This window comes from Tubulanus polymorphus, chromosome 3, assembly GCF_964204645.1.
Source record: "Tubulanus polymorphus chromosome 3, tnTubPoly1.2, whole genome shotgun sequence".
NCBI lineage: Eukaryota > Metazoa > Nemertea > Palaeonemertea > Tubulaniformes > Tubulanidae > Tubulanus > Tubulanus polymorphus.
In genome coordinates this window covers 24444567-24690239 of record NC_134027.1, presented here as the reverse complement: position 1 = coordinate 24690239, position 245673 = coordinate 24444567, and the positions used below count along the sequence as shown (strand labels likewise).

Genomic DNA, 245673 nt, shown 5'->3' with positions numbered 1-245673 from the left:
GAAAGACTGACTGACTGCTACCACCAGGATTCAAACACATGAACCCGTGATTGATGAGAGACCAGTGAAAGACTGACTGACTGACTGCTACCACCAGGATTCGAACACATGAATCCTGGATTGATGAGATACCAGTGAAAGACTGACTGACTGCTACCACCAGGATTCAAACACATGAACCCTGGATTGATGAGAGACCAGTGAAAGACTGACTGACTGACTGCTACCACCAGGATTCAAACACATGAATCCTGGATTGATGAGAGACCAGTGAAAGACTGACTGACTGCTACCGCCAGGATTCAAACACATGAACCGTTGATTGATGAGATACCAGTGAAAGACTGACTGACTGCTACCACCAGGATTCAAACACATGAATCCTGGATTGATGAGAGACCAGTGAAAGACTGACTGACTGATACCACCAGGATTCAAACATGAACCCTTGATTGATGAGATACCAGTGAAAGACTGACTGACTGCTACCACCAGGATTCAAACATGAACCCTTGATTGATGAGATACCAGTGAAAGACTAACTGACTGACTGCTACCACTAGGATTCAAACACATTAACCATGGATTGATGGAGAGACAATAAAAGACTGACCGACCGACTTGCTACCACCAGGGGCTGGTTGCATAGTCATGGCTTCGACTTAAGACCAGTCTAAGACCAACTTAGTTCTATAGACAATCTAACAACTTAAGATCAGTCTTAAGATTTAAGACCACTTTTGGACTTAAGTCACGACTGTGCAACTGGCCCCAGGATTCCAACACATCAACTATGAGATTGATGAGAGATCGTTGACATAGTAGATCCTTTCGTCGAAATAATCGAAATGAATGTACATTAGAGGAAACATTGATATACAATTTATTGAGAATCTCTTGGGCAAATCATCTAACAAAAATATATCTATCTCTATATGAATAAATATACATTGAATTTTGTTGATAGTCATTACACCGATGAGTAAGAATCTGCAACGGCGCGAAGTTGACAACGATAACGGTTAATAATAACGGTTACTGAGAATTTGAAATTTGTATTTCTAACACATAAAAATCAACGATATACATTAAAACACAGTACGCAATATATATTTAGAAGAAAATTCCAACTGAAAATTTTGAATACAAATAAGTTTCGTCGCTGATATTGTTTTTCTCGTTTGTTTCTGCGAATTTTCGATTATTTTAAACCCGACACGACCCAAAATTTGACCAATTAAATATTGACCATAGTCTTCATGGGACGTGCCTCATTTTGGCATTATGGGTAGAGATATTGTAGGGGGGTGCAAGCTTCATCGAACATTGGGCATCGAAAGGTTGATTTACTAAGAGACTGAAATTATTGGCACCCACCTCCCTACACCAGGCGCAACCTCTGCGATCTATATTGACTGTACCCAAATGGGTCAAACCAGCAGGAACTGCCGGGCGTAAGGTTGGATATCATTTTGGATTTGAACATGATATATAAAGGTCTTGCAGCCACGTGACTTTACGCCCCGTATTGTTGGTCAAACTATGACTCTGTGTCAAACACTATCTATATATATACCGGTAAGTGATTAGCATCATTAGCATCATTAGTTCCCTCGACCCCCTCGGGGTTCTAAATCCCATGATTATCTTTTGTTGTTTCAGTTCAGTTTCCGGACGAAACTGGTTGACAGACAAACTATGACGTCACGATTCCCCGCGAGAAATCAACAAAAGGAAGCGCTTGCATGACGCAAGCGTCAGTTCTACACATTCAGCGATCACCCGGCCCTACCCCATTTTTTTCTTTTCATGAAGCCACCAATCTATCTATATAATGCATCGTTATGCTTAACATAAAATGTATTTATAAAATGAAATTCTTGTGCTGTTAAAAATGCTTTTAAAGTAATTTACAACGTTTTAAAGTGAACAAATATATATATATATATATATGTATTAATCGCGCACAATTTGTAGATGGCGGGCAAAGGATATGTACATTGATGAGGAAAGCAACGTGAATAATACAGAGAATATTGATACAGAATATCAATTGAGCATCGCCTTATACTTGAAAATACTGCCGTTTGTTTGCATGTCATGGAATACATCTGTTAAGGTTTTGAAATTTTAAACTCTGGTAGCTGACAAGAAACTGCTTTTGTTCTATACTTATCATTATATTAATGTAAAATGTTTATGGTTTGTAAATACTATTCTGTCACTCCGAACATCTCGACCCGAACGGTGTATCTTGTACAATAAAGGGATTATTGATTTGAATTGAATTTTTCTCAGAATATCGCTCCCTTCTGGCGCGATTTCGGCTACGATGCGAGCCGCTTAATGAGGAACATTTTAAGCGCTTTCCAATAGAAATAAGGCTCATTCTCAGTAACGCGCGCGTATTTATAATTGCTAAAACAATCCCTTGAAGAAACTTTTAATAGCGAGTCTGTAAATGAAAAGCTGGTCGCAGTGAACAACTTCGTACAAATATAGCAACGTGTGGTTTTTCTATATAATTCACCGATCAGCGAAACCCTCACGAGATCCTTTGATTTAGACAAGGCAAAAAAGCCATTTTATCCGAAAACCAATCTTAAGTTTGAGCGCTAAAAACTACGACCGCACATTTTAGGATTTGTCGTCAGAACGTGTAGCCAGGGCCGTACATAGCTGGGGCGTAGGTGGCAGTTTTGGAAAAGTGTCCTTTTTGCATTTCTACATCCAAAAGAACTGCCCTTTTTCAGGTTTCTCGAATAATCGAATGCTATAGGTACGGCCCTCTACAACATAGTTCGATTTTGGACTCGAATTCAGAACTCACAATATTGTAGAACCGAACTGGGCGCCGACTGAGTTGATTCGTAATTTCAAAGGAAAAAACCCTATTACATTTCACCGATATTTCTAAACGTCTGATTGTATTTCGTGTTGCACTGTGAATATCGGAAGACTTTTATTGAACGACGAAGAACTATCCGACTCGCTGGTCTGCATTTCGAGTTCGTCGATTTCGTCGTCGTCGTCGTAAACCGGCGAGATCTTCGTGCGTTTCCTCGATCTCAAATTCGTTAAACTGGTCGTCCGTTTCACCCAGTTTCCGAGCAGCGTCTCCGGTTTCGGGCGCTGGTCTAACTGTTTGTGTATAACGGTGCGCAACAGGTGAGGCATTTCCGTCGGGTTGCGCGGCGATTCTAAACACCTACGGAACTCTTCGATGATCGGCCCGCATTCGCACGGTTTTACCTTGTAACACAGCTCCTCTAGGCCCAACCTCTCCAGTTGCGGAACCTGGTAAGATTTCGCCGGGCACCGAGTCATCAGCCACGAGTAGTCGACCCCGGTTTGTCTGCGCCGAGTTTCTTGCTCCCGTTCTGCGGATAATTTTTCCAAATCCCTTCAAAGATTAAAATAGAAATCAATGTTTAAACTCTTGACCGCTTTCACAGTTTTACTTTTGATGGGCGTTTGATGTACATTATATATATCTTTCTACAACTTTTGTCATTGGAACCTAGCTTTGCAGGGACAGAGCTACTCATTCAAGGAGGGGCACCCCTAAAATGGGCCATTTCATCAGACTCAATGGGCACCCTTCCCCTCATGTAAGAAAGCTACAGAAACCTTCAACTCATGTTGTTTATAGGGCTCTTATAGGGACGGATCTATGAGGGGAAATAATGAGGGTTGTATGCAGACCAGAATGCACAACATGCAACATTCATGGCAAGAATCTCCAAGTTATCATCATAATATGTCTTTCATTGTTATATCTCCCACTCAAAATTGGTTATTTGTAACCCCTTTCTATTAGTTATTTTTAGCTATACTGGTTTTCACGTAGCTGGAAAAAGCCGCAAGAAAAAGCTGGCTGGAAGCAGCTTCGTGAAAATGCGTGCCGCTGAAATCGTTTTCACGTATAGCCGGAAACCGCTCGTGAAAACCAGCCTTAAGTCAAACGATGACGTCATGCGTAATTGATATACACGCCGTCTGCACAGAAATGATCACTGCTGCTGCGAAGGAATAGTAATTATACAAGCTGTTCGCAGAAAATGCCATCAGTCGCGTTTCCTTCAATTCGTACCTGATTTGAAAGTCTAATTCAGTTAGCAGTGATTCGGCGACCATTAACGGTTCCGGTTTGTTTCCCGTTCTGTAACCGGTTTCTGATGATGACGTATTCCACACACTTTTTACCCACTTTGACACGGCCATGTTCTTAAATCCATCGTTTCTAAAAACAACACCTCAGTTACAATGTCTAAACTTCTATTTCCTATATGATATCATTTCATTCATTCCCTGTAAATATAGTTCAGATACGAAATTAGAATTGAAGATGATTTATCGAAAAGGCGTTGTATCTGCGGCGTTCCAAAAAGTCGACCGCTTCTCAACGAGTATTTCCTCGGCTGTAGATAAACTGAATCCGTTCGAAGTATAAGAGTATCATTAAAAAGCATGCAAAATTTCCAAAAATAGATCGGGCGCATATCATGCGAGTATTAATTCAAATCAACAGGATACTCATATCGAAAATGCTCTATCATAATATCACGATGAAGGCTTTGATACTGGATCTTTAAACGCATGGCGTTCTCCTCAAGCTCAACACGCACGACACAGGGAAAGACGGAAGCAAACAATTTGATCTCGGAAAAGTTGTTTCCGAAACCATGCTTCTCGTTTCTGGTAAACGCACGCGACACAGCGAAACACTCGGAAACAATGTTTCTGTCGGCGTTTCCTGTTTTCGCATATCCCGACGTCGTGCGCGTTGGGCTTACCTTCGATGATCAGACCCCGCCTGCGGCCGATGGCGGGACCGCTTCATCTATGCTTGAAGTAATCAGACCTCCAAGTTACTCCAAGATCTATGCAAGAAATCTCCTTCCATTTAAACCCAGCCCCAATTTCTTTATATCCGCCCTTGCAATTTGCTTTATACCTGCAACAGTTGTTTGATATGTATTATCGTCTGCAAACACCGAACAGCCGCACTGCATCAGAATCCAGTCCTGTGGAAGTCCACCTTGCTAGGCCCGGGTCCTAGTAAAGATCGCTTCACCACGATGTACATCACCAGAAGGCAGCAGGCGACGACGTAAACTACCGTTAAGTAGAAATCTAGAGGAGGCAAACGATAAGAATGAAGATGACGATGGAGATTCATGTTCACTGTTCGGGCGGGTATGAAAATCTAACAGTAGAAATCAAACAATACTGATGAAACATATGTTATCAGATTAATAATTTCTTGAAGGATTTATAATTACTAATGTCGCTATTCTATCTAAAGGGAAGAGTACGCGATTATATGGGGTGATTGATGAAACGGACTGATACCATACAGTGTCTTACACTTGCTATACAGAATTCCGGTACTCATTCGCTGGAGGTCGTTTTTATACTCTCGTAGTCTATCGAGATTGATTTAGAATTCTGTAGCGATATCTTTTGCTGCGATTACTTCTTCCGGAAACATATTTCCATGGATATAGATTGCTTTTCAATTATACGACCGTTCATTATTCGCGAAACGAAGATCAGCCTTACTGCAGCGATCGCACGGGTCTATACATACGCATATGTAATTGATTATATCGTAGTCGTTGATCGAAGCGTATTTCAAACTACTAGAGAAGACTTTCCCTCAAACTATCTTTTAATTGCGACGAAATTCCATATTAGGTAAAATAAAATATGGGATTCGAACACAAACGTGATTATTACCGGTTATTTCATGACGGTTATACTTTTAAAAATTGTGAAATATCGCGGTTCGTTATTTTTCTTATCTCAAGGTCACAATCGTTGTAAACATTATTTAAAACTAAATGAAATAGACGCAGAAATTGTATATCTGATGAAAAAGCTTCTCGGGGAAACGCGATGTAACTATAACGAGTCCCATCAAACTGTCCACTTCGGTTTTAAAATCAAACCCGGCCCCGTCTCGTTCCCGGTAGACGTGTGTTTGGTTTGTAAGGGACATCAAATCAAACAAAATCAAATCGATCAAATAAATAACTGGGAAAATTCCTTATTTCTAGATAAACAAAAGAAAAGTCAATAATCTGACAGACACTTCCGGTACGTGGGATTGCCCCATAACGGATTTACGTAAACATTGAAATCGTGCACATTTAGTCAGAAAGTTGCATGAAATGAATATTGATAAATCGTGGATCTTTTGATCATAAATGTAATTGATTATCTATTGGATTTATTGAAGTGCACTACAAGTAGTTTCTACTATAAAAATCATTCGATTATTAAGATACGTTCTACGTATGTTAATCATTTCCGTCTTTTGTTTCGAAACGAAACATGGATAGAAAAATAAATGAATGAATGTAAAAAGAAAAGATACAGAGTGAAGAAAGATGCACAGTCCAGTAAATACGGGGCTTTTCATTTAAGAAATCGGCTACTCTCCCACATGTTGAAAATCGGAAAATCTTGCGAATAATTTACATAAGCGTCTTGTTGATTAGCGGCACTCGCGTATTTTTGCACAGAGATGTTTATTTAAGAAGTGGTTTTAATTAAGAACGTACGATTTTCCAACCCGAACACAATACGTTAGCACCCTCGCGTTGGCCCCCAGCCTCTGAACTAACGTGCGCGACAACAACGAATTTAGAAATCCCACCTGTAACAAACGGTACGAAGACGAATCCATTTCGATATCAGAGACGTATAAACACTTACACTTATAGAGACGTGAGTTAGTACCTTTCAGTTGAGGAGAGGCGGATGGAGCAGTGGTGTAAGTCGCTGTAAATCGGTTGCTACTGGTTACTGTCACACGCAGAGAGTGCGCGACAGTGGATACGGGTGTGAAATCACAGGGCGCGCCGCCGCCGCCCGCACCCGCGCGGCTATACGACACATGCATATGAAACAAGCGTTAATTGTCATTCAGGATCGATTTCAAAACTGATTAATGATTATCCGTCACGCCGAGGTCTCCCCGTTATTAAAACTCACTGTCGCTATTATATTAGATTCTTACGCGAGAAGCCTGTTAGGCGTTAGGTTGAAAATGAACCTTAATTTTCTCCTAATCGGCCAGGTCAATTTAGAAACCGCAAGGAAATTTGTAATCGGTTAATTTCTTTAGCTGCCGGGTATGTTATAATTAACTTGATCATGATTTTAGAAAGTAATGTACACAGTTCAGCAGGAAGGATGAAAGGTATCAATTTTTTAGCGTTGTGTTAATCCGAGTCAGAGAATCTAATAGTCGTTTCGTGGACGTGCATTTATTTAGCACCTTTCTTGTACCTTTAGTGTGAAAAATTCCCGTCCCTATCTCCCTCGTGATATATTGATTCCCTGGGGCCCAGAATTCGTCTCAAAACAGTTCTGTTGGAAGTCATCACCTGTTTCTGGCGAACGCATTTGATATTGCGATACAAATGGATAATTCTTTTCTGTATATACAAAAGTACAAATCTAATATTGTGTTGTATTATTATAAACAAGAAAATTAATTCTAATAAATTATTTGACGCCTGCGAAAAAAAATGTAGAATTTTTGGGATAAGCTAATGTGGAATTGCAAATTTGAAATTGAAGTTTTAAGAAATTTGAGGAATTATGAGATTTGGCGATTGGGTAGGTGATACGAGCCTAGGTCTTCGACTTGAGTAGTGGGTTAATCTATTTTACTGAAAATTGTCAATATTTGATAACTTGCGACCGACTTCATTCACTTTTGCCTCTAAGCTGGTCTACAACTCCATTGCCGCTCCATGGTTGAGGAAAGCAGTTCGCCTGATGTCTGCCCATCATGACTGGAGCATTTCGTGTGGCCTAGCCCGGTCGGTTTTGCTGCCACTCGATGTCCACTTAATGTCATTTAAAATAACTTGTTTATGTTATTCTGTATGAATTACGCATGTGTTTTGTATGTTGTATTTTCTTATTGTAAAATTTGTAACTTAATTGAATTTGGGAATTTTATGGATCAATAAAGAATTGAGTTGTCACCTAATACACTTGCCATCCGAGGACGCGGAGCCGTATATGACAGCTATGCTATTATAAATTGCTAATCTCATGAAACCCGCATACCCCTAATATCGGACATATTTTCTAAAACATTTGAATATTGAAATTATAATATGTTTATTCTTTATATTGACCGCTTGTAGCCGCCGATGAAATTCACGCCGGCCCTACACAGATCGTAGATAGCTTCGTCATTCCACCAGACTTCCAAATCGTGTGTACATACATCCGCCATTATGACCGAATAATCCGATTTACTTGCAATTTGGGTAATGCACAACTTGCGATTTACTCATTTCGATTTATGCCTGCCGCTTCTGATATAATCATACATCCATTAATATAACAATACGTCTTCTAGTGATACTCAATACAATATAACATTTCGACGTTCAAATAGAGCTCATTATATAATTATAATCACAGGAAGACATTCTACATCTTTGCCAATAATATTTTGCCAAATAGCTTGTATGTGTACACATATAAGCCCAACGCACACGGCAAAACATTTGTTTCGCCGAAACAGAAAACACGTTTTCACAAAACGTTTTTCGTAAAACGTTTTGCCCGCAAACGATAAAACGTTCAACGCACACGGGACGAAAAACGTTTTCGACTACACAAAACGTTTTTCGCAAATCAAGCAGTGCTTGTTTCGCGAAAAACGTTTTTCGCTCGTGAAAAACGTTTTTCGCGAGCAGAAAACGTTTTTCAGTTCGGCGTTTAGTGTTTTGCCTCCAACGCACACGGCATAGCAAAAAACATCGAAAACGTTTTTTTTTCCACGAAAACGTTTTTTCGGTGCCGTGTGCGTTGGGCTATAGACCTGTGACTTTGTACATCGATTTACGGTTGTCGTTTGTAAAATGACGCGTTCACGCACAGGAATAATCGATTCAAATTGGATCATAAAACTTTGAACCTGTTCTTTTCTTCTAACTTACACGATAATGTATATATTATTGCGACCACGGATTGCGACTGTTCGGATCTTTAGAAATCGTGTGTAATAACCTATGTTATTATGAAAACACCAAGCTGTGCGTGACACAATATATACATATACATTTAGTCATTTAGACATTTAGACTGTTTCGCTTTAGGTTCATCGTTATGTCAACTAACTGTATCGATACCGCGGATGGAAAGCAGTCCTCGACTCTGTGGCAGATTCCTGACCAATTCGAGATCGTCGAACACGGATTTATCGGTGGGCATTTCGCGCCTCCTGAAATTCTCGACAAAGTTCGCAATTGCAAAGTTTTCGATGACGATTGTTTTGTGGCCAGCTATCCGAAAACTGGTGAGTTTTAACTTCACTTTTCATCCAGTATTTCAACGTGAGAAGCTGTGTTGAAAATCGAGAATGAAGGTGAAACCATAAGCAAACTCTTAGGATAGGCAGAAGTTACAAAATTTCGTGTTTCAAACCTGAAATAGATTGTAAGGTTTTCTTTATTGTTACATACATGTATCATGATAAAGTCAAGTGAAGAACTTCCGAATCTGGCTAGCAAATCCGGTTATGTTTTACAGGGACCAATTTAACGAAAGAAACAGTGTCTTTGATTTATGGAAACGATGAAGTCGCCAGACAAAAACCACTCTTCGAAAGATGCCCTTTCATCGACTGCCCCGATTGGTTTCAATTAGCCGAGGAAATACCTAGACCCCGCATTATGCACAGCCATATGCCGTTTGACATGTTCCCGAAAGAGGCGATCGAGAGAAAGGCTAAGATTATCTACGTCATGAGAAATCCGAAAGATACTTTAGTTTCGTATTATCACTTTTACAAGTCGTGTAAAGGCTTTGGTAATTTTCCAGGTAGGGGGCCTAGACGCAGCCATTTTGCTGATAAACAGCTGGGGTCAGTGCTTAAAAGTTGGTTAAAGATAACTGGCGGATAAATGCTGCCATGTCATCCACTGGTTAGAGTTACGTAACCAGTTTTGAGCAGCTGGTCCCAGAATTATGGCCTAAACGCTGTATAAAACTAAATTCTATTCATTTTCAGGTTCGTGGGATGATTTCTTCCAACTTTTCTTGCATAAGAAAATATTCTGCGGAGATTTCTACGACCACGTTCTGGGTTGGTGGAACCAGCGACATCGCGATAACATTCTATTCCTGAAATACGAGGATATGGTCACCGACCAGAAATCAAACATCCTGAAAATCTGCGCCTTCCTCGGTAAAACTCTGTCTGTCGATAAAATCGATAATATCATTGAACAGACGAGTTTCGAAAGTATGAGAGACAATCCGATGACTAATCACAGCCACTCACCGTATCAGGACAATAGTATCTTCCCTTTTATTCGAAAAGGCAAAATCGGAGACTGGAAAAACTATTTTACAGACGAGCAATGTGGAATCATCGACAAAATTCACGAGGATCGTTTGGCTGGAACTGGTCTCAGTTTTCAGTTCGAATGATTTAAGTGGAATCTTACAGCGCGCGTGTATAGATAAATTATATATGTGTTGTATGATTATTGACATGTAAGTTTTATATGTTTCATTTCTTACGAAAATAAAATTCTATAGTGATGGACCTCGCAAACCGAATGTCCGTACGGATAACACTTGGCGGACGTGGTTCCTACAATAACAATAAGATTAGAATACCATTTTAGGGTTCACATGCTTTTATAACAAATGAAATACAGTACGGTGTCTAGATAATTGCACCATCTAGTTAGTGTCCATCAAAGAAAAAAGAAATGATAAAGGAATCGCCTTCCACGCCCAGGGCCGGTGCTGAAATGATTCCTCAGCTACAGTTTACAGAGCACACCTTAGAAAATTGTATTACTTTCCAATTATGCAATCACAAATACCGGTAATAATTTTTTCATGTAAAGAATAACAAATATATGAAACAGAAGACTTAGTGATAATTTTCCCTCGCACCTGATGATTCGGAATCAAATTCGCAACGAGGTAGTATTTTACTTTTTTTTTAAATCAAAGACTATAATAAACAATCACAATATTTTTTTATGTTGGTAAAACCCAACTAGAATATACGGAGCCCCGGAGGGGCCGGTGAGAAAATTTTCGCTCGAACGAAATCTTTTTCCGCGTTCGAACAAAATCATTTCGTTCGAACGAAAAGATTATTTCGCTCGAACGAAAAAAGAATATATCTATTTCCCACCGTATTGAGTTTGAGTGCCCGACCGACCGCCTTCGGAGGAATTCCCGGTTCCGTATGAATAGCCTTCGGAGTCATCCGCACGATGAGCCAGCACTAAACAAAATGGCGGCGCCTATGAGTACTGGAGGGAGTAGTCATATTCAACGACAAATACGTCAAGATTGGGACAACAGAGAACAAATAGAGATGATCACTTGTAACATCAAACGGATTGCTGACTTTTTGAACTCGTTTGGTAAGTTTTGAATATTCGAACTAAACGGATAATCGTTATTTTCGAGGTGACATTTCCTTCGTTGACGTTGTTGTGACAAGTGTAGTAGTCTGGGTTTAAATCGCTTACACCTCACACCAATATCACTGGGGCTGGGATACTGGATGATCTATTCTAAGCTCCAGTTCACCCCTAAACTTCAAATACGAGCCGAGTGTGACTAGAGTAGATTCTTGCATTCTAACCTATTTGTTAAAAGCTATTCTGCTGATCTCAATCACTTACTTACTACCACAGGGACTTGTCACAATTGATAGTGAATGAATAAAACCAATATCAATAACCAGGACCACTATCCCTGTATAATATAAAAAACAAGGGTGGCAACAAATTTTCAATCTGACAATGACTTCTCCACTTCAATCGACTGTAATTCCAAAAATTCTCAACCGATTCACATGAAATAAGCTTTAATACAACCTAGAAGACTTTCTGCTTCCAACGAGCCTTTCACCACCATTCTAGGACAATTATCTCACAACGAAATCACCGTTTTTTGACGAGAGATAGCTCAAATTGGAGGTGTACCGATTCTATGGTGGACAGCAAAATGGTCGTATTTTTCACTTCAAACGATGATTTCTATGTGAAATCTTAGAGATAACCCCAACAAACCATACATTTTTTTAAACTACGCGGTCATACCTGTACGCTTATCTCATTTATTTGTATAATCCACGCGATGGGTGAGCTCACAAGCTCAAAATCGAACAAATATATGAAAAAGTCACCTCGCACTATCGCGCTGGCGGCCATTAATCACGTGACGTGCAGGTTCGGGCTATGTTAATAGAACCGCGACAAGTCTACGTCTGTAGACTTGAAAAAAGGAAATATTTGCTAATAATACCACCCCTCAGACGAATGTTGCACTATATTTTCATAATACGGATATTTTATTAATTAACAGAACTTTTAATAAATTTTGTAATGTTTTTCGAAATCTCTAAGCCAATCAATGCGCGTGAAATATTTAGCTTGTTACTACGATATCACGTGATTAATGGCCGCCCAGTTGATGACAAGTTGAACGCCGTGTTCGTCCTCATTTTCGATTTTGAGCTTGTGAGCTCACCCATCGCGTGGATTATACAAATAAATGAGATTAGCGTACAGGTATGACCGCGTAGTTTAAAAAAATGTATGGTTTGTTGGGGTTATCTCTAAGATCTCACATAGAAATCATCGTTTGAATTGAAAAAAACGACCATTTTGCTGTCCACCATAGAATCGGTACACCTCCATTTTGAGCTATCTCTCGTCAAAAAAAGGTGATTTCGTTGTGAGATAATTGTCGGAGAGTGGTGGTTGTAGGCTCGTTCGAAACAGAAAGTCTTCTAGGTTGTATTAAAGCTTATTTCATGTGAATCGGTTGAGAATTTTTGGAATTACAGTCGATTGAAGTGGAGAAGTCATTGTCAGATTGAAAATTTGTTGCCACCCTTGTTATTTTATTATACAGTTGCAGGGATACTGGTACCCCCATCATTGGTCTCATCCATTATCAGTCGTGACAAGTCCCTGTGCTTACTACTAACCACCTACCATAGTTAGTTACCTAATCGTTGGTGGTAAGCTTTTAGTAATCGGATGGGCTTATACCACTTGTGGTTTGTGAAAATATCCGATCGTGAAACTAAACCACAGTCAGGTAACTGACTATACCTACCCTATAGGCCTACTAGTTTCTGTTTGTCACAGCAGATCGGGCAGATTTCCTTAAACAAATATAGGCCTACATGTGAAATGTGGACTATCAAAAATATCAAGAATTGTCATTTAGCACGTAACATGTAAGGGTTTAAAGGTGCAGGGCCCAGGGTGTGCTGTGCCCAGGCTGCAGATTGGCACTGACAACTGTATCGTTGTTACCCGCAGGTTATCTGTTGATGGATAGCTGTAACATTAAGTTGTTATTTTGTAGATATGTCGTGCAGATCGAGATTAGCGATGTTAAACGAAAAACTGACGTCGTTAGAAAGAAGAATTGAGTACATTGAAGCTCGGGTATGTTTAGTTTCAACTGAATAGTGTAATTCGGAGTTGAACTCGAAACTAAGGGGAGGGGGTTTCCCTACTTGCAAAATACTTAAAAAGATAAGATTGAAAAGTGGAAATTTGGCTGATTTGAAGGGAATTTTCTACGCCCAAATGTAAAATGGAGTTGAAAAAAAAAACATATTTTGTACGTCTTCTAATAGTACAGTGAAATTTCGTCCCAAGTGAAAAAGATTTGATAACTTTCAGTACTTAGATTACCAACAGTGAATCGGTTATAACGAACAGATTTTGTGGTCCATTGAAGTTCGCTGTAACTAGGTTCCACTGAACTTACAGTCGATGCTTTCCTCTTGTAATCAATTTGCTGTTTATCTATTCTAGGTGACAAAAGGCGAGACGCTTTCCTAGTCATCGTAGTAGCATTTATGTCGATAACAGTTTCAAAATCTCATCAAACTTCGGATGATATTTAAAATGGTGCTATGATCTATTAAGAGAGGAAATATGAAACTTTGACCGCGAGAATCCGAGAAAATGTTGCGCCGTGCGTGTTAAAAATGGTTTTAAAAAGTTTAAGTTGCTGTCAAGATTTGAAACTGATGGCTGTTAACTTTCTGAATACTACAATTGAAGAAACATCGACAATAATGCGTAAAAATTTTCAAAATGAGCGGCATTTCTATTCGATTCTATCAGCCATCTTCAAAACTGACAAGAAATCGGCTCATAGAATTGAGTCGAAACTCTAGTTTTTCTGCATGATGTAGGCTTATTCTTCGAGAATTCGACAATTACTCCTCTATGGAAACCTATCTCTGAATTTAAGTTCATTATGAACAATAGAAATTCAAATTAAAACTCAACGTAACGTTTATATATGTATATATGCTGTGAATTAATGTATAACTAAAGAATTTTGTAAATAAAATTGAATCGTCGACTTCGGTAGTCAAAGATTAAATATAGTAGATATGATTTTCTTTCAAGAGGATTTCACCCTGACAGTTTTTGGTGGGTTGGCGTGAGGAGCGCAATAGAGGAATCTGGTGTATAAATCCAAGGGGAGATTAAATAGCCGAGTTTATTTCAAATATATTCTTTATTTCGTAACGTTACAATAAAATATAGACTGAATATAGAGAAACATTATCGACATGAAATATCTTTACTTTATAATCTTGATTAGTAAAATCATCAACGCCCGATTGTACAGATGTGGATTAGCACATTCTCTAAAAACCGGATTCACCAGTAGGGTTTAGAAATGAGATGACTTGAATTGGCGCGTCAATTTACTTCGCTCGTATTCCACAATTGCGGGTTCGATTAATGGATCACTTAATTTCGGAACTCTTGAGCTAAGCCCTGTGTGTTGAATAATGGGCATAGTGCGTCTACACCGCGGTGCGGTGTATTATTCGTAACTAATATTGAACAATATTTGACAGGTGCAGCTATCTTTCAATAGAGATACAAACTAATTACTAAATAACATCAATAAACCATGATTATGCGGTTCACTAATAAAGCCTATCGCCGATTTATACATCGCACTGCGGTGTAGACAATGAAGGGGTTAACTTTACTCGAGACCTGAAATGCGGTCAAGTTGGGGTGATGAATATGCCGATTAATCCAACGGCTTAAGGCCCGAACACGCTATGCGATTTTATTCGCACAGCGTCTGCGATTACAGATTTCGCAGCGAAATTCGCGTAGTGTGTTCGGTCGGCTGCAGGCGATTTTCGCGTGCGATCCGTCGCATGCGAAAATCGCACCGATCAAACATGTTTGATATTTTCGCACAGTGTGTCCGTGAGATACGAATTTCGCCGCGAACCACTCGAAATCGAACCAATCAATGACCAGCAACAACATCCACAATTTTAAGTTTGCTGGACGCAGCCATCTGTTTGATCACAAATAGCGATCTATTTGTGCGATAAATCGCATAGTGTGTTCGGGGCTTTAAGTGACGTGACATCTTAAACAGGTTTGTATTACAGTGAAAGTGAACGCATTTAGAATAAAGAGAAGTTGTGTGGAACCTGGGTCCAGAAAAGAGAGTTTAAATTAATTTCGACTCACACAGGGTTAAAATTCATATACAACTGTCAAATCGGAGCCTAGGGCCCGCTTTCATCGGACCCAGAAACGGGACCCAGTCGATCTGTATCGACGAGAAGATGATGAAAAAACGTGTACAAATTAATCGTAATTAGGAACAGTTTAACACTCATACACTGGATAAACTTTGATACTCACAAGAGCAAGCTTTCACCTACATTCTGTAGGCATCGTCAGGCTTAATGTGACGTCATCAGATTTGCTCTACCCCCTGGATGGAATAACATCCTTAAGGCAGCAGATGGCGCGCGGGAGCCTTCACAGACCAGCTGACGAGATCCGGCTGTGACGTCACATCAACATCTGATGACGTCACATTAAGCCTGACGATGCCTACAGAATGTAGGTGAAAGCTTGCTCTTGTGAGTATCAAAGTTTATCCAGTGTATGAGTGTTAAACTGTTCCTAATTTGGATATTCCTGGATAGTAAAGAATGTTTAATGGTAAATTAATCGTAAATATATTTCTGACCGGAAATTTTCGTCAGTCGTAACAAACATAGAATATGAAGTACTGATTAAAGTACTAATACGTAATTCGATTAAATACATTGTAATATGGAATGAAAGAATACAGTGTTTCGAACACCACAGGCCTCGCTCGACCCAGTCCTACACAGTCATAGTTATGTTTGACTTCTAAGAGTTAAAATTAGTTCATTTTTCAATATTTTAACCATCCCCAAACTTAAGCTACACTGAAACTAGGTCCTACGCTCAGTTTCACGAAAAAAGTTTTAGGTTTTACCTATTTCATATTTGAGGAAAACAATTCTTCAAACTTGACCGTTTTAAGATTAAAACTTTTTCATGAAACTGCACCCATTTCTATGGGGTATTTCAGGAAGAAACACTGGAAAAGCTCTGTTAATTCCACATAAAAGTTACCAGTTTCGCAGGTATCAATTTCAACGCTTCAGGGATAAAACATTGGACAGTAATGGACACAACATAGTTTGTAGAAAGTATACTTAATATCCGAATAAAGCGTGTCTGACTAATATAAACTGCCAGCTAGAAAAAAACCACAACTCTTAGATTTAAAATGATACCCACACTACACAAATGGGCCCAGGGTCAGTTTCACAGGATACCTCCCATTGAACCAGTCTCACGAATTGAATATTCGGTTCCCAGATCGGTTAGAGGCCTGGTGTTCTTCTCCCATACGGCTAAGCTGCTTATATACCATATGGGGTGAGGTAGTCAAATACAATAAACCAACTAATTCAAAATTGGACTCAAATGTGAAAACACCACGCCCAGATCTAATCATGAACCACTTGCAATATACTCTACTGGTTGCCTTGAACCTCACGAGGCTCGTCGAAGCGATTATGGGTCATCTGAGCAATAATCTCGAGCAACCAAAGTCTACTGGCACTACATATAATTTGCACATAGCACAGGGGTTTGTTTTCTAGACCAGTTTTAACTCAGAATTGAGTTTAGCTTTCGAATCTTATGTTCTAGCGCTGGAGATAATTAAAGTTCCACCCCCAGAGTGTTGAATAACAGGCATACTGCTAAAATGTATCTACTCTGCGGCGCGGTGATATATATTTCATTATGCTTGACAGATGCTGCCATATTTCACTTAAAAGTTTAACTAATCAATAATCAAATCGATACACCGTGGTGCGGTGTATTAGTTTAGTCCATCACTGATTTATACACGGCACTGCACTGAAAGGGGTAACAGAGCTCAAATCAAAACTTGCCCTGGCCCGTTTAGTATATGGTACGTACTATCTCAATACCAGCCAGGATCATCTAATAATACTTAAACAATGATATCATATAACGCAATACATCGTAACAAGCAGGTTGTTTTTTCAAAACCTGTAATCTAGGCCTCGTAAACAATTAAGTATGGCTGTGCAAACAAAATGGAAAATCCGTCTTACAAAACCAGACCAATTAAAAAATTAGCTTAGAGCCATATACATTCTTTATAGCACAATAAGGTTAAAGATAGTTGTATGTATTCTTAATGAAAACAGCAAGAGACATTTTGGTCGTTATAAGAAATCAAAATTACTCGATGTATTATGTTATGATCATCAATTAATATCAGTCAATACAATGATATATACCGTTAAACTCGGTTAAGACGTCATGTTGCTTAAATGTCTCAAATTTTGAATCCCAATTTCGTATTTTCGCAATGAGTTATCTAAGCACAAGTCATCATTTGGATAAGTCATCAACATCGTACCAACTATGACGACTTAACCGACTTTAAGTGTGTACCATATTTTATAAAATATATACTCGAAGTCCAAATACCATTGAATGCAATGTCTTAGAACCGCTTCAATTAATCAATCAATTACCATTGTCTGACTTGAACAATGGCTGAAATAAAACACAAATCACTGCTTCCTAATTGATTTCGGAAGATGACAAGCAGTTTTACACTGTTTTGAAACATTCTGTGTTGGTCGTAAATACAATTTGGTAAATATCATTTGTTCGACATATACTTAACCATTATAGCATTAACCCTACTATACGGTGCGTTGGATCCTTCGGTAAGTAAGGCCCTTTTTGGGAAAGAATTATCTACAGCTACAACTCACTTCATTCCGATGACTATAGACTGCCTGTGTTTCTTTGAATTGAGCAAAATCCAAATTATGAGTTAACATGATTGAATGGACAAAATATTTCATCAGAAATTAAAGGAAAATCAGAATCGGTAAATCAGAATTAATCGAGTTCTATTGTACTTTCTCAATCGATTTTTGCGTTCGAAATTGAATACGAGCAACGATCGCGCGATGTATTATTTCACTCGTTTTGACGGCACGTTTAGAATCTAGAAATATTTTTCGAATGTCGTTTGGAAATATAGGTCTAAATTCGAACGTTAGTTGGAATCATATTCTCGGAGCGCTCTTATCGACGGTCACCGCTTTTTTCAAACCGGATTTGCTGAAGCCGCTGATCGACGACAGAAGTTGATGCCTACCACCCCCGCTGACGGGTGGTGGACTGGTCGGTGTAGTTGGCGCGGGTGGAGGCGGTACCGGTGCCGCAGGTGTAGCGGGTGGTGGAGGAGGTGGAGTCGGTATTCCGCCGCTGGAGGTCGGCGATGGCGCAGAATCTGAAAATAGATAAAATTTGCTTTGAACATTGACTCCCCAGGAACACTGAGGGCGCAATTATACAATCAAACATTGAGGAAAATGGTTTTTCTCCCGGGCCTGGTATTATAAATCAGTTCAATCTAAATTCATAAATCAGTTCTCATTTGAACAGTCACCAGGGAACCAAATACATGCAGCTAAACCACCAGATGTTGAACCAGCAGTCAATTCCAGGAAAAAAGAAACATCGATTTTAAGAGGCTGGCCATTTATAATCGTTCATTTCTAAACAGAGAGAACCATTTTGCCAATTTTCTAATCGTCTTATCCGAGAAATTTGAGAGTTGAGAAAAACAAGAAACAGAAAAGAACGGACGATGCACGTACTACATTCATTCACACAGAAACTCAAACTGAAATACAACACAAAATCATACAGATATTAGGCGTATTGAAATAATGAATCTGAATCGCTGTACATATCCACCCAACCTTCATAGAAATTAAGCTCAGACAAAGATTTATTAACGCTCTCACAGGTAGAGTATGCTGCCTATGGCATGTGAGGGTAGTTACGTGGGTTATTAATGATATAACGAACTACTTTACGGCCATTTAAGCGAAATTTTGTCCGAGCCTAAATCTGTATCTATCTCTGTCTACATGCAGGCATCAATCAGCAGCCTGATACCTGTTCCCACTCAGCGAGGATCCTGCAGCCCCTCAGCAAGGAACCTACAGCCCCTCAGCCAGGGACCTGCACACCCTCAGCCAGGAACCTGTACTCCCTCAGCCAGAAACCTGTACCCCCTCAGCGAGGAACTGCACCCCCTCAGCCAGGAACCTGTACCCCCTCAGCGAGGAACCTGCATGCCCTCAGCCAGGAACCTGTACCTGAGACATTCAATACTTTATCACCATTGTTCCAAATCTATGATCAGACTTGTATCCATGTTGTATAAATGGGAACCTGCAATGCCAGCTATCCCACCAGATGCCGAGCAGTAGGCCATCCGTTATCAAAATTAGTTCATTTTCGATGAATTTTGAACTGGATCTTTTAGGAATCCTTGATTGCTACAGTAGCCCTGCGGGTACCCCAGTGAAAATGAATTAGGGACAAGACCCAACTGGTTGTAGTGGCCGTTTGTTGAGGGTTGGTTTCAGGACGGATGGCTGCAGTTTGATACCCGTGTTACACCGAGACAGGTAAGCAGAGAAGCCGAGCGCCGAATTCTGAATGAAAAATAAAATTTCTTTCCATATTTCAAACCGCTACTACAAATAGACTAGACTCCACCCCACTCAGTAAAGTTTGACAATTCAGATCAAATATGCGTGGGGGCTGATAAGGGCCACAAGCATTATTTTTCATACGACCTCGAATGTGGAAAAACGCAAAACAAAACTTATAGAGCACATCCTATACCCTGAGTTGGTATGAAATAATATAAAGTACAGGTTTGCGTAATTCAGAAGACTCTGACAGTAGAACCTGTCTCCTACTGAATTTGTTCTGGTAAAATTCTATCCAGAGTTGGTGTCAAATATTGAGTAAGAGTTTGAGAAATACAGTCGACCCTATCTCTTACTGCGGTTAAAATTGAGATTTCTACTCTGGGCAGACTCTAGGCAAAATTCTACTCTGAGTTGGTGTCAGAGTTTGTGAAATACAGCAAACTCTGCCTCTTTCTCAGATAGAATTTTACCCCGGAGTCGGGCGAGTAAACCCGGAGTAAACCGTACTGAGGCGAGCGGTTCGCTTATAGCGGAAATCTGTTTCAATAGCGATCGAAAAATCCATACGTACAGTTATATATTCAAATACGGTACTGAGCAGATTTTTATCCTGAGAGAAATAAACAAACAAAATTAAATCCAGATAATAAATCAGCAGCTGAAATCTTCGTTTAAAAAATACGGCGCGATCCTTAGAACCATGTAGTCTAATCCTTAATCCAGTCAGGCTCGTCCTGTGACCGAGCCAAATTTGACCCGACAGGGGCGGGTACAGAGGCCAATTTCGAAGGACTTATCATATCCCAAAAGGAGACTTTCATGTCTGAAAACGCAATATCAGGCGTACACCAGCACTGAAATTAACCAATTATCTTTGTTGACAAAACGAAAAAAGTTTTACAGACTTGTACAAGTCTCGTACGTGCCCCTTGATCCGCCCCTGCCTGGGTCTGGTCTGCTCTGGTCCAGTTTGACCAAACCGGCTTAAAAGCTTTGACCCGATTACTGATAATAGTGCGTAATACATATATACATCGTGTACATAGATATATCATAATATTAAAATGTTACGACAAATACACGAAATACGAACACGAAGATCTTACATAAAGTGGCAGGAGAGGTCGACAGGAGGTCAAGATTTATTGGCTGCAAGAAAAGTGAAGCAGATGGATGAAAAAACGTGCTCCAGGGGCGCCGGTGCCAATGACTGAACCCGAGCCGTAACCTAATTCAGGTCATAAGCATCTACGACCACAAAAGACCATCTTCTAGCTTAAATGAAACTAGATCCTAGACTAGTCTAAGCTCATCTAGGTTCTATAATCAATCCAACAACTTAAGACCAGTCTAAGCTTATTTTTAGTGCTTTAGCCTACAACTTGAAACCAGTCTCAAGATGTATTCGTAAGCCGATTCTTAATCTTACTGCAATGGAACCAGGCAGACCCTGGTTCTTACCAACCCGGAAGCCTCAGAAAGTCACAATATCTACGCTACGCTAAAAGTGATCAGTTATATAGTGAAATAGATCGGCGAAAATTTTGAGTAAAGATTCGAGTAAATATTTCGATACTTACTTTGTGTCGGTGAAACGGGTGTCGAAGGGGGACTAGTAGACGACGTCGTACCGTTATTATTCTCGGGGATATTGTTCATCGACGACTGAAAATTGACAGAAACAAGAAAAACTATGAATTTCATTCATCGATACTCATTCTATCCTACAATATCTACTTGGTTCACACTGTATTCTATTTCGTCATTCACAAATTTGAGGAATTTTCGAGAAAATATCAAAATTCAAATAGATTTACAGCAGTAAATATCGGAGCCGCGTTTCATAGATGCGGGGACAAAATAATCCCTAGGAACCTTCTCAAATTTTCATTATAACCATGGTTTTTCTATTATGGTGGTTGTGGCTCAAGTCAAGGATTTACCCCTGCTGGTAACTTCGATACGTGGTCTAGCAATCCGGGCCCAGCTTTTTACAAGACAGTTAAATGAAGTGAATGATTTTGTGAACACTATCTGCTGCCAGTTTTACAGAAATGACATTTTTACTATTTGGTGGTTGGTCGTCACTCAGGTTGAGGATTTACCATTAGGGGTAACTTTGGTATCAAGGGTCCAGTTCCACAGTAAAGATTTGACTTCGAGTTAACTCATTGAATATGAACTAACTTTAACTCAAGAGTTAACTCTTAACTCACAACTGTGGAACTGGGTCCTGCGTATGAAACTTAGTCCATGTATTCTACGAACTCAATGTCTATGATAATTTGGTGATTAGGCAACGGATTATTGTTGCAGATAGGAATAAATTAGACTTGAAGTTTCAACATGAAACCGATAACGAAATTCTTCTCACCCGTTTACTCTTTCTTTTCTTCTTCTTTTCTTCCTGTTTGTGAAAGGCTTCGGCTTTCGAGCGTCTCCTCACTTGACTCACCTGGATTCGAAAAAATACGAACATACATTCTACAATTAATCGTCGGGCGAAAGGCAATGTTCGATGCTACTGCGGCAAGCGAGGATCAAGCCACGTTGTTCTCTATTTCAAGTCTTCCTCTATCTAAAAATTCTTACCAACTTCTGGTCATCTTTCAGACGTTTTTCCAGCGAGTCCTTCGCCGTTTTGATCACTTCTTTCAATTTGGTCGGTATTTTCATCACCGGTTTATCGGTGGCGGGTAAAACAACGTCGCCGAAAAACCTACAAACAAATCCATCATGTTAAAGTCTGGACAAACAATAATCGGAAGAGTACCGAAAAAGTACCAGAAATGTTTGGGTGCAGAGTCCACACTACGGATAGATACCGGCATTAACCCTTTCAGTGCTGGCTAATCAATACCCTATAGTGCTGAAGATAATTTGAAAATTCTGAAAAATTCCACCCTAGTGTGTTGAATAACGGGAATAGCACTATACTGCGTCTACACCGTGGTGCGGTGTATCGTTAGTTACTAATATTTCACCATGTTTGACATCTATGCTGCCATCTTTCAGGAGAGATAATTAGTAATTCCTAATTTCATCAATAAACCGCAGTGTGGTGTACTAGCAAAATCCATCACCGATTCATACACCGCACTGCGGTGTAGATGCACTGAAAGGGTTAAACCTTAGTTATGAACAATATCAACGTACGGTAATTCTAACAGTTCAGCTACGGTAGGTAAACCATTTTTACAAGCCTCCGTTGAAAGGATGGATTCCAGAACTGTTCCTGTAATGACAGAATATCGGTAGAAATAGTTCTCATGGAATGAGTTATAATTTAGCGAAATGAAACCAAATCGAGAGAAATTTTTTAAAGAACCCAAACGTCTGCGTAATTGAGAGGGAATTCATTCAGCGGTTGAAATTTTATGCATCGAATATTTGAACTTCGGATTTCGACTCACGTAAGCCAGGCGGACACATCGGCGGGAACGTCTCGCACGACGCCGTATAGAACGGTTCTCCGCACGCCATTTCATACAAAACACGACCGAAATTATACACATCCATACTCTCCATACTCTATAACACAATGCACAATAATTAGAGGTTTAGAGGCAGATAAAAATGCAAGAAGGAATTAGTAGTTGAAACGCTGTCTACTGTTAACACTTTCAGTGATGACCTATCCCTAGGGTGAACTCTTTTATCAGATCGGGAGAATTCGTTTGCCTCCAATTGCACTCTTTTATTGGTCACATGACTTTTTAGAGAGTCCGAAACCTCCTTTCTGTCGAGGTGGTGTGATTCGGATTTTGTGTGGAGCCAACCGGAGATTTCGGATGGAGACTTCGGAGGTCATAAAAGAGTACGCCCCTAATCTGCTGGAGATGATTTGAAATTGAGTATAATCAATTCTAGTGCGTTGTATAACGGGCATACTGCTATACTCTGCATCTACCCCACAGTGCGATGTATTGTTAGTAATTGACGTAAAAGATTTTCAAAATGTTTGATCATTATAACTACGCAATTGATAACTAAATCAATACACCACCGTGCGGTGTATTAGTTTAAGTCCATTGCTGATTTTTCTATACACCGCACTGCTCATTGAAAAGAGACCATCATGAAAATTTTCAAATTAACTAATTTTCACTCTTCTTAAGAATGAAAATTAACACACATGCTGCTGAAAGGCTTTTTAATGCCAAGCCAAAAGCAATGTTTAAATAATGTGACCAGGGAATAACAAGTGTCAAGGATATTTCAGTAGTATTAAGGTAAAAACTTACTTGTATTTTTTTGAATTGTGTAATAAACTGTCTGTAATAAGGAGGCACACCTAAACACCAGTTCTCAATATCCAGTAATTTACATTGATTCTGCTCTACGATTATATTAGCACTGTGCAGATGACCTTAAACGAAAGAAAAAAAGATCTTCCGTAAATATCCGACTTTCAAAGTTTTTATTACTTCAGGGTCCAGTTCCACGGTTCTGAGTTAAGATATAACACTCCGAGTTAATTCATTGAAAATGAACTAACTTAACTCACAGTTAACTGTATTCACAACTGTGGAACTGGGTCCAGTATCACACTTGTGAATTGAAAACAAACTCATTTCAAATAAATTCGTTTTCAAACTGTTGTTTTTTTTTTCTAGAGTAGACCTGGGTTCTGGTGACCGATACCAGCAGTTAATTTCCAGGACAATAATTGCCCCCCATTTTTTACAATGGCTCGTCAAAAAAGTTCATTTACCTAATCAAAGGAAACCGAAGAATAAGTTTACGTGCAATAGTAAGTGATCTGTTACTTCAGCAGATCTGAGTTCAAGTTAAGCTTAAAACGGTGAAGTTTGAATTAAGCTAGAAAACGGGGGGGGGGGGGGGCAGTTGTCCTGACATCATCGCAGAGCCGTCAAATATTTCACTTACCATAAGGTAAACCTTTTTGATGTAGGAATTTCAAGGCTTCTAAAATCTGCTTACCGAAACACCGGATATTGTTCAAAGACAGAAAACCGTAATGTTTCAACTGGCCGTATTTTTTCAAGCACGGCAACTTCGGTTTAGCCTGGAAAATAAGAGCGCGATATTAGCATTATCGTTACGTACGCAGTTCCATAGTTTTTAAATGAATAAGATTCGACTCTTGTTATTACTATTATTATTATTTTTATTATTATTATTATTATTATTATTATTATTATTATTATCATTATTATTACCGGGTATTATTATTTTGTCCTTAATAATTGTAATATTCTTTTTTTTTCTACATAGCGGTTTTTCAATGTTAAATATTTATAACTTTGCTATTAATGTCAATTTTGACTTTAGCAAAATAACTTATTGTAAAATTTTCCCTGAAATAAAGCTATATATTAAAAAAAAAAGAAATTCAACTCTTGAAAATACGTACTTTACAAATCAAATCTCGTAAAGTTCCGTTCTCGTGGAATTTCCTAATAGTAAATGCACCGGATTCCGTAGAGGCAGCTAACACCACAGGATGAATGTATGGATGCTAAAATTAGAACCGAAAAAAAAACTTTCAACTTTTTCCATCTCCACTTCGAGATCCGAGCAAGCAATGGCGCTTAGTTTACTCTTTCATTTCAAACGGAAGCAACTTCTTCGAAATTCATGCACATATAGATACCTGAATGGTTGGCAGTATTTTCATTATTTGAGACATTTCTTTTTCGGGAATAAACGCGTCTGGACCGTAATCGCACTACAAAGATATTGTTTCAAAAAACTACTGGCATCAGCGCCAAACTAAAATTCGATCAGTTGTTGTTTTGGAAAATATTTGACTTACCCACGATAAAACGTGTTGGGCTTTCGGGCAGTCGATTTGTTTGACGAGAAAGTACGTTTTTCGTAATCTCCAACCTGGAATTACAGAGTTGTAAATATCAACAGCTTTAAATAAACAGTTCAGTTGAAGCAAAAATTACTTAGCTGGATCTAGTTTGACAGTTGTGTTTGGGTTAAGTCATTACTTAAAATCAGTCTGTTTCCAATGTTACTTTTTGTTATCTTAAATTAGGGATTGTCCAATTTTGATTGGGTAGATTTGATTTGATTTGTTGTACATCACAAACCCACCAAACTGCCGGGAGTGAAACAGGGGATCTAGTGTCTTTAAATTTCAATCAACTTATACAGGGTGGCCAATTTTATTTGACTTGTTTCTTCTCTCCTTGACTTGATCCGCTACAAATCCAATCAATTAACACTCACAGTCAAATATGTAAACATAGAAAATGTTTGATCATATGCGCAATCTAGCAATCTCGACATAATCCCCTGACTTATCCCTGATTCTAAGCTCTTTTACAAAATTCCCAGACTTCGTAAAAGAAAAGAAAATTCCTTGACTTTTTCCCTGATTTCCAGGTATGTGGCCACCCTGTTATAACTGCAGGTTTCTGATTTTCGGCTAAAATTGTATCCTTTTGTGCGCTGGGGAATGAGAGTTAAACAATACCTATATCAGTCAACGGTTCGACGACTTCCCACGTCGGTTCTGAACGGAATATCATCGCTACGTGCTGTAAGGCCGTTTCTACAAAACAAGAAATTCAACAGTGAACTAGGAGATTTGATGAAACGAAGCTAAAAATACTATCGCTTATGACCCAGTTCCTCAGTTCTTGGATAACATTTGATGCTAGAGTCAAAACATTGAAAATGAACTTAACCCTACAGCACTCAGAAATTTCATCATTATTTAGCGTTATTTTGTTGTAAAAACACTTTGATGAGGTCGGCCATCAAAATTTTGGATGTCCAGTTTATCTAGCAGATGAAAAATGAGTCAGGGCGAAGTTTGGATGATTATGACTTGAGGAATAATGGGCAGGGGGGATTTTGGCGGCTTGTGGGCTAAGAGGTTAACAGAGAACCGTGGAACTGAATCCCGAGTACGATAAGTGACATTTCAATCGACTAATTACTATTCATACCCTGGAAATTAGTCGTATAGTTTTGTGGATCGAAGAAACGTTTCACGGCGTGACACGACGCCAGCAGCGGGTACGATAAAACAACATTCAGATACGCCTGAAAATATAACATAGAAACAAGTGAAATTCTGACAGATCTGCGAACGCAGCATCACAACTCAGGTTCAACAGTATTAATTAGGCCTACATGGTCAAAATAAGTTCATTTTCAATGAAATTTCAACTAGAATCAACTAGACTATAGACAACCGACTAGATAAACAGATCAGAGATCACTATTCCCTCATATTTCCCAAAACCCTTGACCAAAAATTTCCCGATTGGGCCCTAAGACAACCTCAGTAGGGGCTGATTCTTCACAAGAAGTTCCTTGTGCCACTCATCATCGAGACAAACAAGACACCACAAATTCAAATTCACAATTTTTTCAAGAGTCAGAATTCCCCGATGAATAAGTCTCGAACCACCGGATCTCCCTGATCTTTAAGAACCCTGTTAATCTATAACTGGTCATCGCAACATATATCGGTACCCTTTTGAATTTGATGGGTATAGTTAAATCTTCGATTTTAAGTTCGAAGAAAAAACCCACTGCAGCCTAAAGAAAAAACTAAATGCTCATTTAGTTCTTTCTTTCTTTACATTGTGGGTTATTACTACAAATAACATCAGCCAGTCATTTGCCGATGGAAATAAGTAAATGTTTGAAATCTGGAATTGCAAATGACCGCCACATTTGACCGAATTTTCCAGTCCTCCGCCGACCACCACGTACCTGCAGACCGATTTGTCGTTCGGCGATGAATTCGCGGTCCATGTTACCGAACATCTTTTTCGGGGGTAGATCGAGGTCGTACCCGGCGATACGTAGCACCGAGTCTAACGCGGTGAAATCGCTGTATCGTTTCGTAACCGTCCATGAGTTCTCCGTCACCGGGCCGCGATGTACTTTTATCATATATTCCTAGGAAGAATTCATTGAAAATCAAAATCCAAATTCAAAAATACCCACAGCATAATCTACCAGCTGTCAGTGAGACTAAGAGACTGCGAATGTTTATGGGTCTCCAAATTCAAGCCTATATCGGATGGCCTAAGTATTATTATTTATTAGTAGAAATCTGAGCACCAAATATAGAGAAATACTAGCAACTAATGATACACCGGTAATTAACGATAGCACTAAAGCTATATGCCAATTATTTAACATACTGGGGTGGAATCTTTTCAAATTATTCCATTTTTGGGTATTAGGCCTAATTAGTCAAGTCTGAAACTGAACACATGCTGAAAGAAAAATAATTTGAAGCCAGTGGCGAGCGCCTGCCAGCATTACTTTTTTCAACATTTCCCTTGTTCTGACAATTGTTAACTCAGATGTTGGTAAAACCAACCACCCCATTATAAAAGCAGGTTACTCACAACCCCTCTCACTCTTGGTCTGATTCCCATGCAATAAATATTGATTGAAATTTGTGTATTGAATTTGCGACGACGCGAAAACGAAAGTAGCTGAACGGAATGAATTGACGCTTTATCCAGAAATGAATCCACATCGATTCAAATCCGATCGGATACAACAGTAATTATCCACATTACCGTGTGGTCTTTAACATACTGCGCCGTTTCGATAGTACATGACAGCGCAATCGTGTCGTCTATTAACGTCTTCGACGATCTTTTCGATTCGAAGACGGCCATTTTGTTTTGTTCTCGCACCAGCACGCGCAGTTTCGGAACAATTTATAGCGCAATGTTTTCTCCAAACTCACAAATTTCGACGAACAAATTTACTCGCATCTTCTTGTATTCGAATGAGTAATAGCTCCTTATTGTGTCTTCGCTACCCGTGAGAATCTATTTTGGATATTTTAAAAGAATCGGAATTTGCCCGCAATAGTTTGTACCGCGGATTACTGTAAACAAAACGCCCCCATGTGACCACGTGCTTTTATTTACTTCCTGGTTTGTCGAACAAATTCAATATAATAATATTTGCCCCAAATACAGTTCATTGATTCCCGCATTAAGTTATTTTTCCACAATCACAGTACTTTTTGCTTTGCTTCGATGGTTTTTAGTCGATTTTGGGGATCCATTTTGCCTAAGTAAGCATTTACTTTATTTTGAATAACATCTACAAGTAAGTCCGAGCCCCCGAGGATTCAAAGTCCACAACCGAGTAATAGCGCTACCGGCGGTGTTTGGGGCGTGTGTATTTCCGGGTTTCAAAATGAAGTTTGACGTTTCTCATGTGGTTTTATTCGTGCTGATCAATCAGTGTGGTGAGTATTTTGACTTGAAGTTGAGCATTGCTGAAAATTGCTTGTCATCCATTTTCTTTGCCGGTCTAACTTCCACGACTTCACCTGCTGACACAGGTTTTTTTTTCTGTGTTTTTAACCCCTGCCAGACAAGTTGCCCCTTTTGCCTTGGCTTATAATATGAAAGCTTATCGAAAGTTCCGTTGAATTCTGAAAGAATTTTAAAAATTGGTTGTACCATTTTCTTGTGGTATAAGTTTAAAGATACAAACTGTGACTGCGGCGTGGTGGCACCGGCCGGGCACAATTGTAGTAATCACTTATATTTGTGACGGAAAATTCCGCCAAAAATGGTGACTGAACTGAAGGAGCATGACCAGAAAGAACATCCCAAGAATCCAGGTTTCATTTGTCACTTTTAAATTTTGAGTTGAACTTATTTCAGGATACAGCGATGCTGCCTGGAAACGATGGATTCACAATACGAACGCTGATAATCCGTTGAACTGGGACGCCGGAAGATTACCTTGCGCCAACGACAAACTCAATTTCATTGATGCGCCACCTGTTGTGTATATACAGAACTATTCGACAGTTGTTGAATTAGTAAGTATGAATTGATGAATTAATAAGCTGGCTGCGACAATTTCTACTAAACCTCATCATCAGAAAACGAAAATTATCGTATCAACTTAGAAATAACTGAGATTCAATTAGTTGATCGGTCCTGCCTATTCAGTGTTATTTATTTGTTTTTTAGGTGCTGCCCATGGACGGAGCACTCGTTTTACAAAATGACTCGTCGCTGAGTTTCGCAGAACCGGGGACGGTTGTCAGCAAAACGGAGTGTCCCGGAAAAGGTTTGCACGCAATGAAAAATTAGAATATACAGACCAGTCCAAGACCAACTTAGTTCTACAGTCAATCTAACAACTTAAGACCAGTCTAAGATTAATATAGTTCTGTAGTCAATCTAACAACTTAAGACCAGTCCAAGACCAACTTAGTTCTATAGTTAATCTAACAAGTTAAGACCATTTTTTGGACTTAAGTCACAACCGTGCAACTGGGCCCAGGGGCCAGTTGCACGGTTATGACTTAAGTCAAAAAGTGGTCTTAAATCTTAAGACTGGTCTTAAATTGTTAGATGGCTATAGAACTAAGTTGGTCTTAGACTGGTCTTAAGTCTAAGCAATGACTGTTCAACCGGGCACAGGTTATAAGGCACAGAAGTTTGCTGTTGTAGATATACTAATTTAGGCTACTACACATGATTGAACTGACCAGGATTAAGCAGGTTTTTGACTAAGTTGAGAATTCCTGGTGATTCTGATATATCTCATCGAACGAATCTATTTTTCTATCTTCAGAAATACGCTTCAATCGGACGGAACCGAAAAATCTGTTCAATCCGGATAATTGGTGTCTGACGCAATCGCTAGGTGGCGCCTGCGTCGAGAAGAGCGTTCTACCGTACGAAGCCGTGCCTTGCGTGTACGATAATATCGTATTCCCGAAAAACAGTTCGTTCTTCATCGACATTCATTCGAAGACATCGGGCAGTCGGTATTTAGGAACGGTTTATATCCGCGGTAAGGTAAGCTGGTTTACGATATTCGATACTTAGTATCTTCAGATGTACAGGTTTTGATATATACAGTGCATTCTTTGTTGGGTAGATAGATCAGTGTCTTAGAGCTTGGAGTAATCAGGCTACTGAAAAAATGGTATTCACACCGATTAATGATAATAATCTCTTTAACCCTTTCAGTGCGTCTACACCGCAGTGCGGTGTATAAATCAGTGATAGATTTTGCTAGTACACCGCACTGCGATGTATTGATATATTTAGTAATTAGTAATTATCTCTCTTGAAAAAAGGCAGCACCTGTCAAACATAGTGAAATATTAGTAACTAACGATATACCCCGCCGGGGTGTAGACGCACTATAGTGGTATTCCCGTTATTCAACACACTAGGGTGGAATTTAAAAAAATTTTCAAATTATCTCCAGCACTATAGGGTATTAATAAGTTAGCACTGAAAGGGTTAATGATAATTTATTTCCTTTAATAGCGCTTTACTATAAAATAAACACAGAGCTTTACGATGCTCACAATGAAATTAAGACAATACAGAAATATTGAACAGTTAAAAAATTAATTAGTGTAATTATAATTTTATTAAAAGTTCAGCCAGCATTCTATACCCTTTTTTTCCAAACAATCCATGATACGCATACATGTATACGTGTTTATATTGTTCTAGTAATCGTTTGTATAATTTCAGAAATATAATTCGCGGATGTTCCATGATTTCGTCGGCGACGGCAAAGGAGAATTCCGTTTGACGCGCGGTCGCGTTTACGTGAGGTCGTCGTACAGGAGTTGCGACGACATGTTTAACATGGCGTGCTTCTGTAAGAATCAAACGGCGGTAGGTTTCATTCGTTCGCGACTGTCCGAGTTTGAAGTGGTTCTAACGGGTTTTTTCGAAAATGGGAATTCTTTTCCCAGGCCCTGGAAATGCTATGGAATTTTTTTTTTTTTCTCGTGACTATGGCTATAGAAATGGTATGGGAAATCAGAAGATTGTTTGAAAATGATATCTTCCTTCTATTTTGAATTTTAGGCTGTATGGCTAAATCTCTTACTAACCTATTCCAAAAGAAACTTTATGAATGTACTTTGTCAATGGCATCCTCCCTCTGCAGGGACTCGAACCTGATGGCATCGCTACACTCAGCCACGGCACGAACCCCTGCATCAGTAGACCGGGTGTGCAGGTACATGCGCAGCTTTCCGAACGAAAACTGGCGGCACCAATCAGATTGCTCGTTGTATAATCGTTGAGGCAAATTTCAAGGAAGAACTATAAATGGGAAAACCCGGGCTAAAATAAAACAGGATTTCTGATTGGCTAAAAATCACATCATCTGAACTGCGCATGTATCTGCGCACTCGGTCGATTATGGCAGGGTTTCGTGCCGTGGCAATCTCGATGCCATCAGGTTCGAATCCCTGCCGGGGGAGGATGTGTCAATGGTTCTGGTATCGATAATTAGTACTTATTTACAGTCGAGCCTCGTCAGTACGGTTCGGCTTACAACCAGAAAACCTCGGTAATGCATATTTTCGTAGAACATGGTAATTTCGGATACCTATGGAATTGAAGTACACCAAAACTCTGACAAACTGGGACCGGCAAAATTGGTCCGAGGTAAGCGAAGTCCGAATTTAGGAATAGGAAATCACGTTAGCATGTCGGAAAAAACGATTCAATTTTTGTCCGTGTTCGTCAAAATTCCGAGTTGGCCGTGTCCAAGTAAGACGTTTACTGTAGTTATGGATTTGTTTTTATCAAATGGTTAATCATACGAAATTCAGTAAGATGATTTTTCATTTTCCCACAGACATTGTACTAACGAGGTTCGACTCTACTTACAATGGGCCTACATTGCCTGTACTAGGTTGGCGATGTGTAAATTAGGGGTGCAGAAAATTTATTACCTGGGTATTGAAAATGTATGGAAAAGTTATGGAAAATGAAACTGGGAAACCTGTAAGAACCCTGTATTCAGGATTAGTAGAATGGCCTGAAATTACTAACTTTTTGTTGCAGGATATTTTTTTACATTTTATTGCAGCTTTTTGTGTCTTGGTGCGCGAAATCACGAAAAAGGTCGGAATCCCTGCCTGGGTGGATGCAGTCTGACTGCTTCAGACTCTGTATAGAGGGTTTTCATTCTATAATTCACGGGGAATCTTTTGTTTTCACAAATTTCAGCAAGTGCAGACGGATATTTGTGACGAAATACACAACGCCGAACGGTGCCCGGCGTTGAAATGCAGCAGCCCGATAGAATCGGTGGGAGCTTGTTGCAGACAATGCGGTATGTAGAACTCGGTAACAACGGTCTGCAGATTGATGTGCGAAATTGTGGAATAATTCGCGCAAAATGGATTCTGCTGAAAAAATTGTGAAAGATTTGTGAAGTTTTTGAAATCATGACAATGTGCGGAGATAAATGAAGAAAAATAACTGTAAAAATGTTTGGATCCAATTTTTTGCCATATACTGAAGCTTGGAACTCATGCAGAGAAATGATATGAAAAGTTTTTATTTTAATTTGATTTTAATCCGTCCAGATAGTGATCAATAACCGTAAATTTTGTTATTGCAAATTATACGGAAAGATTTGGAAAAGTTGTTCGGAAAATGTGAAAAATTCCGAGTTCATCTGGCCTATGATGTAATTGGATTGCAAACGTGGTTGTCAGGGGATTTCAAGTTTATTTGTTCTGTCTTTGTAGGAGTTCAAATGAAGCTGAAATTCGGTCTCGGATTCAATTTGCGTAAATTTCACGCGATGCTTCACGAAAATTATTTGAATAAGGTTCGTACATTCCCATTTACTTATGCGGGTATTGATTGATCAGCAGAAGTGTGGACGATCAGTTTTTGGAAATGTGCTGATGATATTTCTAATGTCTGGTGTTTGTAGTTCATTTTCGATCAAAAATGTCTTGGGTGAAACACTGAACACATGTGAAGTGTGGGCGATCAGTTTTTGAAAGTGTGCTGATAAAATGTCTGTTGTTAGCAGCTCATTACATATGCAAAAAATGTCAAAGTTAAAAACCAAGCACATGTGAAGTGTAGACAATCAAAAATTGGAATGGTGAAAAAATGTATTGAGTGCCTCAAGGCTGCAGGCTGTAGATTGTTTCGATACCATGCCCGCATAAAAGCTAACTTCAAAGCTTACCGGGGTAATCCTTGAAGAAAATTGATATGAAGCTGGCAATAAGATTTCTTTGTCTCTCTTAGGGCGAAAATGCGAAATCGATAATGTCCGGTATGACGAAACTGAAGGACGGCAGATTAGTGGTTGTGCTAGTCGATTATCAGGGAGGAGAAATATCGAAAACCGTCGCAAAGCAATTATACGATTATCTGATCAATGGTAAGATAAAAAAGTTTAACCCTTCCAGTGCTGAGAGATAATTCCGCCCCTGTGTGTTTAACAACAGGCACTGCTTTAGTGCATCTACACCAAGGTGCGGTGTATCGTTAGTTACTTATATTTAACTTTATTTGACTGTATATTTCACTAGGTGCTAACATCATTTTAAGAGATAAAAACTAATAACATATTATATCATAGCACTGTGGTGTGTTATACTAGCTCAGTCGTTGCTGTGTTATACACCGCACTGCAGTGACAAGGCACTGAAAAGGTTAATACCGCATCTGTGTGTATGATAACTATGCGTGTATTAAGTGAGTCAAGTGCAGTTAATTACCGATATACCACCCCTGATAAACGGCCATCACATCAGGGTTTCTTCTGAAAATGGATAATACATGTATTTTGTCTTGAAACTAGTCCAAATGAGCCCCTGATATAAAAACAACATTAGTTCATATACAGTTTTCCACTGCGTATCAGACGTAATATATGTCGTAGACATAGTAGAAATCTACTGAAATTTGAAATTTTCTCCTTTAAAGCTCCTTGAAAACTCATTATATCTAGTCATGAACATTAACGTTCGTTTCAGATCTTGACGGACAACACAAGTTCAATATCAAATCTATAGTGATGGATACGTCTGGGAAACCGTTACATAAACCGGATTCAACCCCATCGGCTTCAAAAACAGTCAATTCAACGCCGACTCTGAGTAAAGGAGCAATTGCCGGAATCATACTGGCGATTATATTCATCCTGCTTATCGTTTGTCTTATCATCTTTATTTTGATGAAGAGAAGGTAGATTTACAAAAATTGTGTAACTTGGATACAGTACCACAGTCGTGTGGGTTTAATTTGACTCTGATGATTTATTGATCTATTTTCAGGCGAGGCGAGCCTTTGATTGATTTTGATTTGATCACGTTCAGTAAATTCACCGGTAAGGATGACGACGACGTGGCGCCCTCTGTCAGCTACGTCGACGTAACCTTGGATACGCCGCCCGCCGATATCAGTCGAGGTTTTGATAATCCTATGTATGACAACCCGATGAAGGTAAGACTGATGTTGAAGCAACGCTTTCCATACCCTAAAATGCCAAAGATCGTCTGAAAATGTTGGAAATACCACCCCAGTGTGTTAATATCGCAGGAAAACTGATATTGTATCTACACTGAGGTGCTGTGTATCTACACTGAGGTGCAGTGTATCATTAGTTGATAATATTTAGAATGTTTGACAGATGCAGCCACCTTTTCAATGTCAATTTAAACTAATCAATAATAGCATGGATACACTGCACCACTGGGAAGGCATAATATAGGGTGGGTGGATTATACACTGCATTGTAGGGTACTTGCACTGAAAGGAGTTTGAGAGTTATTTCTAAACCGGTTGCTTTCAATATTGTAGGATTTTTTCCACGATCCGTCATTCGTCGATCCGGATATTAGGGTTAACCCGGTGTACGGTGGTGCGGATTTGTCGGTTACTGAAATCGGAACGGGACTCGAAGACTACGACGATAGCTACATATAACCGCTTGAAGATGATGGTTATGCAAAGAATCTTGAATTGCAAAAATTTGAATCTCAATGATATGTTTTTACTTGACTCAATATCTCGTTAGTAAGTATCAGCCTTGACTTCACCTAATAAGATAAAAGCTGGAATCACACAGCGTTTTTGACCTGGGCCAAATTCGACCTGCCCTAGAGTCACTGATCCCTGTTTCTGCTTTAAGAATTGAATGTATGGCTTTGATAATGTTAATCAATTAAAAAACTATGTTTTATTTGATTAGTAAAAATATCTGTTAATTTTCTACATTTATCGATGAAAATTAAGATAAAACCTGTATAAGAATCTCTTTATTACGTAATCTCATAATAAGACAATCATCATATAATTGTTGCCTCCATTTATTCCTCCTATGACGTCACCAGAGAAGCAGCTCCACAGTGATGGAGAAGATAGACTTGGAAATATTTGAAATTAACGAATTCAAACTCTAGATTTGATCGAAACATTTATAACCCACACCTGGAGAACGTGTTTTCTGCGCTAATCTTACGCAAGTTTCTGTCACTGCACATCATTTGATGACGTCATATGGGGTTTCGATGACACTGTCGTCTGTTAAATATATATACACGTATAGTTATATGTAGCATTTATAATGACGTTTATTTTATACATATCAAAATCGTAATGGTGCATAATAAAATATATTCTCATGCAAAGATTTGACATTTCACTCTTATTTCTAGAAAGTTTTTACGTCGAATCACAGCGGAAATTTTCCCGGTTCCCGATTTAAACCATACTCGTTTTACTTTAGAATTAAGTGATGGACCGCCTTAACGATCTTTAACACTGTTTAACGATACACAGTTGTTAAATTGAAGTTAGTGCACAATTGCTCAGGTATGATTAGCACCGTTTATATATAAATAATACGAGGTAAGCGGCGTGAACTGTAGTATCCTTGAATCTTTAATGGATTTTCATGGGTCCCAAGCGAAACTCTCGAATTCCCCTGAAACCGTCTCCTCCAATGTCGAATTCATTGTTTGAAATATCTAATGCGACAACGCGATACATCAGACTTCATAGTCATCTTTAAAACCAGATTATTGCTTGCCTCATAGACAACCTTGAATTCCTCCTCAAATTTCTCAATTGGCGCGCCGAATTCGCCTGAATATACCAACCTCGATCTCGCGAATTCATTCGCACGCAAATCATACACGGATATTTTCCAAACCGCCACATTTCGGGATGAGCCCATACGACCAAGGAAGCTTACCTCCAACGATTAGGTATTAACTAACAAAACTGAGCGCTGAACGTATAGAAAGCCCATCGAAAAGCCCCAGGTCTAGAAAAAACCTAAAACTCGCGCTTTGTTTGAATTTGATATTCGTCCCAAAGAATTCTAAAGGCAAGAAAAACTGCGCATTTCTGAGTTTTCTGGGAGTAAATTTATTGAAAACGAACTTATTTTAGCTCAGAGTTACCTCAAACTCATAACTGTGAAACTAGATCTCATTCGGACCGCGTGTTCGAACATTCCGGCGTGGTTAAAGGGCTAATGTCGAAGATTTATAAACTGTCGTACGTGACTACGAAATCTTTTGCTGATGAGACAGTAAGCCGGAAAATTCAGAACCGAATCTAGAATTACAAGTAATAGACTGACCTTACGGGCGTAATTGACGAAATTCGACGAATCACCGTATATAAGAAATAGACTGGCAACGCGGTCAACACAAGCCGGGCTTTCACATAATATAAACACAGCCACGGCAGCGATCACCATCAAAGTTGCGTGATTCTGCGCCCGGGACTCGCCGGTGGAGGAATCGCCGTCTGCGGCAAGCGACTTGGATGATTTGGTGGCACGACGGACTGCTGAGATCAGCAAAATGTTTACGCAGCATAAAACTAACAGTGGAACACCGATCAGAAACACAAAATAGGAAATGCTATTATACCATCTCAAAAAATCTTGACTGACAAATCTATAAATTTTTCGAAAATACTTGGACCGTCCTTGTAGACATGGGTGTGGTTTTAGAACGGTGCCGTGTGTAAGGTACCCCGTGAATAAATGCACAAAAGCCGATGTTACGATGTTGGCTACGAAGACAGTTTTGTAAAATTGTACCGTGGCATATTTTCGAGCCCAAAACGGGAAGCGAATGTGCAGAAATCGATCGACGGACATTGTGACGACGACCCAACTGCGGATCTGTTGGGCGAAGAAATATGGAAAAATCGTAGCGAAGAAGAAAATATAACCGATTGATGTATCGTCCAATTTGTAGACCATTATTTCATTTGCGTAGCGAAGTCGATCATACAAATGTCGCACGACAAAAAATACGAATGAAATCATCAAAAAACAACCGTCGCTAATCGCTAATAGTTGCAATAGGAAGGAATTCGTCTGGTTACCGGTGTCACGCACCTGTCGGCGTCTGATTGTCAGGAAAATGATACAATTGAAAATCAGTCCAATTACGCATAGCGGACCAATACCGAGTAGGTATATGTGGTGTACGTGGACATAGACGGTTCTGATTGGACAAATTGCGCTCAGATCATCAGTGATATTTGTATTAGAAGGCATATTGTTGTTCAAGATGACGCAAACAAAACGACTAAACCTTAGAATGATAAGTTTATGTGAATATGTTCACCATCGTCCAATCATAGTCACGCAATACGCTCACGTTATGTGTACTCGTAGTAGAATAATGGTTTAGAGTCACGTGTTAAGCCGTTATAAAAAGCCGAAAAATAGATTTTTGAGGTTTCGCAAGTTCGGGTCAATTTTTTTTTGTTTTCTTCTGTTAAATATCCATTCCTTTAAGAATTATAGGACAACATTAGTATCCCATCCTGGCTAGGCAACGTGTTCGTAAAACAGAATATGCCATTTTCCACTTCATTAGGAGTTTAGTAACATTCGAATATGCTGTTTATGACCTAAGATTTTCAAGACTGAATTAGTTATGCATAAAACCGTCTTAAGACTGATCTTAAGATGTTACATTGGTTCTGGAACCAAGTGAGCTTTGTTTTGTCGATTGTTTTATTGAACCAAAATGAGCTTAGACTGGTCTTGAATCTTAGCTCATTTTGGTTCTATAACTAATCTAACAAGACAAAAACAAGCTCATTTTGGTTCTATTACTAACGTAACACATTGGTCTTAAGTTGTTACATTAGTTATAGAACCAAAATGAGCTTCGAAAATAGAAAATAGTCGAAAATAGTCTTAAGTTGCATAAAATTGGTTATAGAACCAAAATGAGCTTACGTAGATTGGTCTTAAGTGTATTGAATATTTATGATGACAGCTAGAAAATCAGTAAATATCACATCTATATATTTGTTCATATTTCAGCTTCGTACGTAAATTGCTCTTATAAATCTGTGATTTATCACCAAAACAACAGCCCAGTGAAGTTATTTACTTGTTCTTCGTTCCTTATTCGGTTAGTTATTCAAATGGCACGTTTCATTAAGGAATAACTAAGCATTACTAGTTTCAGGCAGAATATTGCTTGCCTCGGAAGACACTGAGTTCCTCTTCGGATTCCTAAAGAAATAAGTGGAAAATGAAAATTCGAATTCGCGTAAAGGTGTCAACCTTGGTCTCCCGAATTCAATCGCAGGCGAATCATATACGAAGAATGATCTACATGCTCAAACCGTAGATGTTTCAGGTAAAGATGTTAAACACGTGACGGATTTATACATTATACTACATCACATTCAGCTAAGTGCACATGAGAAACATTAGAAATAATTTCGTGCGCTTTGCGCTTTGGAGCGGAAATTTGGTGCAGTGTAATTTAAGTTAAAACTGAGCGCTGAATACAGACGTTGTTTATTAATACATGAACATCCGCAAAGCCTCGGTTCTAGAAAAATCCCGAAACTAAGGTATTTACGCTTTGGTTGAATATGATATTTACCCCAAAGAATTCTAAAGGTAAATAAAAAACCTTCTTCTTATGGTAACTAGGACCCGAACAGTTCTCAGTTTAAGATTTTACAGAGAGTTAATTCATTGAAATTCATTGAAAACGAACTTATTTTAGCTCAGAGTTAACTCTTAACTCATAACCGAGGAACTGGGTCTACATTCGGCCAGCGTGATCGGCCATTCCGGCGTGGCTGAAATGCTTATGTCGAACGGTTAACTGTTGGACGTCATTACGAAATCTTTTACTGAAAAAACAGTAAGCCGGGAAATTCAGAACCGAATCTAGAATTACAAGTAATAGGCTGACCTTACGGGCGTAATTGACGAAATTCGACGAATCACCGTATATCAGAAATACACTGGCAACACGGTCAACACAAGCCGGGCTTTCACATAATATGAACACAGCCACGGCAGCGATCACCATCAAAGTTGCTTGATTCTGCGCCCGTGTATCGCCGGAAGAGGAATCGCCGTCTGCGGCAAGCGACTTGGATAATTTGGTGGCACGCCGGACTGCTGAGATCAGCAAAATGTTTACGCAACATAAAACAAACAGTGGAACACCGATCAGAAACACAAAATAGGAAATGCTATTATACCATCTCAAAAAATCTCGACTGACAAATCTATAGATTTTTTCAAGGTACCTGGCCCGCCCTGGTAGACATGGGTGTGGTTTTAGAACGGTGCCGTGTGTAAGGTACCCCGTGAATAAATGCACAAAAGCCGATGTTACGATGTTGGCTACGAAGACAGTTTTGTAAAATTGTACCGTGGCATATTTTCGAGCCCAAAACGGGAAGCGAATGTGCAGAAATCGATCGACGGACATTGTGACGACGACCCAACTGCGGATCTGTTGCGCGAAGAAATATGGAAAAATCGTCACGAAGAAGAAAATATAACCGATTGCTGTATCGTCCAATTTGTAGACAGTTAATTGATCCGAGTAGCGCAGTCGCTCGTACAAATGTCGCACGACAAAAAATACGAATGAAATCATCAAAAAACAACCGTCGCTAATCGCCAATAGTTGCAATAGGAAGGAATTCGTCTGGTTACCGGTGTCACGCACCTGTCGGCGTCGGATCGTCAGGAAAATGATACAATTGAAAATCAGTCCAATTACGCATAGCGGACCAATACCGAGTAGGTATATGTAGTGTACGTGGACATAGACGGTTCTGATTGGACAAATTGTGCTCAGATCATCAGTGATATTCGTAGAAGGCATCCTGTTGCCAACAATCGAGGAAACAAAACGACTACACCTTACAACGATAAGTTAGCATGGACTCGTTGTAAAGCCCATGGTTTTAAGTGAATACGTATGTTCACCATCATCCAATCATACTACTCATTGACTGTAATCTTAACCATGTATGGAAATCTTGGGCACAATCCAGAAGGGTTTTCTTATAGGTATTCTGGAAGTCAGAGATAAGTGATCCAATTCGCAGCCGCTATAACTGTTAATTCTAAATTCAAGCGAGCCATATTGATTGTTTTTAGAAGACCACTCATTGAAATCGGCAACAGCCAAATTCCGAATATCGTGAGGAAGGAGACTTGGCATTGATGATCAACCCGTATCTGCCTTCACTGTAAAGTTATTGGCAACACGAAACTCAATTTCTTTTCAGCAAAATTCAAAACCGATATTCTTACATATCGCGACATTTATATTATGGACAGCCAATTAGGAATCTATTGATATCTTAGATCTTTAAAATATTGAGTCTTTTGAAATTGAATTTGTAAGCAGATCAAAGAGAGTATATCAGCTGTTAAATCTATTTCACTGGTCATTGGATATTTATAGATAGGATTAGAAATGGAAGATAAGTTTCAATCCTGTTTCGTTCTCAGTCACCTACGACAGTTATTATTGCTTTACTATCTAGGAGCATGTTCAAGTAATTACATGACCACATTTCAACATCATCTATCTGTACATTTGTGATACGTATACCATAACGCTTTGACGTCACATTGTCCAGTGTATCTTCGATTTGTGATTGGGAAGTTCTCGTGTACAGAACAGCTCGCAAGGGTTCCACAAGGACAGCTTGTCTTATCAAACGGAAACAGTACTCGAGGGCCATGCATCATCATTCTGAGACCGCAGAAGCTCTTACCGGGTGGTGATACGAGACATTGTACGTCAGTTGTGCCATAGTTTTACAACTGCTGGTGTTACAACCGTCGTGATGGTCGTATCCGCTAGGTCTATACAGTTTTGCTGCCGTCCTTAACAAGAAAGATAAACAAAGCTCGAAATATATATTTAGAAATTCAACATTTTCTTGGAGGACCCCCTCTGCCCATTGACTTGCTCCAGTTATTCCCGATTTCGACCTCCCTGCGGAATATTCGGGTTCCGTAGTTGTTGATTGAGTTAAACCTTTTGCAGAGAAAAAATAGTTCATTTTCCCAGATCTACTTGGTCAACATTATAGATATCCCCCGTTATTCGTGTGTGTTTTATTTTGATAAAAGAGGATATAATCATTTTCGATTCTTCGTCGTTTCATGATGGTCTTCATTCAATTCGTTATTTTTTTTAATCTCTTATTTAAAAATTCAAATTACCGTTTATTTCGTTGTTCATCATTAGACACGTGAACAGGGTCAAGACCAAATACTCCTGCAGTTGAATAATTCAGAAAAGTGACATTGTCTAAACTGTTCTACGCAAGCGTCTTGTGACATATGCGTATTAAACAATTATTTTCGAGATTAATTACGAGTTTGCAACTCGGAATAAACTAGTTTTCTCAGTTAAATTCGATTTTCGAGGTTCATTCCGAGTTTGTTGGAGCTCAGGAATTTATTGCGCTGTGAAAATTCACGATAATGACTGAATTTGAATCCTGAGTCCGTCGAAGCCCCGCGCGTCAGGAAATCTGAGTCCTTGTTTTAGCATTCAAAAGGACCCCAACCGGTAATTAGGCAATACCGGAACCACTAGGTGGAGCTTCGGTCGATTAAAGCCGTAGAAATCAAATGCAATGTGTTCTATTTTAGAAGGTGATAATTTGACTCCTGTGGTCAAATCAAAGAAGTAAGTAGCAGCGATTGTGATCAGCAAGTAGATTTGAACAAGGTCCCTATCATAATTGGGATTCGAACAAGCAAGAACAAGAGCGCTAGCACAGTGCTCTCCCTGACTGTTTTTTTTAAGGCTTTAATTTGTAGTAAGTGATTGAAATCAGCAGAATAGCTTTCAACAAATAGGTTAGAATGCAAGAATCTACTCATCATCTCGGTAATAAGGATGACCGTTTAATTTTACACAGATAATTAATTCTGTCAGAATAGAATTAATACCCTGTTTTAAAACTGTCAAGACCTGCCACTGATTCCAGCCAGCTTAGGCTCACTACACCCAACCCACCTCCGCGTTCCTGTAGTTAGTAACCTGTCTCGTCTGTGGTTTAGTTTCACAATCGGATATTTTCACAAACCACAATTTGGTGTAAGCCCATCTGATTATAAAAAGCTTACAACCAACGATTAGGTAACTAACTAGCGTTCCTGTAGATCTATTGTTGCCTTGTATTTTTTCAGAATTGTCAGAATTTGTATGAAATGTGACAACAAACCGATTGTGATCATACGAATCGACGATGCTTTCTGTCGGTGAGTATAGATGGAGCCACTGGAAGATTGTATATATTTTTTTACGTCGTTTTGAAATTTGGTCGTCATATTTTACAGGGACTGTTTCTGGAATTATTGTATTCACAAGTTCCGTTCGACGTTTGGTAGAACGCACATTGTTAAACACAAAGAGAAGGTTTTACTCGCGTATTCCGGTGGACACGGATCAACAGCTCTCCTGCATATGGTTATTGATGTAAGTATTCGATTTACGTTTATCCAGTTCCACAGTTGTGTGAATTTGATTTGACTCCAAATGCAAAGTATTGAGAGTATGATTCAACTCTGGATTCAGTTCCACAGTTGTGTAGGTTTAATTTGACTCTGGATCCAGTTCCATAGCTGTGTGCGTTTAATTTGACTCTGGATCCAGTTCCACAGTTGTGTAGGTTTAATTTGACTCTGGATCCAGTTCCACAGTTGTGTAGGTTTAATTTGACTCTGGATCCAGTTCCACAGCTGTGTGCATTTAATTTGACTCTGGATCCAGTTCCATAGTTGTGTAGGTTTAATTTGACTCTGGATCCAGTTCAACAGTTGTGTAGTTTTAATTTGACTGGATCCAGTTCCACTGCTGTGTGCGTTTGATATGAGTCGGAACCCAGTTTCACAGTTGTGTGGGTTTAATTTGACAAGTGGATCCAGTTCCACAGTTGTGTGGGTTTAATTTGACTCGGAACCCAGTTTCACGGTTGTGTGAGTATAATTTGTGATCCAGTTCCACAGTTGCGTGGGTGCTGAATCCAGTTCCGCAGAGTTGTGTTGACCCCGAATCCAGTTCCAAACGTGTAGGTGATATTTTTCTGGCTTTCATTTCAGGGTTTGAGTGAAAGATGTCACAAGAAAATAGGTTTCATTCCTGGTATTGTCTACATAAACGGTGAGTAACTGCTATTTGTATTAAAAAAAAAAAATCAGGTTTTTCGCTCCTTCTAAATATTGTCTTGTTGGTCGCTGTGTGTCGTTTACAGAAGGCGCTACTTTGAACCTGACTGCGGAGGAAAATAAAGCGAAGTGTGATGAAATCGTGTCTGTGATGGAAAAATCTGGATTACCGTATTTTGTTTCGTCTTTAGAAAATGTAAGTGAATATAATAATAAGCAAAGTTTATAATGAAAAGAAAAAAACTTAATCAATGTGGACTCCGTAGTCGACTGTGGCAATCAAGGATCGCACTTGCAACAATCAACGCCTCCCAGGTGTTGCTAGTGTGCATTCGGACGATTAAGGTCTATCTACGTTATCTCAAATTCTAGAAACAATGAATAAATAGACTTCGATGCTGTATTTTATTTTAAAAAAAGGGACAGAGAAATATTTCAACGCGGCTGATGAGTTGAACTATTTTTTTCTCTAATTTAGTCAAAAGTCTCCTGACCTAGTATTTGGACAGGTTTTGAAAAGTTTTAGTAAAGATGGAAAAAATTTTTCCCCTTGAAATGCTATGGAAATTTTGTAGTTTTTTCTTTGGCTCTGAAAAAGGCTTGGAAAATCGGACCCATAAGAACCCTGATTTGATCGGGTTGAATTATCTGTTTTTAGGCATTGAATTTGATGCCTGATGGTGAAGTTGATGATGATGGTTTGAGTCGGGATTATTCTCGGATGGATTTGAATGCTGAACAGTCCCTTCGACAACGTCTCGCCGCTTTCAAAACTCTCACCGCGAAAATGGAATTCATCAAAATACTCCGGTAATATATCTTGATAATTGGAATAAAACATGGTCTTAATCTAAACCCGCATTGGTTTCTTTCAATCTAGAGAGACTATGGGATAACCACTCTGGTCTGTGTGCTGCTACGAGAGTGACTGTAACACAGGCCAATTAAAATCCTGACTTAAATCCGGACCCCAGCCTATGGTTTTATCGACCAAGCCCCAGTGCCATGTTCTGAGGGAGTTAAGATCCGGAGTTAATTCATTGAAAATGAAATTATTTTAACTTTCTAAGCTTTACCTTCTGCACTAATGTGGAACTGAATCCTGTTTGTTAACATCCAGCTGTGCATCTCGTGGTGTGGTCCTAGTGGTTTGTAAAATAAGCATTGTTTGAAGCTTGTCTACTAAGTGCTCGGTACTTAGTGATACCTTCTGGAAAAATTTGTCCGGATTAGCGCTACTTTTTCCGCACCAAAAGTGCTAAAATGTTTACCTTTGCTCAATCAAGCCTTAAGGCTACAAACCAAAGTTCTATTCAGAATTCAAATTTGTTTTCAGACACAAGCTGATATTAGACATAGCTCGACGGAACGGTTATAATAAAGTGATGACTGGCGAAACGGCGATGAATCTGTCGATACAAATATTGTCGAATATCGCGCAAGGAAAAGGAGCTCATATATCGATAGACACCGGGTTTACGGATGAACGTGATAGCAAAATAATGATTCTACGTCCGATGAGGTGAGAGTAATGACGGCTAACTAGAAATATAGAAAAACTGGAAGACACAATGTCTGCAAGTGGTTAAAGCCATTGGTCACTGATCTGTCGTCAATCCAGGTCTCGAATCCTGAGTTTCTTTCTTTGTTGGTCAGAGGTTCTTCTGGGCTCTTTCTTTTAGTTAAAGAAACAGTCCAGAAGAACCTCTAACCAAGATAACAACAAGGGAAAACAAATCTTCAACCAGGGAAAAAAAGAAAACTTGAACTTGCTAGCAGGTTATGGGATCAAAAACTGCATGTTTCGATTCTTTGATTACTGCTTTAGTTTTCTAATTGGTTTCGAATCGTTTCAGGGAGTTCAGCAGTAAGGAGGTCGCGATGTACAATCACTTTTACGGCATGGAACCGGTCACCGTTCCAAACCTATCAACAAAGGTAATATATCTCGGTACATTTAGCACATGTGAATTGAATTAGAAACACAAATTGGGACTCAAAATCAGATATTGAGATGACTTGAAGTGATGTGATGACTTAATATAACCTGATGGTGACTTGACACCTAGCAAACCAGAAGTTACTCTTGTCGTATAATTCGCAAATGTTTTTTGTTTCCCTGTCTAGGCGACTAGAAATTCCAGTATTCACCAATTAACCGAATCGTTTGTGACCGGACTGCAAGCGGAATTTCCATCGACAGTTTCAACGATATTCCGGTAAGAAAGAAGTTTTTAAGAAGCGCAGCTTTGAGTCATATTTTCAGTTTTTGTTGGAACTTGAACATTCTTCTATGAGCGGATCCTTATGTCTTTTAGAACTGGAAGTAAAATGCAACTTACGACGAATCAAAGGAAAACGAACGCGGATACCTGTTCACTTTGTAAGGTAGATATCGTCAATAATCTGTATAACCAACTAGCAGGAATACAGGAAATAATCCGATCGAATTGATGCAAATTTCGTATTGTTTTGAAGTAAATATTTAGCATTCCGTTTTGCTTAATGTAAATGTAGTGTATGGTAAAAGTTCTTTGTAATGCCAAGGTTGGGGTGGGTGAAAAATATAATTTTAAAAATATTATAAAGAATGCACTTTCATTGAATTTTGAAGTAAATTAAGCAATCTTTTTCTCCGAAGAATGAGAGCATTTAAAATGAGGGAGTGGCATTTATTTTGAAATTTGCCTGTACATGTTTATTTTGATTTCAGGGACCACTGGATACCAGTGTAGGCGATGCTTCCGCCCTCAACGCTACTCAACTATCGATGAAGTTATCTCGACGGCAGCTGGGAGTAGACGCGCGATCGGCGACTAACCCTGACGCGGGTGTCTGTTGCGGCGAGGTGGCGGGTTGTAATTCAAACCTGAACACCAAAACGGAGCAGGCGTGCTGTGGAGAGGGGGATGGAAGTTGCAGATCAAATACGAACACTGAAGAGTAAGATGTTTAAATTTATACCGATGTACGACCCGAAGCCTGCATCCATTCAGGCTGGAAATTACACCTCAGCTTCCGCCCTACAACATCGCCTCAGCCTGGGCCCATGCATTCCTCAGCCTGGACACTTATAAGGCATAATAATAGGCATCGAAATATGGCATACTGTAATGTGAAGCCTATTTACTGTTTCAGATTAACTCTTGATATGTTGAATGATGCTTTGTGTTATGGCTGTCGTCTACTAGTCAGAGATATGGTACGTAATAATAATTAGCCTAATAATTACATTCTATATATTTTTAAGAAACCGCCAGAGTACCTTACTCAATAATTTCGAAGGGCCCAATTTGTTATTATCAAGGATTGATTTAATCGATTATACTCTATTTCATAGATTTGAATTGTAGAGAATTTCGTTTAATTACAGAACGACTTCAAGCAATTGCCTAGAACCATAACTGATGAAATATACCAGAAAAAGCGTCGGTACGTACAAATATCCAGAGTAAACTTTCCAGGTTAATCATCTAAAATTCTAAATGTGATGTAGCTCGATTATTTTTCTTGCAGGCAGCAAATGCGCGCAGAAATAGATGAATTTTTACTATCAGACAACGACGCGGAAGATAGTTGATGAATATCTGATTAAATAGTTCAAAATAAATATAGTTTTATGGTCAATGAAATTAGTCATTTGTTTTGATTGCTCATTTCTAAATTTAATAGTTATTTTGTGGGCCAAGCAAAGGCCAATGAAACAACAAGACAATGTAAGAGGAGAAAAAAGATAAAAGGGACAAGCGAAAAGAGACAACAAATGTTAGGAAGATTTGTTGCAATTTTCTTCATGTGTTTGATTCCTTATAATGGGGTTTGAAGAGAGTTCAATGATATTTATCGGTTCAATAAAGATTAATTAGACTGGTTGCCTGTCCCGAAGATAGAGTCCGGTAACCAGTCTAAATATTAATTTGATTTATAAATTCGGTGGAGGCGACTCAAACGCTCTAATTCTCAAGGTCGTAGACGATGGGTTTGACAAGTTGTGTTTACGTGTAACGTAACCGGCTAAAACTGTCAGAATCTGGTACAAAATGATCGACGAAAATGTCTGGGCGCATTTAGCCGATTCAGAAGGCTACGGGAGGCCTTCAAAAAAGGTCGATCACGTTGAAATAGCGTTCAGCGAAGCTCAGAAATTGACCGGTTATAAACACGGTGGACATGCGATGATCTGGGCCCCGGATCCCGATCATAAAGTATTTGATTTGTACAGTAGCCGAGCTCAAATACTGGTAAGATGCATTTTACGAATCTAGGATCGATGTTGAATAAAATATATTCTTTCTACTACCAGACTACCAGGTTGCAGCCGAACTATTTTTATTCACCACCAAACTTCAAATACGAGCCCCTTGTGACTACAACAAAACCGTGTTACTGACGAGTTCGTAACGATTAGTGGGCTTCTTTTCTTTTTCTATCTTGAAGAGGTTATTGTCCCTCATATCAATTTCAATGATCGCTTTTGATTTGGTTTTGTGCCCAGTTTATAAACCTACCATGGGAATGACATTATGGCTTTTTAAAAAAGAATGGTTTCATTTGTTTGTTTTTTACTCTCGCTGTTTTAAAATGTTCATTTCAAATTTCCGTTATTATGTCCAGAAACCAGTTCCACAGTTCGAGTTCCACAGTGTGTGCACACACACACACAATGCCTATGTACTTTTTCAGAGTGCATGCCTGGCAGCGATCCTCAGGAGATTCAGAATCGTTAACCAGCTATTGCTATGCTTGAAAAAATGCGTGCACGGGGTTGGGGTGTGAAAACTACAAAATCTCTGTATATGTACTGTTCTAATGACGTCCGTTTTCGGGCGTTTCTAGATTTCGAAACTAGCTTTTCACACTGCACGAAACCAACTAATCGGTAGTTTACATAGTCGGTAATTAGCGGTTCGTTACATCGTTTATCAGGTACTTATTTCGGTAACTGTCGATGGTCGCGTGAAGAAGATTCATAGCAAGTCTCAGAAGTGCTTAAATTTGTTGAAGTTTGTAGTCTGTAAAAAGGGCTTAATTTTAACTTTTAGTATACCAATTAATTTTTGGACAGTTACGTGTCTGATAAACTGTGTAAAGATTTAGATTTTGTTTATTTTTGTTGAATTTTCCGTAAATCGAATAAAGACTTTGATTTCGTTTTTTTTTCAATTCCCAGATGCAAATGCGGTTCGACGGTTTACTCGGGTTCCCGGGCGGTCTTATCGACCCCGGGGAGGACGTGATCACGGGCGTTAACCGCGAATTGCGAGAAGAAATTCGACTAGACCCGAAATTCGACCTGACCCACGCCGACCACGTCGCCTCGCACCGAGACGACGGCAAAAATCTCGTCCTGCATTTCTTCACGAAGAAAGTGACGCTCGAAGAATTTCGCGAAATCGAAAAGGACGTTTTATCCGCCGAGGAATACGGCGCAGAGGTACCCGCGCTGCCGTAATTTTCAATTTGGGCAACTTACTTAATTGCTCCATCCAACGAGAATAAAAAATCAACTATGATTTTGTTGAGATTACGAGCCTTTCGAACAATGACATGCTAAGAAAAGTTTAGAAAAAATCGAATTTTAACATGGTCGTTTGGCACCATTTGGCGGAAAACTTGGGTCGTTATCTTATGTAAATTCGATACTCTATTACATGTAGTTTAGAGTTTCTAGTTTTTTTAGAAACCGTTACAAAATTTTGTATGTACATTGATACCTAGTATTATATGCGTTATATATAAAGGGTTCTATGTGAGCGCTACGTCATCAATATTGGTGTTTCAAAATGACAGAATTGCGAAATTTGGCGTTTATTTCATGATTGAATACATCTCGTGACTTATTATTTTATTTTAGATAGATTTTAATAATTGTTTGTGAGAAGATGTGAACTACGTCATCAATATATCGGGGCTTGACTGGTTGCCGGTCAATTCAATTCAATTATCCATATTGTATATTGAAATAAAAATAAGATTAAACATACATGTACATGTATTATGTATTGTCGACAATATTAATCAGTATATGTGTTATTTACCAAGGCGTCAATACATTTTCACTTTTCTTGTTCTGTTTTTTTCTTGTTTCAGGTGTTAGGACCGGTTCGAGTGCCGCTGTACACGATGGGCGATAATCTACGAGGTTTGCCGATGTTCCTGCTGAATCAATTCGCCGGAAACGCCAGAGGTCAACTGTTAACGTCGGTCGAATCGCTCGGTATACTGACTAAACACGAGATAGCCGAAGCCGTCAGAGCAGCTGAAAACTTCGACAAGAAATGAATTAGATGAACAAATGAATGTTTTCTTCCATTTTTAACGACATTTTTAACGACATATCAAATAACTTAGATTTCGTAAAATTGTCCGGTACTGTTAACTACTGACTCAGAGGGCACTTTCCTCACTTAGGTGCCAAATTCTTGGGGCCCAGTTTCACGAAAAAGTTTAAACCTAAAACGGTGAGATTTGAATTGTTGTTGTCCCCATTGAAAACATGAAGTAACCAATGGCGATTACACCAAAAATTTTGTGAAACTGTGCCATGGGTGACTGTTTAAGTCGTTTCCAGAAACTCTGTAACCGCGATCACACGAGGATGATTTGGCCCGGGACAAAATGTCCACAAGCAGACCCGAGTCAAATTTGGTATAGTGCCAAAAAACTAGCGCTCTCACACGCAAACCACACGCTAACTCGTTACTACACGATGCCGTGACAAAGTGAGCTACTTCCGGAACCAGTTGGCATTCGTGCGCCTTAATTTGACCCCTGCTTAAGTTTGGCTCGAGTATGGTCTGACGGTTTTTGGTCGTGGCCAATTTGTACCTGGTCAAACAGGCCCGGGCCCACTTGGCTCCCGCGTGAACGGTTAGCCAAACACGCTCGTGCGATCGCGGCTAAGTCTAGTAGTAATGAGTCGTTGAATCTGTGAGGAAAATAAGTGTAGCCAAAGGTATGAACAAGAGCGATAACATAAAAGCATAATTATACAGCTACTTAAACTCTCCATTCGCTGTTAGTTTCTTGTAACAACGCGGGTTAATCAGTAGCTTCTGCATTTTTTGGTGCTAGAGGAATAGATACATTTTTCCTTGAAAAGGTTGCGTAGCGAATGGTTATGGCAAGTCATTTAGTCTCCGTCCTGGTAACGGGAATAACTGAAATCACTATCTGCGATATTAATAAAGAAAATCCAACTATTCTGAATTAGGTAAAATATTTTGTGACACTTGTTGTGTCCGCTGGAATCCATAACTACACGAATCAAAATGATGTGAGCTCGCAGTGAAATGTGTCATAGAGCTCGCAGTAGCCCGGGTTGGATTAGATAAAAATATTATTTGGGGCAGATAGTGGGCATTTCCTGCCGCAGTCAGACTTGGCTTTGATGTATATACAGAATGTCTCATATAAAGGGTTAGGGTTACTTTAAAGGGGTGACTTTCGTCAACCGTCAATTCTAAGCACAACTGACTTTCTCTGTAAAATATGGTTTTGGACCACACCTTTTATCATCCATTCCATTTTAAAATTTGAAATAAAACTACTAGAAAAGTATTTCCTCGTGTTGTATTTGTTTGTTATTTTTCTGGATTTACGGGCGGGGTGTTTGAAAATATTTTGCACAGTCAAGGATCGAAAGCGACTGAGAATTTGGACTACGATATTGCGCGCAAGACTTGGATTCGAACATGATGGCATTTCGCGATACTGCACTCGCAGTATTCTCAAACATCGCTTCTTTAAAAATCGTTACATAATTCGAATCGGCATGCTTTCCTTCTCATTAAGCTTCTCTCTGGTCACCTCGGGCACAGAAGTCCGTTCAATTACAATCCGCAGTCACGAACTGCACTAAAAAACTACAAAACCGTGAATGCTGGTGAGGTTTCAGGGCAACTCGGACATTTTTAAGGGGCGCATCCCTGCACATCCCCTTGAATCCGCCCTGCCAGATCACGTGCCCCCGTTAAGTCGATTCGTAATTTCGTGGTTTGAGGTTTGGTGAAAGGAACACCGCCGCCCCTTACAGCCAGAACACAGAACAGTCTCAGTTTACAGTCATAGAGTTAGGAAATTAACCGTATTGTAATTGATATTACGGTCAAACCCCGTCGGTTAATCGAACCGGTCGATATCCATCGAAAGACCTCAACGGGCAGTAAACAAATAAATTAACCATATATTACAACTGCTAAATTGACTCTGTGAAATTTCACTCCACTTGAACTTTACAGAATCGTTACCCGATGCGTAAGTGTTCGCAATATAAATACCTCGGCAACTGTGGTGAATTCATAATTTCACTTTCCGGACTGATGTAGAAGTCGCGGTTATTATCGCCGCTTTGTTGGTTGTTGGTATATATACCTCCGAACATAAACTATTGCATCATTCAAGGGATACACATCTCTTTCGCGGCGTAAATCGAGTCCGTTGGTTTACAAATTCCCGAATTAACGAACTTACGAACCTAATTAATTCAGGGAATAATACTATCACGGCTTTGCGGTTTTTAGTATATCTTTGACTATCAACTAAGGTGAGACTGAATCTAAAAGCAAACCAAGATGAATAGCAACCATAGCACCAACGCTTCTGGAGGTTTCGGCCCTATCCCGCCGGCCGACTTTCAACATTTGGAATTTTGGACTTATATGATAGAAATGCGGGCTAAGGACCACATCCCGATGTGGCTACAATGGGTGTTAGTGATTTTGTTCGGAATCATATTCGTATTCGGCGCCGTCGGTAATACGCTGTCATTCCTAACGATGACTTGTACGTCGATGAAGAAGCATTCCTACAGCGTGTATTTACTGTTCCTGGCCGTGTCCGACATGGGCTGTCTGAGCGGCAGCGTCATGATCTGGGTCAACCGGGTCGCCCTAGTGGCCGGCAAACCGTTACCGATCATTTTCACCGAAAGATGGGGCTGCAAAGTGAGCGAGTACTTCCTGCATAGTTGTCTGACCTACAGCGCGTGGTTGGTATGCGCTTTATCGCTCGAACGAGCCATCGTGGTCTCGTTGCCGTTCGCCGCCCGCTTCATCGCGAGTCGTAAAACCGCCACGATCATTTCTCTAGCCACGTTCGTTATCGTCTGGGGTTCTACGATCTACTTGATGTTGTACATCGAATTTTGGTCCGGGGACGGCTGCTATCTGGCGACGGCCGTACCGTTGCCGGATCACTACAACACGGCTACGGTCATGGCCTGTTACATTCCGATAAGCGGCGTCATCTTGTTCAACTTGATCATCGTAGTCGTGTTAAAACGCTCGAAAATGTCGGCTAAGAACGCGTCGAGTACTAAAGTGACGAATATGCTTTTGACGGTCACGACGACCTTTATATTGGTGAATATACCGATTGCGATCGTAACTATCATGCTAGGACTGGCGTCGATCGACGAGATTCCTCAATTGAGCAAGTTTCACCACGCTGCAGTGTGCATCATGATGATCAACTATGCCGTCAATTTCTACTTGTATCTGATCGGCGCCGAGTTCCGAAAATGCGTCCGCGAATTGTGTACACGTAAATAGATATCTGATATACGTCATCGATTATTGTGTATATTTTCAATAGGGTTAAATCGCTAATGTTTTAGTGTATTTCTAGAAGGAGATATTGTTCGATATTCTAAAACACCTTACGAATCAATAGGTATGAAAATTAGCATAACCAAAAAATCATGCACGGTTTTTTTTCAAATCAGTTAAACGGACAGATAGTTAGTACTTTGAAAGTTAACTAGATTTGGATCTTTCACAACTAGAGTGCACATCAACTACATCGGGTAAATGAGTAACTTCCTGTAAAAGGACATTTTTTTCTTCAAAATAATCAAACACAGAAGTCTTTTTATCCCAAATGATTGCACCATATTTTTCTCAATAGAATTTGGTTTGCATAATTCAAATCGACCATACGCGGTCTCTGAAGACCTCAAATCTTACATCGCCAATAACTACAGGCAGCGTTATTTGTGATAACTCAATGTTGGAATGAGTGGAAAACATGGCGTTATAACTGAAAATGGCAGCGTCACAATGAATGGCATATTTTCATTGAAATTGAGTTAGATTTGGCAAATTTGTGCTCGTCAAGCGAGCAACGGTATTAAAAACGGCGTTAACGAACTTATGACTTTACTTAAATAATACTCATACATTGTCTTGTCTCTAACTACATTTTCAACATTTTCTACTGTGATGTTAAAAATAGTTCGTATTGTTCTATTAGATTTAGTCCTGATACGATGATGTGATATGATATGTATATATATTTATTTTTCCTCGATTCAATATGTTTCAAAAGTAATTCTGGTACGAAAGGTATCCTGGACGGTGTTCGGGATATTGCCAGTTCTAACACAATGTGAAATGTATGTGAAGTATAATAATCTTTCTCAAACGATAATGCTGTTGAATGTGGAGTACCGCAAGGCTCGATTTTGGGGCCTCTCACAAACTCAGGTGACAAACAGTATTATTGAGATACTTAAGCAAAGTATGATATATCCAATGTGTTCTGGACATTTAAATCAATGTGCGCTGTATCTGCGGTTTACGATTATTACAGGGTTCTGATTTATTTTTTCCATCAATTTCTTAATTGTTGTCAAATAAAGTACGTAATGTGATATACAGTCAAGTAATCTATAATCGTTTATTATCGAATCACTCCCGGACGGTGCTATCTTTATCTTCGCTTCGGTTTTGGATCTATAGTTAACGGTTAAACTGGTTTATAAAAGCAGTCTCGAAGTTGTGAACAGAAAATATGTAAATCGGAACTAACGTGCACTTGGACGGTAGTCACAACGGACGAAGAAGAAACGACTGTATGACATTTCGGCGAATTCAAAACAACCACATAAATTCCAAATCAGAATTAATCCAAATTCCTTTTCATGCATAAATCGTTGTAGAAAGAGGTAGTTAATTAGAAGTGGCCGGATAAAGTACGTGTTCCATTGATGTACACGAATTTCTCAAAAAGGCAGGACTCGATTGATATTCCTCTTCGTCGTTTAACCATTAATGCTTTTACTTAAGTCGTTGGCCGCAGATGCGATACCGACTCCCACTACAAAGACTAGTATGACGACGATGAACCAGATGAGATGCAACAGAATGCCCGTCACCAGCGACACGATCATCCAGGTTTTGGCCTTTGACGAGTTGTGTAAAGCGCCGTTCAGATCGCCCGCTCTGGCCGCATCTCGGCTGCTACAGGCGTGTATTACAGCCGGGATAGCGAAACACCAACAGCAAAAGATCAACGCGAGTATCGAACAGATAAGGTAGTCGTTTGGAGGGTCGTTAATTATGGCCGGTTGGACAACGACGGTAGTAGCTGGCTGTGCCGCGAACGCCCCGTAACCTCCCGTAGGTGGTGGTTGCTGTCCGTACGGTTGTCCGGGCGGTGGTGGCTGTCCGTACGGTTGTCCGGGTGGTGGCGGTTGTCCGTACGGTTGTCCGGGCGGTGCTGGCTCTCCGTGCGGAGTAGGACTACCCGCGTATCCGGGAGGTTTTTCATCTGAAATCAGTTAAAATCATCGCATAAAGTAAAAGCTAGTAACGCCATGTATACCTCTTTTAGTTCGTTCGCCAAAACTCGGAAATTGTCTTCAGTAAACTGCAAACAAGATTCGATTTAATATCGAAAGCGCAAAAAATAAAAATCGACACATCGATCGCTTTTAGAATTACGACAATACATAGATAGACAAGAAACATGAGGACTATACAATACTACTTAAAAGTGTTTTTTTCCGGGAGTCACGGGGGTCACCGGCAGTTGCGGACAGTGGATGCACACGCCCCCTTTTTGAAATTGAAGTTTTTGTCTGACTTATGTCTACATTCTCTTGGCTTGATTATTATTGATTGGCTTATTATTTCCAAAATTTCGTTTGGGTGATCCCACTACTGGATCGAATCGAAGCTTCGGCGCTCGGACTCCCACTCCTCACAAATTCGTGACCCCTTAGACAAGTTCTGGTGATATGCCAATGGAAATTAAAACGACTAGATTGTAAACTTACCCATTTTCTCGAAGCTGTATGTTTAAAAGATAATTGAAAAAAAAAACAAATAAATAATATGAAATCAGAGGCGTCAGATATTCGAATGATATTTAAAGATTGAAAACAGATGTTATTTGCCAAAAAGCAAAATAAAAATGATGCGACGCTTCAAAATCTCTCCTTATAGAGATCGTCATCAGCTGTGAAGGTATGACAAAAAACGGGGTTTTTATTCGTGAGAGAAGTAGTAAATTGAGCAGATTTCTGTATCAGTATTAATGGACGTAGTTAGCGGTTTTCGAGGCATGAAGTAAGTAAGACACAGAACGAGAATTACGCGTAGCAAAAAGAATGCTTTCAAATACCTATGTGTGATTTTTTTAATTATCTCCGGGTTTCGTACATCCAAAATACAGTATTGTGTATTATGCATTATGTATTATGTATTAGCTATTCTGTATTACGCGTTATGAATTATGTGATTATGGTTATGATTTCTTCCGTTTGCTTTTGTGGCATTGTAGGTAACTTCATGAATCTTTTTACATCACAGGACCCAAACATCTTAAGGAAGCTACAGTATTTATGAAAAAGGCACATGGCCTCATCTAGCCATATCTGTGCACACACGTGTTAATTGCGTGTATAATGATATTGATACCAGCTCAGAAAGACACCAAACTCAAACGATATTGTAATAATTGAGGGCTTGATTCGATCATTATCGAAACGAGAGCCAAAGAGAAAGAGAGTGAGGGATAGAGGGGCGTGAATTTATATCGACAATGGCCAGACGTCAGTAGAAGAAAGCCCAAATGACCAGTGCTGAGTGAAGTGAACGGTTAGGATTAAAGAGATAAAGACAATATTGATTTTAACATAATTACAGTACGGTTTTATAGTACATAATATGTTTGTAATGAAAACCTAATGAGGACGTGGATATTTAATTGATACTATCGGCCTCTGTATTAATTGTGCGAACTCTATATTGTTACTGTATATTGTAAATTTTACTGGAGTAACTGTATTTGTATAACTGTAAATCGTATGATTTCTGGAGCAATAAATTAATAAATCTTAAATCTGTACCGTTGAAGATATTTCAGTAGATGACTTTATTGATCTACAATGTTTTTTTGAGGTCTTTCGTTTCAATCAGGCAACGTGAACGAACGTTCCAATACATAATATAATATGACAATTTCATAAAATAGCGCGATTAGGTTATTCACATTTTAGATATGAACGGCCTATGTATTCATTCAATCTTGTTTGGGGTTTGGCCTTGTGTATTTCAATCGTTACCATGTTTGTTACCGTTGCCAACATAGCAACGTATATAAATAGAACGTACTGAAGTGACACAGTGCAAAAACATGCTAACGCAGTTTTCTTTGTCCAGCACTGTTGCGTCGTCAGATTCAAGAGAGAGACATAGATATCATATTAATACAGAACACGGCGGCTGTTGTCGAGTTCAATTTCTAGACCTACTATATTCAAACGATTTTGATGGGTGGAACTGCCTTCGAATTCCCGAAAATTGACAGATCAAACCCCAGCCATTCGAGAAAATGATATGATGTAAATTTAAATTCCTATATCTTAAATTGTAAGACCGAATCTTATATTGAATTACGTTGAACTATGCGATTAGTGTGGTTAAGCTTGGAGAGTGTGTTTTGCTGGGATCTACAGAAAAACAGCGGTCAGTCACGAGCTGCGGGCATTTCTTAATGAAACTGGGACCCTGGTCGACGAGTTAACGAGTCCCGCTTCATCCCGCTTATCAGTTTTACATAGAAAGATGAATTAGACTTACCTTGTCGAACGGCTACAGCATACAGGCGTATAGTGTTTTTTATTCTCGCGTATGCTCAATGATTATCGCTTGTTGTTTATTCATCTATTGACTAAGATACCAATGGTTACCGGTATCCCTTGGTATCCCTGGTACCAAACGACGCAAAACCGGCTGCGGGCTCCTTATAAATCGGCTTATTTCCTATCACCCTGCATTTATGTACACGTCTGTTTGGATAAGGCATGGATCTGACGTCTGGGAGAGACTTAAGATTCGTAACGTCGAGTCCTATAGTGCTCATTTTAAGGCCTCAAGTCGGAAAAGAAACAATCATGATGGATTTGTAACTAAATTCCAATCAACAACTATAGTCGAACTAAGAAATCGCGTTTGAAGCCGGTCTGAAATTCGTCGATCTAGAAGGCCGTAAAAGCACAACGCAAGGAAACATAGAAACACAAAATGCTACAATGTACGATCTTGGAAACATTCCCGAATCCATGATTCATGTTTCTCGTAAACGCTCGAAAGCATGTTTCTGTCACATGTTCCCGTGTTTCCCTGCGTCGTATGCTTTTGGTTTAAAAAAGAAATCCACACCGTGACCGGTTAAAAATACAAGTTTTATAGACTTGATTAAACTGATGGAATATTTATTTCATTTAATAAAACGTCTTAAAAAACTATCAAAAATAAACTTCTACTGTAGATTGCAGCAGCGAGTAAGCAATGATGGGAGTTTATTCAACAAAGGTTATATACAAAATAGGCATTGCAGAACACTCAACAACCTCGGAAATATCGATGTGTCGGTTATTACAAACTTCAAATAACATCCAAAACAAAAAAGTAACTTAATATTTTTTTTTCCATTTATACGTTTATCAGGTGCGGATCCAGAAATCTGAACAGAGGGGGGCCGAGCGCATTTTATCGTAGATATGATTTTCTTTTCATATTCGATGAAAAATGCATTCGAATCCGCCCCTGTTAATTACTATAACTTGATAATTGATTATAATGATCAACCAAGGTCGATTCCAATAATCCCCTATAGCGCGTGGATATATCGAACTACGAGCTATTTGTTATAACGAATAGCTATTCTGCAACGGTGAAGTTCGTTTCCAAGAAATCGCTGAAGGCGGTAAAGTAGATTTTGTTGATAGTCGACAATATTGTGGGGGTTGGAGCGGTTAACATCATTTTCTTACTTAAAGTTTAGATTAATTTCGTTGTTACTTCGTCCCTATCTTAAAGTTTTATAATTGTATGCGGATACTGCAACGATGTTCGCATATATATTGCATTGATTTCAAATCTCCTAATCAAAAAGAGCGCAAGTTTACCCTGATGCTGCTGCTGCTGCTGCATTTGCTGCATTTCCGACGGCTACTCCGAAAGCAGTAAGTCCAGACATTATCACGGCTACAGCGATAATCCAGCCAAGGTGAAATATAATTCCTAACACCAAAGCCACGATGCACCATTTTTTAGCCTTTTTCGAGCATTTTTCGGCTTTTTCCATGTTTCCATCTCTGATCTCCTCTCTTGTCTTGACAGCGAATACAACCGCCGGTATTCCGAACGGCCAACAACATAGTATCAGCATAAATATCGCCCAGATCAGATGGTCTTTCGGTCCGTCAGACATGATTCAACTGAAACGTTAGAGCTTTTTCGATGAATATCTTCGATTTAAATGCAAAAATGCCACATGATAAAGAAGTTTCCAGTTTCTAGGCGCTAATTTCCGGCGGTCCCTCGAGGTCCCCATTGCTGGGATAATTTTCACTTGTGTTTAATTGAATTCCAATTAGCTCCGCAGTCCCTTGCTCGAAAAACTTTTATTTCATACGTCCAACCAAATTCACCGTACAGTTAAAAACCCCCTGTTTCGATCCCGGCAGGTGTGGTGGGTCTGTAAGGGACACTCAATCGAAAAATCAAACAAAATTTGCCAGCCAAATGAATAAATAATGGGGACAATCCCTATTTTAAGATCAACATCGGACTTGATTTGGACCGGCAAAATTGGTCCGAGCTAATCGAAGTCCGCGTTGAGGATATGAAAATACGTTAGGAAGTCAAAACAATGATTTCATTTATTAGACCCGATTTAGTCGAAAGAGTTAGCCGCGTCTGCGTTAGGCGAGATTTAGTGCACGATTTAAAATTTCAATTATCAAATCAATGCTTAACTGACGAAACCTTGAGAGGAGATTTTCGACGCCACGTTTTTGATATGAACAAAATAAAACTATTAATTCGAGATGTAAATACTTGATTAATGTACATTATCAAACAATTTTAATTCGGTTAGATATAGTTCTGCATGATATAAATCTATCTTAATTTTTCATTATTTCATCCTTTTTCATTTTTTCCTTAATTTTTTCATGTTTGTATCAAGGTGTCTGAACATTCTTTTGAATATACAGCTTCTATGGCTCAGCTCAGGCTTCTGTCACCTCGCTGTTTGTATTCTATTCCAATCACCATCATTAATTTTGTACATATTGATGTTGACAAATAAACTACTGGATTTCATTCTTTGCAGGAAATTTCCATACGATGAGAAGCGAAAAAATTCGCTTAAAAAAACACGAAAAAAAAACGACAATACATACCTTTTTTCTGCGAGATAGATGTAATAAGATAATGAGTTGGATGCGACGAAGCGTCCCGTTTTACGGCTGACTTGTTTGCGAATGGACTGGTTTGTAAATCATGTTTGACACGTTGTCAGGGGCCCTTCGTTAGTCACGTGACTTACAACCTCTTGCCAGTTTTAGGAAATAAAACAGGTTTTGTTGTTGTTGTTGCTGTTGTAAATACAGTACTATTCCGTGGAACTGTGTAATCGGTTCAAGGTTTTGTTTAAAAATGTTTTTATTATGTATCAATGGAAACAGCTCAGTCAGTTCTGACTTTAGATAAATTATTTCAAACTACTTTTACGAGTAAAATCTGACTATTAGCATATAGTCTGCGTTCACAATAGGTTGACCACCACCAGGGACCAGTTATAAAATGCTGGCTAACAAAATCTATTCCAAAATAATCTTCTCAGGGTTTGGTTGGTTTTTATCGTGTCATTAGAAATAAGAGGTACTTGCCACTGGTGGTAACTGACTATATTAACTTAAGCTTCGTAAAACATGACCCATTCGGGGCGGGGGAGGCATTTTGAAATCGTTTGTCGTTACCTGACCGGTTCGACAACAGCTATTGGTTCGACAACAGCTGTAAATAGTTAGCAGCTTAGATCAGCTCATTTTCAATTGGTTGGATTCAAAATCTTAACTCCAAAATTATGTACAGAAATCGATGTCAGGGAAGCCTTCCTGAAATAGTACCAAATTACGTCATGTACATTTCAAAATGTACATAGTGGCTTGTTTTTAGAGTAAAGTATTTGAAAATGAACTAACATTAACTCTCTATATTCAAACTTAATTCAGATCTATGGAATGGATCAGTCGATAAACCCAGTGACAATCAAAACTTCTAACTTTTTTTTTAGCAACTATTGCCCTTGGATATTTATTATCGCAGAATCTGCGACCAATTATCTCAAGATGTGGCGTTCTTCCAAATTGAAAAAATTGGTCTTTGCTGTTTTCCATCACTGTCTCTAATGCAATTGAAGAAAAAACCGCAAACTCATTTATCAAACTGATTAAATGGCTTGTAGCGAGTCGATGCATCTATATATATATATAAATATATATATATATATATATATATATATATATATATATATATATATATATATATATATATATATATATATATATATATATATATATATATATATATATATATCGAATTACAAACATGTCAAGGCGTCCGGCGTTTTTCCCTTGTAAATCCGGCCTAATGGGACCGAGTTATTTGTGATAATCGTATAAATGCGTATTCATCTCTTCTAGTAACGAAACAATGGTTTTTCGATTAAAAATACAAGTCATGCTTTTAACAGAAATACATAAGAACCAGCAAACGGGTTTATTTCAAAGCGATTTTTTATGTACAATGAATGTATACAATTCTGGTTTTTATTTCTGTACGTTTTATATTCTTTGTTATGTGCCCCAGAAAAAAAGAAGCGTTTTTTTACAATATATTCAATCGGCAATAGAATAGCCAAATTCATCGAAGATTTTCACAGCATAACCTTAGGGTATCGTCAAAAAGCCCGCAAAAATATCTACGAGATCGGTTGCAAATTATTTACCGTGTTCTCATAATTCAAAATAGCGTGTCAAAAATGCAAAAGAAGCTGTACAATTTGAGCTTCATGATTCAAAATGATATATTACATTTTTTTTATCAATTTGAGAAGAATGCTCCAATTTGCTTGCGATCTCTTTCCGCGGACCTGTCGGAAGATGATATTCTAATTTCATTCGTTGCAAATATGAATGAATTTAATCATTCTATTGCTGGGAAATGCTTGTTAAAAAGCTTGTACAGTTGAACTTCGTTAATATGATTCTGTTTAATACGAAATCCGTTTATTACACTAGTTTCTAGCATGTTCCAGCTAGAATATTTATATCAATCAAGATTTTTGTCATACGACAAACCGTTTAATACGACAATTTGATTTTTGCCCACAAGATTCGTATTCACTAGGTTTCACTGTATGTTATCTTCACTTTCCGGGCCACCCGATATATGTCATTAAGATACAAAGATTTGGTGAAATTTAATACTAATATCATGTTCATTTAAAGTTTTCTTTTCAACTCCGACCGTCAGTAGTCTAGACTAGCGGTAAAACAAATACATGCTTACAAAAAATCAGCGTAATGAATATCTGCAACGAATTAAAGCGATATAGGGTTATCGGGTTATCTCGGGTTTTAAAAGGACCCTGGATGAACTAGCCTTGTGTTATTTGGAAAATCGATTAGTCGTTCTAATATAACGATAATTTCTGTAAATCGATGTATTAGTAAAAACAAGAATAAATGAACAATATTGATAAATGATAGAAACATCCACGTATGGCTCGGCAAAATGAGTAGTAAAACTGATTGTCAGTTATCGGGATATTATGCTAACTAAAAACTAGATAATGACATGTTTGCGGATCTCAACTTCACATTACAGGGCCGTAGAGAGCGGGGTAGGGGAGGGGCAGTTGCCTCAAGAAATCTTGGAAAGTGTTCTTTTTGCAAATGTTATTGTTATATCATATAGAACTTCCCCTTTTTGGGTTTCTCTACCCCCTCCCAAATCCAAATGCTAGGTAAACCATTTAGCGCCCCTGGCGGATCCTCGATTGCCACGGCACCTCGTTAGTACTGGAAGATCCGACTTCACGACATTAGCGCCCCTGGCGGATCCTCGATTGCCACGGGACCTTGTTAGCCCTGTGGGTTCGGACTTCACGACATAAGCGCCCCTGGCGGATCCTCGATTGCCCGGCACCTTGTTAGTCCTGGAAGATCCGACTTCACGACATTAGCGCCCCTGGTGGATCCTCTGCCACGGTAACGTCACCAGTATCTTCGCAACACTTGAAAGGAATACTGACGACATCACCCCAGTGCCACCTAGAACACCCCCGATTACATTGTGGTAATCCAAACACTACACATGGAAAACAAGGGCTGCCTAGCGAATCCTCGCTTACCACAGTGGCATTGCGCTAAGCCTTATGTTACAGTGCAAGCGAGGAACTTCGGCAATTGGTAATTGCTCTCTGGGCACCCCGTCCTATGTATCTAATGTATTCTTTAATATCGATGACACCAGGGTTCAAACCGAAGATGGTGTACGACATGAAATGAAAAAACTAGAAATTACGTTTCATCAAATGTTAAGATTTTAAAACAAATGATCTCCACAACAGAATAAAGGCTTGGACAATTAAACAGTTTAGGCGAGGCCTAGGGGATCGGGTGCTTTAAGCTTAACTGGCGAGACAAAACACGACTGTTAGACACACTGCGCGGGGAGGGTTTCAAAAAGCGTCAATTGGGAATGGGGCGCATGCGTAATCATGCAGATGTGCGTCCGTCACGTGATTTGGCACGTGGTGCGCGATCAAAATCACGTGGTATACCCGTCACCGATTACGACAGCCGAGAAATACGTTCAACTGAAAAGAAACGCGAGTCGTTAATTACTCATTCAAATTCATTCATTTTTATTTCATATAAAACAGAAACACGTGTTTAATGAGTAGCCTTCAACGCTACTGCGGCAATCGAGGATTCCACTAATGGCAAGCGAGGATCCACCAGGTTCGCTAGTAGTTACTCCGTTTTCCGCGTCCAGTTCCGTCTATTTCATTCAAATTGGAATGAACGTTGAATTAATCAATAATTAATGATAACTGGTAATACCAAACATTGAGTAGAAAATGAAGTTAATGTAAGCATATTTTGTTGGTCATTTGATAATGTATGGACTCGTGCGAACCTAACAATTCAGTTCAAAATTGATTGCTGGTGAATAAACTGAATGCTCATCACGCCATCTGGTGGAGTAACTCGTGTTGCGATTCCCCATTCAACAGAATGCGATTCCGACAAGAAAGCGACAATTACGCAGCCAATTTCAATCCACGGACCTTTCCAGGAAAACCTCCAAATAAGCAGAGCCGGTTTGATAACTACTAGCAATCCTCGCGGATCATCACTTGCCACAAGTGCAATCCCCGATTGCCACAGTAAGCGTTGTTGGGGCCCCATTCTAAATGAAATGTATTATTGATTATGCTATATTCATGAATCGCTAGACGGCGCTGCTATGTTCATTAAATATACTGGGGTCTAAACGAGATTTAGACCGAGATCGTTCGGATGGGGAGGAATACAACACCGGCGGCAAAGTTTGACCCTTATGATTGGACACCACGATAGATGGCGCCAACTGCACAATATCGGGTCTGGGGCTGGGCGTTCGATTGACGCGTTCTCTCATGCTGTTACTGCGCCTAACTTTCAGTTCGTTTTGCTCCCGATTGGTGGCGCCGCTCACTTGCGGCGTCATCGGGCGCTCAATGGTCGCCTGCGTCGGGAATTTTTTCGTCGACGACGGCGTGTTCGTAAGTCGTTTGGCGAATTCGCCGCACAGCGGAGTCGAATAGAACCGATCGAGCTCTCCCGGAATCGATTCCGCCGTTCGATCTAACGGCGGGAAAAAGTCCTCCGCCGGCTGCGTCCGTCCGTTCGTTTGTATTCCTACGCTGACCGTGGCGCTATATCGATCTAAAGACGGCGTGTACGGGCGTCCGGCAGCGGTGAGCCGGTCGGCGTAGATGCGGTCGCTACATTGACTCAAACCAGACGGATCCGTGTAAATGTCGCTAAATTGCATGCACTGGTTTACGTTATTCCCGATCATATGTCGGGAATCGATCGTATCAAAAGGTGGCGTCCGAGACCGAGACAGTAACGTTTTTAATTCCGTTTGCATCGTGGATTGTTTAGGAGGACGGTTTGTGCAGTTAGGCGGCACGCCGGCGCCGACGCCTAGTCTATTGCGGTCCGGTTTTGACCTACTGACCTCGTTATTCCTCTGTACGCACGTGATGCAAATGCAGATAACGATGAAAACGAAGAGGAGTCCTCCGATTACGCCCAGGATGATCGTGTGGTAATCGGTCATTTCAACGTGTGACGACGAGTCGATCGTTTTCAGTTTGTCGTCTGCAAAAAATAAACGATAAGGAGAAACGTTAATTCAGACGTGAGATACCTGGCGAGAGCTTTAGCAATAGAGGGCGCTGTCATGGAAATTTTGTAAATCAGAAACTTTGACATATCAAAAACTCCAAAATTCCAACAAGCAAAATTTATTATTAAAGATGATTTTAGATAGAAAATAGCCTTGTGAAAGTTTTGAAATGGCTTTATTTTTCCCATGAAAATATTTGCAAACAAAATTATTTTCTAACCTCCACATACCATGGAAATGGTAGGAGAGTAATAAAATCATCTATCTTATCTGTAAAATGTATATACGTTAAGTTCTTTAGATTTTAAGTTCTCTAAATTTCTTCTAGATTTTTTAAATTCTATTTTTAGATAAAATCTACGATCAAGTGTGGTAATCGAGAAGCGAAATATTGTCTTGGCGATTGGAGATTCTATACAATCTGGATTAGGACCTAGTTCTTTTAATGCTGGAGTCCCTATTTATCCCTGATTCTTCCTGGCACCGGTCCAGGCCCGATAGAAACCGACCCCGAACGCACATGACTCGAAGAAAGGCCCCCTATTTCCGTGTTCCCCGCGTACTATGCGTTGGGCTTTAGAAGAGCCAATGCTAACGATCGGTTAGAAAAAATCTAGAACGCATTGAGCATCTCATCTATGGGAATAGAAAATATTACCACCAAGAATAGTTTGCTAGACTTTGACAAGCAGTTGCGTCTCCGTTAAGATTTACGTATATACCGAAGAATTGTTCATATGTATGTTAATACTAGTGAGATGTCGTCGACTCGAGGAAGATGAAGAGTTAGCCGTTCGGTTCAGCGGGAATTATTCAATCAAGCGTGTTGTTTGACGAGCGAGGGGTCCGCCGTATCAATAAACCATCGTCCGTCCTCTTCGCTGTAACGTACTTGTCAATTTCTGCCATAAGTCGAGACAAATAAATCTACTTCGTCGCGAGCGTGAAGTTCCGATCGAGGCCCGAAATTGAGGTCGTTTAGCTGATTCATTCGGCCTAGTTCTCTGTACGTTGTGACGTTCGGTCGAGATTCGAGATTTATGATCAAAAGTCAAAAGTGAAACTGCGTCCTGGTGTACTCTATGCGTACCCCAGAATCCTAAGGACCGATTACTTATGTCTGAGGTACAATTTCGGCGCAATTTTTCCCATAAATGTTTTCCCTCTTTACATAGTAGACCATAAATCATGATTAATATAAAACTTAACGTAAGCTGAAGTAAGTGAGTTCAACCGAAAATAGGAGCCCAGTTTTGAACTGGTCCCACTGGTCCACCAGTTCTATAACCGCCGTACCGTGGTTTATAGAGTCGAGGAAACGCGATTTAAATACAGATGATTAGATTCAGATGAAAATTTAACCAACAGCCACGCCCAGCCACGCTGCAGGGTCTTCGCTTACCAGGGACCGCTTCCATGTTGGCTTTCACGAGGAAAGGCAAAAAAAGTTGAAAAACATTCTATGAGAATAAATTTCCTGACTATAAAAAAAAATCAGATGAGTTTTTTGGTGGATGTCGAGGGTGTGACCATGCTGTAGCCCGATTCCTCAAAAAATATCATTGGCTTAAAATATATTGTGAATTGGGGTCCACGTAATCCATATAATGTGCTATATCTTCTTTGGTGAGCTAGTCAAAATTATACCCCGGAGCCACCCATGTTCATATTCTATATCTTCATTTAAAGTTCTTTGAATGTGGTGTCCATCCACATCTCGGAGGCTTCGTAACAACACGAATTTCTGCGATGATTCGGCCCGTGAAATCCTGAAGAATTTTATACCCGTGGGTATACGCGAGATGAATAGGTTCCGCTATGCGTAATCGTATTAGACGGTGAACGTGAAATATTCGAAGTTTAATTAGCGAGATGAGTGTAATTAGTGTCAGAAGCGATATCAATCAATACGCCGTGAATGCCTCGAGCGATGATATGTTCGATAACTACAAATTGTGCATTAAAAGCTCGCTAATTGCGTTCTATTGACTGCGTTTACGAAGTACACTTCTTTCGTATATAGACACAGTGTACTTCTCGAGTATGCAACCAGAGCTACTTATCTTCGATTTGACGACTCGATTTTACGTATAATTACGACTTTTCGAATGCGAGTTAACGCTTAGATGGCTACAAGGAAGTGAACAGGGACCGGATTTTTGACAAGGACGCATGGGCGTAATCAGAAGGGGTTAGGAGTTGGGACGACCGTCCTTTTAAATCCAAGTTCCGCAATTATTTAAGTTCCAAATTTGGTTTTTTCACATTCCGAAAATTTCATAAAATATTTTGCCTTTAAATATTTAGAAAACGCCCCTTTCAAGCTTCGAATTTCAAAAAGACTATTTAATGGCTGTGGCAGACCGGTAAATATTGGACCCTAGACTCTTACAGCGCGTTCCAATCTTGTATTATAAAAGATTTCCGGCAAAATGAACCTCATATGTCACTTGGCAGCAGATCTGGCTGGATGGAAGATTGTTTACCCAAACCAGGGCAAAACCAAAATGCAATTTCAACCCTCTTTTCGTACTCCGATTTGAAAATCTAAACCGCCCCCGATGTTTACTTTTTCAGATCACGAATGACCGCGCAGGACAGCTATCTATTCCGGAAGCGAGGACTCCACTTATAGAGCCAAACTTGACACTTACACTTAATGTCGCGCTGAAATCACAGGAAATTGCCTGTCATCGGCTTCGAGGCTGTCTGTAACGAGGTCTTATCGATTCAGCTGCGCCGAGACGAACTGGGTCCATTCTCTCGAAACCAAAACAAAAACTCAGGAACTCAACGTACAGAGAATTGCGGTAATCAAGCCCGACGCGCACGAAGCAGGGAAACCGGAAACACGGAAACATGAGACAAAACGTTTCGCCCGAGCATATCTCTGTGTCGTTTGCGTTTACGAGAAACATAGATTTGTGAAACAATGCTTCCAACATGTTTGATCCCATAGTGTTTCCCTGTTTCCCTGCGTCGTGTACGTTTACGAGAAATGAGAGAAACATGATTTCGGCAAACACGTTCGATTCCGTGTTTCCGCGCGTCGTCCGCGTTGAGCTAACACCAGACGTCGATAACCCCAGAACTATGGATGCAACCTGAATAGCGCGTTATTGAAGTGTCGCTGAGTGAAATAGTTCAATTTTTTATGGTATTGAATTTTCTGTTTTATACGAACAAGTGGTTTTGATGTAATAAGCAGGACACCTGCCGCCGCCGCCGCCGCGCAATCGAAAAATGCTTTTAACGTTCGGAAAATTGAATCAACGATTTAGATTTAATTGTCGCGTCGCTGATATTGATGTGAGTGAAGCGATCAGGGAGGGTCCGACGCTATCGACCCACTGAATTCCGACGCCGTTTTTCACACCGCGCATTTTACCCAGGGTTAAGGAGAGCACGCGCAATCGGGTAGAATCCAAATTCAATTCAATATCTATTCATCACAATATCTTACACGATTGTGGATGATAAAAAGAAAAACATCTTACCGAGGAAAAGACGGTGTATTAAGATTTGTACATAGGATTACAATAAAAGGGAAAAACTAACACTAATGAAAGATACCAAATTTAAGAATATTTACATGTGCGGAGAACAGTAGCCCAATGAGATGAGGCGTGATGCTGTTGCATCCACTATCAGTGCTGAGTGACAAGTGGGTTCGAGTCCTGCTGGCTGCTTACAGTCAGTGTGCGGGCACAGAACACTTCAAAGGCCGCGGTCCTGTCGTGAGGTTAAATGAATAATCCAATAAGGTTAGTCTCAGGAAAACAAGATCCAAGCGACGTAAAGCCAAACAAAAACAAAAACTTAAGTGTGTATTAGGTGTACAAGGCTATAAATCCTCGGTCGCTAGATATGGTTGTCATTGATTCAAAAGATCGCTAACCATGAAGGTCCTGTGGTCCCATATGGTCTTCGACGCAATCGAGACTGATACATTGAGCCACGTATTTTCCGTGTTACGTGGTCCGCTCAATAAAGACAGCGTCTTTATTATTCCAGGCAACGCGCCCACGCATCGAATTTTATCACATAAACTGCGCTCGTTATATTTGCAGAGAATGTATCGGGTATCTAAAACGCAGTCTGCCGACAATCGCCGCCTGTGTGCATTATTTAGAAGACAACGGAGTATACATCGAACATCTAACACTTGACGCGAAAGACTTTCTTTATTCGTCTGGTATCGAAATACATTTAAGCACTATTTTCGCGCTATAGTTTACGGCGCCTGATTTAGTGCATAGGCTGTTCCGATTCAAAGCGCCAGTTTATTTCCATGATATTGAGACCCAATGGTCTTTTTTCAAGCATATCGTTTTCTGTCGGAACGAAAAACAGTAAATTCCACGTAATTAGGATTTTCCGATATGAAATATTCATTGAGTCGATTGATTATCGTTTCAGCGAGTTTTAATATTATTACGATAAAACAGTGGCTTGAAAAATCGTATATTGTTTCTTCTAACTCATTAAGCCCAACGACAGAGGCAAACGGGGAAACATTGAAACACAGAAACACGGAATCAAACATGTTTGATCTCGGAAACATTGTTTTCATGTTTCTCGTTTCATAATATAACGCACTGCCACAGAGGGGAAACAGACGGAAACATGTTTCCCTGCGTCGCGTGCGTTTGGCTTCATTACCGCGGTTTCACAATGGCGATTTCTACGAAAACATCAACAAGGACTTTGACTAAATAACCGACGCTCGAATTCACTAATCCATAGAGACAATCTCGTGCGAAAGATATTGATTGAAGCGCTTCGTTTTGAAAATTCAAATTTCCAACGGACAACCAAGCAACGGAAAAGCTTAACGCTCGACTAGCCGCGAATACGCACTAAATGAAACCAAACCGCGTTGAAAACACGGAGACGAACGCAATAAAATGCTCTTTGAAATTCGAATTTCATTTTTGCGAAATTAAGCATCTCTTCACTGAAAAGATAACATCACGACACAATTCATTGGCCATACAAAAACTTCAGACACCCTAAAAGGATCGCTGCCGCTGCGTACTCTGCGTACAGTTCTCTTCGATCCTAATAAACCTAGTCACAAGAAAACCGAAGTATTAAATAAAAGGGTCAATCCCTATTTCAAGATCAAGAAAGACGGGTTCGAAGATGTAAGAATTAATCGCGAGGACCGCTGAAATACAGTCGTCTTCGAAAATATCTTTTTTTTTTCAAAAAAGCATAAAACGACCCATTGATACAGTCAGGAGTTAAGTATCCGAACAAAATGGCGGCCGTAGCAACTTAAAATGGTTTATCGCGAGACTGGGACGTCGTAAGTCAACTTATACATCATCAACGGTGTAAACAAAACGAATATGTCATCTTAGCGCGCGTGTGTAGATGCTAAAGCTTCATAGATATATCATTATTTGCGGTGGCTATAAACCAGACGACAGCTCCAGAGTGTTTCACTGCAAGCCGTAAAACAATCGACTTTTTCTCCGTTCGGTAAACGCTTTATACGCGGACTGTAAGCAGCAGTAGCGGCGACGACGATCAATCAAGCGCCACGCTTTCACTCCCGCATTCTCGGGTGTAATTTGACTTTTAGATATTATGTCGTAACGTCGCGAGCAACGCCGTGTGTGGAATGTTATTGTCCCACGACGTGTTCTCGTGGAATACAACCGTAGTCTTATCACAAAGAGAAAGCCCGATTTGTTTAATCACTAGCAATGAAAAATAGCTATAAAATGAGTAACGATGTTAATGAACTTAAGGAATCTTTCGATTATTACGTAGAAAATACGTAAAAAGAGTTCAACAGCTCCATTAGATCGATGTAAATGAATAGGATGCCTTTTTATTGAAATACTCAAACGCAGAATCTTCCCGCTCAGGGACACCGAACCGAAACTATCAGAAAGTGAACATTCTTTGTATAACTTGTATTTATTTCCGTTCTCTTATTGCGCGCAGTCTTCAGTCTATATATAGACAGCAATCAGGTGAGAATCTTTCTAAGATTAAGTTTCCCATCAGATCCAGTTTGTAGAGAAAATAGATATATGCTATACACAAACAAACTATATACTATAATACTAGCAATTTTTTTGTAGCGGTTGATGTTTTTCTGTCCTAAAACAACACGTTTATTTCCTGTTCTTTTCTTAAAGTGCGTGGTGTTCACGAGCACGGGGGATCGCGAAGATAATCAATTCTCTTGTCTCCACCGACCAGGGTTATCCTAATCCTAAGTTAGCCTATTAAGACGAAGTCAAAGCGTTCAAGTAAACTATTAGCCCAAGGAATCCGTTCAGACTCATTTTGTCTTCATGTTTTGGGATTCTACCCTGGAGATATGAACCTGTGATGATATACTGAATTTGTTACATCTGATTCATATCAAATTTTTAGATGATTTTTTGTGTAGCTGTTGCTAAATAAGGTGTTGATCAAATATGGAAGCATTGTTTTAGAGTGAAGTTAATTCAGTTCCCTGATTCAAGAGCCAGTTTTGCAGTAAATGCCAGTTCCCAAAGAAAGCAAGAACATACAAGAAATTTAGTCGGAGCATTTTGAAATGTACAAAGTAATGTATCATGTTTACATCCAATTTCCAGAGATCCAAAATGGTGTCCACGGCACGCGGAAGATCACATAATACATTACTTTGTACATTTCAAAATGTTTCTACTAAATTTACGGGCAATATATCGTACAATTTTAAGTTCTTCCCCGAAAACACCCGTGGTTTCAGCGGGTGTTACGGTAAATTTTGGGGGCTGCGAAATTATGGTGAATCGAACCGCTAGAAAGACAATATGTAATGGTGCTGTGGTAGATGAAAAATATCGAAAGACAATAGAAGAGAGATGATTTAGTGACCTCGTTGATGCATCACAGCGAAAAAGACATTATTATATGATTAATTCCGATGTAGTCTGGCTGACAGTCAATATAACAAGGCCTTCGGTAACATTTTATCCTTCGACATTTTTCATAACCGCCTATAGCATAACAGGTAAAAATCGCTGAAATGCGGTGACGCCGCTGAAGTACAAAATGCTATTTCTGGGGGTTTTTATTGGAAAGTTAGATTATATTAACACCTTAGGATATCTGAGCATATTCCCGGCCATGTCTGCCAAATTTGATGACCGTAGGTCCACCGTCAGGGCACCACCGTCAATTGTAGTATGATAATAAAACCTCAAACAAAAAACAACAATAAAAACCATACAAAGCAGTCATCTGAAATGATACGCCTTTAGATCTTTGCAGAGTCATTTATCAATGAACGTCGTAAATTGATACCGAAACCTAAGCTTCAAGTGATAAGAAGTTCTTTGACAATGTAAATTAATCCCGTTCAATTTGCCGATCTTAACTGACGCGAGTTGCGAGGTACAAAACTTCGAGTGCTGTCGTTTCATTATCGTGAAGTATGAATACGATATGTTTAAAGAGATTCATCTCTCGTGTCGTCTGCGCGACAACAACAGGATGTTCCGTGCAGCAGACGACAGCCCCTACAGATATCTAACATCACAAAACGCTATTCATTCACACAGCGAAACACCTCATTAAACCACGATACAAATCTCCATGAGCGCAGTTGTACAGTCATTGCTTCTGTTTACGAGCGCTGAGATAATGGGGGCTACCAACCCTACAGCGGCAATCAAGGATTCCACTTATGGCAAGCGAGGATCCACCAGGTTCGCTAGCAGTTACTTGGTCGTCCGCGTACACAGTTTCTTCAACACAAATTCGAATGAACTTTTCTCTTAAATGAATCAATTGTTAATGAAAACTATTCCGATCACTGGGTAGAAAAATTAATTTGATGTATATTCGGCGGGTATGGATTCGGGAGTCTAAGAATTCAGTTCAAAGTTGATTGAATAGTGAACAAATTATCAAGCAAGTCAGTTAAGTTTATTCTGACCTTGAAATAGATACAAGAATTATGACAGTTCTTCAGGCCATCTAGCCGCATAACTGGTGTCGCAGCTCCCGCTCGATCTAGCTTAGATCTAGGATAGGTCTAAGTCCCAGTGGCGGAGCTAGAGCCGTATTGGGCCTCAATTCGGCGTTTCCCCTTTGAAAGATAGCTATTAACTAACTCCAGAGCTATTAACTCCAAATAGACATTACAATGATCTCGCAATGCACCAAATATGACTTAGATTTCCTAGATCATCTGGATCAAGAAACCGGTACTCGCCTTGTCAGGATACACATTGTATGCCATTATCAAGATCTAGCTGAAAGCCCTTAAGAAGAAATACTAATTCAACGACTTAAGGCCGTACTTAAAGTAATTAACTGCGAGCCCTATGGTAGTTGCACAATCGAGGCTGGGACTGGATTCCGTGAACATGTATTTACGAATGAACATGTATTGTTATAAACCGATCTCGCTAAAAAACAGTCTAAACCAACCATCCCGGTAGGAGATACAGAACACTCAAGGCTCAACCGAAATATAAAGGTGGAGATGGATCCACAATTATGAGTTTATGTCAATAATAAGATCTTTTCTACAGTATAAATCAAATTGTCGACTCTGCCGAATCGGCTCTAGCTGATGAACAGGAATCATCTTTGTAGTAGAAAAAATTATTCTCTCTAGAATTTCTGTTTGAACAAACGAACTTACCGCTATTCTACCTGGTATTGAACGATCCTCTCGAACTCTCGAAAGCAAGATAAGAAAGTATCTGAAACACACATGCTCCACCAAGACTTCGCAAGACTCGAATAATCTTGCTTACACACTATAGTTATGTTCTATTAGAAGTCAACAACTGATTTGCTGACTCGTTGTTTACGCAGACGCGTCGCAGCGGCACCCAATCCTGAGCGGGTAACTGCGCCGACTCGCACACAGTTATTGAACATCGATGGAAAGAACTGCTGCAGACGATCGGTGCGTCGTTGGCAGACGACACCAATACTTCATGCGCATCCCGACTCGACCGCTCCCCCGTTTCGGACAAGATCATACATTTTTTATAATCCAAGAATGTATATACGGGATGAAATCAGAATGTCTGATTTGGAGCGAAATAGTTATCGCCAAAGAATGCAAAGGCCACCGTGATTGGTCGATATGTGGGTCAATTCATAAAACCGACTAATGGCAACAGGGATCTCTAAACCTTCCATAGTCTTGGCCGAAAAACTAGGTCCACATTGAATGGTTAACTTTTTATCACGAATTTACCAATCTTTTACTAAATTCATAACTGGACAGAAAAAGACAAAAATTCATTGGCATTGTAATAATAAGCACGTACATTAACGAAAAAAAACAGCAAATGCCATAGATTTCCGATGAAATGGATCATTTTCTGAGCATCGGGAAAGACTTTAAAACAAAATAACCTGCGATAGCTTGCACTATTCGTTTAACTTACTAAAACTAGGGATTTTGATCGATTATGCAATGGCTATGTATTCGAGTTCAGAACAGCTTTCGGGATGTCGTTTTGATTTCATTATACACGTAACATCTTCAGTCGCATCTGTTAATTATTCAAAAGTGCTCGAATTTGATACACACACACACACACAAACCCTCGACTCTCCAGTTATGCAATGTTTGTCTCGATCGGTTTTTTCGACCAATGAATAATCGATGAGCTGAGATGTAAGTATAGATAGTGCGCGTCTACGAATTTAAGTCGGAAAATTTGAATATCTGAGATTTTGTCAAATTATACTGAAATATTACATAAAATCGACTTTTTATATTGAATATAGGCCATCTTAGCGATGTCTATCTATCTCCGTGAGCTTCAGAGATATTGAAAAATAAGATCAGACTGCCGCCGTATGGGATTTTTCATCAGTTACAATGGAGCTCTTGCAAGCACACGCTTCTGTCACGTGGCGGCGCCATTTTGTACGATTTGCATGATAGATCTCAGAAGTTTCAAGACCCCCAGACTTCACTAGTTTCAATATCCCCATTCTCGTGCTTATTGCCATGTAGGTAGTTCACCGGTTCTGGCGATGAACAACTTCACTGACCACGTTCTAACTTCAGTGTAAGCTATAACCACAGTCATATCTTTCTTCTAACTGGTAGTTTTCAAACAAACAAAAAAATAAGTAAATCTAGTAAATGGCGAGGTTAGATGCAAACGTATCCTTCCATTTGAGAAACAGTCGATTTAAAAAGGATACATAGATCATTCGCGCAAAGATTTTTACGATTGCGGAAAGACATTTTACAATTTTCTACCGAAGGCTAATTAAACGATTTCTATTCCGTTCGTAAAGGGCGATATCCCTTAAAAACGGTTCAACTAACGACAAACTAAGTTTGGCGATAAAAGCCCGGACAATCCAAAGCGATCGGAAGTTTTACTTATCTTGGCGGTGAACTGCGTGCGGTCATTGGCCCAGACAGACGAATGACGGTTGGATTTGAATCATCGATAAATGATCGATACCGGCTATTGGTATTCAGATCTTGTCGTAACGTCGGTGAGCGATAGAATTCTTACCCCCGGGCTCGACGCAATAACGATACGTGGAATAAATTCAAAAGAATGCCACACAGGGCCGTTGTTTTCTATCGATGCCGTTTGTTCGTTAAGATCGTTATCGAGATACGAATGAACCGAGAGCTTTTTTCTAACGCGTCCCGCATACATTCCTTGATTACTGTTGTCGATGATGCGAATAAAAGCCATTTTCTGCGATCCTTACTAAAAGTTTTCTCTTGTCGTTGCCTTTCGTGGCGATGAATTATTCGTTGGAATATTACAAGCAAGAGAGATGCAAGGGAGACAGGCGTACACAGTTACGCTTATAGAACCAGAACTGTGGAACTGGATCCAGGGTCAGATAAGACCCGCACAAGTGTGGAACTTCAGAGCCAAATTAAACCCACACAACTGTGAATCCAGAGTCAAATTAAACCCACACAACTGTGGAATTGGATCCAGAATCAAACTAAACCCACACAGCTGTGGAAAAGAATCCAAAGTTGAATTAAACCCACACAACTGTGAAACTGGATCCAGAATCAAATTTAACCCACACAACTGTGAAACTGGATCCAGAGTCAAATTAAAGCCATCTAACTGTGGAACTGGATCCATATAAAAATCAAACCCACACAACTGTGGAGCTGGATCCAGGATCAAATTAAACCTACACAACAGTGGAACTGGATCCAGGGTCAGATAAGACCCGCACAACTGTGGAACTGGGTTCAGAGTCAAACTAAACCCACAAAACTGTGGAAGAGTATCCAAAGTGAAATTAAACCCACACAACTGCGAAACTGGATACAGAGTCAAATTGAAGCCACACAACTGCGGAACTGGATCCAGATAAAAATCAAACCCACATAACAGTGGAACTGGATCCAGAGTCAAATTAAACCCACATAACTGTGGAACTGGGTTTATAGTCAAATTTAACCCACACCACTGTGGAACTGGATCCATAGCCAATAAAACCCGCTCAAATGTGGAAGTGGTTCCAGAGTCAAATTAATGAAAAAAATGGCAAGATATGAGGTAGTGAAATACTTACCTGGTTTTTCAACTCCATCACATTCCAGTTCATCCCACTCAGTGGCACAATTCACTCTACCATTACACAACAACGATTTATTCACACACGTGTTGTCACCGCAACGAAATAAACTATCGTGTTTGCACGGACCTGAATAACGAAAAAAAAATACCAACGAAATTAATACACTTATCAATTATACATATCAACAATATTTCGATACCGATAAAACATAATATTTATGCTGTTCGCTGCCGATATGGGCGTTCGACACGGATTCAATGAGATCTGAATTAGCAATCGCAATATTGTGATAATCGTTTTTTCACTCAAAAGTTAATTCAATATTTATGTCGTTAAACTTTCCTAAACGACGTCGAATGCTTTATACGGTTGATAGCCGGCAATTCGATCGCTCCGACATGTATAAATCTACGCTGCGTCGCGGCGCGATGCTTTCAGCGGGTGGGACGTACTAATTAGCGAAATTAACCGGGTAAATGTTGCCTGAGAATATGGCAGCAGTTAGCTAGATTAACACACATTATACGTCATTTTATGTTCCCTCTGTCGAGCGAGATAAATGCGCGAAGAATCCGAATCTAAATGAGCTGGCGGCTACGTATAGGACTTTGTAAGAGGCTGCTTAAACCACTGTTGAGATATATACGTCCTCATATGTAGAAGGGTCGGCGTCTCCAACTACTCATTGATGCCAGTGACTTTCAATGAAGCCGATATTAGTCAAATCCCAACATAGCTGGGTCCACAGTCAAATTAAAACCCCATACCACTGAGGGAGTGCCCCCCTCCCATAGTCAAATAACACCCGCAGAACTGTGGAGCTTGATCCAGAGTTAGATTAAACCCACACAGCTGTGGAACTGGATCCAGAGTCAAATTAAATCGACTCAACTGCGGAACTGGATCCAGAATCAAATCAAACCCACACAACTGTGGAACTGGACCCAGAGTCAAATAACACCCGCAGATCTGTGGAGCTGGATCCAGAGTTAGATTAAACCCACACAACTGCGGAACTGGATCCAGAATCAAATCAAACCCACACAACTGTGGAACTGGACCCAGAGTAAAATAACACCCGCAGATCTGTGGAGCTGGATCCAGAGTTAAATTAAACCCACACAGCTGTGGAACTGGATCCAGAATCAAATTAAATCGACACAACTGTGGAACTGGATCCAGAATCAAATCAAACCCACTGAACTTTAGGGCTTTAGTTCCATAGTCCAATTGAACGTACGGTACAGTGAAACATGGGTACAGAGTCAATTTGAAACTGGATTCAGATTCAAATCAAACCCACACAGCTGTGGCATTGGACCCATAGTCAAATCAGATCCCCAACATCTGTGAAACGGGGTTCAGAGTCAAATTAGAACCCACGCAACTGCGGAACTGGATGCCGAAGAAAATAATGTGCTTCATCGTGGCAAAGAGAATGTGAGACGTAGAACTAAAATGGGACCAAACTAAAGTCACTACGGAGAAACTCCATCCTCGCTTGCCAGTGTTTGTTTGCCACCCGCTGAAGCTTACGCCAACACAAACCCTGGCCGCAAACCCTTTATTGGTCTATTACGTCACCCAAGATTTCTTGGGCGGACAGGTTCCCGCTCAGTGTCCCCAGTCTATACATCTATCCAATCAGATGCGTGGTATTTATAAAGCAAACTTGCCGGCAAAAGCAATGCATCTGTTGGCTAGTAGACTGGCGGGCGCTGAGCGTTAACCTGTCCGCCCCAAAAAATGTGGGTGAGCGGCCAGGTTTTGCGTTGGTGTGAGCTCCGGCTGGTGGCAACCAAACCCTGGCAAGCGAGCATGAGAAAATCGAACTCAACGTCGTATCCGTCGAGAGTTTTTTCATGTCAGTTCGTTTTTTCTTTTTACCTGAATATAATACTGAGAAGAAGGCACTGAATTTGACAGCATTTTCCAATTCTTCCGCTCTCGCTCGCAGGAGCAGACGATTAGAAACCGACATATATTCGGTGGAGCCGGCTTCTGAGTTACACAGTAGCTTCACGCGGTTCGCCTGCGAGGTAGTGCTGTCGTAGATCTCCAGCGAACTGTCGTCGCAGTGTTTGGAGGCGATAGAAAATTCGGTGAATTTCAGGAACATCTGAAAAAAGAATCATCAGTCCTCAAAGATCAGTACCTACATGGAATACAGGGGCTGGTTTTAAAAACGGTTTCCAGGGGCAGCAGAAAAATGGTTTTAGCCGGATACAATGTTCGTTTATACCAGTCAAATTGATAGGAGATGGGCCGAGAAGGACCGACCCTTAATAAGCGGGTTTCGAACCTTCGAATGAACCACGAGAAACTAGGACATAACTGACGCGGCTTAAACCACTGGTCGGCCACACGGCGCAACTCCAGACGCTGGCTCAATGTACTCACCCTGAGTCCTCGCGGGATGTGTATCACCCACGTACAGTCTAACGGTAACAAATGATCGTCTATTTTTTGTCTGATTATATGTGGAATGGAACTCGTAGAAAACTGCTGTTCGAGGATTCGCAGGTCACTGACTTTATGAGCGTTGATTACATTGATAAGACAAACTGAAATAATAATCGAAATCGACAACGGAGTTAAACGCGTTATTTCATCACAACGTTTCCACCGAAAATGACCTAGTTATTCCTCGTTTATTCTTTAGAATCAAAGCAAAAACTGTATTTCAATCTGACTCCAAATTCGAATTATTCTTTTCTTTCAGATAGATGATCAAAACCGAAAACTATCACTTTCAGTATTAATTGGTTTAAATTGATCCAGAACTGTGGGACCACGGCCAAACATACGTTATCGAGGCTATTTATGAGGTACAGGGCCAGTTGCCTAGTCTTGACTTAAGCCCAAAAGTGGTATTGAATCACGAGACTGGTCTTAAGCTTTTAGATTGGCTATAGAACCAAAATGGTGTTAGACTGTCAGATCTTAATTTGTTAGATTTACTATGGAACCATAATGGTCTTAGACTGGTCTATAGTGTAAGCATTGACTGCATTACTGACCCCTGGTGGAATCTTCTAGAGGCCAATACAAAAAATAGCAATTAATTAACATTTTTGACACAATTAATTAACATTTTTAACACAATTGAAAAATTGCTACTGTTTTTTCTATTGGTTTGCAGCGACTCGGCCTCGGACCAATGAGTGAACAGCGACGCCATATTTGACGAGTATCCTCATTCGTATTGGTCGACGTTTTCGTCATATGACCCAAATTAAACCAATAATCAATCGATTCACAAAGTATTTACGATTTGACAAACATAGCATCACAACACAACACGTCACAGCATAGATAGAACGATTGACTTTGACACTTCGGAAAAAAGGTCGGTGCATTTCGTGTGCTGTATTTACAACATATCACAACTCAATCAAGAAATCAGTGCTTGAAAAAGGAGAACACACATTTTTTAAGATCCGCCTTGAAGAAGTAACTGAATTGACAAAAGGAACAAATTAATAGATTTAGATTAACTTTAACTTATTATTCTATATATTAATGTATAACTTCATCGTGTAAGCCTTGAACTCAAATCAAAGACTATTAGGTCTATTTTCCGAGATACATATCTTTTTTCGATTAAAATCTGGATTCATTGCTCATTAAAACGACAATTATATGAATTAAGGTGATAAGTTACAATAGAGAAAACATCCATACACAATTACATACAGTTCGACATATCAGAAAATCAAAACTTCGAAGGAGAGGTGAAAAACAAGCAAAATACCATGAAGAATTTGTTGAAAATACAATGTTCGTTAGTGCAAAGAACTCTGTACTCGAGAACCAGTTCCTCAGTCAGGGTTGAAGCAAGTCGGACTTGCTTCAACCCATATGTATTGACTCAATTCATATTTCAACCCAAATCTTTGGTACTTTATAACAGTAACATTTTTTGCTTGAAATTCGACGTTTTTATATTGAAAATTTTCTGCAAATTGTGACTTAACAATCGATCGAATAGGGTCTCGTGGTCTCAGGCACAACTGCGGAACTGGTTCGGGGTTACAAGATTCGTCGAAAAAACAAAACACTCAGCAATGAGTTACTTCGTTTGAAAATCGTTTGAAAAAGCGCGTGGATTTCAAACATATCGGAAAAGAAGAATTATTACAGTGTAAGACAGAAGAAGTGAATGAACATGACGGTGAAGTGGACAACATACTAGAATTCGAATACCTTCACTGAGCTGGACAGAATCGTTGGTTTGGTATAACTGAGGGACTGCGTAAGTATAAGAATAATAGATTATATGATTTAGTATATACGCTACGAGTCTTTCGGAAATATTGACGAATGGAGGATGTATGAATGCGGTACAGTTTAAGAGTCCGGTTTAACAAAAAATGAGAAACACCTTTATCACATCAAAAAAGAGCTAATCTTTTTCGTGAAACTGGGCCCAGGTTAGTTCCAAAGTTGTTGGTCGGATTCGACTCTTAAGATTTTCGTGAAATAAATCAATTTTGGCTCATTACTGTGGAGTATAATCTTAGTCTTTATTACTTTGTACGTTGATGGCTATTAGAATATAACCGAAATGTTGCTCAACAATATTTGCATTTACTACAAGAACTTATCATCTTTTTCAGGACTTAATTGCGGGATCTCTTGCGCAGGGGTTTCAGTTGCTCAGTGGCAAAGTAAGAGTTAACCACCAAATAAATACAATGGTGATAATACAATTTTGATTGTCACCTGTTCAATTAACCAATGGTTAACTCTAACCATGAGTTGAGCAATTGACCCCGATTCCACGGTTATGAGTTAAATGTTAACTCTGAGTTAGAATCAGTTCATTTTCAATGAGTTCAAAGTCACTGAGAAATGTGGAACTGGATCCTGCATTGTAACTAGGGTATACGTTGATCACACTGTGATCGAGTCTCACAGTACGTACTGAAATTCGTCTCTTAATTCTGAATTTTTGACCGAACAACTATGGAACTGACCCAGGCGTTTCTTTAACCAAGACAAGGAGGACGGTTGTGGTAACTTGTTGAACAGCCGTTTCTAATGTTCTAATCTAATCTAATGTACTGCCTAATTTTACTGACCTGAAAAGTTACGGGAATACTGAAGCTCGGGATCTGAAATTATGTAGAAACAAATGAAATATGATGCATTTCAATATATTCTAACAGAATGCGAAGTCGGTTCGAGTTTAGAATGTAGGGTGTGGTGGCTGAAAGTAATCACAGAAATATGCAAATGAGGGCGACAGGGCGAGAAGAAAAAACCAACATTTCTCGTTTTGGCGCCTAATTTTCGATTTCGTCGTTCCTCGTGGTACCGGTCCTCATCTGCATATATACAAATTTTTTATGGTAATTTTGTTGGGAAAAATTGACACATGCAAATGAGGGCGATATTCTTACAAAATAACTCGTTTTGTCACGTTATTTTCCTTAATTTGATTGTTTGGGATATCATTTCACGTATGGCCTGAATTAGCCATTTTATTGTAGAACCCTCTTCATTCGAGCAGAATTTCAAATCTATCAATATTTCTCGGCTTTTCAAACGTCTAAAAACGCTCGTGAAAAAGTCTCGATGATCGTCATCGTCGCAACCTCTCGAAATTTACCAACATGATCATTACTTACTGGGGTCTAACAAAAAACTATAAACGGCCTTGAAACCTTTCCATTCGACTGAATCATCCGACACGAAACGTAGCCATAAGTAACGAGTCTTCGAGTTGATTGGTCCGGGAAAATTGGTGCCGCAGTACCGTCCAATCAACGGCGAGTACCCGTACGGACCGTTTCGGATCTCGAGGAAATCGAATTTGCAATCTTCCGACGCCTCCAACTCGAAGTGGTCTCTCCAGTCGAGTAGCAGCGTGTGGCCTTTCGGAGCTGTAAAGAGAATATTTTTGAGAAATGATGTATGACACACCGAGGATTTAGTGGTTTTTGCACGGAATATAGAGTTCAGTTTCGTGAAAAAAAATTCCAGCTTTAAACGGTTAAGTTAATACCATTAGTGTACAACCATGAAATTTAACCAGTTATCTGAACGCAGTAACCAATAGCAATTAAACCGGAAATCTTAGTCTAACGTCTTCGTAAAACTGGACTGGACCCAGAAGGATGACTCCGCAAGCGACTGTGGCAATTGAGGATCCACCAGGTGGCATAAGTGGGTGTATCAGAGGACAATGGCGCCAGATTTCAGTTCAGATTTAATAGAATACATCCATACTTTCTCTATTTGTATGAATGGTGAATAAGATTCGAACCATGGCCCGAGACAATCAACCGTGTTTGACAAAGAGATCTGATTTGCCCCAGATCTTGGTTGCAGTAAGCTTATCGAAACTGAACTACGTTTTGATCTAGTCGTCCTGACACTGTTCGTATTACAAAACGACGCAGCGTTTACATTTTTCTGGCTAGCTGATCGCTTCCAACTGCGGAGAGTAGTCTGCCGCAAAAATCGAAATTTAATTTATTCCCAAGCAATTTGTGCGTCGCGTAATGAAATTTATCGGGAATCCCGCGAGCTCGACAGCAGAGACCGGTCTATTATACCACTGCCGTCGATTCAAGACGAAAATAAGAATCGTAGCGTTTTGCTGTCTGTAGAAGTGTCTTAAAAGTGCACTGAAACCATTTCAAATTTTTCTGATCTGTCAGTGTTTAGTGATTGATGCTCAGGCGTCTAGTCTCCCTGTCACTCACTTACATGGTTCTCATGTGGTATTTCACAGAAAGAGACGTCACTCACTTCGTAGTTAAGGGATGAATGTTAAGGAAAAGATTAATATCTGATTAATTGAACTCTCTATCCAGCTCCATAGTCCTGTGGGCTTAATTTGACTCTGGATCCAGTTCCACAGTTGTGTGGGCTTAATTTGTCTCTGGATACAGTTTCGCAGTTGCGTGGGCTTAATTTGATTCTGGATCCAGTTCCACAGTCCTGTGGGTTCAATTTGACTCTGGGTCCAGTTTCGCAGTTGCCTGGGTTCTATTGGACTCTGGACCCAGTTCCACAATTATATGGGTTCAATTCGAAGATTTTGCAGTCAGGCCTCGAACCAGCTGCAGCCTTATGTTTACCTAACGAAATACAGTTTCATAGTTAGCTTCGAAGGTTTATAACGCCTGCATTACAGACCTTTTTAAACAGTTCTCAAGAAGCGATGTATTTTTAAATCGTCTTCCGAATACCGGGATATGTTCGGCGGTGCAAATAACCAGATGAATCAACAAAGAAAAACATAATATCGCATCGAAAACTAAGAAATTAGAAAAAAAGAAAATTCGCGATGAAATGTGGTCTGCATCTTGAAAACGTCTTCGGAAGTTCTGCCGCCCCCGCTTTAGGTTTATCAGGCAATTTTCTTCGAAATAGAGGATTGTCCCTCTTGCAATCATGAGCGGGATCTGATCGCTTCAACTAAAAGCTCGCCTAAACCAAGAAACGATGCTTTTCGATGGTTTTCGACCTCAAAAGCATTGTAGCGCTATTACCACCAAAGTTACCAGCTTCTTACTTTTTGTTCTAAGACCTCCAGACCATAAACCCTTCTCTTCAGAGTAAAAACCGCCATTTTGTTTTTTTTCATGCCTGGATATTTTAAGTTAGAAAAGACCGTTCTCCCCAGAATATGAGCGATGATATCCTACCGCACACTTGCGAACCTGGTGGATCCTCGCTTGCCACAGACGTGTTTACCATCGCAACCAGGTAACTTGTTGATTGATTACGATGTCTCAATGCCGCGAAGATTTCTTTAAACGAGACACGAGCCCAGACAGTGCGGTCGACAATTCCATCGGGAACAGGGGGTCGGAATACCGCCGAGCCGAACTTAATATCGAGATGCAACGGTTTCATTGCGTGTTACGGCGTGGTTAGATTGACGGGAACAACGGCTCGACGACTGGTCTCAGCCACAGCGAAGTCTAGACTAAGAGGTAGTAATGAAGTGAGACATGCACGAATCTACACGTGTTTGTCCAGCCAACAGGGAACGAGGCCACGGATGATGATTCGAGCTGTTAGCGCATATTGTGTGTACACGTTGTATTTGTTAGTTCAACAGAGAACAACTTTTTGTCGCCAAAAACTTTCTGAGCTAAAAAGTGTTCGTCCTTTCTGTTTGTCATTAGGCATTTAGAAAATTTGATTTCACAAGGGCGGATCTAGGATTAGGGCAGGGGCTCAGAAGGAATATGGTACATTTTTGCTCTTCAGGAGTATGTGGGCCGTGGCCCACCGGGGTCCGGACTGCGGTTTTTTAATTTTCCCCTTAAAACCCAACGGATCAGAATCGATGAGAACATTGATATCCAGTATCAACCATCACGAGGCAGTTTCAGCTTGTTTTCTGATTAACCACTGCTCCTATTCCAGTAAGCATGGCGGCTGATTCGTGCCATAAAAAAAGATTTAGAAAAGAATATGGACACTCGATATCCACCAGTAACGCTACGTTAAAACGAAAAGTGAGAAATGTTTAGAATGGTGAGTTTGAATGTCACATTTTTTAAATGTGGGCCGAAACGGCCGCCATAGTAAGCAGTATACGTACCCACTAATAGACTAATGCATTCGGTTTTGTTCGAATAATTGAGCGGATAATTCGGACTGGTGAACGTTCGTTTCCTCCAATCACCGTGCGTGAAATCGTAACACGTGTCACCCGGTCGGTAATCTTTAACGAGTGGAGGCGGGAATTCGGAGGCGTTCGTGTCGTCACCTGAAAAAGTAGCATACCATTAGCATATTCGTTACGACAAAAACAGTCATTGAACATTTGAAAAAAAGATTTGACAATTTCTGTAAAAATGCAAGTATTTTTCCCTAAAAGGAACCACGTTTCATGTGAGAATGAACCCAGACTCACGACTCTGGAACTGGAGCCAGATTACGATTATACTTTAGAGTGAGAGACTAAATTCATAAAAATAAAACAATAGACAACATCTCGCTCTCTGGATTTGGTCTTCAAATAAACCTCTAATCCAAACATGAGATGTTACACGATTCCTCTCACAATACGCGGTTAGTGAATTTCCCTTTTTTTCAGTAGTTTACGAGTTTTTTTTGCGATAGTTAAACGCTTCGTATTTCCTCGGTAATTCCACATGATCCGCGAAACTCAGTGCTTAAGCTGCCAATCGTTTTGTTGTGTAATTCTCGGTAAGATCTACGGCTCCAGTCAGGATGCGTGCTTTACGAGTTTACAACGGGTTGCATGTAGCAGGAATTACCTCTCCATCTCCGGCTCTCTCCCTCTCAGTCTCTACCCCCTTGTGGTCATTCCGTCTCCGTCTCCGTCTCCGTCTCCGTCTCCGTCTCCGTCTCGGTCTCCCTCTCCGTCTCCGTCTCGGTCTCCCTCTCCCTCTCCCTCTCCCTCTCCCTCTCCCTCTCCCTCTCCCTCTCCCTCTCCCTCTCCCTCTCCCTCTCCCTCTCCCTCTCCCTCTCCCTCTCCCTCTCCCTCTCCCTCTCCCTCTCCCTCTCCCTCTCACTCTCACTCTCACTCTCCCTCTCCCTCTCCCTCTCCCTCTCCCTCTCCCGTTCCCTCTCCCTCTTCCGCTCCCTCTCCCTATCCGATGAATTCTAGCTCTATCTAACTCGAGTTAAGTGAAGTGACGCGTGTACGCATCCATTGGAAGTATCTGCAAAACGTCTTCCAAAATGTGACTTCGTCGTCCGAAAAAACTCTGCGACGATATGCGACTTCTTATAAGGCTTCAACCCGGTTTAACGAAGCGAAATACAGAAAGCTGAATCGGTGAAAATTGGCATCCTCAGTAAAACTCAGCGAGCACGTGTGCATCAGTCAAGCCTGTTTACGTATTCTAACCACAAAGCAGATATAAGTACAGAGGAAACAAAGGAAAAACATGCACTATTACAGAGTTCTACCATAAATAAATCGAATAAAATTCAAGTTATTTGTATTTTGTCAGGCAACTCGTAAATATCCACCCGATAACAAGATAAAAACCCACTATCTACAGATTAAAAGAATTTGAAAACAAGAATTTATTTATTCAATCTAAAATATATATAAGACACGAAGTTTCGATCTCACCCTAGAGATCATCGTCAGGTAGTGAGATCGAAACGTCGTGTATTCTATATATTTTATATTGAATAAATAAATTCTTGTTTTTAAATTCTTTTAATCTGTAGATAGTGGGTTTTTATCTTATTATCCGTTCACCACGTTTGAGTGTGGTCATCGTTCTATCCACCCGATGTTCACCCGAATATTTATGAAATTACAGAGACATTGAACACCAGCTCTGAAATCAATTTCGTTTCTTGTCTTGTTATGGGGACATGGTCAAAAGTGGGTCGGCCGTCGTAAAATAGATAATTGTCGGACTGCGTTGCGGGTTTGGGGACACAGCGCTGAAAACTAGAAGTTTTGTCTCTACGACTAATCATTTTTTCATGTTTAGTGAATTCCGAACGGACTCGGATATTAAGCGCCGCCGAGTCTGATGAACAGCGGAAGTTGTAATCGGGATATCGGTACTTAGTGACATCCGCCTTGACGGAAACTGCGGTTTAACGATGCGTGAAATTGGAAGATGGATAGAAATCAATGGGATCTCTCTTCACCGCAAACACCCGAGGACATGACTACCGTTTATATACGTCCATTAAAACAGTGCGGAATATAAAGACTTCCGCGGCTTCACTCAGTCGTTTACCGGTTCCAGCGGCGGAGAAATGTTCATACGAACTGGGATCGAAATTTTCAATGGCGTACTTCGCTTTGTAACGAAAGAAATATTTGAATTCGGCCTAGCGTCTGACACTGTACATCAGTTTTTAAAACTAACTCCACAGAGATGGAACTCGCAGGAAAGGTTTGAATATTTTAGATATCTGTTAGTGTGGGCGAGTGGTTATAGCGTTCGAGGACTGGAAGCCAGGTCGTGGGTTCGAACCCCGTATACATTACCGTGGTGCCCGGGGTAAGATACTTATCCTCATTGCCTCCCTCCACCCAAGAGCCCCTGACACGCATTTTCTAAAATACTGCTCGTTGCCTTGAACTTGATGATTAATTCGGGACAACGCGAAGCCCTTTTCACGTTCGTCTTATATTAATTTAGATTAGTGCATCGTTACGCCCGCGCGCGTCAATCAGTAAAACACAGATCGGCGAAATTGCTTCGAAATCCAATCAAAACAAGCGATGATTCTACGTAATTCTTTCTATAATCGGTTATTTAATTGATTCGCTAATCACAATAAATTTCTATTTTTGGATGATTGCCTCTCTCTCTCGTCGGGCTGATGAAGCCATCATCTCGTTGGTTGTTACTATAGAACTATACTTAAACATACGTCATTCGTATTCCAATAATGTTTTTTATCAAAAAGCATGTTATAGCGATAACGTTTAAACTTACGTCGATGATAATGAATCCAATGAATTCAGATCTAGGATTATTGAAATGATATATTGTCAATTCTTCATTTATCAATCATTGTATCATTTTTCTTTTTTCATGTTTCTTTTTGCTATTTTCCGCAGTTACCTGAACAGCGACGTCAATATGATTCATACAGCCTTATGGCTCTGTTCAGGCTTCTATCATCGATTCCATATTCACATCATTTTCAACCTCGATAATGTTGATGCCAGAATGAATATTATATATTATCTATAAAATCCGTTAGCTTCGGAAGACTTTTTCGAAAATATCAATAGTGCCTCTTTCTTTGGTTGCACATTTTTGAGCGAAAATCTGTAGCTTCGAAGTGGCTCTTAAATTACTGGGTAATTTTGCAGAATTTTGAAGAACTTTCGAAGAACTCGAGTCCGAAAATATCAGTCAGGACAATCCTATAGTTTGAATAACTTTAGCAACTTGACGTTTTTAAAAATTGCATCATTTTCACTCTACTCAAAAGACGGGAACTGAGTCCTCTACCAGTTCAGTGCTTCGAATGAGAACAATACCGGTATTAATTTCCGGACCTTTCTAGATTATAATTCGTTCGAAGCGGCAATGTTCATTTTATAATCCATCTAATACTCTTCAGATGATATTGCGAGGATCTGAAAACTAGACAAATACGTGATTTTTATTTTGAGAGCTTGATGAGATGCCGCGTCATCAACGCGCAGAGCTTGTCACATTAAGAGGAAATGGGATTTAATCAATCAAAACTCGTAGATATAATTTTCAAGCAGATTTAACCATTTCACACCGGATCGACTTTGCTAGATTCGATATTCGAATTTTGTGCGTCATTCAATACGAGGAATATTAGGTATATCTATCATAGATGGGAATTAGTACCCGAAGTTCTTTCGCATTTGAACCTAAAGCTAAAACATTTGGAAGATTGTTTGAATGAACCGGAACCGAAATTTCCGATTACGTACTTCGATTTAAACAGAAAATTCTGTAAATTCGACAGCCTATAACACAACTACATCTGTACTTCGATTTCCGATTTCAAAATCAAACCTCCTGTTTCGATCGATCCCGGCAGGTGTTGTGGGTTTAAGGGACAAATCAAAACAAATCAAACGCAATCTACCTATCAAATAAATAATAGGGTCAATCCCTATTTCAAGACACATCGAAATGAGCTTGTTCTAATTCTGTCTAACTTTACCGATGAGATGTGGAACTGGAATACAGTATTGATGTCCTACTGCACACTGGCGCCCCTAGCGGATCCTCGCAAGTCAACCGTGGAAATCCAGTGCAATAATTTCAATGGAATAATTCATTGGTACAACATTGCTGGGTCCGTGTTGAAAAAACTATCGATTCTATTTCGTGGCTAGATTCCTATTCATTACACTCTGGTGTCCATTTAGGGTGCCAGCCTGATTTTAAAATCTATGCTTTCCTCAGGTTACCCCGATGTTATCTTACATCATTACTGTGTAAAATAAATTAATTGTATCAATTAATGATATGAACCTTTTTCAAATCTGTTGATGTAGATTATTCTGGGAATGTAATAAAATTGCCTTCGAAAAAAAGATCCGGCATCATAGATGTACACTATAGCGAACCAGGCGGACCCTCGATTACCGCAGTAGAGTTCTGTTGACAGATTCTTTTCGATCGGTTATTTTCCGGTTGAGTTGGCCGTCATTTTCAAGGCCGAACGTTCATTATCGACGATCATCCGACCCGTATACAACACGCCGTGTCGTTGACTTGACAAGAAAACAAAACAATCTCGTTTCTCTATCCGTTCGAGTTTTGCACCGGTGGTGCTTATGCGCTGCACGGAGCTCAGCGTGGGTTAGTCAGCTCAAGGCTGTCTACGTTACGTGGACGCAATATTCTGAATTATTAATCGCAAGTAGATTGTTTCGTTACCGTCAGTCTATATTCAACAACACGAATTGATCAAAAAAGAATATTCATATGAAACAAAGAAAATTTTCTGAAGAAAAAAAACAATGCCGCTTTGCCTCCTGCTTAACCAACATAAATGTGGAACTGATCCCAGAGTAAAACTGGTTTTTTTAGGGTTTAGAAAACCCACCTGGACCCGGAACTGAATAAAACCCACAAAACTAAGGAATTGCACCCAGAGTCAAATTAAACCCATACAACTTTGAACTTGAATTTAATTAATCCTACACAACTGTCGAACTGGATGGAGAGTCAAATTTCACACCCCACAAATGTGGAACTGGGCGAAGAGTGAAATCAAACGCACGCAGTTCACCATATCAACCGCGTTGTCACCGCGCACACGAGGTTTTCTGCGAGATATGTATTCGACAATAACCAGCTACTGTAACTCTCTTAAGGGCCGCTGCTTTGCGAACGAGAAAACCTGATCTGAGGTAACTTGAAATGCCATGTTCCAATCCCCTCTCCCAACCACAAAGCAAGTCAATGATACTTATGCTTAAAGTGTCTCGCCTTTTCCAGACATTACACTGATCCGATACGCGTGGTTATTTTCTGCAATTCCCTGCAGAGGTCCGTGCGATAATTAGTTTCTTTACGAAAATAAGGCAACATTTCTCGCGCTCTCAGACGTGCGTCTTTCTTTGTTGACCCCCCTCGACGGGAGGCGGTCTGTTTCGTAGTGAAAGCTTATCTCCGAGTTCTAAAGAAGCGAAGCCTCCGCATGCTTGATGATATATATTAACGTTTAACAATCCATTTTTAAGACTAGTAGATTCTTTTAAAACATTTTGAAGATCGTCTTCCCCACAAGACAGTGAAAAGTTGCACACCAAAAGTTACAATTTGGATAAATGAGTTTATTGATACAAGCCCCAGAGTATAAAATTCATGTCTATTTCAAATCAATGTTTTGATAAACTTGTTCATCCAATTTAGTATCTTTAAAGTGGGTTTGAGCTGAAAGACTTCAGGTTCTTAGAAATACCTTTCTTTTGTCGTTTGGCAAACGCAGTTTCCAATGTTTCGCAAGATAGTCTATTACCATCAGGCTGAAGCCCAACGCACACGACGCAGGGAAACACTGTTTAGTCGTGTGCGTCGTGTGCGTTGGACTGAGCTTTCACGACAAGGTTTTACCCTGAAATCGATTGAGTTTCTTCATGTACCCATTATGAACGAATATTGCATCGATTCATAGGGGTAGGTAACTTCAGTAAGGCTTTTGATTCGCTGATTAAAGCAATGCAAGTATAAAGGCACGCCTATAAATATAAATGAATTCTGTTGCGCTGTAGGTCTAAATTTTTGAATCATTGCCGTTATTTATTATTCGGCGCTATCTCAGGCTCAAGCAACAGCCCCGGGGCACTTTAGCGTGATTAAAGAGATTTATGAAAGACACCGGTCGCACGGATTCAGCGAGCAAGTTTTCTTTATGTCTCGATAATAGGTTCTTTGACGATTTGTCGACGTGGTTACGTAAGAAGATGCGAAAAATCGACTGGTTGTTACGGATGAGTTAAAGGTCGAATCAGTACAATGACGGCGTTTCGTCGTTATATCAAAAGACTTCAGCTTCGTTGCCTGTCGGCGGCAAAAGAACAAGAACGAGAAAGGAAATTGCCAACCGATTTTTTTTCGAACGAGAGATGACACAATCCGATGACACAGTTTTCAATCAGTATTCAGGTTCCACTTCCACGGTCGGGGATATGACCTCCGATATAGAGTACGTTAAGCGGATCTAGAGAATGAATAATCGATGAATATCAAAGTTTAAAGTCTTCGATAAAAAAAGGTTTTCACGAAGAAAATGTCAACGGGATACCAACCAGAAACGGTCGTATCAGTTCTGCAATGTTTAAACGTGGAATCTGGATTTTTTTTAACACCCATAACCCGCTAAGCGCCACACAGGGCATTATAAGCAGGTTCGATGTTTCTTTTTACCAATTAGGAGAGACCAGAGAAGAACCTTCGACCAGGAAACTCTGTCGCCACCAGGGTTTGAACCCATAAACCCTGGATTGACGAGACCAGTGACCGGCGGCTTAATCCACTCGGCCACTGCACCTCTCTGGAATCTGGATCCACTTTGTCGTGGAATGTGCTGCTTATTTACATTTCGACTTGCTTTTCTTTTACAGCTTTTTCAAATGCATGAAGGCAAATCCATAGGATGTAAAAATGTCACTTTTACATCGTCATGAATGCAGTTTCCAGTCAAACCCGGTGCATATGTTTGTATATAATTCCTCACGTTTTATGGCGCAATACTCCAAACATGTCACCACTGGCTGATTATCGAAAATTGTGTAATAACGTGCAACAGGTTGTTTTGTGTTGTGATGTTTTGATGATGTACCGTTCCGTACATTTTATAACTTCACGGCGCATTTCTAACACTCGTTCTCAGAGGAAAGAAACTATTTGGAGGAGGAACCTTTACTTGACAGGACAAGAACAGCGGGTTGTCGGAGAAGATCTCCGTCCGATTGAGTGTGGGTTTTTTAGGCAGATCATCAGCCGACCGAATTGAGGATTTCCTGGGAAGTTGTTCACCTGATCAGCGGGTGTCTAGGAGAAGGTTGACAGAATTCAGGGTTCCCGGGGAAAGATCTTCACTCTTTTTTTTCAAATTCCTTCAACCCACTGAGCGCCACGAAGTGCATTATATTAGCGGCTTCGATGTTTCTTTTTCGAAATTGGGAAGACCAAGAAACTCTGTCGCCACCGGGGTTCGAACCCATAAACCCTGGTTTGACGAGACCAGGGACCAGTGGCCACTGCGCCTCTCTCGGGGCGAACTCTTTTATCAGATCGGAGAATCCGTTTGCCTCCAATCAATCTATTATAGGTAACGTGACTTTTGGGAGTCTCCAGAACCTCCTTTCTGTCGAGGTGTTGTGATTCGGATTTTGTGTGGAGCCAACCGGAGATTTCGGACGGAGACTACTTCGGAGGTCATAAAAGAGTACGCCCTCGGTGTTGGGGAATTCCCATCCGGCCGTCCTGGACGACGGAGTCCCCCGAACACTAAAGCTATAATCAGTCCGCAGTTCGTGTCCGAACGGCGTAAGATCTATCGATAAACGACGGAATACGTTTGAAGCGATCGTGTAGTCGTCGTGAACGCGATGTAATACCTTTCGGGCACAGAATCATCAATATTCGCGCCGTCAATTAGGAAGAAAATTCATATCGTCGTCTTTCTCGACTGACTGGAGATAGCCGTTAACGCCAGAGGAAAAACACCTATACTGAAGCCATATGCGAATCATAACAAGCGCATATATGTTTCAGATAAGAAGCGATCCAGTTCGTTTGACTTGTTTCGGCTTATGATAATAGTTCTTATCTTATTTTACAAGCTATAATTTGTAAATTCAGCTTGTTGCCTGCAGTTCGAAATAGCGTAAACTACTCGCGTGTTACACGTATAGGATTCTTAGTTTAATCGCGTTTATCGCGTGTTCGTCGAGCCTGAAGAATTTTACCACTTCGTCTCGTCGATAATCTATCAAATTCCTTACCCAGGCACGAAGGACGGGCGGCTCCGAGGATTCGCCATGGCGTGTATTTCTTAACGAACTATATCGCGTATCGAGGGTTTGGTTCAATATCGACCGCGCAATATATAGCACAGTCGTGTAAACAGATTTGACATACGGGTCGCATGAAAGATAGTTGGGGTCACTTTCAATATTTTTGAGTAGAAGAAAAGGCTTTATCCGCGGAGATCAAACCCACACCGTGGAACTGAATCCAGAGTCGGCTGATTAAACCTGCAAAACTATACATTGTACAGTTGGATCCAGTTTCAAATTAAACCCATGCAACTGCAGTGCAACTGGATCCAGTTAAATCAAACCAACCATTTGATTAAACAGCAACTGTGGAACAGGGTCAATAATCAATTTGAACCAAGACAACTGTGAAACTCGGTTCAGCGTCAAAATTAAACTCTAATATGTGGGACTCTGTGGTATTTTAGCGCATTCTCTCTACCAACTTGAAGACAATAAAACATGAGGAAACATAAACTTATCGCAACGTACATTTGTATAATAAAGTTAAGAATTTGTTAAGCGTTTTCACTTGCCAGATGCGAAAAATATAGTCAGTAATACTACACGCCATTAACATAAGGGATAAGATAGTTTGCAGTGGGAGAGATGATAGTTGGTTTAGAAAGGGAGAGAGAAAGAAAATAGAGATATAGGTTAATAGAGAGAGAGAGAGGTTGCAAGGGTGTACAGGAGCCAGGCTTTGTTTAGAATATAATCAAATTTACCTTTCTCAACCGACCTGGCACTTTTAGCTGAAACAATCATATATGTATATACGATAAACTATCATGAATTGACAATTATTGAAGCTGAACGCTAAAAACATAAAGGCAACTCAATACGAATTGAAATGAACGTACACTAGCTGACCTACGACACATAGATTGAAAAAGATTTGCTCGGTAGTTTGGATATAAATGATGAATGAGTCTATTTGAAAATTGACCGTTAGAAATGTACGACTAGTGTCTAAAAAACGTCGGCCATGTTTTAAGAGGATTTATCGATTTTACTGAAGCTGTCCTGAATGACTGAACAACGGGACATAAGAGCTCGTTCTTAATTCTCATTGGTCGATTTGCTCTGGATTTGGACCAATCAAAGTGGCCATTACATTTAGAGTAAAATTTCCGGCATTGAGTCGATTTGCTATCAAAACTCTGTCAAAATACAAGCTTAAAAGATTCATATAATTCCACATTCTTAAGTTGTTTTGTAATCGAGAGCTTATCTAAATTATAGCATTCAAAATTTCAGCAATTGATTCTTTTTCAGTCAGTTTACCCACCAGGTGGTGGTGTTAGTCAAGACTCCCTTTCCCATCTTGACATGCTCCAGCGCCGAAGCTCTGTCGCGAAATAGAAATCGACGTGGTCGAACCCACTAGTCCACTAATGGCCGAAGTTTTTCATATCAAAATGGAAAAAAAGAACCAACGCTTCAGATAATACCCCACCCGACCGAAGCATGGAGCTGAATACATTAAGATGCACTTACCCAAAGCTATTTGATGTATTAATCCAGTAACCATCGCCAGCCACAAATATACTGCAAGAAAAAACATCCGAAGCGCAGAGGTAAAAATCAATGGCAAAACGAAAAAATGAAAACGCAGTCGCCATTCATAATAACTTCTTTATATGTTTCGAGTCTTTTCAACGCGTCAGGCGTCTCGTCTATACACCGCGATATGAACTGATCAATCGATGCGGACAAGATGAATGGCGTTTTGAAATGGAGAAGTCTTCAGCTCGAGTTGTTAGAAGTATTTGAATCGTTACACGTCGCGCGCATATGAATATAACGGGTATACGTTTCGCGATACAATATATTCAGAGTTACATTCGGAAAATATGGCGCGCGCTAACGTGGTTGTAATGTCCAGCTGTACTTAGAATCGTAAAAGCGATGGTGTCACACGTGGTCTGGAACATTCTAAACCGTCGAATATTGACCGAAAGTCGTGTTATGATAATGTCCGCTTTTTCAGATTTACAGTATGGTACGTATGGAATATTACGCGCTGGAAAAAGATTAAGAACGGTTCGCTCGTCCGACGCTTATCTAAATTTTGTTTCACTTTTGTATTGTAGATTAGACATCACAATTCTTTCCGGCGAAATGGCTCAACGCTTACAGTTGATGCAAATATGACGCAATACACGACCAGTCTATCGGGCATTGGATTGAATCTTGGATTCGAATTCATGGTGAAACATACATACTCTCTTTTGACTTCATCGTGTTCTTTACTTCATATCTTTTATTTCAGCAGACAATACTGTCTATTTTGGGATTCACCCCGAGTCCTGGAAGGGGTTCTATCTACAGCGATTTACAATACTCTACGATCTTTAGTATTACCAACATGTCTTAGTAAACCTTAGTGTCAGGCAGCCAGCAAAATTAACCCCAATCGGTCGCTTACCGGGTCAGACTGGTTGGACGATTGTTTGAATGAACAGGAACCGAATTTCCCAATTATTTTCTTCGATTTAAACAAAAAATTCACACAACTATGTCTGTGCTTCGATTTCCGAGTCCAAATTCTAACCCCCTGTTTCGATCCCGGCAGGTGTGGTGGGTTTGTAAGGGATACTAGATAAAGAAAACATCTAACGAATTCTATTAATCATATGAATAACAGGTTCAATCCCTATTTTAAGATTTAAAAAAAACATCAGAGTAGACATTATAAGGTTCTTGGTTAATTTTTGGATAGCTATTTTGCTATCTGGAAAAGTATAATTGTCCCTCTTATTTCATTCAATTGATTGATTCTATTTCATTTGATCGTAATCCATATTTTATTCATAATCCACTGGAACTAAACAAGGGGTTTGATTTTGAAATCAGAAATCCATGTACACATACAAGCCGATGTCGGTCGAATATACAGAATGTCTTTTTAGATGTTTAGATAGAAGTAGGCTAAATTCAATACGCAAACAACCTTCCATCCAGCTCGTACCAGGCCGGAATGTTCGGCTCCCGGCAAAGTCCGCTACAAACGATTGCCCGCAGATGAGGTGTGAACGATTAATAAGGAGGCATTAACAACTACCTTGACCTATCCGGGAAAGCAAGTGGGAGGATAACACGGAAGTGTGGCGGTATGGTACGCAGGTGGTTTTACACACGCCGTTCACCCCCACCCACTAGAATATTCACAGAATTCTATATTTAGATCTGAATAGATATTATTGCATCGTGACGTGATACCAGATATATCCGGACAACTCAGGTATATTAACATCACTCTCCAACCATCGCGGATACATGCCCATTCTAACTGCGACAAGTAAAGATTTATCCGTATTGATAACATTGATGCCCAGTCTATAGCAGGCCGAGGTTCAGGATTGAGAAATTTGCCTTGGTTTAGGATTTATCTCTGGATATTTTGATACGCCGTCTAATTGAGTCCAGGATAAGCATAATCCCCTGGTAGTAACATGGACGTATAAACTAGATTAATCTAGTTTACACGTCCATGGTAGTAACTTTGAGATGCAGTCTACAGAACTAAAGGCCCACGTAAGGAATTTATCCCTATGGATGTCTTTTGACACGGAGTCTATAAAACCTTGCCCGGGTCGAGAATTTACGGGATAGATAAAACGGAATTCTGGACGAGCGGAGGAGTGCAGATCCTAAATCTCATAACGAGAAGACTTCCGAAGATGTATTAGCGCGCGAATGACCTTTATGTCGAAGATCGAGACAGAAAGATTAATAATAATTCCTGTCAATTCCTCGTCGAGAGTACGTCTCGTGGATTAGTCCACAGTATTCAATTGATATACGTAAAAATCAAGATTTGTCAATTTGTCAACGTTTGTCTATGCATACCGGTACGATATTATCATTTTCCTTTAGTTTATATCATCTCTGATTACTTGACTTAGTCTCTGGATTGTATATATATTATATCTCATAATTTCTGTTGTAATTCATTATTCCCGAAGATGACTATTAGGATGTAGTCGAAACGTTGGATAAACTACTAGCTTCAGTTACGTTTTCGGACTTTGTTTTTCCGTTATTATTGTGGGATTCTCTCTACATCGCTTCAACGCGGATATAGTGTTTTATCAATCGTGATGCATATGATGTATATAATATATCTATTTGGAATAGAATACATGTATATCTGAATCTAAGAAATTATCTCGTTTTTATCTCAATTATCTGGTTATTTTCTTTCTACAGGGCCTTATACGCCTTCTACTCAGTCACCGGTATTTCCGGATGTGTCCTGTGAATTTGAGGACAGTAATTGAATAACAGCCGCACACAGCCAGTGACTCGTGTCTGGTCTGTGTAAACCCACCTCGTATGAAATTCTATTGCCTCTGCCGCTGACTCGCGGTTTAACCGCGTGGAGTCTGAAACGCGCGCGGTTTTTATTAGTTTGACGGTTGAAATATTCAATTTATTAAGATAGAATTGATTTGTCGATACACATTTGCAGGCGACAATACGGTAGACATCCGTCCTTGCATTTCGATACGAACACGACAGCCGGATTAAGAGAAACCTGAGATGGATGTCGAAATTTTTGTCACGTACGTAAACCATCATATATACCAATTAAAACGAGTCAAATATCATACCAACTACGTATCATTGCAAGTAACACTTTAGAAAAATGTCTACCTTTTTTGATTAAAAAAGGAATTGATTTGCCTCTAAGGTAACGCACCTGACCCCACAGCGCGTCATGGTGGACGCCAAACATTAACAGCTAAGTGAAGTTAAGAGTAAATATAATTCTAAATATAATTTTCTAAGTATAATATAATTTTGTAAATATTCTTATAACATGCTTTCTTATGAAATAAATTGAAATTGAAATTGAAGAGTCACCGTTCCCGGCAATGACGTCAGTGCGACGTCCGTGCACTTCCTCCATAGATTTAGGCATTGTCTCGACGTGTACAACGCTAATACAATATCGTCAGGGGCGGATCCAGACCGTATTAGCCGTATTGCCCAATACGGTCTAGAATTTTTAAGTGCCCTTCGAAATCTCACCGGCAATATTTTTGACGGCATTATTTCAACAACCGCTAATTCCGTGTCCGTAATCCGGGCATAATTATAAAATCAATCGGTATATACTGCTGCCAAGAAAGTGAGGAGAGATAATCATATTTGTAAAGCCTTTAATCATGATAAATTAAAAAGGGCACTTTCGTTTTGCAAGGGGCACTCATGCTTTAGATGAGGGCACCTTGTCCTTCCTTGCCTTTTCAGGGAGGGCTAAAGGGGCACTCGTACTTGAGAAGAGGGCACTATACGCGGAAAATGTTGAAGAAAAGGGCACTTTTTGCCTAATTTTTAAAATTTTAGGGGCACTTTTGGTTTGGAAGATGGCACACGACATAAGGATAAATGTGAAGACGAGGCAATTTTTGCAGATTGTTAACAATGAAGGGGCACTTAGCCGTATTCTGTATAATTGTTAAGGGGCACTTTTAAAGATTATAGGGGCACTAGGCGAAGTTGGCAACAACCATTCTTTCATGGGTTCGCCAGCTTCATTTTTTATCCGCATGTGTTGAAATCTTGTCTCGAATTCGTTTATTCTGGATTGCTCTGCTAGCCTCTAGAAGCCCTCTAAAAGCCTTTAAATGGTACCATATTTTCAAAATTTTATGGGGTGGGCCCCCAGACCCCCCTCAAAGGACTTCGCGCCTTCGGCGCTCGCATTGACCTGGATACTGGGTGTGCCCTAAGATCAGAAAGGTGCCCTTAAATTTCCTTCCAATACTGTCTACCCATCCCCCTGGATCCGCCCCTGATCGTGTCATTCCAATTTGAACAATTGAGCGATCATTTAATCTTCAAATTAAAAATAAGTTTAATATCTGGTAAGAATGGCTTCATCCTTGTCTTGCGCTGGACTTTCCATCATACATAAACGATATAAGATAATCATTTTTTACAAATTTCGACGGCCTGTCATTCTAAACGCTCGGCGCGTTTGACCAACAAAATGGCGTATATATTCAAGTGGAAAAACCACATGGTTGTAAGACCCCTTTAACGGACATACCCAGCTAGCACACAACGTTCATACAACACATTCGGAAACGTTCGTGAAAGTTGTGTGATAGTTTATAATGTAACATTCAGGCGATAACGTTTTCTGAAGGTTTTCTAAACGTTGTCATTCAAGAGCCTGCAGCAAATTATTAGTTTAGTCAGATATCATCAATATAGCCCGTTTTAAGCAAATCCCGACGTGGATTCCTACGTTTTTAATACCATTGGAAAGCAAGATTCAAACTTTCGGGAGTAAAGAAAAATATGGGATTCGAAACCGATGGATCTCGTGACATATCAAAACAGGAAGTGTTCGCCATTGTTCAGCAATCAGCTTTAAGCGGCGTGTTTAAGTGATTTAAAAATCGTTTATTTACTAAGGTACGTTATTCAATCCACAAATTTTGATACTTTCAATATATGGAAAAATACCGATAGAATGTTTTTGAAACAATCTTTTATGTAGAAACCCACGTTAGAGACCTTTTCGTCGGGTTTTATATCAATGAAATGACCTAACTGTTGTTCTCCAATAACAAGCATAACAATCCCTGTATGTATGGATGAAATGAACTTCAAGGCTTAACACAACTATGAAAATAAAAGTTTCTATATTATTTCCTTTTTATTTTAGGAATCACAAAGGCTGCCAGCTACGCTGTAACGACGACGACTGGTGCACTGGAGAACTAACTTACGAGTGAATAATTTCGATATTATACATGTATATATACGTAGTTACAAAATAAAAGTTAGGTAAAATAATTCAAATATTAGTTAGTTGAAAGAGATTTATTCTAGCTCATGAAAGAGAACATCATGGTTATAATGTAACGTCATACAGACGTTATTGGAACGTTTTTATCAAGCTCAATGGTTGCAGAGAGGTTTGTGAAGTAACGTTCAGTCAACGTTATCAAAAACGTTCTGTGAACATTAAAATACATTTACAAAAAACCGTCCTACAAACGTTGCACGAACGTTCAACATTAACGTTAAAACGTTAGTGAAAAACTTTTAAAAAACGTTCTTTGAACGGTTTTTTGTTAGCTGGGTAGCTTCGAGCAAACTGAAAATATGATATACGAAACGAAATATTTCACTGGTGGCAAATAATTGTCTTTCAAAAGCAAACAGAGTCAAAAGCTTTAGTGAAGTGAATACGTCGAACTCGCTGCGTTCAATCGGCATCGAATTGACTGACTTTGATTTAGTTTTTATCGGGTGCAGCACGAGTATCTCGTTAGTGTTTCGAGAGAGGAATCTAGCGTGTATCGGTATCAGTCAGTTAATTAAGATGCGTCGCGTCGACGTTTCGTGAATTACAAAACGAGCTAGTTTACAAAAAAAACGCGTAACCTCGCTTACCGGGGCTCGACTGCAACGGCAAAAAAGAATATTAGCTGAAACGTATTCGAGGACAGAGTATAGAAACTACGGCTAAAACGATGTGCATGATAGCGAAAATCTCCATTCAGATATTCCTCTGATTTCAGATACTTTTCATGTAAAATATATCTTCCCAATTGATGTGTTCAATTTCATTTAATCCATAGCTACATTCAGAGACCAGTTTTAAACAAGGGTTATTTCAATTGACGAATTAAAAATGTAGTTTAATTATGCTGCTAGTCTATATAGAACTGGTCCCTGGGCTTCTTTTATTCAGATTCAGGTTTTACCAGATGTTTTCCATACGGCTGGTTTTCGTCTCTTTCGCCACTTAAAGAAAGTCGGTTTTTGATCTTAAAATAGGGATTGTCCCTGTCATTTATTTGGTTGGTAAATTTCGTTTGATTTTTTCATGAGAACAAGAGAATGAAAAAGACACCGATAGCCACACCGATACCTTAACACCTCATAGTCACAAAATTATGAAAAATTATCGTTTGATGGTATATAGAGTAGCGACACTCAGGAATGAATGAGGAATAAGTAACATGATTTAAACTTTAAAAGATGAAATCTGTTTTTCAATAATTGTAAATCAAAACACGGAATTTCGGACTGTAATTCTGTAAAGATCATTTTCAAGACGTACGAGACGGCGATGTATAAATCTCGTTTTTAAATCATTTCGATGTGGATTTCAATCTTATTACGCCGTCTTATGAGTTTAAGTCACGTAGGCTTTTCAGATGAAGGTCACATTCATCCCTTCGTCTGAAGCGGACGTTTCCAGCTTTCGCCGCGATTGTGTGACGTTAACTCTCAAGACACGTCACTCTCACGACAGTGAAAGAGACATCAGGTGTTTGATTACCCGGTAACGTGATAAATAGTAAAACATCTTCGTGTAAATTATGATGACTGAAACAAACATTCCAGTGACACGATAACCGAGCATCGTACAGCTAACACTGGCGTACAACGCTGAATTACCCCCGGTAATAACTGGATCCACATAGTTCTACCGTCATTTCTCGCCGGATTGAGCGAAACTATAAAATCCCTCAGAAATGTAATATGGAGACGAATTTCATTTTCTTTTAGTGTGTCCTTTTTTCAAAGCTTGAGAGGCAAATTTATTTCTAGACTGGATTTAAAAAAATGAGAGGCAAATTTATTACTAGACTGGATTTAATGGTCTACATCCCGATTTTAATGGTCTACAAAATCTTTTCCGTTCGAAAGGTAAAACCTTGCGCAATCTGGCGATATTCATCGAAAAGGTATCACATCGTATACTTCATCGAACCAAATCATCAACTACGCGTTAATTTGCTTAATCTATCATTGAGCGAATTTCGATACACTCCATTCCGCCTTATTGCAATTCATTTTGTATCTAAATATACTTCTTCTTTTACCTTATTGTCACGCGTTACTGTAACTTATACATAGCGCACGAATATTTGAGAAAACTATATATATTGATCTAAGGAAACGGGCGAGTTTTTTCCGTTTCGGCTTATTGTATTTTCTGACCCTGCTTAAAGACTAACAACTAATGCTTTTATGGATTGATAACTGGTTCATAGAAGGGGTTCCGTGTGAGTCGATGTGCACTACGACATCAATTTTGCCATTCCAAAATAACAATCATACACAATAGCGAATTTTGGCGTTCGCTCTGTTATTGAATATACTTCACGATTATCGCGGTTTTCCTCAATTTCAATAAAATTACAATATCGTCTCATTTCAACGCTTATAAATCAACGTTTTTACATCGTTATTTGGTGCTAACTTTTCCCAGTCGATTTCGAAGCGTCTATATAACCGTATACCCTTTGCCACCCGCCGGCGGTATTCAAGACGCAATAGATAACGAAGATGATGATAATCCCCGAGTGCTTGTAAACTGGTCGCGATATCGCGCAGTATCTGCGCTAAACGTCTGTCTCGTGGCAGTATATTTGAATCATTCATTTTGTTGTTTGTTGTCGAGAAAAAATGGTGATGGATTGTTACGCGACATTGTTGACACGCGCGTATAGAAGCCGCGTCTCTTCCAGACGATCCCAGAAAAAAGTATCCGTTGAATATGCACAAGTCAAACGAAATCCCTACAAATATTCGCATGATTGAATGTACAACGGATCCGGTGCAGCGGGTTCACGATTATTGAAAATTAAGAATTTGACTCCTCGTGAATTTCGGACTTATGAAATGGGGCCAGTTGCACCGCCAAGACTAAAATCTAAGACCGGCTAGTCCTGTAGGCAATCTAACGACTGGTTTAAAACCACTTTTTGACTTGTATCAAGACTGTGCAGAGCTGGACCCTGTCAGACCCAGTTCCACAGTCCTCGATTGTTTTAATGACTCGAAACAACCGTGGCACCGAATGACCCGGTGGTCCAGTCCTGCATTCTCGGCGAATGATCCCGAGGTCTTAATCCCAGAAATACTTACACTTACGCGTGCGTGCTTAACCAGAATAAGCCGACGCACATCAAATGGAATCATGATGGAGCCGGATAGGTCCGGGCAAGAACTTACTGAACTTACTGAAGTGACCTGTCTTTACCGTACCTAATGAACTGCGATATTTAAGACCCGTCCTTTTGCAACGCTGATCTAATCTACATATCCATAAACCAGGGCCCCAGTGTATCATGCGGCGAGTCACTCTTAAATGCGTGAGTTTGGTCAGCTTTTGGTGATATTTTGATACATTTCACGACTAAGTAATCGACTGTTTTATTTGTACAGCGGGGCTAGAAGTACTCTTACTCTCTCTCTCTCTCGCGGGGGATACGTTCAATGCATATATATCATGTGTGTATGTACCTGCTGCAATTCTCATGAAGCAAATATTGTCTATTAACAGGTTATTTCTCTACTTCCTGCTGTCGGCGAATCCAGCCGTTCGCAACACTCGTACAAGTGTTCTAAATCTAGATCTCTCGCCGACTAAAAATACCGGATTTAAAGGTCGAAACATAAGACGATGGATGATGATAGCGTCTGCGGCGGCGGCCGACGAAACAGCGCTAAAATAAAACGTCTTAAGATTATCCGCAGGTTCGCTTGTCAAGGTGAATAAGAAACCGAGTTCTTTATTTGAAAAGTGTTTTTCTATCGGAGGTGGCTCGTCTATGGGATAAAGGTTTACTGCTCGTTGTTGTTGTAAGATGCTACAAAATATCTTTGTACGTGCTTTAAATCATTAAATCAGTTTTGAAACGGAAAACTACCTTGAACATCGAAATAAACCCTCGCGAAAAAATCCGTATTAGATGTGCTATTGCGGCTTCGAATGGCTTGAAAGATCTCCAAGATCCTCCCGTAAAACACGGCTGTCTCCTAGCTGTCTCGCGGTAACATCATAAAATTGCCAGCTGATGATTGTATGGATTCTCCAAGAGAACTATTACGACATGTTGACAATACGGTGTTGTCGTAATGGGATTTTTAAGACAATTGTAATAGGTGGGCACTAAGATGCGTAAAGGGCAGAACACAAAAAAGTATCTCGCATGAACGAGGGGGTTGCAATAATTACGGTTGCATATAGTTCTACAAATAGGAAAGTTGGCGAAGACAAACGGTTATATATTTGTATGAAATCCGTGGAGCCTGAGAGAGAATTTTGACCTGATAATGAAAAGAGGATTCCTTTGGTCTATTGTGCCTGGAGTCCCAAATAGGGGCAATTCATTAAGATATTCGCCACTGATATACTGGGATACCCCTCTTTTCTCATTGGTTTTTGTTAATATTGATATTGATATTGGCTTTTCAAAACAAAGGTTTAGTTGGACATGTGGAGCAAAAACGACTTCAAAGTTAAGCTAATGCTGGCCTAACAACCTCAATCACGATAATCCCTGCACAGGAAGAACGCATGAACTTAACTCTTAAATTTCTTATTTCTACCAGGGGCGGTTGACACTTAGCAAAAATCCAATAGACATTAGCTCTCTGGGCTATCTATAATAATTCTCATTTTTCACCATCTAGTTCTGTTAAGGTATAGAACTTTTGGGGGATTGGAGGATTATTTATTTCTTATTTTTTATGGTAGGGGAGGGGGCGGGGTCCACTGGCAACTAGAGACTACCCCTTGAACCACCCCGTTACTATAGTATACACGTGACTTGAGAATTAGGCATTTTTATTGAGAGGTTCACAAATGGATATCCCAAATACCCGTTAGAATTTCCATACGTCGAAAAATACAAAACATCGGGTGTGTACACAACGAACGACGAAACCCGGCGACGCGATCGAAGGATTAGTCGTCAGACGGATTCTTCATTGAATCAAGAATCGACGAGACGTAAGACGACGGATGATACGGAAAAAAAAACATCGTGCCAATATACCGCGGGTATTAATACGCGCGGCGTACGAAATAATCCTTTACAGATCTATCCAATACGAACGGACACACGCTACAGCGTTCTGCGACGTGCGAGCGCTTCGTAATTTTTCCATTTTGCTAAGTGGCTCGTCTCGAGATGTCGCACTGACTACGTCAACACGGCTATTTACTGCGCGGTCTAGTGTGTGTTTGCGAGAGCGCCGGTCCGATGATTTCCGCGTTCTCTATAGAAACCCGCGACGACGTAGTTTTCTATATGATGCGTCCAATTTGCCGCAAATATCAATTACTATTATATAGATTATGATGTAGAAATGCGTATCGATCGGACTGCGGTGGAAATAGATGTCTTTTCATTAGGCCTCTCCCTCCTCTCCCCTCTCTCTTCTCCCCTCCCCTCTCCTTCTCAGGCTCGACTTCACATCACGCGCGGAGTAGCGACGGAGATGCTTTGGGCATTTATTCATTCGACTATTGTATAATTCATTCCTTTCAGAGACCAATTATCGACAATTGTTGGTAATATTTAGCCTTCGATTTATGCGTACATATTATCATATAAACATCTTCTGCGAAAAGAAATTCGCCTGGTATGGTCGGCACCGCAGGGACTTCAGGTCAAGGTCAGAGCGAGCGTAAGACGGGCTCGGCGGGTTCGGGATCAAGGATGACGCCTCAAAAGAGATTAGAAAATATTGCAACCGGACAACCTATCGTTTCGTAGGAAACTGTTCCAGTTGTTATGATTCTATATATTTTTTTAGGAGCCCCGTGTTTCACGTCTGGCGATGATCTGCAGTGAGGGTTCGTGTCCTCAAATTTATTTGTAAAAATCTTTAAATGATAATTTTGTTTTGAATTTGTACATTCAAATTGTGGGTTTTTATCATACGCTCTACCCTCGACGCTTTGCGTGCGGATATTTTTACTTAATGTATATCATTAAAATTTAATGATACACATTTGATGATGTACCACATTTAATGTGGTACAACTGGTAAAGATTGTTAGAAAATAATCGATAATCTTAAAGGTCCATTGCTTACTAATTACCTATCATCAATTATTCAGCCTAGGCTAAATGCTTTTGTATTCTCGACGCTGTAGTGGTAGCGCATGCTATCCAACAAAAAGCCAAGTTCTTACTAACAATTACTCATACTGGCAATTTCACATTCTTTAATATTTTGAATACAGTAAAAGTCGTTTATGACTAGTGAAAAACGTGGCGATATAACGAATTTGGCGTTATAAAGAATTGTAGTCCCAAAGAATTCGAGTATAAGATTGGTAAAAATTGTTCTTTGCAAAATGTCTTTGTTTAAGTGAGAAGTGGCTCCAAAAAGGATTGCGTAATCTCGGACATTGACTGTAATTAGAATTTGACAGTTTGAGGCTGCGAAATATTGACGAGAGGCCTGCATCAGATATAAAATCCCACACTAATAACAAAAAAGAGTTCGAAATGTTTCTTTAATATGTAATATCTATTCGACGAAATATCAATGAAGATGACTTCTAGGATATATAGACGAAACATCGACTACGTAAATATCCGCTCAAGGAAATATTTTGTTTTTGTTTTTAGTGGGATTCTATATCGTCTTTACAACACGGGCGGAGTCCATGGTTAGGCCTGCACCCTAGCCGATTACTTTTATGAAATATCTAAGGTTACAAGTAAATTAGAGGGCCAAGATGGTAACGCAGTATTATCTAAATTAGGTATAAGTCATATTCCATATTGTGCCAAACCCTATTTCCTCAAATAGATGTTGAGTATAATTAATTCCCTAGAGAAATATCCAATTTTAATCAAACAGTTCAAAGCCAGTTCGTGTTGTAGTGTCAAGATTTCTAATGAGTCTTGGAAGAATTATTCCGGGGGCGCGTATAAAACTCCCTAACGTCGCCGCGACCTGCCTTAACCCTCACTCTTGGTGGTGCACTCCTCTGGGACACTCGAGCACTGCGTAATCCTTTCGTTAATTGTGTTAGAACAACATTCAGAAGAGAATGGAGAAAAAATAAAATTAATTTATTCGGTCAACATCTGGGCACTTGATCGCGCAGTGAGGATATTGCGTGCGCGTAATTATTCAGGTGAATCGATCTAACGAAATATCCGAACGAATGTCGCGTGCAAGAGCGATATTCATATTTCGATCTACCGTTTAGACTTTTCTTCGCTCTGAACTGTACTCCAAAATCTCAGAAATTGTTAAATGAAGTTAGAAGATACGGTTCCGTAAAGTAGAGACTTAAGTCCAATAGGGTCTAAAATCTTAAGTTGTTGGATTGACCATAGAACAAAACTGAGCTTAGGCCGCCGGTCTTAAGCTTTTAGATTGGCATAACGTAACTAAGATAAGACTGGTCTTAAGTCATGACTATGAAACCGACCCCAGAAGCCTCGCATTCACGCCCTGTTCATACCTACAAATTACGGAACGTTACTTGAATATACTTAAGATTTTCCTGGACGAATATGCACGGTTCTGCGCAAGAGGATGTCTACTCAATACCATTGTTGATGCAGTTGAATTTTCGCAAAGCAATGAATTAAGGAGTTACGATTTATTATTCGAAATGGCATCTTTTCCCTTTCCAGTAAGCTTTTAGTTCCCGAAGGTATAACAAAACCGGCCATGCATAATCATGTTTCTGTACGTTCAACCGCCGTGCTGTGCATGTCATAGGCCATTAAAACGAGTGGTTAATGGAAGCCAAAAGGGATTTCATTCCTTGTTTCATTTGGATAACTAATACATCTCAGGGTTTAGGATTCGACGAAATCGGACACCGGCTTTCATTACTTAATAATTCGAGAATTTGCTATGCGCAGATAGTGCTGAAACCGAAATTTGCATAATAAATGAAAATAAATCAAAGTAATGAAAAAGTGGATTTTCTTTGTTCCGACGATAGATACTTCTCATCGCTGTTGGCTATACACGAATTCCTATGCATTATTCAAATCGCGTTCGTCGTCGAAATGGAGAGAAAAAAAAGGCGGCACCGATAGCTGTGGAAAATCCGGATAAAAATACTATTCGACGCGTAACGAGATTTACCACGACGATTCGCGTCGGTATAGTGAAGTGACAGGTTCTTTAATAACTTCCTGCCGTTAACCTCTCGACCGACCGTTCGTTCGGCTGTAGATTGTACAGTTCTCTACACTTATGTCTACACCTTTTCTTCGTGTGACCATAAACACCATTCCGAGATCTCTCAGAAGAATGATCGTGCGCTCGAGGTTGTTTGGAAACTTTGCTATTTCATTTTATCTCCGCTCATTACGCAACCTGATCAGGGCTGGACACAGGGGTGACATCCGACAGCGCGAACAGAAAAAGGGCACTTCTTCAACACCAATTTCTGCGAGCTGCTGTTATATTGCGATCTATTCCGACGAATGGCGCCATGATCAATTTCAAAAACGCGCCCGATGATATCTCGACGTAACTACAAAGAACACTTTTCCAGCAAAGAAAAAAAAATCAGATATCCTCCATTCCTTCAACGAAACATATACGTTCATACGTTATTTACGTTAACTGTAAACCTCGAATTACTCGGACCTGGCCAACTCCGACTTTTGACCAATCTCGGACAAAAAACGAAAATCATTCTTTCACCTCCAAACGTATTTTCCGTTCACTGAACTCTTAACAACTCTGCATTTTAATCTATTCGACTGGCAAAAATCTCGTGGTCACAAAATATTTCAATATTCTTAGGTATTTCAAAAGTTTCCTGGTGTTGTCAAATTCTCGACAATATTTACCTTGAATAACAGCATTAGCAAGCTACATACATTATCGTAGTTTTGAAAGTTTCCACGAAGAAATATATTTGTGTAAATAAAGTAAACCCAAATATTGTTGAAAAAAGTTTTATCTAACTTAAATCTAAGTTTTATACTCTAGTTTGATGGAAACTGAATTTGGGGGGATTTTTACCTGGAGGGATTTTTTACCTAGGGGGTTACAATTGCTGGGACATTTTTACCCAGTGGGATTTTTTGCGAGGGGGCGATAAATACCTACAATCATTTGAAAAGGCACCTTTATCAGTATGAGCCCGCCATCTGAAAGGTCGATACATCTCCGAATCATTACCGATGATGTTGGATATAGAAAAAATTCCTGCAGCAATAATCTCCTACTCGAGCTACGAGCTAGTTACATTTATGACATTCGCGATGCCGGTTGTCAACGTAGGAACACTTGGTCAGAAAGTGAAGAGCTAAGATGCAATCAAAATGCCTCGTATCTAGTTGAGTTACCTTGGCCAGAAATGAGATCTGTCGTAATCGCTGAATAAGTATTCAACAGTACATTTCCCGTGTTGAGGCCCAGAAATTCTGGTAAAAATTCTTATTTCTTAGATCCGGTTCTACAACGTGGTTCGATCATCTTTGAATTGAACTATTTTGTACCGGAAGTGGTAATCGGTTAGTGTTTTAACTGTAAAGGCTATACTCTGATTGGCCAATAATATACATGTGGTATATGTGGTATTTCAGATGACTGACCAATGATAATTGGATACATAAATCGACACAATCAGGTGTCTTTGCCAGTGGTAAACAAATTAAAAGACTATACTGTAAACTTTTATCCAAATCACGAAGATTCTGAGGAGTTGTTGGTATATAAAATCAAAGAAACTATCTAATTAAGAAACTATCGGTTTACGGACTTCGGTGGTCGTACAGTTTTGGGGGCACTTCTACTTCAGGGTCGTCCAGTCATCGTACGTTTTCTCAAGCCACAAATCTCGCACCCACTCCTTCCCTCCTACGAACTTATTTCTCGACTTCCCAAATGGGACTTTAGGAAAAAGGTGGAGTCCGAACGAAAAAATACATTTGTCGGATAAAGCAGCCACGCAGAATGCTGCAAGCGAGGCGAGGTTAGGAATCTTAAAGAGAGGCATCCAAAAAATCTAATTCCCGAGTGGATAGGCCTAAGTGTCTTTTGAAGATCTTAGTCTCGAAAAATTGTGACGTGAGTAGGAAGGTATAGGGGGTCCTGCCCCCCGAAGCCATCCCTAGATCCACCAGATTTACCATCGCTTCTCTAAAGCTGTTCAAGCCATGCATCCGCATTGAAGGTATTTCAGTGCATTCAATGAGTATACCTAAATTTCTACATTGAACACGTATATACGCAGCGCACAGAAAACTGTACGAGGTTTTGTTGTGGCTTGGAACGCTCGCTTCGCCCGTCGACAGCTGGGACAACTATAAAAAGATAACACACAGCGAGGAACGCGACAAATTTGTGCTGAGAAAATCAATTTCATATCAAACAGACATGGTTGATCACCAGTTACTCGTAAGATTATTATTAGTCGTGGTGCGTATTGATTATCTCTTGCTGTATTGTCGCCTGCTGTGGACGAAACAAAAAGAACCTGATCCAATATCGAAGTTACTATACAGTCACCGCCTGTCGCGCTGAGCCATATTGTCGGCTACATTTTCAAGCGGTGTTGAATTTTTAGCCCAAGCAGTCTGCTGACGCGCTCTCTGTGGATTATGATATCAATATCAAAGGTTTCAGATCTCCCGATGTTGAAGTAACATTTGTAGCGAAAGCTGCATGTTTTTATATCGCTCTCGAATGTCGCGTTGTTGAGAATTTGTGACTATGAATTTTCACACCGCTCGAAACGATAGGGACTGACAAAGTTAGGACGATGCCAAAGTCTTCAATCCATCAAAGGACAGAATTAAACACGCATCACAAATAGTTTTAAGACAAGAGAAAAAAAATGACCCAACGATGCAGGATAGAAGTTGAGAATGGTGGCTAGCAACTGCAAAATCGTTAAAGCATTTAATTTCGAACAGGAAGTTCGATATTGTTCAATCGATTTACGAGTCGGCAAATCTTATTGGCTAGCTTCGTTGAATAGCTCGTACACGGACCAATCAGAGGTTCCGTTACATTTAGAGTAGCCCTCTGTCCTTACTTCCTGTCGAAAATAGGCCCAGCACAGAGGATTTTCTAAAAGATATCTATTTTTTTCATTCAATTTTCGCTGAAATATCTATTCAGACACCAATTGCCAACCGTACATTAAATCAGTGGCGTAACAGTTTTGAAAATACATATACCGGTACACCTGACATGCTGAGCCATTACTTTGGGCCATTCAAATGTGTTTAAAAGCCCCCAGTCGTTTATTCAAGGTCGTGTACTTGTTTACAGTTTGTTAAGAGTCACATTAGAAATTGATCATTCTGATGGTGGTATAATGGACATTTATTACGGAGAAGATATAATGTTTCGAACTCGTCCTACGCTTGCGTATGCCGATACGCAGAGGGGGTTGTAACGTACATAACGTAGGCCTCTAACGTAGGTATTTTATCTTTTCTCAGTTGAATCAGCACGTGCGGAATGGTATATTTCTGAATCCGGATCTCACTCGCCCCCAGGCGAACATCATTCCCGATGGACTCATCATTCTACAGATGTTCGCTAATTAAATAAACTTCTTATATCTACTTAATCGTACACTTTCGCTCACGTATATATATATAAATAGAGAAAGTATTGGGTTTTAGCTACGCGTAAAATAAGGATTTTCCTATCATCTTACAACAATGATTCAGTCGTAAAGACTTTTACCTGAAGAGATGCCAAAGCTCTTTCATTATGAGCCAATTACATTCATTCACAATAGAACAACTGCGTATTAAACAAAATTAGAACTCTTGGTTAAGAACGTCTGAAATTGGGGCTAGTTAAAGTAATGACTACTTTACCTTATGGTAAGTTGTGACTTAAAAGGCCACGATTAATTTTGGCTCGTGGAGTTGGTATCTTGCAAAATCAGTGATGAAATAATTTGATATCCTCGAGCTAAGTATTATGCGGGATGATTAGGAGTATATGAATCGCCACAATTCTAATCAACTATTCGATACCTATTTGCGACCTCAACCGAGGTTCGGTTTTCCGTTTCGTGAATAGGAAAATTAAGCTTCTTCAATTATAAATAAGCCCTAGTAGTCGAACGCAACTAATGAGTTTCGAGTACGAGGAGTTCGATCGTCGGCTAAGAATGGCGGTGATAATTTCAAATGGCCGCCCCGATAATTCTTTTTAGATTGAATACTCAATTATTGCTAGATTTCATTTATCAGCAATCCGGGTGTGTTTCTGCGCGATCGGCGAGCGAGCTGCCGGATGCTAAATTCATTATCGGCGAGCGACAAAGAATTTCAACTACGACGACCGATGTGACTGCGACGTACATGGAGGTCTATTCGCATAATTTGAAGAAGATGCAACATATACACACGATTGTTCATTACTGCTATTGCTAATAGAATCAGTGAGTTACATGTGACTGATTCCGTGATCCAGCACACGCGAGCGCAATCTCATTTCACCTGGTTAATCGAGAGACAGTGTTTGATACTGTCGCCTATACAATACTGATTATTTCTTTATATACTATTATGAACGCTGCGGTTCTGGGGCCGGTTGCGTAGTCATGGCTTAGACTTAAGACCAGTCTAAGACCAACTTAGTTCTATAGCCAATCTAACAACTTAAGACTGGTCTTAAGATTTAAGACCACTTTTTGACCCCTGAAGATTATCCTGTCAGAAGATTATCCTGTCCCACTCTCCTTTTCGACCCTATACGCTCCGTATTCCTTGCGAACCCGTTTTGTCCTATCTCCTCTTTCCCCGTCTCTCATTCCCCTGTCTTTCCTTTTTGCTCGCTGATTCATTTTTTTTCGGAATTCCAAACGCTATATTTACGATATGTCAATCAATGCTTGTTATTATGTCGTTTTACCTTTTTTCCATTCAGTTTTTCTCGTTCTAAACATTTTCTTTCTATTCCTGAGATCTTGTATAAGCAAATCATTGCGTCAAGCAGTCCTTCATCTAACATTTTTACATCACTCTCAGGATTGTTTATGATATAATCTTGTTTATTCATCAATTTTGTGAAAATGTATACGGAAACAGAATCCTATCCGATCGCATTCCTCTTAAATCTAAACTGATGTTCCCTCTGCCCGTTTACCAAAACCTCGCAATAACGAATCGAGCCGTGATATTGAAAATATTGCGTCGAACGGAGGAAATAAAGAAAATTCGGAAAAAATAGGGCAACCGTATCAATGTGTTCAATTTCAACAACGACTAGTTTTAGTTTACAACCAACAAATAATGACGATTAGATTCAATTCGAGCATTCATCATCGCCCAGATGGCTGCAATCTAAAATTTATTAGCTAACATTTAAGCGCGCACAGTTAATCCTCGGAACTATTCATATTTAGAATAGCTGATTAATGCTAGCTTCGAAGCCGTATGGATCTATCACTGCAGTGTACATTTGAATAAACACAGTTTAAAAAGAATTGAAGATGTAATTTCTATGCTTCCAAACTACTGGTATATACGCGTGGTTTTCAAACACGGCCCGATTGAGTGCAGGTTTCAATGGTGGCCTTTAATCATTTGACTGCTCTTAATTTTTCGATCGGCTATACCGAACCAAACTTGACTTAGTGTAAGATGGACGAGATGGACTAGTCTTACGTGTATGCGCAACTTGCCACGATATCGCTTGAACAAAACTTCCGGCAATCCGCCCACAACTGATACAACGCCATATCTAAATGCTGAAAAAGCTTTAACCGGCCTCGGGATTACAAAAACCGGAAGCGATTTCGTAACGACGACACGATTTTTCACACGGGTGACCTTGACCTTCTAAATATTTAATTCTAGCGCGGATTTACAGCGTTTACAAAAATGAGAGTACGTTAGGAGGGGGTAAAATACTTACATTTTGTAGCCATTTGATAACTAAGTTCGTTCGCGCATACATGCACAAACTTTCCGAATACTGAACCGCGCGTCGCGAGCGAATTCAAACCGACGATACAGAACGCCGCGTTACGTCATCGCTAATCCTAATCCTATAATCCGCGTACTTATACCACTTTTTAAGTACGTATATTAGTTAGGCATGTGTTTGGATTCTAGAATATTTGAATGATGAAAACCGTTGAACCCGAACGTCTGCCTGGCCGCTGCTGCCGCTAGCGTATATATTCACCGATGATATTTCACGAAGTGTTGATATTTTGCGGCGAGAGTATTATAACTCACTGTATTAGCGGTATACGCGCACTTTACAAATACATCGATTACCGCTTGATCGCTTTTAACGATTAGAATTGTTTACAATCAAAAACACTCGACGTCAAATCCGAATCCATAATAACAGCCACGCAGACGACCGAGTATCCAGTACGCGCGATATCAAAATGAACTCGCGTTTCTTCAAGTCAAGTCGAGAAATAGCGCAGCCGGTTCTTTAAAATGTACGAATTCACTCAGATATGGCTTTGCCTGCTCGTTTAGCTATTAAACAGCGATGCTATTTATTTTTGCCCGGGTTGTTTCTGTTGCGCGCTATCTCATCGTCTATGCATCTACTGATTGCGTGGTGTTGCGTGAGGATGTCACCTTTTAGCGGTGCCGGATACCGCCACACGTTCTGCTCTCCTCACTCTCTCTCTCCCCTACTCTCTCTCTCTCTCTTTCCCTCTCCGTCTCCGCCGAGTACAGCTGATTCTTACTAATTTGTTTTCAAACCGATCTTTCCCGATCTATCTCGCGTGCATCGTACGCTCGTCACGTGATTCTTATCACCGCCGAGTTGAGTCCCAAATAGGCAATTTCGTTTTACTCGCTATCATCCTGTAGTCCCCGGGTAAATTCCATTACTGCGTCATATACACCGGACACTCGGTACGCGTCGCCTTATTAGGCGCTTGTAACAGAACGGTAACCAGACAAACCGACCTTCCTCAAAAATGTTTACGATATCGATTTAGCTTTTGATTTCGAATTAAAGCCGACGTTGATATAAGAATATAATTCGCTCGATGTCAGAGACGAGTGCGGAGTTCATTGCCTTCTCGCATTCCACCCGCACTTTAGTGCATACGCCAAACGTTCCTTATCGACTGGGCTAATAAAATTGCCGATCCACCAGTTGTTGCGAAGAGTTTAACGACCTATTGATCGAAATCACCGAAGAAATGGTGTTCGTTAGCGAAGGAAGTTAAATGTTTACCGGACGCCTGGCGACTTCACGCTATATATATATATATATATATATAGATATGTGTTATAGGCACGTACGTGTAAACGCATTGATTGCAGCTGGTGCAAATTCTGTTGGAAAAAACCTCACATCGTTGTCAACGGACGAACGAGCTGTGTTCCTTTTTCAGCGGCAATAAACGCAATGTATACATGCATTCTGTTGCTAATTTTATTCCCCGAGTTGTCTGTCGGTGTCGTGCCTTTTCTCCTATAGCCTATATCATTCCTGTCGTTAAATGGTTACCCAGCTGCCGCCTATGCATCGCCGGTTCCTCGCTCCGCTTACCTAGCGCATTTGCAGTAGCACGAAATCGCTCTTATGTAGCAAATTCCACGATAAGTCCGGAAAAAGACGAATCCTGAACTAAATGAATATATCGTATCGAGCAACGTCATCAGCCATATCCCAAATGTTGTTCAATGATAATTCATTCTCTAATTTCTGGATTTATTGATGGATATTGTAACTATAAAGATCGCACGCAAATTATGTGTCTTCTCGACCTAACATAGTTCGTTCCTGACCTTCTATCAACGCCTTCCTTCGTGCTTCGCGCTGAGAGGTTGATCTAAGGGAATTTCGGGGTCCATGCCCTGCCACCCCACTGATTTTGCCCTTTTTGTATAAACCTGCCGATTTGGCACTCTTTTTCGAATGTAATTTCTTTCAGAAGATTTGGCCTTGGCCGCGTCTGTTTCATCCCATAAATGACCTTCCTTATCTTTTGGACCCCATTTTCGATTTATCTAAGTACATCCCTGCAACATCCACCTATGACCCCCCATCATCTCACCTTCTTCCTGCGAGAACGCAACACCCTGTTTTCTATCTGTACCATATTCTCCTCACATCTTAACTCATCATTTTCTTCCTCGTTTTTCCAGTTCAGGTCTGAATGTTTCCGTGTCGCTGCGTTCGTTCAAAGTTTCCGAACTGATATCTTGTACGGATTCTCTCTTTTGTTTTGAAAGGCGCTCATGCAAAAAATTACCCGGTAAAATACAACGTATAAGTGCCAGAAAAAACACGCGTTTGGTTATTCGATCGATGTTTGCAAATATCGAAGTCATCAAGAGTTGCGTCGATTTCCAATTCCGCAATAAAGTGTAGAGATTTTTTCAGAAAATTTCAGTTTTAATTTTCCCTGAAGCGGAAGGAATCTTCATCCCATTGCTATATCTGAATCAGTTCTCCAACCGTTACTCCGACTACCAACTACTACGGGTTGGAATCTGTGCGATAAAGACATGGTTGGATTATATGCCATCTATCGACGCAAGCAACCTGCAATTGAAGCGTTCAACATGACATCGTCGTGTTCGATGCACACGGTAAACGGGATACTTCGAGATAGATGTAGCAATGGTATGTCGTCGACGGAAAATATCACGGTTTGTCGTTAGTATTACCTAACTCCAAAATTCATTAGCCGTTATGGTGAGTGGAAAAATGACTTGAATCTTCAAGATTTTAGAGACATCCATCTTCACATCTCGCATGGAAATAGCTGACAAAAAACAACGTTCACACCTGTATGAAATACGACCTTACTAGATAAACGAAATTCTTAATAAGGTGTTAATTTGAGGCAGGAATGATGTTTTATATATTGATAACTACAATGTGTTACTTAAGGGGTAGCGTTTGATTCGATGTGCACTACGTCATCAATATTGGCGTTTCCAAATATGTAACAGTGACGATTGTGAAAATTGGTGTTTATTTCGTGATTTATCTAATTTCAAAACCCTTATCTTCTATTCAATAAATATTGATGCATTTTTAAAATTTTTAGAATAAGATTATTGTGTAAATCTATGTGCATGCACTACGTGCACAACATACACATCAATATTGGGGCTAGACTGGTCGCCGATCAATTCGATTCACTGTATTGAACCTTGATATTATGTCAACAATATTACAATATTACTATTGGAATAATCCGAGCATTTATAAATTCATAGATTTCATGAACACAACATCCAACAATCTCTTAAAGCGTATTGGAAAATTTCCCCGACAGATGTTTAAGGGACGTAAATTGCTTCTTATGGCTACTTTAATGTAAAAGGTATGTATGTATATTTTGAGATAGAACGCCAGCTGTAAAATCAATGAAAGATTGTCATACATGTATTATAATTACTTTGACGAAATATATAAATAAATAAATAAATATTCAGCAAAAATTATGTTTATAATCTTGTTCATACTATAAGTAAATAAATCATTCATTCAATATGTATATTTTATTTTTCAAGGCGTCGATAAACACTTAAGTTAGTCTTCGTGTTTATGTCTATTTACAAGGTGTTGAAAGAAGGGACGTTGAGACGTGAATCTGAATCGATCAATTTGTGACCAAACCTGAATTTGCAAATGCATGTCATTGAACGAACCGGCTGGCACCGCACCTTTGGAAAAATAATATTCGGATATTGACCAATTCTGATATTTGATAGTGTGACGCTTTCTTCATAAGACTAGTCGCAAATGGAAATCCATGTCAAATATCGCCGGTGATATGAAAAGTGACGCGTTAGACGTCGGTTTTTGACAAGAAAAATTAATCAAATCTTTTCATTTCGTGATCGCGAATAAACAGCAGTGGTCGACTGAGACAGAGCTCTTATGAGTACCGTACGCTCCACTCGCAGCTCGGTGACCGCAGAAAACATTGCAAGGAAAAGAAAGTTTTGCATACGAGCTCGCCGCAGAAGTCCTAATATTCGATAGGGAATGCTCCAGCGAGGCAACATAACGCGTTGTACGAGTTGAATTTTAGTCATGTATTCTTAAATTACAAATATGATATTTTTGAAGGAAAATGTAGAGAAGGCAAAAAATGATAAAGATCGGCTGCGATGGACTCGCAGAACGACAATTAATGTCGATGTAACCGACATTTTTGATAATGATGTAATAATGTTTATTCGCCATATATAAATATATGCAGTGTAAATAATACGTATTACAAACAAGGCAAAATATACATATAGCTATATGCATACATGGCTGGATGCTTGGAAAGCCAAATAGAGGCTATGTCCCATAGAGATCCAAGCACCCTTTTTCCATCGGTAGGCTAGTCACATCCAAATTGTATTTTTTCATTCAGTTTTTATTTTTGGCCAACAAGGACATTGTAAAATCAGCTAAGCCGATCCCATTACGCATCTAAGACTGAGTTAACACTAGCACTTCTAGCGGATTTCCCATTGCCGCAGTAGCATTGCCTGTATCTCCATTAACACGTGCAAAAACTGACTTTGCAGTGGCGCACCTAGCGGATCCCCGCTAGCCAGAGTAGGCATTCATAATGCACGAAGAACTGGCGCCACACTTACGCCTCCAGCGGATCCTCGCCTGCCACAGTAGTATCTCCATTATGCGCGGAAGACTGACTTCCCACTAACGCCACTAGCAGATTATAGATTGCCACAATTTAACCAGATCAACATTTTGTTTGTTATTCCGTTTTACCACGAGGCAGTTTTTCACTTTGAACTTGCATCAAAGTCATGAGAGTCAACAACGTTTGAAGATGCTTCCTGCGCATGCGCTCGTCGACTTCCGCCTCGTTTAGAGTGGCGTATAACTGAATCAACATCAGTGCGCGAGTAAATTCACGAATTTCATCCGAATTTCTGTCCATATTTCAATTAAATTCCGAGACGAATTAAATAAACTGCATGTAAGTGATCTACTGCGTCACCTTTACTCCAGTTCAAATGCAACCCAGAGCTAATGGGTCGCAAATCACAACTCACAAATGAGCTAAAAGAACTAAGTAACGATATCTTACAATGAAAATCCTTTTCACTCTTTGCACGCAGTTGAAAGCAGTAGTTTTCTATGTAACCACAGACTTTCAGAAGTCTGCTATACGTAATTTAGTAACCCCGTAGATAAGAAAAACTCCAGTATCCAGAGTGGTCGATTGCACAACACAGATAACTTGTGAATCCTATGGCATCAACCATAAAACAACATTCTTTCGTCGGAAAACAAGGAAATATCATCATCCGCACAAAACACTCGGTAATTTTTTTTTTAGTGCGAATCCGTTCCGTTGAAATCACAACAACACCGCCTGTTCATCCGCGGTTCTGTCACAAAAAAATACACGCCATCTTATATCACGACAATCAGATTTTCATTGAAGAGCGATAATTCATTAAAAGGGTCGATACTTGATGTGTGATTTAAATGTCATGTACCTAACATTTGAACCAGTTTCTAGAGAACTTTGATTAAGGTCACGACGATTCCAGCGCACAGTAATACAGCATTTCACTCCGTCGATATCTTCAACATATAAAGTTCTAAGAATATCAATCCATTGAAAAGTAAAACTCGTCCGATTGAATATGATTTGCACCAGTTTCTGGAGAAATTATCATAAGATGGCGGCGGCTCCGGTGCAGCAGGATACAGCATTCCAGTTAGTTAAATTTGTCAAATGATTTCTCCAAAGCAAGTTCTAAGCCAGGTAATGATAATACCACACCGAAAATTCCATTTCGTATACTAAGATATGTATGATCGGAGCCGTCCTCTATTGCAGACGATCTCGTCTTGTTCGATAGTTCCACGAAAGAAGCTGAATGCAATAATGTACAACCGTCTATCCGCTCGTAATACTTCTGATATAAATGCGTCAAATAAATACAAGGACGCTCTCGTGATTGGACGATAAATCATAAGAACGGCTCAGCAACGAGCGTCACTTGAATAGTCTTTATCAAAACCGTACAATGTTTACATGATATCCACGCGAACCTCTTGCGCGTACTTTTAGAGCGAAAATAACAGACTTCAGCAGCAAACGCGTAGAACGCACGTCTATCTATCAGGAGAGAAACCACCGTCTCGCAAAAGATACCAGTTATCTCTCGATTTAGAATGAAAATAAAATAAATCGTCCACTCGCTACTGTGCGGAAATGGCTTGTCCGTTCCTTTCGCATTGGTTCCCATACTTTACTTCGTGTAGTACTGATAAGTTCTCCGAAGTCAAAACAACATATTAAATCATAAACTCATCACATGCGGAGTATTTCTGCCAGGGTCACATTTTCACAATTATTGCTGGTCATTATGTTTTAGAATCCGTAAACGCACAGAAAATGATCGGTTTTTTGAAGGATTTTCTAGATATTCAAACCCCTCCAAATCATGCGGAACTCCGACTGTTCATTTTCTATTTCAATACGTACAACTTGACCACGGACGTTTTGAGCCATTTGCGCGTATTCCTGATACGATGCAAGATTTGAGCTAAATAATCCGAACGATTGGATAGATAGTTAGACCTAAACTTGATCGGCTAGGCATGTAGTTTTGAAAGCTGCGACCGATGGAGCCTGTCTTGTATTAGGAGGTAATTCATTCCAAAGAGTAGTATTAGCCGAATGAACAACTTCAAATGAACTCCACACCTTTTACTATCATTACCACGAGAGATTTTTACCAATGGGGCATTTTTACCGACATCCGAATAATGAAACGGAAAACATTGTGTGGCGAATGTGAATGGTAATTTAAAATTCTATTTGATCAAATCTACGCGAAAGATACAATATCTGATTGAATTTGATAATTATTTTCGCTGTCTCTACAAAGATGAGGTTTACGAATGTAAGTAACAAGAAAACTAACTAGAAAGTTTATTGACGCCTTGAAAAACAACATGTATATCGTTCGCTTAATATTGTCGCCAATGAATAAATTATCATAATTCAAATTTTATAATATTAAGGATCAATAAAATGTTGATTTCAATATATCGATAATTTGATTGAGTCGACCGCCAACCAGTCTAGCCCTGATATATTGATGACGTAGTGCACATCCTCTCAAAAGAAACATCAAAACTTAAAATAAGGGTTGCGAAATATATTTGATTACAAAATAAAGGACACAATTCATGATTGTAATTGTTATTTTGAAAACGCAAATTGATGACGAAGTGCACATCCAAACAGGACCAAACGCATGCTATAGGTATCAATGTATATAAACATTATTAACGGTTTTTACAACGTAAAGAAAATCTTCCCTTCAACTGTCAACGGTCATGAATGCCTTCTTACACTGACCGAAGAACGCAGTGTAACTCTACACACGCACTACAATGCCGTATAGTGCGCTATAGCCCCGAAAGGTGCAAGACATATGGAGACTCTTTCGTGTTGCTTCATTCCAAGGAGTAGTAGGAGCCGACTAGTCAAATGCCCTCCTTCAAATAACATCTTTTTCGGTTTAACTAGAATGGTTGGTTCATTGCTAGAGTTAGGCTTTTTTCACAGAAGGGGTCGTTCATACGCTCAATTTCTACATGAAATAGAACCGGGTTCTAACGAACTGGCAGAGCTCGCAGAAGTTTCTATACACAAAATTGAAACGGCAAATACGGTCATCCGGTCGGTCGAGGACGATTGACCGGATTTGAACATTAGAAACTTCAGGTAACTGTAAACTATAGTAACAAAATACGTCTGGCGATAGCTGCTGATGAGGTGAATTGCGTCATCAATGTTAGGCGAAACGTCTTATTCCAAAGATATAGTTTATACATATACGATCATACATTATCGCCTCGGGGTTGGCTCCACCATATTTTAGCTTCACTGGTGACGCGCCCGATACTGGAGTAGCAGAGTAGTAATCATTCTGGTGCTTCAACTGTAAGGCTATAATTTAGAAATATGGATATTTCTAAATTTCAATGATAGTTTTGGAATGTTGAAGACTATATCATCACGCAGAGGATCACCAGAGCTAGGAGGAATTTACTATGATGCAGCTGAGTGGGAACTATACGGAACACATGCGTGTCTGATACAAACGTCACTGACTCGAGAAATATTCCGATCATCAGACGATAAAATATGGATGCAAACAATATTTCGACGACTTTAAAACCGACAGTAAAAACCTGGTCTGGATGGTGTGAACGACTAGTGAATACTAGACCATATCGCTGGGAACTTAAATTTAGCGTTTACATGTATATTTTCTGTTATGGACCCGTCACGATACTCGGCATCGCTTTAAACGTTTTCACAATTATCGTATTGAAGAGGATGAAAAATGAAGTTTATTATTTGATAAAGGTTTTAGCTATCTTTGACGTATCTTACTGTACAAGTGTATTCATCATGTACCCTCTACGAGCTATTCACCTCTATATACATTTAGGTAAAGTTCTATTTTATGCGGATGACTGGAATTACGGTTGGGGATTTATACAAGTGATTATAGGACCATATTACATGTTTCAGCAAATTCGAAACTGGTGCGTTATTCTTATTGGTTTAGAAAGACTAGTCATTACACTTTTCCCGTTAAAATCACGAATGTTCTGGACTCGAAAAGTGGTGAATGTTCTCATTTTTTTCATCACAATCTACGGTTTTCTTTGCTTTTTCCCGTTGTTTTTACCCAAACGTGAGCTTCGATCAATCGCTTGCATTGATGGGGATCCAGGAGTGACACTAGTGCGGGGTCCACGCTTGTCCTATCGCTACTCCATACAAACCGTAAGAGGGCTAATGAATAGGTGGGATTATTATTCGACTGGTTGGCAAGGTACAATATCCAGAGTAGTTGTGCCCATATGTTCACTGGTGTTTATAAATCTCATTTTGATTGTCAGTTTAATAATCACTAAACTACTGCGCGGTAAGGAATTGAATAAGAGCGCCGCCACCGCCACCAGCAGTAGAAATGTAGAAATGAGAGTTTTACGAATGACGTTTGCTGTAATCGCTATTTACATTATTTGCGAATCTTTAATTACAATGGAACAACTTCACCTCAGGTTTGGATCCATCCTGCTTCCTATTCCGGGTTTGAGTAAGACCGAATCATCACAGGCATACCGAAAAATAGCCATTGCTTTGACGGTCGTCGATTCGTGTTTAAACTTCGTAGTTTATTGTTTTACTAATAATAAATTCAGACTCGCCGCTAAACAAATTGTCGTCAAATCTTTGATTCGTCTGAAATGTTAAGACCCGTTCAATTTCCTATATTTTCTTAACTCTATTCAAACATTTTCCCCAATTCTTTCAATGCATATTTTCCCTAAACAAACGCGTTATTTTCCGAACTTTTACCCAATTCCACAAAAAGCAGTTCTCTGATTTCATCGACGTAGTATGAATAAATTGTGATAATTTCTTAGACCTTTCATTGCAAAAATCCTGTTTGAAATTAATGACACAAAATCGGTCAACTCAACTCAACTCAATTTAACTCAAAAAAGAAAAAGTAGAACGCTATCAGTGTTAAGAGCAATACCGTTATTTTCAAAAGCCGCAGCCCAAAGACTGGCAAAAATGAATGTTCCATTCAAAAAAGAACATAATTTATTTGGGTCAGTCAATGATATTTTTGCGCATTTGACGGGTCGTAAAATCAAAAAATCAAAAGAATTTGACCAAAATACAATTATATTCTAACATGAAAATTAGAGCTGTTCGATGAATTCAATGAACGGGTGCAATTGAAATCCACGTGGCAAATAAATCCAGAATCGTTAAACGTTTAATTTAGATAGAACATATGTAACGTATGATGTAACATAGATTTGAGATTATGATAATGTAACATTAGATGTAACGTAGTTTCAAGTTTCAAGTTTGTTTATTCATTATAATCACATGACATGATCGTCAATGAACAGCGGATTAGAAGAAAACAATATAATACATATATACAATACTAGGATTACAAAAATATTTACAAGAAAGAGTGCATAGGACATAGCGTACTGTACAATATAAGTCAAGCCTAAAATTAAATATAATATTCAAATCCCGATTGGATATACTTCCCCCAATTTACCAATTCTGATTGACTACCTATATCATTAAAAATTCTATTTATATCATTTGCATATCCAATTTCCAAATCAAATTTCGTCCTGAGTCCTGTCGAATTTGCTACACGATAAGACGAAGTGCTGCTCGTCTTCCACACAGTTACATATATCACAAAGTCTGTTTTCTCTACTCAATCCCAGGTGTCTGCCTTTTTCTATCATCAGTCGATGGGATGAGCTACGTAGTTTGGCAATTGCACTCCTAATATTAAAATTCTTTACAACCAATAAGTAGTTTTCTAGTTGGTAGGACTGTTTAATCGTATAATAAAAAGATAATTTGTTACGTATGATATGAGATGATACTATATCGTGATTGGTATTTTCCATTTGCGTTTAAAAGGAAACCGTCCTGGACGGTAAAACATTCGGCACCTCAGCAACCTTTATCACTGATAACACAACTAGTAAACATCTATATTTGATGGTTTTGATTTAGTAAACTGAATATTCCTTCAACAACAGGTTTATATATAACAAGGGCCACAAATTTAATGTTAGATGAAATAGTATATGTAAGTAAGGTGGAATTGGTGACGGTAGTTCCATAATTTGAGGTGATCAGTCCCCGATAGTTCACACGTCGTTCCAGTGACCACTAATTCGTGACCAGTGGATTATTCTTGTACAACCCGGTTTAGCATCTACACATAGAAACGTCACGTTATCAGTACGTGGTTAAGCTGTTCTGTGTCGACAGTGAGTAGAATGCAGTTTTTACCTATGATAAATGAATCATTTGAAAATAATTAAATTCCTGTTATCAGGGGCGGATTTAGACCGTGTCGACCGTGCATTTTTATTTTTACTCTGTATCAAAATTTGCCGTTGTAACCACCCGAGATACACAATAGATATTTTTCCTAAATATATAACCTATGTTTCTTGACTAAATGTCTCTCAGAGATGCTCAGAAAGCTCTAAAATGATAGTAAAATTTCAAAAATTTTGCTGATATGCCTTTCCACCCTAAATTAAGAATATAAGCCCTTTTTATTGGTCGACATGGTCACAACATGCCCCTGGATCCGCCCCTGGTATTCTGAATGCTGAATTGAGGAGATTTTTTTAATAAATCTATGAAGGCAAGCAATCGTATGATTGCCACATATTCTATATAAGTACAAGTTATACGTGTATTCAAATGCATTTTATCGTTTTTGTTTTCTCGAAGTCCGTTGTTTTCGGCAAACATTGTTTAGAATATCAATGGCTACTTTTTTGAATTGATCATTTGTTACGCAATACACAATGAAATTAACTGACGAATCGAGGATAGAAAATCCTAACGCTATCAGGCTCATAGTGTTCAAATATGGGATATAATCTAATCTCATTAGACGGTCGATAAAACCAAAACCTTCACAAACAATAAAAACGAAAACTACTGATGAAACCATCCGTAAAACCTTCACTTCCCTTCTAGACGACTCATCAGTTACACCGAGCTCTGTACGTCGAGTAACCCGACGGTAAAATAGCAACAGAATAAGTATAACATTGATAACAACTAAAAAGCAAATTGGGATCATGACAGTAAGATACATGAACAGATAGCGATCGGAAATCACGTAACGCCACCTGAATCGATCAAACCATGTGGGGTAGTGATAATAGGCAACGTCTGTCGTAACATATGGCCACTCAACAGGACAACCCATGTGTCCAATTACATAGTCGGGTATGAAGCGAATAAAATGGCCGCTAAAACCCAAAAGTGATATAAACATCATCGCACATTGTGATATTAATTTCTTCGGAATTTTTCGAGATCTTATTGGAAACATAACGACGATTAACCGCTCTAGACTGAGCAGTACAGTGCACCAGTTACGAGTCATTTGAAATATGTAGAAAAACGGCATGGCGACTGCGATAAACATCTTACCAAACACCCAATCATTCACCCGAAACACCATATCCCCTAAAACGGCGTAAACGTACGCAGTTCTCAGCGGATACATAATGAATGTAGCGATCATAAATAAAATATCGTTAACAGCGAGAATTTTGATCATAAAATAATTATCAGATTTAAATCGTTGTAGCACTAACAGCGTGAAAGTGTTGAATATCAAACCCAACACTGACGCCGGTAGGAACAAGCATATATATGTAAATACAGCGAATTTGTTAATCCATTGAATTGGTAGATGTCTTTTAACGTGCGAACACCAGTTGAATTCAGTTGTTGTCAATGCAGCACTTGTACTAGTAATGTTGTTATCAAACATCTCATAAACTGTAAAACCGGACGCACAGAGCAGACGGAAAACACGTTTCAAACAGAAAACTCGAAGATACTTGAAAATTACACAAAATCGCTCCACTAATCGTATCGAATCGTTGCGATACTTCAAATTATATTTGTTTCGTGTTTGTGCACGTTTCCGCGCGCCCGATTTTAGTCTCCGAACAGACAGTTTGATTTGTTCTATTGCGCGATCATCGAGTTGTGGTGTTGTCGATGCGGTACTGGTTCTATGGTATTATTGAACATCCCATGAGCTGCGAACAGCAATCTCTGTACATACAGTTTGTATATTCTATTGTGAACATATTTGCCAAAATATCCAGTGAACGTAATTATCAAATTCAATCAGGTTTTGTATCTTTTCGGCGAAGAGTTGATCAAATGACGTGTCAACCATTTTACCACACTATGTTTACTGTGTCAGTATTAAACTGCATGAATATATAATGAAAGACTTTGAATTTAAATATTTCACTTTGATTCGTTGTAAATGGATGCGAAAATATTGCAAATTGTATATTTTGCAATATAACGTAAAACCAACATCTATATTAGAGATGTAAATACACGTATTTCGTTATTAGCAGTTTTAACTCCGAGAATTTGTTTGATAATTCGACATTTCACGAACATATATGTGTTAGTTTTAGAAACATAGATTACAGCCGCGGATCTAGTAGTTCGGGTTAGTGGCAGAGATCATCTCAGGTCTGTATAGCCCTGATGGAGACCTTGGTTCACGCTGTAGGCAGGTGTCAGCGAAACCCTTAAACCCCCCCCCTTCCCCTCGCCACCGAATACCGATCCAGCGAGTATGGCATCGTTAAACATGTACCGGACTGCTGTAACTTCTACATTTCAATTTAGAAATCTTTTAGCGCAACAAGAATTAAACCGGGTAAACAGGAATAGATTTTGAAATCCATCTACTAGATTTATAAAAAAAAAGAAATGCCCAATAGTCTACTTCATCGAAATCCCGTTCATCTTAGCAATATAACGTAAGCCCAAGACAATGAGATGAAAATCAAGGGGTTAAATTCAAGCACGCGGGAGATGGAATGTTCGATAGAGGTCGCTGTTGGTTCAGTCCTCGATATTCGGTAATTTCCGATGACGTCATTGCGACGGAAATTTGATGTAGATATAAGCTCGTTGGCATCTGGTAAAAATTTGCAGCGAATAAAAAACGTCCTCAAAGTTACTACAAATGATATTTCAAATCGAAGAATTACCTTATAAAATCGATGAAAGATTAAAAAGGTGCATTTTGAAGAAAAAAAAACATTGGTTTACAGGAAAGAATTGCAACTGAGGTGAATTATGCATGTAGATATTTCAGTTAATTGGAGAAAGAACTTTGGACGATATATGTGGTATCTGGGTTGGCACGTTAGGAGGACTTAAAAGTTTCCAAAAATTGGCAAATCAAGATTAATAAAAGCACACAGGTTGATCGATGACATTCAGTAGAGATTAAACACGTAGATGTATTGGTTTATATTAAAGACAATTCACTAAAATAGATATATTCTGCAAAATTATCTGACAAACGTTTTTACTTGGACTACTCGTCACGTCACCCAGAAACAACCAAAAAACCCATTATACCACGCGTTCTTAGCTTAGTATATCTGAGCGAGATTTTGCTGCTTGGCCATAAGAAATAAAACGAGCAAAATATTTTCGACGCAAATATTTTCGAATCAATTCGAATTCAAACAACAAAATGTAGTTGTACAACGATGGTGATAACTTCGGTAAACTGAAACTAATTTGTGTTGAACCAGAACGTATTGAAACAGATGGACTCGTTGATTTTGGCTATAGTGCTAAACAGTAAGCATGGCGAATATTTGTTGCAAATATTTTGTGGCAAAGGAAAAAGAGGAACATTTGCAATTGAAATCTACGTCATACGTTCGTAGCATGGCAACGAGGTTAGATTTCGCGATGAATCGCAAAAGAGAAGAGAATTGTCCAAATAAACAGATTTCAGATATATTTGAGTGGACTTCATGTCCTTGCAGTCATTTTCTTATATTTCGAAATAAACATGGTTCAATTTCTTGGTTATTGTTTCTTGTTGAATTTATTTTGTTACTTTATCATGTTTCAATCGCGTTTGGTTGATTCACTTGTGATAACAGTTCATTTAATTTATTAGTCAGCATTTTATTTTGATTTTAGGCGGCCATAGTATACAGTAGATCATGCAAATAACATCTTAAAACTGTTCTTTTTGGAGAAGATTTTTATCGGGAATGTAAATGTGCTCTATCAGGGGTGGTTCCAGCTTCAGAGGGCAGAGGAAAAGGGCCCATTTTAGAGGCGGCTCCCGGAATTTCAGAATGCTAGAATTCCTGACACCGTTGTTTGTTAACCGATCTTTCGTGTGTAGACTGTAGGAATTATCAAAATCAATATTTTAAAGTGTAAAAGAGAAGGCATCCATTGCCTGCATTTTATTGCTTCTATTTTATCGAAGTGCGTTGTTTGTGGCAGACATTGCCTAAGATATCAACAGCTACTTTTCTGAATTTATCATTTGTCACGCAATACACGATAAAATTTACTGACGAATCGACGATAGAAAATCCCAACGCTATCAGGCTCATTGTGTTCAAAAGTGGGATATAACCTAATCTCATTAGACGGTCGATAAAACCAAAACCTTCGCAAACAATAAATACGAAAACTACTGATAAAACCATCATTAAAACCCTCATTTCCGTTCTAGACGATTCATCAGTTACACCGAGCTCTGTACGTCGAGTAACCCGACGCACAAATATTGCAGAAATAAGAATCACATTGATAAAGACTAAAAAACAAATTGGGATCAGAACAGTAAGATACATGAATAGAGATTGCTCAGAAATTTGGAAACGCCATCTTCCCATGTGCCGACTAAACCACTCCGGGTAGTGGTAATAGTCAACGTCTAACGTGACATATGACAGCTCCATTCCACAATACAAATATCCAATTACATAGTCGGGTATGAAGCGAATAAAATGGCCACTAAAACCAAGAAGTGATATAAACATCATCGCGCATTGTGATATTAATTTCTTCGGAATTTTTCGAGATCTTATTGGAAACAATACGACGATTAACCGCTCTAGACTGAGCAGTACAGTGCACCAGTTACGAGTCATCTGAAATATGTAGAAAAACGGCATGGCGACTGCGATAAACATCTTACCAAACCCCCAATCATTCAATCGAAACACAATATCCCCTAAAATGGCGTAAACGTACGCAGTTCTCAGCGGATACATAATGAATGTAGCGATCATAAATAAAATATCGTTTATAGCGAGAATTTTGACAAGAAAATAATTATCAGATTTAAATCGTTTTAGCACTAACAACGTGAAAGTGTTGGATGCCAAACCCAACACTGACGCCGGTAGATACCAGCCTAAATATATCAATACTATGAATTTGTTAATCCATTGAATTGGTACATTTCTTTTCACTTCCGAACACCAGTTGAATTCAATTGTTGTCAATGCAGCACTTGTACTAGTAATGTTGTTATCAAACATCTCATAAACTGTAAAACCGGACGCACAGAACAGTAGAAAAACACGTTTCAAACAGAAAACTCGACGATACTTGAAAATGACACAAAATCGCTCCACTAATCGCGTCAAATTGTTGCGATACTTCAAATTATTTTTGTTTCGTTTTTTTGCACGTCTCCGCGCGCCCGATTTTAGTCTCCGAACAGGCAGTTTGATTTGTTCTATTGCGCGATCATCAATATCGTGTGTATTCGTTGAATATTATGCAGTCCGAATACTTCGAAACACTAAACACGCGTTAATCCACCGATAAGGACACGTAACGTCAAAACGACTGAGTTGCGGTGTTGTCGATGCGGTACTGGTTCTATGGTATTATTGAACATCCCATGAGCTGCAAACCACTCCCTTAAGAAAATAAAACATGTTTTGCTATATTCTATATAGAATATATAAACTGTCTCTACAGAGATTGCAATCTCTGTAGAGACAGTTTTATACATTCTATTGTGAACACATTCGCTAAAATGTTCAGTCCAAATCAGTACCTAATGCAATTAGGTTTTGTATCTTTTCCGCGTAGATTTGATCAAAATGACGTGTCAACCATTCACATTTTACCACACAACTGCATGAATATGTAATGAACGACTTTGAATGTAAATAGTTGATTCGTTTTAAGTGGATGCGAAAATATTGTAAATTGTATATTTTGCTGCAATATAACGTAAAACTAGCATGCATATATGAGATGAAACTATATGTATTTCGGTATTGAAAATTTAAACCCCGACAATTTGACATTTCACAAACATATATATGTAGTTTTAGAGAAATGAATTACAGCTGCGGATCTAGTTATTCGAGATAGTGGCAGAGATCATCTTAGGTCTGTATAGCCCTGATGGAGACGACCTTGGTTCAAGCTGCAGGTAGGTGTCAGCGAAACCCTTTGCCCACCTTTGTGACGATTTCGATGCCATGGCACTTTAAATGATATTGACGAAGAAGAATTACGTAGATTCCTTTTCACATAAGACACGTTTATTTGTTTCACATCAGACACTAGAAGGCTCACAAGCCTTCTATCCACGCTATATCCTTCTACACACAGTCTAGTTAGTTCACTGTTACAAGAGAGAGGGAGGGAGGGAGGGAGGGAGGGAGGGAGGGAGGGAGGGAGGGAGGGAGGGAGGGAGAGAGAGAGAGAGAGAGAGAGAGAGAGAGAGAGAGAGAGAGAGAGAGAGAGAGAGAGAGAGAGAGAGAGAGAGAGAGAGAGAAATAATTAATTAGTTCCATCTTCTGTATCAGTACTGATTGTCTCGTAAGATTACAAACAGTCAAAGCGATGAAAGGTGTCACAAAGAAACCGATTACAAAAAATCCGATTCCCCCAAGAAACTGAAACCGATATATTGAATTGCACCATCGCTGTTACAAAAGAAATTCCCGATCGAATTCTATATTCGCGCGAAGCCGCGTTTAGAAGCTAAAAAAGACAAAACTGCCGAATTGTTTGAAAAATAGTGTATTTTCATATTACATTTTCTTTTCGGAATGTAGTAGTTAGTTTAATTGTAGAGCCTATTTCTGCTGGCCGGAGTGTCGTAACGAGCATTGATGATGGAATGGACACAAACTCGCCCTGAGAACAACAGACGTAGCTTGTAAAAATAACGCGTGAGTAACCGCTTTCCGGCGTGTTCGCAGAAAATCATCGTGCAATCTTCAGAGAATCATCAAGGCCAACATTAGAATAAATTAAACTTTTTTCTCATGTTTTATATTCAAACAAGAATATTTGAAGAAGAAAAAAAACATTGGTTTACAGGAAAGAATTGCAACTGAGGTGAATTATGCATGTAGATATTTCAGTTAATTGGAGAAAGAACTTTGGACGATATATTATGTGGTATCTGGGTTGGCACGTTAGGAGGACTTAAAAGTTTCCAAAAATTGGCAAATCAAGATTAATAAAAGAACACAGGTTGATCGATGACATTCAGAAGAGATTAAACACGTAGATGTATTGGTTTATATAAAAGACAATACACTAAAATATATTTATTCTGCAAAATTATCTGACAAACGTTTTTACTTGGACTACTCGTCACGTCACACAGGAACAAACAAAAAACCCATTATACCACGCGTTCTTAGCTTAGTATATCTGAGCGAGATTTTGCTGCTTGGCCACAAGAAATAAAACGAGCAAAATATTTTCGACGCAAATATTTTCGAATCAATTCGAATTCAAACAACAAAATGTAGTTGTACAACGATGGTGATAACTTCGGTAAACTGAAATTAATTTGTGTTGAACCAGAACGTATTGAAACAGTTTTAGACTCGTTGATTTTGGCTATCGTGCTTAAGAGTTAGCATGGCGAATATTTGTTGCAAATATTTTGTGGCAAAGGAAAAAGAGGAACATTTGCAATTGAAATCTACGTCATACGTTCATAGCATGGCAACGAGGTTAGATTTCGCGATGATTCGCGAAAGAATAAGAAAATTGCCCAAATAAACAGATTTCAGATATACGTGAGTGGACCTCATATCCTTGCAGTCATTTTCTAATATTATCGAAATAAACATGATTCAATTTCTTGGCTGTTGTTTCTTGTGGAATTTTTTTTGTTACTTTATCATGTTTCGATCGCATTTGGTTGATTCACTGCATGGTGATTTAATTCATATTTAGTCAGCATTGTATTTTGATTTTAGGCGAATCAGCTTTAATTAGCCTACATACGGTCGATCATGCAAATCTCATCTTGATGTTTCCTTTTTAGAGAATGTTTTTATCGGGAATGTCAATGTGCTCTATCAGGGGTGGTTCCAGCTTCAGAGGGCAGAGGAAAAGGGCCCATTTTAGGGGCGGCTCCCGGAATTTCAGAGTGCTAGAATTCCTGACACCGTTGTTTGTTAACCGATCTTTCCTGTGTAGACTGTAGGAATTATCGAAATCAATATTTTAAAGTGTAAAAGAGAAGACATCCATTGCCTGCATTTTATTGCTTCTATTTTTTCGAAGTGCGTTGTTTGTGGCAGACATTGCCTAAGATATCAACAGCTACTTTTCTGAATTGATCATTTGTCACGCAATACACGATAAAATTTACTGACGAATCCACGATAGAAAATCCTAACGCTATCAGGCTCATTGTGTTCAAATATGGGATATAACCTAATTTCATTAGACGGTCGATAAAACCAAAACCTTCGCAAACAATAAACACAAAAACTACTGATAAAACCATCATTAAAACTCTCATTTCCGTTCTAGACGATTCATCAGTTATACCGAGCTCTGTACGTCGAGTAACCCGACGGTAAAATATTGCAGAAATAAGAATCACATTGATTAAGACTAAAACACAAATTGGGATCAGAACAGTAAGATACATGAATAGAGATTGCTCAGAAATCACGTAACGCCACCTGAATCGATCAAACCATGTGGGGTAGTGGTAATAGGCAACGTATGTCGTAACATATGGCCACTCAACAGGACAGCCCATGTGTCCAATTATATAGTCGGGTATGAAGCGAATAAAATGGCCACAAAAACCAAGAAGTGATATAAACATCATCGCGCATTGTGATATTAATTTCTTCGGAATTTTTCGAGATCTTATTGGAAACAATACGACGATTAACCGCTCTAGACTGAGCAGTACAGTGCACCAGTTACGTGTCATCTGAAATATGTAGAAAAATGGCAAGGAGACTGCGATAAACATCTTACCAAACCCCCAATCATTCAATCGAAACACAATATCCCCTAAAATGACGTAAACGTACGCAGTTCTCAGCGGATACATAATGAATGTAGCGATCATAAATAAAATATCGTTTATAGCGAGAATTTTGACAAGAAAATAATTATCAGATTTAAATCGTTTTAGCACTAACAACGTGAAAGTGTTGGATGTCAAACCAAACACTGACGCCGGTAGGTACCAGCCTAAATACATCAATACACTGTATTTGTTAATCCATTGAATTGGTACATTTCTTTTAACGTCCGAACACCAGTTGAATTCAGTTGTTGTCAATGCAGCACTTGTACTAGTGATGTTGTTATCAAACATCTCATAAACTGTAAAACCGGACGCACAGAGCAGACGGAAAACACGTTTCAAACAGAAAACTCGACGATACTTGAAAATGACACAAAATCGCTCCACTAATCGCGTCAAATTGATGCGATTCTCTAAATTATTTTTGTTTCGTTTTTTTGCACGTCTCCGCGCGCCCGGCTTTAATCTCCGTACAAACAGTTTGATTTGTTCTCTCTCGAGCTCATCAATATTAGACCAGTCTGAATGCGACGAAACACTGAACACGCGTTAATCCACCGATAAGGACACGTAACGTCAAAACGACTGAGTTGTGGTGTTGTCGATGCGGTGCTGGTTCTATGGTATTATTGAACATCCCATGAGCTGCAAACCACTCCCTTAAGAAAATAAAACATGTTTTGCTATATTCTAAATAGAATATATAAACTGTCTCTACAGAGATTGCAATCTCTGTAGAGACAGTTTTATACATTCTATTGTGAACACATTCGCTAAAATGTTCAGTCCAAATCAGTACCAAATTCAATTAGGTTTTGTATCTTTTCCGCGTAGATTTGATCAAAATGACGTGTCAACCATTCACATTTTACCACACAACTGCATGAATATGTAATGAACGACTTTGAATGTAAATAGTTGATTCGTTTTTAAGTGGATGCGAAAATATTGTAAATTGTATATTTTGCTGCAGTATAACGTAAAACTAGCATGCATATATGAGATGAAACTATATGTATTTCGGTATTGAAAATTTAAACCCCGACAATTTGACATTTCACAAACATACATATGTAGTTTTAGAGAAATGAATTACAGCTGCGGATCTAGTTATTCGCGATAGTGGCAGAGATCATCTCAGGTCTGTATAGCCCTGATGGAGACGACCTTGGTTCAAGCTGCAGGTAGGTGTCAGCGAAACCCTTTGCCCACCTTTGTGACGATTTCGATGCCATGGCACTTTAAATGATATTGACGAAGAAGAATTACGTAGATTCCTTTTCACATAAGACACGTTCATTTGTTTCACATCAGACACTAGAAGGCTCACAAGCCTTCTATCCACGCTATATCCTTCTACACACAGTCTAGTTAGTTCACTGTTACAAGAGAGAGGGAGGGAGGGAGGGAGGGAGGGAGGGAGGGAGGGAGGGAGGGAGGGAGGGAGGGAGGGAGGGAGGGAGGGAGGGAGAGAGAGAGAGAGAGAGAGAGAGAGAGAGAGAGAGAGAGAGAGAGAGAGAGAGAGAGAGAGAGAGAGAGAGAGAGAGAGAGAGAGAGAGAAATAATTAATTAGTTCCATCTTCTGTATCAGTACTGATTGTCTCGCAAGATTATAAACAGTCAAAGCGATGAAAGGTGTCACAAAGAAACCGATTACAAAATATCCGATTCCCCCAAGAAACTGAAACCAATATATTGAATTGCACCATCGCTGTTACAAAAGAAATTCCCGATCGAATTCTATATTCGCGCGAAGCCGCGTTTAGAAGCTAAAAAAGACAAAACTGCCGAATTGTTTTAAAAATAGTGTATTTTCATATTACATTGTCTTTTCGGAATGTAGTAGTTAGTTTAATTGTAGAGCCTATTTCTGCTGGCCGGAGTGTCGTAACGAGCATTGATGATGGAATGCAAACTCGCCCTGAGAACAACAGACGTAGCTTGTAAAAATAACGCGTGAGTAACCGCTTTCCGGCGTGTTCGCAGAAAATCATCGTGCAATCTTCAGAGAATCATCAAGGCCAACATTAGAATAAATTAAACTTTTTTCTCATGTTTTATATTCAAACAAGAATATTTGAAGAAGAAAAAAAACATTGGTTTACAGGAAAGAATTGCAACTGAGGTGAATTATGCATGTAGATATTTCAGTTAATTGGAGAAAGAACTTTGGACGATATATTATGTGGTATCTGGGTTGGCACGTTAGGAGAACTTAAAAGTTTCCAAAAATTGGCAAATCAAGATTAATAAAAGCACACAGGTTGATCGATGACATTCAGAAGAGATTAAACACATGGATGTATTGGTTTATATAAAAGACAATTCACTAAAATATATTTATTCTGCAAAATTATCTGACAAACGTTTTTACTTGGACTACTCGTCAAGTCACACAGGAACAAACAAAAAACCCATTATACCACGCGTTCTTAGCTTAGTATATCTGAGCGAGATTTTGCTGCTTGGCCACAAGAAATAAAACGAGCAAAATATTTTCGACGCAAATATTTTCGAATCAATTCGAATTAAAACAACAAAATGTAGCTGTACAACGATGGTGATAACTTCGGTAAACTGAAATTAATTTGTGTTGAACCAGAACGTATTGAAACAGTTTTGGACTCGTTGATTTTGGCTATCGTGCTAAAGAGTTAGCATGGCGAATATTTGTTGCCAATGTTTTGCGGCAAAGGAAAAAGAGGAACAATTAAAATCTACGTCATACGTTCGTAGCATGGCAACGACGAGGTTAAATCGCGTAATGAATCGCGAAAGAGTAAGAAAATTGCCCAAATAAACAGATTTCAGTTATACTTGAGTGGACCTCATATCCTTGCAGTCATTTTCTTATATCATCGAAATAAACATGATTCAATTTCTTGGCTGTTGTTTCTTGTGGAATTTTTTTTGTTACCATCATGTTTCGATCGCATTTGGTTGATTCACTGCATGGTGATTTAATTCATATTTAGTCAGCATTGTATTTTGATTTTAGGCGATCGTAGCCTACATACGGTAGATCATGCAAATCTCATCTTAATGTTTCCTTTTTAGAGAATGTTTTTATCGGGAATGTCAATGTGCTCTATCGGGGTTCCAGCTTCAGAGGGCAGAGGAAAAGGGCCCATTTTAGGGGCGGCTCCCGGAATTCCAGAATGCTAGAATTCCTGACACCGTTGTTTGTTAACCGATCTTTCGTGTGTAGACTGTAGGAATTATCAAAATCAATATTTTAAAGTGTAAAAGAGAAGACATCCATTGCCTACATTGTATTGCTTCTATTTCATCGAAGTGCGTTGTTTGTGGCAGACATTGCCTAAGATATCAACAGCTATTTTTCTGAATTGATCATTTGTCACGCAATACACGATAAAATTTACTGACGAATCGACGATAGAAAATCCCAACGCTATCAGGCTCATTGTGTTCAAATATGGGATATAATCTAATCTCATTAGACGGTCGATAAAACCAAAACCTTCGCAAAAAATAAATACGAAAACTACTGATAAAACCATTATTAAAACTCTCATTTCCGTTCTAGACGATTCATCAGTTATACCGAGCGCTGTACGTCGAGTAACCCGACGCACAAATATTGCAGAAATAAGAATCACATTGATTAAGACTAAAACACAAATTGGGATCAGAACAGTAAGATACATGAATAGAGATTGCTCAGAAATTACGTAACGCCACCTGTTTCGATCAAACCATGTGGTGTAGTGGTAATAGGCAACGTATGTCGTAACATATGGCCACTCAACAGGACAACCCATGTGTCCAATTACATAGTCAGGCATGAAGCGAATAAAATGGCCACAACAACCCAAAAGTGATATAAATATCATCGCACATTGTGATATTAATTTCTTCGGAATTTTTCGAGATCTTATTGGAAACAATACGACGATTAACCGCTCTAGACTGAGCAGTACAGTGCACCAGTTACGTGTCATCTGAAATATGTAGAAAAATGGCATAGCGACTGCGATAAACATCTTACCAAACACCCAATCATTCACCCGAAACACAATATCCCCTAAAACGGCGTAAACGTACGCAGTTCTCAGCGGATACATAATGAATGTAGCGATCATGAATAAAATATCGTTTATGGCGAGAATTTTGACAAGAAAATAATTATCAGATTTAAATCGTTTTAGCACTAACAACGTGAAAGTGTTGGATGTCAAACCAAACACTGACGCCGGTAGGTACCAGCCTAAATACATCAATACACTGTATTTGTTAATCCATTGAATTGGTACATTTCTTTTAACGTTCGAACACCAGTTTAATTCAGTTGTTGTCAATGCAGCACTAGTACTAGTAATGTTGTTATCAAACATCTCATAAACTGTAAAACCGGACGCACAGAACAGTAGAAAAACACGTTTCAAACAGAAAACTCGACGATACTTGAAAATGACACAAAATCGCTCCACTAATCGCGTCAAATTGTTGCGATACCTCAAATTATTTTTGTTTCGTGTTTTTGCACGTCTCCGCGCGCCCGATTTTAGTCTCCGGACAGACAGTTTGATTTGTTCTATTGCGCGATCATCAATATCGTGTGTGTTCGTTGAATATTAGACAGTCCGAATACTTCGAAACACTGAACACGCGTTAATCCACCGATAAGGACACGTAACGTCAAAACGACTGAGTTGCGGTGTTGTCGATGCGGTGCTGGTTCTATGGTATTACTGAACATCCCATGAGCTGCAAACCACTCCCTTAAGAAAATAAACCATGTTTTGCTATATTCTATATAGAATATATAAACTGTCTCTACAGAGATTGCAATCTCTGTAGAGACAGTTTTATACATTCTATTGTGAACACATTCGCTAAAATGTTCAGTCCAAATCAGTACCTAATTCAATTAGGTTTTGTATCTTTTCCGCGTAGATTTGATCAAAATGACATGTCAACCATTCACATTTTACCACACAACTGCATGAATATGTAATGAACGACTTTGAATGTAAATAGTTGATTCGTTTTAAGTGGATGCGAAAATATTGTAAATTGTATATTTTGCTGCAATATAACGTAAAACTAGCATGCATATATGAGATGAAACTATATGTATTTCGGTATTGAAAATTTAAACCCCGACAATTTGACATTTCACAAACGTATATATGTAGTTTTAGAGAAATGAATTACAGCTGCGGATCTAGTTATTCGAGATAGTGGCAGAGATCATCTCAGGTCTGTATAGCCCTGATGGAGACGACCTTGGTTCAAGCTGCAGGCAGGTGTCAGCGAAACCCTTTGCCCACCTTTGTGACGATTTCGATGCCATGGCACTTTAAATGATATTGACGAAGAAGAATTACGTAGATTCCTTTTCACATAAGACACGTTCATTTGTTTCACATCAGACACTAGAAGGCTCACAAGCCTTCTATCCACGCTATATCCTTCTACACACAGTCTAGTTAGTTCACTGTTACAAGAGAGAGGGAGGGAGGGAGGGAGGGAGGGAGGGAGGGAGGGAGGGAGGGAGGGAGGGAGGGAGGGAGGGAGGGAGGGAGAGAGAGAGAGAGAGAGAGAGAGAGAGAGAGAGAGAGAGAGAGAGAGAGAGAGAAATAATTAATTAGTTCCATCTTCTGTATCAGTACTGATTGTCTCGCAAGATTATAAACAGTCAAAGCGATGAAAGGTGTCACAAAGAAACCGATTACAAAATATCCGATTCCCCCAAGAAACTGAAACCAATATATTGAATTGCACCATCGCTGTTACAAAAGAAATTCCCGATCGAATTCTATATTCGCGCGAAGCCGCGTTTAGAAGCTAAAAAAGACAAAACTGCCGAATTGTTTTAAAAATAGTGTATTTTCATATTACATTGTCTTTTCGGAATGTAGTAGTTAGTTTAATTGTAGAGCCTATTTCTGCTGGCCGGAGTGTCGTAACGAGCATTGCTTGATGATGGAATGGACACAAACTCGCCCTGAGAACAACAGACGTAGCTTGTAAAAATAACGCGCGAGTAATCGCTTTCCGGCGTGTTCGCAGAAAATCATCGTGCAATCTTCGGAGAATCATCGAGGCCAACATTAGAATAAATTAAACTTTTTTCTCATGTTTTATATTCAAACACAGTTCTCTTCTGAGTATTTTCCTTTCACGAGCTGATTTTGGGTTAAGTTCGTTTTTTGGTTGTTGACGGTATACCACTTCATAAAAAGAATATTAAAATGAAATCTGAAATGTTCAAATTGTGTTTAAAGTTTGCAAAAGGAAACACGTTTTTTGTTGCTTTTTCATGATTGAAATGGTGACTTTTTTTCTGAGCAAAGGTTTATTAAAATTTCGATAGCGATTTTTCTGAATTTTTCGTTTGTCGCGCAATACACGATAAAGTTTACTGACGAATCGATGATCGAAAATCCCAACGCTACAAGGCTTAGACTTGGTATATAAGGTATGTATTCCATACGACTAAATCGGAAAATAAAACCAAACATTTCGCAAATGATAAACAACAAAACTACAGATAAAACCATCCTTAAAACCCTCATTTCTTTTTTAGACGATTCATCAGTTATACCGAGCTCTGAACGTCGAGTAACCCGACGGTAAAATATCACAGAAATAAGAATCACATTAATTACAACTAACAAGCAAATTGGGATCATGGCAGTAAGACATATGAATATATATCTCTGAGAAATTCGTGAGCGCCAGAAGTCTAGATGATTGTTCCAATATTCAGATTGCTTACCCAGGGTTATGATATACGGCCAGTGGGCGGGACATCCCAAAAACACAAGATTATATTTTGGTATTGCTTGAGCGAAATGACCACAAAAACTTAACAGTGAAATAAATGTCATCGCGCACGTTGATAGTGACTTTTTAGGAAAATTACGAGATTTGATCGGAAACAATACGACGATTAACCGCTCTAGACTGAGCAGTACAGTGCACCAGTTACGTGTCATCTGAAACATGTAGAAAAACGGCAAGGCGACTGAGATGAAAATCCAACCGAAATTCCAGTCACTTATGCGAAATACAATATCCCCCAAAACGCCGTAAACGTACGCAGTTCTCAGTGGATAAAGAATGAACGTAGCGATCATAAACAAAAGATCGTTTAAAGCGAGAATTTTGATGAGAAAATAATTATCAGATTCAAATCGTTTCAGAACTAACAACGTGAATGCGTTGAATATCAAACCCAATACTGACGCCGGTAGAAACCAAGCTATATACGTTAAAGCAAACAATTTGTTGATCCATTTAACAGGAAGCGTTTTAATCATCTGACATGATGAATAGTTTAGATGAACAGTAGTCAATGCAGAACTTGCACTTGTAACGTTTTCATAGAGCATCCCACGAGCTATGTAAGCGACCAAATTCCACTCGAACCGCGCCGTATTCACTACACCTTTCAAAGATTCCCGAATAAGCTATGATGATAAGAGTGGAGTGCGATGGCGATGACGGCACTATACAGTGACGTGCACGGTGTAATTGAGAATATACGATTTTTATCAGTTTATTGGCATATAAAATTTCCCGTTAATGATCAGTCATTTTTTCAGCTATCGTCGTCGAAAGCCGCTGCGTATGTGTACAGACAGGAATTTCCAAGTTAGTTTAGTATTTTCGACACAACTTTTCGTGACGAGTGTCATGTTGAAAATAATTCAGTCTACAAGCGGATCTTTAAAGTCAAGGTCGACTTTCATTTGACTGAAAATTCGGGAAACTAAACACTGGGCGCTCCTTGGACAATCACTGGCGTGGCGCACCCCGCGGGGTTTTTCAATAGGGGCCAAATTCACCACATCATTCCATGGATTGTAAACGAATAATTTCCAAGAAAATTCCGCACATTGCCGCTTCTTTTTAAATGAAAAAAAAATAATACTTAATCCAGGGCAGATCTGATGGTGAACGACTCGCCAATTTCATACTTGAGTCGGTTTTTGTCGCTTGTTAGTGATACCGCCTATGGCGGATGGCGATTAACTACAACCCAACATTACGCAATCCAAATAATGACGTCATGATAGGTGTTCGCCCGTTAGAAAAGAAATTCCGCCGATCACACAACTATCCCATCATATCAGTTATTCGATATCCGATTTCAAAATCAAACCCCTTGTTTCGCTCCCGGTGGGTTTGTAAGGGACACTCAATCACAAAAATAAATCAAACGAAATTTACCAACCAAATGTATAACTGGGTCAATCCCTATTTTAAGATCAGTAAAGAAATTCCGAATACTAATGACGTCGTGATAGGGCGCACTTTTGCCCCAAGATATGAATCCCTATATTTTAAAGACTTTCTTTGCCCTAGCGTTGTAAGTTTTCACGTATATGTGATAATTAGATTTGCGATTCATGTTTTTGCACTAATATATTGGCAATAAAAACTTGCTTAGAAATCCCGATAATGATGTCACTACAAAGAAATCCCGATAATGACGTCACACTAGGGGTGTACCTATACCCTAAATAAAGTTTCAGGAAGTAAAAGTTCAGTTGTGGTCGAGTAAAAATGGGATTAAAATCTCTGAAATAGTATTACGGGTTGTCATTCGAAACGATGGATTCTACAGTGTCAGGTAGGCGTGTCAGCCTTTCTAAAATGTTAGATTATATATCTGCTGGTGTGGCATTATGTAGTGCGTAAAGTTCTCCCATAAGAAAAGTGTAAACTGCTCTGTGAGGAAATGTTTATTTTCCGTCGATCATCGTTTTGGTTAGCTGGTTAGTTAATACGGAAGCCCGTAGGTGACATACGGGATAATTTTTTCACACTTTCGACTTATTAAGTCGAATTTCGACTTATTATCTCGTAATTACGGAAGCCCCTAGGTGACATACAGAAGACTTTTTGGATATCCTTCAATACAGTTTCAAATGGATTAAAAAATGATGATTTAGGTCGACCGCCAGTCCTTTCTGGTCCTACTAAGACCTTTATCAGGTATGTACTACCAAAACTGACTGAGCTAGGCCACCCGGAATGCTCTCAAGTCAGGTTGAAATAGACATTAGGCCTAGGGGCTTCCGTAATTTAGCCTACTGCTTCTTAAAGTTTATTTAGATTTATTCATAGATTTTTATTAGTAAACCTTGACTTGAGGACGTATTGACAGCAATTTGTTTCTGCGGCCTAGGCCTTTATTTGAGCAATCATTTCACTACTCAAACGATGATCTCGGCTACTGTTCACCGACATATCACATTTCACTCTTCAACATTTCAGATGAAATCAAGAAACCACCAGTGCTGAAACCTAAACCAGTTTTAGCACCGAAGTAAGCAAAAAATCTTTTTGTATCTATCTAGCCTAGTGAAGTAGGCCTAAAAATCGTAAGCAAAGTCAAGTCAAATCCAGTAGGCCACAAGTAGGCTACATACAATAATCAGAGTCAATTGCTTATCTAATTTTCATGATTGTGTATCCAACAAACCGATTTCAGCCTTCCCTCAAGATTTCTTAAGGTATATGATGATTGGCCTAGAAGAACTTAATTTGGTTTAGTTAGTATTTATATTCAGAAACCTTACGATAGCTCAGCCAATCAGAGGCCTGATTCCGTTCCACCGTTGAACCGGGCCTGGAACCAGTTGCTCCTTAGTTAGTTAAAGTGAAGTCAAAGTGCATTAAAGGCGGATAATGACACGTGGAATTTATCCACCTGGACCCGGTTCGACAGGTTGCGTGTTGGTGGTAATGCCGAGAAAATTAGATTAAAAATCTCCGAGTAAAATGTGGAACTGGGTTTTGTTAACTCTAGCTCACTTGTGTGGCAACTGTTCGATAACTGAAAAGTATCTATTTCACTATAAATTGAAAACATTTTACATTTACGTTGAATCGAAGCCAATATTTTCTTCATCAGTTCTTTCCGAAATTCCGTTTCGCGGAATAACTAAATGTGCTGATAATCGATTGTATTTTTTTCATTTCAGGCCGGCCGCATTTTCAACGAGTCGCAAAGGAGGCAAGTGCGATCTAAAAACTATTCCTGTCGCGAATGTAAAACCGATGCAGCATGGTATGTAGTGCGCAGTCTACTGGATCCGTAGTGGTCGACGCCGAATCCTTACCTATCCTTGTATAGCCTTATTCCTATCCTAAACTGCACCCCATAATTCGAGGATCCAGTTCTGTACGTTTGGATTAAATCTTCTGGGGCCAGTCGCTCAGTGGTGGCTTAGATTTATCACTGGTCTAAGATCTATGATAGTCAACCTAACAACAACTTAAGTGAAGACCGGTCTTAAATTTCAGACCAATTTTCGACTTAAATCATTAACTGTGCAACTGGGCCCTGACTCTGCTAATTAGTTCTTTTCTAATGATTTAATAGTAGAGTTCAATTTTTACAAATGAACTGATTTTAAATCAACAGGAGTCAAACTTTCAGATGTGTTGCACCCGGTCCTGACCGTCAATCCATTTTCTTCTCATCAGTCCATTTTCTTCTCCCCTCCTCTTTTGTTGATTGATAGATTATCTACCGTAAATCTCCCTCCCACTTTTCGTTGATTGGCAGATCAAATCCCTCCGCTCCCCTCCTCTTCCCTCCTTCCCTTTGTTGAATTAGAACGAATCCCTCCCCTCGCACTCTGTTGATTGACAGATTAGGTCCTTTTGATCTCCCTTCTCAGTTGGTGATTGACAGATCAAATCCCTCCTCTCCATCCCATTCTTTGTTGATTGACAGATCAAAACCCTCCCTTCCCTTCCTCATTTGTCGATCGTCAGATCCCTTCCCCTTAATTGAATGGCAATTTGTAATCTTCACTCACGAATATGCCGCTTTGGGTGGAAAATTGATCTGCATTGCAAACCTGAATGTAGTCTGTATCTTGTCGCATTGCATGCACAATATTTCACTTTGAGATATATATCTTTAAAAAGACAAAGCATGCTTGAAGAAGCATCCATTAGGTGTGAGCATGTATTAATTCTAAAGTCTTACTAGACTCAGCATAGATGTATGTTAATCATCGAGCGTTTGCTACTGCAATAGACACCATTTATACTGATTGCCTCAGATTATCGTATGCTCCTAACAAATTATTACGTTAAGTTTTCTTGTTACAATCTATCGTGATAACAAATCATTTCTTCCCCGACTGCCCCGGAATTTGTGTATGTACCTCGAAGAAAATTGTCCCGCGAAATCTGAGGCAAGCAGAGTCCACCGTAGGAAATCAGGGTGGCCACAGACCTGGAAAACGAGCAAACTCAAGGAAACAGAAGAATCTAGAAAGAATCGTGGGAATCTAAGGGAATTGGGACCATGCATTTCTTTATCAAATACGCGATTCATGAAAAAATGGAAAATTTATTAATTGTAAAAGTTTAAACCAAGTAATTTCTCCATTCACCGGGCACAGATTCACTCGGGAATTGTGTATTATAACATGAAGACATCCGGGAAAATTCGAAAAATTTTCAAATGGGTTGAAGTGGCCACCCTGATTATAGACCCATAATCACTGTACAGAATTCATCAAGTGAATGCTACCCACTTAGGCGTACTAGAAAATCGAAATAGTGGACAAAATTTTCCCGCCTTCGTATTATTGTAGGAGGAGCTCGCGTAAAAGTGTCGCCAGCAATTGCCGATAAAACCGAGGCTATTCGTCCGCAATCGGATTCGAAATCATCGCAAAATTCAGAATCGGAAAAAAACGTTCGTGAAACCAAAACGGAGGATGACGCAGACGATTCGTGCAATAGAGATATGACCCAAGTAGTAGAAGAATCTACGGAATCGACGAATGAATCGAACTCTCTGAAAAAGATCGTAATCCCGCCTAATCCGAAGTCAGTTGCGAAGTCAGGGGAGAAGATACTCAAAGATATCCCTCCACCGCGTCCTAAACGCCCGCCCGTTAGTACTCATAAAGACGGTGCTAGTTCTCCGGTGCCTGCGAGGCCCAACTCTCCGGTACCCGTGAGGCCTAGTCCGCCGGTCGCGCGTAAAGATGACGTAGTCAAGAAAGAGAAAAAAGTCGCCGGGTCTCGTAATATTGTCGGCGCTAATCTGTTAGCGGTTATGGCTGGTGGAGATAAGAAGGAAGATGACTTCGATGAGAATAAGAAAGAGGGAGTTGCTAACTCTTTAAAGCGGGGTGGCTCGCCTGGGCCGGTTCGACCGCCGAGACCGGTATCATTTCAGCCGGAAGAACCGGCGTCTCCCACGCGTCGCCGCCCAACGCGACTGCCGTCTGCAACTACGACGTCTGCCGAAGAGAACGACGAGGATGACGAAAAGATCAAGAAGAAAGCGCCAAATATCGTCGCCGGAGCGAATCTTCTAGCTCTTGTTACGAATAAGAAAGAAATTGAACGTTCAAAGCCAGGGAATGCGGCGGACTCGTCGACGAATATTCGTTCGGAACGTCCTCGGTCACCCGTACCGTCGAGGCTTGGAAAGCCGCCATCGCCTTTGACTAAAGTTCGTAGCAACGAACGTTTGAACGTCGAACGTAAAGGTAAAGGAGATGTTTTAACTGAATACGATGGAAAACCAACCGGGGTCGATCTAGCCCTCGTTAGTCGTAGCTCGGAAAGTGTCGACGCGGTCGTAGAATCAAGCGTGGATCGTCCTCCTGTTCCGGTTCTACCCACGCGCGGTCCTCCTGCGCTTCTTACTCCGCCGAAAAATAAACCCGTTTCGCGTCAGGACGCCGTGGTTTCGAATTCCGAGGACGAAGCTTCACCGAAACTACCGCCGCGTAACGTACCGCCGAAAAGACCCGATAAATCGCCTGTCGGCACATTGAAGATGGAGGCGCGTACGAAAGGCGGATCGACGCCTCCGCGACCTCCGTCGCCGAAAACAACGCCATCCGGATCGCCGAGTCAACAGCGCGCTGCGACGTCCGACGGCGGAAGTCTGACGCCGAAATCATCGCTTAAACGGCGACCGGCTTTACCGCCCCCGCCTCAACCGGCGAAGAACGTAGTCGCGGGAAATACTGATGATCCTTCTCCCCAAATTATTATAAAACACGCACCACCACCCGACCAGTCGCACAATCATCCGAAGCACGGTGAATCAGCATCCACGCCACGGCGGCCGCCTCCTCCGAGAACGGCACCCACTGAATCGAATCAAACATCCTCAGGTATGATCGCACGCTTCATCATCATCAATCTTCATTACTATCTCTCCTTCCCACTACATCCTCATCATCGTCATCATTACTATCTCTCCTTCCCTCTACATCATCATCCTCATCACTCCTACCCTTGTCACCAACCTCGAATAAATCCCAATTACTTTAGCGAAACTGCAATATCTGACTGTCGTCTTTAGGCAGATCCTCGAACTCTTTGAAATAAAACTAGTTGATAGGATTGCTGCCGAATACGAGATATCTCATAGTTCAGTTCTGCCATCATTGCCACTACGAGTTATCTTGTAGTTTATTCTTCTTATGCCCTTTTGATATTTACACTTTGGCACATGGTAATGACACAGTGCCAGCTATGAGACAACTAACTTGTAGTAGCTGATGTGGGCAGCGCTGTATTAGCACTGGAGCAGTGAACTTACCCCATGAAATTTCAACGTCCAACAACAATCTACAACAGATCTCATCTTTTCCAAAGTTTAGTAGATAGAACTTCCTTAAGAATTTTACAGATATAACACAACTTCTCATCCTAAACTACTACATGTTCGGTTTTATTTGCAGTTGCGACGAATGAGGAGACACCTGAAATGCCACGCCCGAGACCGGTTCCTCGAACTCGCAGAACGCCGTCCGGCGGTTCCAGTCGCAACAGTCGAGCATCCGCGTTTCTAGATGAACCGGTCCGCGTGAATAGCGCCAATGTCGATGTCTTCGACATAAATCTCGAAACGAGCAACGAGAAACAACCGACGCCCGTTCCGCGGAAGCGTAGTCTTAGAACGTCGAGCGTCGACGAGCAGATAGATAACCAGCAGACGGATGACAAGCAGACTGATGAAAAGCAGGTGGGCAACAAGCAGGTGGACAATAAGCAGTTGGTCAACAAACAGTTGGACAATAAGCAGATGGTTGACAAGCAGACCGACAACAAGCTGACTGACAACAAGCAGATGGATGACAAGCAGACTGACAACAAGCAGACGAATGACAAGCAGACAGTCAACAAGCAGACGGCCAATGGGAAAAACGAGGACGTCATTGTCGTAAAACCGACGCAGCGGGATGATAAAGTTGTCTACGCCGACGTGGTTTTAAAGCGAAAAGACGGAAGCATCGTCAAAAGTAGTCAATCGAAGGAAATCAATAAGCGCGATTCGCCGCCGGTGTTCGTAGCTCCGCCCCCTCCGCCGCTCGAAGAACTGAACGATATCCTCGAATCGGAGGAAAGCGAAGAACATCGAGTCATCGAAAAAGACGAGGACTTAAACGCGGAAGAATCGAGCGACATCCTCGAATCGGAGCAAAGCGGGGACAATGAAGTCGTAAAGAAAGGCGAGGACTTAATGGCAGAGTCTGAATCACTGGAGAAGCATGAAGAGGAATCTACGAAGGATGATTCCAAAACTGAGGAGGTCGGGTCTGAAAGTGTTGTCGTCGAAAATAGCGACGAGGGCCGTTTGGCCGGAGAAAGCCCTGAGTTGGAATCGGAAACAAATGTCGCTGCTGATGAAATTATCGACGAGCCCAAAAGGGAGGATGAGGAGAAGACGGAAGATGTCGATGATGACAAAGGTGATGTAAAGGATGAAAGCGCTGTCTTTAATGTCGGGGGTGTCGAATACTTCGACGCTGATTCGCGTGGTTCGGCTGCTGAATCGAACGTCGGTCGCGCTGAGAAATATGACAGCACCGGATACCTGGCTCCGCTCGACCCTGACGCCGAGTCGGCGCCGGCGCCACCGCGTGATTACTCGTACGCGGTCGACAAGCGTTTTTCGGATATCGACGCCGCGGTCAGTCGCGGCGGCGATAACGAATACGAACCGTTCGAGGACGTGTTCATGAAAACGCGGAGCCTCGACCGGCGCGGCAATGACACGTCGTACGAGGCGATCGGTAGTTCGGATCGGTCGTTCATATCGGAGAGCGACAGCGTCACGAATCTGAACGCGCTCGTCGCCGAGGAACGGCCGCCGTGCCCTCCGCCGCGTAATCGACGCGCCAGTAAGCTCGAGGCCGACGCCAAGGAACCGGAAAAACCGAAGTTTCGTCCGCCGCCTCCACCACCGCCGGCTAGCCCGAAAATGCGTCGGACGCCGGTACCGGAAATCGCGAGCGAAAATATCATAGCCGAAGATACGTACGGAGTTAAAATGGATCACGACGATTTTGTTCAGCGCTGCGATGAAGAAGAAGATGAATACATCGCACCCGGAGACGTCCGTCAGAGTCACGCGGCGCTGGATACGAAGGTACCGCCGCGGCCTCCGCGACCACCAGCGCCACAGCCGTCTCTGAGCAACATTATCTCGGAAAAAGCAGATATTCGCGATTCGAATTATTTCGACATGTCCGGCTCCCAGTTTCATCTGGCGATGTTGAACAGTATGGGCGAGAGTACGACGAGCACCGGCGCGATGTCCACCGACAGCCAATCAGACGACGGCGTCTGGCAGACAGATCGCACGTCCGAGGACGATGACTCGATTCAGAGCAGTGCATCGGAAGAGGACACTTACGATCAGGTATTAGGGGTAGTGTTTTACTGGGATTTTGCTCGGGACACTCGGCTGGGGTTGATATTGGAAATTTGGAAAATTTACTTACGCCGATAATACAGCGGAACCTCATTTAATATGAATCTTGTGGGCAAATTTTCGTGTTATCCAAATCTGGATTGATATAAATATGTTAGCTGTTTGATGCTGGAAATAATCGTAATAAATGGGTTTCGTCTTAAATAGAATTGCATTAACAAGGTTTAACTGTATATAGCCTGCTAATGATACCCTCAGTCAGTGGCAGTCAAAAATTAAATTCTAAATTAAAATAAAATTCTCCAGTTGAAAATTAAATCTTAACTGCTGATAGTGCCCTCAGCGGGTTGAGAGGAAAAAGGAACTTTGAATCTGCCCATAATGCCGCGTTCGGCAAATTAAGGTGATAATAAGAAACCTGAGTGGCGCTCGAGGGATAAAAAGATATTGATTGCTTGGAACTTGCAATGATATATCGGACTCTTGGATTAACTTTTTATATCTTTGTCGCCATTGCATTTCAGCCGGCTGCCGCGAAGAGACCGAAAATCTATCACATCGCTAAAGAGATCATGACTTCCGAACAAGTTTTTGTTGGCGTATTAAAACTACTGAATAGGGTAACGCTGAAATTATGTGCATTAAGTGGCCCTGACTCATCCCCTCAGACATTTGACTGTAAACCACTATTCTTTCAATCTCACCTTTCTAAGACATTTCTAATTGAAAATGAACTACAAACACCAGACATTAGACATTTTATCAGCACACTTTAAAAAACTGATCACTTCACCTGAGACATATTTTATTGAAAATGAACTACAAACACCAGACATTAGACATCAGCACACTTTCAAAAACTGATCTTCCACACTTCACACTAAAATATTAAATGTCTGAAGGGGATGATTACTGGCTGTAGATTGATACCTTATCATGAATCTATTTGCTATTCCCCCAATATCTTTTCGAATACGATTTGATCTACAGTGTCCATTTAGATCTAAAACATGAAGTAATCAATAGAACCTACCGTATGCCAGAAATCTGAGTTTCCACTTTGAAACCTGCATAGCCGGTAAATGCTACTATGGGATGATATTTTCGTGGATTTCAGGATTTTCGCGACGCCGTCAAATCGATATCGGATGAAGTCGGTCGCGCGATCGTTCCTCGCGTCGTGCTCGATAACATACTGAAATATCTGCCCGAACTTGAGAACTTCAACTCTGAATTACTGAAAGATTTGACCGAACGCATCAATAATTGGTAATTTGATTTATAACCATTGATAAAACGTTATATCTGCGATGTGACGATAAATATGTAGAAAATTCCGTAATAATAATGAAAAAATGATATGAAGTTACTAATCTTCAGGAATAGAATAGATAATGAAAATATATGATAAACTACAACCTCAACAAAACATTTTCTGACTATAAATTACTTTTTCCCTATTATTGTGGGATTCTCTATGTGCAATTCGAGTTCCTAAATCCTAATTTGGCATGAATATCCGCTTCAAATTTTATGAATTTTCTTTCGTTGTTTTATAGGGATGAGACGCCGAAAGTGGCCGACATTTTCGTCAAGAAGGGGCCGTTCTTGAACCTGTATACGACCTATATTCAGGATTTCAGCCAGATGACTGGTCGACTCGACGAGGCCTGTAAGAAATACCCAATATTTCAAGAAGTTGTCAGGGATTTTGAGGTACGTAAGATAATTTCTTTCATTTTTCATACGATACGATGGATATCGTGAATTTTGGACCCTCTTCTGCAGTCCGCAGATAGAGATAGAATTTACCCTTAGAGTCCACAACAGTGTGGAACTGGATCCTGAGTAAAATTAAACCCACACAACTGTAGAACTGGGAACAGAGTAAAATTGAACCTACTCAACTGTGGAACCAGAATCGGATTTAACTGACACAACTGTTCAATTGGGTCTAGCTGAAATCTTGGCTAATTGTACATTGAAAAGTCTTTAATTTCGAATTCGTAGACGAGCGAAAAGTGTTCCGGTCTCGCCTTGAAGCACTACATGCTGAAACCGATACAAAGACTACCTCAGTACAAACTTCTCCTACAAGGTACGTGTTTCCAATACATTTACACAGGATAGAAACATAATTGAGCTATGAATTGATAATCGCAATGAGAAAATGTTGGCGAAATGTGAAGTTCCCGTCTAAAGCAGTTTTTTAAAACATAAGATATTTGATTTGCAGATTATCAAAAACATCTTCCAGTTAACTCGTTAGACACTGAAGACACCAAAAGTAAGTCGATGTATTTTCTTTTCTGTTTTATGTTAAATCTTATAGAACCAGGCATATGTAAAAGTGGGCTTGAACTTAAATCTGGTCTTTTGTTTATGCAACTAGCCAGTAATTAATTTCACAAAAAATTAACCTGAAAGTTTTTAGCTTTTGCTATCGGTTGCTTCCATGAGGACTTTTAACCATTTCTAGGTTAAACTTTTTGATAGAAACTGATCCCTGGCCTGATTGAATTTAAACCTTGGTTTGCAATGAAAAATGAGTTTTATTCAGTCATGTGTTTTATTCAGGTGCATTAGAGGTGGTCACTAAAATCGCTAGCCATGCGAACGAAAGCATGAAGGTCGGCGATAACTTCCAGAAACTGTTAGAAATTCAGAATTCCCTGATCGGGCAGTTTGAAGTGGTGAAACCAGGCAGGGTAAGCAGCAACTATTCCGCATATCATCGAGGGCTGAAAAGTGGCCTGTAGTTCAGTTAAATCAACAAACTGATCTAACTTCTTTTAGATTCTTCTGTTTAGAATTTATTCTTTTTTTTTGGTTTCAGACATTGATAAAAAAAGACATGCTTCTTAAATTGTCGAGGAAAGAACTTCAAGAACGAATGTTCTTTTTGGTACGTTAGGGAAAATGTTTTACTTATCTTAAATTTGGAATTTGGATGTTATTGACCACGCATTTCATTAGCAATACTTGATTCATGAAAAATGAATACATTGTATCATTTCAAAAATTTCATTCCACAAATTTTCCCTATATATACATTCGGATAAATTGATGATGTAGTCCACATCCTCTCAAAAATCATTTATGAAATTAATCAAATATATTAGAAAATATATTTAATTACGAAATAAACGTCAAAATTCATATTTGCTATTGCTAATGCCACTAGTGATGACGTAGCGCACATCGACTCACACAGAACCCCTTAAATAACGCTCAGAAAGTTATCAATGTGTATAAACATTATTGTAATGGTTTTTGCGGCATCAAAAAACATAAAAAACAAGAATGATACAATTCTGTGGTGTATTGACTGTACGTAGTCTGAGAGGATGAGATATCAAACTGAGTCTCTTTCTGCCTTTTATGTTTCAGTTCAATGATGTGTTACTGTACACGAAGCCGGTGCCGAACGGCTACAAGTTGAAAAACGTCCTGTCACTCGCCGGAATGAAAGTCAAAAAACCGACTCAAGACGACTTCGAAAATGAATTCAGTATTATCAGCATACAACGGTCGTTTACGTTATCAGCCAAGTAAGCGAACGTTTAACTTAGATAATACTAATCCAGCCAGTGGCCCTCTCACCAACATTTTCAGCCAATCCAGGCACCCAACATTACCGATCGTATAGTCTTATCACTCCAAGGTATAGCCTACTGGACTCACTTTCACTAAACGAAATATCAAAATATCCTTAAAAATCAGGGGCCAGTAGCTCAGAAGGTGGTTAGAGTTAACCAGTGGATGTTTGACATACTGACAATTAAAAGTTTATTGTTTATATGGCTGTGTACCTTTAACCAAATTTTGAGCGCCTTGCCCCAGAATGATTTCTTGTTAATTTCCAATTAAACTCTATTTTCAATGTCAAATTGTGGTGAAAACTACTAGAAAAGTAGACACCAAAGTAATCAGGTCTGGCACCCTTTGTTTATGCACAAATTGAACATAACTGGCTTGTCAGAGGGTATAGATATCAGTTGGACATACGTATTTGCAGTTAGATTTACCAAACTGCCCTAGCTATTCTAATTCCCCATTATCTGACACATTTTCCATCATGAAATTTTACCAATCAAATCAGTCAGTATCTGAGAGTTGTGCATTTCACTAACGCATGCATATAGTTCAATCCTTAAACTAACTTGAGGACTTTTTTCAACCTTTTACCTTCAGGCCAGATATTAACGAACCCCTAATCCTACAATGCAGGTACAGTAATGTATAAGAGCACATTAATGAATAAACGATGTATGTTGATATATGCATGCGTGAGAATGTTCTAAAACTAATACTCTATCATATGATTGCATTTTTCACTACTAGTCATACGTTCAAATTCGCTTGTTAAGTCATCATATTTTGGACTATCACTGTGTTGATTGATGGCTTACTCAAATGACAACTTACACTTAGTAAATTGAATTGGATATACAACTTAGGATACAATAATTGAGACGACTTTTACAGTCATAATGATTGTAATTTAAAGCGACTGTTTGACTGGTACTGAATATAACGTTTCTGGTATGACCCGGTGGGCGGATCTAGGGTTAGGCTCTTACAATAACAATAGTACTGGATACAAAAACCAACTTGTTATCGACCGATGTTTAGTTTGTTTCCATAGACAAGTGACTGTCTATTACTACATGTATTGTTGTAAACAGAAACCCCACAATAATGAAGAAAAACTAAATGAACATTTAACGTGACCCCGTCAAGTGTACGGTAGGTTCACATATCTTCAATCCATTACGCGGTTCTGCATTTCATTTCTTGCGTTTCTTTTCAAGTCTTGCGACCATTTCTGCGACTATGTATAAGGTACAATGTATTTGCAAGTTTCTGGCATTACAGTAGACTATGTTTACCCCCTAGATGCTTCGGGTTACTGAGTGCCCACGCCTGACTATATTACAAATAAGCTTGAATTCTTAAGAAATCCGACAATATTTCAGCAAAAGATTAAAATCTAGTAGTGAATAAATGAATATGTTTGGAGCAATGTTTCAACTTCTAACTTCATTCAACTAGATTATAGCCTATCACTGCTTCGACTGCCCCAGATTTCACGTAAAAGAGATTTTATTGGTCCTAGGGTAAGCGAAGTCTACTGTATACCGAAATTAAACACTGGTGGTTGTGTGTAGTATACTTGCCTTTCAGAGCGGTCCATTGGAATGATATCTTTCCCTGCTGCAGCGTGTGTATTCAGTTCGGTTAACTGTGATATCTTGTTTTATTTCTGATAATTTTCACTGCATGTTGTTTTTGTTGCATTCACATTCCCTGAGCCTGTTGTTTGTAATTGGTTATTGAATATGCCTCCTTGTCTACATGTGTTACCGGTTTCTCAAAAAATGAGTAAAATCTCTCATCCAACTTTTCATCTATTTCCATCGGCAATGTTTGTCTTTTCTTACATATTTACCTGGAGTTCGGATTTTTTCAAGAAAAAAATGTCATAGAAAATATAGAAATTCTCCATTACAGGCATATTAGGACGGAAGAGAACGTGGAAAAAAATCAAAACATTTATTCTTATTATTTGAGTATTTTCACATAAAAACATAAAATCTTTGGAGGGACTCCGGAAAAAAAGATTTTAAAGGTGTAATTATTGTGTTGAATTTAATTCAAATGATAGAAGAAAACTAACAAATCATTAGATCAAAAATAGCAAGAAAAATTTGGATTTTTAATTTTGATAGAAACAAAAATAGTTTTTTTTTATATGATGTTTTTGTTGTGGAATTTCAGGCAGTGAATCTGTACTCCCAAGTGATTAGAGAAGGCCTTACGTATTTTATTTTCTAATTAACAGTACGTCTGAAGAGAGGGAACAATGGCTGACCGTACTGACCAAAGCTATCGACGACAACGCGGTGAAGAGAAGCACGTATGAAATCGCGAAAACCAACCCGCAGGTGAGTACCGCATTCATCCAATAGATGACTCAGTAATCTAGGGAAAATAGTTACTTTCCATTACGTTTGTTCGTTAATTTTAAAGAAAATCAATTTTTGTGTAATTTTGAGTTCTTCCTCCAAAACCTGCAATTTCTGACAAAGCAAAATGGCTGGTTATATAGTAACAGGGCCTGGTTCTACAAAGGGTCGATAAATGATCCTAATGGTTATAAGTTGTTAGCTTGGCTATAAAACCAAAATGAACTTAGACTGGTCTTAAGTTATTAGATTGGCTATAGAACCAAAATGAATTTGAATGGAAACTTGAAGTAGAAGTAGTTGATAACCGGTACTGAAACAATGATAATTGATAACTTTGTTCGCAGGGGATCGTGACAATCGATAAGGACTTCATTCTCGGTGCTAAAGCACCCGTTTGGGTTCCCGACGCTAGAGTGACGATGTGTATGGCTTGCACGTCGGAATTTACGGTTACCTGGAGACGACACCATTGTCGTTCCTGTGGACGGGTCGGTATTTCGCAATCATCTTCAAAATATTCCTCTCATCCGATTTATGCGGCGCCCCCTATGTTTATTCACTCGTCGGTTCGGGTTGTAGGTTGTATGCGGGGCTTGTTCGGACTACAGGGCTAAGTTGGCATATCTACGCGATAAGCTCGCTCGAGTTTGCCGAGAATGCTTCGAAAAACTAGGTACGTATGTCTGGTCATGAGAATACCATTCCTGATATAGACTTGGTATTGATTTGAATGGAATTTTTTCTTTGAGTTTTTCTTACGGATGAATGTGGGCGTGTATGTTATTGTGTGATTGTATCTGGTGTGCTGAGGTGACCCATTATTACATGCATTTGCTTCTTGGGCACCTTCAATTATAACTCCTGCAACATGTTTATATTGTATTTAATTGTATATCTATGAAAATGCAGCAGGTTATATTATGTTATAATTTCAATGTAAATAATAATTATTATTGTTAATAAATGTTTGAATTTCAGTACCCACCACAAATGGGGCTCACTGCCGGGAAAAGTTTCTGGTGAGCTCAAAATCACTTGAGTTTAAATTTTACCATCAGTTAGGGACATGTTATGTCGTGAGTTTAAAGCTCAGTAAATCAGTACCCACCACAAGTTTGGTACTCGCTATGAATGCTTGTGAGCTCTGGGTTCAAATTTCACCATCACTAGAGAACAGGTTTTATCCTGAGCTCGAAGCTCTCGAGTTTGGTATTCAGTAATGGTCGAACTCATTCGTTAGCTCAAAAGTTGTGAGTTCAAATTTCAGCGAGGAGCTGGTTTGTGAAACGACATTCAGGAGGATCTGAAATGCAATGTACCGTTCTTATTTCCTCAGATGTGGAATCGCCTCGTTCGGCCGAAACCGAAGAGAAAAGCTCACCGACGAAATCGAAAGTCAGAAAGAGTTTAAAAGCATTCCGACAGACAATAAAATCGCGACCGGCAGTTCTTAAAGAGGTAACTTGAACGTGAAATATGTTCTTTGATGAAGTGTTGATCATCACTTGTTGAAAATGTGTTGATAAAATGTCTAATGTCTGCTATTTGTAGTTCATTTTTCGATCAAATATGATTCATGTTAAGGAGTACTGAACACATGTGAAGTGTGGACACAGTTTTCAAAAGTTTGCTTATAAAATGATCGTGATGAGGTATCGATCTGCAGTCTGAATCGTGCACCCTATCGGCTGAGACCCCATGCAGTCAGCCTAGACCCTGCAATCCCTCAGACATCTTGTATGTCGCAGCATTGTTCTGATTTTTATCGTCCTCACTTCACATGAATTCAGTACTCCTTCACCTGAGACACTCTTAATCGAAAATGAACTACAAACACGAAATATTAGACACATTTTCAAAAACGGATCGTCCACACTTCACGTGAGTTCAATACTCCTTTACCTGAATCATTTTTAATTGAAAATGAACTACAAACCCCAGACATTAGATATTTTATAAGCGCACTTTCAAAAATAAATTTTCCACACATCACATGTGTTCAGTACTTCACCGGAACCATCATTGATTGAAAATTAGCTACAAATAACAAATATTAGACACTTTATAAGCAAACTTTCGAAAACTGTGTCCACACTTCACTTTCATACTTTACGTTCAGTACTCCATTACCTGAGTCGTATTTGATCGAAAATGAACTACAAATACCAGACATTAGACATTTTACCGGCACACTTTCAACAAAGTGATCGCCCACACTTCACTTGCGTTCAGGACTTCGCGTGAATGATTTTTGATTTGAAATTAACTACAAACGCCAGATATTGGTCGACACACTTCGTGGGTGAATGTCTGAAGCTGGCAGGTTCTAGTCTGCAGAAATTTCAATATGATTAAAGACTGGATTTTTGACTGTTTTTTCAGGTGCACGCTAACGCCAGTGAAAGCGATATGAGTGGTTATTTGAAAGTATTCAAAGGCAAGAAATGGAAGAAAATGTGGTTCGTCGTCAAAGATAAAGTGCTTTATACGTATAAGGCCAGCGAGGTTGGTGCACCGATCTTTTTTCGTAATTGAAAATCTTGCAAGATTTATTCAGGATTTCATTCAATTTTCCGTGAGATTTATTCAAAATTTTCTATTTCTTTTTCTAGGATATGGCAGCAATTGAAAGCATGCCGCTTTTAGGATACGAAATCAGGACATTTTCTGAGGTAGATACTTTAGCTATTTATGTTATCAGATTGTTTATATAACTGAAATGAGCTTAGACTGGTCTTAAGTTGTTAGATTGGCTAGAGATCCTAAATGAGCTTAGACTGGTCTTAAATTGTCAGAATGAAATTAAACTGGTCTTATGCTCTTAAGTTGTCAGATTGGTGATATAACTTAAAATGAGTTTAGACTGGTTTTAAGTTGTTAGATTGGCTAAAGAACTAAAATGAGCTTAGACTGGTCTTAAGTTGTTAGGTTGGTTATGGAACCAAAATGAGCTTAGACTGGAATCAAAATGAGCTTAGACTGGAATCAAAATGAGCTTAGACTGGTCTTAAACCCTCATGTTTATAACGGAGATGATCTACGTGAGATTCTATGTTAGATGAAGAAATAGGACTGCGATATTGAGTGCATTAAAGAAAAATCAATGATCCATTTGTTAACAGTCGATGAATGGCAATTAACCTATTAATCGTACTAATTAGCTGCATAATCACGAGTGCCAGGAAAATCATTTCACCTTATTCAAGAAAAAAGAAAAAAGTAACGCGCTATGTTTGAATATGTGAAGGAGTTCTCTTTTACCCCTCAAACCGTAGAGCGCACTCGGGACATTATTAGCAGGTTTAAGGTTTCTTTCCCCCCTCAACTCAATGACCGCCACTCAGGGCATCATAAGTAGGTTTGATGAGGCTCAATAGTTTCTTCTCTGTCGTGAAGTTGCCTAGATCATAGCACACAAACCCTGGATTGAAGAGAGGCCAGTGACCGAAGGCTCGGTAAACTAAAAGCCTTATATACATCTCATAAATAAATCCATCTCATAAATAAATTCAGGTATTGAAATTGTCAGGCTGTTTGGTGCGCATATCGCCATTCTGGCAACCAGCATGAAAATTTCAGGATGCATTTTTCTGGATTGATTATCTGAAAAAGATCAGATTTAGGGCCTAACTGAAAATAAAAATCAAATATGACTTTTATGAATTTAGCTATGAATTCCTGTAAAACTTGTTTCTTAGAGCCTTGACTATTTTCGCTACTAACATGAAACTTTCAGGAATTCTAGATTTTGACATCATTCATACTTAGACATTGGAAGAGCTGGAAAAATATCCAATATGGCCGCCTTTCTATAAGAATTTTATCATGAATTCCTGTAATTTCATCTTCCAGCCTTAATTATTTCCACTACAAACATGAAACTTTCAGGAATAACGGTTTTTGGCTCATCAGACGTCGGACCGATATAAACGGCGCGATTTCTCCGTGGAACTGGTCTGACTATTAAACCCCGCGACTAAATGAACGTTATTATCTCTCGCTTTCGTAATGAAATAGTGTCCCTTCGCGCGTCCCTTCGTTGTGTCGTTAACCGAATTCTGAACGAAAAAAAAAACCTCAACGCAACTTCGCCCCTGGGCCGGTTTTATACTCCCGTGTATACGTGCGTTAAATACGGAACAATTGTTAGCTGTTTGACGCGCGAGATAAACCAATCTATAAAACCGGCTGCTGGCATTTTTTTTACGTACGAATTAGGCTAAGTAAATACGTGTCTTTGTTGGCGGGTAGCCGTGTTTGTTCGGTAATTGGCTCGAAAATGACGTATCGCCCGATAACCTGCGATGTTTGACAAAAATCTTTTAACTCTCGCGACGAAAAAAAATGGACCTTTAATTTTCCGATGTTAACCCTTTACAGCCGGCGCTCGACGCGAGACTTCTCAAAACATCCAAGAGTGATGAAGTGGAAGTTTCCTTGCTTTGAACGCATCGATACCCAGGGGGAACTTCGCTTGTCGGAGTTAGTGGACTATTTGCCGGTTTACTGCAACTGAATGTCAGTAAGTCGGCACTATAGTCCTGAAATAGTGAACCATGTAACTGAACACGGTCGATGTAGTTCGGACCTAGATCCAAAATGGCCGATGCTGTGAAACGCGTTAAGACCGAACTATAGTATGCTCGATTATTGTCTAGCGCGCTGAGTAGTCATTGGTCATTTTGCTCGTCATTGGTCATTTTGCTTAAAGTGTTATCTTTTCCTACTAGTCAGTTTGCTGAAATGACTTTATATAAAAGCCAATCGGACTGGCCTTTTAAGTGTTCCCAATTCTCATTGGTCAGTTCGTTTAGATTCTTAGGATATGAGCCAATCAGAATAGCCCTTTGAAGTATTCTCATTGGTCAGTTTGCTGACCTCGTATACAGCCAATCAAAACGACTGACCATATGAAATGTTTTCGATTTGCGGAAATTCTGTACCTGATACGTACCTAAATAAGCCAATCAGAGGAGATTTCACATTTTTCTGACCAATCAGGATCACCTTAACATTCAGAATGGTCGCCTTCAAAATCATTCCACGCCCATGGGCCTCTAGTTATTTACCATTGCGTAGTGATGGTGGTTTTCGCAAAGGTTTCTGTCATTTTTGAGAACCAACTGTTGTACAACCCTGATAAAGCCATTGCAACTCTGATTTCTCTGGTCAACGCATTGCTCAATACATTGCCACATAAGCTGACCTCAAAACATTCTACATCTTTTTTTCTCAAGGCATCATATGATATATTCGTTATCAATTTTCGTGTTGATTTTGCCTCGTACAAAAGGTGAACGATGAATGCGGATCGTGCTGTTAGATCGGTTAATGATCTATTGTTAATGATCTATTAAAAGTAATTAACCCAGTAATATCTATACTAGAATCAGTCACTCTCTCTCTCTCTAACTCTACTGACCTCGTTTATTCGGCAGATTCAAGGCCGTCGCGAAATTATGTGCAGGGTTTCGGTGATATTTTTTCGACTCTGCCTTTCATCCGTTTAGATTTATTACAGTAATTACCCGCGCAATGCGTACTGATAAATTCTACGCTTTGCTGTTAAATGCATTTGTGATCCGATAGTTTACGCTGACACGCTCCAGGGGCTCCGCGCTACAGGGGCTGCCATTTCGTGCGCCGCCTCGTCAGGAGTTTTGAGAAGCGATATTTGGAGATCGTCGAAATGGAATTCAATTAAATCATTCCCCGGGATAAAACAATTATCGAGTTTTATGGAAATGGAACAATTTCAATATATCGTGCTGTTCTACGGACAGTGGCAAATTTATGAGGAAATTTAATTTATTCGAATGAATAGCAGTAAATAAACTAACTCGGGCTAACGCTGTAATAGGAAAATACGTTAACCCTTTCAGTGCTGATTAGTTAATACCCTATAGTGCTAGAGATAATTTGAAAATTTTGGAAAATTCCACCCTATTGTGTTGAATAACGGGAATACCACTATAGTGCGTCTACACCGCGGCGCGGTGTATCGTTAGTTACTAATATTTCACTACGTTAGACAGGTGCTGCCATTTTTCAATAGAGATAATTACAAATTACTAATTACATCAATACACCGCAGTGCGGTGTACTAGCAAAATCTATCACTGATTTATACAGCGCACTGCGGTGTAGACGCACTGAAAGGGTTAAGGAAGACAGAGAAATGATTTCATTTTTGTCCGAATCAAAAGTCCGAGTTCGCCATGGCCGAGTTAGGCAAGGTTTACTACTATAGAATAACCACACTCAGACGTGAAGAATAGATAGTAGAATTAAAACCCTTTTCATGCGAATCTAAAAGTTTGAAAACATAGCGATATATCAGAAACCATCGCCGGTCTCTAGAGAGGGATTCGAAATGTCGCATCTTTCAATTTTCCGATCTGAATTCTGAATGAATCTCACTTATTGATAAATTCAAATTTGTATACAGCAGGTTTCGATTCGATTATGAATTTACTGATTTCGTACTCGAAAAAAGTTGAAATCTTTGACAAGGCTTGAAAGCGTTGTCTAATGAGAATCACTCGCCAGACGATCAGCTATTCCGGGACACGACTTAGTTTATGGCGAACGACCATTCCCGGGGATTTGGCGGTGCAATTTGTCCCGAGTTGCCATGGCAACCGGAGCCTTCCTAAGAATAATTTGAGATAGAGAATCCGACCCTGCGTATACCGGTATTCAACCAGTGTTTTTGGATAATGAGCCGTAAGATGGTTCGTTAATGGGGGTAGCTTGTGAGGTTTACGTCCAGGATGAGAGGCCGGTGACCTAGAAAACCCGGAAAACTGCCCTGGGTAATTAAGAAAATCCAGAAATTCAACCAAATTTGCAGAAAAACCTGGAAACCTCGGGGAATCTGTATATGTCATTGACCATATATTTCTTGATCAAAGAAAATGAAAAAATTCTAACATTTTTAACTGAAAAATGTCTCTATTCACCTGCCACTGATTCACACTGCACCAGCTTTCATGGGAGCTACAATAAAGGAATTGTTACTTGTTCTTCTTAAACAACAATATCCAACTATTATTAATTAGCCTGGGAGGGAGGACATATTTCCAGTTTTTGCTGTGTATGGCCTGCCGGGAAAGTGTGCCTGGGACATGATACCGACACTCATGCACATATTACATAGTTTTGAACTCATTTATTTCAGTGAATGTCATTGTTTTACGTTATTAATGCATGAATAATTCATTGTTTGTATAATTTCCTAGCGCGATAGTATAGTAATATACGCCGGAATTATTCACGATAGAACAAATGGTTCGCATAATCATATTCTTAATGCCCTAGAATTCCAATATGCGCGTCAGTATCTAGAAAATCTGAAGAACTTCGTGAAAATATTCGGAATAAATCCCGGGAGCAGTTTCGCAATCGAGGCTTAGACTAAGGCTCAATTTGGCAACCAATCTATGATAGAATTGAGAACCTTTCTGAACTCGTACCTAGACAGATCTAACACCAGTCATTTGGGTTCTATGGCATTTTCTATTTTGGTTTCAACGATCTTGTAGACCAGTTTTGAGAATTGTCTACAGACAATAAGACGAATCTACGAAGGCAACATAAGGCCCACTCCCACAATGGAATGCACCTATCTCTCAGTTGGCAAGATAAAAAAGGGGACTAAAAAAAATTCGATGGACTTTTAGAAGTCCCCCTGGATCCACCCTGGATTCAACAGTGCAACTGGAGCCCATTCCATAGTCACGGATTAGACTAAAGATTATTGTCTGTGGATTCAAGATGGTCCTAGACTAAGTCTAGGACCATCTTGAATCCACAGACAATGTAATAACTTAAGACCAGTCTTTAAGTTGGGTGCTAGAGATTGAGATAAACAGAAAGAATTCGAAAGAAGCGATTGCGGCTATTTCGCCGTTTTCTCGAGGTGGATAGCCATTTTGCATATGCACCTGCTGTGCCACGCTCGAGGCGTTTGAGGCATATTCTAAATTTAGCACAGAGCGCCGTTGACATTCGGATAAAAATACAAACGTCAAAAACTGTGACAACAACGCAAACATATGTCGGGCAAACATTTTTTCTGCGTCGCGAAAACGAGGGTTGAAACGTTGTATTATATGGGTAGAGAATACTTCAGTGTTAGACAGATGACAAAGCTCGAAACATGTGTTACAGAACGCATGTATTACTACAGTTTTGAATAATGTAGGTCCGCAATGTAGTATGCGGTAAATGGTGGTTGAATTCGGATTTGAATCCGAGCTATCTACGTTCGCGTATAGATATGCGGGATTCTGTAATGAAAGGGAAAAATTTTTTTCACAAACAAGGGGTGCATCAATAAGGATGGACATTTATTCAGCGAACATGGACGTATAAACTACTTAGATTATACTAGATAATTTTGGTAAAATACCCGTTCACTTCAGCCTCATCAGGTTTGATAAATGAAATGATCCTCTCTCTCTCTCTTCCCTCTCCCCCCTCCCTCTCCTCTCTTCTTTCTCCTCCCTCTCCCCTTCCTACTCTCCCTCCCTCTCTCCCCCTTCCTCTCCCTCTTTTCCCTCTCCCCTCCCTCCCTCTCTCCCCCTCTCTCTCCTCCCTCCATCTTCCCCTCTCCCTCTCCTTTCTCTTCCTCTCCTCCCTCTCTCCCTCTCCTCTCTTCTTTCTCCTCCCTCTCCCCTTCCCTCTCTCCCTCCCACTCTCCCCTTCCTCTCTCCCTCTTTTCCCTCTCCCCTCCCTCTCTCCCTCTTTCCCTCTCTCCTCTCTCAACTAACCCGACCACATATTCCTCATGCTATGGACCCGAAAAGCCTCCTAACCATTAACAGATACTTGTAAATACTTAATTCCCCCTTACTCTTTCCACTATCGCGCCCTTATCTCAGTAATTCATGGTATTCAGAAGATCGTCGAACTATTATTGTTATCTCGTTGTAACGTTTTTATCTTGCAGTGGTTTGAAAACATCGAACCCAGTCTGGTATTCGAATTATCCCATAAAGGCCGGCCGTCGATTGTGTTCCGAACTGAAAGTCCAAACGCGAAAGAGAAGTAAGTCATGTTTCATCACGTACTGGAGATCATATCGATACACGTATAGATACAAGCCGCGATCACACGGAGATGATTTGGCCCGTTCCAAATTTGGCGCGGACCAACTGTCGACACAGGTGCCAAGACGCTCATGTGATCCGGCAGATATGATTTTATTATTTTTCCCACCTTAACTCACTGAGCGCAGCCAAGAAAGTAACGTATTTACTTAACTCGCCGAAATCAGGTCTGGCGTGATATCTGGCAAATCGTTGTTAAGACATTTCTTCGAGGTTTTCTTCAATTTTGATATTTCAAGGTGGCCATCGACCTGGAAATCGGGGAAAAGTCGGGGCAATTTTCTTTTCTTAAAAAGTCGGGGAATTTCGTAAAAAGAAAAAAAGAAGCTAAAAAATCAGGAGTGTGTTTGGGAAATGTGTTGAGATTAAAATGAGTGATGCGTAAAATCAAACCGTTTCCATCTCTATGTCTTACGTGACTGAGTCAAAGTCAGGGGCGGATCCAGGGGCATGTTGTGACCATGTCGACCAATAAAAAGGGCATATATTCTTAATTTACGGTGGAAAAAGGCATATCAGGAACAATTTTTGAAATTTTACTATCAATTTAGAGCTTTCTGAGCATCTCTAAGAGGCATTTAGTCAGGAAATATAGATTTTAATTTTAGTAAAATATCTACTGTGTATCTTGGGTGGTTACAACGGCAAATTATGATACAGAGAGAAAAAGTAAAAAGGCACCATCTAAATATGCCCCTGAAAGTGGCCACCCTGTAATCATTGCAATGAAAAAAAACAATATTTACGTATTTTCGTTTTTGTAATTTTTAATTTCTGTCACATTTCCTTTCAGGTGGGTCCACATCATACAAGAAGCTACCGTGCCTTAGAGAGAGATATATGTATTTTAGATATCCGGTTTTATTACTATTTCATTGTTATTCCACTTGGTGCTAACGCGTATTATGTAAAGATTTTCAAAAATCGTATCGCTACAAAAGAACTTAAGAAGCCAGCTTTCTAAGACATTCTATTCAACTCCTCATAGGATACAAAATATAGTAACTCGCGTCGCACAATGGCGCTTATGTAAAGAATGCCATTTTTACGATTTTTCTGTTAAGTTAAAAAGTTCATTAAAGTGCTGTTGAGAATTCATGTTGTAATGACTAGTCAAACGTGTGATATAAAGCGCGGCTTTACGTCAAGCCGTAAAACTTAGATGTTTGAATGCGAAATTTTGTATGCGCCGTCTGATAACTGCCAAATCGCGGTTAAAACTCTTATTCCAGCATTTGTAAGCTTGTTCAATTCATGACTGATTCTTATCTGCAGCTGTCAAACTGCGTATTCCTAGATATAACTAACATTCCCATCAATTGAATTTAGAGGAATGCTATTTTGAAGTCGCAATTCATACAGTATTATTTGAAATTCGTTGAAATCTAAGATTCCTGTAGTTCGGGGTTTGTACTGGTGCTGAAAATCTCGGGAAATGTCATGAAAATAAGTGATCATGTTTTCAAGGCTTGGAAAAGTTATTCGATTTTTGTGTCCGAAGCTATTGAAAAAGCTATGGAATTTTTTAGAACTGTCGTCTGGATAAATATTTGTGATTTTAGTACGGTAGACCTACCCCGGTAGTTTATTTTGAGAACTAAAGCTCAGTTCCACGATTAAAGCTTTAATCTAAAATCCCTGTCCCTAATCCTCCAAAGATTGGCTTATATTTCTGTTGATAAGATAGCTCTTATGACCGAGACAAGGTCAGTCCTTACAAATTTTTTTAAGTTAGACAAAACAAGAATTTACATCCATAAAGTCTCGGCTGTGGAACTGGCCTCGGAGTTTGGGCTAAAAAAACAGATATTACAATTTGTTGCTTTCGACCGAAAACATATTGTTTGTCAAATACAATTCTGAATTGTATTTTCTGTCAAAAGTAACTTCTGAATATCAGATGAGAGAATTTGAGATTTGGTGATGGGGAAATATCAGATAATTCGGGATAGAAACATCTGCAGGAAACATGATTGCAATTCAAAGAAAATTTCTGTAAAGATTAACCCTTTTGGTGCTGACTAATTAATACCCTAAAGTGCTGGAGATAATTTGAAAATGTCCAGCCCAGTGCATTGAATAGCAGGCATCAGTTACAATGCATCTACACCACAGTGCGGTGTATCGTTAGTTACTTATAACTGTATCTGTTACTTATAGATTTACTGTGTTTGACTGGTGCTGCCATCTTTCTTTAGAGATAAAAACGTTTACAAATTACATCAGAACACCGCAGTGCGATGTACTAGCAAAGTCCATCACTGTCCATACGCCGCACTGCGGTGTAGATGCACTGAAAGGGTTAAAATGATTGTTCTATATATGCATGTATATTTGTATATGGAATGGATGCATTTTAAATGATTTGATGGCGATGACTGCTGATTTATTGCGGATGATAATCACTAAATAACGTTGAGTATGATGGTATTATGTAGTTATGTAGAATAGAATGCACTATTCTGAATATTATAGAAATGCTCTGTAGATATGAAGACATTGATACTCAAGTAATCGATTTGTACTAGTTTCTTGTTGCCGCCATTTCTAAGGTCGTTATCCTACCGGGTATTTATTTTTATCATACTTTCACGTATGGAAGACTATGGGGACCAATTTGTGGAATCGGTTGACATTTCATTATAGTCGCAATAGCATAATATGAACTGTGATAAATAGTTCGGTGATATGGGACCAGGAAGCACAGCGAAGGCTGAAGTCTGGTTTAAGTCCATCTTGGTTCTAGAAGCTGATCTCATGATTTAAGACCACTTTGGACTTCGAGAGAAACTTTTCTGTAACCAGTCGCACAGTGTAGACTTAATCTGAAAGTGGTCTCAAATTATAAGACTAGTCTTGGAAGTTGTTGGATTGACAAATGCTACCAAGATTGGCTACAAACCAAGATGGTCTTAGAGTGGTCTCGAATCTAAAGCCAAACGTGCACGACACATGGAAACACAGAACATGGGAACAAACATGTTTGATCTCGGAAACGTTGTGTCCTGAAAACATGTTTCTCATAAATGCAGGTAAATATGTGGAAACATGTTTCCGTCCCCAGTTTCCGCATTTCCTTGAATTATGTGCGTTGGGCCTTAGTCTTGTCAGCATCAGGATCCTGACCTTGGATAACAGTTCCTCAGCTCTGAGTTTGACTCTGAAGTTTATTTTCAATAAGTAAACTCTGTTGAGCCAAATGTTGACTCTAGCTGCAGATTTTCGCTGAACTCTTTAACAGCGGTTCTGTATTTGAGCCATGCTGGCTGCGCTGTAGAAAACTGGCTTGTTTTGCTGAAGTATTTTCAGCTGCCAGAATTATAATTCCTTGATATTGTGTCATGACTGAGTGAAACAATTGGTCTACGTGTGTATTTGAAAATTATCCCTGAGTTCGGTGTCACAAAACAAAGATTGATGAGTTATTGATGAGGACCTTCTCATTTTTTATGACCCTGGAACCAGTTGCATAGTCACCACTTGTAGTCCTGTGGTTCTTTGTTAGATTGGCTGTATAACCAAATGAGTTTAGACTGGTCTTACATTTTTAGATTGGCTATGGAACTAAAATGGGCTTTAGGTCTGAATTTGTTAGATTGGTTGTAGTACTAAAATGAGCTTAGACCGGTCTTAAGTTGTTAATTTGGCTATGCAACCAAACTGGGTTTAAACTGGTCTAAAATTGTTAGTTTGGTTTAAAGAACCAAAATGAGCTTAGATTGGTCTTAAAGTGCAACTCGGTCTGAAGGCCGTCTGATTTTCAACTAATTTTTCAACAATCAACGCAACTGTAACAAATACGGGGTATAGGCTTTCAAAAAAAAAACCTGACAGAATTAGTTCAATGGCTCTATTGCCTATTCGCGCTGTCGTATAGCAATTGGAAGCCATACTGAATGATGCAGTCAACACATTTAACAATTTTTTTTCTAATGTAGGAAATAATATACAAAGGTGACTTATGTTGAACGGTAGTTTTTAGATTGAAAATCGAGATCGTGTGATATTTGTATATTGAACAGGTGATGTCTCTAGGGACTGGCTCCCTTTTTAATCGATTAGTACTTATGAAGTATATCGAAGTATATTTTATATGCTGGTGCATATGTCTAGCTGTTTTGTACACGTATGTTGAGCGTATATGCTAATTTCTGGCATCGAAAAGAGATATCTAGAAAATAAGACATTACATTTTCACCGGTTGGCTACTAAAATTACGAACCCCGGGCCCAGTTTCACGAAAAAGTGGACACCTAAACGGTTAATTTTGAATTGTTATCCTCATTGAAAACATGAAGTCACCGATAGCAATTACACCAAAAACTTGAGGTTAACTTTTTTGTGAAACTGAGCCCTGAATTGTTGAAATATCCTCACTAGTCGTTACTAGTCGAATTAGCCTGGTTACCTGATTGGCTGGCTAACAGGTCACTGCTTAATTTGATTAGTTATTTTTATGAGACCGCTTGATGCCGGATCGATTTCGGACACCTAGCACCCGTTGATGATATTAAGTTGATGTTTGACTGTAGTAGAGCCAGACTATTTGAAATCGAACCAATTTAACCGAAACTGTGAAAAAATAATCTCTAGCATATGAAACTTCATTTATACTGGAGAACATTAATAAATCTGGAACCGGTTTTATAGAATGGTATTATCTTTAACCCGGGGGCTAACTCAATTCATTTCCAATCGAGTTAGCCCCCGGTTTAAAGATAATACCAGTCTATAAAACTGGCCCCAGAATTGTGTAATTGTGTTGTTATTATTGTTGTAACTGTTGAAATATTCCACATGAACGAATTCAGAACGCATAATAATGCCAATACTGATCACTTGCGCGATTGTTAATGATATAAATTATTTTGAAACTATTTGCATAATCGTTCTAATTTTAATGATCAAAGCCGGTTAAAGTTAGTTGAAACAGTTTTTAAGTTCGCCTATCCTATCTATGGAAATAAGGTTCCCGAACCTGATGGCCTCGCTACACCCAGACACAGCACGAACCGTGGCAATCTCGATGCCATCAGGTTCCCCCGTCGAGACAGGATGATCTCATTCCAAAATTTATTCACCACGAGTGTTCTTCGTTCATTCTAATGTCAAATTCAAACGTCGAACCCCTAACATCACTCGGGAACCTTATTTCCATAGATAACCTTATTTCCATAGATAGGCGAACTTAAAAACTAATTTTAAATAACTTTAACCATCCTCCCTCGGCAGGGATTCGAACCTGATGGCATCGCTACACTCGGCCACGGAATTTATTTTAACGATGGAACACGTCAGAACAAACACAAATTTTGCCATTGTACTAGCCTTGCCTGACTGTTGATATGTGGAACAGTTACCGGCCAACATTCGGTTATGCATCAGTTAAATCGTTGAAGAAATTAACTAATATCTCAACCATGATTTCGACCAAAATTCAATTTCAAAACTGTCACAACCGGCTTGCTCTTATTTCCGAGTGTTCGGAATGGTCCAATATTTGACGGATTTTTCAGTTGTTCCATAAACACAATTTATGTATTCCATATATAAACAGGGATTAATATTTTTATCAATATGACAATATTATTATTATTCTTATTATTATTATTATTATTAAAGTCTATACTGCTTGCTGCTGAGTAACATTTTATAGTGAATTGTGCATGTTGCAATTGTAAACGATTCTACATTGAAAAAATATATCAATCTGTTGATAAAATCGTGTATTTATTCTTGATTTTCTTTGTGATTTGTGATTTGAACTGAGGAATCGACGCTCCGACCACCCCTGGAATTTACAAAAGGGTAAAATCAGGCCAAACATTTGACTCGTCGAAATAAGTCATGCGGGTTTAATTTGACTCTGGATCTAGTTCCACAGTTGTGTAGGTTTAATTTGACTCTAAACCCAGTTCCACAGTTGTGTGTGTTTAATTTGATTCTGGACCCAGTTCCACGGCTGTGTAGGTTTAATTTGACTCTGAACCCAGTTCCACAGTTGTGTAGGTTTAATTTTACTCTGAACCCAGTTCCACAGTTGTGTAGGTTTAAGTTGTAAGTTGCACATCTTAAAGGGATTCGACGTGTTAAGGATTGATATGATTTTGAACACGACGGTGTTTGTAGAGGCCTATTCAAACTTACTGATATGGTTGTCGACTTATCAGAAGCAACAATTGAAAAAATAGCACCTATTATAACCAATATGTACGCAAGTCAATTCGCTGTACACACCTTATCTTCACTAAAAAGCGCGGTTGACTTGTTGCTATGGGGTCTGATGTATTCGAGAGCCCTTCAGGTTGTTTGAAGATGTTCGTACGATGTAAATTAATGTCCCGCATTGAGTAGAAAAAGAGACCGTTTCAAATTCAAGTGAGTGTTTTTTACTAACGAAATGCAATTTCCATATTAGGCCCGATCGTGTTTCCCGGTAGCATCAGAGCGCAGACGAGTATTCCAAAATCATATTCATCCTCGGGTAGATTTAACAAATTCGAGGGTTAAGTTCATATTCAAGCGCATTATTCCAGTGTGGTTCTAGGCCAGGAGCGTAGCTACGCACACAAATGAGGTAGTTTTCGCCCCGCATACACGCAACCACACCTTTGAAATGATCAAACCTTTAGAAAGATATGCTAGTGTATCCGAGACAAATATTGCAAGGAATCCCCATCATGTTTGATGACCCAGTAAGATAGGCTGGTCGTGTCTGATTGAACGATTCTGGCTACAGGACATAATTTGTGGTTGACAGAAATGGCATTCAGACTCAGACACAAAAATAACGAGGCATGGTCACACAAGTGGCCAACGCACGTGACACAGGGAAATACATTTGGAAATATTGTGTTCCCAGCATAGAAGACTAGAGGATAAATCAGACGAGTTCAATTAACGATCAAACGATTTGCAGTCGTTCGCTCTTGTTTGTTCGTTCTGTGTCCATGAACTTTTTCATAACCTATTGTTTTATCCTAATATCTATATTCAAAACTATTCAAATATATACTGAAAACAGATATAACGTTCATTTTGCGACGACACACACAACGCGCCCGACGTATAACTGCGCGGGTCGTCTGTTATTACGCGCGTCAAACTGTCAAAGCTCTTCGCGAATTACTTACTCTGCTCCCGGGTTGTAGCTGTGATAGTATCGCGCTCTGACTAGATCCGTTACATCGCATTTCGACGACGACGACGACGACGACGACAAAAAAATGGGCGACGCTTGTTTGAAAAAGGGCCGTTTTCAAAGCAGCCTCAAGGATCTAAAAAACGTAGATTTCTACAAAGCGGTTTCGGCGGAGTTCGTCGGCGCTTTGCTATTTTTGTTTATCGGAGTAAGCGCTACGTTCTCGTGGCCGCCGCAACAAGGGAAAGTCGTCGACGATGCCGCTTTATTTCTGCGTATCGGGGCCGCGTTCGGATTCGCTATCGCGACGACTGTTTGGATCACGGCCGGGGTCAGCGGCGGACACATCAACCCGGCCGTTTCGCTGGGGATGCTCGTAGCGCGAAAAATCAGTTTCGTCAGATTCGTTTTTTACGCCGTTGCTCAATGCCTCGGGGCGATGGTCGGGGTGTTGATCTTGAAAGCGATGATTCCGGCGAGTATCGGCGGCGCTTGGGGTTTGACGAAGGTGACGCACATTTCGGTGGGTGCGGCGTTGTTTTTCGAAGCGATCATAACCTTCGGACTAGTTATCACGGTGTTTGCTAGCTGCGATGGTAAACGAACAGATTTGAGCGGGTCAGGGCCGCTCGCTATCGGTATAGCGGTATTTATCGCTCATCTTGGCGCGGTAAGTAAATCATTAAACATTATCATATTGCATCGGATTTAAGAAACAGTGAATTAAGAGCCAGTAATACTCTTTTGATTTACTCGATAACACATTTATATCATTTTGTCTCAAATAAATTAGATGAAGCTCTTTACTCCATCGTGGACTAATTTCTAATTTCCAAATTCAATTTGACTAAAAAGATAGCACATTTACAAACAATCCGTCGTTCAGAAAGATAGACTTTTAACTTTAGAAAGCCAATTCGGAGCTTTGCATGTGGAAAAGGCTCCTTATATTTATCTTACTGTGAATTCTTTTTTTTTTCAACGTGTTTTTTTCTGTCGAGGTACCAGTTACCAAACTAGGCGCTTTGTTTCGTGTTCCTATTGATTCTTGTTGTAAGTAAAACCGTTTCATTCTGTGTTTGTTTCTAGATACCGGTCACAGGTGCGAGTATGAATCCGGCTCGCTCGTTTGGTTCGGCAGTCGCTAGCGGTAAATGGACCGATCATTGGGTAAGAACGATCATCATTAGAATATAACCGATATCATATTATTACGAACATAGCATTTACTGTGGAACTGGGTCAAGGTCAAACTAAGCACACATAACTGTGGAACTGGATCCAGAGTCAAATTAAACCCGCACAGCTGTGGAACTGGATCCAAGGTCAAATTAAACCCGCACAATTGTGGAACTGGATCCAAGGTCAAATTAAACACACGCAACTGTGGAACTGCATCCAAGGTCACATTAAACCCACACAACTGTGGAACTGGATCCAGAGTCAAATTAAACCCACACAACTGTGGAACTGGATCCAGAGTCAAATTAAACCCACACAACAGTGGATCTGGATCCAGAGTCAAATTAAACCCACACAACTGTGGAGCTAGATCCAGAGTCAAATTAAACCCACACAACTGTGGAACTGGATCCAGAGTCAAATCCCACACAGCACACTAACTATGCATGGCAGTGTATACAAAATCAAATCAAACCGACAACTGTGCAACGAACTGGATTATGAATCGAATAAGATCAGGATATTATACTTCCGGTCAATCGGTATAGTCATAGAATCATGGTCAGTAATGCGCGATATTTTATTTCTGATTTCAGGTCTACTGGATCGGACCGATGCTGGGAGCAGTTGTGGCGACGCTCGTCTACGAGTTGGTGTTCGCGGCCAACGCCAGTCGACAACGCGTCAAATGCTGGCTGACGAGCGACGACTACGATTCGGACTTACCGAAAAACGAATACGAATCAGGAAACGCCGACTATGAAATGGGCGAAGTCAAAGAACAAGAACCGTAATCGTTATTTTGTTTCGAACTATGAAACTTCCACTCGTGGACTATATGAAACCCCGACCTGCTGTTGACGGCCAGACTGCGCCGAGCCGGTGTCTCTAGGCCACACCTCTTTGCTGACCTCTTAAACCTATAGATGGTTTCTTCCGAATACACTATGGCGGTGAGATAATGAACCAAAACTTACGTATCCCTATATTTCGACGCGCTTGCTCTACTATTGATGTTTATAAGATGCCAGTTTTTTTTAAAGGAAGATCGATATGGTATATTTAACGTGTTATTTTCTAACGTCGGGAAGGTCGTATAGATGTTATAGTTATCGAATGGTTTTAGCTTTCGAACTTTTTAAAGAGAAAAATGTGAAAATTAGATTCAAGCCCGTGCTGGGTTTTCTGTACAATACGCACAGTTTAATCGGAAGTCGTGTATATTTGGCGCAGCTATATAAGTACACATACGTGAAATTGGAAAGTGCCCACGAATTAGAGCGCCCTTGCAGCAACAACCACCTGTCCATGGGCCGCAATTTGAATGTCGTTTGGCGCGACGGCAACGTCATTCGGATCGCAGACGGCGAGCTTACTACGCCCTCTATCGTACTATATTTTGGTAATCATAAGTACGTTATTATTATATTTTTACTTACGCTGTATTAATATATATTATACATATATATATAGATATATTCGTATTTATTTAACGAATAAATGATTATTTCTGAAAAAATGTGCCGTGTTATAGTGTCAATGATTTAGTAATTAACTCGTTCATCACGAGAGGCGATAATGGACACAACGAAATGATTGATGCGGGTAGTTCCTCGCGCGACATCGAGACTCCCCCGTAATTAAGACCAACAGTGGATTGACATCAACTATCGGATAACGCTCCACTGCAACACTGAGCAGTTTGAGGCACAGCTCAGTAAATATCTCAACAAATTCGCGCAGTCCTTCTCCTTAAATGCTGCTGCTGATGTCGGATATTGCATGCAGCATGCAGCAACAGATTGCAGATCCTGATTTCGATGTTACTACAAAAACGTGCAGACTACGAGCAATCATCTGCGCACTGAGAATCGATTTCAATCTGAGATGATTGCTCGTATGCGGGCAGCCTTGGAGTAATCGCGCTGAATTCAATGATAACTCCAAGTTCTAAAACTCAAACTTCTGTCGCAGGTGACTTAAAAGTGAAACAAATAATCCAATGGCGGCCTTGAACTTTTGAATGTCCAATAAGTGGAGCGTTTGAGCTTTTTGATCTTTTATTTATCAAAAATATTATCAATTTAAGACACCAACAAATAACAAACACTTCAAATAAAAACCTTAGTTGATAAAAATATTATATATCTATGCCGCGGTGAATATGCCGCGATTTGCATTTTGTTAGCTGATACCGCATTGTAAAGTCGCGTTTTAAGTCAAGATAACTTTATTCACCTAATGCGAACTTCGGTTTTCGGAGTAAGTCGACCCAGCGATCGCAGCTTATAATCGAACGCACCTGTTCGGTCTTAGCACATTTCAGTGTCGGCCATCTTGGAACTCGATCTGAACTACAGCAACCGTGCTCAATCCATGAGACTTAATTGTACAAGTACATCAAATCGTTTCATGTCCTTTTTCATTATGTCGAAAAAGACAATTGATGCATTTCAGTGCAGGATTGCGACTAATATTAACTTTTGGACTTCAAAGGGCCCTTTTGGGATACGTGACACAGTCTTTCAAAACTGGCCTCCAGGAATCCGTTCCTGCAATCGATCGACTATTGCCGGACTAAATTTACGACTAACTGAGATTCGGTTTCACCATGGACTCTAACAAGTTTTAGCCGACTAACGCCGATAACCGAAGTTCGCCTAGACTTCAAACTGAAATTCACCCTCGCGCCATCTAGTGGCGGCGACTATCCGCGCTAGAATTGTTCGACGGGCGTTTCGTTCTTAAGCGAATCCGGGTCGTAGTCGCTTTGGACGAGCCAGTTGCGGAACTTCGTGGAACAGGCGTTAACCGCGAAAACAAACTCGTAGCTCAACGAACCGAGAACTCCGCCGAGAAGAGGTCCTACCCAAAATATCTGTAATTGAAAAAGAAGTGTATATACGAAGTAAGCACGAGAATCTTCATAAACTGGAGTAAACAGGAATCAGAGAGAAACACACGAGAAACATAAGAATACGTGAGAGGGGAAACAGAAGAATACGCGATAAACTTTGGAATTGGTTTTCTCCGAAAAAGCCCAACGCACACGTCGATGCAGGGAACCTCTGAAAACAGGATAATAATCAAACGTGTTTGATCACACGGAAACATTGTTTACCGAAACCATTTTTCTCGTTAACGCACACGAAACAGGGAAACGCTCGAAAACATGTGTCTGTTTCCGTGTTTTCAGCCTCGATGTGTGCGTTGGGCTTCCGTGGCAAAACAATACACGAAAACAAATAATATTAGTCAAAGTTATGGGGAAACTAAGTTCAGTAACAGTTGTTTGGTAGGCCTATGGTGTATTATGTTGGGTTAAAAACGAAACATTGGAATTTATACTAAAATGTCCACTGCAAAGTTAATTACCCCAAAAAAAGAAAATTCATTTTCAAACATTTCCGCTAAAACAGAAATTTATGTATGTTTTTTTTTTAAAGAAAATCGTTAAATTTGTGAAAGACTTACCCAGTGGTCCGTGAAATTCAGACTAGCGACCGCGGAACCCAACGACCTAGCAGGATTCATACTAACACCGGTATATGGAATCTGAAAGCGATTAACCACCAGATTAACTATGATAGACTAACAAATTCGAGGCTACGGAAGATGTTAGAATCTTGATCGGTGGAGCGGACCAAGAATTCAAACATTTGAATGCACTTACTCCAGCGAGATGTCCTATGAAAACTGCGATCCCGATTGCCAGTGGAGCCGAGCCTTTCAAGTCCGTTCTTTGATTATCGCAAGCCGCGAAAACGGTCGTTACCAATAGAAATGTCAAAATGACCTCGTAGAAAAGTCCGGTTGCGATGGAAATCTGACTGTTCAGCGAGTTCGTGCCCCAAGCTCCACCGACCGCGGCCGGAGTCATCGCTTTCAAGATTTGCACGCCCACGATCGCTCCGACGCTTTGTGCGGCGGCGTAGAAAACGAATCTGACTAGACTGATTTTTCGCGCTACGAGCATCGCCAGCGAAACGGCCGGGTTGATGTGTCCACCGCTTAAACCGGCCGTGATCCAAACCGTCGTCGTGATTGCGAACCCGAACGCGGCCGCTACACCCATCCGATCATTCTGTAACACGGTCGGTGCCCACGAAAACGTAGAGCTTATACTGATAAACAAAAACATTGCTGCAGCCACGAATTCGGCCACAAGAGCCCGGTAGAATTTCGGGTCTTTAAGATCATTAGCGCTGCTTCGTAAGCGACCGTACATAATATTCCTCCGTATATATAGAGAACTGTTATAATACTGTTGTCTGTAGGTCCGTCGTAGGCTGAAATAGATCGAAAACCAGATACAATAGGTTCAACATTTGACCGAGCAAAGACAGTCGCGCTCCGTCAACAGCAGGAAATCTCTTTTCTAATTACAGCAAATAAACAATTTCAGAATCGGGGTCAGAAGGACTTGCTAGTCGTGGAGGCCTTTTCAAAAAGCACCCTTAATGGTTTAGTTATCATAGGAATAAGAAACATTCAAATATACTAATGATAATTTCAATTGCATGTTTGTTTTGAAAACCCAAGGGGTCAATACAGACCTCATCCGAGACAAGTCTCATTTCAGGATATGTTTTAGTGCGTATGCGCCAGCCGCATTTATATGCATGTATATATGTCACAGGCGGGGGATGTCCAAGGATGGACGTCACGTAGTAAGTATATTGATATCGTAATTATTGCTGTGATTACCATTAATGATTATCTATACCGTGATTACAATAGCTCGAGTTCCATGGTTACAACGTGTATAGGAAACTAAATAATACATTAGAAACGTACAAACAATGAATCACGGTGATAACAATAACGATGATAATTCATGAGCATGAATCCATGAAAAAAATATGCTCTTGGCTTTAAACGATTACAAAGAAAATACTAAATGTAGTTTGACGAACAAATGCTTTCAACAATTCGATTTTAAAAACATTGATTGATGGTGGACTAGATATGATTGAATAATGAAAGCATGCATTCTTCTTGCTTTCCTTTTTCATTTTTATTGCTGATTTATCATTTTCGATATTTTGCTATTTTCCTCTCGAAATAGCCAATTAAAAGAAGTCACGTATCTACAATATCTGATGTATTGTTATCATTCTTTTTTCATTTCTAGATGTAAAGTATTTTGAAAACATTTTCGCGCGTTCAAACTCGTAGGTATCGTTACAGTTTCTGCTTGTAGATTAAATTCCCTCACAGGCCATCACCACTCGCCATCCGTTCTAAACTTACTGCGGGCATTCGGTTTCTAGCAATTCTCTCTCGAAATGGTTAATCAAAAATCAATATCTGTTACCTGCGTATATATGTACATGAACACGATTTCTGATGTACTTTCAACATTCCCATTAAGATTTAAATTGTTTTTAAAAGCATTTTGCGACGCGTTCAAACTCATTCGTATATCGTTACAGTTCCCGCTTTCTCTCACAGGCCATCATTACTCGCGATCCGATTTCAAGTTCCTTTTTCGAAAAAAAATTTTAATTCTTTCGCGTATAAACATCTTACGTCGTTTGTATGCGTTAAAACGTTTAACTCGATGATTACCACCTGCGATTGAAACGCTATGGAGATTTCACAATCGAACTTGAACAAATTATCTTTCGATTTGTATTTTGTAACGAGAGAGGCGCTGCACGTGCTGTACGGCGATCAAATTCAAGCGACCGCGACCTATAAAGAAAAAACCGATAAGTACGAATAATATGTGCCGTTTCGATAAGATTTCATTTAGAATAGAAGCTCGGTTCCTGATTTAGGTTGATACTTCGTTACTAGCTGGAACAGTCGAAGTCGGACAGCCGAAAAAAATGGGAGATTGCACCGACAGGGCTCGTCTTAGAAGCAGTCTAACAGATCTGAAAGATGTGAAATTCTACGCGGCGGTTCTGGCCGAATTCGTGGCTACGGCGGTGTTTTTGTTTATCGGCGTTAGCGCCACGTTTTCGTGGGGCCCGACCGTGTTACAGAATGATCGGATGGGTGTAGCGGCCGCGTTCGGGTTCGGCATCGCGACGATGGTTTGGATCACGGCCGGTTTAAGCGGTGGACACATCAACCCGGCCGTTTCGCTGGCGATGCTCGTAGCGCGAAAAATCAGTCTAGTCAGATTCGTTTTCTACGCCGCCGCGCAAAGCGTCGGAGCGATCGTGGGCGTGCAAATCTTGAAAGCGATGACTCCGGCTGTAGTCGGTGGAGCTTGGGGCACGAATTTACCGGCTGGACAGATCACCGACGCGGCTGGAGTTTTCTACGAGGTCATCTTGACGTTTTCGTTGGTATCGACGATTTTCGCGGCCACCGATAATCAAAGAACGGACTTGAAAGGCTCGGCTCCACTGGCAATCGGGATCGCAGTTTTCATAGGGCATCTTGCTGGTGTAAGTATGCGGGCAAACGACAAACAATGGGTTTTGAAAACACGTATACTATGTTCTTCATTTTTTTTTAATTTCACACTGCTGTAAACAGTTTGTAGTTTCTTATTTTCATTTCTGGTGGTTTATTTGAATATCTGCACATTTAGATTCCATTCACTGGAGCAAGTATGAATCCTGCTCGATCGCTGGGATCTGTGGTGGCAAGTCAGATTTGGACGCATCATTGGGTATGTATACATTCGGTAGTATATGGGTGGATGTACGTAAGGTTTTTTATGAACGTATCTGGGGGAGCGGGTGTACGCACGAGGTGCTTCAAATACGGAAGAGGTGAGCATAACAGGGGTGAATATAGATGAACAAAAACAATGGGGAAAGGGTACATTGAACAGCGGTTCTAATTCAACCAGAGATTGGGGCACAATACTCACAATGTACCAGATAACCAATTTAAGCCCGATGCAAACGTCAAGGAAAAGAAACATTTTCAGAAAAAAAGTGTTTTTTGATATGATGAAAAAGAACGCATGCAGTGGGCACTAGGTACACGTGCAAGTCTTTTTCCTTCGACCGTACTGGCAGACATGAGGGTTTTAAAAAGGTTCTAGAAGAGGGTTCTAACGTGATCAAAAGATCGTCTTCACCTGATCTCGTGATATTGACGAGCGAGTGCGTTTCGCTTGTCGTTCGTTGACCATGAACTACAAACACGAATAAAGTGTATAATGTGTCGCCAATCGATTTCTTGATAAAAAACAACGTTATCTAAAGAGGTTCTCACTAGCCGAAATCCGGGCCAAACCGCCGAACTACGATACGATCGACTGAACTTAACTGATCTATACTCATGTTCTATGTTGTTCATCATTTCCGAGATACAATCGTTCCTATATTTTCCAATGAATATAAGTACATCCTCCCCCGGCAGGGATTCGAACCTGATGGCATCGAAATTGTCACGGTTCGTGCCGTGGCTGAGTGTAGCGATGCCATCAGGTTCGAATCCCTGTCGAAGGAGGATGAGATGAGTAGAACGAACGCTGAAACTCTACACGCAATGTTTCCACACAATTTATCCAAGATTTCTCACATCTCAAGCAGATGACAAAGATCAGGTTTTCTACGTGTGTCTAATGCATGGTGTTTCTAGTTCATTTTCAATTAAAAATGTCTCGGGTGAAGTCCTGAACACGTGTGAAGTGTGGACGATCAGTTCATAAAATGTGCTGATAAAATGTTTAATTACTGGTGTTTGTAATTCGTTTTAGATATGTCTTAGGTGTAGTTCTGAATACATGAAGTGGGTGATCAGTTTTTGAAAGTTGCTAAATTGTCCAATGACTAGAGTGTTTCAGTCCATTCGATAGAAAAGTTTTTGAAACGGGAGATTAAGCTGTTGATTTAATAATAATCCCATGTCTGACGGCAGTTTGGTATACCCGCATGTGTGTAACATGTACATCTGAATAATTTGGCGATTCCCTTTTCTAGATCTACTGGGTCGGACCGGCATTAGGGGCTGTGATGGCGGCTCTATTGTACGAGTTCGCGTTTGCGGCTAACGCCTGCATGGACAAGTTCAGGAACTGGCTGAAACTAGAGGACTACAACCCGGATCTGTCGGGAGAACAGATGAAAAGCAACTCGTACGAAATGACCATCAGCGGCAGTTAAGAATTCAAATTTCAAAAATCGGAGCGGTGGTCCAGACTGTGAAGATAAAATTGAGAAAATGAATTTCCTTTTTGTTCTGTTCATAGCGACAGAATCATTGAAAATGTGTAACCCTTGTATTTGACGGTGTATGTTTGGCCAGTTGCTTTTAAGCCCAACGCACACGACACAGGAAACAACAGAAACGCGGAATCATGTTCGATCTCGGAATAAACACTGTTTCTCGAAACTGTGCTTCTTGTTTCTCGCACACAATTCAAAGAAACGCTCCGAAACATGTTTCTGTAGCCTATTTCCATGTTTCTCTGCGTCATGCGCGTGGGGGGGGGGGCTGGACAAATACATGGGTAACGATGCAATTTCGCATTGTGTCCACCAGTTAGCCTGAAGAAACCTTTGAGCAACTGCCCCAAATTTTCGAAAGGTAAGCAGCATAAACGATCGTTGTTCACTGCACGTCTGCTGTTAACCAGTCTGCTGATCCACCCCCAGTAAAACTATCTAAGTTTATGCGTATATATTTTCTTATTGCAACACGTTTCTATGTAATAATATTCATACATGATAAAAACCGAATACAGTATATCGGAAAGCCACAAATTGTGAAGCAAGGACCGAGGCATTAATGTAATTTCTTTAAAGGTATATGAAGATATGTTAATTGATAAAGGCCTGGTGAAACGATATTAGAATACATATTGCGTTTTCAAACATGAAGACGAATAGTGCTCTGCACTTTGAATGTAGACTTGATTAGATTAAAAGAACGTGGTATTGATCGCTACTGTGCCGCATCCGGGTAGTTACGTTACCTGATAAAGCTACTAAACATATCTAAACAAGCAAATCATGTTTACCTTCGAAGTACTATATCTGCACATCGTGTTTACCGATACGACGCCAGGTTTACTCTCCTCCCCCCAACTTGCAATACACGCGTATTCATGTATTTTAACCAATTTTCTATAAATTCTATCATCAATTCCTTTTCAATCGCTATGAAACTTCTTACAATTTGCTTCTGGACTTTCTTATTTCAGCTTTGGAATAAATCATCTTGTGCCAGTCGTTTCTTTTTATTATTTGCGCTATCGTACGATGATAACGTTTCGTGTCAGAAATATCTTATCTCCTTTTTCAACGAGTCAATAACTTGCCTTCTGTGAAAGAATGTGAACCAGCACAACTGTAAGCCAGCTACTGATCTTGAGTTCAGAGTCATATTAAAGCAACAGCGGAACTGGATTCAGAGTCAAATTAAACCCACACTACTGTGGAATTGGATCCAGAGTCAAATTAAACCCACACTACTGTGGAACTGAATCCAGAGTCAAATTAAACTCACACAACTGTGGAATTGTATCCAGAGTCAAATTAAACTCACACAACTGCGGAACTGAATCCAGAGTCAAATAAAACTCACACAACTGTGGAACTGGATCCAGAGTCAAATCAAATTCACACAACTGTGGAACTGAATCCAGAGTCAAATAAAACTCACACAACTGTGGAACTGGATCCAGAGTCAAATAAAACTCACACAACTGTGGAATTGGATCCAGAGTCAAATAAAACTCACACAACTGTGGAATTGGATCCAGAGTCAAATAAAACTCACACAACTGTGGAACTGAATCCAGAGTCAAATCAAACTCACACAACTGTGGAACTGAATCCAGAGTCAAATCAAACTCACACAACTGTGGAATTGGATCACCACGTATGTCTATCCCGAGTGAAATCATAAACCCACACAACGGTGCAACTCTACTCTAGCCTTGGACGAAATCCCGACTCTGTTGTAGGCTATGTATACCTTCCTAAAAACGACTTTTAAAATTCGCGATTAACACGACGTTTACAAAACTCTTTTTTATTGATAAATAATTCCCGATTACGATTAAAATCAGCGTTATATAAAGTAAATAGATTTACCAATGTATATAATCTTCATTATTCACACATAAATTGTCATTTAAAATTTTCTCTCTGGATTAAATCGGATGTTAATACTATGACCTTCAGACGGAAAATCAGAAGTGTCATGGTTGCTTGCCTCTTTTGATTTCTTTTTTTCATTTAATTATATGAACGTGCACGACATGATTTAAGTAAGTTAAACAACTCGAAAAAGGGAAAAAAATAAATCTACAAATATTGTAAATGACAGTAACCGGCGGCCGACTCAAAACAGTGGGACAACACTTTCATCCACTTTCGTGAAAGACACTACATGTAGTCCATGCTTTCGAGCGGAGGGTTAATTTTTAATTTGATCGGAACAGTACAGGGGTCTGGAAAAATATCTAAATTCGATGGCTCGGTTTTGGTCGCTCAGCTCAACGGAGGTCGAAAAGATTCAATTCATACGTATTATGCTGTAACAGTTGCCGTAGTGAAACTGAATGTTTTTGCCGAACCCCCAACGCTATGGACCTTTTATCATTACCTATTTATGCCGATTACCTATTCACACATCGTTGAGATTTCCTGCCCCATTTATTGGAAACACCTATCGATTAGGCTAAAACAATGATACCTCGTTTCTCCTAATCGGCCGGGTCGCTTAGGCTAAACAAAAATGATACCTTGTTTCTCCACAGCGGCCGGGTCATTTTTGTTAAATATGATAAAATCTATAAACAGTTCATTTCTATAGCGACCGGGTCTGTTATGGTAAAATTGATCACGATTTTAAAAATGTAATGTATAGGGTAGATAGGCGGCCGGCCGGGTCAACATTTAAGCTCGGTAGAGCGGAGAAACAAGGTATCAATTTTTTTAGCCTTAGGTAAACTGTAATAGGAATTGTCATCAATTCATTCCTATAGGTGCCAGGTCTGCTATTGTTAGCCCGATCATGATTTTTCAAAAAATTACGTAGGCCTACAGGGCTAACTTTCAAGCTCAGCATAAAGGAAAAATAACGTATAAACTTTTTCAGCCTTGCTTGCAATTTTACCTCGATCATGAAAAAGAAATTTACAACTTTCATTGGAACATTTTCAAAATCAGCAGTATAATAGGTTACATTATATGTGCATATGAATGATATTATTATATAATACGTGTTAAAAGATATATTATCTACAGCTTTCTCCGAGTTCTCGCATGGGTAAATCCTACCTGGTAGGGATTATATAAACCTGGCATACTGCAAGACAAAAATACTCTGCCTTAAGTAAACCCATCAATCCCTGACAGTGAACCTGATGTCATCAAGAGAGATTCAGCTGCCACGTTTTCAAACTTTTGGTGGTCCACCCGACTGGTTTCGTAAGCTTTCCAATTTCTGTTTTTCTAAATCAATCAATTCTAATATATCAAGACCCTCTATGACAATTTTTACATGTCCGTTTATCGCAGGGCTGCCAACTTCTGAAAATGCTATCAGTAACATATCGTATATTTTTCGGTAAGAATTCGTTGAAATATGAAAGAAAATGTTCAAATTGATCAGTAATCAACAGTATGACCATCAGAAAGATCCTCCAAATTTCTGTACGCGTCGAAGAATTTAAACCTATACAAAATAGAAGGAAAATACTGAAAATCAGGAACAGTTGGCAGCTCTGTTAACAACGAAACAAATAAAGTTAGCATTTCTAATACATAGAAAATTTGTAAGAACATTCAGCAGCAGTTCTGACAACGTTAAGTGGCGTAGTTTTTTTCTTAAAGATCTCAGCAGTTCATACACTAATTCCGTTCATCGGTAGTTTCGGTTCGGTGTCGTAAACAAGCGAAAGTAGATCGATGCATTCCGATGAATCATCATGTAGGCTCGTGTTGCATTCGTGATCAATCGAATCTGTAAAATTCAGAAGATTTGAACTATCAGAAGTTCATTTCCTACATGTGCATGAATCTTGAATTTCCAAAAAAATATCTAATTGTGGCGCTGGACGTTCGGAACAGTCTAAGCAATCTAGCAACTTAAAGGCTATAGTCTAAGCTCATTTTGTTCTATAACCAATCCAACCACCTAAGCAATCGAACAATTTAAGACCAGTCCAAGCACATTATGGTTCTATAACCAATATAACAACTTAAGAACAGTTTAAACTCATTTTGGTTGTTTAATAAAACTAACAACTTATACCAGTCTCAGCTAATTATGGTTCTATAACCAATCTAATAACTTAAGATCAGTTTAAAGCTTATTTTGGTTCTTTAAACAATCTAACAACTGACACCAGTTAGCGATTACTGGGAATTAAAACTGTGACTGAAAAAGCGTAAAAGAGCTTGAACTTTTTACCTGGAAGAACCGCCAATGGCAAGTCAGGTTGAACGGATGATTGACGGGAAAACATTCCAACGTCGGGGAACAGGCGCGGGTTGATTCCGCTGTCAAGCGAGAAACCGCTGTCTTTTTTGTCGTATTTAGCAGCGATGCGCTGCGCGAGCTGCAGCCCTTCGGGGAAATCGGTGAACTCGTCGCAGTTGAACTTCCTGACGTTGTTTACCAGCCAATCGTCGTCGAGGACATTGCGGCCGTGTAGGTGCAAATAGAACTTCTCCAGATCGAACATCAGCAGGTGTTCGACGCCCGTTCGGAACTTCGGTATCAAACAGGTCGCCGGGTCGTCGTACGCGAAATACGCGTTCACCAACTTCGACTTGTTGATCTCGTATTCTTTCTCGAGCAGGTCGATCGCGGTCGCGAACAAGGTGCGCGTGCTCGAGTTACAGCGATCCGTTTGCTCCGCCGCGCCGGCGCCGCTACAGTAGCGATTGTAACAGTCGCGCGAGTGTCGCGAGTTGATGATCACGATTCGGTCGGCCGACGCGAACTCGTTCACGATCCACTGCGTGATGTTGCCGCGTTTGTTGATCGCGAGCGTCGCGTTGTCGGCCATCGTAACCTTGACGTCGCCGTGCACGCTCAGCAGACGGCAGAACAGCAACACGATTTCGTGGTGTTCTTCGTCGCGGCCGAATTCGTAGAGAACGAAAATTTTCGTCGCACTGGAATCGCCTGCGTTAAGAAAATGAGGTTAAGGCTAAAGTATAATGATACCTTGTTTTTGCTAATTGGCCGCATAACTTTTGTAAACTTAGTCAATGTGAAGAATTTACCTTCAATTTGTTCAGGATCAGGAGGGATCGGACAAGTACCAGGAGTTGGTGCTGAAATGTTAAAACATCATTCATATGAAATCATGGAATTTTTTAAAGAATAAAATGAATATTTTTTCAATCAGTAAATTGTATTTTTGAAAGGTCTTCAATAAATCACTAGTTTATGCCTCACAAATAGCAAACACATTGCCGAAATTCGACATAATTAAGTCGAAATTCGACTTTATTATGTCGAATTTCGAGTTTCCTTTTCATGTCGAATTTTGACTTATTACGTTGGATTTCGAATTAATTAAGACAAATTTTGGGTCATTTTCATGTTGAAATTCAAACTATTATGTCTGATTTCGACATAATATGTCGAAATTTGAAAAAATAAGTCGGAATTAGACATATTATGCATAATAATAATAATAACATATATAATATCTCGTATGACATCAAGGGGCTTCCATTGATTAGTGGAAATCGATATCGCCAGAAGAAATATTTCCCAGAGTTTTCCGGATTTTTTAGTACGGTGGGAACCTCATTATTTCTGAGTAAACAGTAATCAGAGAAAGATGATACTTACGAGGAGCAGGCGGGTTTAAGAAATAATAAATGGCTTTACATTTTGATTTTCTTATTAACAGCAGCACGATCAGCAAGGTTACCACAACAAGGACGACGATCGCTATCGGAACTAAGACGGTCGTCAACCAACTCGAAGTGATTCCAGGTTGTTGCGTTGTTCGTACCGCCGGATGTCGAGTAGGTGTCATTTGTGAGTTTGCAGTTGTCGTTGCGATCGCTGCCACCGTCGTGGACGCTTTTTTGTTGCACGACTTCAATTCTAAAACCCCCCATAAAAAACGTAAACACTCTATCATCAAGTCAAAGCATCGAGCTAAAAAAGTTTGATCGCATGATCCGTTCAAATAAAAACACGATTTACAATTTTTATACGTGCAATTTCTTTTCCAGAAAATGCTTTTATGAAATATTTCTATGGGAATATTTAGCAAACGAAACTCTGAAATACAAGTTTTAAGAATATCCAAGGGAATCTAGGCAACCCCTCCCCTAAATTTTGAAGGCGCCCTAAAATGTCAAGGACCCGGTGAGATATTCTAAGTCCCACTGCCCCGAAGTCTAGTGTATGTATTTATTTTTCTCCTCCCTGTGAAAGTAACTTGAACAAGACCTCGGCGTTTCATTCATACTTTCCTGGCTCGACTCTCGCTACCGGACTTCAAAACTGTCGATCGAAAAGCTGCCCCAATTCAAGGCTGCAGCCAAAATTAGACAAAATACATTCACTCACTGCTGTCAAATTTAAACGGTTTCGTCTCGGTCACTAAACATCTTTGGCATGTATAACGTTCCGTCTTACACAAACAGCTTCCCTGTTCGTTCCAGTACGGATCAACCGGTTCAAGCTGACGAAGAAGAAAAAAATATTGGTTGAATAAAACAAGTGATTCAAGAACAAAGATCTCCAGCACTTTCAGATATGGATGAGTCAGCACCGAAAGGGTTTTAAAGAAGTAAAACTTAGAAAATGAACCAATTTTACATTAGTCAAACTACTGGAACTGGATCCTTAATACTCACCATTATCTTGTAATTACCACTACAAACTTTGGTTATATTGAAGACGTCCTGACAAAAACAAAAATTGTAGTTAATTACACATATTCATATAGTGATACAAAAATATTTTCAAAGCTGGAATATCGGACATGGCCAACTCTAACTTTCCCTGATTCCACTTGGTTCCAGTTCTTCAGTTGAGAGTTGAGTTTGACTCGTATTAAGTCAAACTTAACTAACGACTGTTGAACCCGAGCAAACACGAGGCCAAATTGAAAACGATTTAATATCATCTCAGATTTTTGAAAAACATCGGTAATCGTTTCATCGAAATCCTACATTTATTAGGATACATTACAGATTTTCCGGTGCCCTAAATCCTAAAAAGCAAACAGCATCATCATCGCGACCGGCAAAAATGCTGATAAAAAGTTACCGACGACCAACTATAGAACCATCTCCAGAAAGCAAATAAGTGCACAAATGCAGAGCTACAGTAAAATCTGCTTAATCCATTTTAACAAGGTTTTAGGACTCAGTTGCTCAATAGTTGGACCCAGTTGCAGAGTTCTTGGTTAAGAATATCATTACTATTATCATTATCATCATTACCATTATCAACGTTACTTATCATTAAAACCTTTCAAGGGGCCTGAACGTCCTAGTGATTGTAGAGCCTTTATTGGCTCTGTTCAGGTGCCTATCATCAATTTTCTAATCTTCTTGTGTTTCTTGTATTTCAGCATTTCTTAATTGATGAAATAGATACCATCATTGTCATTGTTATCAACACTATTAGACTCCGCAGAAAAAGTAATGAAATGCAATTAGAAGTAACGGACTTTATAGTCAGTTTACCAACAACTGTGCACCTGGACCAAGATGAATACCTAAAAATACCATAGCAGACTGGTACCATGTAAATTATCAACTACCAACTACGTATTACCAACTACTGGTATTACGCAACTGGTCCCTGCTGAATCTATTATTTCTAATCCAGACTTTTTGTTACTTGTCCAATGTAAGGCAGGTCTAGATTGATTGTAATCCAGTCCAGTTCCGGATGATGAAACCTCTACCGGCCGCTTCTATCAGAGGTTTACAGATTATGCCAATCCAGAACAAGTATAGCATTATATTGTGGATGTAATGAATGCGCCAGTAGAGAATTCCAGAAATGGTAGAGACCAATCGAAACCTACCTTTAAAGTCAGCAACTGCTTGTTGAATATACATTGTAGTGATCTTTAAATGCTGCCAATTTCTCAAAGAATTTCACCCGGTCTGATAGGATCCAAGCAGATTTTACTGCTATTTTTTTTCAGTTAAAAAATATTTGGTTGAAATTCCATGATAATGATTTCTATCCATAGTGCTTAGTTTATGCGGAACTACATCAAAAAAATGAAGGTGAGACGAATAATTGGAATGTGTATAAAAAACCTACTCAAAACGATTTCTCGAAAATAAAGTCAAGAATCAACGTTTAGTTAATCAGTTAAATCGAATCAAAAGTACAAATCGGTACAAAAGAAGAGATGAGTTAGGTAATTTAACGAGTTATCTGATCACAACTTTGAATCGACTAGAGTAGGTTTTTTACAAATATTCCTTAAATATTGTGTGTAGCTGTCTGTTTTGTTAGTTACGTAGAGAATGAAGCATACGATGTACATATTATATACAAACGGTTGAAATGTGTTAATAATATGCAAGAGTCTCGATAAAATGTAGATAAGTTGAAAGGCAAAATGCAGAAAAATGACGCAGTCAAATTTTTCTGATAAGAGAAATATTAAAAAACATGCAAATAACTTACTTTTGACTTATTCGACTAAAAAGGAGTCATAGGGGAAAAGAACAATTCAAAATTAATTTTTCAATTCAAAAATATTTTAACATCGGTACTGTTTTTCGGTAAACCCGTTATTCTGAGGTTTTGTTAGAAAATGTTCACCCTTAACACTACCTAAAATCTTAATTTGGTAAATGTCTAATTGGGCAAAAAGAATAAAGGCTCAGTCTACTTTAAATTTCGAAATTGCATATTTTTCAAAACTGAGAGTTTCAATGGAGTTTCAGGCACCTTTGAAACCATTACATAATGAACAATCGCATAACTGACGAGCGAATGTGATACCATCAAGTTTACGATTCTAACAGTTGTGAGATTGTACAAAATCCCATCGTCAGAGAAACAGTGATTTAGATAAATCTCGGAACCACTGATGATCGATAAACTAAAGACATCATCATATTGTGGGATTGTTCGTTATGAAGGACTCAGTTTCACGGTAGTTCGGGTGAAGCTCGACTCGACAATTTAAAATCTCAAGTCTAGTTCAGGAGGTAAGAGCAGCAGCAGCACGTGATCGCTGATTGCCAATTTGTTTATCTCTTGATCTGAAGCGCACTCAGGTCGACTACGACACAATCATTGGAGAATCGCATGGTTTGTTGACTGAGCATTTTGTGACGAAATACTCTCATTTCTCTCACTCTCAATACGTAATGCACTCATTTCATAGCGTTCCTGATGTTGAAATTTGCTGACTTCACTGCTTACAATCCAACTGGATCTTTGTCGACATGAGATATGCTTCAGTCTACTATTAGCCCGAATGTCAAATTTCCGAGAACTGCAACACTGGACCAAGTTACAAGTATCTTTCCAACAAAAGTTCACTTAGTCAAAGGCTAGATTTTTTTCAAAGAATAACGTAACTAAATATCGATACAATTGTCACAGAGTTTCAGATTTACTTACGCTGAAAAGATCATCTTTCTTAAAAACGGATTCGTTGTTTACCGTGTCGTATAAACGGATCTTAAATTTGCGAAGATTGTAGTCGTTCGTGAGGTTGGTCGTCACCGTTATTTTACCTTCGAGCTCGAGCCTTTTGAAAATGATCCACGTATACCACTGACTGGAACTCTTTATACTTTGAGAACCACCTGCAGATAGATACAAAAAGCCTTTCTTTTAAATCTTGCCACAAAAGATCCACTGATTTTCATTCATTTTGTAAAAGCCTCATACAAAATGAATGAAAATCAATTTCCTTTTAAAGAGTATTTCATTAAATTGCTTCAAACCACTGGTTGCCACCTTCTGAACAAACGGTGAAAATGTTAAGTTTAGCAGTCTTTTAAAATTGGTTCTTCGAAAGAAAGGGTTAAAACTTTAAATTAAGGAATCTTCAAAAATTTTTACTACGCATTATTAACCAAAAATGCGATGATAAAATGTCTAATGTCTGGTGTTCTTAGTTCATTTTCAATTAGAAATGTCTCAGGTGAAGTCCTGACCGCATGTGAAGTGCAAATGAACAGTTTTTAAAGAGTACTGATAAAATATAATAGTATCAACTGGGTCAAAAGATGAAACATGTAATGTCAGTTTAAACATACCAGCTGATGGTAGTGAAAGGAACGTTAAAGATGTCTCCTGTTCATGTCTTGGAGCCTCCTTGTAAATGGGTAAACTCGTAACAGTAACTTTCCAGTTCAACCCGCTATCAAGTTTATGCAAGCAATCGTACGTAAATATCTGCAAAGTACATAAACAATTTTATAATCAGACCATAATAATGCTCTGGCGTCTGGAATGCCATATATTGGGAAGATAACGACCTTTTCTCTATAATTCAGCAACCCGCGGCCATCTCTCACCCAGGTCTCATTACCGAAATGAAACGTTCTACAGAGCGTTTTATCAAGACTGTCAGAGTGTAGTTTGATTTCGTATCCTCGCAACATCCGCAAATTAGCTGGAATTTTAGAAAAAATATCAGATCTTCTATAATTGGGTATTTGAACTCGGGGTCCTGTGACACTGTGCCCATTCGGTGAATGTTTGACAATCTGACAGTTTCAAAATTCAAAGCCCCCTGGTGCACATGCATAAGAACACAGATGACCTTGAAACTCAACACTCATGCAGAAAATTTGGAACAAGATACGAATGCATCTAAGCCTGCTTGGCCAGGTGCTTAAGTGAAGGCAGTCAGCCATTCGGCCATCCTAGCTTAGTTGACAGGTTGACAGGTCTTGCAAGTTGACAAATTTATATGAAATATCAAAACTTTATCTGCGAAACGTTTCGAGTTGATGACCAAAATGTATAGTTTCAGAATCCATTCGGCAATTTTGGATGACATCATGACCTAGTTTGGTCATGAAATAGGTCACTTCAGTTGAATTTTGAAATATGATAGCTCTAACTGGAAGATTCTCTAGTTGATAACCAAAATATATAATTTCAGAATCAAAGATGGCGGCCAGCCAGCCATAATACCCCCATATAAAAAATGAAAAGCTCTACATGGTATATATCAGTCATATCCTTTCAAAACGTGCATTTTCAGAAACCGAGATGGCTGCCAGTCTGCCATATTGGATGATATCATGACCTAGTTTGGTCATATGATAGATAGACCATTCCACTTCACATCTTCATATGAAAAAATGAAAGCTATGCATGGAATATCATATCAATATTATATCAGTTGATAGCCAAATAGTGCATTTCAGAAACCAAGAGGGCCGCCAATCGGCCATCTTGGATCCAATTACAACAAGTATTGAACACAAGTATCCCAGATGTTTGGGTCATACACAATATATCCGAATTTGATGACGATTGGTCAAAAATCTGGTCTGGAATTTTCACAAGAAACCTGACACAGGGGTAAAGCGTAAGCACGAATGGCCTCCGGCCAAGTGGGCTATAAAGTGCAGGTATTGGTGAACAATTTGCATATGATCAGGCCAATTTTTGGGCTGAAGATATATCCGGGGTAGATACATGTATAAACCAAATATCAAAACAATCCATTGAAGCATCTTCAAAACTTCCCAAAATAACTGGATTCCGTCCATAACCTAAGTGCGAACAGTGGACCCAACAGCCCTCTGCAGCTATGCCCCAAGTGGGTTAACATTGTCTTGCAACTTTTAGCCGTATATTGATAACTTACCATTAAATGAAGGCTTCCACTGAATAATAACAGTTGATAATAAATAGACAACGCCTTCATATTTATACTCGTGTTGATACGGTAACAGGCTCAATTCCCTCGGTTTAAGAGGCCAACCACCCTTGCCATCAGTATACAGAGTACCATTTTTACAGACTTTAAATATAAAAAAGATGAAAGAATTGATAACAGGAATAATGTTTTATTGCCCTGTTTCCATATAAAACATTCATTCCGGCTTACAAACTAGGGATACGGGGGGTCCAGGGACACCACGCCCGCTTGGTAAGTGGTTTAAAAATGCTCAACAATCAGAAAATATCAATATTCAACGCCCCCTCAGTGTTTTCAATAAGAGCCAGGTCCCAGACCCGTCCGTCGTGTGTAAAGGACCCGCCTGTTTTTTCAAACCAGCTTTCATTTCCGGGACTGTGACATATTATGGGACCCTCCTGATTTTCAAAGGGACCTGGCTTGTTAATTTCTTATTGAAAACACTGCCCCTGGTGAACATATACAAAAACCAATGAACCATCATAATCATAGACAATGAACCATCATAATCATAGACAATGTCACCAGCTAAAATTTTGCAATTGATCGTGGTAACAAAATATGTTTAGGTACAATACCAAGCAAAAGTTATTTGGCTGGTGACCATATACCACAACCGATGACCTTGAAACTCACAACAATCATGAAACATGTCATGAGCAACGACTACGCCATTGATTGTGGTAACAAAATATGTCGACAACTACACAACAAGGACCAGTATTTTTTATCTGATTCTGCATTTAGGTATTTGAGCAGAAGAGCAACAGTACTCGTTGATTTATGCGTCACTAATAGTCATTTTATGTCACTTGGATATCATCATCAGAACCGGTGGGTTTTTATGTTACGCACATATCAACAAAGTCTACCGTTAATAGCGTAATAATTAACCGCACTAAAAACCCGAACTCTGTCATTGATATGCCGAATGGAATACGCGCATACCTAGTTTAAAATGCCATATAATAATAATCATTACTCACAGTTACTGTCCTGTATAACGGTACACTGTACGTGAGGCTGAAAGACAAGATAAATGACTAGGATGATATATACAGACAAAACAGCCGAGCACTCAGTTTACAATTAAGACTCGGGGACTGGTTCCAACCACCTCCTAGTTCTATAGCCGATCTAACAACTAGCCAACCAACCAGCCTTGAGATTTTGAGATTTAAGTCTCAACCAGTCTATCTTCAGTAGAAAGATGATCTAAAATCTGAGACTGGTCTTACATATGTTCTTTGAATTCTCTGTACAGTCGGATCCGCTTAATCCGTATCGGGTTAATCCGGATTTATGCCAACACTCTCGCGAAAACGTGACTTTAAAAGAACCGAGTTCATCGATAAGAAAACGGCATTTATCGCATTCGCCGTAAATCATATCGTCCCGCTTTCATCATTCAAATAATATCACTTTATTTACGGGCAGTTTTTACGCGAGAAAGCTTTCATACTGCAAGTGCTAGAATCATCATGAAGAAGAAAAGGGGGCCTATAACAAGTTGCGGTAGGGATCAGTCATTTATTACGTATGCATAAAATTTGAAATTTTTAACCCCCCTTCCCCTCTGTACGCAAAATCGGCCATTTTTTCATATACATTAAGCATTACAGTACGCAATTGCACTGACCCCTCCCCCTCCCCTAATGTGTACGTAATAAATGAATGACCCAGTATAACATTTTGGTTCGACTTTTGTTGAAATCCATTTCAAAGCCACTCGGTCGGCCGCTGTAGCTAATTCTTGAGGGTGAATCATCTATTTGCTCGGTCCCGATGTAGGTATTCACTAGAGGGGTTTTACAGTAGTAAAACTTACCAGTGAGTCTTTTGAACAGTCTAATACGTCCGTGTATTTGTGGCCGCACGTCTGTTCTTGGACATACGGCGACGATGACGCGCCACTGAGGACGATGCCGTTTACGATTATTTGTACCACCACCAATGCAGCAGATACCAACCAGCTCCTCGCAGTCAGAAAATACATTTCTCGAAAATATCCATCGAACCGTCACAAGATCAACGCAATCTACGCATCATCTATAGCCATCTCTCAGCACGACGACGCCTACATCAGAATTTCAACTCTATATTTAGATATAAGAAATAAACAACTATAAACATTTGATATGATAAATATTTGGGTGAACCTTCCCTGAAAATCTGTTCGTTATAACTGTTAGTTCTTGTTGTATCCAGGCAGTAGGCCTATGATATTACAGCGGATGTGACCGTCTGATACTGATCCAATTGTTTAGGCCTATCAGATGGACGCCGGTCGCCGAAGGCAGCGCGCCGCGGATCGGTACGGTCTCGTCTGAGCAGAAGCAAAAACTTAAGTCTCCGCCCCTTTTTTCGCCAAATAAGGAATTCGGTACTGCTGGCCATGTGCATTGCTTATTTTTATTAACTCGTTTTTCCAGAGGATTAGAGAATACTTTCCGCAAAAGAAATCAATTTTCGTACTGACATTTGTATTTCCTGCTCATTCAATTTTTTTCTGCCAGAAAATAATTTTCCGATTTAGGCCTATGTAGCGTTAGAACGATAACCACACTCAAACGTGGTGAACGGATAATAAGATAAAAAGCCACTATCTACAGATTAGAAGAATTTAAAAACAAGAATTTATTTATTCAATCTAAAATATATAGAATACACGACGTTTCAATCTCACCCTAGAGATCATCGTCACATGACGATGATATAAATAAATTCTTGTTTTTAAATTCTTTTATTCTGTAGATAGTGGGTTTTTATCTTATTATGTAGCGTTGCATTCCAAGGTATTAAGAAATATGTTGTAATCTTCTCGTCGATCCTTTTATTTTCAAAGGTCAAAATTCTTCCATCTTTTAAAAACCCTCCGATCAGTTTCACCATAGGCATAGAAAGTTACATTATGGTTTCACAAGGTTTAACCCATTCAGTGCTGACTAATTAATACCCTATAGTGCCGGAGATAATTTGAAAATTTTGACAAATTCTACCCTAGTGTGTTGAATAACGGGATAACACTATAGTGTGTCTACTCCCTGGCGCAGTGTATCGCTAGTAACTTATATTTCACTATGATTGACAGGTGCTGCCATCTTTTAAGTGACATAATTACTCATTACTAATTCCAATATCAATATATTGCAGTGCGGTGTACTAGCAAAATCCAACACTGATTTATACACCGCACTGCAGTGTAGACGCATTGAAAGGGTTAAACCATAAAGAAATTCTTGATCACAATCTAAATCGAAATAGTAATCTTTTAGCAGAGTCGTAAAGAGACGGGTTATATTCAGTTGGTAAATTTTTTAAGTTTTTTTCTCGCAGAAAATTTCATTTCATTTGATCCGTTTCCTCATAACTTTCTAATCTTATAAGCCAAAATTTCAGAAATGAATCAAACCTTAGAGTTACAGTTTCATCTTCTTTCCATCCACCCCGGCTTAACTCTGGCGTCAGTTTTCAATTCTCCAAGTTTTAACTAAGAATTGATTTCATTTCTTCATCAATTTAATGCTTTGGGCCCAAGTCTACAGTAAGATTTCAATATCACGCAATAAAATTGATTTTTTTCAAGTTTCATTGGTGACATTGGATGTGTTCCCAACTGACAATTCACTGACAATTTGAGTGTTTTTGTTACACTCTGGTGAATGAGGTTGTTTTCAATAGGAACTGTGGGAGCATAGGGGCTCGTATCAGAGTTGTAGGTAATGTAAAAACGATAATCTGTTAATCCAACGTATATAGTACACAGGGGTTTGGCGATGGGCTTGGATTTTATTTCCGGGTTGTTGATAATCTCGCGAGAATGGCACTAAATATGAACTGCGAATAAATTCAAAATATCACGGAAATACCTTGTGTTTATATTGTTTATTTATCCGCTATAAAGTTTCGATAAACAATTGGTCGTTAAGAATCATTATCAGACGGTCGTCACGCTACTATATAAAATAACAAGGGATGAAACGCCTTCAGAGTTGTGCCAGCCAGAAAGTTGGGACAGTCACGTGACATTCTGATGATGTCATCACATTTAAAACTTTAACATGAAAAGTTAACATATTCACAGACCGATATCAATTGTCGGATTATGATTCGTATGAAACTAATAACTTATAAAGAATAAATTATGATCAAATATATAATTCATAGAAAAAAAATGCATTTGAATGTAAGTTATTCTCAAATATTTTTCGTATCATAGTTTCCATCTTAGATGCTTCGGGTTTGCATTCATTCAAATAAGAAGCGCGACTGTCACGTGACTGTCCCAACTTTCTGGCTGGCACGAATTGAACTGCGTTTCATCCCTTGTTGTTTTATATAGTAAAGCGTGACGACTGTCTGATGATGATCCTTAACGACCAATTGTTTATCGGAACTTAATAGCGGATAAATAAACAATATAAACTCAAGGTATTTCTATGATATTTTGAATTTATCTGCAGTTCATATTTAGCGCCATTCTCGCGAGATTATCAACAACCCGGAAATAAAATCCAAGCCCATCGCGAAACCCCTGTGATATATAAAATAATATTTTATTTTATATATACTATATACGTTGGATTAACAGATTATCGTTTTTACATTACCTACAACTCTGATACGAGCCCCTATGTTTGGGAGGAAGTAAAATCAAAGCCCATCGCCAACAGACACCTGTGTGTGGCATGTGTGGGCAAAGCGTATATATAATCTGATAATAAAGTAATCATAATTTCGACCCACCTTGCTAGCTAGCTAACTGTCATCTATCAACTGTGAACTTTTGTTTGCGAGGTCTGTAGAGAAAATAATATTAATTCTAAGTAACAACCATTTTCCTATTGCAAAGCGCGCACAGTGATAGGCTGGAACGTGATGGGTTTTCCCCAACTCATTGATATATATACAATTCAAGTTCAAATTGAAAATACTTTATTGATCCGCAAATGTAAAGCATCGCGGAATGAACACAATTACATGACAATTTTAAGAGAAAAAAATGTAGAAATTGTTATAAACATTCACTCACAAATTTGGCTAATCTAAAGAACAAGTTTCATCCTTTTCGGTTTGGCAATGGTGAATCAGAAAGACGCTCACGTGGAGCATCGGACACCCGACTTGTCTGAAGTCACTAGATCACAATAAATCACAGATCACTAGTAAATTCCCACAACCGTTGAATGAAAAGTTTATCAAACTATTAGAAATAGTTATACGACAGGTGGTAAAATTGCTCCCTTCTTCGGTCCAAAATGATATGTAAAATAAATACAATTACTTACTATTAGTCACTCTGATCTAAGACTATCTTATTCTTACGCGAATGGAATGTTATGTAGGCCTATTCAGACACAAACCGGTTATTTGAATCAACATGCCTGTCCCTTTTGCGAATCATAACGAGATACTGAGACGAGCATACCGAGTTTAGATAGCGCGGACTCGATACCAGCACTGATCCATTATACGTCGTGTCATTTCGAAGGTTTAATTGTGAATAAATAAATCATGGTTTTAATACTATAAGCTATCTGTATACGACTTTGGTTTATCGTCTATTTTCCACGATCATCGAGTGAATTCTACTAGGGTCTGGTGCAATTCTTGTGCGATGATGACCGTAAAAAAACAATGTTTTCCACAATGTGTCATCTTCACCCCTCAAGGGATTCGACCCACTACGCTAAAGCTGTTCGCTGGTGGAAGCGAGTTTGGGAGTGATACTGGATCCCTGGCAAGCGAGGATGACAATGTGTAAGCTTGCAGTCACACGGGGATAAAGTGCGTCATAAAAACAATGATTTTCAGTGAATTCTTTTAACAGGAAATTCCTGGTTAATTTATAATTCTGCCGGTTCGACTCCAGAATAGGTAATATAGTTCCATCGTGGTGGGTTCTCTTTATGGTGGTTCAGCAATTTGAAATAGACAATCCCGATTGTCGACCGATTGTACTCGTCGGCAATGTCTACAATCCTGATTGTCGACCGATTATACTCGTCGACAATCAGTTTACTTTCGAAGTACGTAGTATCCGCTGGCTTAATCTCCATGTTTACTGATTCGACATGCAGGTTTTACTCCCCCCCCCCCCCCCCAACTCGCATATCCATGCATTTTATCCAGTTTTTACTTTTTCAAGGTGAAAATACTATAAATTCTATTATCAATTTCTTTTCAGTCGCTATAAAGTTTCTTTCACTTTGCTTCTGGATTTTCTAATTTCAGCTTTTGGAATAAATCATCTTGTGCCAGTCGTTTCTTTTTTATTATTGATGATACAGTTTCGTGTCAGAAATTTTAACTGACCTTCTGTGAAAGAGTTCAAAGTCAACATAAAAAACCTACAAACGTTGAACTGGATCCGGAGTCGAATGTGAACCAGCACAACTGTACGCCTACTGATCTTAAGTTCAGAGCCACATTAAACCCGCGAAACAGTGGAACTGGATCCAGAGAAACTTGAACCCACACAACTGTGGAACTTGTTTCAGAGTCAAATTAACCCTGTCGGTGCTGACTAATTAATACCCTATAGTGCTGGAGATAATTTGAAAATTTTTAAAAATTCCACCCTAGTGTATTGAATAACGGGAATACCACTACAGTGCCTCTACTACCGCTGCGCCGTGTATCGTTAGTTACCAATATTTCACAATGTTTGACAGGTGCTGCCATTTTTCAAGAGACATAATTACTAATTACTAATTATGTAATAATATTACTAATAATCAATATACTGCAGTGCGGGTGTACTAGCAAAATCTATCACTGATTGATACACCGCACTGCGGTGTAGAAGCACTGAAAGACACAACTGTGGAACTGGATTTAGAGTCGAATTAAAGCCACAACTGTGGAACTGGATCAGAGTCAAATTAAACCCACAAAACTGTGGAACTGGATTCAGAGTCAAATTACCCACACAACTGTGGAACTGGATTCAGAGTCAATTAGCCTTGATCGAAATCCTGACTCTGGAGCAGGCCTAACTTCCTGAAAGGCTTAAAAATCGCTATGAACGCAACGTTTACAAAACTCTCTTTTATTGATAAACAATTTCCGATCACAATTAAAATCAGCGTTATAGAAAATAAATAGATTTACCAATGTATGTAATCTTCATTATTTCATAGATTTTCATTTAAAAATTTTCTCTCTGGATTAAATCGGATGTTAATACTATGACCTTCAGACGGAAAGTCGGAAGTGTCATGGTTGCTTGCCTCTTTTCATTTACTTTTTTTCATTTAAATATACTTTTTTTAAATACATTTTAATATAAGAACGAACACGACATGATTTAAGTACAAACATATTCTGTAAATAGAAGCTACGAGATGATTGCATCACGAGACTCTGTCACTTTCCTCCCTCACAGAATGGCGATATGATCATCGTGAGACATTTTTGCCTCACACAAATTTAGATGTGGTTTGAAATATATGAATTTTATCTAGTCCATTTAATGGAATAGATAACATTCATATTTTTCAAACCACAAACATTTTCATTTACGAAGCACGATTGCCTTTTGCGCGCTGTAAGTAACAAGTCGGAGAAAATGTTTCCCCAGCCAAAATTCTTACATTGTTCGTTACAACTTTTCCCACCTTTTAGCTACGGTTGATTACTGTACACGTAATGTCTAATCTGGGTTAATGAAAGTGAAAATTAGAGAACGAAGTTTTTTATCAAGAAAACTACAAAAAAATTTACCAAAAAAACTGTTACTGCCATCGTGGAAAACAGACACAGTGCTTTAAACAAAAATACAACTCAAAATAGAAGTTGCATTAAGGCCACACAAAGAAATACCCTAGTTTCTCATTAGATTTTTTTTCTGGAAAGTACGAGGGCGGGCGAATTTTATTTTTATTACTTTTTTTAAATAAAAAAGTTGAAATAAAAAGCTCAACCTGAGACTCATAGAACAGACGCGGGAGGGAACTTTTTTTTTAATAAAATCAGGCTCTATCGACTCATTTGATCGAAACTGAGACAATCATTTTTGCTATGTTCACGCTTCCTCGAAATGAAGTAAAAGGAAACGAACCTGGCGCTGTTTTTGTCATCGTAAATGTGGATTACCAGTACGTGGAGGATGAGCATATAAACGCCAGCAGAAAAAAACCACTGCCGTATGCTATACAGCTATGCGGGTGAGTGGGTTTTCAATTCAAATATCTCAAGACCCTCTAAGACAACTTTCACATTTCTGTTTATCGCAGGGCTGCCAACTTCTGAAAAATACTATCAGTAACATATCGTATATTTTTCAGCAAGATTCCATTGAAATATGAAATAAAATGTTCAAACTGATCAGTAATCAACACTTAGACGGAAAAGTAAGATCCTTCACGTATACGTATCTATCTGTACGCATCGAACAAATTAAATCTGGACAAAATAGAAGGAAAATACTGAAAATCAGGAACGTTTTGCAGCTCTGTTAACAACGACACATATAAAGTTCTAATACAAAGAAAATTCTAAAAGATCTCAGCAGTTCATACACTAATTCCGTTCATCGGTAGTTTCGGTTCGGTGTCGTAAACAAGCGAAAGTAGATCAGTGCATTCCGGTGAATCATTATGTAGGCTCTCGTTATCTTCGTGATGAATCGAATCTGTAAAATTGAGAAAATGTAGACTCACAGCCGTGGAACTGACACAGGAATCTATCAGTAAATACATCATGTCTCAATTCAAGTCAAGAATTAGAACTAACAGTAGTTCATATCCGATGTACATGTATCTTAAATTTCACAAACAAATATCAACTTGTGGCACTGGACGTTTAGACCAGTCTAAGCTCATTTGGGTTCTATCATAAAACTAACTACCTAAGACCAGTATAAGCCAATTTCGGTTCTATAACCAATCTGGAGCTTAGACTGGTCTTAAGTTGTTAGATTTAATCTAACAACTTAAGACCAGTCTAAGCTCAATTTAGTTCTATAACCGATGTAACCACTGAAGACCAGTCTAAGCCCATTTCGGTTCTATAACTGAAGACCAGTCTAAGCCCATTTTGGTTCTAAAACCAATCTAACAACTGAAGACCAGCCCATTTTGGTTCTATAACTGATCTAACAACTTAAGACCAGTCTAACCTCAATTTGGTTCTAGAGCCGATCTAACAACTTGAGATGATCAGTTAAAAGCTTATGTTGGTTCTTTAAACAATCTAACAACTGACACCAGTTAGCGATTACTGGGAATTAAAACTGTGACTGAAAAAGCATAAAAGAGCTTGAACTTTTTACCTGAAAGAACCGTCAATGGCAAGTCAGGTGGAACGGATGATTGACGGGAAAACATTCCAACGTCGGGGAACAGGCGCGGGTTGATTCCGCTGTCAAGCGAGAACCCGCTGTCTTTATTGTCATATTTAGCAGCCATGCGCTGCGCGAGCTGCCGCCCTTCGGGGAAATCGGTGAACTCGTCGAAGTTGAACTTCCTGACGTTGTTCACCAGCCAATCGTCGTCGACGACTTCGCGGCCGTGTAGGTGCAAATAGAACTTCGCCAGCTCGAACATCAGCCGGTGTTCGACACCCGTTCGGAACTTCGGTATCAAACACGTCGCCGGGTCGTCGTACGCGAAATACGCGTTAACCAACTTCGACTTGTTGATCTCGTATTCTTTCTCGAGCAGGTCGGTCGCGGTCGCGAACAAGGTGCGCGTGCTCGAGTTACAGCGATCCGTCTGCTCCGCGGCGCCGGCGCCGCTACAGTAGCGATTGTAACAGTCGCGCGAGTGTCGCGAGTTGATGATCACGATTCGGTCGGCCGACGCGAACTCGTTCACGATCCACTGCGTAATGTTGCCGCGTTTGTTGATCGCGAGCGTCGCGTTGTCGGCCATCGTAACGTTGACGTCGCCGTGCACGCTCAGCAGACGGCAGAACAGCAACACGATTTCGTGGTGTGCTTCATCGCGGCCGAATTCGTAGAGAACGAAAATTTTCAATTTCGACGCCACCAGACCCGAATTACCTGCGTTAAATTATAAGAAAATGAGGTTAATGCTAAAAATATAATGATGCCTTGTTTTTGCTTATCGGCCGCATCACTTTTGTAAACTTAGTCAATGTGAAGAATTTACCTTCAATTTGTTCGCGGATTTCAGGAGGGAACGGACAAGCAGTTGATGCTGAAATGTAAAAGCATCATTCATATGAAATCATTGAATTTCCCAAGAATAAAATAGATATTTTTTCAATCAGTAAATTCTATTTTCGATAAAGTCTTCAATACATCACTAGTTTTATGACACAAATGGCAAACGCATTGTCGAAATTCGACTTATTATATTGGATTTCGAGTTAATTGTGACGAATTTCGACTATTGTCTAATTTCGACTATTACGTCAAAATTCAAGTTATCGTTACGTAGAAATTATTATGTCGAATTTTGAGTTACTTTTATTTCGAAATTCGAGATGATTAGTCGGATTTCGACATAATAAGTCGAAATTCGAACATATAAGTTGAACTTATGAAAAAAAAATCATCTCGTATATCACGAAGGGGCGTACGTACAGATTAGTGGAAATCCTATCCATATCTCTATAAGAACTTTCCCAAAGTTTTCCCGATTTTCTAATACGGTGGGAAACTGATTATTTCTGAGTAAACGGTAATTATAGAAAGATGATACTTACCAAAAGGCGGTGGTTTTATGAAATAATAAATGACAGAACATTTTGATTTCCTGAACAGCAGCACGATCAGCAAGATTACTACAATAAGGACGACGATCGATATCGGAACTAAGACGGTCGTCAACCAACTCGAAGGTTGTTGCGTTGTTCGTACCACCGGAGGTCGAGTAGGTGTCGTTTGTATGTTTTTAGTTGCGATCGCTGCCGCTGTCGTCGTTGTTCTCGGCGTGGTCGCTTCTTTGTTGCACGACTTCAATTCTAAACCCCCCCAAAAATGTAAACAATCTATTATCAAGTCAAAAAATCGAGCTAAAAAAGCTTGATTGCACGATCCGTTCAAATGAAAACACAATTTACAACTTTTATACGTGCAATTTCTTTTCCAGAAATGGCTGCTTGTATGAAATAATTTTTCGGAATTTTTCAGGACACGAAACCCTGGAATGCAAGTTTTAGTTTTAGAGTGTCCAAGGGAATCTAGGCGAGCCCTCCCCTAAATTTTGAAGGCGCCCTAAAATGTCAAGGACCCGGTGAGATATTCGAAGTCCCATTGCCCCGAAGTCTAGTGTATGTATTTATTTTTCTGCTCCCTGTGAAAGTAACTTGAACAAGACCTCGGCGTTTCATTCATACTTTCCTGGCTCGACGCTCGCTACCGGACTTCAAAACTGCCCCAATTCAAGGCTGCAGCCAAAATTAGACAAAATACATTCACTCACTGCTGTCAAATTTAAATGGTTGCGTTACGGTCACTGTACATCTTTTGCATACATCATATTCCGTCTTACACAAACAGCTTCCCTGTTCGTTCCAGTACGGATCATCCGGTTCAAGCTGACGAAGAAGAAACAAGAAAATTAACTTATAAATTATTTGACGCCTGCGAAAAAATGTAGAATTTCTGGGATAAGCTAATGTGGAATTGCATAATTGAAATCGAAGTTTTAAGAAATTTGGGGAATTATGAGATTTGGCGATTGGGTAGATGATACAGTCTTCGACTGGTCTAATTCTAAAAAAATTGTCAACTTGTGACCGACTTCGATTCACTTTTGCCTCTAAGCTGGTCTGCAACGTCATTGCCTCCATGGTTGAAGAAAGAGCTCTTCTGGTTTCTGCTTCATCATGACTTTGAGCATATCGTGTAGCCAGCCGGCCTGGTCCCGGGGCCCGGTTTGGCTGTCACTCGATATCCTAGACTTGAGTCTGGGTGGAAGTAGACATTGTCATTTAAATAACTTATTCATGTTATTCTGTATGAATTACCCTAGTGACTTGTATTTTGTATTTTCTTATTTTAAAATTTGTAACTTTATTGAATCTGGGAATTTTATCCCGGAATTTCAATGTAATAAGGATCAATAAAGTATTGAATTGAATTGATATCCTTATACACATGCCATCAGTGGACGCGGAGCCGTATATGACACATCCTCCTCCGGCAGGGATTCGAACCTGATGGCATCGAGATTGCCACGGCACGAAACCCTGCCATAATCGACCGTGTGCGCAGATACATGCGCAGTTCAGATGATGTGATTTTTAGCCAATCAGAAATCCCGTTTTATTTTAGCCCGGGTTTTCCCATTTATAGTTCTTCCTTGAAATTTGCCTCAACGATTATATAACGAGCAATCTGATTGGTGCCGCCAGTTTTCGTTCGGAAAGCTGCGCATGTACCTGCGCACCCGGTCTACTGATGCAGGGGTTCGTGCCGTGGCTGAGTGTAGCGATGCCATCAGGTTCGAGTCCCTGCAGAGGGAGGATGTATATGATAGCTATGCTATTATAAATTGCTAATCTCATGAAACCTGCATACCCCTAATATCGAACATATTTTCTAGAACATTTGAATATTGAAATTATATGTTTACACGTTTTTATATAGACCGCTTGTAGCAGCCGCTGATGAAATTCACACCGGCCCTACACAGATCGTAGATAGCTTCGTCATTCCACTAGCATCCCCATGTCAGGGTCTGACTTTTATATCAGACTTCCAAATCGTGTATACATCCGCCATTTAACCGAATAATCCGTTTTACTTATCATTTCTATTTATGCCTGCCGCTCCTGATATAATCATACTTCCTTTACTATTACAATACGTCTTCTCAAAATATTCAATGAAATATAACATTCCGACGTTCAAATAGAGGTCATTATATAATCACAGGGAGCCATTCTACATCTTTATCAATAATATTTTGCCAAAGATCTTGTATGTGTACACATAAACCTGTGACGTTTTGCACATCGATCTACGGTTGTCGTTTGTAAAATGACGCTGAATGGTTAACATTGTTTAGGTTTCATAATGGTAACGTTTTATAAGGCGTCAAAAAAATATCCGTCGAATAAAACAAGTGATTCAAGAACAAAATGTTCAAATATTAAATCGCGCATTCAGATATCATCACAATATAGGCTACAGCGCACTGCCCACCTGCAACAAAGCAAATCGCCTCATAATCGCGTATTCCAGATAACTACGCGTTAAAAATCTTCTCACACAATTTCATGTGATAAGGACCCCCCGTCGTTGTTCGTCGCTTCAGAGAATTCTAGTCCCCCCTCCCCAAAAAAGCGTATTCTACTGGAGTACTACAAGTCTTGGTTGCGATTAGACTCTTAACCCTTTTTTATTGCATCTACACCACAGTGCTGTGTATGAATTGGTAACGCAGTTGGTGAGTACATTGCATCACGGCGTATTGATGTTATTCACGATTAGTTTTACCTCTATTGAAAGATGGCAGCACTTGTCAAACATCGTGAAACGTTAGTTACTAACGATACACCGCACTGCAGTGTTAACACATTATAGCAGTGTGCCTTTTATCAAACATGCTGGGGTGGAATTTTTCTAAATTTTCAAATGATCTCCAGGACTTTCAGGTATTGATGAGTCAGCACTGAGAAGGGTTTTAAAGAGTTAAAACTTTGGAAATGAACTAATTTTACATTGGTCAAACTACTGGAACTGGATCCTTGATACTCACCATTATCTGGTATTTACCACTACACACTTTTGTTATATTCATGACGTCCTGCCAAAAATAATAATTATGGTAAATGACATATATTTATATAGTGATACAAAAATATTTTCAAAGCTGGAATATCGGACATGGCCAACTCTAACTTTCCCTGATTCCACTTGGTTCCAGTTCTTCAGTTGAGAGTTGAGTTTGACTCGTATTAAGTCAAACTTAACGACAGTTGAACCGAGCAAACACAAGGCCAAATTGAAAACGATTTAATACGATTTCCAGTTTTTGAAAAACATCGGTAATTGTTTAATCGAAATCCTACATTTTCCGCTTACATACATCAGGCCCGGTGTCCGAAATGCTAAAAAAAAGCAAAGAGCATCGTCATCGCGACCGGCAAAAATGCTGATAAAAAGTTCCCGACGACCAACTATAGAACCATCTCCAGAAAGCAAATAAGTGCACAAATGCAGAGCTACAGTAAAACCTGCCTGCTCCGATTTAACAAGACTTTTGGACTCAGTTGCCCAATTGGACCCAGTTGCAGAGTTCTTGGTTAAGAATATCATTACTTTTATCGTTATCATCATTACCATTATCAACGTTACTTACTATTATCAAACTTTTCAAGGGGCCTGAACTAGTGATTGTACAGCCTTTATTGGCTCTGTTCAGGTGCCTATCATCGATTTTCTAATCCTCTGTGTTTCTTGTATTTCAGCAATTCTTTATTGATGAAATAGATACCATCATTATCATTGTTATCAACAACAAAGACTCCGCAGAAAAAGTAATGAAATGTAATGAACGTTAGTCAGTTTACCATTGACATCTGTGCTTTGGACCATGCTAAATACCCTAAAACTACCATTGTGGCAACATAGCTTCAACTGGTACCAAATAAATTATCGACTGGTATGGTAAACTTTAACCAACTATTAGGCAACTGATCCCCGCTGAATCTTTCATTTCTTATCCAGACGTTTTGTTACTTGTAAGGCAGGTCTAGATTGGATGTATTCCAGTTCAGGAATATCAATTCTGGATTATGAACTCTCTACCGGTCACTTCTATCAGGTTTACAGATTATGCATTAAACTGTGAATGCGCCAGTAGAGAATTCCGGAATCGGTAGAGACCAATCGAAACCTACCTTTAAAGTCAACAACATCTTGTTGAATATAATGATCGTTAAATGCTGCCAATTTCTCGATGAATTTCACCCGGTCTGATAGGACCCAAGCAGATTTTACTGTTATTATTTTTTCAGTTAGAAAATATTCAGTTAGAATGAAAAAATTAGAAAAAATTCCGTGATAACGATTTCTATCCTTAGTGCTTCGTTTATGCGGAACTACATCGAGAAAAACGAAAGTGAGATGAATAATTGGAATGTGTATAAAAAACCTACTCAAAACGATTTCTCAAAATATAGTTTTCGGCATGATCAATGTATTCAGTCTTAAGTACAATCTAAGTCTCTAAGTCGCTTAAGTCGGGATGATCATTACGTTGACGATTTATAATTAGTTAAAGTGAATCAAAAACACAAATTGGTACTCGAAGAAGAGATGAGTCAGGTAATTAAACGATTTATCTGATCACAACTTTAAATCGTTAAGGGTAGGTTTTTCACAAATATTCCTCAAATATTGTGTGTAGCTGTCTGTTTTGTTAGTTACGTAGAGAATGAAGCATACGATGTACATATTATATACAAACGGTTGAAATGTGTTAATAATATGCAAGAGTCTCGATAAAATGTAGATAAGTTGAAAGGCAAAATGCAGAAAAAAGACGCAGTCAAATTTTTCTGATAAAAGAAATATGAAAAAAAAACATGCAAATAACTTACTTTTGACTTATTCGACTAAAACGAGTCATAGGGGAAAAGAACAATTCAAAATTAATTTTTCAATTCAAAATTATTTTAATATCGGTACTGTTTCGGTAAACCGGTTATTCAGAGGTTTCCGTTAGAAAATTTTTTTCCTAACACTACCTACGTAGAATCTTATTTTGGTAAATTTCTTATTGGGCAAAAAGAATCCTGGTTCCAACTGTATCAATTTCAATCAAGGCGTAGTCTAGTTTAAATTTCAAATTGCCTTTTTCTCAAAATTGAAAGAGTTTCAAAGGAGTGATGAGCGAATGTGATACGACCAAGTTTACAATTGTAGCATTTTGAAATTATACAAAATCTCATCGTCAGAGAGAAACAGTGATGAAACAGTAATTTAGATAAATCTCGGAAACGTTGATGATTGAATGGACCAAATTACAAGTAACTTTCAGCTGCGAATGGAGTACTTTTTCAAAAAAAGTTCACTTTAATCAATGGCTACATTTGTTCAAAGAATAACGTAACTTAATATCGATACAATTGTCACAGAGTTTCAGATTTACTTACGCTGAAAAGATCATCTTTCTTAAAAACGGATTTGTTGTTTACCGTGTCGTATAAACGGATCTTAAATTTGCGAAGATTGTAGTCGTTCGTGAGGTTGGTCGTCACCGTTATTTTACCTTCGAGCTCGAGCCTTTTGAAAATGATCCACGTATACCAATCCTTGGAACTCTTTATACGTTGAGAACCACCTGCAGATAGATACAAAGAGCCTTTCTTTTAAATCTTGCCACAAACGATCCTTTGATTTTCATACATTTTGTAAAAGCCTTTACCAAAATGAATGAAAATCAATTTCCTTTTAAAGGGGATATCCCAAGATTGCTTCAAACCACTGGTTGCCACCTTCTGAACAAACGGTGAAAATGTTAAGTTTAGCAGTCTTTTTAAATTCGTTCTCCCAAAAAAGGGCTTAGGAATCCTCAACAATTTTTACAACGCATTTTCAATTGAAAATGTGATGATAAAATGTCTAATGTCTGGTGTTCCTAGTTCATTTTCGGTTAAAAATGTCTCATGTGAAGTACTGAACACATGTGAAATATGGATGAATACTTTTTGAAAGTGTACTGATAAAATGCCTATTGTCGGATGTTTATAGTTTGTAGTTCTTTTTCAATTAAAAAATGTCTCAGATGAAGTAATGAACACATGTGAAGCATGGATGAACAGATTTTGAAAGTTTGCTGATAAAATGCCTAATGTCTGATGTTTATAGTTCTTTTTTCAATTAGAAATGTCCTGAAAGGTGAAGTGCTGAACACATGTGAAATGTGGATGACAGTTTTTGATGTCTTATGTCTGGAGTTTGCAGATCAATTCCCATTAACATGTTTTTTACCATCCGAGTGCGTTAATACGTACAATGAATGATACGTTTATATTGCCAGCTAATCCGGAACTGTGTGCAAAATATCTTATTGTAAATATGAAGAATCTGCACGAGTTACAGGGTCCCTATAGATCAGTCATTCTAGAATTCAAGGACTTTTTAAGGAGTTTTCAAGGAGGAAATTTCAAATTTCGAGGAGTGTATTTATCACTTTCATATCCCCATTACTGTAAATTACTCCTAAATTGGTACTGCGTATCTCGATAAACCATTTATATAGGTAGAATCTGTGTGTATATGGCCTATGACTACAGGTCTAAGACCTAAACATTTTGTAATTGTAAATTTCTCAAGATTCAAGGATTTTTCAAGGACTTTTGGGCATTTTTCTCAAATTCAAGGATATTCAAGGACCTTGACAAACATTATTGGTTTGGATGGAGTTTTCAAGGATTCAAATAGTCATAGGGACCCTGGAGTTAATTCGTAACTGGCACTCAACTTGTTAAAAACCTCTCAGGTGAAGAACTGAACACAAGTTTAGATGACCAAAATCTGAAAGAATATTGACCTTAATTATCGACTGGGACAAAAGATGAAACGTGTATCGTCAGTTTATACATACGAGCTGATAGCTGTGAATAGAACGTTAAAGATGTCTCTTGTTGGTGTCTTTCAGCCTTGTAAATGGGTAAACTCGTAACAGTTACTTCCCAGTTCTTCTTGCTTTTAAGTTTGAGCAGGCAATCGTACGTAAATATCTGCGAAGCACGTAAACAATTTTTATAATCAGTTCATGTTATGCTCTGGTATCTGGAATGCCGTATATTGGGAAGATAACGACCTTTTCTCTATAATTCAGCAACCTGCGGCCATCTCTCACCCAGGTCTCATTACCGAAATGAAACGTTCTACAGAGCGTTTCATTGCCAGAGCTTAGTTTGATTTCGTATCCTCGCAACATCCGCAAATTAGCTGGAATTTTAGAAAAATAGCAGATCTTCTATAATTGGGTATTTGAACTCGGGGTCCTGTGACACTGTGCCCACTCGGCGAAATGTTTGACAATCTGACAGTTTCAAAATTCAAAGCCCCCTCGTGAACACGCAGAACACAGATGACCTTGAAACTCAACACTCATGCAGAAAATTTGGAACAAGATACGAATGCATCTAAGCCCGCTTGGTGAGGTGCTAAAGTGAAGGCAGTCAGCCATTCGGCCATCCTAGCTTAGTCATTTGACAGGTCACGCAAGTGACTAATTTATATGAAATATCAAAGCTTTATCTGCGAAACGTTTCGAGTTGATGACCAAAATGTATAATTTCAGAATCCATTCGGCAATTTTGGATGACATCAAGACCTAGTTTAGTCATGAAATAGGTCACTTCAGTTGAATTATGAAATATGATGGTTCTAACTGGAGGATTTTTTAGTTGATGAACAAAACATTTATTTCTGAATTAGACATGGCCGCGAGTCGGCCATAATATCCTCATATAAAAATGAAAGCTCAACATGGAATATATCAGTCCTATCGTATCAAAACGTGCATTTTCAGAAACCAAGATGGCTGCCAGTCTGCCATATTGGAGGATATCATGACCTAGTTTGGTCTCCATTTCACATCTTCATATGAAAAATGAAAGCTACGTATGGAATATCATATCAATTGATAGCCAAAAAGTGCATTTTCAGAAACCAAGATGGCCACCTATTAGCCATCTTGGATCCGTTTACCACAAGTATCAGTCTTGTCCCAGATGTTTGGGTCATACACAATATATCCGAATCCAATTGAAGACAAAAATTTGTGGTCTGTAATGTTCACAAGAAACCTGACACAGGGGTAAAGCATAAGCACGAATGATGGCCTCTGACCAAGCGGGCTAAAAACAATCCATTGAAGCATGTTCAAAACTTCCCGAAATAAGTGCGAACAATGGACGCAACAGCCCTCTGGGGCTATGCCCTCCCTAAGTGGGTTGAAATTATCTTGGAAGCTTTTAGCCGTATATTGATAACTTACCATTATATGAAGGCTGCCACTGAATAATAACAGTTGATACTAAACGAACAATGCCTCCTTCTTTATACTCGTGTTGATATGGTAACAGTTTCAATTCCCTCGGTTTAAGAGGCCAACCATCACTGCCATCAGTATACAGAGTACCATGTTTACAGACTTTAAATATAAAGATGAAAGGATTGATAACAGGAATAATGTTTTATTGCCCTGATCCCATAGAAAACATTCATTCTGGCTTACGAATTAGGGGTACAGGGGGTCCAGGGACACCACGCCCACTTGTTAAGTGGTTTGAAATGCTCAACAATCAGAAAATATTAATATTCAATGCCCCCTGGTGAACATATACAAAAACCAATGACCTTATAATCATCATAATCATAGACAATGTCACCAGCTAAAATTTTGCAATTGATTGTGGTTACAAAATATGCTCAGGTACATACCATACGAAAAATAATATCAAGTTATTTGGCTATTCAGCGCCCCCTGGTGACCATGTACCACAACCAATGACCTTGAAACTCACAACATAAAAAATGTCATTGGTTGTGGTAACAAGATATGTCCAGCTACCATGATATATATAGACAAATTGTACATAATTCAATATTCAACTCGCCTTGGTGACAAGAACAAAAAGATAGGTAACCCCAACCCCTGCTTGCCGGGATTCGAACCTGATGGCACCGAGACTCGCCACGGTATGAAACCCTGCCATACTAGACTGATATGTTTACAATCCCGTCCCTAAGTATACCCATCATGAATTTTCATGGTAAGTGCCAAAAACTATAAAAGGAAGCTACAGGTCTTGGAATTCAGGAAAAAAGTCCTGTCGACCGCATTTTACTCATGCCTATGGGCCATGGAGTAAAACAAACATCCGTGAAAGGTCGAGATAATTGATCGAAGCAAATCTTCAAATTTTCCCTTAAACTTCAAAAATGTGTATTAAGTGCTGATTTCAGCAAACTAAAATGGCTGCCAGTCGGCAATCTTAAATCTGATCGGGCCAGTTTTGGACTGAAGATGTGCTTTATAGGGTAGATACATGTATAAACCAAATATCAAGACAATCAATTGAAGTATCTTCAAAACATCCCAAATGAACTAGATAGCCTCATTTCTCTTTGTCAGGGATTTGAGCCTGAAGGCGTTGTGAGACTCTGGCATGTTCCTCCTTCACAGAGATTTGAAACTGCTGGCATCATGAAACCATGTTCCTCCCTTGCGAGACATATAAGCCTCTTCCTCGTAGCATATAGATAATGAGAAATATTGAATTAAATTAACTGACAATAATATCACCCAACATAAGATCAGGGGGACGATAGGGTAAGAATAAATGTTTTCAGGCAAGAAAATGAAGAAATTAACAATTTCACGACCATATTTTGACTAATTCATAATTCATGCGTGAAATTCGTGAAAATAGTTTTTTCTATAATAAAGAAAATAATGCATTGGAAGCATGAGAATCAATATAGCAAGCGATTCGTGAAATCACACAGATTTTCATCAAAATTCACGTTCACAAAGTACTTCTCAAATTCATGTCTAACGGGAAAACTTCCCTTGATTTCGCAAAATCACGCGTGAAATTCGTCAAATTACTGCTTAAAAAAAACAACCTTCAGTCCCCCTGGCAGCATGCGACCGTAAAATGTTTTAATCACGACATAAGATAATGAAGATTTAACTTTGGGTTTCGGTAATTTCGTCTTTTTATGATGTACTAATCTTATCTTTTTCAATAACGGCACACTGCGTACATATCATTCATTCCAGTTTAATCAACTGCGCTTTAATCATATCACGGTTTATATAGATCATGAAAAACATCGTTAAATCAAAGATTGATTTCTTTCGGGCCTGATATACCGGTATTACGTATTCAGCACGTACAATCTAATCGCACAGTATAGTCTATAATGAACTAAGAAAGCCGGTCAGATAATCGGTCAGAATTTTTGCAACTCTCAACGCACTTGGTTCAAACACGGATCAGGGGTGGATCTAGCTTTTGGGGGAGAATGGAATATTGGGTTACAACCCTCCGGATACCTGTGTGGATTCTTAAACGAAGAGTACACGCCGGCTCAAATTATACGAAATATATTTCTGAGGGACAAAATAGCTTCCAAGATTTTGAAATTACCAACGCTTTCTGAACCAAGGTTTAGAAAATTTGAAAAAAAGCAATTCAACTACAAAGTCAAACTCAACTGACCACTATGGTATATTTCATTATGCATCGCACCATAGGGTAGTTGCAATATAGGGTGGGTGTATTGTACATTACTCCACAGGGTATATGCAATATAGGGTGGGTGTATTGTACATCACTCCACAGGGTATATGCAATATAGGGTGGGTGTATTGTACATCACTCCACAGGGTATATGCAATATAGGGTGGGTGGATTTTACATTGCACCACAGGGTAAGGAGCAATAATGGGTGGGTGGATTTTACATTGCACCACAGGGTAAGTGCAATATAGGGTGGGTGTATTGTACATTACTCCACAGGGTAAGGTGCAATATAGGGTGGGTGGATTTTACATTGCATCACAGGGTAAGTGCAATACAGGGTGGGTGGATTTTACATTGCACCACAGGGTAAGTGCAATACAGGGTGGGTGGATTTTACATTGCACCACAGGGTAAGTGCAATATAGGGTGGGTGGATTGTACATTGCACCACGGGTTAGGTGTGAATTAGGGTAGGTTGACTATACACCGCATAGCGGGGCACATACTGAAATGGTTAGATCAAAACGACAACTACAGAACAACCAGGCCCAGTTTTATTTTCTGATTCTGCATTTTGAGTTCAATCATGTATTTGAGCAGAAGAGCAACAGCACTCGTTGATTCATGCGTCACTAATAGTCATTTTATGTCACTTGGATATCATCATCAGAACCGGTGGGTTTTTATGTTACGCACATATCAACAAAGTCCACCGTTAATAGCGTAATAATTAACCGCACTAAAAACCCGAACTCTGTCATAGATATGCCGAATGAAATACGCGCATACCTAGTTTAAAATGCCATATAATAATTATTACTCACAGTTACTGTCCTGTATAACGGTACACTGTACGTGAGGCTGAAAGACAAGATAAATGACTAGGATGATAAATAAAGACAAAACAGCCGAGCACTCAGTTTACAATTAAGACTCGGGGACTGGTTCCAACCATCTCCTAGTTCTATAGCCGATCTAACAACTTGCCAACGAACCAGCCTTGAGATTTTGAAATCTAAATCTCAACCAGTCGTATCTTCAGTAGAAAGATGATCTAAAATCTGAGAATCTGAGACTGGTATTTCGTATGTTCTTTGAATTGACCAGACAGTCAAATCCACTTAATCCATATTGGGTTAATCCGTAATCCGGATTTTCCGTTTATGCCAACATATGTTTAGCCCCAGTTCTTTTCAATACATTTTTCTAATGGAATCATCAGTTAATCCAATATTGTTAATCCGTATTGCGTTGTAATTCTATAGTCCAAATGTCGCTTTTTAAAGTACTTTTATCAGGTTGAAGCGAATCAAAATTAGAGAATACCATTTTCATGAAGAATGAAAGATGATTTTTTTGACTTCGATTGTTCTGGGAAGTGAAGTTCTTTCTGTGGTCATGTCATGTAATGTTCCCAGTCAGATACTCATGTCGCAATTTTGAGAAGTGAGCTCTAAAAACCTTATCTTCTCACGATGGAGACTTGGTATGTTTCATACTGAAAGGTCTACGTCCCAGTGCCGACCTTGTCTGACCATACTCTTAAAACCAGATTTTTCAAATTTTGGGTGAAAGTTTCCTTATTCAAGTAATCCGGATTTCAAGATAATCTGGCCAAAAATCGTCAGTCTATCAGGATCCGGATCACGCGGATTTAACTGGAAAACCAAAATAAGCTTCAAAATAGCTAGTCTCGTTGTTCTAAACCAGCTTAGATTGCTTGGATAGAACCAAAGAGAGCTGAGCTTAGACTAGTCTTAAGTAGAACCAAAACGTGCCTAGACTGGTCTTAAGTTGTTATATTGTGACTATACGATAAAATAGTGGCGTGGGCTACCACCAAGTTCGCTACCGCCGCTAATACCGAGTTTGGAGCGCATCTGAACAGACTCTAGTTTGGATACCTTCACAATTGACAATGATTTTCATTAATTACTATTATTATCATTATAAAATAGAAATGACTACGGACTGGCATAAAATTTCTCGATTTCTTATAGTTCAAAACCAGGATTATAGTTCTACATATTGATATACCAATGGGAGCACCCAGTCCCTTCGTGATACCCATGCTTATTTACTGCCGAATGACAATCTTATCTCGCCAAAACGTGACTATAAGAGAACCGAGTTCATCGATAAGAAAAAGGCCTTTATCGCGTTCGCCGTAAATCATATTGTCAAGGGTTATTATTCAAAAATATCGACGACAAAACGTTTCTATCAAATTTACGGGCAGTTTTTACGCGGGAAGCTTTCATACTCCAGGTGCTAGTATCATCGTGAAGACCAGAACCGGGTCTATAACGAGTAGTTGTGATATAACATTTCGCGGCTCTTTTTTGCTGAAATCCATTTCAAAACCACTAAGTCGGCTGCCGCACCTAATTTTTGAGGGCGAATCATTTATTTGCTCGGTCCTATAAAGGTGTTGACTTAAGAGGGGTTTAACGAACGGTAACAGGTAAAAATTCCCCCTAGGTAAAAATCCCCCAATTTGGATTTCACAGCAAAATCAAATAAAATACTTCCAATATTCTCATCTTGAAAAACATCAAACATTTCAAATTTTCCGTGGTGTTTTTCACGATATTCACCTTGGTTGATCTGTGACTTTTATCAAGTGCATAAAAAATGACATCAGTCTGTGACTTTTAGCGAGCAACGTGTAAAAAAATGATATTATGGTAGTTTTGAAAGTTTCTATGAGGAAATCTAACGTAAAAGTAATATCAAAATATCTAGGTACCCTAAATATTATGTATCCTTAAAAGTATTATCTATTTCATTTAGGTTTTATACTTAAGTTTGATAGAAAACTGAACTTGGGGGGGATTTTTACCTCATTCGGGTTTTACAGTAGTAAAACTTACCAGTGAGTCTTTTGAACAGTCTAATACGTCATTGTATTTGTGGCCGCACGTCTGTTCTTGGACATACGGCGACGATGACGCGCCACTGACGACGATGCCATTTACGATTATTTGTACCATCACCAATGCAGCAGATACCAACCAGCTCCTCGCAGTCAGAAAATACATTTCTCGGAAATATCCATTCTATTCCATCTTTCAGCACCACGACGCTTACGTCATAATTTCACTCTATTTAGATAAGAAGTAAAAATCCCGATAAATATTTGGTTGAACCTTCCCTGAAAATCTGTTCGTTATAACCGATAGTACACAGTTATATCCAGTATGAAATTACAGTGGAACCTCGTTACAACGAACTTCAGGAGACCAGAAAATCTGTTCGTTATAACCAATAGTTCACTGTTATATCCGGTATGAAATTAGTGGAACCTCGTTACAACGAACTTTAGGAGACCAGAAAATCTGTTCGTTATAACCGATAGTTCACTGTTATATCCAGTAAGAAATTACAGTGGAACCTCGTTACAACGAACTTCAGGAGACCAGAAAATCTGTTCGTTATAACCAATAGTTCACTGTTATATCCGGTATGAAATTAGTGGAACCTCGTTACAACGAACTTTAGGAGACCAGAAAATCTGTTCGTTATAACCGATAGTTCACTGTTATATCCAGTAAGAAATTACAGTGGAACCTCGTTACAACGAACTTCAGGAGACCAGAAAATCTGTTCGTTATAACCGATAGTTCACTGTTATATCCGGTATGAAATTACAATGAAACCTCGTTACAGCGAACTTCAGGAGACCAGAAAATCTGTTCGTTATAACCGATAGTTCACTGTTATATCCGGTATGAAATTACAGTGGAACCTCGTTACAACGAACTTTAGGAGACCAGAAAATCTGTTCGTTATAACCGATAGTTCACTGTTATATCCGGTATGAAATTACAGTGGAACCTCGTTACAACGAACTTTAGGAGACCAGAAAATCTGTTGGTTATAACCGATAGTTCACTGTTATATCCAGTATGAAATTACAGTGGAACCTCGTTACAACGAACTTTAGGAGACCAGAAAATCTGTTCGTTATAACCGATAGTTCACTGTTATATCCAGTATGAAATTACAGTGGAACCTCGTTACAACGAACTTTAGGAGACCAGAAAATCTGTTCGTTATAACCGATAGTTCACTGTTATATCCAGTAAGAAATTACAGTGGAACCTCGTTACAACGAACTTTAGGAGACCAGAAAATCTGTTCGTTATAACCGATAGTTCACTATTATATCCAGTAAGAAATTACAATGGAACCTCGTTACAGCGAACTTCAGAAGAGCAGAAGATCTGTTCGTTATAACCGATAGTTCACTGTTACATCCAGTAAGAAATTACAGTGGAACCTCGTTACAACGAACTTTAGGAGACCAGAAAATCTGTTCGTTATAACCGATAGTTCACTATTATATCCAGTAAGAAATTACAATGGAACCTCGTTACAACGAACTTCAGGAGACCAGAAAATCTGTTCGTTATAACCGATAGTTCACTATTATATCCAGTAAGAAATTACAGTGGAACCTCGTTACAACGAACTTCAGGAGACGAGAAAATATGTTTGTTATGACCGATAGTTCACCGTTATATCCAGTAAGAAATTACAATGGAACCTCGTTACAGCGAACTTCAGAAGAGCAGAAGATCTGTTTGTTATAACCGATAGTTCACTGTTATATCCAGTATGAAATTACAATGGAACCTCGTTACAGCGAACTTCAGAAGAGCAGAAGATCTGTTCGTTATAACCGATAGTTCACCGTTATATCCAGTAAGAAATTACAATGGAACCTCGTGACAGCGAACTGCAGAAGAGCAGAAGATCTGTTCGTTATAACCGATAGTTCACCGTTATATCCAGTAAGAAATTACAATGGAACCTCGTTACAGCGAACTTCAGAAGAGCAGAAGATCTGTTCGTTATAACCGATAGTTCACCGTTATATCCAGTAAGAAATTACAATGGAACCTCGTTACAGCGAACTTCAGAAGAGCAGAAGATCTGTTCGTTATAACCGATAGTTCACTGTTATATCAAGTATGAAATTACAGTGGATTCTCTTAATACAATGAACTTCAGACCAGAAAATCTGTTAGTTATAATCGATAAAATTGTCCTCGATACCGATGTCTTTTTTAAAGTATATGAAAAGTAGGTCAATGGTCAAATCTTCTCTCATATCATTCAGGAGAAATGCTTTGGTTTGTCGTTTCCCAGCCAGCCAGCTGGTTATCTGATAAAGTTCATAAGAGTTATCAGTTTATTGTAGGCCTCTTCGTCTGACGTAGATCCATGAAAGGCAGGTGATATTTTGCCTGTGAATTGCCAATTTGTCGATAACTCGTTCTGATTGGCTAATTTAGCCCACATATCAGATGCACATATCTTATAGTCATGTGTGCCGAGGTGCATGACTTCGATAATTCAAGAAAAGTGTGGAGAAAAAAATGTAGAGGAAATAGAGCGGACGGAGCAGTATTTGAACCCGGTCCAGAGTATGACTAGCACAGCGTCTTGCCACTAGAGTACCGAGGCTCGCTGAAACTTGCCCAACTCAACCTAACCCTATCTTTAATAGCGCTAAAAAGACCCTAAACCCAACTCCTGCCTGTGCCAGGAAGCTATGAAGGAATATAAAGGGTGAGTGAGGATTAACTCAACTGGTAGGGGATCAAGTGCGGATCAAGGATTCTTTGAATCGGGGGACCTGAAAATTGGACTTGAAACTTAATTTGAAAAGGACAGATTTGCGATGGAGGGCTGCAAGGACGAAAATTGATGAGTGCCTCTAGTGGCCCTCTGTTACGGCCAGAAAAAGCCAAACTACAAACACAACTCGGAAGACTGCCATCTACATAACACCAACTGCTTTATTAAACAGAACTCAACTGAACTGCTGAATATCAACAGTACGAACATATATATACAGGAAACAACAATAGAAGAATACAGACAGAGATTAAAGCTTACAATATTCACAATGAACAATGACATGCGACGAAATAGGAACTTGAAAACCAGTGATGCTAGACAAACATCGAATACGTAACACCCTCCCACAAAAAAAGGATTTATTCCCAATGCAAGCTTATTTAAATAACTAAACTGCTACTGTGAACCTGACACACCTGACGATGATCTCTAGGGCGAGATCGAAACGTCGTGTATTTTAGGCTAAACAAAAATGATACCTTGTTTCTCCGCAGCGGCCGGGTCATTTTTGTAAAATATGATAAAATTTATAAACAGTTCATTTCTATAGCGGCCGGGTCTGTTATGGTGAAATTGATCACGATTTTTTAAAAAGTAATGTATAGGGTAGATAGGCGGCCGGCCGGGTCAACATTTAAGCTCAGCAGAGCGGAGAAACAAGGTATCAATTTTTTTGGCCTTATATATTTAGATTGTTCGAATAAATAAAAACTTGGTTTTAAAATTCTTTTAATCTGTTGATAGTGGGTTTTATCTTATTATAGTAGAAGTAGTTTATTCTTTATCAATGTGTGTACTACATTTGTATGACAGATAATCAAAATTACGAATCTTAACAAAATAATTTGATACAATTTACATATTGAGAAAAAAAAATCAAGTTGATTGCGTAGCTATATTTACTCGGTTTCGTCGCCTCGAAGCATTCTCCGTCTTCTGAACATTGAAATCAAATATCTTCCAACAGATCTGAGTTTTCGGATTGAATTAGTAGTTAGAAGTTGAATAAATTTGTAAATAAATACCAGTATATGAAAATTTCATCACTTGCGCTGTGTCTGAGGAGGGCCGAAATCACCCGAAAATGTTTGCTAGAATAGATTTCTATACTCATAGAAAATGAGATGTGTACCGTTTTTGCTTTTATGGATTTTCAACTATTTGAACTCTCTCCACCCAACATCTTTATCTTATCTTCTTCTTCTTCATCCGTACACTGTCGGCATCGACTTATTGATGAATATTACAGTTTTCGGGTGCGCGCGAAAAAGAATAGATATAAGTATCAGGAAAACAAATTTTTTTCTACATAGAGGTCGGCAAAATAGGGTTAATCACGATAAAAGGTACCGTGCTGTTTCTGTGACTGTTAGTGTATTGTTAGTTGGCGAGTCGCCTAGTCCTGATAAAGGCACTCGGCAACGGGAGGAGAGCGTAGGGTTTGGTTTAGGAAAAATTTAAAAAAGCAGTAACCAAAATACCAACACTAGAACTCGTAATACTTTAATGCTATAAAGGCAAAGCGTATATATTAAAGTAATCATAATTTCGACCCACCTTGCTTGCTAGCTGTCATCTATCAACTGTGAACTTTTGATTGCAAGGTCTCTAGAGAAAATTACATTCAATAGCAGCTCTTCAAAGTAACCAGATTTCCATTTATTGCGAGGCGCGCGCAGTGATAGGCTGGGAGCGTGATGGGATTTTCCACAACTCATTGATATATCTACTTCAATTCACATTGAAAATACTCGATCCGTATTGATTCGTAATGATCCGCAATGAGTACAAACAACACGGACACGGGATGAACACAATATAGAAATGACAATAAGAGAAAAACTGTTATAAACATTCACTCACAAAATCGGCTAATCTAAAGAACAAGTGTCGTCCTTTTCGGTGTAAATGATTTTGGCAATGCTGAATAGTAGAGGACTGCTTCATGTAACAGCCTACACGAATGTGGCCGAGACTCTGAGATCACAATATTCGCGTAGTCTGTCCCCTATCAACAACGGCTAGATATTAGACTAGACATCTGTGATGAAACAATTTGAAAATAAAATCTCACAACCGTTGAATAAACAGTTTATCAAACTATTACAAATAGTTGTAACACAAGAAGATACACAATATCCGTGTATGATGATAACGTGAGAAATCTCACAATAACGAAGCCAAGATTGAAAAATTCTATATCAGAATGATTATATTTGAGGAGCGATGTTTCGGCTAACAACTGTTAGCCATCATCAGGCGTCTCGTGGTTCGTTATTGTGGGATTTCTCTCGATAGTTGTAACGTACGGCAGGTGGTAAAATTGCTACCATCCTTCATCAGTCTAAAATATATGATGATATGTAAAATATGATACGTAAAATAAACACAATTAAAACACGCTCTAGAATAAGACTATTTTGTTCGCGAATGACAGGTTATTTCAGGTTCCTTTTTCGACTCATGACGATCGGTACCGAGACGAGCAATACCGGGCGGCGCGAAGTTAGATGGCGACTCGATACCAGCAAGTACCCTAGGTGATCCAACGTCGTGTCATTTTAAAGGTGTAATGAATAAACAAATCATGGTTTTAATACTTTTAAATCTGTGTACGTGTTTGGTTTATCGTCTATTCTCTACGATCATCGAGTGCGGTTATTCTACTAAACAGGGTCTGAGGCAATTCTTATATGATAATGATCGTAAAAAAAAACAATGTTCTCCACAATATAGTCGTGTAAGCCTGCGGTCATACGGGAAAAAGTGCGTCGTAACAACAATAATTTTCAGTGAATTCTATTCACAGGAAATTCCTGGTGAATTTTTAATTCACGATAAGTCCTACCTCTTTACCGTCGGAAATAGAATTAATCATATGATTTTCTAGTTTTCTGTGAGAAATAAAGATTCAAGGTGGAAAAATACGTTCCCTACTTGACAAAAATTGATTCATTTATTTCAGCGAAAACAATTTGAAAAAAGTTTTGTTAATAAAATTCATGACCCAGAAATTAAGGATTCTTTAGGAGAAATCGATTGAGGAACATTCTCAGAGAATTCCTCCGAAAAAAGGCACTCTCAAGTTCTTCAGCGGGATGTGAAAAACCCCCGAAAAAAATTCCAAAATTGAAAAAGGAAAATCCTGTACGTCTCCTCCGTATATTTTCAATCATTACCTGAATCCAAAATCCGCGCGTGAAACAACGACAAATTCATACAGTTATATATTTTCATTCAGTTATGGATTCTAAATTGATACGACCCGGGAAGCAAATATTGGCACACCTAATATAATCGGCACGTCACCAGGATGTGACCTCGTTAACGTCCGTTTTCCCCGGAAGTGAAATTATGCACAAAAACGACATATTTATTTCATCTCAAATAGATAAGTCTCTTCCTCTTTGTTTCCTGTTATCTGAAAAAAGTCTTTGAACATCTGCGCAAATAAGATAATATTTCATGATGTCAATCTGCTGGCTGCCCGGTTGCACTCACTAAATACACACCGATAATTTGTCACCCCATTTTTGATCTCCAGACCTCACATGTTCAGTTTTTTGAAAACCAACTACTTCGAAAGTGTGTTGATAAAATGTCTATGTCTGATGTTTGTCAAACATCAGACGCAGACATTTTATCAACACACTTTATAAAAGGGGACTTTATACTCGCGTCCCGGCAAGCGCCGCAGGCGGGATGCTCGTGATTTTCAAAAGGGCACATAGTCAGAATTAGAGGGTTCGAACCCAAGGATCTGGATCTTCCACAAATTGATCGCTTTATTGAAATGAACGATAAACAACAGACATATATATATATATATATATATATATATATATATATATATATATATATATATATATATATATATATATATATATATATATATATATATATATATATATATATATATATATATATATATATATATATATATATATATATATATAAACATAACACTTTTATCGGCGACCTTTCAAAAGTGATCATCCACACCTCTCACTATTTCCAAGCTGCACTAGATTGATATACTCGCTTTGATCATAATAAAGTTTTCAGGTCTCGAATCGTTTTCTCTCTGTATTCTTCTCCTCCGCCGTGAGTCCAATACAGAAAATACCCGAACATTCTGTAAAGCAGACGGCGTCGCTCGTGATCGGCTGCTGCTACAGACGACGCGTCCGTGATCGGCAAAACTTCGAAATAACCGGAGAAAAAACTGTCGGGGAATTTCCGTTCGACCAAATTAGCGACAAAATCCAATTCGTGATGGCCGTATCGAGACTGGGCATCGTACGTTACTGGAAAGAAAAGAGGTCTTAGATTGTTCCGTGAAGGATGGCTGCTTACAGACATCCCCGTATGACACCATAGAATTGATCGTCTGCTGTTAGTGATCAATAGATGCTTCCAGAAAATGCGTGACTGAGATTTATTTGTCTAATCATTTCGACACCGCTTGCCTCGGATCTTGAGGTTTCAGTGAATCCGTGATCCGAGGTACGCGAATTCAGTGATAGGTGGAGCAGGGATAGGTCATTATCACGACGGGCATGTGGCAATAGATGAAAGCAAGCGAGGCAAACAATCGTTTCCGAGACAAACGGAGTTTTCTGTAGTCGGCAATTCGGTGATGTCACGCGTGGGGATTAAGGAGGGTGCCATTTTTGTGGTAGATTAAGAAGTTTTTTTAAAACCCATCAAATTCATCGTAAAATTTTTCCGCCATCGGTCAATGGCTTGTCAGAATAGCTTACACTGATAATGCTAATTAAGAGATTTATTATTTAAAGATCATTGTTAAGGCGACTCATACCGATTTCACCATTTTCTGGGATAATGCCGATGTTGGCGCTGCAACAATCTCCGTGTAACAACGAAGGACAAATGACGTCATCGTCGAAAAACGTGTGGAGTTTAAGTCGTAATTCGGACCACAATTCTGCAATCTCCCGATCGCGGAACTGAATTGAAGAAAAAGAAACTCTCATGCAATGCAGTTATTTAGCGGCCCATAATCCAAGAGTTTGGACCAAATACACTTAGGAGATGAATCAGAAATCTCGTTTATTTTTTTATGTCGTCACACATGAGACCGACCACTTGAGACTGTCTGGAGCTCAACCCATTTCCATTTACCTCGTTGATCGCGTATCTAAATAGCGGTTCGAGACAGAATCGTGATAAATATTCCTGCCGAATAAACAAAACGAAAAATGAATAGATGCCCGAACTACTGCCGTCAGTTCAAGACAAAACACGAAACAAACTGATGTCGAATTCGAAATCTTTAAATGAAAAATTAGTAAACAACGATGTCAAAATAACCATGAAAAGGAAAGTATAATCCCGCTTAAGAATGATTAAAATGATTTAACTCGAAAAGTATTAAATGGCCGAACTATTTCTCTACTTTTAAAGATGAATTTTTTTTTTAAATTCTCAAAATTGTTGGATTACTATTTCATCCTGTAGTTTTATGTCCTTACAGTCCAGCTATCAGACCACATCGGCTCGGTACCGAAATGACCGAAATAACTGCGACAATGGAAACCGAACTTTTCGACAGGTCGACAGCGTCGGTTTTCTGCGTGTATGGAAGACTCTTCATTCAGCCGCCATTTTTCTAGTTTATGCAAATTATCAGCGTGTAACCTGCAACATGAGAGCAAGAATAAACAAGAAAACTAACTTAACCTAGTTAATTGCCACCTCGAAAATATGCGATAAACCCTAGCCACGAACCCTTCATCGGACCGATGAAGGGTTTGCGTATGTTGGCGTGTGCTTTGGCGGGCTGCAACCATACCCTGGCAAGCGAGGATGCCTTGAAAAATAACTTATACGCAAGCTCATCGGAAAACATTATCTCATTTTTGGAAATACAAAGATCAAGCGTATGAATTCAAATCTTTGGGTTTCAGTTTGATACAAAATTTCATTTTCCCGTAAAATGTCTGGGCAACTAGACACTTTGGGGGATGGGGGTGAGCACCCTGCACGCTCCCCTTGGACCCGTCCCTGAAACCAGATCCCGCTCTAATCCCAACTGACTTCGCAATTTTTTCACCGCATTTTCTCCAATCGTCGGATTCGCCGACTGGTCTCAAATTTTCGAGGTATTCACCGACGATTACTCCTCCATCACGACGAGCACCATCATCGCTATCGACCGGATAATCCAATACCTTCATGATAAATATGATAATCATTACACGATACATTAACTATATTAATCTAAATAGCGCATTTCTATATAGAGTTAAAACATATAGGACGTAACACAAAAGTAAATCAAAAACATCATCAAAGTTGATATAAAATCCCAACCAAACAATAAAAAGGTTTCGAAGAATTTCCTCCACTATTCCTTGACCTAGAATATCTTCTGATTCTAAGCAGCCCAGTCCCTATAAATACGAAATTGTATAGATGTAGATGTACCGTTATAGAATTTACGACTTCAAATATAAATTGTTGTATAAAATCGCGTTTGAGGAAAAGACGTAATCTTCCTCATTTGTAGAAAGGGCACTGCATGCGCTTGAAAAAGGGGTCGTCCACACCCGGCCCCGCTACCATAGGATGCTCCTGCGCGTTGACTATAGGATCGCCTAATAAATATTAGCTCAAGAAAACATCTGATTACATTTTTTATTCAAAGTGCGGGATTTCTTTTTAGCTTTGCTGCAACAGCTGAACTGAGGGTGATTCATCAAAACTTAATAATCATGGTTTAGATTAAAACACAAAATGAAAATGATTAATTAGTTTTTGTATCATATCAGGCTAGAAATTGATACTTTCGTTTCTCATCTCTGCTGAGTTTAAAAGTTGACCAGGCTGGCCGCCTATCTACTACATAAGTTTTTTTTTCTAATCATGATCAAGCTAATTATCATAACAGATCCGGGCAGCTATAGATGAACTAATCATAAATTTTATTGCAGTTTACAAAAATGACCCGGCCGATTAGGAGAAACAATGTATCATTTAATTTAGCCTTCAATATTGTTCATGGTGTAATATGTAGATATGATTTCGAAATACCTGATATATTTGTGGAACTCTAATGACACCTGTTTGTTTGATCAACGATAAACTTTCTCTTTCACAATAGAACACGGACTTAGTCTGCAATTGATGACCAATATTTAGTAACATAATTATAATTTGGGGCAAACAAACACATAAGGCTTACGCTTACACACTACAAGCTAGTCAGATAAAACACACAGTGTGACATGAATCTAGGATCCAAATTCTGTTGAGCAATAGTATTCTGACCTTATCTATGATGGGAACAAAAATAGATTTTTTAAACCGATTTTTGCTTTACAATAATTACAGTTAACTGAATTGAACTATTCCCTGCAATTGGAGGTCCTTTGTAGGCTGTCGAAGTTATGAATACAGTTCATTTCCATGGGTCAACCAATTCTGGTGAGTTCTATCTTGGGAGTAATCGTTCACTATCATTCACTATGTATGACCTGTTTATCTAATCCAACCAACTTGGGCCTACCTCTTTTCGTGTGTTGTATTTCACGAACAGTTTTTTCGACGCTTCTGTACCAGGCACCTCCCGGTCACCGTAAAGAGCCGCTTCGTTGATATATCCACCCGTAACAGGCCGTATATAGACCAGGTCTTCATTCCCTAGAGTCGACCTTAGATGTTTAGTCAGTTCATCTATATTTTCCATAGTATGTAGTTTGTTTACGTTTGAACTGTCAAACTCATGGGCGCCGCCATTTTGAACAGGAAAACGACAAAACAAGACCTTCCAAAAATACTAAAAAAATAAAATACAACTCAAATTAGGCGATCGCTTAGTCATATATCCAAGTTAAACCTTAACTTAATCGTTGAAGTTAAAATATTGATTAGATTATGATTTGATACATTTTCGATTGTGAAAAGTTTGTTCCGTGACCCAGAAATTTTCCCGCGACATTTAACTCCGACATGCGCCACATGCGGAAATAACTGATCGGAAAAAGTTCGGGAAAAGTAAACGAGAAATTGAAGCGAAAGAAGAGATTGTATCTCGTTAATTATGGCCGTAAGTTGTTTCTATAAAGCCGATTTGGAATTCGTGAAGTTCATATTTAAATTATTTGTGATCTTATGATGATTTGTTTTGCCTTTATTTGAAGCTTATTTTTACCGGTGTAAATCAATTTGAAAGTAAATACATTTTATTGAAAAAGTTAATTAGATAAAATTAAAAAGGAAATCGTTACTGCAGTTTGGGCCTTTTTTCTATGCTATTTTTGGGCTTTGTTTGTGTTAAATGTGTCATAAAATTAGCTCTGATAAAAATGGCGGAAATCTAATCAATTCCTTCCTTGCCCCGTGGCTTAGCCTCTTGAGTCCAAAAGTGGTCTTGAACCTTAAGACTGGTCTTAAGTTGTTAGATTGGCTATAGAACAAAGTTGGTCTTATGCTGGCCTTAGGTCAAAACCATGACTTTACCGATTGGAATCATTTTTCGCATTCAATTTTCAATTAATCTTCAAACCTTCTACACTCACATCCCTATATGTATTGTTGCATTTGATGATGATGATTTTCTCATCGTTTTGTTGAAGGATTCGATGTCTGAAGCTGATGCACCGAGTAGCCCGGAGGCGCGGCGTTCCCGACGCGGCAGTCAAGCCGACCCAATCACGTCGAGTCCTGGTCGAGATCTACCGGCATTCGAAGACGAGTCGGAACTGTTGGGGGATAATGGTGCGGCGATGGAAGAAGAGGACGAACAGGGCGAAGATTTGTTCGGAGATAATATGGAAAGGTAACAACGAAATATCTTAACCCTTTCAGTGCGTCTACACCGCAGTGCGGTGTATAAATCAGTGATGGATTTGGCTAGTACACCGCATCGCGGTGTTTTGGTGTACTTAGTAATTATCTCTCTTCAAAAATGGCAGCACCTGTCAAACATAGTGAAATACTAGTAACTAATGATACACTGCACCGCGGTGTAGATGCACTATAGTGGTATTCCCGTTATTCAACACATTAGGGTGGAACTTTTATAAATTTTCGAATTATCTCCAGCACTATAGGGTGTTAATAAGTCAGCACTGAAAGGGTTAAGTATTCCTGATGATGACTATTAGGATGTATATTTCGCGATAAAGAAAAGTAATTTTCCTGAACTTTCAGAAAAAATTTCTCTTTCCTGGGAACAGCACTTTTACCTAAACCCAATACTTTCATCCTGCCCAGGCAGGGATTTCGAGCCTGATGGCATCGCTACACTCAGCCACGGCACGAACCCCTGCCACACTAGACCGGGCACCCCGAAAACTTGCGGCACCTATCAGATTGCTCGTATAATCGCTGGGGTAAATTTCACGGAAGAACAATTAATGGGGAAAAAATCAAACAGAATTTCTGATTGGATAATAATGACATCATCTAAGCTGCGCACTCGGTCTGGTGTGGCAGGGTTTCGTACCGTGGCAATCTCGATGCCATCTGGTTCGAATCCCTGCCGAGGGAGGATGAATACTTTAAAAAAACTAATGAAGATGAGAATTGATAGGAGAAAAATCATAATTTAAATGTAAACGTTGTCGCCGGTTGATGATTGCAGAGATTATCGTCAGATCCGCGAGTTAGACACGTACGATCAGGACGGTCTGGACGATGAAGATTACGACGCGTTATCCGACGCGGGACGTCGCGACGCCGAGGCCGAAATGAGACAACGCGACCGAGCATTAGGTTTAGCGAGCGGTCGTATGAGGCGCGGTCTGATGTACGGTAAGATGACGGTTCCGAGTTATGGGTGATGGTCCCCGTAGTCGAAAAACCGGGAAAACTTTTTTGAAAAATTTTCTTTTTCAGAGGATTCCGATGAAGAGGACGAAGCGATTCCGTCGAGACGTCGTAGAATCGCGGAGCGAGCTGCAGAGGGCGATGTGGAAGAGGAAGAGGTATTGTTGCAGAATGTTCAATATTTTACTTGCTTCACTTCAAAACAGCCCTAAATATTTGACTCCGAATCAACCTTGCCTCTGAATTTGGCTTATATTGGAATCCAAAATCAACCTAACCGTGCATATTCCTCTGAATCAGGCTTGTATTTGACTCCAAATCCACCTTGCATATGACTCCAAATCAGGCTCTGGATCTTATAGGCTCTGAATCTTGTTCTTGACTCCAAATCAAGCATCTATTCTACTCCAAATCAGGCTTGTATCTGACTCCTAATCAGCCTTTTATTTAACTCCAAATCGTGCTTGAATCTGACTCCAAATGAGGCTCGTGTTTGTCTACAAATCAGGCTTGTATTTGACTCGGATCTGGTTTTGAATATGACACCTAAAGTCTTGAGAGTTTGACGTGAAATAGCTTGAAACTCTAATTAATTCAGATGATTGAAAGTATCGAGAATCTCGAGGATATGAAAGGTCACTCGATCTGCGAGTGGGTGTCGATGATCGGACCGCGAACCGAAATCAAAAACCGATTCAAGAACTTCCTGCGAACGTACGTCAACGAAAAGGGCCACAATTTCTACAAGGAGAAAATACGACAAATGGTCGAAGGTAAGTTAGTTAATGTAGTAACCAAGAGAAAAACTGAATCATCGTGTTTGGTGTGAAAACGCTGTAACTGAATAAATTTATTTTCAGCTAATAAGGAAAGTTTAAACGTTGATTACAATTTTCTGGCGACGAGCGAACAAGTGTTGGCCTTCTTTTTGCCCGAAGCGCCGGCAGAAATGCTGAAGATATTTGACGAGGTAAGGTTCGAAGTAGACTTCACCCTCCTTGGTTAAGTCATCGTAATCATGATGTTCTAAATGAATCTGGACCCGTAAACCTTGATCTTGTGTCCATGATTAGATAAGATAAGTATATTTCTTTATATTTGCCAAGGCTCAACCAACCAACCTTGTGGACCGCGGACAAGTCTCTAAAAATGCCAATATTTTCACTATCCTTGATTTTATAACAATTCAGTCCTTGTACCTTTTATCTCTTCTCATTTGCTCATCGTACCCCCTAAAGTTTTTTGGGCTTGCTCGATTTTAATGATGTTTATAGGTTAGCAACTGTGACTTCGTTGCTGAATAATCTTCTTTCTTAATAGTTTTCTTTCAATAATCTGGTGATATGATGAAACAGGCTGTAACTGACTTTCCTTTTGTAGGCAGCTCAAGAGGTCGTGTTGAGTATGTATCCATTGTATACAAAAATCGTGCCGGAAATTCACGTTCGAATCGCCGAACTACCTCTAGTGGAAGAGCTTCGTTCATTGAGGTATGTAAAAGAAAAATAACAAACCGATAATCTATTATAATGCTCGCAGAAATTCTTTGTGGGTATCTCATGAAATGACTGTTTTAAGAAAATTGATGAGGGAAAATGCTTTGAATAGGTTGTGGAAAATTCCCATCTAGAAAAGGTAAAAGTCGTCAAAAATCTTGGAAGAAATCCTTCGAAAAGGTCTTCAAAATTTACTGAAGAAGAGTCTTCGAAATTGCTTGAAAAATTCGTAATGCTCGCATGAAAAAGTCTCAAAACTCATCAGAAAAAGTTTTTGTTCAGTTTATATTTTGTGTGACCTGTGATGCTACAAACACTCTGATAATTAGCTGTATTCTAACGAGTGATGTGTTTTATTGTAGCATAACTTCATGGATGAAATAATAATAATAACGATTTATTTTTCATTTAACTTAAAGTACAAGATATTATAACGACAATAGTGAAGAGAAATAACAGTTAAATGAAGGAAGCAGTGAAAGCCTAGAGGCTGTACAAGTCACTGCACCTGAAAAAATTATAATGATTATAGAAGTAATAATAATAATAGTAATAATAATAACAGTAATAATAATAGAAAAACAAAATGAATAATAATACATCATATTATGCTGATTATAATTGTTTAACAAATGATTGTAATTGTTTGAATGTTTTGAATATTTTGTTTTCAGGCAGTTACATTTGAATCAGTTGATTCGTACGGGAGGTGTAGTGACGAGCACGACCGGTGTGTTACCGCAGCTCAGCATGATCAAATACGACTGTAATAAATGTAACTTCGTACTCGGTCCGTTTTACCAGACACAAAATCAAGAAGTGAAACCGGGTTCGTGTCCCGAGTGTCAGTCCGTCGGACCATTCCAGATCAACATGGAACAGGTATAAAGCTCAACGCGCATGATGCAGATAAAGACAGAAACATCGCAAAAAAAAAACTATGTTTGTTCTCATAAACAGCAGTGTTTTCAATAAGAAATTAACAAGCCAGGTCCCTTTGAAAAACAGGAGGGTCCCCCCTATGTCACAGTCCCGGAAATGAAAGCTGGTTTGAAAAAACAGGCGGGTCCTTTACACACGACAGACGGGTCTGGGACCTGGCTCTTATTGAAAACGCTGCGGGAGGGTGGGAGGGATGGGTTCTCGGAGTGAGGGTGGGATGTAGGGGTCTAAGTGGGGGGTTGTTTAATGTCGGGTACAGATGGTTTAGGCAATGGGCCTAGTCTTGGAAGTTCAGGATATTTCAGAAAATGTGTCCCATCTTTTTTATTTTTCTAAGAAAGGATTAATCATTATGAAACACATCATGTGGCCACACGTGACTGAAACATGTCATGTTTCATGCTGTATACCCACCGGTCAATTGGATTACCGGTAGTTCTATTTGGCTCTAATTGAAAACTGTGTAAACACACATGAACCGATGTTTGGAAACACCTTTCTACTTGTTTCCGTTTTTCTCTGCATCGTTGTGCATCGGGCTTGAAACGCTTCAACAATGCTGAAATAGAAAACATGATATCTCTAAACGCTTCAAGCCGAAAAATGACCGCTTCAATAAATTCTCAACGAATTTCTTTTTAGACGTTGTACAAAAATTACCAACGCATAACTCTGCAAGAAAGTCCGGGCAAAGTGCCGGCCGGGCGTCTGCCGCGGTCGAAAGACGCGATATTATTGGACGATTTAGTCGACATGTGTAAACCTGGAGATGAAATCGTGAGTATGATTAGATGATGAATACATGCAAATTTAAGATAAAATGGTGGTCAGATTGATAGGGGAAAAATGTGATATGTGAATGGATGTCTGCTTAAAAGATTATGGAAAAAATGCGCAAATATGAAAATCCCAGGATTTTGTCCTGAAAAATATGTAAAAAAAAAAACCGGTTGTAGGGATTTGAATTTCACATTCTTTTCAGAAAAGTGTAAATATTTTATAGTTTGTCAATCTAATGCCTGACTGATAAAACTAGTCCTTTCTTATTCCTCAAGACTGGTCTTTAATGATTCGACCCGATTTTCGGGATCTTGTTTTAGGAACTGACGGGAATTTATCACAATAATTACGACGGTTCTCTGAACACGACGAACGGTTTCCCGGTCTTCGCTACGGTCATCCAAGCGAACTACATCACGAAAAAAGACGACAAAATGGCCGTCGCCGCTCTCACCGACGAAGACGTCAAGGCGATTGTCGCTTTGTCGAAGGACGAGCGTATCGCGGAGCGGGTACGTTTACAAGTTTCATGTTTCTTATCATAAATGGCGTTAAATCATGTGTAGTTTCGAACAAATTTTATTTCAATAACCTTAGGCTATGAATGAATGGTCTCCTTGAGTTTGGTAGGTATGTTATAACTTCGTCAAACTCTAGTTCATCTGCCCCCCCAAATTGGTTCCTCATTTGTTATAGATGTTACCTTTATTTTTACTGATAAATTGAACAGAAATTTGAAAGTTGAAACTGAGGGTCTTTCCCCCTTTTAATACTGAAACATTTGAACAGAAATATGAAAGGTGTTACAGAAGATCTTACCCCCTTGATTATAGATTAATTTGAACAGAAATAGGAAAGGTTTTACTGAAGATCTTGCCCCTTGATTACTGATTAATTTGGAAAGAAATATATAAGGTCTCACCGAGGGTCTTCCCCCTTGATGACTTTGCATCTAGATTCACAAAAGGATTGATTTTATTCCTGTAAACTGGATAGACCAAGAAAATTATTTGGTGTTTGGACCCGATCAAATAAAAATCTCATAAAAACATGGCTCCTAAAAACCAGAAATTTGATGATATTACGGTTTGGTTTCAAACAAACGTCTATTTTGATGACGTGGCATGTTTATTTTCGTTGCAGGTGTTCGCGAGTATCGCTCCGTCGATTTACGGACATGAAGACGTAAAACGCGCCATCGCGCTCGCGATGTTCGGCGGCGAAGCGAAGAATCCCGGCGGCAAACACAAGGTGCGCGGCGACATCAACGTGCTGATCTGCGGCGACCCGGGAACGGCGAAGTCGCAGTTTTTGAAGTATATCGAAAAGGCGGCGCCGCGCGTCGTCTTCACGACCGGTCAAGGCGCGTCGGCGGTCGGATTGACCGCGTACGTGCAGCGCAATACGGTCACTAAAGAGTGGACGTTAGAAGCCGGCGCTTTGGTTTTAGCGGATAAAGGAATTTGTCTGATTGATGAATTCGATAAAGTAAGTGCATGTTAAAGAAGTGCAAGGGTTCTCTATATATGCTAGTATTTTTAAGGGGCTGCATTACGACATGTTGGCTGTTGAAGTAGCTAGGCTTTCGATCCCCAAAAAAATACAAAAAATCAAGCCCAATTTTGTTGTAATCTTCTATTTTTCTCATTAGTTCAATAAAAGTATTGATAGAATATTTACCATCACTATAGTTGTGGCAGAACAACTAGATATTTTGTAAGGGGTTGCTGATTTTCGGGGGGCGGATCTAAAAATGGAAGGGGTGGTTGCCCCTTTAAAGCTTGTTACTACTCTACGGTTTCAAGTGTTTGCTCATGTTTGGTTCATATTCTCTCGTAGATGAATGATGCCGATCGAACGAGTATTCACGAAGCGATGGAACAGCAGAGCATCTCGATATCTAAAGCCGGTATCGTTACGTCGTTACAAGCTAGATGTGCCGTACTGGCAGCCGCTAACCCGATCGGTGGACGTTACGATCCATCGCTAACGTTCGCTGAAAATGTACGTATCGTCATCAGAGTTTCGGTTGTGACTTGACTCCAACAGTGGTCTTAAATCTTAGGACTAATCTCAACTTGTTAGATTAGCTATAGAGCCTAGATAGTCTTATCCTGGTGCCTAGTTACAGCTGTGAAATCTCCAAAAATAGTTGTATGTAAGACTGGTCTTAAGTTAAGATTGGCTGTAGAACCAAAATAAGCTTAGACTGGTTTTAACTCATTGAACTGCCATAGCCAAATGAGTTGAAGCTGGTCTTAGGTTGCTCGATTGACTATAAAATCCAAAATGAACTTAGACCTGTCTTAGCTTGTTTATGCGGCTACTAAGATGGCTGCTGAGTCTAAACCCTGACCTAATAAGGAATTGAATGGCTTACGCAACTCGGCTACTTAGATTCTCTGACCAATCCTCCTGTTTCCAAAGCTATGAACCCTCTAAAAGATGATGTCGTCATGATTTGTAATGTTTGTATAATGTGTAGGTTGATTTGACGGAGCCAATTTTATCTCGTTTCGATATTCTGTGCGTTGTTAGGGATACCGTAGACCCAGTGATCGTAAGTATCAATTTTCTACCGTTGTATCATTTTCGAAACCCGCTTCGTTTTCAGTGAGGTCTTCACTTTTGTTTCAGGATGAACGACTGGCTCGGTTCGTCGTCGGAAGTCATATTAGACATCACCCGAATAAACTCGCAGCAGCAGCAGACGCCACAGAGGAATCACAGCCCGTAAGTTCAAATGATAGAATCAGAACACCGTAAAAATCTTGTTCATCTGCCAAAAAATAGTGTTCTTACCGATCTGAGAAAATCAAGGAATTCTGTATAGGGAATTCTGACTCTTCTTGAAAATCAGGAAATGTTTGGGAATTGGAATTTCAATGTCTTGTTGTTCTTGTCGGTGACAAGCAGCACTAGGAACCTTATGAGAAGAAATAGCCCCCACTGAAGATAGCTTAATATTTCAATAGGAGAATTTTTGGTCAAGGACTCAAGCCTTTATCGGGCGGTTTGGACTCCCTGACCTGTAAAAGTCCTGGATTGATTCCAGCAAACATTTTATTATTCAGGAGGCTGCAGAGGACAACGATCTTGAAAAGATTCCGCAAGAGTTGCTGAAGAAATATCTGATCTATTCGAAAGAAAAAGCGCACCCGAAATTGAATCAAATGGACCAAGATAAAGTGGCGAAAATGTACTCGGATCTCAGGCGAGAATCGATGGTAGGTGTTTGTGCGATTGTTGGTACCTCGCGAAATCTGCATAAGCTCACTGAATCCCGATTATTCAAGAAAAAAGTTCCACTTAACTACATGTATATGCCATGAGTACAAACCCTTGAAGTTCGTAATCAAAATTTTATAATGGCAGCCATGTATTCATTGTATTGCAGGCTACTGGAAGTATTCCGATAACTGTGCGTCACATCGAATCAATGATTCGTATGGCCGAGGCGCATTCGCGTCTGCACCTGAGAGACTACGTCAACGAAGACGACGTCAACATGGCGATCAGGATCATGCTCGAAAGTTTCATCAGCACTCAGAAATTCAGCGTCATGAGAAGCATGAGAAAGGTATGTCGGAGATCATTTTCCGCAATATGGCGATCAAATAGCCTTTATAGAATTGATATCGATAAAATAAAAAGTCAACTAGTCTTGGAAATGCAGTAGTACCTGCTTAACAGACTTCACTGCCACCGTGTGAATACAGTGCTGCCCTCAGTTGCTTCTGCAAGTTATCTTGTAGTTGGCATTGGAACTATAGCATAGTCTGCCATCGTTCAAGACTGAGAATAAAGCTGTCAGAAGCAGAGTTTGTTCAAATTACCAGCCAATCAGAAGCTGTCATTCCAACTGCCAGAGGAACAGCTACAAAAGCTTGGTAGCGGTAATGGTGACAGAACTGGAGGCAAAAGATCAAGGAACGATTTAATTCAGCTCATTTGCTTTCGTTGCAGACGTTTTCGCGATATCTCGCGTTCAAACGCGACAATAACGAATTGTTGCTGTTCATTCTGAAACAACTCGCTCAAGATCAGATGTCGTTCGTGAGGAATCGATTCGGCACCGAACAGGACGTCATCGAAATCTCGGAGAAAGATCTCGCCGATAAGGTACGACAGAAAATTTCAAATCATGGACATTATAGCGTTTCCTAGGATAATACTTTACATTTACCCTCCACGGACAATATTACCCCTCGAAGACAATATCCTAGGACAATACTACCCCTTCTAAGACAATATCCTAGCCCCTCCTAGGACAAAACTACCCCCTTCTTAGACAATAGCCTAGCCCCTCCCAGGACAAAACTACTCCCTTCTTAGACAATAGCCTAGCCCCTCCAAGGATAAAACTACCCCCTTCTTAGACAATAGCCTAGCCCCTCCTAGGACAAAACTACCCCCTTCTTAGACAATAGCCTAGCCCCTCCTAGGACAAAACTACCCCCTTCTTAGACAATAGCCTAGCCCCTCCTCGGACAAAACTACCCCTTCTAAAACAATAGCCTAGCCCCGCCTAGGACAATACCCTAACATCCCATCTAGGGCAATACCCTAGCGTAACCCTTCCTTGCACAACAGCCTAGCTCCTCTTAGGACAATATCCTAGCCCCTCTTGGGGCAATACTCAAACGTTCTCTTAGGACAATAGCCCAGCCTCTCATCTGCTTAGACTTTGTTGTCATATCTCTTTTCTAAACACCCATCGAAATCTTGATTGAATTCTACTTCAGAGTTTGCAATGCTGCTTCATAAGCAGTCTTGAATTTGTAATGATAATGTTTATTTTCACGTGTCATTTTATGAATTCTCTTACGCTTTCGTAATCAATTTTCTCTCTGAATTTCAGGCTCGTCAAATAAACATACACAATCTGGCGGCGTTCTACGATAGCGACGTGTTCAGGGCGCACCGGTTCAGTCACGACGCTAAAAAGAAAATCATCGTCCAAACTCTTTGAGATTCACTCTAGACGGAGGAGCGAGCTCGATCTGTGAAGAATTTCCAAAGCGTATCCTCCTCACTCGGACTAAGGATTACGAAAGACATTTCTAAAAAAAACTGTTTCGCACTTTAAGGAATATTCTGTGTAAAGTTCGGTCTTTTATGAGTCAATATTTGCGTGAATATTGTGTTCAGACTATTCGTGATCACGCGAACGTTTTTGACCCAGGCCAACTGTTTACACCGTTTCCAAATGCTTGTTTTGACGCGGGACAAAGTTGGTCCCACAGTTAACGTCGAAAATTTAAGCACGGGTCAAATTATTGTGGGTGATTACCAGAGGTGACGTCTTGCGACCTGCAGGTATGATCTGGTCCGGGAAAATCATCTCTGTATTGTAATTTACTTTGAACTGTACTTGAATTAGTGCTCGACTACACTGAGTAAGGTAAAGACTTTGATACCTCGATAATTGCACCTACCGGTATGTACCTCATATTTTTGAAATAAACACAATTTGCATTTTGTATATTGTTACCGATAGTGTTCAGGTGATGATCTATGTACTTAAAATTGTGTGAAACAATTGTGCATTTCTTATGTATATTCAATTAATATGCATTTATTAGTCGCTAGTGTAGATTGTAGAAGATATTGGAACTGACTGTTGATTATATTTGTATGAAGTGAGAGATATCCCGAATTGTGTTCAAAAACTTTGTAAATAAATAATCATGATCGACTTGCAAATAAAGCTACTGTATACCTTTGTAGAAAATTTACTACGAAACGTTTTCCTCTTCAGTTCTTTTGGCAGAATCTTGTTTATCATTCCATCTACGTAATCGTTTACTGAAATTTTCCTGTTTCTATTTCTGATAACATCACTGGTTATCGACAGTTTTGCAGAACCTACAAGGAGAGGCATCAGAGGACTGATGACCGATAAACTGGGCTATGATGGGTGAGACCCAAGAACCAGCTTTGGTGGAGGTACTATACTGGGTTGGAACCCATTTACTTGCCAGTAACTCCATCCTGGATAAAAGTGATCCGTCAGTTACAACGAACATATTTTCTGGTCTGAAGTTCGTTCTAACGAGGTTCCACTGTAATCTCATACTGGATATAACTGAACAATTGGTTATAAGGAACAGATTTTCTGGTCTCCTGTAGTTCGTTGTAACGAGGTTCCACTGTTATTTCATACTGGATATAACAGTGAACTATCAGTTATAACGAACAGATTTTCCGGTCTTCTGAAGTTCGTTGTAACGAGGTTCCACTGTAATTTCATACTGGATATAACAGTGAACTATCGGTTATAACGAACAGATTTTCTGGTCTCCTGAAGTTCGTTGTAACGAGGTTCCATTGTAATTTCATACTGGATATAACAGTGAACTATCGGTTATAACGAACAGATTTTCTGGTCTCCTGAAGTTCGTTGTAACGAGGTTCCATTGTAATTTCATACTGGATATAACAGTGAACTATCGGTTATAACGAACAGATTTTCTGGTCTCCTGAAGTTCGTTGTAACGAGGTTCCATTGTAATTTCATACTGGATATAACAGTGAACTATCGGTTATAACGAACAGATTTTCTGGTCTTCTGAAGTTCGTTGTAACGAGGTTCCATTGTAATTTCATACTGGATATAACAGTGAACTATCGGTTATAACGAACAGATTTTCTGGTCTCCTGAAGTTCGTTGTAACGAGGTTCCACTGAATTAATCAATTTCTGCAGACATGTCGAGCTTTCTGTCCGTACTTGGAGGAATGATATCAGTCGCGATAATCATGAATTAAATGGTTCCAGAGACGATCTTCGTAACTGATGAAACTGCATCCACATCAAAAGTCAATGACATACAAGTTTACTATATGTAGGAATGCAATATTTTATTTACCAAAACTTTCGCATCATAAAACTATGGATCGGAAGCAAAATATACAAAACATCCATAGACGCATACATAGATTTACATAAACATTAAAATGTACATCGAAGTGTATAGAATATATTACCAATATAGCACGTATAAATAAAACTGATAAAATACATTCATATACTTGTGTGATCAGTGGACGAAAATTTCATTGGACAAACAAGGGAGGGACAAACCGCCATTTTTCATCTAAGTTTGGATGGAATTTGACCCTGAAAAGGTGACACCGCATATTTTAGTGATCAGTGGATGAAAACTTGTGGACGAACATCAATTTTATTCATGATAATTGGAATGTGCCTTGTTTAAGATGGACGAATACAATGTAGACCGCGCTCGAGTATGATTTTTTTTGGACAGTGCAAATTTTCACTGTGTATCTCGAGAATATCCGAGTTGGATGATACCCTCCCTACACATGAGAAAAAAATATTCCAATAAATATCCCGAGATAAGCAGAGTCTACTGTACGAGTTTAAAATTTATTCAGTTTGCATAAATTTGTGTATGAATATGATATTGTAGAGACTCACTATTGACACAACCTGATTCAAACTTGTTTTTCTCCTGAACTGATTTTCAATCCTTAAATCTTACTTAAGTCTTAAGGCATTAGAATAATAGCTTATGGTACGACTACCATTTTTGGACTCCACAATAAGAGTTTCAGGCTTCTTACAGATCAGGAATTTGAAAATTCCTCTATATTTCCCCGACCCTAGACCAATGAAGGAATGCTAGAATTTTTCTTGAGACTGCACCATGGGGTTTAAAATATATACTTCAACTCTTTCACATCTAAATAGTATCTAAAGAACCCATCGATTGAGCGAGTTTAGATAGAATCTAAAGAACCCATCGATTGAGCGAGTTTAGATAGAATCTAAAGAACCCATCGATTGCGCCAGTTTAAACGACGAAAACGAATGGGTTCGTTTTTTCACCAACTTCGCGTCGAGTTCCGCCGAAAACTTGTTCACTTCGTCGAGTTCTAAATCGGCGGCGAGCTTCTTCGCCTCGAGTTTCCGGTCGATAGTCTCGCAGTCGGCGAGGTCGGCGTCGTCGCGCGTCGCCGTCGAGCCCGACCACTCGGTGTCGAAACTGATCTGGTGACTGGCCATCGCGTCCGGGTCGAATGACGCGAGCGACGCGTTCGAGGCGTACGACGCTTTGATCGTGTCGTAATTAATCGGCGGCTCGTTCGTACGCGGCAGACGCCCGGTCTGCGCGGTGATCGGCTCGACGCCCAACGGTTGCAGGTAAAACTCGGACAGTCCGCGACGCGTCATACGCGAGAAACAAACCGAGTCGCGTTTGTTGACGGCGAAGTTGTCGGCGTGGAAAGCGGCCGACGTGACGAGGATCTCGTTGCGTTCGTCGCTGACCGCCCCCGAGATGAAATTACAATTGAACGTCATGAACGCGACGCGCACGGCGTTCAACGCCCATTTGATCTTCTCGTTCGTCACGAAGCCCTTTTTGCCCGAGAGGCCGCGCACTTTCTGCATGATCGCGATCGCGTCTTTCTGCACGCGTTTGAAGTGCAGCCGGCCGTCGCAGATTTTCTGCGTGACGAGACGCGCCCGGAACGATGCCAGGTGGTTGCGTATCGCGAGCAGGTAGATCTCGGCGAGGCGTCGCGCGTCAAGTTTCGGCGTCGCGATCGTGATCTCGGCGCTCTGCGTCATCCACCGGTGCAGCAACGCTTTCCAGAATATGTAGATGTATTTCGGACCGTTGCGCACGGCCCCGGCCCGCGGCAGATCTTTAATCAGCATCACCATCTGCAAAAAATGAATTTGATTATTCTCATATCAGGGTTCATAGTCTACATGACCAGTCTCATTCCATGACTTTCAAAGACCTTTTGACCCCATTTCATTTTGATCCAAATTACATGACCCGATTTGAATTGTACTAACTGTTAATATACATATAAGTACTGTCTATCAATCAGGTCCCAGGACACATCCTTGACTGAATTAAAATGACCGCTTTAGAATTACCTCTGTTCTCCAATGACTATCATTCTTACCAGACTAGTGTGAACTAAACCAAATTCTTACCAGACTAGTGAACTAGACCAAATGATACAATGACCAAGATCTGATAGGCCTATAATGCAGGCCTCTACAATCGATTGTATTTGACCAAAAGTTTTCAAAATATATTAGTGGGGTAAGGATGTCATTCTGATTCAAGGATTTTAGAGGCCACTCCATGACTCAAGGCCTTGAATTGTCCCATTCCCATTTCATGACTTTCAAGGACCACTATGAACCCTTTGATATTCACATTGCCTATGTTTTGGTTCACTCCACCCCTATAGACATACCTCCATATCGTCTCCCATATCCAACTCTTTATCGAGCACCTCCATCAACTCGCTGTACCGGAACTGACCGGTGTGACCGTCGACGGCGTCGATGTACAAACCGCTGTCGAGAATCGTTTCGAAATTCTCCGTGAACCAAACCCAATGATTCCGTCCGCCGATGCACAAACTACCGTCTTTCGAGTTGACTTTCAACGACACACCCGGTTCGGGGCGCAGCTTCACAATCGAGCCCGACTCCGCGCCTTTATCCTGCGGGTACGCCGTCTTGAACGTACTGATCCACCAGGCGGCGATGTCCTTCGATTCGGCGACGATGACGACGCCCGATTTCGGCCCCTTGTCGACGATGTGTATCCGATGCGGGGTAGGTTTACTCCAGAATCGCGCGATCACGTTCAGACGATCGCCACGCGTCGCTGCTGATTTGTGCGTTCGTTTCATCTCGTGCCGAGCGGCCATGATGATTGATGAGCGGGCACCGAGCTTCTAGAAGTAAAAAATCTGACAAAATGTAAACAATTTCCACAGCACCTGATTTCTGCTCTTGGGTCAAGAGCGAGCAGTTGAGGCGTCCCTTCGGTTTACCTAACCATTACCTAACTATAACACTATTCTTTAGCAATACTAGCGCCACACAGTGGAAAGATGACCAAATTAAACCGCAGTTAAACCCTATATCGTATATCATCATCAACCCCCCGCGCGTAGGCAGAGCCCTCGTCAGCAAAAAAAGTGTCCTTCAATCCGACAAACGAGTCTTGACCGAATCACCGCCTCAACCTAACATATCGAGATAAGTTTTCTTATTTAAGAATGAATCGCCAATGATCAAATCAGACCCGAGTTTGGCAAGAGGTTTTGGTTGGTTGATGAATGAAGAGAATGAAGAACAGGATAAGGTAGTCAGTAACCTGACTGTGGTTTAGTTTCACGATCGGATATTTTCACAAACCACAGTCAGGAATGGGAAGGTCATTTTTGTATGAAATCTTCGTCAGCCAATTTGACTGACGAGTAATTTGCCTGGCATTTCATTGTCTCTTAAGATATCTGTCTCATTTTTGTTGTAATCGACGCACAACAGATTAGTAGTTTGTCTGATACCTATAACACCTCACCTGACGATCTTAATCCATGTGCAAATCGGCCGTAAAGTGAGAGTAAATTTCCGTCCAGTCAACAGCTGCCATTTTGAAAATTACTGGAGATACTGGCACCTGTGGACTGAGGCCAGGACAACAGCACAAACTAACAAAGCGAAACGACGAAATTTAAAAAAATTAAAAAATCAACACTTATTCACATTTTTCTTATACCAGAAATTTATTATTTTATTATTTATTATGGAAAACACGAAGACTTGAAATGAAAGTTGGAAAACCATCAAAAATAAAAATTGTCGTTTCGTCTTGGAAGTTTTATATAAATCCTTGTAGGTCCCCTTGTCTTATCATGCCACATGTGCAATACAGAGAAATGGCGGCCAATGGCGAAATTTGTGGAGAATTTAATTAATTTCTCAAAATAATGTTGATTAATCACTCGAAACATACATAAAATTGGATTATTTCGAAAGGTACCTGTGTTAGTTTGTGAATAAAGCCATTAATTGTGGACTGAAGTGAATAGAAAATATATTTTTGAAGTGTTACTTTTTTCAACCGTGTTTTGGTCCTTGTCATCCCTAACGTTGGTATAAGCCCATCCGATTATAAAAAGCTTACCACCAACGATTAGGTAACTAACTAAGGATAAGGAAGCTGTGGAAGAAGTGACCATTCATTTACTACTTTAACGTTCGTTAGACAGAGTAATTAGTTGCCACCAGTTGGGGTGGGGTTGTTGTTACACAATATTCATCAAATGATCTTATCAATTAAGCTTACCGAGTGGGTAAATAATCCAGTAATTGTTTATAGAAAAGCTCGGGCGTCAAATCTTCGATGATTCATTTTGGAACAATACAATTCAATTTGAATTTATTTGGATTATTATAATGAAGGCGATAACGGGTTGGCTCCGAGAATACCCAGATAACCGCAGGCATTTTACGGCCGCGCGCATTCAACGCACTTCGCCTTCGATAAATTTTCACTCTGAAAAGTGGCAATTAATGATTGCAGTTGTCAGAATGATTACTCTGATAAGTATTTGCTATAGTTTTTTTTTTGAATCTCCATGCATAGTCAAAATAAGTCATTTCTGTTATGTGCTAACTTCTGTTTATCAATGATGCTATGATCGCCATCTATTGGAATTTGGCTGAACTGACTAGACAGCTCTTACATGTCCCACTGACTTTATCCGGTAAAATCACACTCGCCACCTGGTGGATTCCTATGCAACTACAGTCTAATGATGGTTATATCCACCAGATGGCGAGTGTGATTTTACCGGATAAAAGTCAGTGGGACATGTAAGAGCTGTCTAGTCAGTTCAGCCAAATTCCAATAGATGGCGATCATAGCATCGTTGATAAACTAGGCGGATGTCCCGGGTTCGATCCCAGAAATTACGACTCCTGATTTCAGTGGTCCTGATGCTGAGGATGAACCAGGGGTGCCCCGGTTTCACCCCGAATAGTCTGGCTTTTTTTCCGAAAAATGTTTAAATAACAAGACGCAAACAGCAACATTTGTCTCTTTATTTTGTAGCATTGTTTTACAACCTTGTTAACATGTATTTGTCATAAAAAGCTTTGGCCACACCAAATACTAAAGCTATGCGCGTTACTTATGAAAACGGAAAATGAAAGCTTCACCACCCAGGGTAAAGTCAATGAATCCTCGAATGCCAGGGTATGAATCCTCGCGAAGACTAAATGAACAATTTCATGTGCCCAACACCAGGGACCGTAGTTTCACAACACAATCAACTTTAAAACTGAATTTGTGAAGAAATTTGTGTTCAAGCGGGATCAAGTCTGACAAAAGGCCAAGTACATGTCGATTAATTTTTTCATCTGCTCTTTAAGTTAATCATATCTGTGAAACCGTATCCACAGGGGCGTAGCCACCGG

General features: G+C 39.5%; 19 protein-coding genes and 1 long non-coding RNA gene across 30 annotated transcripts; 11 read left to right on the top strand and 9 right to left on the bottom strand.

The window, feature by feature from the left end:
* Window positions 1–2913: 2913 nt before the first annotated feature.
* Window positions 2914–4224, bottom strand: LOC141902229 (protein RD3-like). The gene is made up of 2 exons (XM_074789871.1): window positions 4094–4224; window positions 2914–3403 (listed from the first exon to the last, which is right to left on the bottom strand). The coding sequence occupies exons 1-2, from the start codon at window positions 4222–4224 to the stop codon at window positions 2914–2916; spliced, it is 621 nt and encodes a 206-aa protein (XP_074645972.1).
* Window positions 4225–9112: 4888 nt separating this feature from the next.
* LOC141902505 (sulfotransferase 1C2-like) lies at window positions 9113–10621 on the top strand. Its single transcript, XM_074790270.1, has 3 exons — window positions 9113–9334; window positions 9568–9858; window positions 10049–10621. The coding sequence occupies exons 1-3, from the start codon at window positions 9145–9147 to the stop codon at window positions 10468–10470; spliced, it is 903 nt and encodes a 300-aa protein (XP_074646371.1). The 5' UTR covers window positions 9113–9144; the 3' UTR covers window positions 10471–10621.
* A 668-nt stretch (window positions 10622–11289) lies between these two features.
* LOC141902089 (putative protein BRICK1) lies at window positions 11290–14433 on the top strand. Its single transcript, XM_074789730.1, has 3 exons — window positions 11290–11429; window positions 13393–13475; window positions 13851–14433. The coding sequence occupies exons 1-3, from the start codon at window positions 11297–11299 to the stop codon at window positions 13875–13877; spliced, it is 243 nt and encodes an 80-aa protein (XP_074645831.1). The 5' UTR covers window positions 11290–11296; the 3' UTR covers window positions 13878–14433.
* Window positions 14434–15997: 1564 nt separating this feature from the next.
* LOC141901247 (PX domain-containing protein kinase-like protein) lies at window positions 15998–28557 on the bottom strand. 2 transcript variants are annotated; one of them, XM_074788361.1, is made up of 15 exons: window positions 28456–28557; window positions 27632–27820; window positions 26857–26953; window positions 26379–26456; window positions 25707–25780; window positions 25545–25619; window positions 25305–25409; window positions 24818–24956; window positions 24172–24296; window positions 23341–23458; window positions 23084–23162; window positions 22520–22646; window positions 22302–22382; window positions 21508–21592; window positions 15998–18705 (listed from the first exon to the last, which is right to left on the bottom strand). In XM_074788361.1, the coding sequence occupies exons 1-15, from the start codon at window positions 28555–28557 to the stop codon at window positions 18479–18481; spliced, it is 1701 nt and encodes a 566-aa protein (XP_074644462.1). In that variant the 3' UTR covers window positions 15998–18478. The 2 variants fall into 2 exon arrangements, with proteins under 2 accessions (XP_074644462.1, XP_074644463.1); XM_074788362.1 differs by lacking the exon at window positions 28456–28557 and adding an exon at window positions 28279–28291.
* A 506-nt stretch (window positions 28558–29063) lies between these two features.
* Window positions 29064–36312, top strand: LOC141901612 (protein amnionless-like). Its single transcript, XM_074788960.1, has 11 exons — window positions 29064–29141; window positions 29566–29726; window positions 29881–29980; window positions 30491–30717; window positions 31411–31557; window positions 32908–33013; window positions 33435–33517; window positions 33952–34087; window positions 34686–34896; window positions 34986–35154; window positions 35512–36312. Exons 1-11 carry the CDS (start codon window positions 29090–29092, stop codon window positions 35635–35637), a joined length of 1518 nt encoding a protein of 505 aa, XP_074645061.1. The 5' UTR covers window positions 29064–29089; the 3' UTR covers window positions 35638–36312.
* Window positions 36313–42576: 6264 nt separating this feature from the next.
* LOC141902294 (cytoplasmic tRNA 2-thiolation protein 2-A-like) lies at window positions 42577–47770 on the top strand. The gene is made up of 14 exons (XM_074789955.1): window positions 42577–42665; window positions 43172–43243; window positions 43322–43460; window positions 44084–44144; window positions 44236–44345; window positions 44808–44959; window positions 45486–45671; window positions 46006–46087; window positions 46277–46368; window positions 46468–46537; window positions 46863–47092; window positions 47288–47351; window positions 47523–47581; window positions 47666–47770. The coding sequence occupies exons 1-14, from the start codon at window positions 42613–42615 to the stop codon at window positions 47727–47729; spliced, it is 1434 nt and encodes a 477-aa protein (XP_074646056.1). The 5' UTR covers window positions 42577–42612; the 3' UTR covers window positions 47730–47770.
* A 354-nt stretch (window positions 47771–48124) lies between these two features.
* LOC141901744 (U8 snoRNA-decapping enzyme-like) lies at window positions 48125–51661 on the top strand. Its single transcript, XM_074789184.1, has 3 exons — window positions 48125–48390; window positions 49320–49583; window positions 50240–51661. The coding sequence occupies exons 1-3, from the start codon at window positions 48190–48192 to the stop codon at window positions 50429–50431; spliced, it is 657 nt and encodes a 218-aa protein (XP_074645285.1). The 5' UTR covers window positions 48125–48189; the 3' UTR covers window positions 50432–51661.
* Window positions 51662–52722: 1061 nt separating this feature from the next.
* On the top strand, window positions 52723–53700 carry LOC141902228 (succinate receptor 1-like). The gene has a single exon (XM_074789870.1). It carries the CDS (start codon window positions 52723–52725, stop codon window positions 53698–53700), a length of 978 nt encoding a protein of 325 aa, XP_074645971.1.
* Window positions 53701–55190: 1490 nt separating this feature from the next.
* Window positions 55191–58020, bottom strand: LOC141902227 (uncharacterized). Its single transcript, XM_074789869.1, has 3 exons — window positions 58015–58020; window positions 56208–56221; window positions 55191–55699 (listed from the first exon to the last, which is right to left on the bottom strand). The coding sequence occupies exons 2-3, from the start codon at window positions 56209–56211 to the stop codon at window positions 55191–55193; spliced, it is 513 nt and encodes a 170-aa protein (XP_074645970.1). The 5' UTR covers window positions 56212–56221; window positions 58015–58020.
* Window positions 58021–64283: 6263 nt separating this feature from the next.
* LOC141902226 (neuropilin and tolloid-like protein 1) lies at window positions 64284–115237 on the bottom strand. The gene is made up of 10 exons (XM_074789868.1): window positions 114866–115237; window positions 95705–95755; window positions 94933–94959; window positions 85808–85975; window positions 82872–83126; window positions 82323–82355; window positions 79639–79802; window positions 79126–79357; window positions 77233–77364; window positions 64284–65666 (listed from the first exon to the last, which is right to left on the bottom strand). Exons 1-10 carry the CDS (start codon window positions 114876–114878, stop codon window positions 64750–64752), a joined length of 1992 nt encoding a protein of 663 aa, XP_074645969.1. The 5' UTR covers window positions 114879–115237; the 3' UTR covers window positions 64284–64749.
* Window positions 115238–143188: 27951 nt separating this feature from the next.
* Window positions 143189–144690, top strand: LOC141901435 (uncharacterized). The gene is made up of 3 exons (XR_012618831.1): window positions 143189–143287; window positions 143935–143986; window positions 144645–144690. It is a non-coding gene; the product is annotated as an uncharacterized LOC141901435 (long non-coding RNA).
* On the top strand, window positions 144687–171049 carry LOC141902225 (uncharacterized). The gene is made up of 20 exons (XM_074789866.1): window positions 144687–144730; window positions 146277–147821; window positions 148395–150358; window positions 150895–150990; window positions 151488–151639; window positions 151930–152086; window positions 152381–152468; window positions 152607–152657; window positions 152948–153078; window positions 153207–153275; window positions 153761–153921; window positions 154565–154600; window positions 156216–156318; window positions 156687–156830; window positions 156922–157015; window positions 157679–157800; window positions 158725–158847; window positions 158955–159014; window positions 165296–165393; window positions 166249–171049. Exons 1-20 carry the CDS (start codon window positions 144721–144723, stop codon window positions 166283–166285), a joined length of 5241 nt encoding a protein of 1746 aa, XP_074645967.1. The 5' UTR covers window positions 144687–144720; the 3' UTR covers window positions 166286–171049.
* A 1457-nt stretch (window positions 171050–172506) lies between these two features.
* LOC141901711 (aquaporin-5-like) lies at window positions 172507–175215 on the top strand. The gene is made up of 3 exons (XM_074789133.1): window positions 172507–173266; window positions 173686–173766; window positions 174375–175215. Exons 1-3 carry the CDS (start codon window positions 172682–172684, stop codon window positions 174570–174572), a joined length of 864 nt encoding a protein of 287 aa, XP_074645234.1. The 5' UTR covers window positions 172507–172681; the 3' UTR covers window positions 174573–175215.
* Window positions 175216–176494: 1279 nt separating this feature from the next.
* LOC141902224 (aquaporin-5-like) lies at window positions 176495–178006 on the bottom strand. Its single transcript, XM_074789865.1, has 3 exons — window positions 177452–178006; window positions 177253–177333; window positions 176495–176656 (listed from the first exon to the last, which is right to left on the bottom strand). Exons 1-3 carry the CDS (start codon window positions 178004–178006, stop codon window positions 176495–176497), a joined length of 798 nt encoding a protein of 265 aa, XP_074645966.1.
* Window positions 178007–179536: 1530 nt separating this feature from the next.
* On the top strand, window positions 179537–182934 carry LOC141902909 (aquaporin-5-like). The gene is made up of 3 exons (XM_074790851.1): window positions 179537–180182; window positions 180329–180409; window positions 181674–182934. Exons 1-3 carry the CDS (start codon window positions 179613–179615, stop codon window positions 181854–181856), a joined length of 834 nt encoding a protein of 277 aa, XP_074646952.1. The 5' UTR covers window positions 179537–179612; the 3' UTR covers window positions 181857–182934.
* A 777-nt stretch (window positions 182935–183711) lies between these two features.
* On the bottom strand, window positions 183712–198910 carry LOC141902908 (uncharacterized). 2 transcript variants are annotated; one of them, XM_074790849.1, is made up of 16 exons: window positions 198841–198910; window positions 198585–198689; window positions 198299–198351; window positions 195381–195648; window positions 194539–194575; window positions 193499–193654; window positions 192153–192289; window positions 191931–192069; window positions 191287–191474; window positions 190339–190353; window positions 188538–188585; window positions 188248–188362; window positions 187516–187776; window positions 186939–186989; window positions 186118–186837; window positions 183712–185667 (listed from the first exon to the last, which is right to left on the bottom strand). In XM_074790849.1, exons 4-16 carry the CDS (start codon window positions 195546–195548, stop codon window positions 185549–185551), a joined length of 2154 nt encoding a protein of 717 aa, XP_074646950.1. In that variant the 5' UTR covers window positions 195549–195648; window positions 198299–198351; window positions 198585–198689; window positions 198841–198910; the 3' UTR covers window positions 183712–185548. The 2 variants fall into 2 exon arrangements, with proteins under 2 accessions (XP_074646950.1, XP_074646951.1); XM_074790850.1 differs by lacking the exons at window positions 190339–190353; window positions 198585–198689; window positions 198841–198910 and having other exon boundaries at window positions 198299–198419.
* Window positions 198911–200600: 1690 nt separating this feature from the next.
* LOC141901243 (uncharacterized) lies at window positions 200601–222012 on the bottom strand. 6 transcript variants are annotated; one of them, XM_074788354.1, is made up of 14 exons: window positions 221951–222012; window positions 217618–217848; window positions 215569–215605; window positions 212488–212643; window positions 211303–211433; window positions 211084–211219; window positions 209630–209817; window positions 209075–209089; window positions 207229–207276; window positions 204946–205060; window positions 204227–204664; window positions 203668–203715; window positions 202827–203558; window positions 200601–202187 (listed from the first exon to the last, which is right to left on the bottom strand). In XM_074788354.1, exons 2-14 carry the CDS (start codon window positions 217783–217785, stop codon window positions 202069–202071), a joined length of 2331 nt encoding a protein of 776 aa, XP_074644455.1. In that variant the 5' UTR covers window positions 217786–217848; window positions 221951–222012; the 3' UTR covers window positions 200601–202068. The 6 variants fall into 6 exon arrangements, with proteins under 6 accessions (XP_074644455.1, XP_074644454.1, XP_074644459.1 ...); XM_074788353.1 differs by lacking the exon at window positions 221951–222012 and adding an exon at window positions 219263–219727; XM_074788358.1 differs by lacking the exon at window positions 221951–222012 and adding an exon at window positions 219263–219727 and having other exon boundaries at window positions 204227–204484.
* A 2350-nt stretch (window positions 222013–224362) lies between these two features.
* Window positions 224363–228142, bottom strand: LOC141902514 (fructosamine-3-kinase-like). Of its 2 annotated transcripts, XM_074790282.1 has the most exons (7): window positions 227925–228142; window positions 227450–227533; window positions 226454–226587; window positions 225889–226054; window positions 225539–225592; window positions 225216–225363; window positions 224363–224700 (listed from the first exon to the last, which is right to left on the bottom strand). In XM_074790282.1, the coding sequence occupies exons 1-7, from the start codon at window positions 228102–228104 to the stop codon at window positions 224441–224443; spliced, it is 1026 nt and encodes a 341-aa protein (XP_074646383.1). In that variant the 5' UTR covers window positions 228105–228142; the 3' UTR covers window positions 224363–224440. The 2 variants fall into 2 exon arrangements, with proteins under 2 accessions (XP_074646383.1, XP_074646384.1); XM_074790283.1 differs by lacking the exon at window positions 227450–227533.
* A 243-nt stretch (window positions 228143–228385) lies between these two features.
* On the top strand, window positions 228386–239115 carry LOC141901370 (DNA replication licensing factor mcm2-like). Of its 2 annotated transcripts, XM_074788567.1 has the most exons (18): window positions 228386–228464; window positions 228994–229196; window positions 230004–230173; window positions 230258–230346; window positions 230787–230961; window positions 231049–231158; window positions 231569–231678; window positions 232359–232566; window positions 233269–233403; window positions 233727–233918; window positions 234550–234894; window positions 235246–235410; window positions 235892–235966; window positions 236044–236139; window positions 236481–236633; window positions 236804–236986; window positions 237373–237528; window positions 238268–239115. In XM_074788567.1, the coding sequence occupies exons 1-18, from the start codon at window positions 228459–228461 to the stop codon at window positions 238376–238378; spliced, it is 2682 nt and encodes an 893-aa protein (XP_074644668.1). In that variant the 5' UTR covers window positions 228386–228458; the 3' UTR covers window positions 238379–239115. The 2 variants fall into 2 exon arrangements, with proteins under 2 accessions (XP_074644668.1, XP_074644667.1); XM_074788566.1 differs by lacking the exon at window positions 228386–228464 and having other exon boundaries at window positions 228734–229196.
* A 1175-nt stretch (window positions 239116–240290) lies between these two features.
* On the bottom strand, window positions 240291–244617 carry LOC141901712 (uncharacterized). 2 transcript variants are annotated; one of them, XM_074789134.1, is made up of 3 exons: window positions 244541–244617; window positions 242652–243140; window positions 240291–242100 (listed from the first exon to the last, which is right to left on the bottom strand). In XM_074789134.1, exons 2-3 carry the CDS (start codon window positions 243111–243113, stop codon window positions 241189–241191), a joined length of 1374 nt encoding a protein of 457 aa, XP_074645235.1. In that variant the 5' UTR covers window positions 243114–243140; window positions 244541–244617; the 3' UTR covers window positions 240291–241188. The 2 variants fall into 2 exon arrangements, with proteins under 2 accessions (XP_074645235.1, XP_074645236.1); XM_074789135.1 differs by lacking the exon at window positions 244541–244617 and adding an exon at window positions 243773–243858.
* Between the last annotated feature and the right edge of the window lie 1056 nt (window positions 244618–245673).

What these genes read in the sequence shown, in the direction of transcription:
- LOC141902294 (XM_074789955.1), top strand. Translation starts at nt 42,613, where the DNA reads ATGTGTTCTATTTTAGAAGGTGATAATTTGACTCCTGTGGTCAAATCA. An exon ending in TCCTGCATATGGTTATTGAT is followed by an intron (nt 43,461 to 44,083) that starts GTAAGTATTCGA and finishes CTTTCATTTCAG; the next exon opens with GGTTTGAGTGAAAGATGTCA. An exon ending in TGGTATTGTCTACATAAACG is followed by an intron (nt 44,145 to 44,235) that starts GTGAGTAACTGC and finishes TGTCGTTTACAG; the next exon opens with AAGGCGCTACTTTGAACCTG.
- LOC141902229 (XM_074789871.1), bottom strand. Translation starts at nt 4,224, where the DNA reads ATGGCCGTGTCAAAGTGGGTAAAAAGTGTGTGGAATACGTCATCATCA. An exon ending in GAATTAGACTTTCAAATCAG is followed by an intron (nt 3,404 to 4,093) that starts GTACGAATTGAA and finishes TAATCTTTGAAG; the next exon opens with GGATTTGGAAAAATTATCCG.
- LOC141901243 (XM_074788354.1), bottom strand. Translation starts at nt 217,785, where the DNA reads ATGTATTTTCTGACTGCGAGGAGCTGGTTGGTATCTGCTGCATTGGTG. An exon ending in TGCTGAATTATAGAGAAAAG is followed by an intron (nt 211,220 to 211,302) that starts GTCGTTATCTTC and finishes CGTGCTTCGCAG; the next exon opens with ATATTTACGTACGATTGCCT. An exon ending in GTGGTAAATACCAGATAATG is followed by an intron (nt 205,061 to 207,228) that starts GTGAGTATCAAG and finishes CTTCTTCGTCAG; the next exon opens with CTTGAACCGGATGATCCGTA.
- LOC141902089 (XM_074789730.1), top strand. Translation starts at nt 11,297, where the DNA reads ATGGCGGCGCCTATGAGTACTGGAGGGAGTAGTCATATTCAACGACAA. An exon ending in TGACTTTTTGAACTCGTTTG is followed by an intron (nt 11,430 to 13,392) that starts GTAAGTTTTGAA and finishes GTTATTTTGTAG; the next exon opens with ATATGTCGTGCAGATCGAGA. An exon ending in TTGAGTACATTGAAGCTCGG is followed by an intron (nt 13,476 to 13,850) that starts GTATGTTTAGTT and finishes TATCTATTCTAG; the next exon opens with GTGACAAAAGGCGAGACGCT.
- LOC141902225 (XM_074789866.1), top strand. An exon ending in AAGTTGTCAGGGATTTTGAG is followed by an intron (nt 152,087 to 152,380) that starts GTACGTAAGATA and finishes TCGAATTCGTAG; the next exon opens with ACGAGCGAAAAGTGTTCCGG. An exon ending in CCCCTAATCCTACAATGCAG is followed by an intron (nt 154,601 to 156,215) that starts GTACAGTAATGT and finishes TCTAATTAACAG; the next exon opens with TACGTCTGAAGAGAGGGAAC.
- LOC141901744 (XM_074789184.1), top strand. Translation starts at nt 48,190, where the DNA reads ATGATCGACGAAAATGTCTGGGCGCATTTAGCCGATTCAGAAGGCTAC. An exon ending in GTAGCCGAGCTCAAATACTG is followed by an intron (nt 48,391 to 49,319) that starts GTAAGATGCATT and finishes TTCAATTCCCAG; the next exon opens with ATGCAAATGCGGTTCGACGG. An exon ending in CCGAGGAATACGGCGCAGAG is followed by an intron (nt 49,584 to 50,239) that starts GTACCCGCGCTG and finishes TTCTTGTTTCAG; the next exon opens with GTGTTAGGACCGGTTCGAGT.
- LOC141901612 (XM_074788960.1), top strand. Translation starts at nt 29,090, where the DNA reads ATGAAGTTTGACGTTTCTCATGTGGTTTTATTCGTGCTGATCAATCAG. An exon ending in ATTCGACAGTTGTTGAATTA is followed by an intron (nt 29,727 to 29,880) that starts GTAAGTATGAAT and finishes TTTGTTTTTTAG; the next exon opens with GTGCTGCCCATGGACGGAGC. An exon ending in TCTGTAAGAATCAAACGGCG is followed by an intron (nt 31,558 to 32,907) that starts GTAGGTTTCATT and finishes CACAAATTTCAG; the next exon opens with CAAGTGCAGACGGATATTTG.
- LOC141902908 (XM_074790849.1), bottom strand. Translation starts at nt 195,548, where the DNA reads ATGTATTTTCTGACTGCGAGGAGCTGGTTGGTATCTGCTGCATTGGTG. An exon ending in CCTTTCACTACCATCAGCTG is followed by an intron (nt 191,475 to 191,930) that starts GTATGTTTAAAC and finishes ATCTATCTGCAG; the next exon opens with GTGGTTCTCAAAGTATAAAG. An exon ending in GCCATTGGCGGTTCTTCCAG is followed by an intron (nt 185,668 to 186,117) that starts GTAAAAAGTTCA and finishes TGAATTTTACAG; the next exon opens with ATTCGATTGATCACGAATGC.
- LOC141901711 (XM_074789133.1), top strand. Translation starts at nt 172,682, where the DNA reads ATGGGCGACGCTTGTTTGAAAAAGGGCCGTTTTCAAAGCAGCCTCAAG. An exon ending in TTATCGCTCATCTTGGCGCG is followed by an intron (nt 173,267 to 173,685) that starts GTAAGTAAATCA and finishes GTTTGTTTCTAG; the next exon opens with ATACCGGTCACAGGTGCGAG. An exon ending in GTAAATGGACCGATCATTGG is followed by an intron (nt 173,767 to 174,374) that starts GTAAGAACGATC and finishes TTCTGATTTCAG; the next exon opens with GTCTACTGGATCGGACCGAT.
- LOC141902228 (XM_074789870.1), top strand. Translation starts at nt 52,723, where the DNA reads ATGAATAGCAACCATAGCACCAACGCTTCTGGAGGTTTCGGCCCTATC.
- LOC141902909 (XM_074790851.1), top strand. Translation starts at nt 179,613, where the DNA reads ATGGGAGATTGCACCGACAGGGCTCGTCTTAGAAGCAGTCTAACAGAT. An exon ending in TCATAGGGCATCTTGCTGGT is followed by an intron (nt 180,183 to 180,328) that starts GTAAGTATGCGG and finishes CTGCACATTTAG; the next exon opens with ATTCCATTCACTGGAGCAAG. An exon ending in AGATTTGGACGCATCATTGG is followed by an intron (nt 180,410 to 181,673) that starts GTATGTATACAT and finishes TCCCTTTTCTAG; the next exon opens with ATCTACTGGGTCGGACCGGC.
- LOC141902226 (XM_074789868.1), bottom strand. An exon ending in TAGTTTTTTGTTAGACCCCA is followed by an intron (nt 82,356 to 82,871) that starts GTAAGTAATGAT and finishes ACATAATTTCAG; the next exon opens with ATCCCGAGCTTCAGTATTCC. An exon ending in ACATCCCGCGAGGACTCAGG is followed by an intron (nt 79,358 to 79,638) that starts GTGAGTACATTG and finishes TTCTTTTTTCAG; the next exon opens with ATGTTCCTGAAATTCACCGA.
- LOC141902224 (XM_074789865.1), bottom strand. Translation starts at nt 178,006, where the DNA reads ATGTACGGTCGCTTACGAAGCAGCGCTAATGATCTTAAAGACCCGAAA. An exon ending in TCATAGGACATCTCGCTGGA is followed by an intron (nt 177,334 to 177,451) that starts GTAAGTGCATTC and finishes AATCGCTTTCAG; the next exon opens with ATTCCATATACCGGTGTTAG. An exon ending in TGAATTTCACGGACCACTGG is followed by an intron (nt 176,657 to 177,252) that starts GTAAGTCTTTCA and finishes TTTCAATTACAG; the next exon opens with ATATTTTGGGTAGGACCTCT.
- LOC141902505 (XM_074790270.1), top strand. Translation starts at nt 9,145, where the DNA reads ATGTCAACTAACTGTATCGATACCGCGGATGGAAAGCAGTCCTCGACT. An exon ending in GGCCAGCTATCCGAAAACTG is followed by an intron (nt 9,335 to 9,567) that starts GTGAGTTTTAAC and finishes TATGTTTTACAG; the next exon opens with GGACCAATTTAACGAAAGAA. An exon ending in AGGCTTTGGTAATTTTCCAG is followed by an intron (nt 9,859 to 10,048) that starts GTAGGGGGCCTA and finishes ATTCATTTTCAG; the next exon opens with GTTCGTGGGATGATTTCTTC.
- LOC141901370 (XM_074788566.1), top strand. Translation starts at nt 228,868, where the DNA reads ATGACTTTACCGATTGGAATCATTTTTCGCATTCAATTTTCAATTAAT. An exon ending in CGCTAACGTTCGCTGAAAAT is followed by an intron (nt 235,411 to 235,891) that starts GTACGTATCGTC and finishes TATAATGTGTAG; the next exon opens with GTTGATTTGACGGAGCCAAT. An exon ending in AGAAAGATCTCGCCGATAAG is followed by an intron (nt 237,529 to 238,267) that starts GTACGACAGAAA and finishes TCTGAATTTCAG; the next exon opens with GCTCGTCAAATAAACATACA.
- LOC141901712 (XM_074789134.1), bottom strand. Translation starts at nt 243,113, where the DNA reads ATGGCCGCTCGGCACGAGATGAAACGAACGCACAAATCAGCAGCGACG. An exon ending in ATATGGGAGACGATATGGAG is followed by an intron (nt 242,101 to 242,651) that starts GTATGTCTATAG and finishes CATTTTTTGCAG; the next exon opens with ATGGTGATGCTGATTAAAGA.
- LOC141902514 (XM_074790282.1), bottom strand. Translation starts at nt 228,104, where the DNA reads ATGGAAAATATAGATGAACTGACTAAACATCTAAGGTCGACTCTAGGG. An exon ending in TTAGATACGCGATCAACGAG is followed by an intron (nt 225,364 to 225,538) that starts GTAAATGGAAAT and finishes TCTTCAATTCAG; the next exon opens with TTCCGCGATCGGGAGATTGC. An exon ending in CCCAGAAAATGGTGAAATCG is followed by an intron (nt 224,701 to 225,215) that starts GTATGAGTCGCC and finishes TTTTCTTTCCAG; the next exon opens with TAACGTACGATGCCCAGTCT.
- LOC141901247 (XM_074788361.1), bottom strand. Translation starts at nt 28,557, where the DNA reads ATGGCCGTCTTCGAATCGAAAAGATCGTCGAAGACGTTAATAGACGAC. An exon ending in AACGACAAATCGGTCTGCAG is followed by an intron (nt 26,954 to 27,631) that starts GTACGTGGTGGT and finishes TTATATTTTCAG; the next exon opens with GCGTATCTGAATGTTGTTTT. An exon ending in GATGTGTCCGCCTGGCTTAC is followed by an intron (nt 23,163 to 23,340) that starts GTGAGTCGAAAT and finishes CTGTCATTACAG; the next exon opens with GAACAGTTCTGGAATCCATC.